Source organism: Chionomys nivalis, chromosome 10, assembly GCF_950005125.1.
Source record: "Chionomys nivalis chromosome 10, mChiNiv1.1, whole genome shotgun sequence".
Lineage (NCBI taxonomy): Eukaryota > Metazoa > Chordata > Mammalia > Rodentia > Cricetidae > Chionomys > Chionomys nivalis.
This window is the reverse complement of record NC_080095.1, coordinates 19354710-19643067: the sequence shown is the minus strand read 5'-3', so window position 1 is coordinate 19643067 and position 288358 is coordinate 19354710. Positions and strand designations below refer to the sequence as shown.

Below are 288358 nucleotides of genomic sequence, written 5' to 3'. Positions count from 1 at the left end.
ACTCGACCTGCAAACACATCGATATCAAGCCACGGCCTTCCTTTCTTATTCATCTCCAGGATCTCACATTGAAGTCATAATTTTAAAAGTCCTACAGCCTTTACAAATTCAAACATGTTAAAATTTTAGTCTTTAAAATACTCAATCTCTTTTAAAAGTTCAGGTTTCGTCTGTGGGCTCCTTTAAAAATCAAAATTAAGTTAAATACTTTCTTCAGGAGGGAAGAACCAGGATACCGTCCGAATCTGAACCAGGCAAAATCAAAATCCAGTTATCTCAATGTCCAGTTATCTGGGATTCACTCACAATTCTCTGGGCTCCTCCACGGGGCTTGGGTCACTTCTCCAGCTCTGCCCTCTGCAGCACACATGACTTGTCTTCTAGGCTCCGACTGGTCCCACTGCTGCTACTGTTCTTGGTGGTCACACCATGGTGCTGGCATCTCCAAAATGCCGGTTCTTCTGCTGCAGCTGGGCTGCGCTTTCACCAGTAGCCTCTCCTAGGCTCTACTCATGGTGCTAAGTCTCGCTTCTCTCCATGACCCCTTCAGCCCTGGGCTTTCAACTGCTACCAAGGCTGCACCTTCACCAATGGCCTCTTCTGGCCTCTCACAGTGCCAACCTGTTCTCCATAACCCTTTATGGCTTCAAAACCAGTACCACCTGGATGACTCTTACATATTACCAAGTCTGGCTGCCAACACGACATACAACCTGGCTGCCTCTGGAACACAGTTTCTCTGTGCTCTCAGGAAACACTTCCCAGAAGATTTAACTTCAGTTATTTTTATTTCTTCTTAATCACCACTAATTTCTTAGATCCAGATGACCAACATTAAAAATCCCAGCCAAACAAAGTAATTTGGTAATTCTGGTTATCTTTTTAATCACAGCTGATTCTTCAGCCCCAGGTAACCAGAACCACAGAATCTTAATTCAAAATAACATATGGCCCTGATAGAGTCCTTAAACTTCCCTCTGCTATGTCACAAGCCAGGCCTTCATCTCATGCATTGCTCTCAATGTTTTTATCTTCCAAGCTCCTAAAAAACGTCCCACAGAGCTCTTAATGCTCAGTGACTCTTCTAGCCCAAAGTTTCATATCCCTTCCACAATCCCCCCCAAAACATTGTCAGGTCTGCCACAGCAATACCCCTCTATGCTGCTGCCAATTTGTCTTAGTTTGGGTTTCTATTGCAATGAAAGGCCATGACCAAAAAACAAGTTGGGGAGAAAAGGGTTTATTCAGCGTACACTTCAGCAATGCTGTTCATCACCAAAGGAATTCAGGACACAAACTCAAACAGGGCTGGAACAAAGAGGTAGGAGCTGATACAGAAGCCATGGAGGGGTGCTGCCTACTGGCTTGCTTCCTGTGGCTTGTTCAATCTGCTTTCTTATAGAACCCAGGACCACACATCAGTCGCTAATTGAGAAGATGCCCTACAACTGAATCTCATGGAGGCATTTCCTCAACTGAGGCTCCTCCCTCTCTACCTTGCAGCAGACTGACACATAAAACCAGCCAGTACAAATACAGATCACGTACAACGCTATTCTAGTGGAAACTACATCACTTCGAGTATGAAATAAAGCCCAGACAACAATTTGTGTAGGAGATTGTGACCTCATCATACCCTACTGGCTTCACCATCACTCCCTGCTTTTCCATCACCACTCAAGGTGTGCCTCAAGGCCTTTGCACCTGCCATATCCTGTCCCTGGTCTCCTTTCTTTCAGAATTCTGCAAACCAGTTCCACAGGTCTCTAACAAGATCTTTCTGGTCAGACTACTTTTCACTGAAATTCCAACATCTTAGATTAAGTGTGGAGACTCCTTGAAAAGTGTCATTTATCAAAACTGACACAAGAAGAAACAGAGAAAAACTAGAGCCATTTAGCACTGGGGAGGGTTTATGGCCCTCCCCCTCTTTCCCTGCCAGACCTTACCCCAAAAAGCTATTCTCAAATGTTTAACCTGTGAATTCCTTTAAGCACTTAAGGAGGAGGTACCAATTTTACACTCATTTCTAGAAAATGGGATAAAAAAGGAAACACTACTGTGCTCATTTTGTGAGAATTAACTATGATCAAAACCTAACAAGGATGCTGCCAGAAAAGAAAATTGAGGAACTTTAACCCTCATGCACCTAGATGACAGAGTCCAAACAAAGAATTAAAAATTAAGTCCCAAGATGAACATCATGAATAAGTGGGGTGTGTTGACTGATCATTCAACATATGATGCCCTTACATAGAAAAGCTTCTGGAATATAGTATTAAGGGAAAGGTATGAGTGTCCATAGAATACTGCATTTAGGGTAAAAGGAAAAGAAAGGAATGAAAAATAAATAATTAGGCTAGAGACATAGCTCTATAAATAAAGCATGTGCTATGCAAGCTTGAAGTCCTGAGTTTGAATCCCTAGACCTAGTAAAGTAGCAGGCATCTGTAACCCCAGTGCTGAGATGAGGAAGTGGAGGCAGGAGAATGCCTAGAAGCTTGTGGTTCTGCTATTCTGCTATACACAGCAGTGATCAGCAAAGACATCCTGTCTCAAACAAGATGGAAGGCAAGAACTGACATCTAGTGAGCTCTGCCACAGCTCACTATGGCACATGCATGCGAACACACAAAGACACCACTTACATGTGTGTACTTGAACAAACAGAAGCAGGAAGGTACAGTGGGGACGGAAGGTGAGTCAGTTTCTGGGCTAGCTGATTTCCTCTACCCTAAGAGGGAACCACAGCTGCACAGGCAGTTCCTTCCTACAGTTTCAGCCCAAGATCAAGATGTCGGCACAGCTGGTTTCTCTGAGGCTTTGTCCCTCAACTTAAACAGCATCTTCCTTTATTCAGATACCCATCATTTGCATGAAGGTTCACCCTTATGATCCAGTGTAAGAAAGCCAAGTGTAATGATATGTGTCTATAATCTCAGCATTGGGGAGGTGGAGGCAGGTGGAGGCAGCCTAGGCTAGTTAGCGAGCTCCAGGCCAGTGAGAGACCCTACCTCAAGAGACATAGATAGATAGATAGATAGATAGATAGATAGATAGATAGATAGATAGATAGATAGATAGACAGATAGATCCATAGCATCATAGCATCTGGGGGACAACAGCATGGATCACACACATGTGCACTCACACAGAGACACACAAGCTGTGTCTCCAAGAACAGTCACTACCTGAGGTAAAGAGACCTGCACTTCAGCACATGAATTGGAAGAGTCTGCAGACAGTCCCTCCAACTTTGTAGGAGGCAGAAACGGAGGCAAGGCTGTGCACTCAATACTTGTTGTTGTACGTCATGTGATCCTGACCACGTTCCCATTCCACATGCCTGAAAAGGAAAAGAAAGTCAACAAGAAGCAGAGAGGGGCCTAAAGTTGTCTATGGTACAAAGCTAAATTTCAAACAAATGGCATAGCACACTAAAGGGGAAATCCAGTAACATTTGACACAACATTTAGGTTATACAGCCTCAGAAAATGGACCAAAAGCTCTAGAGAAATACTAAACGCTAGCTAGCTGGCTCCCTTTTTGCGGAGAAAGGGATTAGCAATTCTGAAACTACTGTGTGCATCTAAGATCAGACAAACACGAGAACATGCTGTGAGAACAGAAGCCAGTGCTGTCACTGGGGGAAAGGAAGCTGCAAATGTGAAGAGGGGGAGAGAGATGTCCGTGTGGTGTTTCCGAGGATTGGAGATATCAGTGTGAAGTTACATATTTCAATACAGAGGAAAGAAAGGGGAGAAGGCAGGGAGGGTGGAAGGACGGGAGGGGAGGAGGAAGGGAAGAAGACACTAGAAGAAGAACAGATGATAGATAGATAGATAGATAGATAGATAGATAGATAGATAGATAGATAGATAGATAGATGATAGATAGATAGATAGATAGATAGATAGATAGATAGATAGATAGATAGATGATAGATGGATGGATGGATGGATGGATGGATGGATGGATGGATGGATGGATGGAAGATGAACAGACAGCTGCGAGACAGGTAGATAGTGGGTAGGTAAAAAATGATTATTAGGTTAATAGTATGTTCAGAATAGCTGAGAAATTGTTCAGATTGACAGCTTGAGAGGTTTATATAGTATATTTGTTGGAAAAGTGAAAGTTTTAGTTTATTAAGTATGTTACTGAATGTAAATAGCTTTAGTATTAGTTTTCCTTTTACGGCGGTTGTCTGATAATTACAGAAATAACTTCATTGCATCGAGAGACACGGTTAAGCTGGTTTGCTTCGGGTGTTGAATGTGTTAGGTATGATGGCCAATGTTAGCTGTCAACGAGGAAGACTCCAGAAACCCCCAGGAGACAGAAGCCTCAGCATCATTGGGAGAGTATCTTAGTTGTGTTCATTGAGCAGGCAGACACGCCCGTAGTGGGTGGCATCATTCCCTGGCTAAGATCCTGGACTGTGTTAGAGAAGAGGAGCTGAGCAGGGGCAGGCATCAGTCACTTTCCACTTCTTTGTTTTTAATTTTATTTATTATGTATATAGTATTCTAGGCACAAGATCTTATTATAGATGGTTGTGAGCCATCATGTGGTTTCTGGGAATCGAACTCAGGACCTCCGGAACAACAGTCAGTTCTCTTAACCTCTGAGTCATCTCTCCAGCCCTACTTTCCATTTCTTGATAGTGAGGATACAATATGACCAACTCCTTCAAGTTCCTGCTGCCATGTCTCCCTCACCAGGATGGACTGCACTCTTTTTTTTGCTTTTTTTTTTTTGGATTTTTCGAGACAGGGTTTCTCCGTAGCTTTTGGTTCCTGTCCTGGAACTAGCTCTTGTAGAACAGGCTGGCCTCGAACTCACAGAGATCTGCCTGCTCTGCCTCCCAAGTGCTGGGATTAAAGGCGTGCGCCACCACCGCCCGGCTTGGACTGTACTCTTGAACCGTGCATCATAATAAATCATTTCTCCCCTTTGTCAGAGTATTTATCACAGCAACAGAAAAAGAAACTAAAACAGGAGATGTGCCGCTGTCTAATTCACAAACTGCTACACCAATTAAATAAGGAGGCATATATGAACTCCAGGGCCCAGTGTCTAGTATACAGCCGGTGCGCAATGCATGGTTAGTTTTGCTACTGGCATTCATACCCACCTTCCTCAGCATTTGTTCCTCTAGCTACAGACTTTATTTGATAAATCGAACTTAACATTGAGATTCAAAGACCCAAGAGTGTGCCCAGATCGGCACCCCCTAGTATTTAATATGCATTATCTAATTCAATTCACAAACACTGCAAACACTCTCTTCATCCCTGTTGCCTCAGACCCCCTAGCTGATAACCAGAGGTCTTGAGCTCAAACCTAATTGCACGGATACTATGTTTCTCCTTGGAGCCATTCTACAAGTCACTGTGTCCGCCATTGTCAATGTTGCCATCATCTTCAGCACTATTGCTAGCAGGCACCTGAAGAACATGCGTGCACCAGGGACCTTCACCCCGACTTTCCTATGGTCTACACGAAATGACTTAGAAGTGCACATTGAACACTTTCTTGTTCTTCTCAAACCTTCTTGCATCTGGAGTCATTTTCCACCTGCTTGAAATATATTCATTAGAATTTCTTAAGAGAGGCTCTTCATTCTCTTAAGGAATTGGTGACACAACCCAGATGCCACAGGCAGAGACTATGTTAACTATACCTATACTTATCAATGTAGGTCCAATTCCTAGTATACTACCAGGCACTTGGCAAACATTAGATGGATGCATGGATGCATGGATGCATGGATGGATGGATGGATGGATGGATGGATGGATGGATGGATGAATAGATAATGGATGGGAAGATGAACAGATGATTGATAGATGGGTGCGTAGGTAAATAGGTGGATAGACAGACAATGGATGAGTGGGTTGTTGGGTTGATGGGTGGATAGTTGAATAAATGAGTAGATAGGTGATGTAGGGATAGGTAGGTGAGTTAGTGGATGGGTAGAGGATGGATGGATAGATGTTCAGAGGATGGATGAATGACGGATGGGTTAGTGGATGGGTAGAGAATAGATGGATGGTTGTATAGATGTATGGATGGGTAAATGGGTTAGTGGATTGGTAGAAGATAGACAGATGGATGGATGCATGGATGGATGGATGGATAGATAGATGGATGCATGGATGGATAGATGGATGGGTTAGTGGATTGGTAGAGGATGGAAGGATGGATGGATGGATGAGTGGATGGATGGGTGGGTGGGTAGAGGATGAATGCATGGCTGCATGGATAGATGAATAAATGGGTTAATGGATGGGTAGAAGATAGATGGATGGATGAAGCCTATTGTCCAAGTCACTTTAAACTGAGGAATCCAGACAAGATGGTGACTGAGTCCCCTGGGTTGCTATTGGCTACTCCCTCACTCACAGGATTCCATTCTTGTCTTTTAAGGCTATCTCAGACCTTCCTGAGATGATATTCTCTGAGCACCCAGCCACTGTCCTGACAAACCCCACTTCACCATCTGAAAACCCAAACACAGCTTCCCCAGTGTGACTAGTGACTGAAGGAGGCCTGATATTAGCTGCTCCTTGACCTCACAGTGTGGAAGATTTATCATTCCTATTGGTAATGGGAACAGAAGTATCTGATTGTTTTTGTTTATTTGAGACAGTTTCTCTGTGTAGGCCTGCCTGTCCTGGAACTCACTCTGTAGACCAGGCAGGCTGACCTTGAACTCAGAGATCCCCCTGCCTCTGCCTCCCAAGTGTTAGGATTAAAGACTTGTACTACCATGCCCAACCAAAGACATGTACGACTATGCCCAAGTGTCTGGTTCTTTAGCTGCTTCTGGAAACATGTTCTCTCCAGGCTCTTAGCCATGAAGACAACAAGTGAAGAGATGATTGGAGACAAAAGATGCAGCTAGGCCAGACATGTTGATGCATCAAGACCAGACACAGTGAAGCATCAAGACCAGACACAGTGATGCAGCTAGGCCAGACATGCTGATGCATCAAGACCAGACACAGTGATGCATCAAGACCAGACACAGTGATGCATCAAGACCAGACACAGTGATGCAGCTAGGCCAGACATGCTGATGCATCAAGACCAGACACAGTGATGCAGCTAGACCAGACATGCTGATGCAGCTAGGCCAGACATGCTGATGCATCAAGACCAGACACAGTGATGCATCAAGACCAGACACAGTGATGCAGCTAGGCCAGACATGCTGATGCATCAAAACCAGACACAGTGATGCATCAAGACCAGACACAGTGATGCATCAAGACCAGACATGCTGATGCATTAAGACCAGACACAGTGATGCATCAAGACCAGACACAGTGATGCAGCTAGACCAGACATGCTGATGTATCAAGACCAGACACAGTGATGCATCAAGACCAGACACAGTGATGCAGCTAGGCCAGACATACTGATGCATCACAACCAGACACAGTGATGCATCAAGACCAGACACAGTGATGCAGCTAGGCCAGACATGCTGATGCATCAAGACCAGACACAGTGATGCATCAAGACCAGACACAGTGATGCAGCTAGACCAGACATGCTGATGCATCAAGACCAGACACAGTGATGCATCAAGATCAGACACAGTGATGCAGCTAGGCCAGACATGCTGATGCATCAAGACCAGACACAGTGATGCATCAAGACCAGACACAGTGATGCAGCTAGGCCAGACATGCTGATGCATCAAGACCAGACACAGTGATGCAGCTAGGCCAGACAAGGTGAGGCACACCTATAATCCCAGACCTCCAGAGACTGCAGCAGGAAGACCAGGAGTTTGAAGCCAGTGTGGGCCATGTGACAAATTATAGGCCATCCTGGGACATTGTCTCAAGACAAAACCAAAGATGGACTGAAAGAAAGAGAAAATTGATGCTATGTCATTCAGTGCCCCTGGTCTATACACACTGACATGCTCTCTGGAACTTACCCTTAGTTATTATGCGAAATCAGACAAATCCTAGCTAACTTAGTCTCACTGTGTGTGAGACTAAGGAGTGACCTCTTCTACCTACCCCTCCTCAGGCACCTGGCAGAACAACAGGATGTCTCCGTGCCTCATCTTCACCCACCTTTCTCTTAGTTGGTCATTGCCATGACTTCTGGCCAGGTGCTCTGGCTCCAAAGTGACATGGGAAAAAGGTGAGGATTGACTCACAGTCATGCGTCGCCTTAGTATGAACAAGGAGCATTGGGCTTTCCCTGGCCTGCTCCACTGTAGCCACTGGTCACTGTCTCCAAGTTTGTAGGATGGGATCATCGCTCCTTCCCCTCAGGAAATGACATCCAAACTCAGTTTCAGGGCCTACCCCAAATCACACTGCCACCGGTCATGGCGCAGAAACGGTGAAGTCTACCATTGAACCCAAGATTACTATTCCCGGGCGGGGTAAGCAGAAGACTCAGATGTGAGTGGCCTGTCCCTGCCACTGACTGATGGGGCACTGGCAGGCATTATCCAGCCTCTATGAACGTGAGAACATACTTGGTCAGTGCATGTGGTTCCTATTACTTTAGTACTCATGCAGATGGGAAACAGATGAGCCGGACGAGCAGGCTGAGGCAAGAAGGCAGATTCTGCCGCAGGGAGACCTGAAACAATCAGCAAGGGCCTGGGACTGAGGGAGAAGACCTGCTCTTTGGTAGGATAAGGGGTCTGTGTATCAGCACGTGTGCCACACCGGCATAGAATTATCCACAGTGATACGTAAAAATGGGGCATATGCAAACCGCAGGAAATCCCAGTTAGCCTCCTTTGTCCAGTTCCAAGCTTCTCAAAGTGTAGGTCATGACCCCCATCTGGGGTCACATTCCTAAGAATGGATGTTTTAGTCACTGTTCTATTGTTGTGAAGAGACACCATGATCATGGCAGCTCATGGAGAAGAGCATTTGATTGGGGCTTGCTTGCAGTTTCAGAAATTTAGACCATTCTCATCCTGACAGGGAGCACGGCAGCATGAGGGCAGACAGTCCCGACGAGAGAGATGAGAGTTCTACATCCAGACCTGAAGGCAGCAGGAAGAGAGAGAGCCCCTGGGCCTGGCTTGGGCTTCTAAGACCTCAAAGCCCACCCAAAGTGGCACACTTCCTCCAACAAGGCACACCTTCTAATCCTTTTGAACAGTGCCGCTCCCTGTTGGCTAAGCATTCTAATATATGAGCCTGTGGGGCCCATTATTATTCAAACCACCACAGTGGGTATGAGGAGGTCACAAAAAACCTGGCAACAGTAAAGGGTTTCTAAATGTGTTAACAAATGAAAAGTAATTAAAAATTAAATGCATAAGGATTCCAAGGAGATGCTGGCCATGCTTGCCTGTGTGGTATTGCATGGCCTCGCTGCAACCTTGCTCTGAACACAGGCACGCTCACATGACGCTCACATATTCTCACACCATACAACACCAACCGACCTTGCTGGAGACAACTTAAGATCGGATCAAAGGCTACTGTTAGTTTCCTGTCTGCTTGTTTGCTTTTCTTCCAATACTGGGGCTTGAACCTAGGACCTCATGCATATGAAGCAAGTATTCTACCACCAAGCTTGCAGCTGCAGCCCTATTGTATTTGAAGAGTTGCAGTGCTTTTGCTTCTTATACACTTTTCAGCACATAACATAATGGCTAATTACAGAAAACAATGTTTCTCTACTGTCATTCCTCAACATGTAGGTATCCATTTATTACATATGTTATACTGTTTGGTTTTAAAAATTACCATTTGAGAGGCTGGAGAGATGGCTCAGTGGATTAGAACATTTGCTGTTTTTCCAAAGGTCCCAGGTTCAATGCCCAGCACCCACATGGCAGCTCACAATTGCCTTAAGCTCCAGTTCCATGGGATCTGACATTCTCACACAGACACACATGCAGGCAAAACACCAATGCACACAAAATAAAAATAAATAAATTTTAAAAAACTTACTATTTGCTGCTTAGGCATGATGATTCACACCTTTGATACCAGCAATTAGGAGGCAGAGGTAGGTGAATCTCTGTGAGTTCGAGACCAGCCTGCTCTGTTTAAGGGAGTTCCAAGACAGACAGGGCTGTGTCGAAAGAACTTGTCTCAACAAACAAAAACAAAACAAAAATTGCTGTTTGCATTGTTGATTTGAGTTTCATTCAAAAACCTATCATTAAATGAATTTTGGCTAAGAAAGGAATTTCTAGCAGCTTCTAAAGTGATCCTAAACTTATTTCTGTTGTACACTGTATTGGTCACCTTTCTGTTGTCTGATAAAATGCCATGACCAAAGCAGCTTAGATGAGAAAGCTTATTGGGGCTTATGGTTCCAAGAAGGTGAGAATCCATCATGGAGGGAAGGGTAGCAACAATCAGCAGCCATGGGGCAGGAACAGGAACAGGGAGCAAACTGGAAAGGGGCAAGCAACTCTTTTTAACTCTCAAAACCCATCCCCTGTGTCATACTTCCTCCAGCAAACAGGGCCTGAGTGTTCAAATGCCCAAGAGTATGGGGAACATTTCTCATTCGAACCACTACATATGCTAAATATTTATTCAAAGCAGCATTCTTAACGTTAACAATTATGAAATCAAACTGCTAACCAACTCTGAAGATACTGGAGATTCTCTGCATCCTGCAAACATTCAACATTCACTCAAGATTTAATTCTCCATGTAAAAATAAGCAAGCATACCCATCTAATTAATACGCAACTTTGCCTTGCTTTTTAACAAATTATAAATTGATATGCATACTATAGAACTATTTTAAGTTAATTTTTGTGGTTTATTATTGATAAATGTTTGACTGGTGTACCTACTTTAAACACCTATACATAGGGACTCACATTTTAAAAAATTCTCGGGTGAGGGCCAGTGAGATGGCTCAGGGGTAAAGGTGCTTGCCACCAAGCCTGAGGACCTGAGCTCAATCCCAGGAACCCACATGTACCGTAATCTGTATTCTCCCCACTCACCCCCAATAAAACAAATACATGTATTTCTGCATTTCTTGGATGAAAAGGATCACTAGTAGAAAAAATACTGAGCAAGCCCACCTCTTTGTGTTGCTGTTTCTGTTTGTAAAATGGGAGCTGGGAAGCTCCCTACAAGAATGAAGAAAGGGATGTGGCCGTGGGCAAGCTTGTTTTTAACAACGTATTTGGCTACGGGGAAATACGGTAGAGGGAAGTGGGGTTCTTCTACTACTTTTGCAACTTCTGTATCAATAGTTGTTTCCAAAAATAAGTTTTTAAACATAAGCACACGTACACAAAAATCCTTCAGAAATACAGAGGTCCCTCTGGCTGGGGCAGACGTCTTGTAAAATGGCTTCCACTATTCACTCTTGAGAGACTGCACTTGCCAACAGACCTGCGGCCAGATTGTTTATTACATCCATAAAGACCCACCTGGATTAACTAAAATTTGTTTTGAAATCTGTTGATAACTATATTTCAGTATCATTAGCTTCCTTTCGATCCTTGAGCTTTGTCTAGGGGCCTCCAGAGAGCACTATTCTGGCAAGAGGCCCCCAGCTGCCCCGGGTCCAGGACACAAAGCCTTTGACACTGCCCTGGGGCCCTGTGAGCCACCTGCTTGCGTGAGGAGCTGGGGTCCGGACAGAGGGTTGGTGAGACCGTGAGGCCTCTGACTCCCAGCCCACTTGGAAGGAAGGGAGCTCTATCGGGAGAAGGAAGTGCTCATGTCCCCCTGGCCCATGGCCACCTCAAGTGTATGTTTACTCTGCCAGGTGGAGTCCACACCAGGTCCACTCTGGGGCTGCACGGTGGCCTTTGAGACTGAGAACAATGACACATTGTGGCCCAGTTACAGATAAAAGAGAAAACTTGGCCCAACTGCCAAGAAAAAGCGACTGTCCTTCGATATTAATGCCCAAGGCGTGCCTGCCCACACCCTGGCACTTTCGCCTTTCTGGCCGTTGTGTGGAAGGTGATCCTGCTGCTGCTAATGGAGGTGCAAAGGCCAGCGTGCCGGGCACTTTATTGTCAGCTGCTTCAATAATCTTTAACCTTCGCTGGCCAAAGGGCTGAAACCCAGAAAGACTAAACAAACATGGGTTGGGCCCAGAGGAGGGTGACTCAAGAAAGCCGGGCTGCAGGAGCCAGTAGGCACCCCGTCTTCCCCAAGTCCTAATGATGCCCCAAAGTTCACAAAGAGGGTCTGAACGCTTGGAGCAAGGGCTGAAGCCCCATCACCAGGACGTCATCAGCATCTCTCTTTGGGGGTGGTGAGATACAGGATACCTGGGTAATGGCTGCTGGCTTTGTGCTGCCGTTGCAAACTGGGAGAGCTGATGCCACAGTGGCCATATCCAGGCCTGGTCTGGAGTTGAGGCTCTGTGGGAGCATTCATTCAAGCAGGGAAAACAGAATAAATCATCAGATATGCCCGGGGGTAGGACTGGTCCAGTCCACCATGCAGCCTCAATTTCCTTTCCTGGGCAATGGGTACACCGGCGATTCCTCCCAGCATCAAGGCCAGCTACTGCCTCTTGGGGAGCATTTGTTATTAGCAAGGACATCCCTTGCTTGAGTTCTCTTAGTGCCCGGGTAGGGGGCTTCACAGGCCGCATTTTACAAACAGGAAGTGAGACACAAAGAGACTGATTTGCCTGATGGCGATACCAAGTTCTGCAGCCAAGTCTCCATGAAGCCCAAATTCCTCTCCATCACGTAAGGAAGTACAAACCTTGGCCAAGATGACTCAAATCCTATTCTTGGTAGCTATGCATTCATGTCCTCTGAAACTGTGGGACATTGTCGCCCATCCACGGTGATTATTCAGTGAAGGGTCAGAGGTCAGCATCATATATACTTCCTCAATCTTCAATCACTCGCCGTCATATTTTTTGAGACAGAATCTCTCACTGAACCTGGAATCATTGATTCGGCCAGAGTGGCTGTCTATGGAGGTCCAGAGACCCTCCCGTCTCCACCGTCACCCCTCTGAGATTACAGGGGCATGCCACTTTTTCATGGATGCTGGGGTTCTATCTGAACTCAGGTGCTCACGCTTTCAAAGCAAGTTCTCCATCCATGGAGCCACCTCTCCGGCATGCAGGGACTCTTCTCGTCCCGGCATTAGACGGCTCGAACACAGCACTAGGATCTGAATCCATTTTAAGGCACAGAGACGGAAATTCAAGAGTCTCTCAGGGTCCCTTGTCCGTCTCGTTTCCTAACAAGAATAGCTGCTGTTCACGAGAAAGGCAAGAAAAACAAATCCAAGCCCGTCCCACTCTCCAAGGAGCAAGAGCTTGCTGAGAGGGGTGAGGGGCACCAGAGGTTGACAGGGACACTTTTAGCCTAGAATATGAATCCCCTTGTTGTAGCGCTGGGTTTCTCATGCCTCAGCCTTGCTCACACAATGTCCCCTCTCTGACCACCCAGGGCTGGGCCTGCCAAACCTTCCCACCCCTACTGATAAGGTCTCCTTCCACACCTGGGGCAGAAGGTCACAAAAAAGAATCCAGCAGCGGTTGAAGAAGGGTTATGGTCCTGAGGATCTGTACAGGGTGAGGCATGGGGAGGGAGAGATAAGAGGTGGACAATAAAAGACAGTCAGGAAAGGGGGGCAGGCAGAGAGTGCGGCCATGGGGTGCCATCGCTTTATGACCATAAGGGACATGCTAACAGCCAGCCACACTAGCCTTATCTCCCTGTTCTGATCTGTAAATGATCACCCAGAGCCCACCAGCGGCCTCCAGGATGACAGCTGCACTGGCCACACAATGGAACAGAGCCATAGGGCACTGGAACTCCCGGGTCAGAAAGGCAGAAGGCCTGGCTTTCCTGCCAACTACCCTGGGCTCTGTTCACAGGCTGGGAGGCTGCAATGCCTGCAGCTGCTTGGTAGCAGGTCACTAAGGAGTCTCTAGAAAGCCAAGGGCTGAAGGAATCCATGGCTCACACCAGATGAGGATCCAGGAATATCACACTGCTGTTCTTTATACTTATTTTTTATAGGGTTAACCATGGTTGGACCAGGCTCTGGACATTTTCATGGTCTTGGCAGCATCCAAACTAGTACAAAGCATGGAGAAGAGGCAACATCATGGTGAATAATGCGTAGTGATCCCATCAACAGACCTGTGAGGTATGTCCCATGTCTGAGCACCACGGGAACGCACCTCCAATTCTCAAAGCGGACCTACACTTCCTGACCCCTGCTGTGCTCTGAAGCCTGCTCAGAACTCTTGACAGTCAGGAGCTGAGCAGGACAGGGACCTTGCAGCCAGCCACCTTGATCCCCTCTCCAGAGTCTTCCTGAAATGTGTGGCAATGTCAAAGACATGAAGAGAGGCCTCTCTTTTGTGTGCATGTGTTCTTGTGTGTTTGCATGTGGCGGGGGAGGGGGCTGCATGTGCTCGTGCACACATCGAGGCAAGAGAGCCACATCCAATCTCCTCCTCCATCACTCTCCACCTTAGTTTTTGAGGCAGGGTCTCTTACTGATTAGACTAGGCTGGCTGGCCAGCAAGCTTCCTCCTCCCTATCCCAGGATCCTCCCGTCTCTGCCTCCCCAGTGTTGGGATTACACACACACACACACACACACCCCTGAGCCTGGCTTTTAAATGGAACCTCTCTGACACCCTAGGATCAGCAGTCCAGGCCGGAGCTCCCTGGGGCAGCTTCCATAGCCCAGTCTGCCTCGGAATCCACTCCCCTCGGTGTGACTCTGGAATCCAGAATTCAGTCAGGGCAGATGGGAACTGGGGAAGAGTCTGGCATTTCTTCTCTGCTCTCATCTTCGGGGACCTCGAGGAGCTGGTAAGAGCTGTGCCCTCCTGTAGCAACAGCTTCCACCAGGAGACTTCCTTGACCCCACCTCACGCTCCTTCACTGAGGGAGGGCTCATCGATCGCTCCAGTCACTCGGCACCCGTGGTTCCCGACAACAGAAGCTTTCCTGGTGGCTCCTTCGATCCCACTCGCACCTCTGTAAGAACACTCTGAGGGATGTCCACACATTGGTGGTGGAAACAAGCTAACATGGCTATTTGGAAAACGGTGTGAAAGGTCCTCATAAAAAAAAAAAAATAGAATTAGCCATAGAATAGAATGGTCATATGATCTCGTCATTCCACGCCTGGGGATACATCCAAAGGAAAGAAAATCAAAGGGAAAAAAAAAAGGACGTCTGCATCCAAACTCAGTACAGCACTTTTCAGTGTTCCTAAGAGAGAAGCAGCCTAGGAGCCTAGGTACCCACCGATAGATGCAAGCAGGGGGGAAAAAAAAGGTGGTACCTGTATGCCAAGGAATATTACTCAACCAGGAAAAAGAATGGAAGCCTGTCTTGCAGCTACGTGGATGGGCCTGGAGGATACTGTGTTAAGAGAACTAAGCCAGACAGAGAAATGCAGATATCGCATGCTCTCACCTGTAAGCAGAAGGGAAAATTGACCCCATGGAAGCAGAGAGCCATATGGTGATTACCAGGGGCCAGGAGGAGCAAGGAGGCAGAAGAGGATAAGGAGAAGATGTTAGAGGGTACAGAACTTCTCTGCATCTGTAGCACAGTAGGGCAAATGTGCCTGATGATTGGTTGTTTGTTCCTAAGTAGCTTCTGCAGAGATTTTAAAACATATTCCCAACACAAAGAAGTAAGTGGTTGAGGTGATGAATGCAAGATGACCTTTATCTCGTCTTTGTGTGATGTATGCATGATTGAAATGCCGTCCTGCGGGGCTGGAAAGTGGCTCAGCTATTAAGAGTTCATATTGCTTTTATAGAGAACTTGAGTTCTGCCCCCAACACCCATATTGGACAGCTCGTAAGTGCCTGTAATCTAACTTCAGTTCTAGGGGATCTGAAGCCTTCTTTTGGCTCCTGGGAGTACCTGAACTCGTGTGTGTGTGTGTGTGTGTGTGTGTGTGTGTGTGTGTGTGTGTGTGTTTCAAGACAGGCTTTCTCTGTCCTGGAACTTGCTTTGTAGACCAGGCTGGTTTCGAACTCACAGAGATCCACCTGCCTCTGCCTCCCAAACGCTGAGATTAAAGGTGTGTGCCACTGCAGCCCGGCTCTTAATCAATGTATTTTTAAGTTAAGTTCCTGTACTCCTTGCTTGCTTGTTTGCTTGGAATATTGCTTTACTGGGTGGACATGACTACCAGAGACCCCTGAGAGAGGTGGAGAGGCTGAGAGCCCAGCACCCCAACCCCACCCTCACTGCCAGCAACAACACAACCCAGTGGGGCTGCAGGAAGAGGCCAGCGTCCTCCCTCCATCCTGTCCCAAGCGAGCTCACAGAAGCTAAGCTGTCCTCTCTGGCGAGTCACCTCTGTGGGTTTTCAGATCTGCCCCAATCAGGTCTCTCTAGAGAGAGGCAAGAGAGTGAGAGAGGCTGCCGTGGCTAGACTTGGGACCTGAGCGCTCTTGCTATGTCTCTACCTGAAGCAGCAGCCTGGGAGAGGAGGGGAGGCAGGCAGGAGCCCTCCGTCCCTACAGGAAGCTCTGTGGCTCCTGGACTCCTCGCTCAGGAGGCGCATGGGGTCCTCGGTGAGCCGGGATCTGAACATGAGGGCAGGTGATTAGCTGCCCTGGATTTTACCCAAGGGATCGGAAGAGTTCTATGACTCAGAGGAAAGGAGATATGTGACCCTGAGAAGGTAGAGGCAAAGCCATTTGGTTTTGAGCCCAGGCCAGACATGAAGGGTCAGAGCCGGGAAAGCTCAGGTCCAAGTGTCTACAACGAGGTTTGAAAAACTGAGGGAACGCGAAGAAGCGACCTAGACACACTGCGGTGACCCGCACCACCTCCTTCGGTACCCTCTTTGGAGACACATTTGCATCCATTGTCTTGTGCTGATTAATTAATATGCAGATTCTAGAGAACTACAGTTATTACCAGGGCAACTAGAATAGGAGCATAGCAGAGCCACCAAGACAAAGCGATGCCAGGCAGATGTTTCATGGAAGCTTAAAGACGGGGACTGGGTAACTACTCAGCAGCCTCAACCCCCACTTAAACATTAAATGTGCACCTCCTGTGTGCCAAGCCCCTCGCAGAACTTCACAGACACTGTCTATTCTAATCCTCATCTTGAACTCATCCTCCACAAAATAACTCTGCGTTCCTCTGAATCCTGGGTTTCTCCTAAAATCTCCAGACTGAGGACGGAACGAATCCGTATTCAGAGGAGAATGTGTCGTAAACTTTGTGGCTGGAAGATGGGTGTAGAAGCACACACCTTTGATCCCTGGCACTTGAGAAGCAGGGGAGGGAAGATTTCTGAGTTTAAGGCCAGCCTGGCTTACAAAGAGAGTCCCAGGACAACTAGGGCTACACAGAGAAACTCTGTCCTCAGGAAACAAACAACAGCAACAACAGCTCCGTGTCCCATCCACACGCTGTGGGCCTGAGTCCGTAAAGGACCAAGCTTGGGAAGAGGATCTCTGGAAAACATTTCCTTGGTAATAAGTCATTTGGGTCCAATTTTATGGTATGTGGGGCGGTGGGGGGTGGGGGAGGACACTGATTTTTTTTTTCTTTTAACAAAAGCAGTAGGCTAGCAAGTCTCATTTTGTGGAAAGCCAGTCGATAGGGATTTATTGTGGCAACACATGCCAGTGGAAGTGAGCAGCCCCCCTGTGAACCCCAGAAGTCTGAAGTCAGATAAGGCAAGCTATCCTCCAGCACCCCATAGTAATGTCCAGAGACCTTCCTTTATCCACGTGTGGGTGGAACAGAGACCATTGTGTGCAAATTACCTGTTGCCACAAGGGGGCGCCACTGAAGCTTATAAACTGGTCCTGGGCTTTGGTGACATAGCAGCATCTGGTTTCCCCTGGTAGAGTTATGGTGAAAAGAGCTAGTGGTTGACACAAGAGGACTCGGGTGGGCATGTAGGCCCTGGGAAGGGCCTTAGGGGACCCACCTGATCAGCTGAATGGAAAGGACTAAGATGGCAATCACTTGCCTCGGTGTTTTGGGTGGCTCTTTAGGGACACAGGAAGGTCAAGGGTGAGCCCTCAGGATAGCTGCAGTGTGGCCTGCAGAGCTGTGCACAGAGAAGCACCCCTCCCCCCGAAGCCTAGAAGCTGCAGAGAGGTCAGAGCCTGGGCCAGCTACCTGACCACACAGGCCATGGTCAGGGACAGGCCTTTGTGGAAGTGAGAAAACACCCCCGAGCTAAGCACAGCTGAGTTCTCACCTCCTCCCACCAATGTGCCTCTGCTTCCGGGCCTGCTCTGTCCTAAGTCCTCCAGACCCTGACCTGTCATGTCCAAAGGAGGACAGCCTTGGCCTCTGACAGCCAGGTAGCTGAGAGATGATCCCTTGCAGAGATTTCCTGGTGACTCTGCGAGGGTTCCACCCTGCCAGGGTTCATCCAGAGGTCAAAGTGCAGAAGTGCAAGCCCCTAGCTATCCCTCAGTGAAGGACCTTAGACTCCCTGGTACCCTCCCCTGCCAGATGTCAGGATCCCACCCAGCCCACTTGCTCAGGAGGTGCCCTGGCCTGGCCTGGCCTTCTCTTCTAGAGAAAAGAGCTAAGCCAGGCATAGTAGTGAACACTGTTAGTACCAGCATTTGGGAAGCAGAGGCAGGAGGATTTCTGTGAGCCCAAGGCCGACCTGGTCTACAGAGTAAAGAGACAGTGGACACTTCTGTTAGCAGGTCAAGGATACCTGGCCTGCTCAGTCTGTGTTGCTTTGATGTCCTCCTGCCGATCTTGCCTGCCTATGGGTGTTCAGTAGGTTGCCAGGCTCAAGCCCACCACTGAGTCCTGGGAACAGGGCTGGAGCTGGAACAGCACCTGTTGCTTTGATGCCAAACAAAGTTGGTGTATAGTCTCCAAGACAGGCTGTGTTTGCCCACCAGCAGTGTGCTGGGGCTGAACAGATACACAAGCACACACACCTCTCACACATGCTCACACACACACAAACACACACGCACACACACACGCACACACCTTCCAAGCATGCCGAGAGGCTCCGGAAGATGGTCCGTGATGCTGCTGTGGAGATGTCTGGAGCGTTCTTGTCTGTCTTTCTCTAGCCAGACCCTGGCCACAGTGATGACTGCTTCCTCCTTGGTCCAGGATCTCCTCCCCAAGTTGAAACCAGGCTGAGTCAACTACACTTTTTCCAAGCATGTCCCTTTTGTCAGCCTGGTGAGCAAGGAAGCCCCTTCAGGAATCAAAGTAGCTTTATGAGCCATAGGCCTGGACCCAGTGTCTAACCTCACCTGACTACCAAACCTGAGCAAGTTCAGCAAAACACAGCTTGTAGCTCTGGTCCCCAAGTTCTTGTGTGTTCACATCTCAGACGCACATATGAGTGGAAACCCACCTCTACTAACCCCACCAAGCCAACCAGCCTCCAGCTGACCTCACATGCCGCTGCCTCCTAGGAGTCCCGCCTGGATCATTTCAGGAAGCCAACGCTCTCTCTGTCTGACCACTTCCCCTTGTCACCCTCCCATCTATCTACCCTTCATCTGCACGCCTACCTGTCCATCATCGGAGCCTACCCAGAGCTGCAGCCTAGAGACAGGCGGGTGTGGATGGAAGGGGAAGGATGCAGGAAGGGCAAGCTGCCTCTGAGCTTCCGCGACAAGAGCTGCATCTCCCGGCAACGGGAGGAGGATGCTGACTTCCCCATATGTTTACCGTTCTCCTCTTCTCCCCAGCCTTAGCCTAAGGAGCAAACTTGGGGTTTGGCAGGGACCCCAGGACTCCGTGCTTCTGTGATCCTTCCAAGGCTCCAGGCGGCATCTTCTTGCTTGGGGGAGTTTGCATCCTGATTTGGGGGAGGAGGGAGCTGGAGACTCTTGTGAGGGGATAGCCTCCTCCCCACACAACCCCTCCCTCCAGACACACCTTTTCCTGGCTCCAGTCCCCTGGGGGACTGGGGGGGGGGAGAGAAGGAGGCTTTTGCAAGCAGGTCTGTGAGAACCAGTCACCGTGAGCCAAGGGCCTGCTGCCTTGTTCTTGCCCAGTGAGCTGGCTCATTAAATGGCGTAGCTGTCCCAGCTTCATCTGGCTGACTGGCATCCCCAGTTCACTTCCTGTCCTTACCCTGCTCTTGACCCCGTCCTCCTGACTTCTCCCATGACTCCTATAGTCCCCACAGCCCTCCAAGCTTCTACCTGCTGAGGCCCTGACCCCTCCCAGGTGCCCGTGAACATTCCTAGAGTCCACTGTGTGGGCTGGCCTCACTCTGGCCCAGACCCAGCGTACCTGGTACACAAGCTACACTACACACATTCCTGTCCACCAAAACTGGCATGCGTCTGTAAAGCCATCTAAGCCGAGCCCATTCTCCAATCCCCTGGAACCTCGTATGGATGTAGAGGTTGCAGCTGGGATCCAGTGTCCTTATTGGCAGAAAGGATTGGTAGCCCCTATCCAGCAAAGACTCAGCTAACTCAGAGACCACACACTCCAGTGGCCCAGCTTGAACTGGAGAGCAACAGGCCATCTACAGCGCAGGCATTGGAGGTCCCTGTGTGTCTGCCTCCTCTGCATTCAACCCTGTCTCCAAACTAACACATTTCCAGGGCTCGTGTTTAAGAACCCAGACTCGGCGAGACCTTAATTTGAGTCCAAACTCCGCTCATATTGTCTGTGACAAGTGCTTTGACTCCTGAGTCTCAGCTCCGACATCTGCAAGTTGGGGACAGTAGTAAAGATTTTTGTTTCTTCACTCCTTTGTTTTATTCAGGAGTCACTTCTCCCCTTCCGCCATGCAGGCCCAAGGACTGGGCTAAGAAGCTGAAGCGAAGATGCTCTTCCTTCACGCACTCCTGCAGCCGGGATGCTCTGCCCCACCACCGGACTACGACATTGCAGAAACTGAACCAAACACTCAAGTATTTCATCATATCTATAAGAAAGTAGTGAATAAACAAGGTTACCCCTGGTCTTAAATGTTAATTGGAAAATTCCAGAAATAACTTGAAAGTTTTAAAATTAATTTTTTGTTCTATCACATTATTTTAAGTCTCCTGTTTTATTAGTTATTGTTCATCTCTTGCTGTGCCCTGAGACAAAGTAAACAGCGTTATCAGCACGCACATATGAGAAAACACTGTGGGCACAAGGCAAGCGACTCTTACTGGTTTTAGACATCTGAGGGATCCCCTGAAATACATCTTCCTTCAGGCTATGCATTCTCTCTGGGTAAGAGAGAACTGGATGTAAAGACAATCTTATGTGAACTCAAGGGCAAAGCAAAGGGGCACAGACGTGGGCTCACTGGAGTTTTATTAATGGCCTCCCTGCTTCCCTCACCAACGGCACATCCCTTGCTTTTAAAAATGGCATTTGTGCCACCTAAGAAGAAACAAAAGGTATTTCTTGCAAGATTTATTTATTTTTATTTTATGTGTTTGCCTGTACGTGAGTATATACACTTTGTGTGTGCAGTGACAAAGGAGGCCAGAGAGAGCGCTGGATCCTGGGTGGTTGTGAGTCACCATGTGGGTGCTAGGAACCAACTCCTGCTCCTCTACCAGAGCAATACATGTTCTTAACCTCTCAGCCATCTCTTCAGTCCTGAAACAATGAATGCACCTCCCTCCAGAAAGCTCATCTGCTTCCATCGAGCCCCCGCTCTAAGAGCAGGACCCCCTCAGAATCAGTACAGGCCAGTGATCAAATCCTGAGAGAGGCCTGAGCTGGGTCCCACCAGAACCTTCCACTGTCCAGACTGTTGCAGCTTATGGCTACTAGAGGTGTTAAAGATGGGAGCTTCAAGTCTGTGGCTGTGGCCACAGTGTCAGTCAGGATTCCAGGTGAAAACAGAGGCTGTGGGTGACCAGTGCTCTCAGCAGGAAGAGATGGGCAAATCCCAAGAGCCTCAGCTGAGAGATTAGGCTAAACACCCTGCTGCCAGAAATCTGGGCTTCCAGGCAGCTCCAGAGCCAACAAAAGGCCAAAATGCAGTTCAAAGGTCATCGGGCAAACATCCTTGACACTTTTTTTCTCCCCCAAGGAGTCTTCTTCACCTATTCAGGTTCTTGATGGATTCACCTATGTGGTGAAGAAGCACCCACCTATCCCTAGTCTATTCATCCAAATGCTATCCTCACCCAGAGACGCTTGGGCACCCCGGGACAGTCCAGCACCTAAGCAGACTGCTGACCTTGGCCTGCTGACGACTTTTCCTTTCTGAATTGCATTGTGCTCAGCCTGCACGGAGTTCTTGGTGTACTCTGTGTATTGGGGATGCTGACATCACACACTTCCACCCTCTGTATGTAAGGCGCCATGCGTAGCAAGCATCCAACTCAACCTCACATCCACATGAACAATAAACAAGGTTCCAGTTCAAGGTCATCTCAGTTCAAGGTCATCTGCACAGATGCCTAACTTCCCCCACCAGTGGTTTCACCTCATCTTCTCACCACTGCTTTCCCTTCGATTCCCTGGATTCCTCCAGATCTGGAGGGACGAAAAGAGACTAGGAACGGGGTCTGGCTTCCTGACACACTTCCTCTCGGCACAAATCCCTTGCATGTGTCCGGCTGTGTGTGCCAGCCTCGGGGGCTTCCCACCAGTACATCCCCAAGGCAGAATGCCTCGACTCCATCTTCCTCCCTGGACCCCCTTCCTCTGCTGTTCTCCCTGCTCTTCAGACAGGCCGTGTTAACTACGCGTGATCCAGCTTATGTGGATCCAGTGGCATGTTTCCCGACAAGTCTGGGCTACCCTGCTTTTCTCCTCTGTGTTTCCATGTAGCTCCCAAAGCAAGATATCTTGAGCCAGGAGCACATGAACCTTCAGAGGATCTGCCAACGTCATAAGCACCCAATAGGAAATAGAGTTCTGGTTGGGAGTTGATAAGCCCCTGAACCACCCAAGGCTACACCAGCCTAACCTCTGACCCAAGTAGCTGTGAGAAGCAAACCTCCTGGACACAAAGCAGGGAATCCTGTGCTATTGCCCATCTGCAAAAGATTACCACGAGACTCAAACATCCACTTCACCTTCGGGCTTCTTTCCACAATGGCCAGGACCCTACCTGTCAATCTGAAATTTAGTCTCCTCCCAGAACTAAGCAAGTAAGCTGGCTGGTGCTGTCGTGAGCAGAAGAGGCTCAGCTAGGATCCAATCCGCCCCAGAAGAAGCATTTGTCCTTTTGTTCAACAACAGCCAAGGTTTGCTTATTGAGGGAGCTGAGAACAACATCACCCACACACTTGAAGCTCACACAAAAGCTGGTTTTTCAGGGATGCCAATTTAGTAGTGAGCATGCTGTAAAGAGAGATTTGGTCTTCAAAAAGCAAACAGACAAATACGAGATGGAGACAAGCAACCCGACCGATTGCCTGTGCTACACAGGATGTAGAGCAACCCTTGCCAGGCCAGCAAAGAGAGCGTGTGTGATCAGGCCTTTGCATCAGCTGTGAGATCCAATGTCATCTCATTGCTTAGGGTCCCCCAGATTGTGACAGGTTCTCTGTGCAAAGACTGTAGAAATTCTGCAGACACTCCCTCAGTAGCAATCAAGTTAAACCAAGCCCTAAACTTCCAAGTCGGGAATCATTGTGACAGATCATCTAAGCTTGATAACTTTGTCCATGTTTACATTTGGAGAAACTGAGGCCCATCAAGGAAAATGACTTGTCAGAGACTGAGTCATGCTTGAGCCGTGGAATCAGCTGGAGATCTCTGTGGGCCTGTCATAGGATCCCCCCACCTTGCCACAAACCTTGGGAAGCTCCTGACCCTCTGCTTACGACCACGTGTGAGATGGGTTGGCCCGGGCAAAGGGACATGACTCCATGTCTGCAGGCCCAAAGCCACATTCACCCTACTCTGGATCATGTTGGAGGTCTAGCCATCCAGGGCGGTGACACCACACCAAAAGCCGTTCACCAAACGGCCCCAGGAAAACAGACCCCGTTTCAAGGGGACCACCCTTCCATTACTGAGACAAGAATAGGCAGGGGGCGGTGAAGGGGCAATTCTACATTGAAGTTGAAGACACGCAGAGCTGGCCTGGGCAGTGTCTGGAATCCAGGCTGCCCGGTTAAGCCCTCCAACAAGCTGCAACATGCTGCCTGCATCTCCTGGGTCTCCTGGCTGATCAAGGGCTGGTCCAAGGAGACAGAGGTGGTGGATTCCAGGAATTTTATCTTTCAACGTCTAAGAGATGGAGCCTAGGGAGGTGGGAGGGAAATTCCTTCCTGTCTCTTTAAGTGGCTTCATTTCTTGAGCAGGCCAACTTAATTTTTTTGAATCTGTTCTCACTCATGAGACAGCCAGGAGGCTATGGACACCTATTGTGGGCAGACCAACAGCCATGGGAGCACAGTACTGAACAGACACAATCATGCATGTATCCCTGTCTCTGCTGGGGACCCCCCTAAGAGACACCTGCCTTTGCTGTATCACCCTCTACACACACACACACACACCATCTGCTGAGTGCTTACAGCAGAGAACATGCCAGCCAGACTAGGATTCTCGGCCATAAACAAGTTAAGATGAGGTCATCAGGTCTCCTGGAGGTGGGTCTCATCTAACAGGACACTGTCCTTCCAGATGGGGACATCTAGACACAGAGGCAACCTACAGGGAGTGTGTCATGTCAAGATGAAATTGGGTTGGAGTGAGGCAAGCCAAGCTCTGAGGAAGAGGGCCAGAAGCCTACCTAGCACCAGACAGAGGCCCAGACAGATCCTTCCTGAGAGGCCTGAGAACCAAGATGACCCTCAGCTCCTGACCCCAGAACTGTGAGAGCGTCTCTGCTAAGCTGCCTGATGTGTGGCGTGGTGATACTGTAATCTTATCAAGTGTCTGAGCTAAGACGCTGGTAGGGATCGGTGACTGTGGAGCATGCGCATGGCAGGGGACACCAGCAGCTTGACCCGTGGGAGGAGGGTTCTGGTGTCGAACACACATCACAGGACTTACTGGACGTTGGATGCCATCTAGACTTATGTACTTGATTGATGGGGGAGACAGAGTGGGACCAGAAAGCTGGCTGGCGTGGCATGTGACCTGAGCCCAGGGTCCAGAACCTGTTCTCCTGGACTGCAAAGACCCCTAGCTCCGCCCCTTATCAATAATACCATTTGTGCAAATATACTACTTCTCTGGACCTCAGTTTCCCCATATGAAGACCAGAACTGTTGTCGCCTTCCTAAGAAGTAATGGAGAAGGTGAAGGACTGGGGAGGTTTCTCTATAGCCTGTGGAGGGGCCACCCCAGCCTCTGTCACTGTCTCATTTTCCAGCCCCAGAATCCTCTAGAGCAAAACGCACACCTAGCTCCCACTGCCTGTGAGGAGACCCCATCTCCTGCAGGCTTACCTGGTACTCACTAGGCCCCACCTCTCCTTGGACCTGGACATACCCGGGTATGATCTATATTCCCATCAAACTTTGGACATGCCACACTGGGTCACTGGCCGTTCATTTTCCCACCTCTCCACGGGAAGGGAAGTTCAGGGACCATGGAAGCCTATAGGAAGTTCCTCATAACTTGGAAACTGTACTCAGAGAGAGAACAACCTGTGAACAGCAAAAGCCACCACAGTGCTTGAAGGAGGTGTCAAGGACCTGCCACTGCAGAGAGACTGCTGGGAACTGGGGAAGGGCAGGCACACAGACCTGAGGTATGCCCTGTACAACTCACAAGCAAGGTCGCCAAGAAGGGAACGTGGAAGGCGTGTCTCCTTCCAAGCCGGTGCATTGCTCTCAAAGCTCACACGACACTTTAGCCCTGAGGTGAGGCTACCTCTCCAGTTCTTGGCGTCAAGTTCATTAAGTAGGGCAGGTAAGGGGTGGTGCCAGCTGATGTCAAAGTGGCAAAGCTTTCATCCATCTTTTGATGCAAGCATCTGCAGGGGGCCTGTGTGAGTGACATACGGGTATGTACACAGAGAGAGAGACAGAGAGAGACACAGAGAGAGACAGAGAGAGAAAGACAGAGAGAGAGAGAATCTGAGAGCAGATGGCGTTACAAGGTTTCCACAGCACCCTAAAGTGCAAGGAGGGATCTATGAGACTCCACCTTTGGGATGGGCCCTGGTGGCCATCCATGTGCCAAGACAGAGATGATCACCAGAGGGCAGCAGGGAAGGATACAGGCATGGCCTCAGCTCCATCAGGAGTGCAGGACTCCTAGAAGTGGTATTTGCTCCCTGGGCAAGTAGTCAAGGAGCCACTCCTGTGGCACCCCACCCAAGGCCCAGGGCAGAGGATGAGCCAGGCCACATTCATGCTTGGGGAGCTGGTGGTCAGCAGCCAAGGGAATGGCAGGGTCACCGAAGGAAAAGGGCAGGAGGCTACCAGTTCAGTTTTGGAAGTGAGGCAGAAAGAACTTCCAGGACCTAAGTGACTCGGCCAGGCTAGAGCTGTGTGTGTAGGCGGAGCGAGACGCCTGGCACTTGGGGCAGGCTTGCTTGAGTCAGGTGGGCTCCTGGCAAGGAAACCCTCTCTACTGGAGCCCCCCTGGCTTGGAGCACCCAGACGAGGAACCTCCCTCGCTCCCATCTCACAGTTTGCTTTCTGGGCAACCTTTACCAGCTGCGAGTTCCATGCTCACAGGAGACTCGGGGTGTCGTGCTGACATTTCAACTTCTCCAAGCTGCTTGTCACCTCCATGTTTTATTTCTACGCAGCATGTTAGAGGGTGGTATCTGGCCAGCCACAGAGCCCACTGAGCAGGTCTGGCCTTTTCTTGGGGAACATTTGAAAGGTTCTTGGCAGGACCCCGAATACAAAGCTGGAAACACTCCAGAGGGGGGAGGAAGAGAGCTGCAGAAAACACGGAGACTCTCAGAGCCTCCTCCATCTAAGGGAGACCACCTGCTGGCAGCCTCCACTGCTGCCAGGTGCTTACAGGCAGTGGAACAGACCTGCAAAGACAACCAACCCAGGGGAGCTATGTGATCAGAAGGAAGTGGTGGGACCCAGCTAGAGAGGAGCCAGGCCCTGGTCGCACCTCTACTGTTTCTATCTCTGCGAGATGCATGTCTGATGCCGAGTGCCTCTGAGCTTCCATCTTGTCCCCTCCCGAAAGGAGGTAGTTAGAAACAGGTCACAGGGCTCTCTGCTTTGTCAGTAGAGCTAGGAAAATGCCACCTGGACAGGAGGGATTAGTGTTGTCATGAAACCAGACACAGTGTAAGGAAAAATCTGAATCCCCGAATCACCAGCAGCAGGCTGCCCCCTGAATGGGACAGTTCCCTGACTGAGGACCCAGGCAGGGACCTACACTGGCCACCTTCACTGACTCTGTGGCTGGAGACGTCCAGGTGAGCAAAGACTACGCTATTGAGAACTCACGTACTTGCCTGTGTTCTGCAAGCTCACAGGACAGAGCTTTGGCCCTGGGGGAGGGGACATCACTTAGTGTAGGTTGGGACTCAAAAGTGACAAGTGGATTGGACAAGAAGCAGGTCAGCTTTTGGAGCCTGAAGAGTGGTAAAAACTCAAGTCAGGTGTAAAAGGCAGGAGAAAGATGGAGGCTTGGGATGGGAGACTTGGGAACCCAGGAGAGCTTAGTCCCTAAGATATTTAAATATTTAGTGGGAAGGAGCCAGATGGGAGGAGACAGGAGAAAGTGGAAGAGGAAGGTAATTGATGCCTTATGTAAGGTCCTGAGGACCTAGGAAGCCATGTATGGTGAAGGATCTAACCCAGTGTAGAAAACACCTCTCACAGGGCTGTTCTCACAGGACAGTTTGTGGATGGATGTGTGTGGGCACAAATACATGTGTCTGACATGTGTGGACATGTATGAGGGTATGAAACTGGAAGACCCACGAGTTCTAGGGATCTGCATGCTCTCTCTTTCTCTCTCTCACCTCTGTCACACACACACACACACACACACACACACACCAGCCCCCGGTTTGCAGACGGGTGCTGCTGTGCCCAACTTTTACATGGGTATTGGAGATCTGAACTCAGGTCACACGCTTGTGAAACGAGTGTCTTATCCATCTGCATAGCCTGTGATTGAGTAGCTTTAGGTTCTTTGTTTTTTGGTTGTTTTTTTGGGGGGGAAGGGGCATCAAGAGAGAGTTTGTCTGTGTGACAGTCTTGGCTGTCCTGGAACTAGCTCTATAGATCAGGCTGGCCTCAAACTCACAGAGATCTGCCTGCCTCTGCCTCCTGAGTGCTGGGATTAAAGGTGTGTCCCACCACCACCCAGCTGGGATCCTGCTTTCTTTTCTTTTATTTATTTATTTATTTATTTATTTATTTATTTATTTATTTATTTTTTGTTTAGGTCTTTTCAGTGCCTTGAAAGAGTTATCATTTATGCAACTACATAGAACTGAAAATCATATAGATGGCTCTGTGTGTGTGTGTCTGTGTGTGTGTGTGTGTGTACATGTATGTGGGTACAGTGTAGAGGAGGTCAGAGGTCAACTTTTGGGAATCAGTTCTTTCCTTCCACAACGTGGATTTGTGGATTCTGGGTCTTCAGCTTTGGTGGCAAGTACCTTTACACGTTAAACCATCTCACCAGGCCTTGTGAAAGTTTGGGGACTTTTAAATGAAAGTTTCAATGTTTCCATAATTTTGTCAATGGTCCTACCAGCTGGAAGATGGGAAGGGCTATGGGAGAGGGTAGTGGAAGAACGGAATGAATGAAAACAAAGTATAATATCACATGTGTGTATAAATACGTCATGAGGAAACCCAGTACTTTGTACACTAACCTAAAAATTATTAGAATAATAATTTTGTACAATTTTGTGTAATTATTTTGCACACAAGTTCCCTGCAATCATATGCCCTCCGTGCCTTAGTGGCACTGTCGATATTGTTGGGTTTTTGTTTTGCTTTGTTTTGCTTTTTGTTGTTGTTGTTGTTGTTTGGTTTTTTTGGTTTTTTTTTCTGAGACGGGCCTTCTCTGTGTAGCCCTGGCTGTTCTGAAAATCACTGTGTAGACCAGGCTGGCCTCACAGAGATCCACTTGCCTCTGCCTCCTGATATTTTATTTAACTGGAGTCACAAGCCAGATGTGATGGCACAGACTCATGACCCTAACACCCAGGAGGTGGAGGTATGAGAGTCAGGAGTTCAAATCCAGTGCAGGTTATATGATACCCACTCTTAGAAAAGCGAAAACATTCAGAGTTCGCTGGAGTTGGGTTATTAGTGTCTCTCTAGTGTTAGAATCAGTTTGTATTTATCAGCTGTCCTCCATCATGTCCTTAGGTTCTGCCATTTTGTTAGGGTGCTTTCTCCCCCTCTAAATTACTGAGTCAAATACTTAAATAATGTATGTCTTAGAGTTCTTTCTGATAAACAATGTATCTAATACTAAGGCTGCCTGGAAGGATAGCTTTCGTCTTACAGTATTTAGTGTTTTTATTTTATTTAACAAATTCTCAGCAAACTGCTTTCTGTCCCAGGTTCCAGCAGTCATTAAGGGGAGTTTTGTAATTTAATTACTTGTGGTTTAATCTAATGAGAAAGTGTGACCCGTGAAAAGTAGAATATATATATATATATATATATATATATATATATATATATATATATGATGTAGGAGGGTCTTCTTTCTGTGTGTTGCTTTCATTGGTTAATTAATAAAGAAACTGCTTGGCCTAATAGGTCAGAACATAGGTGGGTGGAGTACACAGGACAGAATGCTGGGAAGAAGGGAAGTGAGGCAGGTGCCATGGAGCCAGCCACCAGGTCAGACATGCTGAATCTTTCCTGGTAAGTCATCACCTCGTGGTGCTTCACAGATTACTAGAAATGGGTTAATCAAGATGTGAGAATTAGCCAATAAGAGGCTAGAACTAATGGGCCAGGCAGTGTTTGAATGAATATAATTTGTGTGCTGTTATTTCGGGTGTAAAGCTAGCTGTATGGGAGCCGGGCGGGATGAAAAGCAGGCCTGCTCGCCACGCCTCATCACTATATATATATATATATATATATATATATATATATATATATATAACTTAGTAGGATTTTTGAGATCGAATATGTTCTTGGTCCTGGCCAGTATCATTGATACTTAAAGACAAGGTTGCCATATTGCCGTACTGATTGTTATTGCCAGGGCTGCTGCTTTCTTGCCGGCTGACTTCATTTCACTTAAAACAATGTATCCACTCACCATGGATTGCTGTCACTCCAGCTATGCCTAATGGTTTTTGCCTTAGAAACTCTGAGTTTGTATTATATCAGTCTTTTCTGTCTTGTATCAGAATCTACTTAAAGTGCTCAAAATATTTTTCATTTGAACTTACCCAATATGATTTCTTTAAATTACTTATCTGTCATTATGTGTTCTCTGTGTGTCTGAGCGGGTATGTGCATGTGGGTGCAGTGCCCAGAGAGGCCAGAAGAGGGCACCAGGTGCCCCCTGGAGCAGGAGTCTTTTGAGCTACCCCATCAATGTGGATGCTGGGAACTAAACTTGGGTCTTCCTTAAGAGCAGCAAGTGCTATTAACCAATGAGCCATTTCTCCAGGCCTCTGCACACATTTCTGTCACACACACACACTCACATGGGAACCTGAGCCCCCATCTCTTCTCATTGTGTCGTACTCTCCTAAGACTGTCCTCACCTGCCATTCCTTGCCACCATTCCTTCACTACAAACCACACCCTTGTCTCCAGGGACAGTTGCTCCACTCAGCTCACTGTTGGTGAAGGTTCACCTCCTCCAGGAAGCCCTCCCAAGCTTCCTGTCACTCCTTGTCCCTCTATGGCATAAGTTCTTTGAAGGAAGGAAAGGGTTTTTTTGATGTTTTGTTTTTTTGGTTTTTTTTTTTTTTTTTTTTTTAACGGTTGTTTTCCCATGGCTAATACAGTTTCTGGATTTCATCTCAGCATATAGGTCTGTCTGTAGCAAATGTGCTTTAGGAGAGAGAAAGGGTGTGGTGACCTTGGGCACTTCGGGGTGAGGAGAGTCTTGGCTATGTGATTCTAAATGGTTCTTCCTTCACTAAAAGAAACAAGGCAGAGCTAGGCAAACCTTCGTCGTTGGTTCCCTGAGCAAGCCATGCCCATTCAGATCCTCATGTTTGTGGCGTTAGGGTCTCCCACGTACCATTGGATGGGAGTCTGTTGTGTCCTGTCAGAACCCCAAACCTCTGCCACTCTGGGAAAGTCCCCTTAATCCAGTTTTGAGTTTCTCTCTCTGCCACATAACCACCCTCTCTCCGAGGAAAAGCAGATGGGATTAGCAGATTGCAGCCACCAGGGATCTGCATGTGCCTCGGAGCAGACAGGTTCTCCAGCTGCCCCGGGGAGGGAACTGGGAGCCTGCAATGCCCTCCTTGTTCAGAAGTCATCCGGCTTGGGTCAGTGGGTAGGGTAAAGAGCCTTGCTGTCAAGTCTGCTGACCAGAGTTCAGTCTCCAGAACCCCCATAATAAAAGAAGAGGAAAAAAGCTCCCACAGGTTGTTGACTTCTGACTTCTGCATGCTCACACACATACAAACACACACACACGCGTACGTGTGCATGCGCATGCACACATGCACAATAAATAAATGTTTAAAAAGTCTTTAATCAATCAGCTTGCTTGACGTATCAAGATAGGGTGCAGCCGGGCGGTGGTGGCGCACGCCTTTAATCCCAGCACTTGGGAGGCAGAGGCAGGCGGATCTCTGTGAGTTCGAGACCAGCCTGGTCTACAGGCTCCAAAACCACAGAGAAACCCTGTCTCGAAAAACCAAAAAAAAAAAAAAAAAAAAAAAAAAAGATAGGGTGCAGTGTCCAAGTACACACAACTAAATTCCCAGTGTGACACACCTCAGAAATGAAGGAAACCCTTTACTGCTGCACCTGACATATACAGGGGAGTATTAAACCCAGGACTGCAATATGAAGGATATGAGGCCATCAAGAATGTGAGCTTGCTGGGTGGTGGTGGCGCATGCCTTTAACTCCAGCACTAGGGAGGCAGAGGCAGGCGGATCTCTGTGAGTTTGAGGTCAGCCTGGTCTACAAGAGCAAGTTCCAGGACAAGCTCCAAAACTACAGAGAAACCCTATAAGGGAAAAAAAAAAAAAAAAAAAAAAAGGCCCAGCCATCACATCCACACTCCAAGAAGCAGGAAGGAGAGGGGGTTAAAAGATATTCCTGCTTTTTACAAAAGACTTTGTGGAAGTACCACAGGACATTTCTGCTTATATTTCATTGGCTGCAAGGGAAATATGTGTGATAGCCCCACATAAGGTCAGCTGGCAAGAGATGCTCCGAGGGATGTCTAACGGGGGAACATGATTGACTTGACACCCTTGGGTTGCTGGGGCAACCACACTGGGATAAAAAGAGAAATCTATGGCTGGAGAGATGGCTCAGTGGTTAAGAGCATGTACAGCTCTTCCAGAGGATCTGAGTTCAATTCCCAGCACCCACATCAGGTAGCTCACAACCATCTGTGACTCCAGCTCCAGTTCTAATGCCTCTGCCCTCTGCAGACGCTGCACTCGTGTGCACAAATACACACACGCCCTCTGCAGACGCCGCACTCGTGTGCACAGATACACACAAACCCTCTGCAGACGCTGCACTCGTGTGCTCAGATACACACACGCCCTCTGCAGACGCCGCACTCGTGTGCTCAGATACGCACACGCCCTCTGCAGATGCCACACTCGTGTGCACAGATGCACACACGCCCTCTGCAGACGCCACACTCGTGTGCACAGATACACACAAACCCTCTGCAGACGCCGCACTCGTGTGCACAGATACACACAAACCCTCTGCAGACGCTGCACTCGTGTGCACAGATGCACACACGCCCTCTGCAGACGCCGCACTCGTGTGCACAGATACACACAAACCCTCTGCAGACGCCGCACTCGTGTGCACAGATGCACACAAACCCTCTGCAGACGCCACACTCGTGTGCACAGATACACACAAACCCTCTGCAGACGCCGCACTCGTGTGCACAGATGCACACACGCCCTCTGCAGACGCCACACTCGTGTGCACAGATACACACAAACCCTCTGCAGACGCCGCACTCGTGTGCACAGATGCACACACGCCCTCTGCAGACGCCACACTCGTGTGCACAGATGCACACACGCCCTCTGCAGACGCCGCACTCGTGTGCACAGATGCACACACGCCCTCTGCAGACACCACACTCGTGTGCACAGATACGCACAAGCCCTCTGCAGACACCGCACTCGTGTGCACAGATATGCACAAACCCTCTACAGACACCGCACTCGTGTGCACAGATATGCACAAACCCTCTACAGACGCTGCACTCGTGTGCACAGATACGCACATGCCCTCTGCAGACGCCACACTCGTGTGCACAGATACGCACATACCCATAACTAAAAATAATTTTAAAAATAAAATATTAAAAAAAGAAAAATCTAAAAAGATGTCCTTGTAAGTACCATGATTGGGCTGTAGGACCATCTTCCTGGAATGGCTGCCACACACACAAACCTCCAATCTCAGGGAGCATGTCTGAGGCCTCTCTGGTGGGGATGAGAACCCTAGGTCTTGGCAGTGTCCACTCCCGAAGCTCGTGGCTCATGACCAGAAACTTTGGGAATGGAAGAACGTGTTACTCTGGGACCCCCGGAAAAGAGGAAACTTGAACCTGATTGATTTAAACACTCAAAGAGATGTGTGTCTAGTATATGTTCTGATCAGCTGGGAAAGAACGCCACAGCTGTATATGTAAAAGCTGGGCTCAGTCTGTGTGGCCTGAACCCCTTTCCACTGAGGGATCCTGAGTAGAACAATCAGAACAGAAACTACAGCATGCAGGGGCATGAATTCTTCCTCTTTGGCCTTATACTGAGACACAGAAAGAGACAGAGCCCTAAGGTGTGGTGCTGTGGGATGATCTTTCTGGACACTGTGGGTATGTACTCCTCTCATTGGTTAATAATAAAAGCTGTTTGACCAATAGCCAGGCAGGATAAGGTTAGGGGGAACAATCAGTGTGGGGGGAGTCAGAGAGATGCCAGTCAGCCACCCAACAAGCAGGACATGTAGAAAGTGAGGTAACAAGCCTTGAGCTACATGGCAAACCACAGCTAGTAATATAATATGAGCTAATTTAAAAAATAAGCCTGAGCTATTGGTTGAGCATTAATAATTAATATAAACCTCTGAGTGATTATTTGGGAGCGGCTGCCGAACAGGGGGGGCAGAGAAACTGGTTTACAGTATGGAGCCTGCGACACTTAGAGGCCCAATGTGTGCACACGGCACATATCTAGGGCCACCTTTCTTTGCAGAGGAGAGGAGAAGCCACAGAGCCTCCATGAAGGCAAGTCCACCCTGGGTGACAGGTGGAGGACAGACTCCCACTGTGGTTGAATCAGGTAGGCCCATCCCTAAGGAGGCAGGACCCATGAAGAGAAACCCAGTGACTCTCACGCCAGGCCTACCTAAACCGGAGCACCTCAATTCAGCCAAAGGGGAAGTTGCAGGATACAAGTAGGACCAGCCTCTCACGGAGCACAGGGATGGGATAAAGTCTGACCTGGCATGATTCAGGGTAACCCCATTTCTCAGAAGAAACAATCCAGGCAGAGTATTCTGAAGTCTTCCATGACTGCCCCAGAGGCCAGTGATGGAGCTGGGCATGAGTGGACCATCAAAATGGTCCAACAACGGTGCTCAAGGACGGGGCCCTCGACACCAGGGGAGTCTTGGTCTATCTAACGTCTGGAGAATCCATCCCCGTCTACCTGAGGTTAGCTGGTCCCTGAAGCAGCCCCGTGGGAATGTCCTGTTCTGACGAGCTGACAGGGACATGAACAGGGATGAAAAAACCATGTGGGGTGTGTTATGGTGTCTAAGCTGTGCCCTAGCTTTCAAGCAACTGTCTACCCCGGGCCTGGGTTTCCTCGTCAACAAAGTCAAGGCATGGAAGCTACCTGTGACTTCCCTTGGCTTGACCTCAGGCTTCTAACTGCATCACCCTGCAAAGTGCTGGACCCTGAACCCTGGACACAAGTGAGCATTGTATTGCATTGCATTTTTAGATAACTGTATAGCAGACTCCAGGGATCTGGGATAGCCCACTGAAAGATGCTCCTTGCAGCTCAGACATTTCCATCCCTATGAGCCAGATGTGATATCACAGAGGTTTATGCAACCAGGTATCCCTGAGTACCCTGATTGTGGCACCTGCCCTGGGCACAGAGACACAGAAGTCTCCAATACTTCCTCTCTAACTCCATGGTGACCCTGGGACTGTGGAAAGGAGGAGCTTGTGGCCTTGTGATATCTGGAGTAAAAGTAATTACTACAGGTTAGTGACTGCATGTGTGTTTGGTCTAACCCCGAGTCTGATGGAGAAATATCCCAAGCAGGTATCTTTTGTACCTTATAGATACAGCTCAGCTTGCTTGCATTGCAAACCATTAGGTGTGTGAGAAGCCTTCTGCCCACTTACAACTCCATCACCCCATTTAACCCATGCGTTATACTTCACCCTGAGCACTGTTTTCTAGGGTACAAGATGGGGCAAGGCTGTGTAGAACACAGTGGAGTTTTGTAGGGTCTTGGGACATTTGTTATGGTCGTGCGACTTTCAGTGGGGACCTCCATGGTTTCCTCATCCATAAAATATTCCATGTGACCAGGGTGGCTCTGGAGCTGTGGGAGTGTGAGTCCACTTGCTCACACATCAACAGAACTGTGAGCCAAGCAAAAGGGATGCTGGCCCTCAACTGGATGGCTCCCTTTCCTTTCTGTTCAGTCCAGGACCCCGCCCATGGGATGGTGCCGGCCACATTCAGGGTGGATCAGTTAATTCTTTCCCCAAAGATACACCCAAAGGTGTGCCTCATTGATGCTCTGCATGGTTTGTAATCTGGTCAAGCTGGCAAGGGAATTTACCTAGACCCCTATGTCACCCAACAACAGCTCATCAGGCAGCACAACAGTCTGTAGAAGCGTGTCTGGGAACAATTCTCTTTTGACCAAGGGTTTTATGTGAATGAGAAAGACAGCCGCCGTATGTTAGTTCACTCAGACAGAGGGACAGAGCCCACTGTAGCTACAGAAAGCGGGGCTGCACTCAAAGCTTCTGCTGAGAAACATTTCTTATCAAGGCAGTGTTTTTGGCTTTGTGGGTCACAGCTACACAGCTTTGCCACGACAGTGTCACAGAAGCCAGGGACAACATGAGTTCATTCCTGTAGAACTTGATCTGTAGAGGCAGGGGTGGGCTGGGTGTGGCTCCCTGACCCTTGGTTGAGGGCGACGCCAGTGTTGCTACCATCAGGGAGTCTGTACAGCTTGATGAGAAAACCCTGTGTGTCTGTGTGTGTGTGCTCGTGCGTGCATGTGTGTGCATGTATGTGTGTATGCATGCACGTATGTGTGTGCGTGTAAGTGCGTGTGTGTGTGCGCTTGTGCATACACACTCGAGCATACAGATATGGAGGCCAGAACTTTATGTCAACTGTCTTCTTTCAATTCTCCGTTTGTTTTGGGGGGTTGTTTGTTTGTTGAGACAGACTCTCACCTAACCTGGAGTTCAACAACTCAGCCAGTCCAGCCGGCTGCAAGCGCCAGGAACTGCCTGTCTTGGCCTCCAGAGCATGTGGTTGCAGATGCATGTACTGGGGATACGAACTCAGATCCTCAGCCTGCACAGCAAACCCTTCCCCTACTGAACCATCTCCCCCTCATCCCTAAACAGTTGTTTCTGGCCAGCAGAAGCTCTCCCCAAAGTTTGAATTCAGACCCAAGACCTCTGTCACCTTAGGGCCCCATTACCACACAGGGAGGTTGCATGTATTGATATTGAGCACAAGAAAGGGGGTCGCCCTTTGGTTCTTTGCTTGACAATGTCCTGGGTTGCTTCCGAGATGTCCCTGAGGAGAAGCAGTCATGGCTAAAAATGCAAAGAGAGCCAGGAGGACTTCTTCCCACCATAGCTTGGGTGGACACCTGACTGACAAGGGGAAGGGACATCGTAGTTTCCTCCCCTTATCTGTAGGTGACAAATCCCAAGACCCCCCCACCAAGGGATACAGAGGTACTGAACACCATAAACACCAGTCATTCCATTAACTATGGTAAAACTGAACCCCTAAATCAGCCACAATACATTAAAACAGTAGCTACTAATAAAATAGCTAAATATAATAACAGACTATAATAAGTTAGGAGAGCACGGCCTTTCACTCTGCAGATAGCTAACTGTACCATCATTCCTGCCGTGACGTCATGGACCTGTGTCTGCACCGTGAGCTGAGTTGACATGAATGACGCAGGCCTTAGGGACAAGCATGGACTGCCACGGACAACCTGAAAATACATCAGCGGAAGACACAGACTGCTCCCTGCCAGTCTGGAACATCCAAGAGTGTACACGGTGGATACACTGAATCCAGGGGTCTGTTACATCCTAGTAGGCCGGAACAGGTCCACCCAAGTATGGTGTATTGTATGTACAAGTAAGTCTGAGGACCTCTGGTGGGTCCTCAGAACAGCACACAATGTATATTGCTTATTTCTTCAGTTTTCCATCATCTATTTTTGTTGGGTATCTGAAATCTCATAAATCAAAACTTGGAATAGGGGCATTTACTGCACCAGACACTCTGATAAGGCTTGAAAAGGGAGGGGTCGCTGAGGTTGCTGGGACCCTAGAGGGCAAGAAGGGCACTCCTAAGAGCAAAGAGGAGTGTGGCTCCCTAGGTTAAGCAGGAAGCAGGCAGCTTGGAGGACTCTCCCAGCTGGGAGCACTCGGTGAGCAGTCTCCAAGCAAAGGCCTGTCTCTAGGACTAAGGACAGCCAGAGGGAGACATTATTAAATGTGTGCCACGGGGAGATGAGACTCTTGGCCATCTGTATATCTGTAGCACGGGTGAGAGAAGCATCAGAGACGAGGAAATCAAAGCATCCTGTCAACGTCTTGGCAGGCAGTAGTGGGGGTGGGGGAGACAGCAGAGGGAAGATTCTGGGTTTCTCCGAGAGGTAAAAGCAGGCGGTTAAGGGTGGTTGGAGGTGCAGAGGCTCTGAGCTGAATGACTTAGGTGGATATGAGACCATCTTAGAAAGCCCGAGAAGCAGGCCTAAGAATGGGAATGACTTTTCTGATGTGGTAAGCCTGGGGTGTCTATGAAACACCCGGGTGGCAGAAGGATGCTGGGAAGTGAAGGCATGGGCAGCTGAGGTCACAGGTTCTGCTCTGCATCCAGAGCCAGCAGGAACCTGCACCCACCCCATCCACTGGCCTGCATGCACAGTGAGGCCATCTGGAGGGAAGCCAGGTCATGGCACAGCAACGGGACACATCACAATTTATACCCAGGAATATTAATTTCAAACAGGTGGGAAATACAGTCCAGGGGGGGAGTAGACAGGAAGAGACCTGGGCGCCCATTCATCAGGGGTTCAGATCAGCCAGACCAGATGTTCTAAGAAAAATGCAAAGAATTTCATAATTTATCCTGCAGACAAGAAGTGGAGAAGGTCGGGGCAGGTGGCCTGGAGTTTCAGGTCAGACAGGAATTCTGGGGCAAGAGGGCAGTGAGTGTTACTTCCCATTTCCAGTTGGGAAGAGGTGAGCAGTGTGTCGGATCCCATGCTGTACACAGCAGAACCCAGAAGGGCATCTCAACCAAGCATTGACTGAGAAACTAAGATTTAACAAGCCAGGGTGTCTGGCCAGTGAGATGGCTAAGCAAATAAAGACATTTGCTACACAAGCCTGATGGCCCAAGTTCAACCCCCAGAGCCTATACAAAGGTGGACAGAGAGAACTGAAGCCATGAAATTGTCCTCTAACTGCCACACACACTGTGGCAACCGCGGCACACATCTGGCCCCTGTATCACACACATGCACAATGACACTACATGTTTTAATCAGTTTTTTAAAGTTTTTAATTGTGTGGGGGAGTATGGTATGTGTGGTATGTTTGTGTGTGTGTGTGTGTGTGTGTGTGTGTGTGTGTGTGTGTGTGTGTGTGCGCACATGAGTACAGGTCTCTTGAAGGCCAGCACATCATGTCAGATCACCTGGAACTGGAGTTATAGGCAGCTGTGAGGGTCCCAACGTGGGTGCTGGCGATCAAATTTGAGTCTTTCGTAAGAACAGTGCTTGCTCTTAACAGCTCAACTGTCTCTCCAGCCCCAGTAAATAATTTCTCGAATGTGAAATAAGTAGATAAAAGCCCTGGTTTCTGTCTCAGGTCTATCTCTTTTGTTGTAATAAAACACCCTGACAACAGGCAGCTTAGAGAGAAAGGCTCATATCCGCTCACCGTTCCAGGCTGTCATCCACGGGCACAAGGAAGTGAAAGAGGTCACAACACAGTCAAGGGCAGAGAGAAAAACGCTTGCACCCTGGACTCAATTCACTTCCTCATTCCTATGTAATCCAGCACCCAAACCCAAGGAATGGTACTGCCCAATTGTAGACATCAATTAACATGAACAAGATCATCCCCCACAAACGTACCCACAGGCCAACCTGATCTCCATATCTCCATGCCCGAATGAGACTCTTCCCTGGGTGATTCTAGATTGTGTCAAGCTGGCAATTAAGTCAACCATCAGCTTCCACGCTTCCATCGAGAGCAAAACTCTGACAAAGTAGAGCCCGGGTGGGTCCTCAGAAGCTCACATCGATCCCCTCAGGCTGACTAACTCTGGAGTCTGTGCCGCGGTTGATGAGAGGCTGCCTGACTGACAGAATCACAGTGCGATATTTTATCCCAATCAGCCAGAAGCAGGGCTAGGGCTTTTACAGCTACAGCAGAGCCTTGTGTCCTGAAAAGATGAGACCTGTCAGCTTATCAGGCGTGAGTTCAAACTGAGCCTGGGACATGTGTGAAGGGAGACGGGTAAGTATGGGTTGAGTACCTTCGCTAGTCCTTAAAAAAGGATGTCGTTCGGGAGATGGCTGGGTGCAGAAAGCACTTCTCTCACGAACATGAGGAGCCCAGCTTGACCCTCAAAACCCACAGGAAAATGTCTCTAGCAGTGACATATATTTGTAATCTCAGCATTGGGGAAACAGAGACGAGGGGCGGGGGAGACTTCTGGATCTCACTGGCCAACCACTCTAACATAAATAGGGATCTTTAAGGCCCACAAGAGATAATGTTTTTTTTTGTTGTTGTTGTTGTTGTGGGTTTTTTTTTTTTTTATTTTTCGAGACAGGGTTTCTCCGTGGCTTTTGTTTTTTTGTTGTTGTTGTTGTTGTTGTTTTGTTTTGGTTTGGTTTTGGTTTTTCGAGACAGGGTTTCTCTGTAGCTTTGGTGCCTGTTCTGGAACTAGCTCTTGTAGACCAGGCTGGCCTTGAACTCCCAGAGATCCGCCTGCCTCTGCCTCCCGAGTGCTGGGATTAAAGGCGTGTGCCACCACCGCCCAGTAAGAGATAATGTTTTTAAAGCATAATATCCAAGGTTGTCTTTTGGCCTCCACACAAGTACACACACACACACACATATACCCAGCACCCTCACTACAAACACACACAGAAATAAAGGGACTCATTTGAAGTTGCCAACTCATCATAATGAACCTTCCCTCACCAACTGCGTGCCCAGGGAAAACTCAGGCATAGCCAGTACCTTAGGGTAGGCATTTGCCAGTCACAGGGCCAACAGGACAGAATGAAAAGTACAGGGTCCACAGGACAGACCACCGTCCTGGGTCTATAGTGTAGGACCCCAAAGGAGCAATAAAGAGAGCCAGGCAGGGCACAAGAGACTGACTCCCTACCAGCTGCAAGGTCAGCACTGTGGGATCCCAGCTCCTGGAAGGACGGACTCAGCCTTCAGAGCTTGCCAGTTAGGGGCCTGGTTGGTGCATGCTGTCCGGTGTGGGGAAGGGTTGTTGGAAACAGAGCATGAAGAAGGACGAGAAAAAGAAAGCTCACAGTAAACCACTCAGCCATCTTCCAGGGTGGCTTGTCTCAGGGGTCCCTAGAGGGGAGAAGTCCAAGCCCCAATTCTGTATTGAGCCTGGCCTTGCTCTCCTTAGGCCTGGGACCCCCTCATCTGTAACACTGACCCCCACAGCACTCACCACCTTCCTGCTAATTTGCAGACTCCCTGATCAGGTCTGGTCTCTGCGGTTTAAGTGTTATCCCCAACCCAGGGCACACGGGGGACCATTTGCTGAGCGAAAAGAACGGGTAGGTTATTCAGGATTTCAGAGCTGGCATGTTGGGGAGAGGGGGGCTGAGGCTGGGTGGAGGGAGTAGAAGTGAGGCTTCCTCCTCCTCCTCCTCTGCCCCCCACAGGCCCCCTCGTCCTGAGTGTCTGGGTCCCAGCGAGAGAGCCAGCAGACCAGCAGCGTCCCGGCTGCCGGGAGCAGTGACTCAGCCGCCATCTGTTATTTAACGAGAAGATGACAAGCCAATTGGCGAGCATCCCCCCTTCTCTTTAATATGGCAAATCGAAAAATGTGACTCTCTTGATCTGTATTTCTGACTCGCTCGCTCTTACTTCTTCTCGTTCCACAGTAAACAGGGACAGGATTTGCCAGGAGACCCTCTGGAGACTCCTCCGTGCTGAGCATTGTCTTTTGCTAAAGGTGAGGCAGGTTCTGCCCAAGTCACACCCTCCCTAGCGCTGCCAGGGGACTGGGTCAGCTCCAACCTGGTGTCCATTGAGAAGTCCAAAACCGCAGAGAGGATAGGCTGCTGTGGTTGGTGACAGGCTGGTCATACAGGACAGGCAAGGTCGGAGGCTGCACCTTGGGTTAGGACAGAAGGTGGGAAGACGTTCACTCCAGGCTAGTCCCATAGATGACCCTGGGTGTGCCTTTGGAAGTACAGGTCTCCGTCTGCAGAGAGGCATGGCTAAGCCCCAGTGTTCTGAAGTTAACCCTGAAACTGAGGTTCTTCCTTTGGGACAAGATTTCTGAGGTCTGGCAGAGCTCCGTGTACCTCTTGGCAGACTGGGCATCATAGTTTAGGAGGGATGTGGCCCACCGTAGTGGAGAGCCCTGTATGTTGAGTAAGCCTTGGGTCTAGTCATGTGTGTTAGAGAGGAAGGGGGCAGCCACCAGGTGTAAGAACTATCTACCAGAGAGAAACATCTGGAAAGGGAGCTTGAAAATTGCTAGCCTTGGGCGGTGATGGCCATCTCTTCCTACTCAGAGGTCAGCAGTAAGCCGTATGCAGCTTAGCTATATATATATCCTATTGCTAGAAGGGTCCACTCTCTATCCTCTGGAGTTAGCATCCTCTCTCTCTCTCTCTCTCTCTCTCTCTCTCTCTCTCTCTCTCTCTCTCTCTCTCTCTGTGTGTGTGTGTGTGTGTGTCTGTCTGTCTGTCTGTCTGTCTGTCTGTCTTGCTGTGTTTGAAATGGGGTCTTATGCAGATTGATCTCAAGCTCCCTGTGTAGACAAAGATGGATTGAACTCCTAAAGGTTTTATCAAACCCTCCCTAATGTTGGGATTACAGTGTGTAACACTGTGAACCTCAACTGGGTCCCCCTTGGTCCTTCCAGGCTCCCAGTATACAGGAACTCTAGCCCCACAGATTTTTTTTTTTTTAATCACAGCTTCTAGCTCAGGGAGCCACACAGTGCTTCCATAAATAGAACGTTTATTTAGGAATTGAACAAACCAGGGTCTGATTCTACGTGAATGAAGGAACCCCTTTAAGATTCAGTTTCAGAGGCAGATGGATCTCTATGGGTTCAAGGTTGGCCTGGTCTGCAGAGTGAGTTCCAGAAAGGTCAGGGCTACACAGAGAAACCCTGTCTTGAAAAACAACGAACAACAACAACAAAAGGACAAGGAGTCTCAGTTTCCCCACCGGGTCAACAGGGTTCAAATGTTAACCCACAATGGCACAGTGAGACCAAACGAATGGAAGGGCTGGGGGCTACTGTCTGAGAACCCAGCCGTTTTTCCTCCTTGGTGTCAAGTCTCTTCACCCCTAAATCTGGCCACCAGCTCTCCTTCCTGCCTGGACAGAGGACCTGGGGGGCAGGAGGGGCTGAGACTCGGCCACGTGCTCTGCCTCAGTCCAAAAGCCCTACTCACGTGACCATCGACAGTGGATTGATGAAATTAAGCACAGATGGTTACTTTGTTGTTGTTCTTTGAACTGGCAGCTGCTGGTATAAAAATAAATTAAATTAAATTTCACATAAGTCAGACTTTTTTTTTTGTATTTTTTCAAAATGATCTAAGTTTCTCTGTGTTGTTGTCGTTAAATTGTTTTCTTTCTTTTTAACATACGGAGGCAGAGAAAACTCCAGGGCACTGGGAAACACGACAGAGGCTCGCCCCTCCCTTGCACAGCCACCTCCTTGGCATACTCAAAGGCCATAGAGGTAACTGTGCTGACTGGGAGGCCACAGACGCCCGGTGTCAATCTGGAGGGGGCTGCCCACCAGCCATGTGAGCTTGGGCAAGTACTTTAGCTTCTCTGTACTTCCTTTACTGTTCCCTGAAGGAGATAAGAACAATGGCCCCTTGGGATAAGGAATGGAGAATTGAGCCTGGTTCCCCGAGTTCCATGCTCTCAGCTGGTTGTCAGTACCTGGGAAACGGTCAGCAAACACGGCATCTTTACACAAGGAAGCATCACCATGGGGTCCATGGAAAGACACCCCTTATGCCTACCTGGTATCCAGAAGACTCTCAGAACCCACTCCCCGAAACCAGTCCTTGCCCATCCACAGTCCCCTCTGCCTCTCTGAACCTCCTTCCACCCTCAACACCCCGGACAGGAACCCAGCATTTGCAGGCAGGGGAAGTGGGGACTTTGGCCTGGTATTCACTGCCCATTCTGTAACTGCAGTCCTCATTCATCCTCAGTCCCTAGAAACTCCTTTCTCCTCTTCACCTCTCCACCGGTTCTAGAGCACACTGCCTCCGGCCCCTGGTAACGGTCTTACAGGGAGCATTTAGCCCCAGTGGCGGGTCAAAGCCCCTTAGGAGAGGCACATGCCACGTTTGCTGGCTCCTGAGGGAAGTGGTCTGGAAAGAGACAATGTAGCCAGGCAAGGGGGAGGGGCAGTAAAGGTGGGAGAAATGCCCCAAGGCACCTTCAACTCTTCCCACAGTCCAGCTGTCCACCCGGGCTGTGCCCTTCCCTTCTGCCTACGCCAGCCCCACCCACTGCCTGCCTGTGGCCAGATTGTTCTGTGAGTTGCTAGCTGACCGTTCCGGGAGACAGTATCACTGCATTACACGGTAGCACGCTGAGAGCGGAGACGACGCGCACCCTGAATCCCTTGAGAGAAGTGACAGGAAGGGCTGGGTGTCTGGAGATGTGAGGAGGGGGAGGGGCTCCACACGGGTGTGGAAGAAGGAGAGAGGTGGAGAAACTGATCAAGTATGTTGAGGGGGCAGGGGCAGCAAGGGGAAAAGCCCTGGAGGCAGCAAGCCAAACTGTGGAAGCCCAAGGGTACCATGAGGACAAAGGCTCCTGTGATCAGGAGTAGCCAGAGCGCTCACACACGTGCTCTTCCTCCTGGAGCCCTGGCACATGCCATCAGCCCACACAGCATGGTCTAGGCTTAAAATCATTTTGAGGATGAATACTTAGGCCTCATCCTGCTCAGCATCAGTCCCACTGCCTCCAGAGAGCTGAAGTCCTGCGTAGGTTATAGTAGAGACATTTCTGACTTCCGGGAAGAGGACAGGAAAAGTGACAGGCAGACCCGACAGGATGCTACAGCGATAAGCCAAAGGCAATCTAGGAATGTAAAAGCTGAGATGGAGGATGGAGGCAGGAGAGAAATTTGACATCCAAGTTTGTGAGAGGAGTTGGTTCTGGGCAGTTAATCTACCTATACTAGCCAGATGGAGCCCCAAGCCTCCCAGGAACATATTCTGACCCTTTCTCATCCAGAGGGGCTCAGCACAGCCCTGAGGAGGATAGGCTAGCTCACAGAGGGTATTAAGGGTTGACAGGGAAAGAGGATTTCCAAAAGAAAAAAAAAAAAAAAAAACACCTTCCTAAGACCTGGGATGGGAGCAGAACACTTCTCTGACCTTGGACAAGGGCCCTGCCATCAGTGGGCCTCTGGATGGGATCACTGCAAAACAAAACACCTTAGATTGAGGTGCTGACCTGCCTCGGTGGCAAAAGCTAGAAGGAGCCTGCAAGCAGTCAGAGCCTGGTGAGGAGCTGCATTCTAGTCTGGAAACACCCAGCCATTTTAACCTTTAGATATGTAAATCTATCTTTACTAAGACAGGGTCTACGCTTACAGCCTTCCAAGTTTTCTTTTAATTCCTAGTTTTCTTTATTAATACCACAAGACATAATAGCATTAATAAGTGAATGTAATATTAGAAAGAAAGAAGGAAGGAAGGGTGGGAAGGAAAAGGAGAGAGGGAGGGAGGGACAAAGGAAGTCGATGGACCCCCGCAAGGAGGTTAATCCACACATTCGGACTCTGCTCTCAGAATGGGTCACCTGCTGAAAATAGCACCCCCACATCTCCACCTGGGAAGAGAGAGGTCAACATTCAGGTTGGGGTGGGGAGAACACGGACATTCAGTCTAAGGCAACATCCATAAAACGAATTACATGGCTAGGAGCCATAGATTCCAGTTTATTTCAGAAGCGGCTGGGCCTCGCTGCAAGTCCACTACACCCACTACGTGTGTGGAAATGACAGTCAGCCCTGCTCCTGTGAGAGGACCCAGAACTCCCTCTCCTGAGGGGGTAGAGCTGAGTCTGGCCCTCCTCCCCCATCTAGACAACACCATGGTGAAGACTGTCAGCCTGGAAGCCTCAAGAATCACCCAGAAGGCAAAGCTCTAGGTTTGTCTGTAAGGAGCTTTCTTGATTATATTAACTGAAGTAAAGCAGCACACCTTAAATGTTGGTGGTATCATTTGATAGGCCAGGCTCCTAGGCTGAGTAAAAAGAAAGCTATCTTTGGTGTAGTGGAACACAGCTCTCATTCCAGAGCCTATGAGGCAGAAGCAGGTAGACCTTTATGGGTGCTGTGGGACAATGGTCTTGCATCCTGTCACTTGTATTGTCTTTAATAAAATGCTGATTGGTCGGTAGCCAGGCAGGAAGTATAGGCAGGGAGACAAGAACAGGGGAATTCTGGGAAGAGAAAAGCTCATTCTGCAGCCATTATCCAGACACAGAGGAAGCAAGACATGACTGCCTCGCCAATAAAGGTACCAAGCCACGTGGCTAACATAGACAAGAATTATGTCATAATTATAAGAATTATAAGTTATAAGAGTTAATAAGAAGCCTAAGCTAGTAATGCAGACCTCTGTGTGTCTCTCTGGGACTGAATGACTGCAGGACTGGGTGGGACAGAAATCTCAGACAACATATGAGTTTGAGACCAGCCTGGTCTACATAGAGAGTTCCAGGTCGGTTGAGGACCCTGTCTCCAAAAATATAAATAAATAACTAATTAAAAATAAAATAAGATAAAGTGAGCCAAGTAGTCCATCTCCCTCTCTGCTTCCTGTCACTGAGGGCCCTGCAATCAGCTGTGAGGAGGGACTGCTGATCCCCAGGGGAGGAGGAGTCCTGAAGGTGAAGAAGCACCAAAGGCCAGGAGGCCAGCAGTCCTAAGTTACCAGCCAGAGCTGCAGGTTCCTTAGATGGAGACCAGTGCGGAACAGAAGACCTGAGACACAGTCTGGAGTCCAGCAACGAGAGAAAAGTTCACCGTCAACGAAACTTGGCCCAGTGAAGAGGAGCACAGGCCTCCCTCCTCCCTTAGGGCACCTGCGACCGTCCAGGGAACCTAAGAAAGCACCCTGGACCAGTAGTCAGAAAAGACAGGGTAGCCTTACTTTCCACAGCATTCCTCTGGCACGTCTGCCTGTGTGGTCAAAAAAATCTTACACCATTGCTGGCTAAAACAGAAGCCAGTGGTCACCACTGCCCACAGAACTCTTGAAACTGTAGCTAGTGCAAGGGAGGGACTAGAAAAAGCCCATACTCACATCTTATTTCATTTAAATTAGCTTTCATTGAAATAACTCCATGTGGCTGATAGTTTCCACGCTGACCGCACAGCTTCAGACTGCAAGCTTCCATTTCCCAATCTATAAACCAGGAATCCTGACCGCTCAGGGAGTTGATGGATAAGAGTAACTAAATAATAGTGATGATAATCATTGGCCATAAAGGAACATCGTGAAATAAAGGCCAGTCAAGAAACACTGAGGGCTCCAGAGAGTCATCTTTTGTTCACTTCTTTCACTGGGTCAGACCTGTGGGAATTCCTGGTCGTCAGGCACAGAACAGGAAGGAGCAGGCCTTGTGTTCAAGGAGTCCACTTGGTCGCCCCACAAAATGACAGTCACCATTAGCTCAATGAATAAAAGGACAGCCAGTAAAGTGAAAGGCAATGCCACCCGAGATGGACTTGGTGGTCCAAACCTTCTCTTGCCCACGATATTAACTCTAGGAGGCCAAGAGCCTCCTAGATATGGAACTTCTAGAAGCCAACTTTGGGAGCCCCTACTACAGACCAGCTAGGTAGCCAGACTAGGTAGCCAGAAGACTCCGAGGACAAGACATGACTCAGCACACTTGTGCCTCATGAATCCTTTCTCGAACAGAGCTATCTAAGCAGACAGGCTCTGACGCTGTCCGGGAAGAACATAGACACTCTATGAACTCCAAACAATATGGCTCCCTGAGCAAGACCAGCATAAAGACAACAAAAGTTAATATCAATGTGGACAAGAAAAATTGTAATGGTTATATCCCAAATGAAGAACAGCAGGTACCTGGCAAATGCCTGCTGAGAGAGAGGGGATCCATTCCCTCTAGGGCTGAGCTCCCACATAGGTTTCTAAACCCAAGTCAGTCTTCAACATATAAACATAGGAACAAAGCTAGAACAATTCAGTAGGTCGTATATACATGGTTGTGCATACATGTGTATGTATACATGTGTGCATATGTGCATGTATACTATACATGTGTGCACACATGTGTGTGTAGTTATGTGTGCGGATATGTGCATGTGTGTGCATGTATATGTGCATGTGTTGCATACACATGTGTATACATACATATGTATATGACAATAATAATTAAAGAAGAGATGAATTTGGAAGGAGAAGAATGATAAACATTGAAGGCTAATACATGAAGTTCTCTAAAAAAAAAATTTGTTTTTGTTTTGTTGTTGCTTTGGGTTTTTGTTTTGTTTTGTTTTGGGGTCTTTGAGGCATGGTTTTTCTTTGCAGCCCTGGCTGTCCTGGAACTAGCTCTTGTAGACCAGGTTGGCCTCAAAACTCACAGAGATCCACCTGCCTCTGCCTCCTGAGTGCTGGGATTAAAGGTGTGTGCCACTACATGACAGAAAAATTCTTTTTTTTTTTTTTTTGGCTTTTCGAGACAAGGTTTCTCTGTGGTTTTGGAGCCTGTCCTGGAACTAGCTCTTGTAGACCAGGCTGGTCTCGAACTCACAGAGATCCGCCTGCCTCTGCCTCCCAAGTGCTGGGATTAAAGGCGTGCGCCACCACCGCCCGGCCAGAAAAATTCTTTAAGAAAAAGAATGCAGGTACTGGTAGAGCATGGTGAGGCATGTCTATAACCTTAGTCCTTTAGAGGCAGAAGTCTGCACTACAGAGCAAGACCCTAGAAAGAGGAAAAGGGACAGAAAGGGGAAGGGAACAGAACAGGGTGGGGGGAAGGGTGAGAGCGACATGGCGCTGTATGTCTGTAGCACCAATAACCCAACACTTGGAGGTCTGAGTCAGGAAGATCTGGAATTCAAGGTCATCCTCAGTGAGTTCAAGGTCAGTTTGGGCTACACAGGATGGAGGGAGGGGGAGACATGAGCCCCCAGCCGCAGCTCTGAGAAGGAACTGTCTGTCTAGGGTGTTTGTTTTCTATTGCTGTGATAAGACACTATGACCAAAAGTAACTTGGGGAGAAAAGGGCTTATTTCACCTTACAGCTTACAATCCACCATGAGGGGAAGTCATGGGCAAGAATTCACAGTAGGAACTTAGAAGCAGGAACTGAAGCAGAAGCCGTGGGGGAACACGTCCTACTGTCTTACTCTTCAAGATTTGCTCAGTCTGATCTCTTACTCATCCCAGGACCATCTGGGTGGCCTTGCCCACAGTGCGCTGGGCCCTCCCACATCAATCATTCATCAAGAAAATGCTCTACACGCCAGTGTGCTGGGGGCATTTTTTCAGTTGCTGTTTCCTCTTCCCAGATGATCTGAGCCTGTGTCGAGTGTACCAAAATCCTAACCAATCAAAGAGGTGAGCCAGAGTCCTCCGTCTCTCGATGTAGATTTTCCAGTTCAGTGTGTGACCACACTGCTGCACAGGGTGGGAAATGTGGACGCTCAGATATCCTCGGGACTTTCCCTTGTTTCTTGTTGTTACGTTTGAGCCTGTAGTCCAGGCTGACCTTGAATTTGAACAATCCTCCTGCCCCAGCTTCCCAAATGCTGGGTTCGCTGGTGTGAGACACCAAGTATGATTTCTTTTCCCCCTGTCCTCATGAAGCTTCAGATCCAATCACAGTGTAACCTGGATGGCTTTAACCTTTTTCATCTCCCAAAGGCCTCATGGCTAAATGCCTGTAAAGACACATCAGCTTCGTGACAGGGACTAATCTGCAATGTGGGTTTCAGGAAGCACACACTGGCTTGTGGCCAGTGAGGACCGACGCACCTGAGACAGACTTGATCAGAGAAGGGCTGTGAAGTGTTTGCCTTGCAAATACACAGACCAGATTTCAGCCGCCATCACCTACATGAAAGAGTTGGGTGTGGCAGCAAGCACACCTGTAATCCCAACACTGGGGAGGCAGGGACTGGAGGATCTGTGGGGATTCCTGGCTCGTTGTTCTCACTGAGTCTGTGAGCTTCAGGTTCAGTGAAAAATCCTGCCTCAAAAAATAAGATGGAGAGCTGGCAAGATGGTTCAGTGAGTAAAGACACAATCAAATCTGACGACCTGAATTTGATCCCTGGGTCCCACATGGTAGAAAAGAGCAAGCTCCCTAAAGTTGTTCTCTGGTCTCTGACCACTGTGGAACACACTCTCGCATATGTATGTACAAATACACGTGTGCACATGCATACACATGTGTGCACATACATGTACACACATGTATACATGCCCACATGCATGCATGCACTCACACATGCACACATGTGCGTGTACGCACACACATACACTGAACAAACAGGGTAGAGCAGCAATTCTCCACCTGGAGGGTCAAGCAACCATTTCAACAGGGGTCACATGTCAGATATCCTGCACATCAGTTATTTACATTATGATTCATAACAGTAGCAAAATTACAGTTATGAAATAGCAATGAAAATAATTTTGTGGTTGGAGTCACCACAACATGAGGAACTGGATTAAAGGGTCTCAGCGTTAGGAAGGCTGAGAAACACTGCTGTCAGGAATGGCTGAGGAAGGCACAAGTCATCCTCTGTCCTCCACATGTGGGTTCGCACCTATGCACAAAGAAACAAGGTCAGAGCACAGGACAAGCTCCTGTCACTTCTGGTGGACTCCACACTAGTCCAGGTAGGAGGAGCTTCTGAACCAGACACACAGCACACGGACACAGAGACACACGGATGGTACATGGACACACAGATTCTGCTGCTGTACCTATGGGAGTAGACTTGCCTCAGCTCTCTAAATCGATTTTCCTCCTGAAAATAGGGGTGACAACTGTTCCCTCCCCATCCAGGGGGGCAGCAGAGGCCTGGCTGGTACAGTAATCAGCCCTAGGTACCACACGGAGTGCACAGTCAAGGACCTTCAGTGGGTCTAGATTCAAGACCACATACCCCAGAGTCTCATAAGTCCTTGTCATCACAAAACTACTCTGCGACCAGAGAGTCAGTCCCTCAGGAGCAACACAGTGGCTGGGACTGAGACCGAGCGTCTCCCCTACAGGGCCAGTCCTCAGGGCTGAGACCCCAGCCACGTGGCCAGAAGAGCCTGGCAGCTGCCCATCCCAGTAGCACCGAGAGAGAAGAGGGTTCCAAGTAAATCGAAAACAAGCATGTGTGTTTCTCTTTGGCCCATCTGTGGCAGTTTCTCAAAGCACCAGCTCTCGTGGGGGAGGGGGACAAAGCGGAAGTAGAATGGCTTTTGGAGAAGCTGGAAAAATTAGCAATTAGGAGGGGAAATTGTAATGAGAAAATGATCCTTAATAGGGCAAACACAATACTGCCGTGGCTTTCTTTCTTGCTCTCTCGCCGCAAACAAGTGATGACCTCATGTCTGGGTTTCTTTGCTTCCCTGTGGCAGAGCCAACTGGGAAAGAGCTGGAGAAAAATGTCTCCATTGTCCCTAGACAGTATCCCTGGCGTCTAGGAAGAGAAGTCCCCTGCAACTGTGAGGAGCCTGGACTCCTGCTCTTCCTCCCAGATGACAGGCAGATAGCATCGGTCAGGATGGGCCGCATCATGGCGCAGTAACACATCCAGACCCTCAGAGGGCGTCTCACCCGCATTGTGTGTTGACAGCAGTTCAGCTCATCCCTGTCCTTCAGGGACCTGGGATGGTGGGATGGCTGGATTGGGTTGTCAACCTGACTGAAGTAAGAGAAGACTGAAGCTTGCAGGGGAGTGTCCAGGGAGGATTGACAGTGGGCCAATGATGCAGGGGAGGGAAGGCGTGGTAGGGGCAAGGCACCCAGATGAAGAAGAAAAAGGCAGCCTAGGGGAAAGCAGTGTGTGTGTACCTGCCTCCTCTTTTCTTCTCGGAGCAACTGTCTATTGCTGTTGCCATGATCCTTCCCCTGATGCCAGACTCCAGCTTCTTGGGGTGTTCTGCAGGACTTCTTCGAAGAGTTTTCGCATTATTGTGCCAGATCAGGACTGCTGGGGTTCCTGGGACCTAAATTCATTGCCTCTGAAATGTGTATAAGCCACTGTTGGACTGATTACCCAGCACCTACAGTATACGCCAACACACACACACTACACACACACATACATACACACACACGCATATACACATACACCTCTCTCTCTCTCTCTCTCTCTCTCTCTCTCTCTCTCTCTCTCTCTCTCTCTCTCTCTCTCTCTCTCTGTTTTGTTCTTCTAGAGAACCCTGCATCACACAAGTAGCCATAGAGTCCACGTTAATTCATGCCTCCACCACGGTCATAAAGGGTACCATGACACTGACTCTCTTGCCACCCATTAAAGCTCTCACCTAAAAAGATACTCATCACATCCATCCATGTTTCATTAAACAAAGAAATCACTTGGCCATACTTTCTTCAAAGATAGCAGCCGAGTTCTGAAGGAAGCTGGGAGAAGTGCGGAGCCCTCATGACTGCTTCCTGACCGTGAAAACAGCAGTGATCCCCACACTCCCCTCACAGATGGGGTGAGAGTCTCCGACTTGTCTGTGTACTCGTGTGTCTTCCCTCAGCCTCGATCTCTTCCACTTTTCATTCAGCAATTTGCAATATCATCATTCCCGATCTATAATTCATTCAGCATGCAGCCAACACTCCTTAAGGCCCAACACCATGGATGAACTCGAAGTCCCACCTGCAATCGACCTCACATTCGAGGGGGGAAGACAAATGAGGAAGGAAGAGAGGGCCAGCAAATCAGGAAAGGATAGCCAGCTGCCACACTCACGGGACTCAAAGACACCAGCAGAGGGGAGAGCACTGTGAAGGGGGACCCAGGGAGGGAGCCTAGAGCACCCAGCCCTGCATCCACAGCATATAGCAAAGAACAGCCCTTCTCACACCTGCTCCACCCCCTCCCCAGGCCTGTTTGTTCTCCATCTGTGTTTTCAAGTGCTGGACCAGCTAGCGAGGCCTCGCAGCCATACCTGCTGTGGACAGATAACTTCTCTGTGGCAGAGAGCGGCAAGCAAGCACTACGCATTAGGGCCCAGAGAAGTGGAATGCTTCATGGTCCTCCCTTGGCTGAGCCTGTCCCTTCCTGCGTGCTTCACAGTCCTCCCTTGGCTGAGCCTGTCCCTTCCTGCCTGCCCCAGGAGAGGCCAGAGCAGAAGAAACAGCTGGGGTGCCTGCTCAGTGTCAGATAATGGTAGCTGTAACTCCTCCAGCAACTCCATGAAGCAGGGATGGACGATGCATCATTTATGGAGGTCCGGGTCTGTGCAGCTGGGCACCCACCAGCAGCAGCTAGATATATGTAAGATGATGGGAGCTCTGCTCTTCCGGAAACTGAGCATCGCAGGCTGGAGGAGGGACCGGGAGCTAACGTGGCTCGGGACTGCATAAGGTGGATAGAGGCAAACTGACTTATTATTTATTAGTTTTGGATTTGAGAGTTGAGTCATCAGCCAGTTGAGGCAGGGTATCTGGGACAGCCCTGGAATCCTCTGCTTGCCTCCGATCCGGATTCCTACCTGCATGGTTGATTGCGCACGCGCGCGCACACACACACACACACACACACACACACACACGCGCGCGCGCGCGCGCGCGCGCGCGCGCGTGCACTCCCTCACTCCTGGAATCTCAGTTCCATGAGAACAGAGATCCTTGGGTGTTTCGTTATTAATTTGTACACGGAGACGTAAGATCTGAAAGTGGCATACATGTATGCCTACGCATGGGGTCAGGAGGGGGGAGCCATATGCTGAGCTCCCGAGCAGAGGACAAATATAACCTCAGGTTAGTTCCTCAGATTCCATCACGTTTGAGGCGGTGTCTCTTGCTTGTTCACTGCTGCCTATGTCAGTCTACCTGACATGCAAACTTTGAGGTCTTTCCTGTTCCCACCCCCCGTCTTTCTGAGGGAGCACTGGGGCTACAGATACACACCACGCTCAGCTTCACATGGGTCCTGGGGATCAGAACTTCGGTCCCCACGCTTCTGTGGCAGGTGCCTTCTCCATCGATCAACCTTCCCAGCTGCCCAGGTGTTTTGGTGACCGCTGTTTGCTCGGCATCTAGAACAGGGTAAGGTCTGCAGAAGTCGCTAAACCAATTCTGCTATTTGTTGATGGGTAGTTAAAGCTCAGGAGCTTAGCAGACATGGTGTGGGAGAGGTGAGAGAGATTGGAATCCTAATTCTCTCGCTGACTAGCAGTGTGACTGCCAAAAACCACACTCTTTCGTGGATGCTCCAAACCGGTGCTTTCTTCTCCGTGATGAGAAAACTTGGGTTATTCTTCAGAGACCATAGTGGAGGCATTGCTTGATAGATGGAGAAAGAAGACCAGACTCACAACTGCCATAAGCCCATCTTGGGAACCAACACAAGACCCTGAAATTTATTCCACATACTCATAGCTCATAGATGGAGGAAAAGTTTGTCCCCTCTACACAAGGAACATACAGCAAGATGCAGAGACCTTGAATGGTAGTCAGGTACTCCTGAGTGTCTGTAGGACACAGGACAAGCCTCAGTAAAGGACTGCCCAGTTCTAAATGTGAACAGGCCTAGTGTGTACAAACCTTGGCCTGGACCAGGGAGAGCACCCTGGCCTCAGCTATCCCATCCGTGAAGACGAAGGACCACGGGGAGGTCACACGCAGGCGGACTTGAACGCAAACCACAGCTGCCGTGCCCTAAACCGCCCAGAGCCCAGGAGACAGATTAGGAGCAGAAGAGCAAACAGCAGCTTTCCTGGGCACAAGGCGTTCTCCTGAGTTCCACAGGCAGCAGGTGATGCCAAGGGAGGGGACAGATAGCCTTATCTGCACCCATGTCAGAAAAGGCAGGAGCAGTGTTGGCCCCTAGTGCAATTCAACTGGTCACATGGCTCAAAGAATCTCTCACCATTTCTTCTTGATCTGAACCTTCAAGGGCAAAAGCCAGGCCCTGCCTCACTCTTCGCACGCCAGGCACTTTGTTGTTGGGGGCTGTGGACCCTCCAGACTTTGAATTTCTTGTAAACAACTTGTTGTGCTTGCAGCTGCTCTGAGCACAAGGTCCTCAGGAGTTCCTGATGGCAGGCGAGTGGTTTCTGATGGGTTTGGCTGGGGCGTGGCTATCAGTTAAGGATCCCTATATAAACTGCCCTGGAACACAATAAAGGGGATATTCTTGTTTCAAGGATGACCCGTGTCCCTGTCTCTCTATCTGTGTGTGTGTGTGTGTGTGTGTGTGTGTGTGTGTGTGGGTGTGTGTGTGAATCTCCAGGCCCTTTCCCGAGCCTTGCGAATGGGCATAGTACAGGTGCTGCAGGACCGTAGTGCACGAGGTAGCAGGGACTGTACAGTCTGTAAACTGTGGTTCCCTGAATGGGCTCTGTATTAGCGACATTTCTCACTCTGCGACAAAGGCCAGCGTCAGGACAGAAAGCTTTACATAGGCTTGTGGTTTAAGGGGACACAGTCCTCCTTGGTGAAGAAGGCCTAGCAGCAGCAGTGTGCGGTGTCTGGTCACAGCACAGCCGCAGTCTGGAGGCAGAGAGAGGAACACTGGTGTTCGTCTCACTTTCTCCTTTTGCCTTTTCATCCAATCTTGGTCCACCCCATGGGATAGTTCCACATATTCAAGACAAGCCTCCCCTCCTCAGTTAGACCTGTCTGGTCCTCACAGGTCCTGCCTGGAGGTGTGTTTCCATGGTGACTCCAGTCAAGCTGGCCATGAAATGAGTCATCATGGGATGTGTCGCAGAAGGGTCCGAGTGAGTTCTGTAGGAGGTATGTCCACTTTCCAGACTGGGAGTGCCAGGTTCTAGAACCTTCTCCCTGCATTCAGCAGGATCCTCCAGCTAATGATCCTGGAATTCTAGACTACTCTCCAGCATTCTGTCCCCTGAGAGACATTCCCTAGGGACCCAGAGGATAAAACTTTAAGGGAGAATCATGCCCTGTTTTTGGAATTGTAGACCCTATTACTTGACAGGGAATCAGGTGTCATTCGCAACCACTGAGAACTGGGGCTGTCAACCTGATGGGTCTGACTTGTTTGCAGTCACCTGGGTAACAAGAGTGCTAACATCAGGGTGTCCTAAATCCCAGGCTTTTCCTCCTGGAAGTGAGGTTCCCACAGGGGCTATCCACGACTGTAAAACATTTTTCACAGGCCCAGTGTGCTCAGAGTTGGTTTGCTGGCACTTGGGGCCCCTACCAGCGGGGACACAGCTGGGCTATTTTGTCCAAGAGTCTAGTTGGAAAGAGGCCTTGTGCTCAATAATGCATTTCCTAAATGAAGACATCCATCAGGGGGTGGAGACAGGAGAGCCCCCTCCTGGGTCAGGACAGGATACCACATCTGGCCCAGCCTGAGGCACCGACTGTCTTTCGGAGCCTGTGGCTTCCCCAGCCCATGGGGCCATTTTGGGAGAGAACAGCTCACCAGTGCTGACAGGCCTGTTCCTCTGCCCAGCTGCCTGAATATTCCATGGGTTTGAATAATGCAAGCCCAAAGGCTTCCTCTTGATCCAAACCAACTGAGGCCGCAGAAGAACCACAGAGAAAGGGTGGCCAGCTCCACCGCTTTCTAGGCCCATGGTTGCTCTGAACAAGAGAGGCAGAGTCTATCCCAGACAAGTCAGGAAGACGGTTGATGGCAAGGATGCTTGCTCCATCCAACCTTGGTGACATGGACCTAGCAGAGTAGAGAGATGGTGCACTGGCTAGTTTGTGTCAACCTGATACCAACTAGGTCCTCATGAGAAGAGGAAAGCTCAATGGAGAACAAGGTTCCATGGGAGTGGCGTGTGGACACATCTGTAGAACATTCTCTTACGGATGTGTGATGTGGGGGAAGGGAAACCACCCACTGTGGGCGGCACCATTCCTGGGCAGGCGGTCCTGTGTCACATTAGACTGAGCAAGCCACGAGGAGCAAGTCATGAAGCAGCATTACTCTGTAGCTTCTGTGTCAGTTCCTGCCTTGAGTCCCTGCTCTGACTCCCCTCAGTGATGGACTATGATTGGGCTGTGTAGGCAGAAATAAGCCCTCTCCTCCCCAAGCTGCTTCGCTCACAGTGTTTATCTCCGTAACAGAAAGCACAGTAAGACAGACGGTCACCCCTCACACAACCTCTGTGACATCGGACTCCCCTGTCCTGGAGAGGAAAGGGCAGGGTGGGACTCCGGGAAATCCAGGTGCCAGTTCTAAACCCAAGCCTGATGACTGTGGCCCCACCCAAGCTGACGGAGCCCAAGTTCTCAAACCTGTAAACTGAAAATATCATCTGTTGGTATTATCAGAGGCGGAGAAGGAGGAGATACACAGACTGCAAAAGTCATCATGAACCGACCTGGCTCCTACCTGCCATCTCCTCCCCTCTTCCTCCAGCCCCTCTCTCCCAGTCTCCCTCTGCTGCTGTCATGAAGTCTTCAGTCCCCAGGCCTGAGGAGCAAAAACTACTTCACATCCTTGCTTTCTGTGTTTTCCCTGTCTAATTTCTTATGCCCACCATGAGCCATCATTCTGTCCAATGCCGATGAGAATTTGTGGGGTTTTTTTAATGGTACCATGCACTGAACACCAGGGGCCAGAAGCAGCTCCCACCACGCAGAGGGCATCGACACTCTCGTCTCCAGAGAGCCAGCTAGCGATTCAGCAGGGTTTCCTTTCACATTCCCTGGGCCAGGTCACCACACTAAGATTAGTATTTTTAACCCCCAAGAAGCCCGTAACTTCCACACAGGCCAGATCGAAACCCGAAGGGGATTTTAGCGGATTTGACAAGCTTCTTGCAACATCCAGAAGGAAGAGTAAACTTCCAAGGTTGGCCAAGACAGCTTGGAACAAGAAAAACACCAAAGGGGGATAATTTGCCCGACCAGATGTCAGAGCATATTATAAAGTAATTTTAATAAATATAATGTGATATTAGCACACGAATAGATAAATATATCTCAGAAGAAAAACAGATGATTTAAAAAAACAGACACATGTATATGCTAGAATCTAGTATGTGAATAGAGATGGTGTTTCAAAGCCATAAGAAGAAAAGCAGATTATTCAACAAGGACTGGAACAAATTTCTACCTGAAAAAACAATAAATTAAAATTCCCTTTTTCACATCATTAACAAAAAATAATGAAGGAATTTTTTTAACTGAAAGAATAGAAGACAGATGTAGACAAATACGTCCATGACCTTGAAAAGGTTGAAATAGATTTACTGAGAGGCAAAGTTCAAAAATTTAGCTCTAGAATGGACAAGTCTGTATGAAGCCAGATGTGTTGGCATACACCTGGCACCCCAGTTAAGGAAGGCAAAGGGGTCATGAGTTCAAGGCCAGCCTGGCCTTAGTGAAACTTTGTCTTAAAAAAAAAATGAAAGGGGAAAAAAAAGGAAACAAACCACTGTCTGAAGAAAGGTAAAAGAGAAGTGGAAGACCCAGAAAAAAATTTAGCACCCACACATTACACATGTACGTGTAATAGACATTTACAATATAATAAACACACACAAACAGCATCCACAATGAAGAATTAATAATCACAGTATATAATTTCTTCAACAAGAAAATAAGGCACTGAAGGGAATCATGAAGGGTTAATTCACATACTAAAAGATATTCAATTTATTAGCAGAAAAGAAAGGAAATGCAAATTAATTTGACATTTCTTTCCATCAGATTGGCAAAAAATTTAAATGTGCCAGCATCAAGTATTGGAAAGCATACAGGGAAGCGGGTTCTCTCCTCCACTGTGGTGGTTTATCCACATCAGTGAGGTGCTGGCATGTTGCCATCATGCCTTTAAGGTTTTTACAAGGGGGGCCTGGGCATAGCAGAGCCAGGCAGATCACCACAGAGTGCACGCATCCCTTGACTCCTCCAGCAACTGTGCGCTCCAGGAGTGCTCACAATCTAGTCCAGCCTCCCCTCAACAAGAACAAAGCCAACAGACTCCATGCTCTGCCAGAGCTTAGCTGTCTGAGTCAGTGCCTGCAGCCCTGCCCTGAACCCTGGCTCACACCCTTTCCTTCTGGGGAGTTACCAGCCCCAACTCTGCCTCCTCATTCCCAGAGCCCTGTGGTGTGGACAGACATATAACAGCCACACATAGTGGCAGATACAAGAAAGAAGTGGGGGTGAGGGGAATGCAAGCAGGCGAGCTTTGCTGGGTTTGAGGACCCCAAACCACTGACTTTGAGACAGGCCTGTCTCCATGATGCTCCTTGGGCTTAGCACCCAGCCGGGCACCCAGGCAACTATCATGAGGATGTACTACCCTGGCCACAGGTGCTCCAGTCTCTCCTCTCTGTCAAGGACACCACGAAACTATTTGATGTAGCTCAGAAAACTACATTATGAAGCAGGCTTTATCTCCACCCTGTTTTCTGGATAAAGACTCAGGATACAGGGCTGCTTGTTCCTTTGCTCAGGTAATGGTAATTGCGATTTCCCCACAGTCTCACAGAGTAACACTGAGGCTTCCAGCCACCGATGCTATGTTCTGCAGGTTTATTTTTCAGTGTGCACACATAGAAGTCAGTATGGAGGTCAGAGGACAACTCTGTGGAGCTGGCTCTCCTCTTCCACCTTTCTGTCAGCCCTGGGGATTGAACTCAAGTCGCTAGAGTTGGCATCAATCATCTTAACTTGCTGAGCCTCCTCACTGGCCCCCGAAGGTGCCGTCTGGGGCAGATGCTGGATCTTAAGAAGCTGAAGCCTGCGTGGAGGCAGGGGGTTACTGGGAAAGTAATTGCAGGGATCCCATGGCCTGGCCCCTCCCATCTCCTTCTCTCTGTTTCCTGTTTATCAAGAAGTAAGGAAAAGCCTCCTCCACAGGCTCCTGATACCATGCTGGCTGCTCAAGTGGACACTGGGATCCCTTGAAGAACATGATGCAGAATGCATCTTTGCTCAGGTTGCGACAGTCAGGGCACAAGAATAAGAAAGCAAATGCAGCAGGTGGCATTTCTCAGTCTTCTGTGTTGTTTTCTGAGCGAATGAATGAGCAAGCCAGCATACAAGCCATGGAAGTTTCACTCCAGCCTGTCCTGAATCTATTCTGTACCTGGCCAGCATCTGCCCACCACAGCTTCCTATGCATCCAAGACGGTGCTGCTGGTACCTAGAGACTGCCAGTACCCAGAGACTCATGTTAGCCTGTGAGAATTTACTTTTTTTTTTTTTTTTATTAAAAATGTCACAGGAAGTCCACTAGGAGCACATGAAGCCACTGCCAAGAGTGTACACGTTTGATATTAATTAAAGCAAGAGATGACAGCCCCCAGGAAAAGGAGTAATTCTCTTCTCTTGGATAAATGACCTTTCGGCAGACTCTGCTCCACAGCTATGCCTGGTCATTACCAGAAATCAGAGTGTTTCTGGGAGGTGGGGCTTGCCAGCTCTGCTCACAGCTCGCTGCCTCTCAGGAAGGGTGAGGACTTCATTCCCAGGGACCTCTCACTTGGGTGTCTCCCGGCAAGCCCGCAGGGATGGTAGTGACAGGAGTCCGGCCAGAGGCCCCGTCCAAAAGAGCTTTCCCCACGTATTGAGCTCTGCTCCCTGCAGCCACCCCTAGGACGAGCCATCCCTCAGCACTAACTCCTCCCTCCCCAGATCTTGCTCACCATCCCCAGCCTCTGACAAAACTTGATGGTGTCTTGGTCCCTCCAGTGGACTATCATGCCTCTCACTGGTCACCTCACCTAAGGTGAGCATCCTCACCTAAGACCTGAGGCCTTGTGGCAAGACTGAGTGAGACCTTGCTTCTCTCTCAGTTCCTCTCCCAGTTCACAGATCCTCAGTGCCTCCCCTCCATCTGAGAACCCTGACAAACAGCGCCCCCCAGAATCCAAATCCCAAGCACTTACCATTACCTGGGCAAGGGAACAATCAACCCTGTATCCTGAGTCTTTATCCAGAAAACAGGGTGGAGATAAAGCCTGCTTCATAATGTAGTTTTCTGAGCTACATCAAATAGTTTCGTGGTGTCCTTGACAGAGAGGAGAGACTGGAACACCTGTGGCCAGGGTAGTACATCCTCATGATAGTTGCCTGGGTGCCCGGCTGGGTGCTAAGCCCAAGGAGCATCATGGAGACAGGCCTGTCTCAAAGTCAGTGGTTTGGGGTCCTCAAACCCAGCAAAGCTCGCCTGCTTGCATTCCCCTCACCCCCACTTCTTTCTTGTATCTGCCACTATGTGTGGCTGTTATATGTCTGTCCACACCACAGGGCTCTGGGAATGAGGAGGCAGAGTTGGGGCTGGTAACTCCCCAGAAGGAAAGGGTGTGAGCGAGGGTTCAGGGCAGGGCTGCAGGCACTGACTCAGACAGCTAAGCTCTGGCAGAGCATGGAGTCTGTTGGCTTTGTTCTTGTTGAGGGGAGGCTGGACTAGATGGTGAGCACTCCTGGAGCGCACAGTTGCTGGAGGAGTCAAGGGATGCGTGCACTCTCAGGACCAAGGCTTCTGTGGTGATCTGCCTGGCTCTGCTATGCCCAGGCCCCCCTTGTAAAAACCTTAAAAGTGTGGTGGCCACATGTTGGCAACTCACTGATGTGGATAACCCCCACACTGCAGTCGCAGTCCTTGGAGGCTGAGACAGGGGGATTGCCATGAGTTCAAGGCCAGCAGCTTACAGTGGTCATTTGGTGTCACTATACATTCATGGTCACGTGCAGCCTTGTGACCCCACACATCTGTAGACCCTCCCTGTTGTTGCTGTCTCAGCAAGTAACTCCCACTCCCCTCTACAGATCTTTCCTGCTCCTCACCACAAAATGAGTTCATTGTGTTGGTCCTGAAAGGGACAAGAGTTCCTTTGCTCCCCTTGTCAAGCACATCCACCTCCAGGGAACTGCTACCCTCCTTCCTCCTCAGAGGGTCCTGCAAGGAAATCCCATACCACCCTTTATGGAATGGTCACCATAACCCCTGTAATGGCTAGTCTCCCCATCCCTGCCAGTCATGCCCCTTCCTGGGGTTCCTCTCCACTCATCCCTTAACGACAAGCAGATCTCCAGTATTCCTAGCCATCTCCTGCAGGAGGGTGACCCCATGGCCCCTCCTGTGCTGCGGTGCCTGACTCTGTACTCCTCAGTGTCAGACTCGGGTTTAGGGTGAGGGGTGGACCGGTTTTGACTCTATCAAAGGATCCTGAGCAGTCAGAGGGACAGAACTGACCCTACAGGCAGCAAGGACATTGCTTCTTACTTGGAATTCCAACTACTGCATTGACACAGCGGGGGAAGGGTGTCACAGTGGACGTTCAGGGAGCTCAAGGGTTCCCTAGCTGCAGAGCCAGTTGGGTGCCAAGCTCTATATCCATGGCCAGCTAGGATGGCTACTGATTGCCACTCTCCTGCCCTTTGCCCAGAAGCCTCAAGAAATAAGGTCTAGTCAGGCATGGTGGGCCAACTTTATAACCCCAGAACTTGGAGTCTGAGGTGGGAGAATTTCTATGAGTTCAAGGCCAGTCTGGGCTAAAATAAAGCTCTTTCCAAAACAAAACAAAACAAAACAAAAAAAAAACAAACAAACAACGACAGAAAAAGGGTGGCAGAAAAAAAAAAAAAAGAAAGACCATCATGCCATGGGCGCATTGGATCTCTTAGCTCATACCACTTGGCCCAGGTGCTCATGTGGATAAGGAAACCAATACTCAGAGACCATGCAGGGAAGGTCCAAACAAAGACTCTGTGCCTCTTCTGGGTTATGTGGGGGTCTGTTTCTTCTCTGACCAAGTTCATTCCTCCTGCTGTCTGAGGCTCCTTCTCTGACCATGGGTTTTATGAGCACACCACAGACACAATCCAAATGATAGGTTGAGCATCCTTTCCGGCCCTTTTGCAGGATTAGCAGCCAGTAGAAAGGGGCTCCAGTCACAGCACAACCTAGTCCTGACATGTGAGCAGGCCACTGCTGTACCTTATCTTCTCAAGCCGGAGGTGGGTCGATGCTCTTGGATCCATACCCCTGACCACTCCAGGGGGTACTGATATCATCAACTGACAAGTTTGAACATAACAAAGGTGGCCCAGATGGAAGGAACAATATGGCCCCTGTGGGCTGCCGTTTTTTCTCCTCCAGGAAGTGGGGTGTAGCATTGCCTTTGGAGGGCCTCAGCTGAAGGGAGCCTTGTAATCTGGTGGGAAAATAAGAAAAGCTGGGGTGTGAGTGGATGGGTAGGACCTCGGCAGCGTCCACTGTGTGTTGGATATGCACTGTGTCCCTGTCTCCCTGGGCAGGGGTATGGGTATAAACGTGTCTGCCCTTGAGGCAGTTTTGAGATGGAAGCAAACACGGGAACAAAACAAGTTAAGAGCCACTGGAAAGGCCACCAGAAGAGACAGAGGAAGGATGCGCCATCAAGTCACACCACGGAGATCCCCACTTTCTGGAAGCTGCTGCCTTCGACGTTCAGTTGAAGAAATAAACGTTGCTCAGAGCCTTGTGTGATACAGCAGGGCTTAGAGGAAGGAACGTGGCCTCTGAGGCTGAATAGTTTGGGCTGGCCATAGGCTTATCCCTTTTCTAGCAATGGGAAATCATGGACCCTCCCAGTGTCTCTGTAAGGGACCCCGTTGTACCTTAACATATAAGTACTCATTCTCACTTGCTCTTGTCGACACGCCTGCACACATAAGCACACAGCCATGTTCTCATGTGCATGTTTTTACACACATGTCACACACAAACACTTGCACGTCCACATACTGACCTTCCTGGGCCTCAGTTTCTTCGCCTACCCGGGTACCAGAGCCCTAGCGGTGCCTCCGAAGAGAGGCGCTCAACATGTTCCAACACATAGAACAGCTCTGAGAAATCCATCCCATCATTCCTTCCTCCTGTCTCCGCCTACCCCCAAGGGCAGCATCCCAGGGAGACAGCATCTGCGTCAGATTGGGATTCTAGTGGAGGCATCGTAGGCCCCCATGGGGAAGGGCCTATGCCCATGGTGTGGAGATAGTGTGATGGAGGAGAAGTTTCCTAAGGGGGAGGCAGCAAGCAGAGGCAGGTGGTCAACAGTGGCCAGCAGTGGGGAAGTCAAGCCATGCACGGAGCTGGATTCAGGTAAGGAGTCATCCGTCCCATCCTGTCCCGTTCCCCGCCACCACCCGTCCTGTGCTGCTATTGGCTGAGTTTTGTCACTTGCCTGACAGGCCCTGTCCTTCTTCTCTTGTGTGAGCTACCAGTCTCTCAGGGTTTCATCTGAAAGTCAAAAGCAGGTTTTTGGACACTTCTGTGCAGCTACAGTTGGTCTTCAGTTCTCCCTGCACTTTTCCAAAGGGAATTTAAAACCTCCCTGTGCAGCCTGGCAACTGGCTCCCCCTGTTCCACAGCGGGCAGCTCTTCAGTCCCGGGCTATGTCCAGAGCCCTGGCATTAGCCCTGCCTTGTCCGGCAAGTCGGGGGGGGGGGATGGCAGGAAAAGAATCCAATCCCTGTCTGGCCTGGCCAGGATGCAAGGTGTTGAGCAAACTTAACAGAGCCATAGAAACACAATGGTGTCTGGTTCCTGACCCCGATTCGTCCCTCTGTGTCCCAGGTCATCAGTACACAAGGGGGGCAGGAGGCAGGAGGTGGGACTGTTCACTGAGTCACAGACCCCATTCCCAATCAGATTATGCCAAACTGTCCATTAAGGGTTCCATCTAGGACTTTATCTTGCTTGCTTTGATATCCTATCTCATGGGTCCCCTCCCATCTGAGTTTCTCGGTCACTGCTTTTGGCTTCCCAGGTGGTGACAGTCAAGCGTCCCTTGTGCTCGGTTGGTCTGATGTTATCCTCAAGACGGAACCCAGGTTGGCCATTTTTGGTCAGAAACCCCAGGGCAATGCCATGTCCTTAACATCTCATGCCACATCAAGGGTATCAATACCCAGTTACTGCAGACCTTGACCTTGATGATTTGGTGTTTGCCTGACTTCCCCACTGTGAAGTGACAATCTCTCTTTTGTAATTATACCAGGGGGGCTGAGACCTTATGAATCCTGTGTCTTTAGACATTTTCTCACAAATACACCCCTCAGCGGATCTTAATGTCAGCAGTTACCACTGTGGTTAGTTCCCCAGTGACTTCCCTACTTTCTTCTCCCTTTGACGTAACAGCTAGAACCTACTACAAGAGACAGGCCTCTCTCCTCCTCATTTATCAAACTGATCTTTGACTGTACTGGTGCAGACCTGTGTTTATTTTCTCCTGGGCTCTATAACCCAAACTGTATTTATCTTCTTGCACAAGTCTCCTAGTTTGGCCATTATGACTGCCTTCATCCTGGCCCCAGAGTCCTTCCAACAGTGTGCCCCAATATCTCGCATCATCATTCACCCCCAGAGGGACAGTTTATAGTGTCACCTCCTGCATCTTGTAATGGTCTCCTCAGCTCAGAACACCTTTGCCGGAGGGTGATGTCTAGAGGACAAAGGGCACTCAGTGCTCTTGGTGTTCCTGACCCATCAGCGTCAGGAAGCACAGGTGGGATGGAGGTACCGAAAGTCACTTCTGTGTTTATCTATCACAGAGGTAAAAACTGTCTGTCGGGATGATGCAGCTGGCAAAGGGGCTTGCTGTCAGGTCTGATTGATGACCAGCGCTCAATCCACAGCTCAATTCTAGGGTATCTGAGTGTCACCTAGCCTGCTTGGAAAACCACTCAGCTAAACCAGCTCCCCTGCCTCTGGCTCTGGTAGTTTCTTCTTAGATGCCCAGGCTAGCCCTAATCCTATTAACTACAGGGAGTTTGGCTCCACATGGGTTCACGATAAACATGGAAGATTATCTATTGAGGAGAAGGGAGCTAGGGCTGGGCCGATGCAGAACAGCACCAGTGGAGGACTAGGGAGAGGGAGGTGGGCACTAGGGGGCGAGCTTGCATCCTATGGGGCAGATCCCAGGCTGGTGGGGAATGGAAACACAAGATCAAAGTCACTTTTCTCACTGTCCCCTGGCCAGATAGCCTGTTTTGACAGTGTGCCCCACAGTGGGTTCCAAGCATCAGGTGTACTCAGATTTAACAGCCTACATGCTGTGGGGGGCTATTTCCGGCCCAGCAGATGCTGCTTGTACCCTCTCGCTCTTGCTCTCTCTCCTAAGAGTCCTGTGTAAGTGGCTTCTGCAGCACGTGGCACAGGTTCCTGGATACTTTCTAACAGGACTTCTGCAAAGTGAATCATGTCAGCGTCACCTGATTGCCTATCATTTATCCTTCACTTTGTGTATGTGTGCATGCGTACAAATGTATGAGCACACATGTGGAGGACAGCCTTAAGTGTCATTCCTCAGAGCCAGGAACATTTTATTATTAGCATATTATTGTTGTTGTTGTTGTTATTATTACTGTTATTTTGAGTCAGGGTCTCTCAGTGCGCTGAGCTCACCAATTAAGCTAGACTGGCCAGTGAGCCCTAGGCATCCACCAGTGCAGGTAACAAGCATGCACTATCATACCTGGATTTTCCACCTTTAAAAAAGTCTTTTACTTTAATTATATGGAATCAGGGGTATATGCCAAGGCATACATGTGGAGGTCAGAGGACAACTTTCAGGGCAGGGGACTGAACTCAGCAACAGCCTTTACCCACTAACCCGACTTGCCAGCTTCATGCTGGGCTTTTTAACATGGGTTCTGGGTATCAAACTCAGGTCCGGCTGCTTGCAGAGCAAGCACTTCACCCACTAAGCCATCTTCCCAGTTCCATGCTTCTTAAAAGTATGTCGTCATCCACCACGGCATCCACACTCAATCCCAGGCAGAAGTTGGCAGAATTGTTAGAAATTAAGCATTATAGTCAAAGTCACCATTCTAACAATTTCCCAAATTGCACATTTTTATAGGCTATTTTTTTAAAATTCAGTACACTCAAGCTCTTTTGGCTGAGTTAGATGAGTTGGATGTCTTGCTCAGCGTTTTCTGGTCATCTATTGTGTGGACAGAATAGTGGGGACTGGGCTGGGCTAGCCACAGCCTAGCGGAGAGGCAGACCTGGGATGACAACTGCAAAATGAAATGGGTGCTTGCACCACAGCAAGCAGAGACCTAGAGAAGCGGGGTGAGGCTGAGAGGGCCAGGGGGCACATGTGCAGGCTCCTGGCTTACTTTGGTACTGTGTGGGTAACAGTTGGGGCACAAACCTGGCTCTCAACTATCTACTCAGCACAGAACACAACACGGAGAGGAGGGTTTTCCCAAAGTAGGAGCACCTATGGTCTCAAATCTCCCAGGAGGAGCCAAAAGCCCTCTCCTCAGGAGTCTGGATGGGTGAGGAAGGTGCCTGGTCTCCAGAGGTAGGAGGCAAGGTTTCTCCTGGTTCTCACAGGGCCCCATAGCAGCTGTTCTCTTCCCTCAGCCAGCACTGCCACCAGAGGGCGCAAACAGAGAAGGGGGGAAACACTGTCCAAGATGGGCCTCCCACAAGTCCAAAGGGAAGGTGGCTAGGGACTGGATCAGGGAGGGTTGCAGACGAGGGCTCCGTGAACTGCCTTTTCCCATACCATAGAGGTCTTTCCTTGTTCCTTCCAAGGCCCAACATAGTGGGTGTCTGACAGGATAGCTGGCCAGAACTGTGGGGTGTCCACTGTTCAGCCTTTGTCCTTAGCCTTTGGTCGCTGTGATTTGGTGTTGTAGACCACTATCCTCCAGGAATGGCATGACTGTTGCCCTCTTGAACTGTTAGCGGCTGTGACTACCCAAAGGGGACCTGAATAAGATTGGGCTAGTTAACTTTCTGCCTCAGATGGAGAGGCTCCAGAGGTCCCGTCCTCTGGATTTATCAGCAATTTGTGGGGCTCACAAGTCCAGACCCCTCCCCAAGGATAAATATTCTGTTCATGGTTGCTAGCAGAGATAATGACATAGCTATCCATAAGCTGCCCATGCTCCTGTAATTTCAACTAAACTCATTGGTTAAACCAGGCTAGATCTGAATTGAACAGTTTCTCTGGTCTCTAGTTGGCGCCCTATGTGGGGTGGATGAACACTGGCTCATCTCCCCAGCAAAAGCTCACACAACTTGGCTGCGTTGCTATCAGCGCATCTGTGGGTCTGTGTGAGGGCTGCAGCCTGGTGGTGACATTTTGATTCTTAACCCAACTTGTACTTCACTGCTAGTTTGCAGAAATGACTTCTTTTAAAATGTACAGATCCGATAGCTAAAGGCTGAAGTCTGCGTAATTGAATGGCTAGAACCCTGAGATGAGTTAACAAGCGCACATACATTATCCTATTCACAGCACACATTATTTGGGCTTAATTTTTCTATTTTGCAGGCTTGTAATCTACTTTCCCTCCCATCAGATACACAGCAATTCTATTCTTCCAGGGTCAGCTGCTTCATAATCATCACCCTGACAGCAGGCTACATCCTTGCTCACTTAATAACTATTTATCATCCGCTATCTTCCCACTTTCAAAAGGGAGTAAGTTAAATGCTCCAGAAATTGGAAAAAATTGAAATTTGACCTTTATTAACTGGGTTAATTGTCAAAATCTCTGCTTGTAAAAAAAATTTAATGACCAAAAAGTGTAACTTTTAGAGTTTCAAAGATTAGGTTAATGTCCAAGGAAGTATAAACTTTGACCTTTTTGACACATGTCATGAGCAACAGCCATTCTAATAAATTGCTACCTGTGAGCAATTATAAAGCTCCCCCAGTATCCAATCGGGCCATTTAATTGCTGTAGGAACCCCCGGCTTCCTCCGAGACAGCCTACAGAGCCATCGGATGCCTGTGGGAATTGCTTTTTAAGTTTGTTGCGGGGGAAGAATACTTCTTCATTCATTCGGATTTCTAGACCGGGAAACAGTCGCTGACAAACTTGAGCAAATTGACATGGACAGCTTGGGCAATAAAGAAAACTGGTCACAGAAACCAGGAAGGAAGTCAAGACCAAAGGCTCAGAGAGGGTCAGTCACTCACATGGAACTTTCCACTTCCTGAATTGCCCGTTCAAGGTGTGCTGGTGTGGGCTGTGGTTTGACCATGTGCTGAGCCCTGAGTTGGGCCGAGAGGTGGTTTTTCACACGTTCCATTTGGGGATGCATATCTGTGAGCTGCCAGGGAACAAGCTGGGTCCCACAGGTCAGGGGCATTGGTTGCTTTAGTGTGGGCAAAGGAAAAGTGCTTATTAGGTCACATCAGGCAGCTCACAATTGTTTGTAACTCTAGTTCCAGGGGATCTGGATACCCTCATCTGGCCTCTGAGGGCATCTGCACACACAGAGTATGCATAAATTCCCCCAGACATACATTTATCCACATAAAAATAGCTAGGTGTCCAGCAGTTGGGAGGCAAGCTCAGGTAGATCTCTGAGTTTGAGGCCAGCCTTGTCTATAAAGAAGAGTTACAGGCTATGCAGGGTTGAATAGTGAGACCTGCCCCCCTCTCCCACAAGCATAGTTTAAAAGTTATAGATGAATTATTTGTATAGAGAAGGGTAAAGTTAGGCTGAGAAAGAATATACAGAATCCCGAGTGTGGTCCAGTGAGCTTCCCATTAGTGGCCTGAAGACTGGGGTGGCCCTTAAAACCTAGTGCAAGTGGAATGTCTCCTATATGATTATCTCTAGCCCGTGGAATGGGTGGGGTGACATCCTTCTCTATTATCTTCCTTGGCTACAAGAAGGTCATGTACTCCCTGGCTGGCCGAACACATAGCAGACACCCCAGGGAGTGCAGGATGATGCCAACATCACTGACTGAAAGTGTATGAAGAAAAACCTGGAATAAAACCAGCAGTGACTGAGCCTATACTTGCACCTGTGAGGCAATGCCTTGACCATGTGCTCTAACACCAGTGAGTGACAGGTCCTGAGAGCAGTAGGGGCTGGAGCCACCAGACGCCCACTGGGATCCTGAGGGAGAAACCCTTGGGGGTCGTGTCCTCCAATGTCTAACCTGTAGCCAGAAGAATGTTTTCTTTGGATGCCCCGTGTTACTCCTTGGCCCCCAAATCTGATGCCTTCATCATCACTGCCAACTTCAGGTTAAAGGCATGGAGTCCCCAAAGGAAGCATCCTGTTGTCTGCCACAAAATCTAAGTGGAAAGCTTAGAGTTTCCTGGCTTTGGGAAAATTGAGAACCTGACTTAGGTAACTACTGCAGAGAGCATACTGTTCCAAGTTGCTAATGCTGTTAGTATTTGAGTCACCGGCTCCCACAGCACCCAACACGTGTGGAGACTCACAGGCGCAGGCTGTGCGCCATGCTCCTTCCCACTTGGAGCCCAACCTTGCACAAACAACGCTCAAGCTCAAGTGGCTTTTAGGTAAAGCTCCATCCACCTTCACTAGCAGGAGCTGACAGCTTCAGGGGGCTTCTATTTCAGCATCTGCTTTAAAAATTTGTGTGTGTGTGTGTGTGTGTGTGTGTGTGTGGAGGGGTGGAGGGAAGGACAGACAACGGTGAAAATGACAATGGTGGCATCAATTTTATACAAGAACAGATCAGGAGATAAAGTCCCATTTCCCTTTTTTCCTGAAAGAACCTTTCTAAGACACCAGCTCTGGTCCCTTTAAAGTGTCCAAGAAGCGTTAGGACCAAATCCCTGGCTGTAATTACCCGAGTCTTTCTGGTATCAGCACTAGGATCACTGGGTAACATGTGCCCAACACTGGCTATTTCAACAAACAGCAGAAAGGAACAAACTTCATGGTATTGGGGATTAACAGGAAGTCTCCATCATTTGCCTTTTAGGACTTGCTAGACGGGATGCTCTGGTGCCAGCTGTGGTATTATTTCCAGAATTGTCCAACTGAGGTGCATACGCCTCTAACTGCCATCTCTTGCTGTGACTTGAGTCGGCTGTCATTTCCATCAACCTTTGGGGCTTATTTTGAGCTATCTGTAAGATGTGAAAGCTGAGTTCAGTGATGCTAATATGTACAAAGTAATGTTTTCAGTGTACATGGGGGACATGATGGCAGTCTCCTGAGCCAAGGCCATGTGTTAAAATCCTGGGGCTGATGGGAATTCTCTCCTAACCTGAGAGTCCTGCCCTATCCCAGGATGGGATTAGTGTGTCTTCAGATTATGGCATGATTCCTTCAACAGTCCAGGGAGCTGGCTACTAAATCTTACTATAGTCCCTGGCATTCTCCCAACAATCTCCTATGTCCACTCCACTTTGTAGTCAAGAAATCCAAGTCTCTTACCAAGGAGTAGGTGCATGCCTGTAATCTTAGCAATAAGGAGGCTAAGGCAGGAGCATCACGAGTTTCAGGCCAGCCTAAACAAAACCTTTTCGCAAAGCAAGAGGGGGAGGGAGGAAGAGGAAGGAGAGAATGATGATAAATCCCACCCTGGGCATTAATACACTTGTTCTGTGTCACAGGCAGGGGTGAAGGTGGTGGGTCCGGACTTTACTTCAGGGCTACCTGACTTCCTAGGCTATGGTCCTGCTTACAGACAGTCTGGAAAGGTCTGAGTCCTGGCAGACACTGACTGCAGTAAACGTTTGCTCAGTAGCATCCTGGAGAAGGGACTTGGCATGCGTGAAAGGTGGAGAGGGCCCAAGGGAAGAAAGAATGCCGTCGCATGCCAAAGCAGACAGGGTCATCAGAGAGGCAGCCACTCTGGGATGTCCTTTGGGTGCTTTGTGGAGATTTTAAGAATACTCCAAGAACCACCTATGTATCCTTACCTTTTCACATCGGTTCTGGGGATCCAAATTCAGGTCCACATGCTTTTACAACAAATACCATGCACCCAGCCATCTCTTTAGCACCCCTCGCCGGTGTTTTTACTTATCTTTAATTGGAGACAGAGTCTTAAGCAGTCCAGAGACCTTCTTTTCTCCACCCCGTCAGTGCTGGGATTACAGATATGTGCCACCAAACCTGATATTCAGTACCAAGGATTGGACTCAGGGTTTTGTGCACACAAGGCAAACACTCTGCCTACTGAGCTATGTTCCCAGCCCAATTTTCTCATTTTAAGTGAATATTTAATTCAGCAACACTGTATATAATGGGAACCTGGAGATATTAACATATTACCCCATCTCTCTTTAAAACATGAAGTGTACCTTAGTGGACCTGTTTTAGAAACTACTGGGAGAAAACAATAAACTGCCTAGGAAAAACTAGGCATTTTTTAGGGAAGTGAATCTCCTGCTGTTCACAGGCCAGGAGGCGGTAGCACTTCCAAGACCAGCAGGACCTCTTGTCCGACAGCTCTAGGGAAGAAAGAGGACTTCAACATGACCTGAGAGGAAGACCCATTTCCATGGCACACGGCAGTGAAGGTTCTTCAATGCCACTGAAGCACTTTCCCTCCGTTTCTGAACGGGGACAGCGTGGCTCCTGGGGTGCATGACTAGGTAGGAGACGATGTGGTTCCCTCTGCCTAGAAAGCAGCGCTGGTCCGCAGCCACTCTGCCTCTGACATCACACTCAGTGACTTGGTGCTCCAATGGCTCACAGACCTTGTAATGGAAAAGGAACTGACAGAACAGACTGCGGGGCCCCAGGAATGGCTGTCACCATGTCTTTCAAAGATGTTTTAGAGACTAGGACTGGAATCCTAGGTCTCTCAGCTCTATCTAATCAAACTTCCCAGCAAATAGTTTACAATCTACCCCACGCTACAGTGCTCTTTTACCCCAGGACTGTACACATGTATGCACAAGGCATTTTTTGCATTAGACTTGAAAACTTTTAGTCTAGTGAAAAACTGTATTTACAGGCAAATTAATGCAAAACATTGTTTCAGCAGCATTAACTAGAAAATCCAAGGACACAGAGATCATTATGTAAGCTCCACATGGATGGTAAAGTATCTCCAGTCTAAGGCTGACAGGAGACTTGGCATCACGTGTCTTTTCACAACAGCAGCAGGTAGTTTCAGATGGCCCCAGCATCCAGTGCAGCAGGTGAGTCTGTCCAGCCCATCTGAACCCAGAGCAGACAGCCAAGCAAATTGTCTCTGGAGCAGTGTCTTCTCTGAGCAGAGCCATGGATGCTACACAACTCCCCACATCTCTACAGCTCTTATCAAACCACAGTGAATCATTTACACAGCAGTTTTCAAAATGAGCCCTGTCTGTGATAGTTCAGATGTCAGTGATGACATAAAAATGTGTGGTCAAGGAAAACTGGACATGAATCAGTAGCCTGAACACTAGACTCCTTTGGTGGCAGATCCCCTCCATTCCTCATCCCCTGAAAGCCAACCTGCCTCCTGCTGCCATCCTGTGGCCTGGGATCCCTTGAGGCCTGCGATCCCACTGGAGCATTGCTGGCAGCTTAAGATGGGATGGGGCTGTGCAGGCCTCTGGGCACCCAGGCATGCTCCCATCAAGTCTGTGTCTGTGATGAACACAGCCTGTGGCATGGCAAAGTCCCCAATGGTTAGGGAATACGTGGGATCTGCGTAAAAGCTTGACTCAAAGGGCCTGCTCCACTTCCAACAGAACAAACAAACAAACAAGAACACCAGTCATGTTTTTCTTTTAATAAGGGGTTTTACTCAAAAGGGAAGCTTTGAAAATCTCTAGCCTGTGAAAACTGGAAAAGCCAGGGAGCCACCGCCTCCTGAACCCACTGCATGAAGCTGCAGCTGCGTCTGCAACAGCCCACTGCAATCACTGGAAATCAGTGCAGCACTCTGATGAACTCAGAGTCAGCATTTAAAACTAAGGAAGAGGACTCAAGTCCTACTTTGATTTATGGAAAAGAATAAGTTTTTAATGCAGCAAAACAGAACACAAAAAGAAAACAAATCCGTAGAAATCACTAGATAGATGTGTGTATTTATATAATTAATATCACCAATATTTTAAGCCATTAAAAATTAGGTTGCCACCTTATCTTTTCTTTTGGTATGGGGGATATTATTTTTGAGAAAAAAAACAAAAACCAAACAAACAAAAAACTGATTTGCCCAGACCTCACTTGGCTTTCTTTGCACTGTGCCTCATTCCCACTGTCCGCTGAACACCTAGAGTTGAACCTTGGCTCCGCAGCAGAAGCAGAGCCCGCTTTCATTCTGGAGTAAGGGTGGTGGGCCTGCAGAGCACAGCTGAGCAAGGACCTCAACTCTTCCCCAGGAAGAGATGCAAGTGCCCACATAAGGTCTGCACAGTCCCCAAAGGCACCTCCTCCCTCTGTCACTGTTGACTAGTTTGTTCAGCCCAGAAGCAAGATGGCAATCTTAATCAAAAAGGGAAGCTAGATCTTTAAAATAACTTAAAAATCACTTTTATATAAAGCAGCAAAAACATATTTTCCTCTCTGCGAAAAGAAAAATGTTAACAAGGAACACGGCGATGTAGTGGGCTGTCCACAACTTCTGCTAAACTGGATTCCCAATGAGTGCATCTCAGCGTCGCTCCTTCACTTCATCCACGCTGCCCGAAGACTCTTTGGTCCCATTAGGGATCACGTTTTCCCCATTGATGAGCCCATTCTCAGCAGCCTTGGCTTTGCTGACAGTCTCCGTGAGGCTCAGAGACTCCTGCACCCCTGCCTCCTCCTCCAGCTTTCTCAGGACCAGAGGGAGCCTAGAGTCCCCCACACTGCCCTCCAAGAGTCCCAGGTCACTCTCCTCGTATCTGGGCAGCGGAGCCCTCTCCTCCATGTGTTTGCGGTAGTACTCCCGGTTCATAGCTGCGCTCTTCACCGCTTTTTCCAAAATTTCCTTTTCACCCAAACGCAATTTGATGGCCATTGTGGCACGAACAGACAGGTCAGGGTTTTTCAAGACGATCTTATCTTCCTGGGGGAGGAGGGTGTGACACCAAGTTAAAGAAAAGAACACTAGAATACTAGATCAGCAAAGCTGCAAAGCGCAGTGGGTCAGCCTGGGGGGGGGGTTTAAGGGTGCTAGAAGCCATACAGATCACCTGGTAACTCGATATGCGTATCAAAACCAGTTTGACTTATGAATCTTGTACAGTAAGTTATATCTCTCAAAACAAAGGCCAAGCCAAATGGAGCCAACACAAAATGGAGGGCAATATTTACTTTAATCACCTTGACTGAGCCCTCATGTTGGGCCCAGGATGAAGAACATGAACTAAAGAATTAGAGACAAAGAAATATTTTTAGCCAAGCTTGGTGCACAGTCTGTAAGCCTAGCTGGTCAGGAAGCTGAGACAGGATGGTTTTAAGGCTGAGGCTTGGGTAGGCTACAGAGTTTATGGCCAGTGTTAGTGAGGCTCTGTCCTGAAACTAAAGAGGACATGGGCTTTTGTGGCACAAGCAAGACTCTAGGTTTAATCCCCAGTAATGTACCACATGCTGGTACAAAAGAGAAAAAAAGAGAAGGTGGGAGAGAGGTGGGGGTAAAAGGGTAATAAAAGCTTTGAAGCTAAATACAAATTCATGTTTGTGGTATCATATTAATTAAAAATAGTTTTTAAAAGTACTAAGTTTGAGTCAGACAGGTGCACCTTTAATCCTAGCACCCTGGAAGAAGACGCAGGTGGATCTCTGAGTTTGAAGCCAGAGTTCCGGGACAGGCAGGCTACACAGAGAAACCCTATCCCAAAAAACAAACAAACGAAAAACAAAACAAAACAAAAAACCAAAACCCCAATCCCCCCCCAAAAAAAAACAAAACAAAAAAAGCACTGAATTTGTAAAATGTACTACATTTATAAAATTTATCAGCAATGCTATTAAGTATAAACAGAAAAACACTGATTGTGAATAAAGAATGTCAAATATACATTCTGCTAAGAATCAGAATATAGTAAGGACTAGAAACACATCAAAGCAGGATCTTCATTCATTGGGCTAATTACCTCAATTGTCGTTTTATATGTTTTTAAAAGAAGTGAGGCTCTATCTTCCAGAAATGTCCACAGTTTGACTTCATTGTCCCAGCTGACAGGAAACTCAGAGTTCCCCAGAGTGAAGATCCTGTCAATGGCGCTGTCCCCTAGCAAATGCTCTTTCAATTCCTCTACAAGAAAGATACATAGCAATCAATCAGGAAGGAACAGCACAGCCCTCACTTTAAGGGGGGCCACCCTAAGGTCCCCCACAGCACCAACATATTCCAGCCTCTTTCAGACTCTCCAGGCAGAGGCAGAGCTGAACTCCACACCAGGCGGTCACATGAGACCTCCCTGAAAGGTAGTCTCTCAAAGAGACACACTGAGAGCCTTCGGATAGTTTCACTCTTTCTGAAGACATTCTATGGCCACATCCCTCACCATCACACAACTGTTTTCTAGACCCCGAGTGATGACCTCAGTCCTACCAACTGTGCCAAAAAATAGAGCTAAAGGAATGGTTCAGGGTTAAGAGCACTGGCTGCCCTTCCAGTGATCCCAGGTTCAATTCCCAGCACCCACATAGCAGCCTACAACCGTCTATAGCAACAGTCACAGGGTATTCAATGCTCTCTTCTGGTCTTTGGAGGCACTGCACATACACAGTACACAGTTACACATGCAGGCAAACAGTTCATATAAATAAATAAATTAAGATGAAAATAAAATGTCTTAAAGACACTGAGAAGAGTCACTATGACCCTGGGACCCTCCATTTGGTAATTATATACCCCATCTTGTTACAAGTAAGCCGAAGATAGGAAGGAACAAGTAGATGGACTATAGAAATCTTAGTCAAGGAAAACGCCTCTCTCTCACTCATCAGGAATTTAAATTACACATAAACACAACCACCTTCAAAAATATATGTAAGAAGAAAGAATTCAGCAAGGGCTCTGAGCACTTATCTCCTGCCCATCCTATTCAGTTCAACAAACACACCCATGCTTCTTATGTAACTGTGAGACAGTATCTCTTTCAGAGCAAAATGCCCTACAGCTGTCACTATTTACAATTCAAATCGAGGAGCTGTGCTGCCAGCAAACCAAACTTTTATTAGTATTAGTTGGAGTAATTCAAAGAATACATCAATTGTCTTGACATGACAAATTGTCTTCTGATGACTGAAAAGAAACTAAAGAACAGCAATAGACATAAAATGATTTTTTTTTAAAAAAAAAAAGCATGTTATCTGACGTTTAAAAAACAACTATCCAGTTCTATGGTAAAATTCAGGGTTTTAGATGCTTCACTCGTCAGTTTATAACCTTTGTTTAGAGATAAAGATCTTTAAAAAAAAAAAAACATTTCCTTAGAAATAGAAAATTCCAGAAATCTCCAATGTTAAGTCACTGCTGTCACTCTTCCTCACCCCTAGCTCACACTGCAGTGTGGAAGGCAGAGACCATGCTCTTCCTCTCCAACAGATGTGCAGAGAAGCTGGACACAGCTCACATGAAAACATACAAAGCAGCTGCTGGCCTGACCTAGACAACAAACCAAGCATCCCTTCCTCATAGGTTCCAAGTCACTCCCCTTCCCAAGGTAGCCTAAGTCTGGCTATCCTGGGGACAATCACACTCAGCCTGAGTTTCTCCCTGTGCAGAGAGGATCACACTGCTCTGCCTTTCTCCCCTCCTCCCCACATGCAAATACACTGTCTCCAGCAAGAATTGTTCCATGAAGCCGGGCGGTGGAAGGCGCACGCCTTTAATCCCAGCACTCGGGAGGCAGAGGTAGGCGGATCTCTGAATTTGAGGCCAGCCTGGTCTACAAGAGCTAGTTCCAGGACAGGAACCAAAAAAAAAAAAAAAAGAATTGTTCCATGAATTCTATTATCTGCACATCAGCAGGGAAGTGGGGATGTCTGTGGCATGGACTCTGTGGCATGGACTCTGAAAATAATGCAGTTGGTTCTGAGTCAAGGTCATTCATTACTGGCTGAGTAGCCCCTTCCTAAGTTTTTTGAACTGGAGACTCCATCAATGCAACAGGAAACAGCTAACAGGGCAGAAGAGATGAAAATACAGGAAGCACCATATTGAGCATGATGCATTGCAAGCTACAGGGACAGCCACTGCCAGAATATCTCTTTCTCTCTCTTGCTAAATACGAAAGAAAATACCACAGTTCATCCTACCCTGTGCTCACAAAAGGTCCTGGTGAGTGGTGGTGAATCTCTGGAAGGTTCTTGCTCTCCAAGGATGGTTAGCCTGTCTCACTCTAGTTCTGCAACAGTGTCTATATTGCCTACCTACATTCTAGGACCAAGTTCTTGTACATCCAGCTTCCTGTTAAGCCCTGAACACAGAAGAGATGGGGGCGAGACAGTAAGGAACAGCCACTTTTCTGTGGCCACAATGGACTGCTCTAACCACCTGCACTTTCCCAAATGCTCATTTATCTATTCAGTCAATCATTCACTTACTCTCTAGTCATTTTGCATCGGACTGAAGGTAGCTGATAACAACAGGCCCCATCCCTTACAAATGAACCTCAGGGTCAGTGATTTGGAGCACAGTTCAGGAAGGAGAACAAAAGCAGAGTAAGCTCTGATGACTTGTTCTAAACTAATATATAAATGGGTGAGCAATACATGGATTTAATCCTTCCTGGACCTGAAATAAGAAGCTGTGGCCAGGCACATTTTGTCTAATACAGCTGTCTGCATTATTACTAACCCACTCAGGATATCTGGACTCTGCCAGTCCAGTACACAACAGATTAGTTCTTTCTCCAATATCGCCAACCTCCCTCTACAAAAAGTCTAATCTGACCCCCCATGTTTTACACTTTCACAATTTAAAAAGAAAACATTTTTTTCATCAGAAATGATTTTTACCTTCAGTCATGCAGAATACTCGGAGAAAAGCCAGAAGCTGGGCAGAGATGGGCGGCTCAGTAAAATGCAATGCAAAAACACTGGATCTGAAAAAAACAACACCTGAGGTCAGCCCCACAGCTCGTCCAGAGGAAGGTGCCAGATTTACACACAAGCAGTGGTCCTCAAGGAAAGCAGAGCTGAGCTTCACTAAATGAAGACATGTACTATGAAAGCATGAAGCTGGTGGGTAGGAAGGCCTTGTCAGGCACTGGCCACCCCTCCCAGCATGCCTGCTGCCTAATGGCCTCACTCTCGGGGCCACATGCTCATGGTGAGAGGATTAAACACACTCATAGTCCTTAAGACACAGTAACAATAATTCATGTTGAGTTCACACTTTATCATTAATCAAATATTGACAAGTTCAATAAAAAAAGCCAGATAATCCATTTTCATTAAGAATAGTTCCTCTAGTCCCTAGAGGACTAATAAATCATAATTCTCATCTTCTTTACCATTTCACACCTCAAATGCAAGAAAAATTTAAAAAATCTAACCAGAGATTCATGGAATCACTGAGGATCATGACTTCATTACAGAAATTAATGGTGCCAAAGAGTTAAATAAAACAAACTGATCCAGGTCATTATAGCCTTTTCAAGGTGAAAGACATGAATGATACCAGAGCACTTATTTAACTTAACGAGGACTACAGGCCATATCCCCTGGAACTAACTGTGAACACTGCTAGCGACACAATTACGTCTATCTGGAAGCGCTGGTAAATCACCACACATCTCCAAGGTCTAAATTTGCTGTGTAACAGGGATAAAGGGATTAAGACACAGCACTGTGGAGAAGCTTTATTAACACACCAATTAAACACTATGCCATGGAAATATTGCACACACCACTGGAAAGAGTCAACCCATGTTTCTTTCTACTTACGTTGGGATGCCAGCGCGAGCCAAGACCTCGGCCTTCATGGCGTAGAGCCTGTCACTTTTACTTACTCCAAGCTTTATTTTTACTCTGTCGTGTGAATTATTGTCAAAGAAAAAACCACTGTGGATCACAAACTCTGCATTTGAACGAGTGCCATAAAAAATGTAAATCTGAGATGCAGTAAAAAAAAAAAAAATAGAAGGACATAAACCAAACTTAGTATGTATCCTTAAAACAGCAGCGCAGAGGCTTAATCCTCCTGCATTAATGCTACTTTACATCAGCAGATAGATTTCTAACTACACATCCACTTGGTACAGCACGATGCATGGAAGGTGAAGGTATGCAGCCCTTCTAACTTCCCCAATTATCTAAGGAGAGGAAAGCAGAACATATATGTCTACTAATAGATGGGGGAGGGGGAGCACATGGGTAAACAGACCCAGGACTGCCAAACCTCTCATCCAACCCCAGCTAGCCAGCCCCTCTCAAACTGTTAGAATGTGCCACATCTTCCTTCCTTCCTTTCAGGGGAACATTCTAGAATAGGCATTTAAATTCGTTCCACAGCTCGTGCTCTTCCACACTGTCAGAGTGTTGTGAACATTTCTAAAGAACAGACCAAGTGGAAGGCAGTGTCTATCCCTGTATTGACTTTCTACTGTATACTGGGTTGTGAAACTAATAAATGCAGATATTTATAGATGTATATTTCAAAATTGTTGGTAAACTTACCTGTGCCTCCATCCAAATTATTAGGTTAAAAAAATGGACATCTCCCAGCAAAAGTATACGAGGATAGGGACGTGTGTTCTAATTTCCTTAGGTTTTAACTACCTAAATCCCATCTCTTTTAAATATCCCCTCTTTCTAGAGAAATGCAGCTTATGACACAACACACTTGCAAACAGAGTCTATCTGGGCTGTGGTACCACATAGAGTGGCTCACTGTACAAGGAGGGCACTGCTTTCTTTGTGCATGCAAAGTGTCATTCAAAGGATTTTCGGTCCCAAGATTCAGAAACTATCCTAAAGATCAGTGTCCCTCCTCCTCCCTATGCCTAACAGTTTTTAGGATGACCAAAGCCACCACTCAGTGCTCACAGTTAGGGACAGAACACGGAAACCTACCTGATCTCCAGCCTGAAAGTCCTGCAGGGCTACGCACTCACAGCGGTCATCTTCCAGGTTATAACCAGTCGTGATCTAGGCAGGAGAGAAAGACAGGGTGATGAGGCAAGTGTCCCTCAGGACAGAGGTGTCTAGGGGCGCTTACAGGGACAGCAAAGACTTTGAAGACTCCAGCAAAGGCCTGGTGAGGATTTCAGTCATCTCTATGTACAACATAGAGTGTACAGGAAACTGCAGATCTGAAGTAAATCTCCCTTGGGAGAAGACACTGTGCATCACTTCTAGGTCTCCACCAAGCGCATGATTAGAAAATGGCTGCCTTTGAGCCCCGAGTAAGGCTCCACAAATGACGAAAGTTGCATGCCCACACAGGAGGCTCTGGGGTACCTGTATTTACTTAGAAGTGTTACTTTTATATAACTTTTATAGTGAGAAATCAATGTGGGGGCAGGGTCTAGTTCAGTGGTAGAGCAGTACATAAGGCCCTGGCCTCTTTCACCAGCAAAACGGAAAAAAAAAAAGGGTGGTGGTTCTACTGCATAAGAATCAAGAGGACAAGAAAAGGGGCCACTACTACGTTACAGACACATTTTCCTCTGTAATCACAAAGTCATCTAAAATTTTCAGGTAACTAAAGGCAAAGTAAATGATTATTACTTCCTCTCTTTCTGCTAAGAGACATAATTGTGAGTGTTTCTAAGCCTATATGGTACAGACAGTACAGAAAAGTCTCCTGCCCGCATCCACGTCTTCTCTAGTCAACCTGTCTTGGCAAGGGCCTCTGTATGCAATGCACAGAAGTGACCACCCTTACTGCCCAAGAACTCTTACACACCTTTTTAATCTTTTTATTCTGTTTCCCCTTGTGACTACAGTTCTTACCCTTCCTCTATCAGCATCTGCAAAGCCCTTCTGAGCAGTGCAAGTTCTTGTACCACAGCTGTTCTGCTGACCACACAGTGGCCCTGGACAACACCAAGTTCCCAGGAGGCCTCAGAACATGGTGTTCTCTGTCATACAGGCCACTGTCCCATTCCCTCTTGCACGGAACTACCTTTATGTAACTCCTGCTTTGATTTGAGACTGTGAAACCTGTCTTCTTTCCAGGGCTCCTTTCCCCATTTTACCTCCACTCATCCTCCCCTTTCTAGCTGCTACCACATATATCTGCATATGTGCCTGCCCCATCCTCAAGGAGACCAGGAGTGTTCTTCAAATCAGAGCACCCAGTGCTTCGTGGACAGTCCCTAACTCCTGACACTGCCTTCGTGCCCTGAGGCACAAACTCCCAGGGAAGGAACAAGGGCCCCCCAATGCATAAGCAGTCTGTCTTGATGCCCCACCCCTGAACACTGCCAACCTCCTAAACTGTGTAAACGTGTCTAGATTCTTTTGGTCACACTTACTCCATCCTGGGGAACCAAAGGCTCACCTATTAAGTAGCACCATAGGAGGAAGGGTGTGACATGATTACTCTCTCCGACATACAGAGGACATGATCATTTCAATCTTTTTTCAATTTCCTCCTAGTGCATATCTATTACCTGCATTGTGTATGAAGAAGGAATGAAGTAATGCACACTTGTTTATTCAACTTGGAAAAGAGAGTGGAAAAACTGAAGAAACAGATCACAGCTGTGTCTGTGTGTCCTGCTGTTTTTTCCTAAGCCAGAGTGTGTATGCTGGTGAATTTAAAGCACCATACAAGAGGATATGACAGACCCAACCCCCAGCAAAAAAGAAGAAATGAATAAAGAAAAGAAACATCACCTGCTTTAATAGACCTCCCAAAATAATGGGTAGAGGCTGGCTGTGGACAAGTACAACCTGTAATCCCAGCACTCAGAGACAAATGAGTGCAAGGCCATGGCTACATAGCAAGTTCAAGACTAGTCCAGGCTACAAAGACGTGGTTGTTTTTGTTGCTGTTGTTTTAAATGAGACTACAATACATAGGTAATGCAGGAAATACAAATAGGACAAGAAGGGGCTTATGTGACGGAAGTGATGCTCGGTTTACAAAGAATACTCAGGGTGGCCTCACTTGACAATAACTTTGAGTCTCATCAGATCTGGGGAACACATGTTCTGGGCAAGAGCAGCAGCAAACACAGAGGTCCTGAGGTGGGTTGTACTGGCTAGAAACAGCAAGAAGCCAAAGGTAGGTGACATCTATACGTGTTTATGAAAACTGGGATTCTGCTCTAAGCTTGGAATCTAAACATCTTCAACAGCTCAACGGAAGGGCCCTGAAAGATTTTTACCACACTGACTGAGAGTCATATTATGTATACTCACCACAACACACACCATGCCCAGTAAACACTTAGCAGAATCCTTCTCAGGTAAAATGAATAACTTGAAGAAAGGAATTCTGTCAATTCTGCTACTTTTAGTCAGATCAAGCAAGATTTAAAGATAGTATTTCCAAGATGAGGGAAATGCTCAATGGGTAAAATGTTTGCTGTGCAAGGATAAAAGTCTGAGTATCCACATTAAATAAACAAATAAACACAAGCATAGTGGTGAGTATCTTTAACATCATATCATCACGGTGGTGGTGGGTGGGGGGTGGCAAAGTCGGGCAAAGCTCCTAAACAGCCTAGCCAAAGCAGCAGGTTCCAGGTTTGTTTAATGTGGGAGACCTTGTCTCAAAAATACAAGGTGGGGAACAGCAGAGGAAACCATGCAGCCTTGGCTTCCGGCCTTCACCCCCACACACACACACTGACAACTCTGCAAACATGTGCACGTGGGAAAGCACATACACATACACTTTCTACAGCTTAGGACTGGGCCTGGTGACCTCTTAAAACCTGCTTCTCCAGGACTTCACTCCCATTCTCCAAAATCCTAAGCAGCACTGTTCCCGCTGCAGTGTCCGAAGGGTTCAGGGCTACTGTTAAAAGCAGACAGCACTGGTTGATGAACCTTTCTCACGATTTCCCCTATGAGAGTCTAGTAGCCTAATAATACAAGGAGAGTCAGCACAGACACAGGGGGACTAAAAGCCTTTGTTTGACACTGCACTGAGGTCCAGAGTCTTAAGTAAGAAAGGGAGTAGGGACTGTACCAGCCAGGGGGGGTCATGATGGGGGAACCCACAGAGACAGCTGACCTGTGCTCATGGATGCTGGACCAACCTAGGCCCTCTGCAGATGTTTGACATTCCTGTAGCTTGGTCTCTTAGTAGGGCTTCTAACAGTGAGAGCAGGACCTCTCCCTGACACTTAGGTGGCTTTTGGTAAACTATTCCCCATACTGGATTACCTGGCCCCGCCTCAATTTAAGGGGAGGAGCCCAGTCCTGCCTAACCTGAAGTGCCATGCTTTGCTCAAGCCCATGGGAGGCCTGCTCCTTTCTGGATGGAGATGGAGGAGGAGTGGATGGGGGAGGGGAATAGATGGGAGAGGGGGAAGGTCAAGACAAGAGGAGGGAGGAGAAACTGGATGGTATATGAAATAAATGAAAAAATGTTATTTAAATAAAAAGATTTAAAAAACAAAACCTTTGCTTGAAAAGTCAAGCCTTGAGTTCAAGCACTTCACTTTAAAAAGAAGCTAACAGTCACACATATGATACACAATTTTACAGTTTGAAAACTCCATTCCTTAAATCCTGCCCCACTCAATGTTCCATGAAACCTTATGACAATAGAAACAAACAACAAAGGTGTCAAGTTAAGTGTGTGGGGCAAGAAGATACATGGGCTTCTTGAACAAACCTGAGGGTCAGCAGAGAACCACAGCAGATCACAAACCACCCAAATTATATTAGAGAAGATATGCCAAGAGCTGCCTGTTAAGTCTTAATTTGAGAGGAACACCAACGCCCAGACTCAGCACGCCTACGAGCATGTTAGGGTGGCACAAACAGTCACAGGACAGGAGAGCAGAGCCCTGAGATGTAGCAGCCTTCCATGTAGCTAGTAAACCAGAGGAGACTGGGAACGCAGAAGAACGGCTTACATTGCTAGAGACTTCTGTGTTGTTTAATTTTTTTTGATTCTTTTAACAATGGAAATGAAAATTAACTTTAATGACTGACTGAGTTTGGAAAACAGTGATCTAGTTCACATAAAGAGGGAAAAAGGAAACACACGGATCAGATATTTAAGGCTACATGAATTTTTTTTTTTAATTTCAAGCCTATCATCAGTTTTAAAATATTTCTAAAGGAGAAAAAAGGACAAAGAATGTAAAATTACATTCATTAATGAAAATGTAAAGCATGCTACTATTTCTTAGTCCTACTAATTAAATTAAGCATATCTAAATTAAGACAAAAATGTAATTATAAAAGTATAATTCTTCTTCCTTGTACAATTTAATATTGTTAAGATCTGAAAGACTACCAAAATTAGCAGGATAGTCTGCTTTGAGTGCTTGGCACACAGCGCATGTGCTCTGGCCGCTGTATAGATACAAAATAATCATTTTCAGCATTTCTTTAATCTATTTATAATATGACTAATAATAACAAAGCAAGCTGGCACTGAGAAGCAGGAATCAAACCCAACTAACCCTGCAGACTAGCAGTGCTGAGGAATTTACAATGATCTGGTTTTTCTTATACCCCTACCTGTGAGGACCAGGAAGTCCTCAGCACAGAGAAAGCTTCAGCTCCACACTGCCTGGAACCCAAGAATGTGGAGGAACAGGACCTGCCTTCCTCCTTTACAGAATCAGTCACATGAAGATGCTTCCTGTCTTCACTCTCCCAGCCCTGTGCTTGTGCCCAGAACCTAGCACACAAGCCTCCCACACACACATGGGCTCCTGAGCAAAGCAGGTGATCAAAGCAGGCGAGGAACAGAATGGGACAAGGGGTGAAAAAGAGTCAGCAGAGGGGGAAAGGGCTGTAAGAGAGAAAGCCAAAAAGATGGAAAGTTTTCTTCAATAAACCCATACTTGTAAGAAAAAAAGAAAAGTGGTTTGTTCAGTCTGTGATCCAGTAAGACAAGAAAATGAATGTGAGAGCTACGGTTGTGATTTCTGAACACACAAGGGCAGTCGCTGCAGTTTCTCAAAGTGGCCTAAGACTGGCATTCTTGGTTTTCAGTATGAAGAAGACACACAGCTTCTACTACAGGGAGACTGGAAACAGCAGGGTTTGCTTCTGCTTGTCCTCCTGGTGGGAGCTGGCAAGGGGAAACAGAAGCCAAGTAGAACATCCACCCAGAAGCTCAGCAGCCTCCAGACTCAACCCCCGGAGAAAATCTTTACCAGGCCATTGGTATGATTGCACATGTCCCATAAAGGAATCAGGGCCAAGGTCACCCGGGAGCCATCCTCTGTGGGAATTTGGTTTTGTCGTGTCATGACTGAAGAGACTGCCCACCTGTGACAAAAAGAAAATAAGAGGATTAGGAGTGAACTATCTAAAGCCACCTGCATGAGAATGCACACAACCAAACAGCTGGGGTCACTGAAGGGCTCCCAGTTTTCGGGTGTTTTCATGCCATTTAGAACTAAATCCAGGATTGAGGGAAAGGAGGGGCAGAAAACGAAGGCAATGTAAGGAAGAATGCTAAGAGGAGGCAGGAGCAGCAGGGGCCTCAGCTCCCTTCTTACCCAAATGCTGACCCCACCCTGTTCTAAGCCCCCACCGACAAGTGGTTGCTGTCTCTCCTTTTCTTAAGGTGTGTATGAGATGTAGGACATGACACTTTTATTACACTGTGTAGTGCATTAACTTTTTGTTCAAAACAAATCCCCACTTCACACTAATATGATCTGGTCAAAAGAGAAAAAGCTTCTTTAGCAATACTTAACACTAATGTTAAGCTCAAGTCACTAGCATTACAGGTTCACAGCAGTTTCTAAGTGGCTGTCAAAATGCCAGTGCTTATCAAAGCCGCTCACAGTGGCTTCTGGGACCTCCCAATTTCAGCACCATAAGTGGTCACAGCAGGTCATTTGCTCATGAGCTTCCCTCACCAGATCCTGCAGTTCCTCAGAAACCACCCTCAACACAGTGCCCCTTACACCAACCTGTAGTCCTCGTAAGTGAAAGAATCCTTCAAGGGCAGTTTGTTGGCATGAGGATGGGTCTGGGAATGAGTGGTTTTAGGAAGCAGAGGTGAAAAGAAAAAAATGGAAAACAGAAATCAGTCAGCAGAATTTCATTATTTAGTTGCTAACAGAACTAACAAGAGCCAAATGAAGCAGGAGGCGTCCAGCCGCGAGACTGAGGGATCAGCATGCTATTGTGCCCTCATACATCACTGTCAACTTAATTTGTTGTGCCCAGTGGCCGCCATAAATCTGCTCCTTCATAGTTCGATCCCGGAACCCACAGACACCACACAAAACAGTTTAAGGTGGACTGCCTTCACAAAGCAGGCACACCCACTGTTTTGAGCACCAGCTCTGAAGGAAACACCAAAGCCTGCTAAGCCAGAGGGCTTGCCTATCTTGGGGGTCTCATGCTATTACTGGATTTTAATCTCTTTATATTACAAAAGGCAACACCTATAGGTCCTATAGTGTGGGGGGAATTTTTTCACACTCTCTAACTTATATCACTTGATGACAATCGATTTATGTGCAAATGAATTATTTACACGGTAAATGTGGATCAAACACAGGAAATCAAGCAGAGTCTCGTGAGAATGAAGTGAATCTTACAAGTAATATAAAGATAAAACAGACCAGCATTATTTTAAATTATTTCTTTTGTCTAGACAAAAGAACATTTAATAAAATACCCAAAACTTCATGCACAATAGAAAATCTTATAATTTCACATTCCCTAGTCACAAGTCTCTTCTCTTTCGACCTTTGAGCACTTAAAACTTTGTCTCAATTAAGAAATTAAAAGCTGTAACAGTGTGATTTTAATCTTTACTTTCAATTACAGTCTGATAGACAGATTGCAGCAAGTGATCAGATGAACAAATGGTCGCTTCTGACTTGAGACAAGATTCTGCCAGAGCTGATCCTGCGCCTGTTAATGTGGCTCCGTGCAGCACACAGCTTTAACTCCAGGTACTGGCACCACAAGTGCACTGTAATTCATCATCGCTCCCTGTAATGTGCTTGCTGGCACTGTGTGCAGGGCAGTAGGGGATGAGGTACAAGTGGCTCAAACCGTAAATCAATTAGAAAACAAAAGCTTGTGCTCAGTGCACAATCTTAGGAAAATTATATATTACAAAAGGCGGCCAATTGGGTGTTAGCTCCCAGGTGCCGGCTTTTCTCCTCTTCTTAGCCTCATTTTAACCCTTTGGAAGAAAATTCAAAATGTAAAAATATATTCATATAACCTTTAAGATGCACATTGGGACAGGTGTAAAGTACACACTTGTAAATACCAGCACCTGAGAGGCAAAGTTGAGGGATCAAGAATTTAAGAGCTGCCTATACTGCAGCTAGAATTTAGCATTAAAAAAAGAAGAGATACAATGAATATTCGTACTAACAATGTGAAATGAAATGAGAGACTTTAAGCAATATACACAATAGTACACCACAAGACATTTCCAGTCTGACTCAGAAAATGCCATGCCTGGGAAGGTCTGTTCCAGAGCCTGCAGACTGACAAGTAACTATATGATATGCTCTGAGGCCACAAAGTAGATTTTCCTCTTAATTGTTAAATTTAGCAAAGACAGAGCCCAGGTTTACCTTTAAATAACAAATCAGCATGAGACCCTCTCTCCTCCCAAAACTAACCTGATAAGAATTAAAAGGAAAAACTTCAAAATAGTAAAGAAAATGGATCCTATTGATAAATTTTCCTTTCTAATAAAATTAAAACTCACAGTATCATATTATTGAGAACTTTGCACACCCAAGATGTCTCTTTTCCAAGTATAAAAGATGAGAAAATGTTATTTTTTAAAAAATATTTTAATTTACTTCAACTGTGACATTTACTACAGCCTACTCAAATTTTAATGCCCTCCCCCTCAAAAGTTTGATATTAACTAGGAAAAACAATGACAAGTTTCAGTTTTCAAAAGAACTTAAAGACTCTACCAACAGTTGAGGATCTTCAGACAGCCTTGGATTCTTTGGGAGCATGGGTGACCACTGCAGGCTAAGAGCTGGTAGTTCACACCAACGTGCTCCTTCCAACAGTTTACATACTTCCTACATTACCTGACAGTCCTGATAAAAATCATCACAAGCAAAACTTCAATAAGAAAAAAACATTTTCAGATAGAGGTTGACTATTCTTTTTCTCTATGGTTATATAGTAATTTCAGAAGCCATTAGAAAATTGTTCTCAAAAAACAGGGTGTGTCTAGTACACAAAATTCTAGTATAAAAGCCAGTCTGCACTGACACATGAACTTAACAGTTAGACTGAAGCAAAATGGGACACTGAGGTGGCCAGTGGCTTCCTCCTCGGCAGGCTCTCACTACTGTGACACTAGCGCCATCTATTGGCGACATGGAAGAATACATGCAATCCCTACCGGCAACACTACAGCAACGGGGCTTTCAGCTTCACTTGAGTAAGATCATGCTTCTAAAATACCAAAACCAAAATCCACACCTTTCATCTAGTCATGTTTACATAGTACTTTTCAAGGACTTGGAGGTATTCAATATCAAAAATAATTAAACTATACTTTTTAATTTAATGTTAGAAATAAAAGGCTTCCCTTATTTTGAAAAAATGAAAAAAGACAAATGTTGATTACAATTTTCATTTAATACTTAGACAGAGAATTTTTTTAATCAATCACTTTCACTGTTGCCTAAAATTAATTTGAAGTGAACTGAAAGCTTCTGAAATGTCCTCACATGAAGATATTCAAACTCCTAGTACATGGCAAGAACACTCTGCTCCCTTCTGGGAGTAAACCACTACGAGCCCATCCAACAGGAACCTCATTCTTGGTGGCCAGCTGATTTTAGTAGCTACAGTTTCCTAGACAAAGATCCATGTGGAATGGGGTCCAGAATATCCCCAAGTAATACATGAGGACTAGGCCTCCAAGGCAGAGGCCCCACAGGAGCCAGCCAGGAGCCCCGATGATTCACTCGCTCACTGCTCTACCGGAAACCCTAGGGAACCGATGCTGAAACGAGACACAGGTTTTCTTAAGAATCCTCTGTAGCAAATGGTTTTTAGTTCTTGAGCAAAATAAATACTTGAGGCTGAGGAAATAAACAACTGACACCGTTCTTATCAGACAGGGAGATGCCAGGCTTACTCTCTAAAGCCAGGGCTGTTGATACACACCTGTCATCCCAGTTACTTGGGAAGTGGAGGCCAACCTGGGCTATATGGGTGGAACTCTGCCTCAAAAATAAGTGAAAGCAAAAAGGATTCTAGAATCTGTATACAGAGTCAGGCAGGTGACCCTCTAAAGCACTCTCTCACTCCCTTTTCCATCCAAAGGAAGCATTCTCCTTGAGAAACAGCAATACTGTGCCTAGTAAAAATAATCACTACGTTTGGGAAAGATTAATATCTAAAATTGTTTGTTTGGCTTCAATAAAAAGAAGCAATATTGCTAAATATGTAAGTATGACATTTTGAAGAATTTACCATATTGCATGGGTCTGGTAGTGATGCTTAAGGAAATTAAAAACCACTACAGTCAGCATAGTTGATCCTTATTAAAGTTCTGTCGTGAACTATCACTCACATAAAACAAAAATAAACCATGAAGAAATTTAAATAAAATCTATGGATTATAAGTGTTTGAAGATGGAAAAATGAATGATATTCTGGCTTTTAAAATTGATTTAGCATGCAGCTTCTCTTTATAGTCCCTTGATAAAAATGAAATCTCCCTAACAAATACTTAATAAAACCTGTCAATATCTCTGAAAAGAAAAATGACACAAATGCATTAAGTATTAAATACCCTTGGAAAAAGTCACATATTCCATGAATTTTTGATGTACTATCTTGACATTAATGTAAAACCTTGATATTTATAATTGACAGATATTTAATAAAGTATAAAAGAAGATGGTTGCTATGCAGCATGCAAATTCCTCAGGCTGATCAGAGAGGAGAGATATAGGGTGCACTTACATTAAATAAACAGTTACTGTGCGTCACACAAATCAGCTGCAGTCTTATTTTAAGCTCTTACAACAAACCTCTGTGAAGAACCAAAACAAGCATACTCCATTATTATGTGGATCCCTAATCCAGAAACATTTAGTATGCGAAGCAGCTTTGAAACATTAATAGTTGTGCACAGGAACAATATGCATTTGAATTAAGGGTGTTTTGTGTTTAGCACTGGGAAATAAGAAATTGTAAACATTTTTAAATGCACTTGTATGAATATGGCTAAGTATTTTCTAAAACAATTCTCAAATGAAACAAATTTAACCTAAAGAAAGGCTGAAAAACACTGAGGAGAAAAGAAAGATCCCAGCATTAAAGGGACTAGAGCATGAATGTTCCCCAAACCCACCAAACCTTCGCTGGAGTCTCTCGTATGTCTGAACTGCTGTTTCAGGAGGCCACCCTGAATACAGTCATTCAGAGAGACATTCAATATGCTAAAAGGGAAGTTGGTCAGTCTATAAAAATGACTCCTAAATACCATATTTTAAAGAATTTACAACTGTTGCAATGCATAATCAGTCCTAAAATACACATGGCAGTCCAGCAAATGCTGTTCTAAACAGCTACGAGAATGCATTTTGTAAGTTATACCTGTTTGTTCAGATGAAAAGCCATAGTACTATGTCATCAAATTGATATGATTAAAATACATATATTTTGCATGACTTAAACATATATTAAAAAGGACAGTTGGATTCATCTGCCAAAGACAAAGATGGTACCATTTCTCTTATAGCTACAAGGATGAAACTAGACATAGAACTTTACATCTGATCTTGAGGTGGACACAGTCATGTATGCTTCACAACTGGATGCTTTGTGGGCTTTTGATAGAACATCATCTGATGTAACACTGATAAGTACCTCAGCAAATCAAGCAAGAAAAGAGAGAAGAAACAGATAGCCCCTGTGGGCCAGGTCCTGAAGGCCTGGATGGAGCCCTTTTCTTTTCAAGAAATATCAAAGAAGAGCAATTTCCCTGGAAGGAGGCAGAATAAAGGAGAGATGCAAGATGGGAATAAAAGGGAGGCTAGGGCTGGAGAGATGGCTCAGGGGTCAAGAGCACTGGCTGCTTTTCCAGAGATCCTGAGTTCAATTCCCAGCACCCATGTGGTGGCTCACAACTATCTATAATGAGCTCTGGTGTCCTCTTCTGGCCTTCAGGCATCCATGAAGACAGAATACTGTATACATAATAAATCTTTTTAAAATTTTTTTAAAAAAGGGAGGCCAGACACTGGACATGACATTAAGTCACCAAGGCAAGCTGGAAACAGCACACATAGAGGATAGCACGTTTCTAGGAGTCAATGGACCTTCTTCTTGTACTTTATTTTCTAAGTGGATACAGCACAGTTTAACAAAGGGACAAATTATAAAATTATCTATTGAATCTACAACTTAGTTTTGATGGCCATAAATCAGAATCAAAGCATGGTTCATATATTCAGCTCTTGAAGGAAAAATCAATTTTTAAGACCTTTATTTTTAAACACAGATTACATTCAACTCTTTGGGGAATTTTTTCATCATAAAGTTCTTCAAACTCACTCAATATAATCAAATAAAAATTTAACTACATCGATACACATCTAATCAAAACCTCCTGTTTTTCACTTCTATATATTTTTTTCTAGCAAATATATATCATCTTAAAATGAAATTAGAATAACACTATTGCTCACTACATTTAAAAATACTTTTTAGATAACTGAATCTATAATCTACAGGAAATTTAAATTTAATTGCAGTTGGCTAAAACATTATAAAAACTACATCTCTGCAGTATATAATAGTTAACATGCATATATACCAAAGGACAATCAACCTACACCAAACCGGACCAAAATAAACCACATATGGACTGTCAGTCACTTTTTAACTCAAATATTTACTGACTGTGAAAGAAAAAACTTGAAGGTAAGTTAACAGTAGACAATTATTAATGGGGAGGGGATCTTAAAAAAGAAAGAAATTGATCCATCAACAAATTTTGAGTGCCTCTGACGGCAGAGGAAGACACAAAATTAACATCCTCAGAGAGTTAGTACCTAGCAAAGCCAGAGGAAAGTCAAATAAGACAACCTAAGTATGAGAGGTCACAGTGCATTCCCACTGCAGGGCCACCTTCACAACCTCCCAGGTTCCCAGAGCCCTGTCACGCTAAGGTATTTCCTTTCCCTACTGGTAAGCTAGTGAGGCAGAAATACGCCTCTAGCCACCAGCAGCGTGTCCCCAGGGCCTTCACAGAGCCTCAAAGACATCATTCCTCCAAGGAAAGCCTTCTGCCAAGAGAAGACAGCTGTGACATGGCACCTGAGAAATGTCAACCTGCACAGGCCTGGACAGTAGGCAAGAACATGCTAAGTAACAACTTTCCAAAACAACACTGCTTCAAGGACCTAGAGCCTACTTTTGACACACAGAGACACACATACATATACACACAAACACACACAGAGAGGAGACACACAAATACACACAGAAATACACATACACACACAGCAGAGCCTAGTTGAATGGACTGAAGCTTCTGGAAACACCCCTTTCCCTCCCTCCTCCTTTCTTCCTTTCATTTCTCAGTAGAGTCTGTTCCTGAGCAGCAGAGAACCTTGTCAATCTTTTTCAAATGTCTCTAAACACATCTTTATCTTAAGAATCCTACAAGGGGCAAGACAAGACAAGCTCTCACTCCACCACCCTGTGTACACATAACTGCTCACTCCAATCATGCCGTGCTCACCCTGGAAAGATTAGCTGAGGAAACTGCTGTGCCATCTCAGAGCCTCCATTCATACATCTAAAATCTGCCTTTTTAAGTTTACTTTTACACCCTAGTCTCAGACACTTCTGCTGACTGACAAGAGGACTTAAGTACAATCAAGCACTATTCCCTTACCCATCAAGGGATCAGTGTTTACTCAGAAGCAATTCCCCACTCTCAACATAAACAACAACAACAAACACACACACACAAAAGAAGAAATTGGCAGAATAGCAAAGTAATTGTTTTTTGTTGTTGTTTTTGGTTTCTTGGGACAGGGTTTCTCTGTGTAGCCCTGGCCATCCTGGAACTAGCTGTGTAGACCAGGCTGGTCTCAAACTCACAGAAACCTACCTGCCTCTGCCTCACGAGTGCTGGGATTAAAGGCATGCATCACCAACACCCAGCCAAAGCAATTGTTTTATATAAAGATATTTTCATCAAAAAGCAATTTAGCAGTATATGGTAGCACATTTCTTTAATCCCAGCACTCAGGAGGGAGAGACAGGTGGATCTCTGCAAGTTCAAAGCTAGCCTGGTTCATAGAGTAAGTTCCAGACAAGCCAGGGCTACTAAATAAGATCCTGCCTCAAACAAAAAAACAAAACAAAACAACAACAACAAAAACACATACTAGAAATATTTCAGCTTTCCAACTATTTTCATTGTCTATGCTGGTGGAACAGCATATGACCAGGGTCAGGAGTGTGCACTTTGAGCCACTTCCTTTACAGGGTGGCTGACGTCCAGAGTGCACCTCTAATTCTTGCTCTAGAAAAGAAACGGCCTAACCAGATACAGGAAAGCACCCTGCCTCCAGAGGAACAGGAGTATGAACAATGACTGCCAGCTCTGTATTCTGTGCAGGTGATAACAAGACCTTAACCTGTGTATATCTAATCACCAAAATTCTTCCAAAAGTTATCAAGATCAGCCTCATTCTACAGTTGAGGAAACTGAGGAACAGAGAACTCAATAGAATGGCCCAGGCTAATAATGATGAAGCTGGAATAACAACCCAGATGTCCCTATTTGGGAGTTTAAGGAAAAGGCTAGCTGTCCTACTCCTGTTAGTGAAGTGCTGGAGTTCTCTGACAGTAAATGTACACTTGCTTCACCACCATGAGCTACAAAATGATGTGCATGGCCAAGTGTTCAGCAGTAATGACAAGACTAACAGTATGACTACTCAAACTGGAAGGAAAGGCACACATGCAATACACTTCAGACCTGGAGGGTCTCTAGCTATCATGGGGTCTAGTTCCCCTCACAACATATTAACAAAAAAAAACAAAACAAAACAAAACAAAAAAAAACGAAAAAAAAACACCTGGCTCTGGCTACAGCTCAGAAGCATGAAAGAGGCCTTGGCCTTGATGCTTAGCATAGACACAAGCATCCACCACCACCACTACCACCACCACTACCACCACCCTGGCCAGAAAACATAAGCGTAGACCCACTCCTTTTTTTTTTTTTTTTACATTTTTAAAACATAGAGGCCATATACACCATTCATTTTCTGGTACTTTCTTACAGAATTGTGCCACACTGGCATTCCAACCACTTCTAATATTCCATTATCTGAAACTCCTATCAACTTCATGACAGATCTGAACAGCTCCATAGACACCCCAGTTTTATTAATCATTGAACTTATCTACTTTCAAGTTTTACATTGATGGTGTCTTTTGGCTACTTTCAACCCTCCTAGCCATGTGAATAGCAAAATGGACTTTGGACCCTTAAATGTTATTCAGCCTGTAGTGGTTTGAATAATGGCCCCCATAGGCTCATATATTTGAATGTTTGTTTCTCAGATGGTGGAACTGTTTGGGAAGGATTAGGAGATGTGGCCTTGTTAGAGGAGGTGTGTCACTTAAGACAGACTTTGAGGTTTCAAAGGCCCACAACAATTCCCAGTTATCTTTCTCTGCCTCCTACTTGCAGATAAGGATGTAAGTTGTCAGTTACTGTTCCAGCATCATGCTTCCTGCTGACATGCTCCCTGCCATGCTGGGCATGGATCTGAACCCTCTGAAACCATAAGCTCACATAAACCCTTCTATAAGAGCCTTTGGTCATGGTGTCTTCACAGTAGCAAAAAAGTAACTGAGACACAGCCTTTAAGCCTAAAGGAAGTTAAGAAGCTGGAATTAATGGCCTGCCCACACTTGTAAATCCAGTACTTTGGAGGTGATAGTATGAAGATCAGGAGTTCAGGGCCAGACTGGGCTACATGAGGCGTGTTTAAAAAAACAAAACAAACAAACAAACAAATGGAAATCAAGTAAGCCTATGAGTAGTTAATAAGAAATAAACTTTAGCTCCGGTGCACGGCGGCGGGCGGGCGCGCGCACGAGGGCGGAGGTGGCCCGTGCGTGCGTGTGTGTCTGTGTGTGTGCGCGCGTGTGTGTGTGTGTCTGTCCATGGATAGGGGCCACTGAGTCTATAATTTGTGATCCTAAAGAAGCTAAACAAGAGGGTAAACCCAAGGAAAAACATATAGATATCCTCCCAGCTATGGGAAATAGACAAGATTGATGGGCAAAAAATGGGAATCTTGGGGGGTGGGGTGGGATGGGGATGAGGGGAGATGGGGAGAGAAAAGTGTGAAGGAGAGGATGAGGGGAACTGGGGGAATCGGGGTGATTGGGGGTAAAGGAAGGTTGGATGGGGGAGCAGGGAAACTCATACCTTAGTTAAGGGAGCCACCTAAGGGTTGGCAAGAGACTTGAACCTGGAATGGCTACCAGAAGCCCAGGGCAATGTCCCCAGTTAGTTCATTGGGGCACCTGAGGATAGGGAACCTGAAATGAACCTATCCTATAATCATACTGATGAATATCTTGCATATCGCCATAGAACCTTCATCTAGCGATGGATGGAGATAGAGACAGAGACCCACACTGGAGCACCGGACTGAGCTCCCAAGGTTATAATGAGGAGCAGAAGGAGAGAGAACATGAACAAGGAAGTCAGGACCATGAGGGGTGCACCCAACCACTGAGACAGGGGGGCCGATCTATTGGGAGCTCACCAAGGCCAGCTGGACTGCTACTGAAAAAAACATGGGATAAAACCGGACTCTCTTAATGTGGTGGACAATGAGAGCTGACGAGAGGCCAAGGAGAATGGCACAGGAACTTTCATCTGGCGATGGATCGAGAGAGAGACAGAGACCCAATTTGGATCAACCGTCTGAGCTCTTAAGGTCCAAATGAGGAGCAGAAGGAGGGAGAACATGAGCAAGGAAATCAGGACCACGAGGGGTGCACCCACCCACTGTGACAGTGGAACTGATCTATTGGGAGCTCTCCAAGGCCAGCTGGACTGGGACTGAATAAGCATGGGTTGAAACTGGACTCTCTGAACAAGGCGGACAGTGAAGGCTGATGAGAAGCCAAGGACAATGGCACTAGGTTTCGATCCTAATACATGAACTGGCTTTGTGGGAGCGTAGCCTGTTTGGATGCTCACCTTCCTGGACCTAGATAGAAGTGGGAGGACCTTGGTCTTCATGTAGAGCAGGGAATTTGGACTGCTCTTCAGTATCGAGAGGGAGGGGGAGTGGACTAGGGGGTGGGGATAGGGGGAGGGGAGCGGGGGGAGGGGGCAATATGTGGGAGGAGGGGGAGGGAAATGGGAAACGGGGAGCAGTTGGAAATTTTAAGTAAAAAAGAATAAAAAAAAAAAGAAAGAAAAAAAAAAAGAAATAAACTTTAGGGGTACACGGAAGAATCCAAGAACTCACAGATATTATCTACTTTGGTATAATAGTTTAAGCCCTTATAAACAGCTTAGGAGGGCTGCCACACTGAGAAGGTCTTCAGGACATGCACGCCCTCCATCCTCTATGTGAACCCATACATACAAACACATCACCAGCTGGTGGAAAGACCCACTGATAACAAAGCTACAAAGTCAAGGCTCCTGCTGTACCACATCCTGCCTGTGGCTGTTGGGTGAGAGAGAGCTCAGTGCTCGGCCCTCTGAGTGTTAGCCTGGGCTCAGAGAAGTCTGTAGACAACAAAAAGTAAAACACAACTGACCTCATTTCTCATGAAGCTTCAAATTTTGAAGAGGGCAGTTTCAGAGTATCTGTATTTCTTCCCGTGCCTAAAGGGCACAGAAGGTACCAAAGAGAAAATCCCCAACACGATTTCTACAGGCCAGTCAAGGCAGGACAACATGACAAACATTTTCACTCTGAGAGCTACACAGGTCTCTCAACAAGACCACAGAACTTTCCCTTGTGGCGTGAACTGTGCTGTGGAAATCTAAGCTACTGCCTTTGCATCTTCTGCAACATACTGCCCTGAGGTGTGACAAGTGACACACTTTAACAGTGGTGGTGAACGTGCCTCTTAAAATCATAAAGAACTGAACAATCAAGTTAGTTCATTAGCGTCATAACAAAATGTTACCACAGTTGAGACACTCGCCTGAATAACCACACATCATCTCAAATATTCATACCTCTAGGGGTGGTGGCTAAGAGTCTTTTGTTAATTAAGCAAAATGTATTTTATATTTACTCTGTTATTATGGGTTGGATAAACATCTTTCAAAAGTTCGTGTGTTAAACAATTGGCCCCAAGAAGTGACATGAGCTTTCAGGAAGATAAGCCTTATGGAAAATCCTTAAATTACGGGGGATATAACCTCCCATAAAGAAGGATTTGGGAACCCAGCCCTCTTCTTTTGCTTTCTGATCACAAAGTGAGAAGTCTTCTCCAGTCATGCTCCTAACATAGTGTGCTACCTCATTAGGAACCTCACAGGGGCCCCAAACAATAGGGTCCCTGATCTTGGACTGGAACTGTTAAAACTAATGAGCCAAAATAAATCTTTCTCAGTTAATTAACTTAGGTGTTTCATTATGTCGACACAAACCATGACAAAGAGCTAGGGTACAGGGTTTAGCAATAATGCTCGCCAGGTAAGTATGAGAACTTTAAGTTTGACCCCTAGAACCTACATTAAAAAAGCAGGACATGGGCCTGCTTATAATCCCGGGGCTGAGAGACAGAGACAGGTGAATCCCTAGGGGAACACTGGCAGCCAAACTAGACAACATGGTGAGTTTGAGGTCAGTGAAAAACCCTGTTTTTCAAAAAACAAGGTGAATAATTTCTAAGAAGCAATAGTTGTGGCTATCTGCCACGCCCCAACCCCCATGCACATAAACACATATACATTTCAAAGAAGAAAGCCACCTCAACACACACGGGATAGAAATTTCCTCTCTTGGAATAGGGCTGTAGCTCAGTAGTAACACACTTGCCTCGGATGTATATGATGCCCTAGCTTCAATTGCCGGAACTAGAAGAAAAAAAAATCCCTCTCAATTCAGTATGAATACAAAATAGGAAACATCTCTGCCATTGTCTATGAAGAGAGGGAAGGGAGGTAGGCACCAGGATGTATGTCTCTGGTACTCACCCCCTATTTCTTTGTTAACATTAGAATTTCTTGGGGAGGGCTGGAGAGATGGCTCAGAGGTTAAGAGCATTGCCTGCTCTTCCAGAGTTCCTGAGCTCAGTTCCCAGCAACCACATGGTGGCTCACAACCATCTGTAATGAGGTCTGGCGCCCTCTTCTGGCAGTCATGCAGAAAGGATATTGTTGTATACATAATAAATAAATATAAAAAAAAAAAATTCTTGGGGAAAGGGAGGCCTTACCTGAGGAGTGGATGGTGGAGTGGATAAGAGGAGCTTGGAGGGGAGCAGGAAAAGGGGAAGGAGGGGGAACTGGGGCTAATATATAAAATTTAAAAATTTTTAAATAAAAAAAAATTCTTGAGGGAAAAAAGTCATGAAGAAAAATTTTGAAAAATGAGACTTCACCTATAAACTGATCAGGACACAAGTTCCAAAAGGAAAAAAGGAGCAGGGAGTCAAACTACAGGGGGCGCACCAAACCGGGAATATAAAAGGCTGACTGACTACTTCTTTTTCCATAAAAAGTTAACTTTACCTCATATTTTCCTAATCAAATGCTTCACTGGCCAACAGCATTGAAATGGATTTTACTCTTGCTCCCCCTAAGAGGAAATACTACCTCACATTCTAAGAGTAATCCAATCTTGTTGGGAAAGTCAATTTCTTGAAACAATTTTTCCATGAAAGAATAGTTTAATTAGTGTCTGTCTTTTAAGTATGATGTAGGAGATGGATAATTGTCAATTGTTCACTTGGAACAGAATGCTAGGAAGTCAATGTATTGATTTGAGCTATCTTTCAAATAAACATGATATTTGACCATAGTCACAGACAAGTAAAGATTTCAGAACTGAGTTTTAAATAGTGGTCCAGCTGATTCCTAACCCAGAGACCGTAAACTCTGGGAACACTTTGCAGTGCTGCAGGAACAGTATTGCAGTGCAGCAATACTGTTCCACAGTATACTTTTTCTACAGTATAAGAATGAAGAAAGCCAGAGACAGGGACACATGACTATGCCAATATAAGATAGCAGTAGACTCCTACAAGAACATGTGGATCTGCCAATGGTTATACATGCATCAAAGTCTAATGGGAGGTACCTGGATTGCCTGTGGTGTTCCAGGGACACAGAGATACATACCAGCCCATGGGTAGCTCAGGGACCCCGTCACAGTAAGCATGGTCTTACTTTAAAAACTCCCTATTCTTTTTAATTATATGGCTCCAAACAAAGAAATAGGCTGGAAACTATTTCCATGTAGATAATTTCTGCAATACCACACTGCACCAGGTTTGTGGGGCTAATGAGTCTGCTACAAAATGAAAGATCAGCAGACTGCCTTCCCAGGATAACCAGCAAGTGTTGTGAACACCTTGGTGTTTAGCTCTGTTGGGGAGGAGCCATGGGAGCTGGTGCACTCAAGGATAAAAAGAATGCACATGGAAGGAGCTCCTGTCCAGCCCAGCAAATCCTGGTGATTGAAGTGCTCCCCTACCCACATCAATCACCCTCAGTACATGGGGGGGGGGGGGTGGTGGTGCCAAAAGTATCTAGGCCTGCTGCCCTCGGAGGAAGATTCATAGCCAAGAGTGAAAGCTCAGTAAGTGTGAGCTGCTCCATTCTTCAATCACTGCCACACTTGCTCTGTGCATGTCAGTGAATCATCATCAACCCAGAACAGGCTGTGTGGTGGGACTGTGCCTGCACCTGGGATGGACCTACGCTCAGTGGCATAAAGCAATCCAGCACAATTGGAGTTTAGTCTCAGCCTCAAACTACTCAGGCTGTTGAAGATGGTGCAGAAGAGAATCTCTTCCTAAACACTTAATGAATCTACTGCAAAAAGAAAAAAATCTGTTTCCCCATCTGCACTTCCAGACACATATAATAAAGTGACATTTTCCAACATAGGTTTTTAGATCATTGGCTGTGTCATTTAGACTCTACTCGGCAAAATGACCATTATTCTTTCTATTCACCTTTTAACCCCTGAAAAAGTTGCACAGTCTGGAAGTCATCTTAAGCCATTTATCATTTATCCCTCAAAAAACTTGATGTGGGAAACAGTCTTCCTGCCCATTTTCACACTTTCCAGATTGGAATAATTCCCCCCTCCCACTGATTCATTTAGCCAAATCCTACAACAAAGTTTAAGATTTGTCTTCCTTTAAACTTTCATGTGACCTCCTGTGACCTCTGAATTCTTAGCACATGCAGCCTGCAGAACACTACTGGTCTCTGACTTCACGCCATAGTGAACTTCTATTTGGTTGCTGTGTGGCATTCATTCAATCATTCCTTCACCTGGGAAATATTCGTGGAGTCTATCCAGAATAAGAGAGAAAATAAGGGCACAAGACAGATCTGGTTTCCTGCCCTCGCTAAGCTTCCTGTCTGTAGAAGGCAGACGCTGATCAAGACACGCATAGGGTGAGAGCTTCGAAGGGGAACAGAGCAGGACGGGTGGGCTATCAGGGAAGGCTGAAGCCTAAAGGCCAAGGAAGGGTGGGGGAAGGACCTGAGATCTGCTGCTAGACTGTAAACAATTCAGGTGTTGGTACTACAGTCCTAACCCCTTGGTCATAGCTGCCACTGTCTGGCCTCCCCAGAAGTCATAACACATTTTGAACGAAAGTAAATGTCTACTCATCTTGTCGTGCACACAGCCAATGTATGGATTCCTTTTCAATATTTTAAAGACATTATCTCTGGGACCAAAAAAAGAAAGAAAAGGACATCCTCAAAGGTTTGGGGCAATTTCAGTGAACACCAGGAGACTAGGGCAGGACAGGAGAGAGCCCCAGAACACTTGAAGTTCAAGAACACCCTGACCTCCTGTGCCTGCTCAGAGCCCTGTTCATCAAGATGGGCAGAGGCTTTACTTACCTGTTTCTGCACTCGGACTCCTCTCTTCAACACAGGATACTATTTGCCTCCAAAAATGACTTCCATAGGAAGAGCAGGCAGAAGCTGTGATAGTGATGTCAGCTAGACTAGGCCCACGTGGTTCTGAGGGAACCTGGTGGCGGCAGGGATGTCTGGAGTGTTTCTTGTCAGGCCCTTATTACAATCTGCATCAGCAAACCCCTGGGTACAGACCAGATAGCTTCTCTATTTGTTTCAGTGGAAATTTTTAGTAAAGACATTTACTAGTCATGAGAATAACCATATCTTTCAAGCTGCTATCTGCCTAAAGTATATGTCCATATAAAAAAAAAAGGCAGAACTTATGCCACTGGGTGTGGTGTACACCCATATAACAGCACGGGAGGAGGAAGGAAGATCTCTTGATTTTTTTTTTGGTCATTCCTGGCTATATATCAAATTTAGGTAGCCTGGGTTACATGAGACAATGTCCTTTGTTTTTCCTTTTCTTTTTTTAAAGCAAGCACTAATGAAACAAATGTAATATTTTCTGTGAAATTCTCATAAGCAAATAGGTGTGAGGACTGTAGAATGAACTACATCAGCAACAAAAAAAAAAGGAGGAAAAAGAACAGGTATAAAATCTTTAAAAAGGTTTTTATCAACCTCAGAAAAATAATCAAGTTAAAGTAACTAAATATTGCTGCAGTCAGGCCACAATAGTGGCACACAACTTTACCCGAGATATTCCATGTCCTCTCTATTCTACCAAAACCCTCTGAAGCAGAAGCTTATTTCATCAACTCAACAAAGTGGTGCTGTCTGCACCAGTCTTCATAGGAGATGGAATAGGAGAAGAGGCCTTCTGCCCTCCCCAGTATTTGACACCAAGGTTGGAGGCCAAATGCTGAAAATATCAACACTAAGATACTAGGCACATGCTGGAATTACTAAGCAGAGGCCACAGGCACTGTGAGCAGAAGCTGATCTTGTAGGTGGCAGGGGGTGGGGCTCTGGAGAAGGACAAGCTCTGACATCTAGAACAGAGAGCATAAGGCAGCAAGAGTAGAAGTGTCTGCTCAAGGATTGTATGGAGGAGAGTGGAAGGTAAAAGAGGCAAAGCTGGTGGCATCCAAACACATAAAGTCCCAGAGTGGAGACATAGCCCAGGGAAGGAGCTCTGGGGAGAACTCTTATCTGTGGAGCCCTGAGCAGCTCCAACTGTCTGATCTTAGTTTCTCCATATATAAAAAAAGACAACGCCAACCACCCACTTGCTCTGATATCTGAGAGAAATCAAAGAATTTTATCTTTCCAGGAAAAAACAAAAAGGATTTAGTAAAAACACTGGTAAGTAAAATGGAAATGAAGAAGTTCTCCTCTGAGGAAGGCAATATACTAAAGGATGAATCTAACAGACAAAACGAGAGGAGAAAGACTGCATTAATTAGTTTTCTATTGCTGTGACAAAAATAAAACACCAAGACTAAGGCAACTTAGAGAAGAGAGGGAGTTATTTGGCTTATGGTTCCAGAAAGGTCAAAGTTTTCATGGCAGGGAAGCAGCAGGTCTGGTGGCTGGAGCAGCAAGCTGACAGCTTACATCTGTTTTTTGTTTTTTTTTTTTTTGTTTTTGTTTTTTTAAGAGGGGGGATAGAGCCAGAGTTTCTTTGTCTAACAGTTCTGGCTGTTCTGGAATTCACTCTGGAGACCAGGCCAGCCTTGAACTCACAGAGATCCACCTGCCTCTGCCTCCTAAGTGCTGGGATTGAAGGTGTGCGCCACCATGCTCAACTGAGAGCTTTCACCTTAAACCACAAAAAGGAAGTAGAGAGTGAACTGGAAATGGTACAAGGCATGAAAACAACTGGCACCCAAGTATTCAAATGCTTGAAACTTTGGGGACTATCTCAGTCAAAAAACTACAGAGGTTTGAAAGTGTTTAAAAAAAAAAATGCCTAACCAGGCCCAGTGGCACAGAGGCATAGACATATAGTCCCAGCTTCCAAGGAGGCTGATGCAGAAAAGATCTAAGTTCAAAGCCTTCTTAGGTTACAGATTGATTTCAAAGCCAGGCTGGACAACTTAGTAAGATTTTATCTTAAAAAGAAAGGGGAAAGGGTGTGGGCATAACTCAATGATGGAGCGCAAGACCTAAAGTGTGCAAGACCTTGTATTCAAACCCAATACCAATGGTGTAGGATTTCCTTCTGTATGCTGTGAATACCACTGGTGAATAAAGAAACTGCTTTGCCTGTTAATAGGGCAGAACTTAGGTAGGCGAGGAAAACTAAACTGAATGCTGGGAGAAAGGAGGCAGAGTCAGAGAGAAGCCATGTAGCCCCACCAGAGACAGACGCCAGAACTTTACCTGGTAAGCCACAGCCTTGTGGAGATACACAGACTAATAGAAATGGGTTAAATTAAGATGTCAAAGTTAGCCAATAAAAAGCTAGAGCTAATGGGCCAAGCAGTGATTTAAATAATATAGTTTCTGTGTGATTATTTTGGGTCTGAGCTGCCAAGGAGCTGGAACGACCAAGCAGCTCTCCTTACAACATACGACCAACACCAAAAAATAAGGGCCAAATATGGCAAAGAACTGAGAGCGGCCTCCAGCCAACAAGAAGCCAAGGCCCTAAGGAGGTATACTCTACAACCAGTTGTAGAAATGAGCTTAGCAGTTGAATCTTCAGACAGAACTACACATGACTACGCCCCTGTGAGAGCCATGGAAGCAGGCACCCAGTCAGACCAGACCTGCACTCCTGCCTAGAGAATACAAGATAATGTTGACTTAAGCCCTTAGAAAACATAAGATAATAAATGTGTTGTTTGAAGCCTCTAGAAAACAAATTTTTAAAAATTGTTAACTTCCAAGTACACATATCAAAGCAAATTCACACAAGCACATCACACGTTCTCAGTAAAGATGGTCTAGGATTTGCCACAGTAAAGTGAAATCTCAGGGCTGCCCAACAACCACACAATTTTTCTCACTCCTTGTGTGTCTGCTGAAGGCTGGTGATGCCTTGGCTCCCTCATTCCAACAAGGTACTTGGTAGTCTTTCTGCTTCTAAGAAATAAGACTGAACATGTTCAAAGAAAGAAAGAAGGAAGGAGGGAGGGAGGGAGGGAGGGAGGGAGGGAGGGAGGGAGGGAGGGAGGGAGGGAGAGAGAGAGAAAGAGAAAGAAAGAAAGAAAGAAAGAAAGAAAGAAAGAAAGAAAGAAAGAAAGAAAGAAAGAAAGAAAGAAAGAGGAGGAGAAGGAGGAGGAGTGAAGGAAGAAGATATAAAGACAAGGGCATGTTCTACTACCAGCAGCACGGTACAAAGAGAAAGGTGATGACTGGTAGGGTGAGGTACCAGTGAAGGCAGAGACCCTGCTTCTCTTCAACTAGAGGCAAGAGTTCAATCAGGGAAGCTGGAGGAGAATTTGGTCTATTAGAATTGCTGTTAGTATAGGGACAGCTTCTTGCCCCTTCTGTCCCAATTTATGCTCCACTTTGACTCACCTCAGAACAAATACTCTATTTTAGTTCCAAATATATGACTCTTTGGCATAGGCAAGTCTTTTCAAACACATGCTATGTACTCTAGCAGTTACAATGTATCACACTGATATGTCTCTGCTGGATCTTAACCAGAACCAAATCCAATATAGGAACCCATCTGAATGGCTTCCATCTCCAAAGCTGTATGAAAATCAAGTAATCTGAAGACCCCATAAGGCCTACCATGTATACTAACAGTTTATTTTGATCTTATCAACATCATACACCTGCTTTCACTCCGTGAGACAGACGAAAGCTGTGAAACAGCATGAAGTCCGAGAGCAGTTCCAACGGCTGCAGCAGCTTTCCAGGTCTGTGGCCCAGGACACTGACCTTTGGGTCAGCCTTTCTGTGTACTCACCTCTGATGCAGGAAGGGAACCCAAGCCACCTATACTTGATTGTATAGTCTCCAGGGGGCGTGCTAGTTGCACCATGGAGAATGTTAAGACTATGGCTGCCTTGCTGACTCCTTCCACTATAGTCCATGAGCACATTCTGCACCAAGGCTAAAGGAATGAACCCCATGCTAAGGTTCTGTGATCTGCTCTCTTGAGATTCTGGCTCACCAAAACTCTACTTTACTAATTTTTTATTACATGTACACATGACTTAATCTTTTTTTTTTTAACGTTCCATTTAGAGATGGAGTTGTAGCTTGGTGGTAAAGCACTTGCCTACAGTACATGAGGCAAGACTCTGGATTTGACCTTGAGCAGACCCTCCCTAAAAAAGTATCATTTAAAAAGGTTGGGGGGGGGTGGCAAGATGTCTCAGTGGATAAAATTGCTTGTTGACAAGCCTGACAACCTGAATTTAACCCCCAAGAACCCACACGGTGGAAGAGAGAACCATCTCCCACAAGTTGTCCTATGACCTCTACATTCATGTCAGGCTAATTACCTGTGTGTGCATACTTGTTCCATCATGTACGTGTGCATGCACCTACCTATATATAGATACACAATCTATCTATAGCAGAAAAGTACCAGAGACAGCAACAGTACCCCAAAAAGTAGCTTGTATTTGTAAGCTTTAAAACAAAACCCTGACTCTAATAAACCCACATCAACTGGTTTATTAATTATTAAATCAATCTCCCAGGGATCACCACCAGCAGAACAGTTACCATCCCATAATATACACTGGACACAATGATTCTCCTCATCTGACCACCCTACAGTATTGATTCTGGTTTTAAAGTAAGTAGATTTTAATGTTAAGAATTCTATGTATCTACTCAGGCTGTGAATTGAAAGAAGCATCTCCATACCACCCTCCCACCACTTCCTGCTGAGCACCAGCTGCCACAAGGTTCAATGCACTTCTCCCAGCTCTCTCCTAAGTGATCACGTGGGTAGGTCACCACAATCTGTATACCTAGTCAATTTTATGACATACCTGACAGGTGGAAACACAACTGAACTACACATAAAAAAGAAAGAACAAATTCCACCCCATCCAGCAAGCATCCAGCTACTCATCACACTTGTGTTCCAAGAACCAGATGGTAATTCTAATAAGAGCACACTTCACAGTCAAGTTGTTTCCTGAATTTACTCTTTTGTTCAGGAAAGCAATGGGAATTTCAGTTTTCATTACAGTTGTAACATTAAAGTTAAACAACAATGAGAAATCCTGAGCTCAAAAAGACTTATTCTTTAAATGTGTGAGTCCTTTGTCTGCATAAAATCTGCTCCATGGTCAGACTGGAAAGAATAAAGTCTCTAGCTTCTGCAAAAGTCAGGTCATTTACCCTCATGTTCAGATACTACCTTTAAACCACCAAACACCACCTTAGTTTCATCTGTCAATATGACCCATACAAAGCTCTCTATCATAAACAAAACCGAGTTTTGTTTTAAACAAAAGGTTAGGAACACACATGTTAGAAAGATCAAGATTTCTTTCCAGAGACTGTAACACTTCCAGAAGCAAATACATAAATACGGTAACACACCTCATGGTAAGCCTGAGTCCCAACTTTCGTCTAAATCATTCCTTGTTGCATTGTAAGACGTTTACAGCATCCATGATCCAGCTGTGACAGCCAAAAATGTCTCTTCCTCCCAAGGAACAAATCCTCAGTTGAGAACTTCTGGGCTGGATAAAACATTCTTGAGATGACTACAAAAAGCACTACCTTTAATAAGAATAATCTACTCAAAAAAAAAAAAATCCTTTGGAAAGTGACTCCATAAATCATAAACTGAAGACAGTCACAAAACCCAAATATTCAGAACACATATTCAGAAGAGAGGGCCAAACTAAAAGCAGCCAATGGCAAGGAGGAAGTTACTTCTTCATGATGAGACTTTCTGTACTGAGTGGTGGAAAAGCTTTAAAAATACTTAGTAAAGAAGATTACACAACACTATGAAAGTAAGTATTTATTGGTTACATGTATTTTATTAAAATCAAAAAAAATAGTAATGTTAAATAATCCTCCAAAAAACAGACACAGGATCTCAAATTTTTCTAAATAATGTTAAGTATTTAATTAATTTTATACTGATTGTGTGTCTATAGGATGAACTTGAGGTCTACAGGGCTGAACAAAACATATTTTAAATGAGTAGAAGACTTGCATAGCTCTTTTAACAGAGGATGTCCATGGAGCTGGTAAGCAAACAGAAGCATGCTTACCACTTTAAGTCACCAGTGGAAATCAGAACCACAAAAACCTAAAATGTACACCAACACCGATGTCCCCAAGGACAAAGTGTTGGTGAAGAAGTAGAACAACTAGAAATGATTGCTGGTGAGAGTGCAAATTGGTTCAAGCACAGGGTTGTTTAGCAATGTCTACTGAGACTAAATGGAGCAAATATTCAATACTCCAGTAATCCTTCTCCCAAGAGATGCCCAGAAAAAGAGTGTGTATGTCCAAAGGAAGACACATGTAAGGCTACTTATAACTGTGCCAGCAAGATGGTCCAGTGGGGAAAGGTATTTCTGTGCATGTATGATGATCTGAGTTCAATCCTCAGGACTCATGTAAAGATAGAAGGGAAGAACTGATTCCACAAAGTTGTCCTTTAACCTCCACATGCCCATCATGACACATACATATGCATGGGTACACGTGTATACATGTACACATTCATTCACATTCTCTCTGTCTCTCTCTCTCCCATATCTGCCCATGATACTTTATTTGTCAGTTTGACTGGACTTAGAATCCCTCAGAAGACATGCCTCATAGAGTACCCATGAGGGTGTTTCTAGAGTTTACTAAGAGGGGAAAGACCCACACAGAATATGGACTAGAGCCCTGGACTCAATCAAAAGAGAGAAAACTGAGCATCAAGGGTCCTCTGTGTATCTTGACTGCAAATGCGATGTGACCAGCCACGGGGTACAGTCTCCAAGGAGCTTCTTCCCTTACGTTGCTTTATGACTGTTAAATCTGTCACAGCAATGATAAAAGAAACTAGCACACAGCCTGAGCCCAGCAAACAACCAGTCTCCATGAGCAGAAGAAGCCAGGTATTACCTATAATCCCAGCATCTGGGAGACTGAGGCAAGAGAACTGACACTATACTCAAATAATGTCCATAGGAAGACAGCTAATAAGGCTACTTATAACAGGACGGCACTGAGAGTTACATGTTAGCCTAGGCTACAGGGTGAGACCCTATCTCAAAAGAAAGAAAGGAGAAAAAGAAACAAATGTAAATTTATACAAGAAAGTTTATAGAACAATGAAAAGGGGCTGACCTATTGCCATACACAACAACATGGACAAATCTCACAAACATTACACGGGGCAAGAGCAGCAGATGCAAAAGAGGCCTGGGCTCACCTCCACTTATAGGAGGTTTGGTGACACTTAAGACACCTTGAAAAGGATGGGTGTCTACTGTCTGAGAAAGGACACTGAAGAGCTGTCATACCCTAACCTTGATGTGGGTACTGTATGAAATTCTTGGCAACTCTACATGGTGTAGCTTAACTTTCATTTAAAACAAAAAACTAAAAGTCAAGAGGAAATTTCCCCAAAAGGTTAACCTTTGCTATAGGGGTTATTAACTATTCCCTACCTCTTTTAAGTTACATATTATATTAACATTGGCTATTTTGAAAGTCAATGGAGTCTGCTCATTATTGATAGCCATATATCAGCTATCATGTCTTGCTCTTTTTTTTTTTTTTTTTTTTTTTTTGGTTATTTTCCACCTACACTGCCTGAGTAAACTGTAAACAATTCTTCAAAAAGTTTACACTTTAGACTGTGGGTGCTCAGCTCTACCTGGGACAACAACCAGAAGAGGGACAGAAAGAATGGACGAGCTGGTGGATGAGAAGGGGTGAAAGGCTGCCTCAGGATAGACCATGACTTAGGCCCCATCCCAGGTGAAAAGCTACTGACAGCTGATGACAGCTAGAGGAGGAAGAGTCATTTTTCTTTGGCATTGTAGCAACTAGTAGCCTATGCTCTGGGGATAGCACACCCACATGCAAATGGGCAGCACTAACTGAACAAGGACATTCCCAAGTGAAGTGGGATATTAAAAAGAAAAAATAATAAACCAGCACCCCACCGTTCAAGACAAAGTGAGCTTGGCACCTTAAACAGAAAAGGTAGTTAAAAATGCCATTAAATACAGACAAATCACTAATTAGTAGGAATCAAAGTACTCAAACAGAGGACACTTTCAATGCAAATTCCTCACTTGCCAAACGGGAAGTCTGATGAGTTCTCACAGCTATACACAAGGCGGATCTTGACATCTAGAAAAGTATATGACCTTGCTAATGCTGTTCCCTGCTTCTAAATCCCTCCTTCACCTCCTCTGCCTACTTGCTATCTCATGACACACCAGGCTGACCTATAGTGAGAAGCCCTACCTCTGTGTCTCATTCTCTACATCTGCTGCTCCTCTCCCTGACTGTGGATGGATCCCACTCCTGCTTTGTATCGCCAGACTGGATTTAACAGACAGCACCTTGTGGACAGAAGCACTCGGCCTCTCTGCAGAGCTAGCACTTAACAAAGTTCCTCATGTATGAGTGACAACTTGCAATGTGGCTAGGTGGGAAGGTCCAAATCAGAAAGGCCACTAGAGGGCAACCTATTCTGCAGATCCCTCTCTGCCACAGGAAGCACTGTCACTCTTCTCAATAAAGTCTTGTTTGCCTTCCCTTCATAAAAAGGAAGCCAGAGGGGTCAGAGTCACTAGACATACAGAACTTTTATGTAATGAGGTACTTGCATGAACAGACAGACATAGTCCTTCTCTGTAGATCTTTTTCAGTTTTTGAGCACTCCTAACATTTCAACACTAAAAGCAATACCCTGTCACTGTAGAATGAACCGACACGCCATAACTGATCAAGGGTTCACCTTCAGGCACCAGTAATTATATCACACAGGTCATAGGAGACGTGGCTATTAAGATAAAGCCAGTGTTCTTTTGGTTCAGGGGCCAGGGCCTCTAACTCACTTGAAACTTAAAAAAGATAACATAAAGAGCAGGAATTTCAAGGCTGACAATATCATGTCTGATGTAAATACTAGCAAATAAAAAATGGCATATTAATTTTTAAACTCCTTCACAGCATTTAAGAAAAAAACAAGAGTCTGACACAAAAATTTCAGAACTCATTAAAGTTGGTCCTGAAATCACTGGCATATAGAAAGTGAAATCTGTTCGTTCTGACAGTTTTTCCTTCAGACACGCCCATGTGTCACCATGGTAAAGGCTGGGTGAGCACTTCTATTAAACCCTCACTTGCACAAACTTACAATTTAAAAATGAAAATTTGCTCCAGACCTGATTTTTGCATGTAAAAGTCATCTACTTGAAACAATGCATTCTAAATAGAAATGAAATCCACGGGCAAAACCCAACAGGCTACTTGTGGCTACTACATCTTAAGCTTTGACAAAGTACAGTAAGTTGGGAATTTAATATCACAATTTCCACTCCAGGTCTAGAAACAACAAGAAGATTAACTTGAAAACAGTACATTCCAGAAGCCTTAAGATCCTCTCTGATTCTCCCAAACTCTAAGCTTTACCAGGCAAACTGGTCTCCTGGCTGGGCTGGGCTTCACTCATTCTCTAACCATGAAGAAGCTTATTACCCAACAGGCCCTGGTCAAGGTGACCTGCAGAATCAGAGGGCAATGACTTCTCAAGAGAGACAGGTCCCTGTCCATGGTGCTCACATGAGAGAAGACACAAGTATAAAGACAAAAGCAACTCAAGATAGTGGTGGGACTATAAAGAAATAAGTAGCACACAGCACACATGACAGGGAATCATGTCAAGAAAATACACACTCAGAAAGACTCTAAACTAAAACCATAAGGTGAAGGAGTTGCTTTGGAAATTGGGGGAAGGCTCTTGCAGATAGCAAAGGCTTATCCAGTCCTACGATCTCTGAGGAAAGGCCAGAAGAAAGGGAGTGGTAAGAGTGAAGGGACCAACAAGCACCACTGAGAAGTCCTGCCATTCCAGTTTACTCCAAACGTAAGCAGAGGCAGAGGAACGAAAAGATGTCATTTATATTCCAGAAAGATCCCTGTTAGCTGTGTAGACACTGATCGGTCAAAAGCCAACCCTGGATGATGGAAAAGTGAATCTAAAGAAATGACAGCACTTCACAATCTAAATAAAAAAGCCTGACCTTGGGAATCTTGAGAAAGCTCATCCAGATCATCATGGAATCATTGCTCAGGATATTCTACAAATCCTGGGAACTCCAAAATGTGAACACAAGATAAAGGCAAACATCCCCATTCAGAAGAATAGAATCAACAAGGCATGTTGACAACATACCTGTAATCCCAGCAGTTGGGTGGCCGAGGCAAGAAGATAACAAATTTGAAGCTAGTAAAGGCTATACTGGAGTTTGGGCCAGCTTGCACTATATAACAATACCCTGTCTCAGAAAAGGAAGGAGGGGGCTGAGGGTGTAGCTCATCAGAACACGTGATTGGCAGGAATACCAGTCTGCCCCTGACCCTTTGCAGCCTGTGAAAGAGTCCATCACACAGAAAATGTGAACAGTGCTGATTCTGAACTGAACTGGAAGGCCAGCAGATGACTAGAGTGCCAGCTCTGGGACCTTCCAAACTCAACTTATAGTCAGAGCAGGGCTTGTCTAAGGCTGCATCAGTGGACAATACTTGTGTAGCATCCCTAGATCCATGCAAATACTCAGTTCCTCAATGATGTCGATGTAATCACAGTTCCAGTGGGCTTCAGAATGTGGTGTCCACCAGAGTTATGTTTTACTTTGAACAACAGTTGTCTGCTATTTCAGCTATGACTTTACTCAATAAATAATTACCAAGCACTAGCTCTGTGTCATCCCTAGCTATCCTGCTAACTGAGAATGAAACTAGGTCCCTGACTTCAGTGGTTAGCATTCTAGTTGAGGAGACAGAAAATAAGGAAACATGACGTGCTATCAGATGTGGATCTGCTTTCGGACAGAAACCAAGGTCAGAGGGCATGTAACATTGAAACACATCTCCAGGACACTGGGGCAGCAGCTAAAACTGAAATACCAGTAAGTATTATACCATTTTCCTCCCTCTCTCCTTTTCTGGAGAGGTATCAGGCCTGAGTCCTATTACCAGGGATTTGCATATGTACTGCATCCATACAGGTGCTTCTCTAACAGGTGAACATCTGGTACTAGGGGACAATAAGTAATATATGTGTATTACTTTGTTTGCTGAATATCTACTCATAAACTGAGTGATAAAAGTCACAAGTTTGAATTCTAACAGGCCTGGTGGGCAGGGACTAAGGAAAGGGAGGAAGGCTGGGACCTTCCTAAGGAAGAGAGGAAGTTAGAGAGCGGAGGGTAGCAGTGCTACAGGGAACAAAGCAGGCTGCACATGCGGGAGTCTAAACCTGAGCAGCTTCCATAGGACACAAGAACAGGCTACAATGTTCCAGGCTCAACGACTCAGTGTTGTCCCCTGCCCACTCTCAGCACCAACATGATACGAGGTATAGCTTTACCACAGACAGAACCATGGACACAGGAAAAAAGTCTCCCAGAGGCCACTAAAAGTAAAGGCAGAAAAAATAGGAAACAAAGGGCACTGAATTCCCCAAAGATTCTAATGAAGATTCTATCTAAATTGCAATGGCATTCACAGTGAGAAATTCAAATTAGATTTTAAAATGACACCTCCACAGTCTTTATTTATGAAAATGGTGAACATCAGATACATGTTTTGCTGTGGGATAATGGTCTTGTACACTGTAAAGATTTGTCACTCATATTGGTTTAATAAAATGCTGAATGGCCAGTAGCCAGGCAGAAGTAAAGGTGGGGTGACCAGACTAAGAATTCTGGGAAGAGGAAAAGCAGAGAGTCAGTCACCAGCCAGATGCAGAGGATGTAAGATAAGAATGCCTCACTGATAAAAGGTACCAAACCACATGGCTAAACATAGACGAGAATTATGGGTTATTTTAAGTTATAAAAGGTAGTTAGTAATAAGCCTGAACAACAGGCCAGTTTGTAATTAATATAAGCCTCTGTGTGTTTCTTTGGGAAAGAACAGCTGTGGGACAAGGAGGGACAGAAACATCTGTCTACAATGTTTAAATGAGTAATACACAAATGTGGGACCCTCACAAAGTTATACACTGAACGCACATTAGAAATGATGAGAATGCCTATCAGGGACACGCAAGGACACACATAGTTTAATAGGCCACTGAGCTGTGGTTAGAAGTTCAAGGTCTGTCCTTGAACTTGAACAGAACTGTTCTAAACCCGATTCAAAAAGTACAGACATCACAGCACCCAGGAAGCGGCTCCCAAACTGTCTATTCCTCATGTGCACATGTGCACACATCCCTCCTTCTGGATCATTGGAGCCAAGGAGGTCTAAGGCTATAGTTGGTGCAGAGTGCTTCTCTCATAGCATGAGGCACTAAGCTCCATTTTCAGTGCACTTCTGAAAAAACAACTAATAGACAGGGAGTCCTCTTATTGAGGGACTCCTTCTCTTCCTCTCAGCAGTCACACAGGCATGGTCACAGCTCTGTCCCACAGGGACTGCCATTTGCAGCCATGAGTTCCTGGTGATGTACACAAAAGCTCTTCCTACCCACCACCCTCACCCCTGCACTTTTTCAGTACAGCCCCACAAGCATTCCATAAGTAGATGTTGCTGACCTGAAGAGAAAAGGCACCCAGCAAAGTCACAGGGACACCGTGAAAGCAGAATTGTTATTGCCCTTCTACACCTCCTAACTTCCATTGTGGCTCCAAAGCTACTGAACACAAGAACCCAAAGCTCACTCATCTCAGCACCTTTGGTCGGTTAACCTGGTGTTCATACCGTCATTACCTCTGACTCTGTGATGTGGGAGAGATTTCTTTCTAATCTGTTGCTTTCATTGGTTCATTAATAAAGAAACTGCCTAGGCCCATTTGATAGGCCAACCCTTAGGTGGGTGGAGTAAACAGAACAGAATGCTGGGAGAAAGAAGCCGAGTCAGGAAGTCGCCATGATTCTCCCACTCCAGACAGACGCAGGTTAAGATCTTTCCTGGTAAGCCAGCTCGTGGTGCTACACAGAATATTAAAAATGGGTTAGATCAATATGTAAAAGCTAGCCAATAAGAGGCTAGAACTAATGGGCCAGGCAGTGATTAAAAGAATACAGTTTCCGTGTAATTATTTCGGGTAAAGCTAGCGGGTGGCGGGACGCAGCCCTGCCGCCGCTCCTATTACAACAGAGTGAAAGCTAACTGGGTGGCAGGGACGCAGCCCCACCACTCCCACTTCAACAGAGTGGCACCCAACGTGCTAATGAACTCCACGTAAAACCTAAGAGGGCTTAAAAAGGAGAGAGAGAGAATTTAAGACAGCTTTTTACTGTTTCTGGGTTGCCTGCCGCAAATAAATTGTCCTGACTCAACAGCAGGAAAAAACTGGCTGTTTTAAAATGCCGGCTTTCTGGGCTGTTGCCGCCATTGTGATCTCTATCTGGCTCCTGCGGGAGACAGAGCTTTTAAATGGAGCATTTGGAATAAAATGCTACGGCTTGCTTGATGGCAATATGGACTGCTATGTGCCTAAAACTGTGTATGGCTCAAGGGTACCAAATGGCTCTGAGGCAGGAGGGCTCAGCTCCGCCATGCTAAACTGTGCTAATCTCAGGCAAAACTACCGTAATTACCATAATAATAGCACAGTTAAGGTTTAGACTGGGCAGGACACAGGCAGTACCATATTACCTGTACATGGTACAACTTAAATTTTTAAAAAATGCTTAACATTTTAAAAAATGCTCCTAGATAGTAAAAGAATTACAGATTCACAATAAAACAGATTCAGACATAAAAGACCACAATGTTGGATAAATGTACGTAGGCTTGAGAGAAAAAAAATATATAAAAAATAAAGTTAATGGTTTAAAAAAAGATAAAATCTTTAAAGAGACAGAATACAGATAGTTATAGATTAAAAGAAATAAAGAAAAATAAATCACGTAAAAATGGAAAATTCACAAAGAGTCTGGATTATGTACATTGTGTTTTCTTTAAAATTTTTGACTGTAAAGGAGCTAAGTACAGAGAGACATTTCATTATATGGGCTGCCAAGCAGAACCAGAATGGATATAAGGGTATTATGACTTCAGGATTTGGATCTAAGGATATGATGCTTTGGAGAGGGTCTTCTTTTGTTTTCACAGAGGATGAGACTCTGTGGATTGCGTCTATCCCAATATGGTATGATAGACCACGCCCTCCTGAAAGGTTGCTGTGAACACCTTCAGAAAATTACTTCACTCAACTGCCGACTGAGATGACCCTGACACACAGGTTACACCATGAAAGATCTGAATACAGCGCCCCCATTCAGCAGGAAGCAGTTTGGAGAGAAAAACTACGCCCATGTTCCCAAATATGGTTTATAAATGTTCTTTTACATTTAAAGGGGGATATGATATAGATATGAATAATTTGCATTGGTATAGATTTTAAGGTCAATTTTGTTATATGTATATTTCTGATCTTGATTAAGGTATTATGATTGTGTAGTTCATTTAAAATGTAATGTATAATTAGGAAATATAGGTTGCTAATGGATAATCATCAATAATGGTCAAGCTTGTAGTCAGGTTAGTTAGATTTTCTAGATGTGCATAGATATATTTCAGATAGGCATTCTTCATATCTTTCAAAGACTGCAGAATATGGCATTTAAATGTTATAGTAACTTAGGGCTTTTCATGACAATGAGACACGTCTGCTCCTGGCAGCACCAGCTACTTCAAGAGGACGATGGGCATTGAAGAGGCTCCTTATGGAAACTGCTCTTGCCTAGACTGATGCATAAAATGGACACAGAGAACCCACAGAGAGAGGACTGATGCCAAAGGAACTCTGTGATGTGTGATGCAAGAGTAAACAGATTTTTACCTGACACACTTCCATGCATTTATCTTACTAAAAATGCTGCATAGGATGTTCTCCAAATAGTTCAAACTGAAAAAGAAATCAACTGTCACATGCAAAGTCATTTACAACAGCGTGTATCAAATCAACAGTGAGAGCAATGGATCATATAACCCATCAAATAAAACAAGAATCCAGGAATCCTTGTTGACATGAACCACTGAATAAATCAATAAATAGGAAAGTAGGGGCAGCTATTCCTCAAAGTAAAATTCCAATACCTGCAGAAGAAAAACAGAACAGAAAGTTTCCAGTTGGCACACATCAGTCACACATGCCTAGTGCAGAGGACAGTGGCAGCACAAAAACTAGTATATGAGAATAGGGTATTTACTTGCTGTCCACTTTATTGGAACAAACATTAATAAAGCACATTAATTTATGTGTTCCCCGAGAAGGACACAACTTGACTTCTATGATACTCTTGTCAAAAACATGATCTCAGTTTAATGTGAAAAACTTCAGATAAATATTAAATGAAAGATGTCTATAAAGTGGCTGTCAGAGTATTCTTCAAAACAATGCAAGAGTCTGAAAGGAACTGAGAAGACAGAGAAATTGTCAGCAAAAAGGAGAGCAGCTAGGGGGAGCTCTGTGCCACCACTGACCTCCTGGATCATGTTTTACACTGCAGTTGCGTAAGGCATTACTAAGTCATAGACTAGGCAACATGAGTGTGAGCTCTATTTTATAACTTGTCTATAAGCACAAAAGTTTTTCAAACTAAAAGTTAAACAACTGAGCAGGGTATAATATGCATTATTGCCAAAAATGCATAATCTCAACCTAACTTGAGAAATCAGATAAGTACAAATGAGTGACTTCCACAAGTACTCTCCAAAAGAGTGCCAGGGTCACAGAAAACCTTTGTGAAGTTGGGGGTATGGCCCAATGGCACTAGATTCGATCCCTAGCAACACACACACACAGTTGGATTCTACCTGCAGTTTCTGACCTCTCATCCTAAAAGCATCTGAAGATAGGGAACACTACAAGCTGGTGCTCAGAGTCTTCCACATAATTTCGTGCATGTTCCTAAAAGGCTTGTTTGTTACAGGGCTTTTGCATGACAGCAAGTGCATGTCTTGTGCTGCTAAAAGACAGATACAAGTAAAGTCACGCAAACAGGACAAATAACTGTCTGTATTTAACCACAACTGTCATGGCACACTGAGAACCAAAAATGGCATCTCTTTCTGCTTCTTGACAGGGTCCCAAGTTCAGAATAGGTTGTAGCAGGTACAGCAGTAACTGTAACTATGGTTGTTCATCTCTTCTGTCACCACAACCCAGATTAGCCGGAGGTTGCCTGCCCAGCGAAGATACCAAATTCAAGACTGCCATACTACACTCTGAAGCAAAACTCACCATGAATGAATTCTCTCACACTGAAACAAGATACACAACTAATACACAAATCATTTTCTCCACAAAAGGAAATCCAGGTAAACATGCAACAAGTCACCTAAACTGGGAAATGAATAAATGTTAAACACTGTTAAACCTGTAATCTATTTTAACGTTTCAACACAGGAAAAGGTGTGTCTTTGAAAATTCTTATCCTCAACATAAGCTGATGCCCCGAGTCATCAACTGACATGTTATAAAATGATTATCAGTTAGACAGCTTATTCTCAGACCTATATCTTTTTCACTTGATCATTCAGCACAGTAAGGAGAGTAAAATCTAATTGGAGTTGATTCCACTTTAACACAAATACGTAGTTTCTAATCTGAGTTTAAGCCAAATCTTGTTTTTCCACTGATTTCTATCACAAAACTGGTTACAATGTTGCCATGTGGAAGTCTCACATGGAGCTGACCTGTGGTTACATTCTCATTTACTAGGAGCATTTTCTTAGCTGTAAAACTGCAAGTTGGAAAAGCCAGGTTCTGCCTTTCCCCACCAGTCCTTTCTTCTCTGGCTCCTGTTCACTAAATGATGGAAATTTTATCCCTATCGAGGGCTCTCAACCCTTAGAAGCCTTTTCTAGCATGTGGCTTAGTCAGTTTCTAAACTTAGCTCTTGGACTTGGAGTGTTAAAATCAAGCTGCAGTATAAGGCTCCACCAGCAGGTGCTGCATCAACACCAGGTGGGCTCTCAGCGCTTGCCTGAGGCTCCTGTCATATGCTTACAACCTTGTAGAGGGATACAGTGATTGCTAAGCACCAAAGAATACAATCTCAGACAACCTATTCTCATGTTCTCCCTGCTGCAAGAGCTGATATTCTACTTCTCAATAAAGCCTTGCTTGCCTGCTCTTCGTTGAAGGGGGAAAAAAAAAGGAAGAAAAGATTACAGTGCAGGATCTGGAAGGACGCCTGGAAGACCAGACACCCAAGCCTCCAGTACACAAGGGAAGGGAAGAGGAGCAGAGGCCTGGCAAGACTCCATTTTAAAACAAACACTATGAAGCAAGCCAAAATAAGTTCACTTAAACTAACAAAAGTGCCCACACCAAGAAGCCCTTGACCAAAGAAATATTCTGGAAAAAGAGAACACAGGAAATAACTTTGTCTAGGTTTTAGGCAATCAAGAAATAAGTGACCAAAAAAATTAAAATAAAAAAGCAATACAACGAAATCTAAATCTTAAAGAAGTTTCTGATTACTAGAAGTTTGTCATGGTGCATTTAGAATAAAATTCCAAACACTGGGGAACAGTGTGACGCTCTCTACTAATGGGCACAGATCTGTCAAGGACCAGGGTCACACCACAGACACATGGAGGTGTGGAACACTTACTCTGAGCCTTGACAAAGGAACTCTCAAGCTGGCAGTCAGATGAGAAGAGTCTTCAGTTCTAAAGAATTAGATACAGACACTCAGGAAGATGATTCTAAGGGGATATCACAAGCTAGAAATAGAATATGGACATCCTTTCCCTGCGGCCTGGAAAGGGCTGTGACAGAGCTCACAGATATTTCTCTAGGGGATGGTTCTCATGTTCCTTGTAAAGATGAAGATTCTCAATGAGAAACAAAACAAACAAAACCTAGAAGGCAGATCCTGTGATGAAAATGTCAATCAGGGTGTAACTACAACACAGTGGGTGCTCTCCTCCCTCTTTCTGAGTGCTAAGACACAGACATTGTACTGCCCCTGGAAAAGCATGAGAAAGCCCTTCACTGCTCCAGAAGAGAAGACAAGGACAGCAGACAACAGTAACATCTGTATTTACTGATTTATGACTCACACTTTCGAAAGTGATGAGACTATTCTAAAACAAGAAAAGCAGCTAGACTCAAAAGATGGTTTTCAATGAGTGACATGGCTAATCTTGGTTGTCAACTTGACTGCATCTGGAATTGACAAGGACCCATGCTGTTGGGCACTCCTATAAGAAACTTCTCTTAATTAGATTAGAAGAAAGACGTACCCAAACCTGGGTCTCACCTTCTGGAGGTTGGTGGTCCACATGAAAAGACATAGAAGAAGGAAACTTTTTTTCCAGCTTGCCTTCACTCTTGCCGGCAAATTCACAATCCTGTTGCTGCAGTTGGTATTAAATCTTTAAAATTCTAACACAGACTGAAGACCAGCAGCTCTCCAGGAACCCTCTAGAACGTCAGCATCAGATTGCGACTGCAGAGATTTCAGCCTTATGGACCAAATAACTACCAGATTATTTACTTTTCTGTAGTGAGACAGATGCTGAACTCCTTGGATCACAGACTGTTCATTCTACCAGTTGTGTGTGTCTAGCTAATACAGGACAGATGCTCCTTAAATCTGCTACCATATTCCTGATGCACACCTGAGCTGATGGGTTGGGTCTCAGGTTATGCCCCCGTTCTAAGCTGCCTAGAATGCTTATTCCAACAGGCACTTAATTGGAAACCCTGGTTAACAAACTTTCTACAGGTCAGACATGGTGGAGCACAACCTTAATCCTAGCATTTAGGAGATGAGGGCAATCAAATCTCTGTGAGTTTGAGACCAACCTGGTCTATATAGCAAATTCCAAGTCAGCTGGAATTACATAATGAGACCTTAGTTTGTTTTTGTTTGTTTGGTTTTTTGTTTTTATTTTTTAAAGGAAAGGAAGGAGGGAAGAAGGGAGGGAGGGAAGAAGAAAAGGGGGGAAGGAGGGAGGAAGGAAGGAAGTGGTGGTGGTGGTGCATGCCTTTAATCAGCACTTAGGAGGTGTGGGCAAGCAGATCTCTGAGTTCTGAGTTCAAGGCCAGCCTGGTCAACATAGCAAGTTACAGGACAGTCAGGGCTACATAGAGAAACCCTATCTTGAAATACAAACAAACAAAGAAGACTCACAGAAAAGAAAACAAAACTTTCTACAAACGTTCATTAGGCATTTTCAACTTGAATGGTCCCTTCTGTTCTTTCTTTTCATCATTTAGTGATGGTTATGTTTTCTTTGGAAAAAGAATTACAGCAGTTAGCTAGGTATGGTGTATAGCATGCTTGTAATCCCAGCACAGAGGCGGAAAGGCGACCATACACTCAAGGCCATCCTAGGCTACATAACAAATTCCATGCCAACCCAGGGCAATATAACGAAATCCTGTCCCCCAAAACCAAAACAAACAAATAAAATAAAATATCAAAGAATGAGAAGGAGGTTAAGGAGGAGGAAGAAAATAACCATGGTGTCAGACTGCACTGACAGGTTAATAGTGTGGCACCCTGGGTTCTGGAGAGGAGAGTTGCTTTTCCACCATGCCAACCTCACTTTGAAATAAGCCATTTAACACTATTTTAGATTACAGAAAACATTAAAACCTGTATGAACTTTAAAGACTAAAAACATAAGTTCCCAGACTAACCACAGGACTGTGAGGACTGGACAGTTCTGAGTTTGTGCCTATCCTGTGGCTTTCAGGAGGCTCTTCATTATCCTTGCCCACCAGAGACTGCAGGAGAAAAGATCAAGAAGTCTGATGCATCCCAGCACCAGGAAGAAGAAAAACAGAAAAACAAAAACACAGAAAAAAAAAAAAAAAACTGTAACAACCAAGTAACCTGGGCTGAAGGATGCAGACAGTGACAATTACAGCAAGCCCAGGGGCTTCACACAGGTCAGCTCCTTCTGTCTACTTTCCCCTAGAAGCTGGGGCTGTATCTTCCCACCTTACAGTTAAGGAAAGCACAGCACTGCCCACTGTGGCACAGTACAGTGCTAAGTAGTGGCAAAGTAAGTAAGCCCTCCCAAATCAGCACCAGAGCCCACCCTGGTTACTACATGACACCAGCTGAGTAAAGCAGCCCATTCCAAATTCCATTTCCACAGCAAGTGAGATGGACCAGAGATGTGACTTAAGTCAAAGCCTATGCTCGTCCCACATGGCCACTGGGCTTTTACCACACAGATTACCCTCTACTGCTTTGTTCTGCCTGTACCACACTCAGGATCCTCCAGTTTGGGGCCCTTGCTAATAAGGCCTCCCAGCTAACCCACATAAGTGACTACACCCCAAACCTAAAGTTCACACACATGTGTACGTACACACACATGCACAGGGAGAGAGAGAGAAAGAAACACTCAGGGGCATACACAATGCCACCTCAGAGGCATACACAATGCCAAGGTGCTCAAATAAAAACTAAGAATAAAGGCATAACACTTGCAAATGGCAAAAAGCCACACCAAATGTCAAATGTCCAGGACACTGTAAATAAAGAGGCCAAGTTTTAATCTGGCTCCATCAACAGTTTTTTAAATTATACAAACCTGAAAGAAAAGCTGTATTGTCATTCTTCACAATGTCCTAACCTTGAGGTATAGAAAGGCAAAGCAATTTCTATGAGGCAAGGATCATGTGACTTGAAATAGTTGAAATATTTGGCAGGAGGGAGATGTATTTCTGAGAAGAATATTTCTATAAAGCAAGCACACTGTAAAACTAAAACAATGAATGGATGTTGGTGGAAGAATGCTTACCTAGCAAGCACCATTTCCTAGGTTCCATTTACAGTGTGTACATGTACACACACACAAACACACACACACACACACACACAGAGTCATCTTTAAAATGGGTAAATAAGTAAAAATAAAGTAATGCATAAAACTATTCCATAAAGCAATAAAACACAATTACCACATCTAGAAAGCATAACAAAACACTATGGACAGATGATTTCTAAAAGAGCCACACCAGCCCAATTCAGGCTGCCAAACTGCTCAATGAAAGGGAGGGATAGCAGCTACCATTCCTGTCCTCCAATCAGGTGAAGCAAGACAGAAGTGGACCCGAGTACTGCAAAGGAGTCCAGAGGAGACACCTGATCAAGCTCAGGGCGGGCACTGCAGTACTGGCTCTATCCTTTCCTGAAGCAGTGATGGGACCCCCAAACACAGAAAGCTAAAATAAACCCTCCAGAGATTTGTGTATGACACTTCCACTTAGAACTCTCTAAAATATAATACCTCGTACACTTTGAGAAACATAAGCAAATCACCTGCAGTTAACATAACTGTCAATTTTTTCAACTAATGAATAAAGTAGAAATTAATTTTTTTAACTTTTACCAATTTGTTTCCTAATTTTTTAAGTTTTTAGTTTTTATTAAATCTATCCATTTTATCTATGAATGTTTTGCCTAAATGTGTGTCCGTGTACTGTATGAGTGCCTTCTGCCCACAGAAGTCAGAAAAGGATGTCAGATTCCCTGTAACTAGAATTACAGATGGCTGTAACACATGATGTAAGTGCTGAGAATTGAACCCTGCTCTTCTGCAAAAGCAACAACAGCTCTTAACCTCTGAGTCATCTCTCCAGCCCCTACAAATCAATTTTAATTTTCCTAGAAATACAACACACTGGGGACCTTTTATATATCCCATAAAGTTCACAGCCTGTAAAATCTCTTGATAATCTCACTTTCAAAAAGCTCAGTGACTTTAGTCAGTGAGAAACTGCTGCTTGTATTGATCCTGGATGCTGATGAAGCCACATACACTTAAAACTATATGGTAGTAGTTCTGCAAATATGGAAATGATAAAAGAAAGGTACTTGAATACCCTTTAGCTTAAAAGCAAAGTGCTTAGGGACCTGTAAGAAGATGGGCACACGTGCACAGGTCCATTCTTCCCCACCCTGCTCACCTGGATGACTTTATAGAAATAGGCATACTGGCGTGCTGTGTTTTTATACTGGCTGAAGACATCATGGATGGCTTGTGTCGACTGAAGACATCGCACTTCCTCTTCTTCAAAGTAGAGAGGGGTGTCATATTCACTGGGGAGAGTCTGAATGTACGGCTGCCAGAAAGAGTTGGGGCTGGCTCGCTCACACAGCAGATGAAAGGCCAGTGCAATGTTTCCCATGGCTTGGAGAATTCGGTCTTGAGAATATAGGGGCCCTGAATCAATCCAGAAGTTAGCAATGTAAATGTCACGGACTCCTTTAAAAAGCCACCACTTAAACATGCAAAAACCACAGCACAAAACTCCAAGGTCATATGCATGCTTCTCCGGACACAAAATGGAAAACATTTAATATGGATTTGAGGACCTTTATCATCAGTTGAAAAACAACCAAGCATGCATGATCTTTTATCATTAGGAATGAAATTTTATATATTTATACAGCTTGTACATTGCCTTAAACAAATTATTCTTACCCAATACTGAATTCTTAGCAGACTCAACAGTCATCAGTAGCTTTCGTGGAACCCATAAAAACAATTCTTCTGCCTAGAGAAAAAATAAGAAAACAGTAGACTCTCACAACATGATCTTAACCATATCTACTGTCAGAAAGCCAACCACAAGAAATACAACACAGCTATATATCAGCACTTCTAGAAATCAGGTATGTTTTAAATATTCACATGTGCACTGTAGTTAAATGAGTAGAAGAATAACATAAAATCCTATTTCTGGGAGGAAAACTGGCACTACATGGTCCTTATGCTGATGAAACAAAACAAGACTTCCAGCATTAATTTGAAGCAAGTAAAACATCTAGAGTAGAACACAAAGGTATGTTTTACTGCTTGCTATACTTTCAAGTTATAAAAATGAAATAATCCTTACCCTCATATTTTACAAGTAAAGTGTTTCTTCTGCTAAGGTCATGGACCAGAGCAGAATCCCTGCTGCACAGGGTCTCAAAACAACACTGGCTAAAGTACCAGCCCACAAATGTCCTTGACCTCACTATTCTGTTCCCAATATATATATGGGGATATATGACTGTGTATGTCTGTGCTTATATCCACTGCATAACCCAGCCTAGAACTCTATCATGGAGGACAGGACCAGGACAGGGTCAGGTGGGAACTAGGAAGAAGGGCCTCCACAGAACCCAATACACAGCACCTTATAAACCTGCACCTTCTAGCCTCCAGAATGTGAGGATAAATGTTCCCAAGGAAAGCGCAAGACAGGCCACAGCTAAGATATTGGGCAGTACTGGCATGAATGAGGCTTCTTACCTGTTACATGAAAAAAGCCTGTGGCATCTTGCCTCTGAGCTTTTCTGTTTTGTCCCCTGTTGTAGATTGTAAGTATCATACAGGGAAAAAACTCATTGTTTTTCGGCAAATCTGGCATAATAACAAATGAATATCCCTTACACAGTAGGTACTCAACAGATATCTAATATGCCAGAGTTGTGAGGACAAATGGAGAGAGCTTGGCCAAAAATCTGTTGGAGGCATGAAGGGACCAAAATAATATTATCCATTTCTTCTACCCAACTTCACCAACTGAAAGATACAACACTATAATAAAAGTGTCATTTAAAATATAACCTGCTGAGTTTGAGAAGCAGGCAGATGCTCACACCAAGTCACAGGCACACTGGCTCCCCACAGACCCCTTATGTGAGCTTGCCTTGTAAGGCATGGGGTGGAAAGCACAAAGCAGATGAAGACCCTGAGCAACCAGCACCCACAGGCTAAGCCCAGTTCCTTATCCCCAACTGGCAAAAAGAGACTAAGTTACGCCCCTCCTCTTCAGGACAGCAGGACTGAGGAGCAGAGAGACTGTCTCAAAAGTATCTCTCCAGATGTCTAGCTCTCAGAGACTGTCTCAAAAGTATCTCTCCAGATGTCTAGCTCTCCTCTCCTCTCCCTACTGTTTATGGTGCTGCCATTTCTATGAGTGGCACTTTCAGTTATCCAGAACAAGGGTCAACTTCCACACTGCCTCCCTTACCTCCATCAATCACAGGATCCCATGTGCTCTCCTCCCACAGTAAGTCCAAATCCTTTTCCTTAGTTGACTCTCAAAATCCTATCAGGCATGTTCTACCGTCTCCTTGTGGAGGGTTATAAACGCCTGGCTCTAAGGTTGAGCTAATGACACATCTCCCCTAGAGGATGAGCTGGCAGGACTCCTAGAATGCTGTCAAACTGAGGTTCTTCACAGGCTATGTGGTCATTAAAGGGACTGCAGCCCACAAGGATAGGGAATGCTGCCTATGTACCCACAAAGCTTTAGACAAACCTTTGGTGTCTCTGTCCCATATGTTGAGCTCAATCTCAATACCATGCAATGGTTCAAACACACTTAAATCCCCTTAGACCAACAGATAATAAACTCACCTTGATGTCTCTTGTTGCTCTCAAACCAAAGCCCTCTTCTTTGAAGTTAACCATTTCAAACCCCTCGACAGAAGCCCCGTTTTCAGAGGCCCATTTCATTAGATCAGGGAAGTAATCTTCTCTTTTCCCATCAAAAGTAACAGACAGACCTATATCATCCATGTTGGAAACAAGAGCTACTTTAGGTCACATGTCATCACACAGCTCTAGAGCATACAGGCAGAGCACAGCTCACACTGGCTCTTGTCTTAACACCCATACCTTGAAATAATCAAAATTAATCACCAGGTAGTCATGGTACATACCTGAGCAAGCTCCGGGAAAGGTGAATTAAAATCCCAAACTCTCTGCCAGTCATAGAGAAGTACATCCTGACACTATGTGACAAGAACATTGAAGACAAGGTGCCTCTACTAGATAGTATTAATGGCAAAGGCAGAGAAGACTTAGTTACTACAACTGTGGCTGAGATCTGCCACATAGCTAGAGGCTTTCCTCTTAAGTCTGATATGTCATCTCGCTTGTCACAATGTCCTTAACACAAAACTTAACCCATAAAATCAGTAGCTAGTCTCTGTGCACTGGTGCTTGGGGAAAAATGAAGATGCTTTGCAGGCCTGAAACTAAGGACATAGAGATGCAGGGCTAACACCAGCAACTAGAAGAATCTAGATGAGTGTGATCTGAAGGTATCCACATATAAAACACCATGAGTGACACTGTGTGTTTAAAAGCAGCCATGTGGCTACAGAGATGGCTCAAAAAGCATCCAGGTTCAATTTCTAGCACCCAGATGGTGGCTCATAACTCCAATCCCAGAGGATCTGATACCTTCTTCTGGATTCTATGGGCACCAGACATGCACATGATGCATTTACATATATGTAAAGCAAAACACTCATACACACAAAATAATAAAGCATAACTAAAGAAAAAAGTTAAACTCAAGCACAACAGTATTTATGTAAATTTATATATAATTGTGCTTGTATTTATAATTATATGGGCTTATGGGGAATACAAACATTCCTGGTAAAAACAAATACCTTGAAAGTAAGAGCAGTATGGAACTATAACTCTACCTGGAATATTTTATTTTTTTAAACCAAATACAAAAATTAAAAGAAAGGAGGAGGGTAAAGATGAACAAGTGGGAAGAAAGAAGGGAAGACCTGACACAACAAAGTTCAGCAAGTGTTCCATCTGGGTAGGAGAATCTCAGCCCCCTTCTTTTCAGGACTTGCCATCAAGTTTAAAATAATCAGGAAGGTGAGAAGTCATGCACTCGAATAACCGTCACACTTGGTAGAGTGGGGAAAAAGAGGCATGCTATTAGCATGGAGACAGGCACAGACCCACTTCACCTCCCTGTAAAGTTTCCTGACACATTTCTTTTCTTTTTTGACGGGGTGGGGAAGGGATTGAGACAGGGTTTCTCTGTAGCTTTGGAGGCTGTCCTGGAACTAGTTCATGTAGACCAGTCTAGTCTCAAAGTCACAGAGATCCGCCTGTCTCTGCCTCCTGAGTGCTGGGATTAAAAGCGTGCGCCATCACTACCCATCCTTGACACACTTCTATGCCGTGTCATCTGAGCTATAGAGACAAGTGTGCAGACAGAACAACAGGTTGGTTACTTCAGATAAATGAAAAGCAACCATTTTATTTTCAGACTCCAAAGAAGGTTCTCATATTTTGCAATGTGCGCTCCTTATTGTTTTCTCTGCTACCTTCCAAGTAGCTGTGCATACCAATCTTCTTAAGCTTTACAGGACAACAACAACAGTTATATTGAAAAAGTTTTCAAACTGACAGTCCATTTGCCAACTTAGCTAAGAGTAGTTAAGCTGGCTACCTAATATGCCCTGTAAAAACACAGCTTAAGAGGTAGGGTGCAGAGGCTAGAGAGGCGACTCAGTGACTCTGCAGTTAAGAGCACTGGCTGCTCTCCCAGAGAACTCAGGTTCAATTAATTCCCAGCACCCACATGGTGAAGCACAACCTTTGTAACTCCAGTTCCTGGGGATCTGACACCCTCTTCTGGCTTCCACAGGCACTGCACTAGTACACGTACGTACATGCAGGCAAAATATTAACACAAATAAAATAAAAGCAACCCTTAAAAGAAAAAAAGGGCCGGGCGGTGGTGGCGCACGCCTTTAATCCCAGCACCAGCACTTGGGAGGCAGAGGCAGGCGGATCTCTGTGAGTTCGAGACCAGCCTGGTCTACAAAGGGAGTTCCAGGACAGGCTCCAAAGCTACAGAGAAACCCTGTCTCGAAAAACCAAAAAAAAAAAAAAAAAAAAAAAAAAAAAAAAAAGAGTAGGGTGTAGTTCAGTGGTAGAGGGTGTACTTAGAATGCACCCTGGGTTCAGTCCTCAGCAGCACAGGCCCCCCTCCCCCCCAAAAAAAATACAAACTCACACAGCTTAAGAAATTTAACAATTGCCGGGCGGTGGTGGCGCACGCCTTTAATCCCAGCACTCGGGAGGCAGAGGCAGGCGGATCTCTGCGAGTTCGAGACCAACCTGGTCTACAAGGGCTAGTTCCAGGACAAGCTCCAAAACCACAGAGAAACCCTGTCTCGAAAAACCAAAAAAAAAAAAAAAAAAAAAAAAGAAAGAAAGAAAGAAAGAAAGAAAGAAAGAAAGAAAAGAAAAGGAAAATAAGAAATTTAACTATCTCTTAATCAAGAGGACTGGAGCTGGATGTGGTGGTTCATGCCTACAACCCCAGCGACTAGAAAGGCTGATATAAAAGGACTGCCGTTAGTGCAAGGCTGGCCAGGGCTACATAGCAAGACTCTGTCTCTAAGAAACAAAAGATGGGCTAGAGTCAATCATAAGCACTTGGTAAGATACCAACCAAATCAACACCACTTGACATGTCAAAAGAAAAAGAGTTAATACAAGGCTCATACATATATCATAAAATAAAACTGAATAAAAGTCGTGCCATTTTAGCTCCCAGGCACAAATGCTTCCCCCTATAGCTCAGCACCAGTGCCTTTCACACTCAAGTGGACAATCGTCTCTGGGGGCCTCTCTGGGTGGCTGTCTCATCTTTCTATAGACAGGTACAATGACCTGAGGCTTTACCACTCAGAAGCAACTAACCTATGCCCAGCTTCCCCTCAACAGCATCATTCCAACAATTTTACCTTTTTGCTTCTTTCTTATCTTCTCAACCAGAGACCGGATCTGTGTGTACTCTTCCCATTCTTTTCCTGGGCCTGGTGCAGGACTGCTGCATTCTGTAATGTGAAAGCCACTGAGTAAGACACTCCTCCAATTTAACCAACTAGTCTAGAGATGAAGGAAGGTTTCCATCCTGTTCTTGGATTATGTTCAAGTACAGACCTACTGCAGTCAGAGTAATATACGTGTGACATAGAGAGTGGGTGGGTATACTCTGTATATTTTTCAAAGCATAAAATGGCTAATATCCCCAAGGATGCCCCTCACTTAACTTCAGCCCAGTGGCCTCATATGAGTTTCCACCTCTGTTAATAACACTCCTCAAAATATACGTGTAAACAGGTAAAATCTGAAAGCAAAGCTAAAATGTAAAACCATTACCCCTGATCTCTTCTAGGTGTTCAAGGAGCCTTTCTGCCTGAGTCTCAGAACAATGGCTCTCTAAGGACACCAGCTAAATTGGATATAAGGACAATTAGCTGACAAACATTTCATTTACATCCATGTGTATGTGCTGCATCGAGTACTCTGGAGGAGCTACAAAAGAGCTACGCGGTCATGTAAAAAGATGTTAAGAGCCTTCTGAAGAAGCTGAACTGCAATGCCAACACCAACCAGTCCTGGAACACACTGGCAGCCAGACTCCTGGCAGCATCGCCTTATTAAACATTATACCAACTTAAAGACAGTCTCCTTCCCATGCTCCTGCCAAACCCACTGTCCCCATGTCACTAAGGGAAATAACATGTGGCAAATAATTAACATGATCTGGTTATGTGCTGATGCCTAACTTTTCAGGTTAACCAGTCTGACTTGATTCTTCCCCCACCAAGTGCTAACTGAGGCCCTGAAGGGTAACAGCAAAGCAGGAGTGAGGGCTGAGAGCCACCTGTGTTCTAATGGGAGCGAGGGAGAACAATGATGAGATGCACAGGCAGTGGAGCTCAAAGCATCTGGGAGAGACTTGATAGTGGTCTGGTTGTTTTCTATTTTTGAGGAAATGTTCCATTTTTACTTGAGGTTGAACTGTCACATAACATAAACATAAGGGGCAAAGGTCAACCCAAACAGAGAGGCAAAAGATCATGGTTATGTCTAAGGCATCAGCAGCACAAGTAACTTACAATTCAAGAATTATCAAAGTATTTTAGCATAAAAAAAAAGTGTAGGTACTGACACTTCATCTCAAACTAGAAAGCCTTGGGTTTCATGTGAAAACCAGAAACACGCTTACATAAGCACACTGAAAATAAAGGTGAGCCATTCTAGAAGGTTGGCTCCCTGGGAGGCATGCTGGCCTTGCCTAGGGCTGAGAGACATGATACATCTTCACAAATCAAATCTCATGCGGTCCTTGTCAGGTGGCTGCAGACAGTGATCTGTGTTTGCTGATAGCACTGAGCCTCAGCAGTTTGTACAGGACCACTCTGCTGAAGAGCAATGAGACCTGGTCTTGTCTGTGAGTCCGTGGCTGGGATATAGAAGCTTCACAACCTTCACGACCTAACAGGCAGCCACATCTCAGCCTTTGCAGAGGGGACTGCAGTGAGGGAAGCTCTGCAATGCCCAGGTCCCCGGCAACGAAGAAGGGCAGAGCACAAGATGAAAGAATCTTGTCTCAGGGAGCTCCATAACCCTGCTGCAGGCAGAGGAGTGAAAGGCACTGTCACATGTGGCAAGCACAGCTGGTGAGTGTGGGGATGGGGTGGAGAACAGGACACTTACTCTGCAACAGTTCACTTGTCAGATTCAAGATTTCCTTTGGTGACACGGTGGCTGTAGCCCCAGTACCTGATTTCTGAGTTTTCACTCGACTCTTTTTACCCATTTTCTGACTATAAAAAGAGAGAAAAGACAAAGAAATGAAAGTTATATCATCAAAGAAGAAAATCAAGAAATCAGATGTGGCATGGGGGCATCTTCATCTTTCAATGCTAAGATCTTACCTCAATTACACATGTTGAATTTTCTTAAGGGTAAAAATATATGTAAGTAACCAGAAGCCTCTCAAACAGAAAAGAGAATCACACAAGGCAGTCTCGGGAGTCAAAGTGCACTCCTTATCACTGATGACACCACAGCAGAGGCAGCTTCTACTCTGCAAGTTTTAGCTATCCAGAGCTTCATGCTGTACACTAGAGCATTATTACTGCAGGACACCAAGGGGATAATGTTGATGCAAATACCACACCACCCCACATACAGAGTATGATAGGGTGAGAAATACTAGATCCTTGTTCATTCCCCCTTAAAATAACCCCTTCCCACAGTGACAGTTCAGTCTTCCCAAACACTAAAAATAAACATTTCAGACAACTAGTCTAATATCCACATTTTGTTTCATAGAAAATCCAAGAAGCTTCAGAAAGCAAGTACAGGCACTGAAGATAAGCTTCACAGGCCATGCAGACTTGGCCTTGAATGGGTTTCTGATGTGGGATTCCCCTCTATATGCTGTATGTTTTATTACCATTGGTTAATAAAGAAGCTGCTTCACTGCCTATGGTATGGCAGATTAAAGCCAGGCGGGAAATCCACACAGAGATATACAGAAAGAGTACGCAGAGTTAAAGAGACACCATGTAGCTGCCAAAGCAGAAAGACGCTGGAATGCCAAAACTTATTGGTAGGCCACAGTCTGGTGGTGATACATGGATTAATATAAGTGGATTAATATGTAAGAGCTACCTAGGAATATGCCTGAATCACTGGCCAAATATCATTGCCATTACTATAGTTTCTGTGTGATTATTCAGGTCTGGGCGGCCAGGAAATGAACAAGCAGTCTCCATTTACAGGTTTCCTGTCTGTCTAGCCTTGCACTTTAGCCACATGAACCTTGTGCCAGCAGACATATGAGAAATGACTAGTATATTTCATAGACAAATTACATACTGTGACAAAGGACATGACATTCTGGATAAAGACCTCAAGGAGCTGACATTATGTCTAAAGAAAGCAGGGCTCAGGTCATTCAGAGATGGGGCCAGGTGAAGCAAGACCAAAGAGAGGAGGCCTGGAAAGCTACCCACTGAGAGTGTTGGAACTTCTAAAGGAAGTATGAACCCAATCCTCTGGAAAGAGGCTTATTATAATAGCATGAACCACTCCAGTGATGTGCCCCATTCATGGAGCCCCTGGATGACAACTTACACTATCTCAAGGAAGAGATAAATGCCTACTTTGGTCTATTACAATAAAAAAATGAATGGGTTGGGATAGGAATGGGCATGAGTTCAGTGGTGGAGGATACAACCTGGGTTTAATATGCAACATCAAAAAAGAAATGACTGCCTGATAGGGAGAACGGTGGCAGGACAAGGTTTAGAATGTGATTCCCTACTAACATCACTGTCACCAAAGCCACACAAATAAGACAGGTGCTAAAATAGGAAAAAAGCATTCTTTACAAAGAAGTCCGTCTTCTCTTTCACGTGTAATGTATCAAATTACATGTGACTTATCTTAAATTTTGTAAAAGAGTGTGAAACACTAGGTGCCAGTCACCCTGGGATATAAGGACATCAATACAAACATATAAAATTGGTGTGGGAGAATTGTCTGTATTCTGTCAATCATGTTTTAAAGAAACATTGATTGGCCAGGCAGGAAGTATAGGCAGAAAAACCAGACAGGAAAAAGAAATGATGTAATGAGAACAGGAGAATTCTGGGAAGGAGGAAGTTGATTCCTCCCACTCCTGCCCAGATCACCGAAGCAGCAGGATGTGATCAGCCCCACTGAAAAAAGGTACAGAGCCACAGGGCTAACATAGATCAGAAAAATGGGTTAATCAAGATGTGAGAGTTAGCCAGTGAGAGACTAGAGCTAATGGGACAATCAACTTATAATTTATGGAGACCTATGTGTGATTTTCTTTGGGGCTAAACAGTTGTGGGGTACAGGGCAGGACAAAAACCCCAACAACAAGCCAGTCCCGCTCATGTTACAAAAAAAGCATTCTTTACAAAGAAGTCCATCTTCTCTTTCACATGTAATGTATCAAATTACATTTGACTTATCTTAAATCTTGTAAAAGAGTGTGAAACACTAGGTGCCAGTCACCCTGGGATATAAGGACACCAATACAAACATGTAAAATAGTTAGGAAACTAAAAGTAAGTAGTTACTTTAACATCAAAAGCTAGATGGGGTGCAGGAAGAGGAACAGCTTAAGCACCTCTTCCTATGAGTGACAGATGAAGGCAGGTGCTCCCCCTCCATTATCACTGACATCCAACTAAGAAAAAGGACATAGGTTGAACAGAGCATCAAGCCTTTCTCTGAGAATCAAGCCCACCCAGGTCCATGGAAGTACCTCTGTAGAGAGCCATAGAACTCAGCCTGCAAGAAATGAAAGTCAGTGAAGTGCCTGTAATAATAATGTTTTAATCACACTTCCAAATATAGCAGGCCTGCTGGCTGGCAAGAAGAATTGCAGAAGCAAGCTTTTGGTGACATGCAACTGGGTTCTACCTCCAGTCCTTTTGTCAAGACTTGCTATCCTGTGACTCTCTAAATGACTCAAGATCAGCACCACTGAGGAAGAGCTATTAGACCCTTCACCTGCTCTTAACAGGAAAAGCCTACAAAGGCATGTTGCTCCTCCCCAAGTAGTGTGGTGATGTCAGGACTATGAGGCCTTACTTACTAGGTCCTCTATCCCTAAACTCTCCAGTTGTTCCTGGTGTTAGCCTACCTCCAAAGGATTCTTCAAGCAGCCACAGCAACCTCCCTATATTCAGTCTGCCCTCTAACAGGCACCAGATTAAGATCAGCTCCTTGGGTGCTCACATCCTTTCTCTGTCCAAGATCAACTATCAGGTAAGAGGCTTAGGTTAGAATCTGAACTGAGCACCACTCCCACACTGCCTCCATTTATATACAGACAGGAAGCACATGGTATTTCAGGGTCAAAGAGCTTGAAGTCTTTTCCAGACTAACAGGGTTAAATACTGAATGCATCAGACCACATCCCCTGCCAGTGACCACATGGCTCACACTTGAGAGTCTGCAGCAACCTGATTCTACAAATCTCCTGCTTAGGCTCTGACAACATTATGTCTCTCTCCCTGACCAAGTTCCTCTTTTGCTACTGTCTTAGTTAGGGTTTCTAATGCTGCAAAGAAATATCATAACAAAAAGCAAGTTGGGGAGGAAAGCGTTTATACAGCTTGCACTTCCATGTTGCTGTTCATCACCAAAGGAAGTCAGGACAGGAACTCAATCAGGGTAGGAACGTGGAGGCAGGAACTGATGTAAAGGTCATGGAAGGGAGCCGTTCAGTGGCTTCCTTCACATGGCTTGCTCAGACTGCTTTCTTATAGAACCCTGGACTATACTATAGCCCAGTGATGGAGGAAGGTCATTGGTTAATTAATAAAGAAATTGCTTGGCCCTGATAGGTTAGAACATAGGTGGGTGGAGTAAACAGAACAGAATGCTGGGAGGAAGAGGAAGTGAGGTAAGACGCCTCAGACAGATGCCAGGTCGCTGCTCTCCAGGGCTGATGCAATGAAGCAAGCCGCCAGGTCAGACATGGGCTGGGCCTTTACACATCAATCACTAATTGAGAAAATGCCTTTACAGCTGAATTTCATAGTGGTATTTCCTCAATGGAGGTTCCTTCCTCTCTGATGACTCCAGCTTGTGTCAAATTGACACAGGAAACTAGCCAGTACAGCTACAAAACCAACCTTTCTGCTATTACCCCATTCCAGTCCTAGTGTGGATGACCTGTACCCCTGAGTACATCCCTTCACCTGCTCCCTTCCAGTCCTCACCCAACAACACCTCAGTCACTTGTTCATTAGCTGCCTTTTTCAAACTCTATCCAGGCATCCCTGAAAGCCTTTCCAGTGTTCCAGTCACAGTTTTCTGTCCTTCACAGTTCTGCCATTTCCTGAATGTCCCTCAATTACTGTGGTACAAGACTAATGCAAACCCCATTCCTTTCTGTCTCGCCCCAGACACGAGGCTTCTTGAGGAAACACTATCTTATATTCCTAACCCCAAGCCCACAGCTCAGACCTCAACACATAGCAGTTGTTCCATAGAGGACACTACACTGAGCTCTCAGGGAAAATCCTCCCTACAGTTCTAATGGGGCAAAACCTGTGTTCCTAAAGCTGCTGGCCAAGTGTCTATTCCCTGGTGATATACAGAAAATGTCAAAGCCTGTTCCATGTGAGAGACCGTGTCATAGAAATGTGAAAGCACCATAGAGTTCTTTGGCAGTAACTGCTGTACAGCTAAGTACAACAATACAAACAGTTATGTTCAAAAATGACTAGCTTTTAGAAACAATAATAGGTACAGATGTATAGAAGACAAAACTTGGAAACCCCACCAGTAATTTAGCCACTGGAAGAGCCTGTGTGTACGTGCGTGCCTATGTCATCTTCAATGTCCCATGGCTGTTCAGTCTTCCAAGCCTCCCACAGGCCAGGTTCAAGCAACCCTTCTCTCTCTGACTCCAGTCACCTCCACCATTATTCACAGCTGATAAAACTGAAGCGCAGTGCACAGCTTCACTGGCTTATCCATATGCCACACAGTCATCACCTCCAGTAAAGTCACAAGAACATCCAATGTACCCCAACCACCCACCAGGCATTTTCAGTCTACAGATATCTTGAGAATCAAACACGTTTTACTTCTTTTTGTTTTTGTTTTGTTTTTAGAGACAGGGTTTCTCTGTGTAGCTTTGGCGACTGTCCTGGAACTAGCTCTTGTAGACCAGGCTGGCTGCGAACTTACAAAGATCTGCCTGCCTCTGCCCCCCAGTGCTGGGATTAAAGGCATACGCCACCATCGCCCAGCTGACTATCTTGACTTCTATTACTCTTGATCAGTTTCTTCTTCTTTGAACTTCAGATACACAGACTTATATTCCATATGGGCTTCTTTTGCTCAACTTAATGTCTATCCACAGCTCAAAGTTAACATCTGACCTCCCCAGTAAGGTCTTGGAAGAATGAACTGCCTCACCCCACTCTACCTGCTTGGCTTCATTCTATCCTTTACACTACTTAGCTCCAGGGGTTTGTTTGTGTTCTGGAACACATTAATGCCTTATCTAGGCCTCTGTCTTCTGGTATAGTTTCCCATATACTTTGAGACCCTGAAAAATTGTCCTCACTGACGTTAGAAGAATTCTAAGCACTTCCTTGCAGCTGTCACTCCTTTGAAAGTCAGTGAGGAAGGATAAAGGCAAGGTCATTAACAGATGATAAAGGCTTCATTTGTCTTGGGATCTGGTCTCTTGTAAGTCTCTTTGGACTACAGTCCTATAGACTCTAAGAGAGAGGAAGCAGTCAGCCCTAGTACACACACAATATCCACTTACAGAAGGGAAGGAGAGTAACTGTTGGGGTAGCCACAGAGCACACCTCCCTAGGGCACAGAATTCTAAGCTGGCCCATCTCATAATCTGTTCCACCCGAAAGATAGTTTCCGGGGCTCTCAGCGTTCTCAGCCTGCACACCAAATCCACTGCTGAGACCATGGCTCTTAGGATCCATCACCTCTTGACACATCTTCAACACAAGAGTAGTTTGTACTTCATACCCAATCATACAAGCAGTCAGAATGAAACAAAGACTGCATGTTTAATGAGCTCCACTGAAGAATGAGGACAACTCTCATGTAAAAATATGCATTTACACAGGGTGGAGGAGAGCTTAACCATGGTACAAGAGTCAGATTTAAAAGTTTCTTCAGAAAATCATTACTTCATATACAAAAAAGACTTTAGGACATTAAATAACAGAACAGCTAGAAATACATTCACATTTTCTGTATGTGTGTTTAGTCTCTTTGAAGGCAGAAAAAGCAGGAAATTAGGAAATTGCTTCTGATAGCAAAGGAAGAGCTGTGGCCAAACACAGCTGGAAACTCAGTGGGCACTTGCTACAAACACCACATGCATCTGTCCATGTGGCCAGTACAGCCCAATAAAGCCAGTGCTGAAGAGTCCAGTTGCAAGGAAGCTTAGGAAGGGCTGTGACTTGGCCAAGAGACCAGAGCCACCAAGCAGCAGACTCAAGCTTGAAGCCATCGACCAGTTGCAGCGTCCAGGTTGACTCCATAAACATAAGGGCACTTGAGTAAACAAGCTCTCCTGTCTCCCTGTTTAGGCGACACTGACCAATGTAAAGGACAACAAAACTAAGAAAAGCCAGGCCTGTAGGTCTCCGAGTTGAGGCCAGAAACTAAGCCGCATCCAAAGCAAAGCTGCATGGATAATTCCCCAAATGTCCAAGTAACTAATGACCGAAGGGCAAGAAGGGAAGTGTACAGCTTAAGAAGGGTGACTAAATCAGTTGGAAATGTGGTTTCCTAAATCCAATCCTCTCTTGCCAGTTTTCACTAACACAAATGATCTATGCTGTGTGACTTCCCTAACCCCGTGGATTTGAAATGACTACCCACCCTTTATGCTTATGATTCAAAACTTTTCTACACATAATGTATAATTTTCTTTGTGATTCGGTTAACCTGGGTGCCAATTTCAAGCTTTTAACAGAGATGTCAAAGAGGTACCATGCATATCTTTAACACTCTGAGTATGGGGAAGGGGGTACCACTCAGTCACCTATAAAAACCAAATATTTATTGCCAATATTCACTCTACATGTTCATGGAAACACATGCTAAATTAAACATCTATGCTCTCATGCTTTCTCTATTCCTCTCCCCCTCATGCTCATTAGAAATGTTAGTTGTATGGCACACAGCTAAGTGAAAGGTACTCAGCCCTGAAGTTTAGACTGAAATTGGGTATGTACCATCTCAGGGAGAAGCAGAAGTGAGACCAAACAGCAACCACAACAGTAAGTAATACTTCAGATGAAGGAAGGAAGGAAGGAAGGAAGGAAGGAAGGAAGGAAGGAAGGAAGGAAGGAAGGAAGGAAGGAAGGAAGGAAGGAAGAAAAAGCTGCTAAGCAAACTGGCAGAACTTCACTCTCCAGAGGCACCTGCAGAAGCAGAGCTTAGCAAGTGCTCCCCAGCCGTCTCCACTTACCACCCAGAAGTTTAAAAGGTACAAGATCCTCAAGCCTGGCCCCTAAAAGCAGTACAAACTACTTGCAAGCCCATCAGCAATCTCCCTACCTTACAGACAGAAACAAACGTCTTAACTGTTAAATGGCTGACTGGCAAGCAGGGGAGACTATAACAAGTTCAGACCATTTTCACCACTGAATTATGTACCATTCTAGTCTGTACAGGGAAATAAATAGACCACATTTTGGGGACCATGGCTAAAAAGGAGGAGGTAATAGGGTGGGGGGCTAAACAATTAGCTCATTTTTACACAGTACAGCTCATATATAGTGATGGAAGGCATTCAGTTGCAGAAACTTTCCATTCATAATGGAAATGGAAAGGATATAAATTTGTACTTTATTAAGTTCTTCCTGAAAATGATGCTTTGAAGTAAATACAACTAGAATAAACATTTTTGATGGTACTTATTTGGCAATTTTCCCAGGAACCTAGCTCAGCATCATCTGCTTTTCAATTTAGTTTGCACTGACCCAACTTCACAGCTGGACCTTCTAAAGGAGGGAGGTTCTGGTCATGTGCTTCCTCCTGCTCCAAGCTCCCAGCTGTAAAATGCACCTGAGCGGGTGAAGCCTGCTCAATGACTAGGAAGAAGAGCAAGCATGCCTTTCCCCATCTTCTCCAACATTGTGTAAGTCATGCGAACCAAACATCACAATGCAAGTATACAGACTGCAGGATGGGTTGGGAAACAGGCTGGAAAACATGCTCTGACCTGAACACAGCACTGACAAGGTGCATATGGCCTTGGCTTCATCACTGCCAGGTGAAGTGGAACTCACAGTTATCAGAAGCACAGTGGCTTGGCCCAGCATGCCATGCCACTATAACTTCCACCAGTGTGGTACAGTTCTGTACCCACCAACTGGCACAGAACTCTTGAATCAATGGAGGTGCTGTGTGCCATAGACTCAAAGGAATCAAGAAGCCAAGGCAAGCATTTGAGAGAACTGATTTTGACCCAGTAGCTACTTAAGTACCAATACAAACATAGATTTAAATTTTAATCTCTACAGAATAATTTGGACTATCATAGGTATGCACGTGAACTTGGAAACTCAAAAAAGTTGCTTTCCAAAAAAAATTCAGTATTTCTCATAAATCTAAAGTAATTCTAAATATTTTTAAACCATTCTGGTTGTTTTTCAAACAGTTTTAAGCTGTTATTAAATTTAAGCACACTGAAATTAACACCTGGCTTCTAGTCACTGAGTGGTTGGACCCTGAACTCAAGACTCATTGGCACCATCAGTGATTAGTGATCCCTAAAGCAAGTATCAGAGGCGTGTCAGAACGGTCATCAGGAGGGGACAAACCAGACTGCCTGTCCTTGTCTAACTACTTTAATTTCAATGAGGAGCATGCTGAGAAACTGAGGCACCTGAAAAAGCAGCAAGGTATCCACAACTTCCTGACAACTGAAAGGAGGCTGATTACAATGGACTGTGTGTTATACTTGGGGAAAAGACTGAGTCTGTCTCTGTCAAAATTATATCAACTGGTCACTGACAAAATGACCCTCACTGCTAAGACTTCACTGAAATCCATTATCTGAGCGAGCAGGTGACATCTGAAAAATCAGGTGACTGGGTGATCAATTTGTGCAAAGTGGAAGCCCCTGAATCCAGTCTGGCAGCATATCTCTTTGATAACTGTTCATGTCCTCAGAAGCAGCAATCAAAGCCAAGCTTTGAGCTGACTTCCACTCTGCTTCCCTGCCACAGGAACAGTACCTGTGTGCTGAGATTAGCTTTACCTTTTCTATAAACTGCATCAAACACCTACGTTCTGTTATCTATATCATCCCTTCAAATAAAGAAATCTAGTCAATACCCATGAGGCCCGTATGTAAAACAATTATCTAAAAATAATAATAATAAAGTAAGGAGTCAGGCATTGTGAACAATCACTTCTATTATCTCTCTCTAAAACAAAGATAGCAGTGTTGAATGGTGACAGGACAGCTGTAACCTAAATCACCTTCAAGCCACTTACACTCTAAACATGGGATTCTGGATTCTAAAATTATAGAGCATCAGGACTGGGAGGTACCATTGAGATGATTATGTAAACCCTCAGGCACAACACTGTGTCACCACTGAGTATCAATGCATCACTAGCCACCATCTGATTCTAGTCTGAAAACACGTGGAACAGACAGGTGAGTTGTGCTTGGCTGACAAATGCACACCCTGAAGTTAATTCTGGAGATCTGACTGAAAGCATCCCACTCAGTCCTGGGGTCTTCTGCTCAGTGACAGGTCACCACCAGTCCTGCCTGCTCACTTCTGAAGCAGTCGCCTACTTATGAGTAACCTGTCCAAATTCTGTGAAGATGGTTTCCATGTCCTCCTTAAACTCTTTTCCAGGTTTATAGCATGCCCCTCCCACACTTTCCAGAAGTGAACAACTTTGTACACTGCTTCCAGAGAGTAAGGCAGCAAAATCCTTCTGATACACTCTGAGGGAGTCACACTTCAATGGGACTCCTGTCTTCCTGGACTCAACTCAAGATCCTATTAGTTTTGTAAGGTTGTTCCAGGTTGTTTTTAAGCCAAGAGAATTCATTCCCTTGTCCCATGTACAATTCTTATGTCTCATCTGAAAGGCAAAGATAAATGGGATACAGCCCTATAGCCTTTAAGATGAGAGATCAAATAAAGCTATTCATTATGTAAACTCGTCTACAAGATAGATGTGCTACACACACTAAACAATGAGTGTTCAAGTGAAAACAATAATTCTACTGTTACGCTGTTCAGGGTAACATTTCAGGCTGCTGAAACCATACCATTCCTGCTATGTATTGTGGCAGTTTCCATCATGACTGTCCTCATCCTAAGTGCATGGTGTGAGCATACACTGTCATGGTCTCAGGAGAGCATCTTCCACATACGACAAATGTCATATGCCTCTGTAAAGCAGAGGAGAAAGCTACTGCTGCTTAGAAAAGTTAGTTTATACAAGATGTTAAGTTCAGCTGGTGCCAGAGCCTCGTGAGTACATCTCAACCACGGAGTTATTGATAGCCAATCATATATTGAGGATTTGGCTCAAAACCAGTCATGGTTCACTGCTATCTCTGATGTTCAAAATGAAAACATATTCTTGCAGTAGCAAAATATACGGTCATATGGGTTTTCTCTCAGGCTTTTTTCAAGCATAAGGCTATTTTGCTTGCTTTGTCCAAGTATGCAGGATATGAACAAAACCTGTAAAGGTGCTTCCCCCCATAACCCCTACCTCCACTAGACAAATTTTATCTACATCTCTGCATTTCACAGTCTTGTTAGAGGTCAAAAAACTGCAGAAGTCAATTAGATGACGTGACAATGCTAATTAACAAAGAACTTCTTTAGTCACTAGCAAATACTTCACAGTAAAAGCAACTTTAATGAGGACTTTTTAATGCCCAATTTTTACTTTTTCTTAGTTTTACTTAATAAAGAACTGCTAACATTAAAGTCAGGCCTATTTTCTAAAATTCAAACTGTTAAAGTCTCTTAGTTGTATAGACTTGTAATATGACAACATGTCTTAATGAATTCTAATTTTAAAAAATGGAAGGTGAAATTGGAAGACTGAGGCGAGAAGACTGGAAGTTTGAAGGAGAGTATATGGTGTGGTGGAGAGATCTATGTATGCTGGCATATATCTGTCATCCAGCTCCTTGGAAAACTGAAGCAAAAGGATCAAAATTTAAGAACAGCCAGGCAGTGGTGGCACGCACCTTTAATCCCAGGACTTGAGAAGCAGGGGCAGGCAGATCTCTAGTTTAAAGCCTACCTGATCTACAGAGAAATCAAAGACAGCCCAGGCTGTTTTGAAAAACAAACAAAAAGTCCGAGGACAACACTAGTCAACCTACGAAAACCTTACCTCAAAATTTAAAATTTTTTATTAAGGCCTAGAGATGTATACCATTTGCCTGGGAGGCACTGGGCTCAACCCAAGTATTTGAAAGAGGAAGTGAAACTCAGACTCACAGACAGTGATAAGCCTAGAACACAAGTATTACTTCATATTAGGTATGTGATATTTTTACTTGTCAATAAAAAAGAAAGTAGGAAAACATTATTGTAGACACCCATCACTTGTATTCTCTAGACAACCATTAGGCCTCCTTAAAGACTGTTAAAACATTTCTCCTCGCTCTGTTCATCTGCCCTCTTCTCCCCCCACCCCAGGTGAGACTTGCCTCATTAAACATTAAACACTCACTTTGGCCTGGTAATCAGAAATCACTCAGTTTCTTTTCAAAGGCCTAACTTCAGCAAAAATTTTGTCTCCACTGACAGGAGACTACTGGGAAAGTATTTTAAACGAGAAAAGAAAGAATTTCTAAGCCGTTACATTGAACTTTATGTATAACTATTATATTCCACTTTTTTCATTTGAAACTTGTTGAAAACTATGTTTGTGCCCCTAATCTTATGATGTGTTTATTTCGAAAACCTAGAGGAGACTCCCAAGTGGAAATGAGGTCTACAAGGTTCATCCCTGGCTTAAGTTACCAGACAAACTTCACACACACACCACACACACATTTAAAAGAAAAAGAAAAGACTTTTATTATTGCATAGTCTTCTAATTGAAGATTCTTTTTCATAAAGCTATTAATATACTTTTTTTTTTTTTTTTTTTTTTTTGGTTTTTCGAGACAGGGTTTCTCTGTGGTTTTTGGAGCCTGTCCTGGAACTAGCTCTTGTAGACCAGGCTGGTCTCGAACTCACAGAGATCCGCCTGCCTCTGCCTCCCAAGTGCTGGAATTAAAGGCGTGCGCCACCACCGCCGGGCTACTTAATGTTTTTTTAAAGTCTCAACTTCTTTCTAAAAGATAAACATATTAAATGTATCAACGGGGGCCGGAAAGATGGCTACTTATTTAAGAGCACTTTATGCTCTTTCAGAGGAACTACATTTGGTCCCTGACATACACATCTAGCAGCTCAAAGCCTTGTGGTAAATCTAATTCTAGGTAATCCTTTTCTGACCTCCATGGCGCAGGCATGATATACATACATAACACATTCTGGCACGTGCCCACATGCACACACAAAACGTAAGGTTTTTTTTGTTGTTTTGGTTTTGTTTTTTTAGACAGGGTTTCTCTGTAACAGTCCTAGCTGTACTGGAACTCGCTCTGTAGGCCACGCTGGCCTCAAACTCAACAGATATCCACCTGCCTCTGCCTCCCAAGTGCTGGCTCCCATGGCAAGCTTAAAAATAAATTTTAATAATCAAAAAGTTGTTAGAAGGGTTTAAACAGGAGAGAAATTACTGCAGAATTAATGACATTTTCATTCAAAATAATTAACAACTCCAATTTTAGAACAAAAAATGAAACTAATGCACAGAAATAAATTTTGCCAAATAAGACAAAAAAAAGTGCAAACTAGAAAACCTGAAAAGCAAGAGACCTTTACTATAATTAATAATCTCAAGAGGCTAAATACAAACCAGTATGAACTGGTTTCACTGTAGAAGGAAAAGACACACAGCAATTCCAAACATCCTTCACTAACAGAGAGTCCAAATAGAATAGTGAAAATTGTAAGCTAATAGAGAAAGCAAATAACTGACTAGAGCAACTCTATAGAACATGAGAATAATACAGTCACTGTTACACTGGAGTAATCTAATTGTAATAAATGACTACTCTGCTTCTTTAGAGCAACACAGCTTGCCTCCATTCCCAGGACTTTGGTCCAAGAGGAAGAAACACACTAAAAAACTGTTCCCGGAGAATCATCATGCTCTGTAGCCAAGAGCAGGCAACCACTTTCTAAAGAAGAGCCTTCCATCAAACTACATAACAAAGACACAGTTACATTTCTAGCAACCACTTCCATGAGTCAAAGTGAGCCAGACTTTGTAAGACGTTCAGAAACCTGAAAAGCCTCATACAGCTTGCAGAAGCCATAGGACGTTTCACTCACATTTTTACCAAAATTCCATACATCATTTAGCTACTCTCCCTTAGCTCATGTTCCATTGCAAATTCAACTAAAGATGGTAATATGCAAAGGGAGGGAAGATGACCCTTGCTGAACATGTACAAATCTTTTTTGGTGACTACTCACTGAAGGATACAGTGTAGCAGCTACTTGGCATTCAAGGGACATTGTAATTGTCATTGGAAGTAATGCACAAGCAACTCAAACTAAGAGGAAACACTAACCCATTGTATATAAGGTGTTGGAGCAGTTGGGATGGAGGCAAACCTCTGGGGACACTGGGAATCCTATTAGGTTTTCCTACAAGCAAACCTCCCGTTTCTGTTGCTATTTTGCTAAGCACTGTCATCTTTGCCATTCTCTTTTGAGTGTGATCAAGATTTCAGGAGGGTGCTGACTGCTCATCACAGAGCTAAACACTAAAACAGTTTTGTAGTGGTTGGCCTGCAGAACCTTCTCATTGTCTCATTACCAGGTGGCTCCTAAAGAAATTGTTTAATCATCTTTAAATTTGGTCTAAATATGTATTACATAGAAAAGATAGTCAATAACATTTTTTTAAATGTGTGTAGTACTGAAGATGAAAGCCAAGTCTTCTCACACAGTAAGCACTCTACGACTGAGCTATATCCCCAGCCAAACAAGGTCTCACTGAGTCCAGACTGGCTTTGAACCTAAGATCCTCCTTCCTCAGGCCCCTGCGTAGCTGGGGCTATTGTTAGCTATGCCACAAGGCCCAGCTAACAGCATTTCTTTCTTAGTGAGACTCTCACTGGACACTTACATACAGAAAAGGAACACACACTCACTGCTGGCGCCCACATCAGCACAAACTTCTAAATCTCCAAGTCCAGAATCACTCTACTGAGGTGTTCATACAGTGATTGGGGTGGGGGGCAGCAATCACTTCCAACTGGACTAGAGTTCCAGATCCAAATAATAGGAAGATCTCAAGCAAGAGAAAGGAGTACAAAGAGAAGAGATAAAGGATAAGGACCAAGGTTACTTGGAGTCCCAGAAAGGCTTTTCTGTAGCTTTCTCAGAATTTGGCTTTGCAAACTGTTTCTGGCTTACGACAAAGAAAAACTCATTCACAAATGACTGGAATTTCACCAAAATATCAATCACAGCGCCCCAGAATCCAATCTAAAATGTGGGCCTCTACAGGTGGTAGCCCAGATACACACTGTGGTAATGCCTCCAGTGAGTCTGGACAGGCTAACTCAGAGAGGAAATGTCCGTTTATACTGCTGTATTCTTAAGGTTCACGCACTTAGAACTGACTGTCACTGTTGAAAGCTCATCTCTAAAATATCCTCAACATTACTATTGAAAGGAAAAATGGAGACGGTATCATTTTACATATGGAAATCCACACTTTGCAGTGTCCAATTCTGGGTTTTGTTTTTTGAGTTTTCCAAAGGATCTCCCTATGTAGCTCTGGTAGGCCTGGAACTCATGTTCCCCTGTCTCAGCCTCCCTGGCTGCAGTTCATCTACAACGGATCCAACACTCAAGAGTCAACTAACTCTTCTGAGGGTCTGCAAGGTAAAATTACTGTCAACATCCTGTTCGAGTGGTTTTGCTTTTGGAAACACCACCATGCTCGTTTAGAAATGGAATACAGCATGCCCCAAGTCATTCTGAAACGCTCCAACATCCTCTCCCGACTCGATGGGCTGGCGGGGGGAGCGGATGAGCCCCCCGCCCCCGCAGCCAGTGGCGCACGTCACTAATCAGCTCCTTCTCCAAGAGTGGCAACCAGGGAGAAGAGGCAGAGTCGCATCCCCAGGCTGGAGCCGCAAGAAGGAAGAGTTGGAAACCGGAATGGCAAACTCCGAGAGCACCGAATGCTTCTCCCTCGCAGCGCGCTCGTCGCGTGTGGACCTCGGCCAGGGGCGCGTGGGAAGAAACATGACCTATTTTCTACGCCTGCCTTTGCAAGCGGGCAGTGGAGGACAAGGCGCGGGGGCCGGGCTCCCGGTGGGCAACAGAGGGCTGCAGGGAGAGGCGCCTCGGCCCCACGCCGCGTGTGCCCGTCGCCACCGGAGGAAGGAAAACCAAGGCTGCAACCGCCGCACGCAGTCCCAGCGTCCCGCGCGCGTTCCGGGCCCCGGCCGCACCCGAGGGCGGCGCCCAGGCCGCGCCCTGCACCTGCCGCCTGCCTACGTCCCAGCAGCGGAGGGGAGCGGCGGGCGCGCACGAATCCCCTCAGGGAACAGGCCTATCTGGCCTCGGCGACCGCAGCCGCCTGGGCCCAGAGAGCTCGGCCGCAGCGGTCCGCCGGACCTCGGCGCCCGCCCGCCCGGCTACGGAAGCGGCAGAACCCTGTCCCCTCAGCTCGCGGGCCGCACGCGGGAGTCTGTCGCCCGCACTCACCTGCCCGCTTCGCCTGTGCGCAGCGGCGGCGCCACACTCCGGCCGGGACCCCACCGTCCGCCTCAACCAACCCCCCAGGCGGCGGCGGCGGTGGTGGCGGCGGCGGTGGCCGGACGGGAGGGGCGGGACGGCGGCCAGAGACAGCCCCGCAGCCCAGGCCCTACCCGGCTCCGCCCCGCCCCTCAGTCCCGCCCACAGGCCGCCGCCGCCGCTCCTCATTGGCCTGCACCACACACGCCTCGGCGCAGCCCCGCCCTCCCGCCTAGCCGCCCTGCTGCCTGTGTACTGCTCAGCCATTGGGCAGCAGTGACGGGGGCGGAGCCAGATTCAAGAACGCAATTGGTTAGATTTCGGCCATGATGGCGCTGTGATTGAGCGACCGGCGTCCAGGCTCCGCCTTCAGGCCCAAGTTCCGTTAACAGGTTCGGTTGCTCCCGAATTCCCTCTCTCCATGAGGGCGGGGCAGAGGGTAGGGCCGATTCGAGTGGCTCCCTTCCCCCTCCTGGAGGCCGTCCACAGAGCTACGGGCTAGGCAGAGAGGTGACGAAAGATTTGTTACTCTTTTTTTTTTTCTTTTACTCTCTTTTAATTGGTTGATGGGCACCTGACTTTCGCCGCCCCTCCAGCCGCTTCCAGCGTCACGAGACGCAGGGTGATGACGTAGTTGGCCGACATTCCGCATCCAATATGGCTGCTATCAGGAAGGAGAGACGTCGCTAAGGGGTTTGCCCGAGGCGAAAGGTGAGTATCTAGCTGGCCGCGGGCAGCGCCGCTCACCTTCCGCGCGCCTGGTGGTCCGAGTAGGGTCTGTGCAACTTCCTGGTTTGTGTGGAAGCGTCCCACTTCCCGGATTCCGCCGCCCTCCTCCCTCTAATCCCCGCTGCACGTTGAAATTAGCGTGCGACGCTGGGTGGAGGGGAGGGAGCTTCGGGAAGGGGTCTGCGGCTTGCCGACCTCCCAGAGGAGAAGGTATTTGCGATTTGTGGGGTGGGTTCTAGCAGGTGAAAAATGGGGGAGGGGGCTTACACGCCCAGACCCTGCCGGGGACTGACCCAATCATCTCTGCTTTCTCGCGGCGTGAAGATTCTTCTGTTAATTAGGATTGAGATTTTGGAGATTGTTTCATGGCTCTTGGAGCGTGGACAAGCGTAGGACTAAGAATGAAGAAAAGGAGACTTCCTCAGATAGTCTCGTTCTTATCCAGCATCATCCTCTCCTGGCTGATTGGTTTGACTTGTTGATAGGGGAATTGATCTTTAGTAAGTTGCGAAATGCATCTTTTATTTTAATCTGAAATTTTTAAACAGTTTACATGCATAACGTATACTTGGTAGTGTTCCTAACTTTGGACTGCCAATAAAATGGACCTTGTCATAAGTCATCCGATGTAAGAAACAGACTAATTCTAAGATCAGTTGCTACAGACCGACTTTGATTTTTTGTTATTTTTGTTTGTTTAAACAAGGTCTCCCTATGTAACCCTGGCTGGTGTAAAGCTCTCTCTGTAAACCAGGCTGGTCTTTGGCTCAATGAGCTCCTCCTGCGTCTGCCTTCAGAGTGCTGGGATTAAAAAGGCAGGTGCCACGAGTCTGGGCTAAAAAGACTGGCTTTTTATGTTTTTAAGACAAACTTGATCCTGGTGATATCTTGATATATATATTGTTTTTTAAAGAATAACTGGGCAGCACCTTGTTATTGTGGGCATGCATAACACATTTCTATGAATGATTCCATGAAAATGTAGAGGTTTCAAGCCCCAGTACCTAGACCATTATATGACACTTAAAGTTGTTAGTGTTGCCAAGATCCTTGTTTACTAAGGAATCATCACCTGTGGTGAGTAGAATTGGTTTTAGGGGTTTTTTCCTTTTTTCTGGTATTTGTGTATTTTAATGTATTATTCAGGCATATTGTTAGTTGATCATGATTTTGACATAAGTGAGTGAGCTTGTTTTAGGAAATGATGCTTGAATGCAGTGAGCTCACTAAGTATATTTAAAAGAAGAAGTTCTCTGTTGTGTTCTTTAAACTTGGATAAGGAATTAAATTGAAGAATTTTTAAACGATACCCCAGTTGGGTTAAACCTAATTCATTTATTTGTTTGTTTGTTTTGCTTTGCTTTGTTTTTTTTTTGTTTTGTTTGGGGCTTTTTTGTGTTTTTCAAGACTGGATTCTCTATGTAGGTTTGGAGCCTATTCTGGACAGAGTGGCCTTGAACTCAGTGAGATTCACCTGCCTCTGCCTCCCAAGTGCTGTCATCCTCACCGGCCCTGATTCATAGTACTTAAGTTAGATGAATTAGGTAGCATTTACATTATGTAATAATATCAATGTTGTAACATTGTTCAGAGCTTTGGAGAATATCTACAAATACAGTTCATGATGGAGAACTACAAGAAAAGCTGGTACACTTCTGAAATTTTCTTAGCATACAGATCAGCTATCTCTTTGATATAAGAACTGATGAATGATCGGACTTCAGAAAGAAAAAGGGGAAGTGATGTAGATTACATTTCTGTTTTGTTAAAGGGTGGAGCTAGGACTAAAGAGATAGTTTAGCAGCTCAGAGTACTTACTGTTCTTTCAGAGCACTTGAGTTTAGTTCTTAAACACCCATGACAGGCAGTTCCTGGCAGCCTATAATCTCAGCCACAGGGAATCCAATACCCTCTACTGGAACCTACACACATATGGCATACACAAACATACATATACACATAAATGAAAAAAATATATAAATCTTTCTAAAAATACATATAAAAATGGGACTGGAGAGAAGGCTCTTTGGTAAAGCACTTTCTTATACATGCACTAAAACCAGAGTTCAGACCCCTAGCACCCATATAAAAAGTTAGGCTTCATGGTACACTTGTAACTCCAGTGTTACAAGATAGGTAGATCCTGCTACATCAGTGGCAGGCCAGCCCACCTAGCAGAAACTGTTCTCCAGGTTCAGTGAGAAACCCTGTCTCAGATTAAGATTGAGGAAGACATCCTTATGTCATCATCTGGCCTCTACATATCCCCCACACAGGAGACCACACTCTCACACATGCATACATGGAGTTTGTTCCACTGTAGTAAATAGAGGGTGGCTGAACATAAGTGCATTTAGGTTTCATCTAAAAATAAAATAGTCTATAGCCTAGTAAGTACAAGAAGTACTTATCGTTAGATACAGTTAGGTTGATTTGTGTTCATATTACTAAACCAGACTTGTTGATTGGCAGGTTGATGTTGGCCTGAAGAAAGATCCTCAGAGGTAAGCTACGGGACTCTAGTCTTGTTCTAACTCAGATAAATATTTGAATCACAAACAAAGTATCCAAGAACCACAGTTCTCCCTTCTGGAGAAATGGCTCAGAAGTGAAGACTCCAACCAGGAGCTGGAGATTGCTCAGTGGTTAAGAGTACTGGCTGCTCTTTCAGAGGACCCAGGTTAAATTTTGAGCATACATAAGGTATCTCACAAATATCTGTAACTCTTAATGCCAAGGGGATCTGACACCCACTTCTGACCTCCAAAGGTACCAAGCATGCACTTGGTGCACAAACAAACATACAGATAAAACACCCATACACATAAAATTTTACAAAAGCAAAACTTTTTCCTATGGAATGTAGGTGTTTTAAAAGAAAGAAGAAAAAAAAAATGCATGCTGCTCTTGCAGAGGTTTCAAGTTTGGTTCCCAGCACCCAAGTTAGATGACTCACAACCTCCTGTTAACTCCAGCCTCTGGCCTGTGCTGGCACCTGCACATAATCACACACAAACACACGTGCATACACATAATTTAAAACCTTTCTTACAATAATTGTGCTTCTCAAGTTAACAAATGCACGCAGACAATGTAGTAAATATAAGTAGCATGAGAGATGACACTGAGATGTTTATTTTTCTTTGCAGCAGGGCTAAGAGTTGAGTCTAAGTCTTTGGCATGCTAGACAAAACATTCCACCAATAAGCTAAATCCTTAGCTCTACAGAGTTTGTAAAAGCAGATAATAGACCCAAACTGACAGAGTGTAACTTACTAAAAATGGTTAAATTTACAGAATCTCAGCTGCTGTAAGAGGAAGAGCTGTCTTGATAAAATTATTGTATGACGATGCAGTGATGCATTTATAGAGACAAAGTAGTGTGCAGATTAAGTGTGGTATCTCAGATCAGCAAATCAGCCTCTGCCTAATTTACTTGCTAACTCTATCTACATGCTTTGTGTTATCTCTTTGGCTCCATTAACTTCAAATTCTCAGTGATAAATTCTGAGACTAAGAAAACATTGTGTGGGGCTGGAAAGATGGCTAAGAGGTTAAGAACCAGAGCTCTGTCAGAGGTCCTGAGTTCAATTCCCAGGAACTACGTGGTGGCTCAAAACCATCTGTAATGAGAGCTGGTGCCCTCTTCTGGCCTGCAGGCATACATGCAGACAGAACACTGTATACATAATAAATAAGTAAATCTTTTTTGGAAAAAAAAAATGTATGATGTGGTTACTGAAAACTTATTTTTTAAATATTTATTATGTATACAATATTCTGTCTGTGTGTATGCCTGCAGGCCAGAAGAGGGCACCAGACCTCTTTACAGATGGTTGTGAGCCACCATGTGGTTGCTGGAAATTGAACTCAGGACCTTTGGAAGAGCAGTCAGTGCTCTTAACCTCTGAGCCATTTCTCCAGCCCTGGTTACTGAAAACTTTGAGCTGTGACCTACAAAGTTTCTGGATCATAGCTTCATAACCAACCAACTCAAATTCATTCATTCTCTCTCTCTCTCTCTCTCTCTCTCTCTCTCTCTCTCTCTCTCTCTCTCTCAAATTCTCTCTCACACACACACGTAAATTTTGAAGTTAAATGTACAGTAAAGTAACATAAGAGATTAAAAACAACAAAAGTGGAGTGGAGGCACACCCCTTTAATCTCAGCTCTTAGGAGGCAGAGGCAAGTAGCTCTCTGTGAGTTGGAGGTCAGCCTAGTTAGTCAACATAGTGAGTTCCAGGACAACCAGGGGTTTGTAGACAGAGACCCTGTTTCAAAGAAGAGAAAGAAAAGGAGGGGTGTACAAGGTATGGCGTAACCCCAGATTGTGAGTTCTGGGTTAGCCTGGGCTACATAGCTAACTTCAAGTCAGAAGACTGTAAGAATTATATGAACACCAGTTTCTGATGTTCGGTGGTGTATAAGCTGCTTTCTAAACTAAAGTCTAATTAATGAATGAAGGGTAGTGAATACTCAGTGCTGTTAGGTACACTGTTGGTATGAAGTGTGACCAACTACATCAAGATACTATAAACCTGAACAAGTATGGTTTTTGTACATGTATTGTGAGATCTTTCCAGCCTCATCTCCCCACGGGGTTATTCCCCCACCCAACTCTGTGCTGCTTCTCATAGTTGTGCTGCTGCCCTGGGGTCGTCTTTTGGGGAGCTACTTCCTTCCCCTAATGTATCACCTGTCACTACCTTCCTTTAACTTCTAACTTTTCTTCCCTCCTCCGGGAAAGGACTTTCTTTCTGTGTTGATTTTTCTCTTTTCCTTCCTTCCTTCTTTCCTTCCTTCCTTCCTTTCTTTTTTATTCCTTGACCAGTTTGCTCTCTTAAGGCTTTTTCATCATCATGTAGGGGTTTTCTTCAGACTGCAAATATTCTTCTCTATGCTGGAAGAGAAAACAGCAACAACAAAAATTTCTAGCTATTTCATAGTTTGTTCATTCTGTAGTGCCCTCTTTAGGTTTCTTTCTCCATCTTTCCATTTCTAAGAATGTTCTTTTGTGTGTTTGAATCTACCTTATTGAGGTCTAATTCATGTCAAACAATTACATATTTAAAGTATACAAATCAGTAGTTCTTACTGTATTCAAAGATGTGTGACCATCGCCACAGAGTCCGTTTTTAGTGTTCTTAACTCACTGCCAATTTGAATCCCTTGACTTTTATTTTTTTAATGTATATGAGTGCTCTGTCTGCATAGACGCCTGCAGAGAGAGAAAAGAGGGCACCAGATCCCGTTATAGATGGTTGTGACCCACCATGTATTTGCTGGGAATTGAACTCAGGACCTCTGGAAGAACAACCAGTGCTCTTAACTGCTGAGATATCTCTTTAGCCCCTTGAATACCTTGACTCTTATCCTTTAATTTTCATTCAGTGTATGCGACTCTTGATTGCTACTTCTGTTTTCAGTCTGTTTCCCCTTCATTTCTTGTGGGGTTAAAGATGAAAACTCTTTTAATTCTGCACAATCCCTTTGCTTTCTTGCTTTTGGCGACTCTTCCTAAAGCTCATCAGAGTTCTCCCCAGGCCTGTTTTGCTCTCCACTCCTCTGTCAGCAGAGCTTCACAGCTAATTCATATGTGAGAAACCCGAGACATGCTCAGAGAGCAAAGGTCCCCATGAAGGATACCCTAAAGTCCAGGCTCAGTCTTTCCTCAGATCTTTTTTGTTTCTTTTGTTTTGTTTTTTGAGACAGGGTTTCTCTGTAGCTTTGGAACCTTTCCTGGAACTAGCTCTTGTAGACCAGGCTAGATTCGAACTCACAGAGATCTGCCTCCTCTGCCTCCTGAGTGCTGGGATTAAAGCCAAATTTCTCTTGCCTCCCAGCAAAACCAACTTTCTCTCTTGCCCTCCGTGTTTTGTTTCTGTCTCTCCTATAATGTAAACATGTAAGAAGAATAAAACTTGTCTGTGTTCCTGCTGTGTTGTTGAGGTTGGCTCATAGGAAATGCTCAGCAAATGTGTAAATGGGTGTGGGCATATAGACCTGTCAGGTAAAGAAGTGCACCTGAGTAAATGAAAGAGCACTAAGACATTGATTCCCTCGGTCAGCTGGCCAGGCGCTGTGAAAATTGATCAATATCAGGACCTAGAAACATTCTAGTGTTCATCTACAGCAGAAGGCAAGTGTGTTAAAGCTATAGAGGAATTTGTTGCACATTGGGACTGGTTAAGAGCATTATGCTCTTACAGAGTACATTAATTCAGTTCCTAACACCTATGTAGTGGCTCATAACTCCAGTTCCAGGAAATTCGACACCTCTAGTCTTTACACGTATTTTATTCATGAATATACACAACAACGACAAAAATAATAATTTAAAATAATAAAAGTCTTTTCAAAAAATACCATGCAACACTTCCTCAGTGTCAGCACTGGCATGTCAAACACTTCCTGAAGAGATGGCTCAGAGGTTAGAAGTACTGGTTGCTCTTCCAGAAGTCCTGAGTTCAATTCCCAGTAACCACTTGGTAGCTCACAATCATCTATAATGAAATCTAGTGCCCCCTTCTGGCTTGCAAGCATACAGGCAGTACAGAACACTGTATATCTAATAAATCTTTAAAAAAAGAAAAGAAAGTTGGTGTGGTAGCCCACACCTTTAATCCTAGCATTTTGTAGGCAGAGGCAGGTAGATCTGGACTACAGAGCAAGTTCCAGAACACAGAATAATTTCCTACACAGAGGAACCCCATCTCGGGAGAGAGAATGAATTTAAAAAATAAAAAAATAAATAAAAAAACCTGCTTCCTCATTGGTGGTCGTTCTCTGCACTGTAGGTCATTGAGCAGCATTCTTAGCTGCAGTAGTGCCCCCCACAACTCTCTGAACCACTGCAATACAGTAATTATAGTTGCATCATATGATAGGGATGAGCCCACAAGTCCTGTTGTGCGAAAGAAAGCAAGTATAACCATGTTGCTGGACATCTGTACAGTCCTGAGGGCAAAAACTAGAGGGTGGCGGGCAGGCCCGTGGGTGATGACTAGGAGGGGAATGTGAAGAGCTTCTGGAACTAGGCAGTTTCTGACTGGCAGTCACCAGAACTGCACTTGTCCTTTGTATGCTGTAATTCTGTTTAAGTGGTTTGGTTTTTAAACCACTGCACACATGTGCAGGTGTTTCCTGGCTACTGAAGGATTCCAGGCTACTATAAGGACTCCCCCTGCCCTCCTAAGCCTCTCACTGTCGTGTCAGAGACTAGCGTGTGACTGCTTGATTATCTATGACCACGTGGGTGTTTTGCCATGTTTGTTGTGTGTTTGTACTTAAAGTACCTTGCATTGGCACTTCCCCTGAAGTGCTTTAGCTTTTTGTCCCTGTGATTACAATCTAGTAAACATTTCTTGTCCCTAAGAAATAACAGTAAGGCCGGGCGGTGGTGGCGCACGCCTTTAATCCCAGCACTCGGGAGGCAGAGGCAGGCGGATCTCTGTGAGTTTGAGGTCAGCCTGGTCTACAAGAGCTAGTTCCAGGACAGGAACCAAAAGCTACGGAGAAACCCTGTCTCGAAAATCAAAAGAAAAAAAAAAGAAATAACAGTAATTATTATTCTCTATACATGGTTCATATTTTAAATTTCTCAATTTTTTATAGCTTAATAAAAACAGCATTTAATCAAGGCTTACACATTGCATTTGTTTACTATACCTCCCTCCTGCCGCTTTGCTTTCTCATAATATTAACATATTTAAAGAGCCCAAATCATGTTTATTTTTTTATTTACTTATTTTTTAAGACAGTGTCTCTCTATGTAGTCCTGGAACTCATTGTGTAGACCAGGCCAGATCATCCCTCCTGACTGCTGGGATTAAAGGTGTGCACCAGCATGCCCAGCCTCCAAATTGTGTTTCTTCACACCCCACCTTGGGATGTGACTAATAACTCCCTTGTGCGACTTAACTTGCTCCCACCACCACCAGCACCACTTATTTTGAGCTGGAAATTGGGTCTAAAGGCATGGTCAGGTATAGGTGATACCTGTGGAAGAAAGGATACTGGGTAGGTAGACTGGTGTGGTTATTCAATCTTGCATCCCATCACAGAGTGCACAGTGGCAAAGTTCTTAGCAATTCTAAGTTTGAACATGTTACGATGCAGTTACTTTTTTAATGGTAGCTATTACCAGTGCTAGAAGATGGTTTATTTTATTTATAGATTTTATGTATATGAGTGTTTGCCTGAATGTGTGTCTGTGTGGCACATGCATGCAGTGCCCAAAGAGGGCAGAAGAGGGTTTTGGATCCCCTGAAACTGGAATTATAGACAGTTGTGAGCCACCATGTGAGGGCTGGGACGGCTTGAATCCCAGTATTCTGGAAGAGCAGCCAGCATTAACCATCTCTTTGGGCCCTGTTTTTATTTTGACTGTTTGAGTTGTCCTTTTGTGTGTATGTTTGCATGTTTGGGGTGGTGTGGGGTGATGTCTCCAGGAAGATTCCTAGCAGTGGGATTACTAGGTCAAAGAGCAAATACGTGTGTCTTTGTTGGATATTGCTGGTTTTCTCTCTGCGATAGTTGTACCATTTTACTCTCACATCAGCAACTTAGGAGACCACCAGCTTCTCCCTGCCTTGCCAGCAGTAAATTGCTAAACTTTCAGGTTTTTGCCAGTTGGAAAGTAAGAAGGGTGTCTCAGTATAATGGTTTCTGGGCTTTCTTAGCTGTGTCACTGAGTCACCAGTCAGTCCCCACACAAGCATATGAATTACAAGCTCAAACAGATGCATTCTCCATCTATCTGCTTAATTCTTTCAGCTGGAGAAAAGGTTAGATTCCCTTTAGAACAGTCCAGGCACCAAAAGCAGAATGCTCTGCCCTACCATTGTCAGCTTTCCCACCAGAGATGATACCAGCCCTGGAGGTCGGCCTCTAGATGCAGTGGTGGGCCTCTGGTCTGAGCCAGAAACTGGGCTTTTGCTCACTTGACTGCCTGACTCCACCGCCTCGCTTGGAGTTCTTCTGCTGCCAGAGTTAAAACGTTGCTTTCGAGCCACTTTACAAGGCATTGACTTGTGGTAGCCTTGGGTAAGCTCCTAGAAGGATCTAAAGGAAATGCTTTCTCATAGAGCCTTCTGTCCATTCCCCACAGTACTGTACAGCTGCATGCTTGAGAGGTGTGTAGGTGTGAGTTAAACCATCCTATGACATTTATAAGTGAAGCCAAGAAAAACTGCGGAATCTGACCAGTAGGTGCTAATTGTGGAGATGGGTAATATGGGAACGTGAGCATAGCATGTCAGACAGACCCAGGTTGTACTGAAGAATGGAATCTAAACCAGCAGCAGAGGCCATGTGTCAAAAAAAAAAAAAAAAAAGCAAGACAGGAAGGAAGCAGGGTGTACTTAGTTCCTCTAAAATTGTGTTTAACTTTAACCCTTTAGAATTCAGGGTATGGAATGCTGTCCTAAACCACTATTAAGTCAGATTTATCAGTACTGGAGTTGATTAGGTTATGTTTCAAATTGCCCTTGGAAAGAATAGATACCCTGAACTGTAATTAGTAATCAGTAGCATGTTGGGGGGTGAGGAGTCCTGCATCAGCCATGTTGTATGGTTATGGATTATTTATGATTGGAATTATTAATAGTGTGGCATCCTTTTTGCATCTTTTCTTCTTTCTCTTAGGATTGTAACATTCCAGAGGCCCTTTTGGGAAGAACAAAACTACTTCAATAAATGAAGGAGAACAAAGAAAATTCAAGCCCTTCAGTTACATCAGCAAACCTGGACCACACAAAACCATGTTGGTACTGGGATAAGAAGGACTTGGCACATACACCCTCACAACTTGAAGGACTTGATCCAGCCACTGAGGCCCGGTACCGCCGAGAGGGGGCTCGCTTCATCTTTGATGTGGGCACGCGTTTGGGGTTGTATCCTGAGTCTCTGTAGGATTTGTTGTGAATAAGCTCTCAATTAGATTAGCTGCTGTAGACAGTGCCGTCATTTGTCGGAGACTAGCATGGGTCTTCAGTACCTTTGACGTCAAAGTTGTCTGATTGGCTATTAGGGATTCTGTCTCTGTCTTATCATTTAAATGTGTTGCTGAGGAAGAAAAGCAGCCCCAGTAAAATCACATCTCAAGTATTTCTTTTTTTTTTTTCGAGACAGGGTTTCTCTGTAGCTTTGGTGCCTGTCCTGGAACTAGCTCTTGTAGACCAGGCTGGCCTCGAACTCACAGAGATCTGCCTGCCTCTGCCTCCCGAGTGCTGGGATTAAAGGCGAGCGCCACCATCGCCCGGCCTCTCAAGTATTTCTAATGGCTTGCTAAATTACAAATCTTTTTGGTACTCAGTCTGACACTAGAATTCTGATACCCTGTGATTCCCACCCGTTTATTTGATGGCTGATTTTGTTGGTGTTGTCTGTCTTTATTGCATCTCTGAATTAGCTAAGAACATAACGTGTAGCCATTCCTAGACAAATCCTTAACCAGAACAACAGACACTATGACACCCTGGCAACTGGAATCATTTATTTTCATCGATTCTATATGTTTCATTCCTTCAAGCAATTCCCACGATATGTAAGTGTAACTCTCACGTGCTACTATCTCTGCTTACTGGCTAATGGTCTTTCCAGCTTATTTTCAGAAAAGTGTTTATTTTTATGTGGTACATGATAAACATAAACAAATTCCATTTTTAATTTTGGTTTTTTTTTTTTCAATTAACCTTCTTGAAATCTTTTTTCTTTTGGTCAGTCTGGACTACAGTCTTAATTACAGTTTATATAACAGTTTACTTATTTGTCCTTTATGAGATAAACTTGGGTTTAAGTAAAACCATAGCTTAGGTGTATAAACGACAGTATTATTCAAGGGGAATATTAATTATACCTAAGAAGTGAACTGTGCAAGCGAGAGAGTGCCAGGAGAAAGCTAAGTTTTAAATGTACAAGGTCTGGTATAGGCTAGGACAGCAGTCTAAAAGAAACAGCTTGAGAAGGTGCAGAAGGAAGCACACAGTCTGATGACCAGTCATCAGTCAAGAACTTCATTTGGCTGGCTAGGAGTACATGCTGCTCTTAGAGAAGACCCCATTTCAATCCCATGCACCTGTAATTCCAGCTTCAGGGGATATGACTCCCTCTTCTGACCTTCAAGGGCACCAACATGCATCTGTTAACACATATAGACATGCAGGCAAAATACTGGTATACATGAAATAAAAAACATTTAAAAATTTAAAAAAAGGGACCCTAGATGGGAAAGTCGCTGAGTCAGACCATAATAAGCCTTTAGTACCTGTTTTTCTTGTTGGCTTGTATGGTTCTTGAAGGAGGTCGTGTCATTGTCAGCTTTATCCACTGACAGAGTATCTAACATTTAGTGCAATCAGAATTGCATGTTGTGTGAAATTGAAGAGGCCCAGAAGCAACTGGAGGGTCTCTGGCTTGGTCCTCTTGGTTGATGTAACAGAAAACTTTAGACTAAGTGACTGATAGCAAACATATAATTCCTCTCAGTCATGAAGTTGGGAGTTCAAGACCAAGATGCTGACAGATGGAGTGTTTGCTGAGAGGCCATTCTTCACAGAAAGTCTGCCTTCTTGTTGTGTCCTCGGATAGTGGTGGAGAGAAGCAGACTGCTTCAGGCCTCTTTCAGGGGGCAGTAGCCCTAAGAGCTGCACTCTGGGGATTAGTTTCACCATGTAAGTTGGGGAGCAGAACAGGTACACACGTTAGATCACAGCAGGGAGGAAACCAAGTGTGCCTTGACAGACTGAACTTGTTTCCAGAGCAGGCTCTGCTCACTGAGCTGTTGGCCTTCCATCTAGAAGTGGGAAAGGAATGACCCAGAAGTTTGTTCCTCCAGTTATTTTCTTTGTATCATGACAGTTATCTTCGAAAAATCGTGTTTCTTCTTTTTGTTGCAGGCTAGGGGCTCATACCCAAGGTGTCATGCATCCTAGGCAAACACACACACACACACCACAGTCTGAAGATGGTAAATCTTAATTGGTTTACAGGCCACTTGTTTTTAGGATTGTAGCATGTCCTCCCAGCTTTCAGAGTGCTGGGATTTTGCAGTGAGCTATGGATAGGAGACTGAAGACTGGCTAACTGTAAAGTCAGAACGTTCTCATGTTGTCCCATGGGATCTCTGCTATCCAGTCAAGAATGTTTATTCTTTCTTTCTTTCTTTCTTTTTTTTTTTTTTTTAGGTAACAGGAGCTTGTTGTCTCTTTCTGGCTGGGAAAGTAGAGGAAACACCAAAAAAATGTAAAGATATCATCAAAACAGCTCGTAGTTTATTAAATGATGTCCAGTTCGGCCAGTTTGGAGATGACCCAAAGGTAAGAATTCGAACTTCCTGCCTTCAGATCTTACCACCTGGAATGTTGGCAAGGGCTCTAGCTACTGTGCCTGCCAGTTCATGGGTTCCTAAGAAGACCTTATGGAAAAGCCTGCCTGGCTTTGTAAAGGGAGGTCCTATGTCCTAGGCTTGCCCAAGTACTCTTGATATGCAAGAGGACAGCACTTGAGAGCTCTGAAAATGGCAGCATGTCTAGTGGATTCAGCAGACTCCCATTCCCAGCTGACTTGATTCTGACTCAGGAAGATAGGCACTGTTGTGTTTGCTTCTTTATTATATTTGTTTTGTGTGAATGCCTGTGTATGTATGTAATGAGTCTTTCTCTGTTCCACCAGCCAGCTCCCAAATAACAACACAGAGATTTAATTATGAAAGCTCAGCCTTAGCTTAGGCTTGTTTCTGACTAGCTCTTATAACTTAAATTAGCGCATTTTTATTCATCTTTGTGTTGCCACATGGCTTATGGCTTTTACCTCTCTTCCTACATGCCCTGCTTCCTCTCTCTGGCTGGTGGCTCTCCCTTTCTTATTCTCAGAGCTCTCTGTCCTGAAGACACACCTATACCTCCTGCCTAGCTATTGACCATTTAACTTTTAGTGACAGTAATCAAATATCTGGCACATACATGGTATGTGCACACGCCTCTCAAAGTCAGAAGACAACTTGAGGGAGTTGTTTCTCTCCGTCCACACTGGAGTACTGGGCATCAGACCCAGGTGGTCAGGCTTGGAAGCAGGCACCTTTACCTGCTAAGTGTTCTGACTGCCCTATGTCTTTGCTTCTTAAGAATGTGGAAGGTGCCATATTTGTAGCACTTTTAGATCTCCAGAGTCTGATACTGCTCAAACTCTCTGTCTTGTTCTCTCCCAGCCCCTGCTGGTATTAGTAAATGGTGTTAAAATAAATGTACACATTTTTATTATATAGCAGTGGTACTTTGGGGACCAGTAGCAGTTTCCCTCTACCTCTCCTCCCACCTAGTGCCCCATCTGACCCTCACAGCACTTGCTAATCACCTTTATAATATTGCCATAACTTGGAGTTTTTTCCAAAGTTGTTTTGTTCTGTTGCTTTTTTTTTCCCTTAAATTAGAGCCAGGGTCTAGCCATGGATATTAAACCCTTCATCCTCCTGCTTCCGCCTACCTGATTTTAGGTCAGTTTTAGCCTCAGAGCCATACCAAGAGTTATCATGTACTCCTTCGTCACAACACACAGCCTCTCCTCTTGTCAGCAGTATGGAACGTCTGTTAGAGGTGACACATCCTTACCACCCAACTCTAGTTCGTATTCAAGGTTCAGGCATTGGTTTTATGCATTCTGTGAATTTGGATAAATGGGGTAGGTATCTACTGCCAGTATTGTACTGTATACTTGCTGGGTCCTGCAAATCCTCTGTGCTCTGCCCTTTGGCCTGCCGCCCCTAACAGCTACAGACTTTACTGTTTTCCCCATCTTCTGTAATGACAGTAGGAATCATACAAGGAGCCATTTTAGATTGTTTTCTTTCACTTACCACCTTGAGTTTAATTTTTTGTCCATTATATAGATTTTCACCCAATAACCATGCAGATAACTCGTTTTCCTGTCTCAACTATAAGACTATGCAAGCAAAGACTGACTGTGTCTGTCTGATCAAAGACATTCAAGATACTTGTTGACTGAAGGACAAATTAATCTTTTAGAAGAAACTCAAAATCCTAGTTCAAATGAGGCTAGAGTGTTGATGCTTGACATCATTAATGGTCTTTTTCCCCCAAAGTTATATTTATTTATTGGGGTGGAGGCAAGGGGTGTGCATGTGCCATGGTGCATGTTTGGAGGTCAGTTGAACTCGGATTGTTAGCTTGATGGCAAGCCCCTTTACCTAACGAGCTATCAAATCTGCCAGGTCTTGTCTTTCTTAACTACCTTGTAGTATCTCATAACAACTGTCTTCTCTTTTATCAAAGCAACATTTATATGTGTATATAAAACATGTAGCTATTTTCCGTATAGCTTTGCAGAACTAACAAGAGTCAGATTACATATTGTGGTTATGACTAACGCTTTGTAAGGGTTGTCACTGTGGATCATTCTGACCCAAATTTAATTATATGTGTTACCCTGTTTATAAATATTTGAACCTACTCAAGACCTACATTAACAATAACCAGCAATGCAATTTTATTTTTTTAAAAATGTGTCTGTGAAAAATGCGTTCTATGTCCATGGACATCTGATTTATGCAGAGCAGTGAGATCTTACATCCTTGATTTGACTAGTCCTGTTAATCATGTGCTTCAGGCAAGCCTTGGCTGCAGGACAAGTGATCTTTGTGGCTAAGATGGGTTAGGGTAAGATGTCACAGATCTGGGGCCAACTGTGGGGCAAAGGCACCTGAAAGTAGCAACTGTGCACTATTGTGTGGTGCTTTTGAGGAGCCCCCCAACCTTCAACAACATAAATATCAAAAGAAGGACCAAGTAATCAGTGCTGCCCCTTCCTATCTGTCAAGCACAGTCTCCCAGACATGGTATGGGAACTAAAAGGCATAGGGAAACACCCAGATCAGAGGACAAAAAAATCAGGGAAGACATTTTCCTTAGGCAGAGATGAAAGAATTGTTTTGGCAGTGTAAGTATTCAAGAAAGGTAAAGTGGTTAGCTGGGGGGCTTTCTGTACTAGCTTTGCTTTAACTGGTTTTTCCCAGCAATACTAATTTTTTACATATTTAGAAGGATACTTTTTTTCATCCTCTATCTTAAGACTAGACATAAAACATTTTGCAAAACAGGGTGTTGTCTTTGCTATAGTAGCTTTTACAATGGACTGGCAGGATAGATCTTAATTCCATAATCATTTACCTGATTGTTAGCTATGTACATGCTATAAAAGATCATTTGAAGATGCTGTGAGAGTAATCTGCCCAGAGGCACAGACAAGCAGAGGCTGAATAAAGCTTCCCTGCAGAATGGTGTTTGCATGGAGACCTGTAATTACCCCATTAACTGAATATCTGAGAGACACAGGAAGAGTAGACCTGGGGCTATCTTTTTTAGACTAAAGGGTCACTGTCTGGAAGTCATTGACATACTCAGTAAAGATGATTTCTACATTTAGAGGAAATGCTGGTGCCTCTGGGAAGCCAGCACTGATGATAATAATAGGCAAGAAAAGGAGGTTTTACTGCAGTGTGCAAGTTGCTAAAATTTTAGAAAGCTTTCATGAGAGATCATTGGGAGCTAGGGTAGAAAACTTCAGACTTGAGGCTGGAGAGATGGCTCAGAGGTTAAGAGCATTGCCTGTTCTTCCAAAGGTCCTGAGTTCAATTCCCAGCAACCACAGGGTGGCTCACAACCATCTGTAATGGGGTCTGGTGCCCTCTTCTGGCCTGCAGGAATACACACAGACAGAATATTGTATACATAATAAGTAAATATTTTTTTAAAAAAAGAAAACTTCAGACTTGCTATGTGATGGGGAATATTAAATGTTAAAGAATCTTCTGCATTCCATGACGTAAATGCTGCAGGTGAGAACCACTTACCCATCTCCTCTTCCCAGAACTCATGCATTTGTGGAAGTTAGTGATGAGAGATTTTCTACCCTCCGCAAAGCCCTTTCTTTTGCCAAACAAGCTTCCTCTCTAATACCACAGGATCTGTAAGTGCTAGGTGTCTTCAGGCTGTGTGGTGGGCAAGTAGCTGAGTAGAGTATGAAGAACAGAGGGTCAATGTATAGCGATAAAACTCTAAAGAATAAGCCTTGTAGAAAACAGAACACTGGAACTGTTCACAGCTGGGAACGTCTCCATTTCCCAAGTCACTCTATAAACTCAGTAAGTTCCCAGTTACAGGAGCAGAGGTGTGCATGCCAAGAGTCCTGGTTTGTAAAGAGCAGCTGTGAGTCCTGGACCTCCTCCTCAGATCATGACACCAGGAGAGAGAGAGTGCTGAACAAAGAATGAGCTTCATGTGGCTAAGACTTGAGGCGACATTTCAGACAGGATGATCCCGATTCCGCGTATTTTATAACTGAGTGAAGCTTGCAGATGATTAAGCCTGTGCACACAGGATCTCCCTGTGCACACAGGATCTCCCTGTGCATATAGCTTCTGAATTGTGAAGCCACTAGTGTCCTCTCTCGTGTTGGTATCCAGTGGAAGATCCTGAGGGGATACATTTTTTTAGTGATCTATGAAGAAAAGGTCAAACTGACAGAGGGGATGGATCACACCTGTAATTCGTGCACGTGAGAAACTGACAGAGGAGATCACTGTGAGTTTGAGCCCAACCTGGGCTACAGAGTGCGTTCCAGGACAACCTGAGCTGGAGTGAGACCCTGCCTCAAATCCCTAACAAAAGTGGAACCACTGAGATGGCTCAGTTAGAACTGTGCAACCCTAGGGACCTAAATTCAACCCCAAAACCTACATAAAGATGGGTAGAGAAAACCAGAGCTACATAGTTGTTTTCTGACCCAGGCATACACTGTGGCATGCACACACTCATGAGCACACACACTCACACCTTCTATGCACATACATTTACTCAATAAATTTTAAAAATCAGGTTTTAAAGACCTGCTTTTCAAAGGTGCCTTGTGTATTTGTCATAATAATGCTTCTAAAAGCTTCTGGCTTTTTTTTTTTTTTTTTTTTTGACTAGTTTGTCCACCTGTTTCTCAGTTTTTAGATTTTTCACTGTGCACCGTGTTAAAAGGCTGAGTGGAGGTAGGAAGGAGCAAAGAACATGTACTAAGGTAGAACTAAGAGAGCACAGGCAGAGACCTGTGGTAGTTATCAACCCTTTCAACATTTGCTCCGTGTAGGAAGAAGTCATGGTGCTGGAGAGGATCTTACTGCAGACCATAAAGTTTGATTTACAAGTGGAACATCCATACCAGTTCCTACTCAAATACGCAAAGCAGCTCAAAGGTAAGGAGACAGAGGGGGTTTCTGTTGGAATGTTGTTGGGTTTTTCTAGTGCTGCAGATAGAACCCAAGACTTTTGCATGTTAGACAAGTGCTCTAACTTGAAACCACATCCCCAATTTTTTTTTTGAAAACTTTTCATTCTGAAATCAAATCTTTTTAATTTGACAGTACTCAGATTATGTTTCTCAAAAGAGGAAAGAAAACAGAAAGTTCCTGTATAATGTACCAGACCATGGCTCACTTAGTGCAATAATGGAGCTGTTAATGCTTTTCCTTTATGCAGAAACAGGTTCTGTCATCCTGTTGCCAAGCGATAGGAGACAGGGAAATGAGTCAGGATTTTAAATAGACTAATAAAATTAGCCTTGGAGCCACATTTCCCATAAATGGTGGTTCAGCGTAGGTCATGGAGAGAATATCAAGAGGTAGGACGTGAGCCATGTCATTTGTCATCATTTTCTAACAACAGCTCTTTGCTCTGCTGACACACAGTAGATTTTAAGTGAATACTTTTTACTTCCTGTGAATTATCTTTTCTACTATTCCTATTAATTTACCTTTTTTTTCTATTTCTAGGTGATAAAAACAAAATTCAAAAGTTGGTTCAAATGGCATGGACATTTGTAAATGACAGGTATGCATGTTCAGATGCTGGTTGAATTCTTGTTTTAAAGGATGCAGAGGTGTATGAGCAAACCCCTCATCTCCAAGTAGAAGAAAGTTGACTTGCCCAGAGCTGACTCCAAGTCATCTGCTTCTCCACTCGGCTTTCTTTGACCCTGTTGCATTAGTGTGACAGGAGGGGGAAATGGAGAATATGTTATGACAGGGAATGCTGGACTACTTAGGGCCTGTTTGGTTTCTTGTGATGATTTCTGAACTTTAAATGTCCCTAATGAGCCAGTGGCTATAGTTGCTGGCAAGAGCACTTCTGGCCTGCAGAGAAGCATCTGGAGACTGTCTTACAGGCTGCTTGAGCAACCTTGAGACTTCATTTGCAGACAGTACACTGTCTGGGTTCTCAACAGCTAGAAAGAAGACACAGCCCGATCTCATCTGTCACATTGCTCAGCAGTCTCTGAAATATTCTGCAGTTCATGCCTTTAAAAAGCAAGTCAGTCACCATGGTTTACAGCAGCTTGTTTTGGGACTTAAATATATAATACATTTGGCTCTTGTAGATAATGAAGCAAACTGTCTAGTTGCTAAACATGTCGTCTAATTTCTGTGTGTTGATTTGGTCATGAATGTTAGATATCACAATGCAAACCATGGCTTTCTTTCCCTGTTGATCCAGTCTTTGCACCACCCTGTCACTGCAGTGGGAGCCAGAGATCATAGCTGTAGCAGTAATGTATCTTGCGGGACGTTTGTGCAAATTTGAAATACAAGAGTGGACTTCCAAGCCCATGTACAGAAGATGGTGGGAACAGTTTGTTCAAGATGTCCCTGTTGATGTTCTGGAAGGTACCGGGCATGCCTAGCTTCCTTTTCCTATGGGCCCCAAGTCCTAAGAATGGACTTTCCCAGATCAGTAACTATCCTGGTTTTTCAGTAGCATCTTTAGGTAGGTTGTCTAATATGATATTCCTTTGTCGGTGCACAGAGCTTAATGAACTAAAAATAAAATCCAGTTTTGTGCACAACAAAGACAGTCCGAAATGTGATTGCTGCTTATTAGTTCTTGTAAGAATCAGAGGTGATTTTTTTTCTAGGTAAAATTTGGTTTAAAATGTTGGTTTGTGGTAAATGTAATTGTTGCTGTCATTTAGACATCTGCCACCAAATCCTGGATCTTTACTCACAAGGGAAACAACAGATGCCTCACCACACCCCTCATCAGCTGCAGCAGCCCCCATCTCTTCAGCCTACACCACAAGTGCCACAAGTACCACAGTCGCAGCCATCTCAAGGCTCTGAAGCAGCTCAACCACAGCAGAAGGACTCCCAGCAGTCGGCCCAGCAGCAGCAGCAGCCGCAGCAGCAAGCACAGCAGCCCAAGAAGCCGTCCCCACAGCCTAGTCCTCCCCGACAGGCGAAGCGGGCCGTGGTGAGTGGGCCGGCAGCATCACACTTTGATGCTTGTCCTATTTGTTTTGGTTTGGTTTAGTTTGGTTGGTTGGTTTTTTGAGACAGGGTTTCTCTGTGTAACAGCTCTGGTTGTCCTGAATCTCACTCTGTAGATCAGGCTGACCTCAAACTCACAGAGATCTGCCTGCCTCTGCCTCCCAAGTGCTGGAATTAAAGGTGTGCGCCACCACAGCCCAGCGCTAGTTCTTTAAGGGCTCCCATCAACACCCAAGGCAAGATGTGAACCCACCAAAATTTAGTCAGATTGTGCATCCAGAAGTTAATGAATGACCTTAAAGAGCTAGGAGACATTGTCCTGCTGCAGCCACATTGCTTCTCTCACCCCAGTAGGCTCTGAAACCTGTTGGAACCTGGTTGTGGTGTGGCATGCAGTGTTTATAAAAGTTTACTGGTGGTGGAGCACTGTCTTCCCCATGTCAGCAGTCTATCAGGGGAGGAAGCCATTTGTTCCAGAGCTTCCACCAGAAGCCCCTAGGCTTCGCATGCACCAAGGGCCTGAAGACTCTGTGGGAAAGGGAAGAAGTAGAGGTGACCTCCTAGGTGCCAATAGTGTACCCTGCAACTTCGGGTCACAAATAATTTCTTGCCAGAGGCCATGTTTTGCCACTGTTAGTGTTGTCTTCATCACCCAAACTAGGCTCAAATCACAGTTGTGCTTCCTTTCATAACAGGTGGTTTCTCCCAAGGAAGAGAACAAAGCCGCAGGTAAGCAGACTTCCAGTTTCACCTTTGTCTGCAGGTGTAGAGCAGCTTTAACCTTAGCGCCCATGGCTACCTTTGTCTGCCATCTGCCAGCAGGAGTGCTCATCACCAGACTGTCTATTTTTAGATTGTACTTTGATTAAAGTGGAGACATTACTGGCAGTAAAAAAAATGTGCTTAGAAATGCATATAAAGGTGTAATCCTGAGTGAGTGGCTTCTGCAGTGGGGTCTGTTGTGAGATGAGTGGAGCCATCCTAGACGGTGAGGGCCAGAGAGCCTGTGGGCAGCCCGAGGACATAGGTGCTCCCTGGACATATCTAGCTGCCTAAGAAAGCCAAAGCCCTTTGTAACACTGTTTTGTTTTCTTTTTCACAAGTTGTTTAATATGCTATAATATGAGAATAAACAGAATCTGAAGGATTGAATAACAGGAAATTAGAGTCATTTGCTTGTGTCAGTGTCATTGTGTTCCAGAAAATAAGTGTTGTGAGGTCTTCAAGTTAAAGCTGTATTTTCTCTCCTCTCTGGGAGAAGGATGAGTTCAGTATAGGTGAATGGATTTTAGCTCTAATGATAGGCATTGAGGTAAAAACAGCGTGGGCTGTGATCTGTGACTCATGAGGTGTGTGGTCAAGATAAGCAGATGTGGCTCTGCTAGACAGGGAAGCTGGCCCACCATGACCCTGCAGGAAAGACTTGTCTCTGAGCAGCCAGAGCACTGAGATGAAAGGATGCAGGAAGCAAAGAATTGAGAGAGTAGGGCTAGACACAAGGAGTCTCTTAGTGTGTGAAGAACCCTTTTATAGGATGGAAAGCATGGGTTTTCATTCCCAGGTTGCGTCAGAGACCACATGGAGAACCAGACTGTCTAGAGTTGTTGGGAGCTGTTGAGGTTTTTTATGCAGCTCATTTGAGGTCAGGTTCCTGACGGTATTAGTAGGGCAATGAATGGGATATATAGGTGTGGAAAGATAATGGAGACACCTTGGCACTGGCCATGAGGCCAGGAAGGGGAGATCTGAGATGCACTGTTGACACGGGAGTGCCCATTCTGTACAGCATGTCACATCAGCCACGTGGCCACATCCTGGAGACTATCAGCACAAAATCAAACTTCCAAGGCTTTTGTCTGTTACTTCTAGTTTTGTTTGTTGTTGTTTTGAGACAGGGTCTCACTAGGTAGCTCTGACTGTCCTGGAACTCATTATGTAGACCAGGCTAGCCTAGATCTCACAGAAATCCACTTGCCTCTGCCTCCTGAGTGCACTATTTCAAAGTGTTTTTAAAAAGAGAATGTAAAAGTTATGACTAGGATTTTATATTGAGTACATGTTGAAATAAAGAGTTGATGTGTTAGGGTAAGTGAAGTAAAACAGCCTGTACTTTTTCACTTGGCTGTTAGAAAGGTGTGAGGCTTTCACACAGCTGTGCGGCAACTATCATGGAGACAGCTGTGGGGAGAGGACGATGAGAGTGATGCCAGAGTGGGAGAGGAGGTCAGGACAGGCATTTACTGGGAGTCAGGGCTGTGATTCTAGAGGAGAGGCGGGACCTAGAAGTTCAGTTATTTGTGTGTGCTGAGCCTGTTATCCCAGCCCTCTGGAGGTGGAGGCTGAGGACTCTGAGCTCAAGGCCACCTTGGGACTACTTGGTGATTACCACATCTAAAGCCAAGGAAAGGGAGGGAATGCACCTTTACCAAAGAGAGGATGGGGCAGAAGGGTATCTGGGCCTAAATCCAGCCAGTGACAGTGACCAGAAACCATGAGAAAGTGATCAGCCGTGTGGGAAAGAAACCAGTAGAGAGGCTAGAACTAAGCTGCTCTTGAGTTCCAGGACAGACGCCTCCCCAGAAACAAGCAGGATAGAGCTCAAGGTCAGCCTTGAGCTTCCTGCCTGCTTAAGGGTTAGGCTTCTGTAGCATGTTCTAGTGACCTAGCATATACTTTGGGAACTGGTGGTGAGGCACCTGCCCTAAGGCTCTGCAGCTGCCTCCATCCACCTGGATTGGTGCTGTTCTATCTACTCGTCTGCTTCCAGATCTCCACTGTCCACTATTAATGCACAGCTGACAGATTGCCAGCTGGAAATCAATATTTGAGAGTGAGAAAGTAGACTTGAAGGATTCTCTTGTAGGCACCCAGGGGGTTTGGTGACATGATACTGCATTCTGAGTGCTCACTGCCCCTTTGAGTTGTTGAAGGACTTGTGACAGAGAGGGCAGTGTGCTGACAGGGAGCAGTCAGCCGGTCCTGATGTTGAAGAGGTGGCTGAGCTGTGCTGTACCTCTGAACAGGGTTGATGGGATCATTGTGGCTCTGCTGTTTTTCCTGCTCCTAGGATGCCTTGCTCTCTGCTTGTGTGGTTCGGTTACCTGAGAGGGTGTAAGCGGCTTTTTTAATCCACTTTTTTCTTTGTAGAACCACCACCACCACCTAAAATTCCCAAACTTGAGACCACCCACCCACCATTGCCTCCAGCACACCCGCCTCCAGGTATGTGCTTGGTGACCGCTTGCCCAGCATCTCTGGGACCACCTACTGGAGGGATGACCTGGAGGGTCCTGCAAAGATAGCTGTGCACTAGGAGCCTTCAAAACTGCTAGAGTCACAATAGGTATTTGTAGATGGTGTAAGCTTGGCGTGTCACTAACCAGCCACACCCAGAAGTATTGAACTACATGAGTAAATGAATTCTCGAGAAAACCCTACCATGTGAGAAACATCCCCATCTGAACAGAGTTGTTCTGAGGCTGCAGTCTTCTCACCTGCTTCCTGTTGGCAGGATATATTCCTGGTGGTTGTGAAGAATGAGCAATTGTTGAGAGTCACTGCAGTGTAATGTAAAGGATATAGAGTTCCCTGATCCCAGACAGCTTTCTTTACTTGTACTCCTTTTCAGAAATGGGCGCAGGAGAGCTGCTGTATTCCAGGGGCCCTGCACTTCTGACAATTAGCTGTACTGAGAGGCAGCGGTGTGCATGACTAGCCCAGCTGTGGAGCTCGTGCCTGCAGCAAATAGCTGCCAAGTAGCTTTCTCTGTTGTCCACGTGCTATGAGAATGGAGGTGATGTGTTCTGTGTGGAGCACAATCCCAAGTCCCCATCTTAAAAGCCATAGCATCTCAATGAGTGGTCTGCAGCGCTGTGCTTAGCTGGGGTGGGATGTGGCACACATAGATAGGGCCCGGGGTAGTCAGCAGATTGTTACTGCCTGCACTCAAGGCAAAGAAAGCAGCTACTATAGATGCCTCAGATCCTACCCCTTCCCTTCAGAGCACAGGAATTCCCACTCAGTTGGCTGCAGACCAGCCTGGGATAGTACCTCAGAGCCAGGTCATCTTCAGAAGGCGCTGGTTGGAGAAAGTGTTACCTGGCAACCCTTGCTCTTCTGCTGGGAGATGTGGCAGCAAAGATGGGTGTGTGAGCTAGGCTACTGTCACTCCCTCATAGAAGGTCCCTGGGATCCTGTGGTAGCTGTCTATGAAGAAGGATCGGAGGAGGAATCAGTGCTAGAGAAAGGCAGAGCTCTAGGAACTGCAGAAACACTAAAGCCAATTGCCAGGCGTAGAGGACATTTGGGGGCCTTATGTGGAAGCAGCTTGTGACACAGGGGAGACCTCTACCTCAGAAGAGCACAGGGGCAGAGACTCACGAACTGGACAAGCCAGAGCTAAGGATTGCAGTAGTCAGTTTCTTCTTTCATTTTGGGGGTTTGGTTTGGGTTTGTTTTTTTGAGATAGGGTTTCTCTGTATAATACCTCTGGCTGTCCTAGAACTCACTCTGTAGACCAGGCTGGCCTTGAACTCACAGAGATCTGCCTGTCTCTGTCTCCCGAGTTTGCTGGGAATAAAAGCAAGTGCTACCACCACCTGGCCTTTTTTTTTTAAGAGGGTATAGTTTGAATGCATACAATCACTTAGCTTCTGGAACCAAGGGGCATTTGTTGGGGGGAGAGGGTGACTGCTGATCATCCCAGCTGAGGCCCTCTGACATACCTGTTGCCAAGCCAAACTTCTATTTGCCTTCACCTTGATGGGAACAGGGTAAAACAGGTACCAGTTCTGGGCCGTGGGAAAAGCAGTGGTGTGGCTGTGCCCTGGTGCTTGGGGCAGGCACCTTCACTATCCCATGTCCGCCTGCCTGCCCAGTTAGGGCCCAGCGTCTTTCACGCGGAGCTGGAAATGTTCTTCCCCTCATTTTCCTTTAGTGGTCTCCGTAGCCAGTAGGTTTGCTGCTGTGATTGTCCTTCTGAAAGGCCTTGTAAAGGGACACTTGATTTTGTGTGTGTGGTGTTTTGCGTGCATGTATGTCTGTGCAGCATGTTCATGCCTAGTCCCCATTGGGGTTAGAAGAGGGCATTGGATCCACTAGAACTGGAGTTACTGACAGTTGTGAGCTGCTGTGTAGGTACTGGGAACTGAACCTCGATCCTCTGCAAGAGCAGCAAGTGCATTTAACCCCTGAACCATATTTCTGCTTCCCCAGAACACAGTTTTTGAGTGCCGTGGTGATGGGGGTGAGGGGGATTTCTGGTATCATTTTCCAGAGGTTCAGCCATGACTCAGGACTACAGGCCAAGCCAGAGCGTCCTGGGAGGCTTTGGGGGACTAGAACCTATAGCTGTCAGCTGTGGACAGGTGTGTGGTCTGTTCTGGGCACACTTGTCCACACACCCATCCTTTGGATCTGAAACGTCAATGAGACTGGTTGTTCTTTCAGTAAAATAGAGACAGAAATGCCACTTCTTGTTTGACTTTTATGTACAGAGCTCAGGCTTTGGGAACAGAGACAGGCAGAAAGCCCCCACCTGTCTGTGCTAGGAGAGGTGAACTGGGCTGAGCCTGCTTATGCCTTGTGTACATGAGCAGGGAGGGGACCCAGCATCATTGGGGATATTGCAGAAGGCCTGTGGGAAGGGTCAGATGCAGGACCTCTAGACTAGTTGAGCCACAGAGGTGTTACCACCCCTCGCTCTTCTGTGACATAGTCCTGGGGGATGGCAGCACCACCTTACCTATGCCCATGAATAGTTAGGCTGCCAGAGGTCCCTAAAATCTGCTTGACCCTCTTGTCCCCAGGGCCTTCCTACTGACATGTCTCTCTTGTACAGATCGGAAGCCTCCTCTCGCTCCTGCCTTAGGTGAGGCTGAAGCAGCTGGTCCAGTGGAAACAAGTGACCTCCCCAAAGTCCAGATCCCTCCTCCATCCCACCCGGCCCCTGTGCACCAGCCCCCACCATTGCCGCATCGCCCTCCACCCCCGCCGCCCTCCAGCTACATGACTGGGATGTCCACCACCAGCTCCTACATGTCAGGAGAAGGCTACCAGAGCCTGCAGTCCATGATGAAGACCGAGGGGCCCTCTTATGGTGCACTCCCCCCAGCCTATGGCCCACCTGCTCACCTTCCCTACCACCCCCATGTCTACCCCCCCAATCCACCTCCACCTCCTGTTCCTCCACCCCCAGCTTCCTTTCCCCCACCCACTATTCCTCCCCCTACCCCAGGCTACCCTCCACCTCCCCCAGCCTATAACCCCAATTTCCCACCCCCACCTCCACGCCTGCCTCCGGCTCATGCAGTCCCTCCTCACCCTCCTCCAGGTTTGGGTTTGCCACCAGCCAGCTACCCACCTCCAGCTGTTCCCCCTGGTGGGCAGCCGCCTGTCCCCCCACCCATTCCCCCACCTGGCATGCCGCCTGTTGGGGGGCTAGGGCGGGCAGCCTGGATGAGATAACGCGACGCCTTTTTCCCTTGGGCTTTTTTGTTGGTTTTTTTTGTTTGTTTGTTTTAAAACAAGAGTTTTCCAACCAGCTTGAAGAGTAGATTGGGTGGGTAGCAGCAGGGTACCTTGTATATGACAGTAACAGTATGGGAGGGCCAGGCCTGGAATGAGAACAGTGCACCCTGGGTAGTACCTGATGTGGTGTGACCACATCCGGTCTCAGCTGCCATCTGTCCTGCACGGAGTTACTTACACTAGTGAAGACAGTAAGTAGCCACATTGGCTCAGTACATGGCTTCAGTAAGGAGTGACTTTCCCTCTAGCAATCAGTGCCTATTTTTCCTGGAAACTCAACTTTTTGTAGCTGTGCCCTCCTGTCTACTGTTACCCTTCCATTCAGTGCTTCTCTCTGTGGCCCTAGTAGATGAGGTGGGCCCCACTTATTGTCTGGAGGGGGCTGCCTTGCTGGATGGCTGTCTCCTTTCCTCCAGGGGGAAAGGAGGTGTGTACTTGGAAAATAATGTATGTTTACATCTCTTTGCAAAGTCTTGTACATAGAGATATATTTTTTAAGTGTGAATGTAACAACATACTGTGAATTCCATCTTGGTTACAAATGAGAGTCGGTTACACAAATAAAACCAGTTCTGAAACTACTGTTTGTCCATTGTGCGACCTGACTGAAGGACATGCAGTCCAGTGCAGAATCAGGTGTTCTACCTATATAAGCTTCTAGAGGGATCAGGCTTGGAAACCCTCCCATTCCTGGCCTGGAAGTAACCAAGAGTGGTCTTCAGTGTCCCCTGTAGGCCAGCCATCGGCGCACTCAGAGACAGGCAGCACACACCCAACTCGCAGGCTCACAGAGGCCTTTATTATCTAGTTCAAATAGACACTCACAATCTTGTTACTCCTTTTACTAAAATAGTTCAGATCAATGCTTTTACCACACTATCAAAAGTTCTATTTCTTTTTTCTCTCCACAAATCAAAGTGGTTCAATAGAAGGTAGAAACAGCCAAAGTCCACAGGCTCCAGCTCTGCACACAGCCAGGGCAGGAGGGGGCAGCTGCAGATCTCACCACCATCAACAGGGCAGGAACCAGGCGTTCCAGCCCCTCCCCAGAGCAGCACACTTTCCCCCACAGTATGAAAATATACACCTCTGCCACTCTGCAGCCATGCGTTTAGTTTGTTTCTTTAAAAAAAAAAAATCAGTAGTATGCATCTCACACCCTCTCCGGTTTCAGGAAAGAAAAATGAAAGGTCACTTTGTCTCTAAAACACTGGCTTGTGGCTGTTGAATGCAAATGAAAATGTGCTCAGCAGATTCTGACTCCAGGGTAGGCGAGGCCACCTGGTAGGAGCCCGGTGACCTCCGTCACAGTGGGAGGTGGAGCCAGTGCAAGCATCTTGTGAGCTTGAGATGGAGAGTCGGCTTTGCAAAAGCTAAAGCTCCAGAAAGGGGGTGGTCCCAGAAGACCACCTGCCCTCCCCAGCCCAGGGCTCACCGGGTTGCTGCTAGCCCCTCCTTGCTGTTAGGTCTGAGATATGACACAGACTGTCCTTAGAGAGCTAGCCCACTGCTGAAAGGGCCTAGCTTGCTCCACCCTGCGGAAGGACGGGTACTCAAAGATTTATGTTCTTTGAGTTCCCATGTTGTCTCTGCAGCATTAGGGATGGGGTCACATCTCTCCAGAAGGGATAGGTAGCTTCTAGGCTTTTCTTTCTTGGCCAGTCTTCAGATTCCAGGAGTCCTTACTTATTGCTTATGTCAGTGGTGGCTAAGCCATCCTGATACAAATGTGATTTCCTGGGGCTCCCGGATGAGGCTCCCACCTTGTGTGGACCCACACACCTCTGCGTTATTCTGGGATTCCTTGGCCTCAAAGAACCTATAAGGGTCTTGCCTGCCCAGCAACCTACTTAGCAGGAATCACCCAGTCAGGGCCAGCAGGTGGGTACCAACAAGTTAAACACTTGACCAGACATCAGCATTTCTAGAAAGAGCTTCCCAGTGCCCCACAGCCAGAGCGGTAAACCTGTTCCCTACTGCCCTTGCACAACACTCCCTGGGCACACGGAAGGCCATGGGCCTTTCCCCTGAGAGCGTGGGACCCAAGGGTGCGGGCAGCAGAGGTGGTGGGAACAGCCCAAGGGGTCATGAGGATGCTACCACCTTCTTAGCCGGTCCCCTTAGCTCACGGGTGTGGATGGGGCCTGAAGGAGACCTGCCTGAGGCGAGGACAAGCTCTTTGGGCTCAAGTGCTTGCTGCATGGGTCTCGAAAGTACCATTGAGTGAGGAAGTAAATAACCTGGCACGGGTGATGCCAGCAGCAGAGCCTGGTCCTCCTGCAGGTCTTGAGATATCATCTATATAGTTCACAAAAGCACCCGCTTCCTCATTGTCCTCACACCAAGGTAGAAACCGTCCCTATCTGTCATGCTTCGCCATTTAGGCATGATCGTGTGCACTGAAGCACTTACTTGAACCCCCGGGTCCCAGTAGGGAGGGGCTGAGGCTCAGAGAGGTGACCTGTGCAGAGACAGCTAGCCACTGTTCTGCCCACCTAACATGTTCCCAGTAGGTCGCGCATGAGCTCGTCAGCTGTGAGAGGACAGAAGCCCACCGAAGCGGGCTGGCTTCTGGAGTGAGCAGAGTGAAATGAAGCCTCGGCCCATCTTCTCACTAGGGGCCTGGAGAAGCTGAGTGACTTTCTGAAGGCCACACAGTAAATTAAAGCCAGAACCAGGTCATGCCCCTTCCTTCCCAAGGAAAACTCATCAGGGGCAGCTCCTGCAGCTTCAACCATAGTGACCCAGGGTGCACCGACAGTGACCCAGTGCCATGGCCCAGTTCTTCCTATCCGGAGAGGACGCTGAGCTCATCCTAGACACTCTCCAGGACTTCCTATGTTGCTGTAAACCAGAAAACGAAACTTGAAGAAGAGACCTAAGAGATGGCTACGCCTGGCATGGGCAGGGAGGCACTGCCGAGGGGTTGAGTGCTAATAAACGGCAGCTGGCACCGGGATGGCAAGGGACCGACCCCCAAGTAGCACGGAACCCTGAGCTCCCAGCCAGCCATGGACACATGGGAGCCAGTGCTCCATAACCCAGGGTCCTGGCTATGGCAGGGTAGCAGAAAAGTGCCACCTGCGTCACAATTCAAGCTCTGGTGGCTTCTGTCCAGTGTGAGGGACAGCCAGGGTAGAAGGCTTGATGAGGGGCATCCAAGAGCAGGACAGCCCCAGACAGTCCCGGGCCTGGAGTCTCAGAAGCTTCTTGCGAGTGGAACACGGAGCTCAAACAGGGAGCCAGGCTGCCTGACCACTCTGCTGCAGCAAACAGCCTGTGGCTTCTCGTCTTCCCAAGGTTTGCTGGTGAGGGAGGCAGGAGGTGGAGGCCTGGCTGTCAGTATCACACCAGGGCAGCCAGGTGGGCCATGTCCTATGTACAATTCACCACAGAGAATGACAGTGGCTGGGCCAGAGTTTCTACCAGGTCTAGGGCCTCAGACTCCGGGCAGGGCCAGTCCACATCCATGGAGGAATGGCCCTACAAAGGCCCCTTGAACTGGTTACCAGACAGGTGCTGCCGAATGGAGGGCTTGGTGCTGGCGGCATCTCCCAGTTTCCTCCAGACCACCTGTGAGGAGGCACACAGTGTTAAGTGGAGGTGGAGGGCTCACCCCAATCCTACTCTCGGGCCTCACATACCTACTGCCTTACCACCCTGTAAAATCGCCCATGTCTTCAGAGTAATGCAGCTGAGGCCACAGGAAGGTAGAGGTGCCCACCATTACTGTTATGCCTGACCCCCAAGCAGGCCACTGCTAGGTGTGAGCTCATCTTTTCAGATGTCCAGTGAAGTCCATAGACTCAGGAAACAAAATGAGGTACACCTCAGGGTATCTCACCCCGCCTAGACTCCAGGTTCAGAGCCTGTCCTAGTGGCTTCTGTGAGGGTTCAATGAAGATGACAAGTGGTATTTGGGAGTTGAAGACGAGGCTCTCTCCCCCACAGGATAGAGTGCTCACTTGCAAGGCCAGGTCTGAGCACTAACTGCAAGGCCAGAGGCCACCAAGGGGCACCAGTGAGGGGGGAAACAAAACAGAGCCCCACAATTGGGATGAAGACTAGAGCCCAGGCTCTGCCTAGAATCCCAGGCACGGCACTACTGGGAAGGGACAGATCTAGTGAGGGGTCGGGAGCCTCTCCGAAGGGGAAGTATGGTAAGTGGTAATGAACCAGGATCCCAGAGCCGGTCATCTTCCCCCAGCCATAGCAGAGCAAATGAGAAGCAGGTGGCCACACCCCAGTGCCCAGCCCCAGCCCCGGGAAGAGCCTCACGTTGCACATCTCTCGAACGATGGCCTTCTCCTTCTCGCTCAGGTCTTCTTCACAGCTGTCCTGAAGCTGCCGGTCAAGGTTCTCGTGTACTTCTAGAACCTGAAGAAACAAGTGTCACAGCCTCAAGAGACACTCAGGAAACCAGGGAGGCTGGACAGGGACATCAGGTGGTCTTGCTTCACGCGCCCGTACCCAGCCTTGCGGGACATGGCAGTTTCTGCTAGCAGCCATTAAGACTGAGTACCCATGCACATGTGTGGGTGACAGCCATGATACACATACAGGAAAGCAGGAGAACCCTGACGTGCTGCTGTGTTCCGCAGACACTAGAGTCCCCTGAAACCTGCCTGCTTGTACCTAGAGGCACAAGGCTAGCCTGGACCTCCGCTTCTAGCCTCGCTCCCACCCCAGGCCTCTCTCTGGCCTTAGGAGAACACTTGTCAGTCTCCCCAGCTGCAGCACCTCAGGCTGAGCAGACAATTGACACACTCATAACTACATCCAGCATAAGTCCCATGGTGCTCCAGGCAACCGTGTGCCCCCAGCCACCAAGAGACACAGTCTCCCACCCCCACTAAGTGCCCTGAGCTTGGGAGACAAAGTACTTGTAGAGAAAGGCCGCATGATCCCATGGTCCTACTGTGTGCTAGGGAGGGGCAAACAGTGCATTTTACCTTCATGGCATGTACAACAGCCTCGGGCTTCTGTCCTGCAGAACTGTAGACAGTGGAAGGGGGTGAGGGCAGCTCAGGTACAGGGCAGGCTGGGCCCTGTGGAAAGAATGGCACATGTGAGCCCCCTGGCTGGGTCCCAGATGCCTGTCACTGGGGTAAATGCCAATTTGGGTTACATGGAACCAACACCCAGACAAGAGACAGGGGCTGGGGTCTGGAAGGACGAGGGTGGAGAAGAGGCATGGGTGAGAGCTGAGCATCCTGGAGCTGATCTTTGCCTGGCTAGTCCCATGCTTCCTGTACATACCTCTTCTGCAGATTGCATGGTGGCTTACAGAGCCAAAAGTGTGTGTGGGAAACTCGAGAAGACCCTGTATGTAGGGGGAAGACCCTGTATGTGGGGGGAGATCCTGTATGTGGGGGGAAGACCCTGTCTGTGGGGGGAAGACCCTGTATGTGGAGGGGGAAGACCCTGTATGTGGAAGGAAAAAACCCTGTATATAGGGGGGAGAAGACCCTTTATGTGGGGGTTAGACCCTGTTTGTGGGGGTTAGACCCTGTATATGGGGAGAAGATTCTGTATGTGGGAGGAAGACCCTGTATGTGGGAGGAAGACCCTGTATGTGGGAGGAAGACCCTGGATGTGGGAGGAAGACCCTGTATGTGGGAGGAAGACCCTGGATGTGGAGGGAGAAGACCCTGTATGTAGAGGTGGGCGGTGGGGGGAGACCATGCATGCTGTTCTTCAGATGAGGCATGGCCATCTCAAGAGAGCCAGACAAAGATTCACGTTACTCAGCCAGCTGAGGAAGGGCCGGGCTCAAACCTACCTGTCCAAGTTCAAAGCCCACCCATTCCCCCCAACTCCTGCTCCCAGTCCTTGCCCTTGGCCCAGTCCTTGCCCCCTGGGTGGTGAATTGGCCACTGGCCACATGTTCAAAGGTAAGAGTAGAAGACAGATCAGTCTGGGCCAGGAGGGGTCTCAGAGCTGACTGCTAGAGTTCTTGGCCCAGCCTCCCTCCAGCTTCCCTCCCTCCTGCTGGTCCTAAGCAAGGTCAGGGCTTCTGCCTTGGTCAATAAGAAAACTCCAAGAGGTGCTCCAGGAGCAAGTGGGGAGGGAGTGTTCTATAATCAGAGCTCTAGATGGCTGTACCCTGGCCCCTGGGGATCCACAGCACTAGACGGCTGTACCCTGACACCTGGGGATCCAGAGAACTGGGCGGCTGTACCCTGACACCTGAGGATCCAGAGCTCTAGACGGCTGTACCCTGGTTCCTGGGGATCCAGAGTACTGGACGGCAGTACCCTGGCCCCTGTGGATCAGCCTGAAAACAGAGCTACTCACTCTGCAAGACACGAACCCTAAAGACTCCTCCCAACAATCAGAGAAGCTGAGAAAAGAGGGCTGAATCCTGTCTAGCCATGGCCGTCATACATGCCCAGTAGGGGCCTTGAGGTCGTCCTTATGCCCAGAGTCTTCCACTGACAGCCTGTCTACCGAGTCCATTTCCCTCGGGCCACCTGGCATAGATGATCCCCAGGGCCTCACAGGCTGATCTGCTCCTGTTCCACCAACTGGTTTCAGAACAGGCATGGGGACTCTGCCCCAACAGAGCTCAGGATCTAGGAAAATCAGCATTGGACATGGTCCTTTAACTGACACTTGATTCATCCCTTAGCCTGCACTGAGCCTCAGTTTCCCCCCTTGGATGAAAGAAAGGGTCCTATGTCCCAGGAAGTATACAAAACCCTGGAAAATGCCCAGTGGGTGTGTCTCGAACTGTAGTCCAGGCTGCCTGACTGGCAAATAGGGAAACAAATAGGGAAAAGGGAAAGGGAGTAAGTGGGTTGGGGATGTATTACCCACAGGACTGTAGCCCAAGCTAGGCTGGACTAGAGCAGAGTTCACACTTCCCCCACTGGCCAGCAGAGGGTGCCAGACAAATGAATAAAAAGAGGTCTGGCCCCAGCACCTCATCCTAGGTGGATACTGCCACCCTGTCCCAGGGATGACCATAAATCCTAGTTCACACTGATGCCACCAGCCTCCGTCCTCATCTGTACCTGTTTCTAACTGACTGCTGTGGGCCCCTCCAGGAACCAGCAGCAAAAGAAATGCAGGAGGCAGGTGGACAGATTGCTGTGCAGTCCAGCCCTCCTGGCTCAACTCACCCAACCAGCAGGTATCGGGGAGGGCAGGACATGGGGCTCTGAAAAGGGTAATGGCCATTGCTCGACATTTAAAGACTGATTAGAGTGACTGATGCACTGGGGTTAGTGAGCATCATGCGGGCCGTCCAAGGCCTCCCTATCACCAAGCACCTGCACTGGGCAGATCAATCCCGAATGATAAATCCCTCTCCCAGATGACGACAGTGATGTGAGCTTGCCAGAGTCAGCTGGTGTACGTGAACCTGGCACATGGGTCTCTGCCACCCCAGAGTAGGTACCGAGAGTGTAGAGACCAACTTTTCCCAAGATGCCTGTCCAAGCCTGACTGCTCCTGTCAGGAAGCTGGGATTACAAACCACCTCCTCCCTCGGCTGGCAGTCTTTTTACCTGGGGGCTTTCAGTGTTTGACCTTGTTGCCCTGTTGAGCCCTCTGCACCTTAAGGAGTATGACCACAGGACAGAGGAGGCAGCGACCCAGCAGTGCCAGTCAGGCCCACAGCCTTGACCTCTGAGCCTTTACCCCTTGCCTTCAGTAGCTCCAGTAACTGCTATGGCTGGCATCCACAGGGCATTCCACCCCAAAGGCCTGCCTGTCACCTCAGCTCCCCCTGCCCTCTGCCCTCTGCCCCTTGGGTCACTATCCTAAACAGAGATGATCTGAAGGTCTTAAGTTCATAGCGCCCATGGAACAGATATCCGCCGATCCACAACACCACACTGACCCCTGACCTCCAGGCCCTTTGACCGTGAGGTCCTGTAATCCACTAGTGTCCAGAAGGCCCACTTCCTCCTCCCCAGGGCTGTATGACAGCTCCTCTTGTGGGGTGAGACACAGAACCCCCCCTCCACCCACGGCCTCGACCATGAAGCCTTCCAGAACCTTCCCTCACTCCACTAGACTTCTGTCAGCGCTGCTGAAGCCTGGGGCGTGTGTGTCCTCCAGAGGCTGTGAGAAGTGGCCTGGCACCTGGGAGGCTGGCCCGTCCCCAGAGCCCGCGCTGCACTTCACAGGTGCAGGCCATTTGAAGACCAGTCAGCATCACGGAGTGCGCTGGGTCCCTCGTCATGAAGCAATTAGAGCATCGTTTGGCCATGGGGCTCCTGGATAAATATTTGGATTATCTGCAGTCAGTGGGCTTGGCAGTCCGCACAGTGTCAACAGGTGGAGAAGGCAGCCAGGCTTCAACAGAAACTACAGCAGATAGTTGCCGGCGGTAGCATGAGCCCTATTGTGCCAGCACTGTGACCCACCAAGGCCACAGAGAGGCCAAGGCCAACCTTGCTGGTCATCATGGGGGAAGACAGGGCAGGGACGGGATCCACACACTGCCCGGGAGTCCCTCTAGATGCCCATACTGGAAGAGCCTAGCACGCAGGCGTGAAGTGTGTGATCAGCCACAGGGACTCAGCAAGGTGGGGGCCCTCACTGTCCCATGGAGCAGGTGAGAATGGCAACTACAAGGCATCCCATAACCCTCTCTGTAGTCACACAGGGGTGACAGACACGCCTGCCCACAGTGTGACCCAGAAATGGTTGGTCACTTACTGAGAGCTGGCATCCGAGGCAGGTCAGAGCCCAGGTAAGCACGCAGCAGATAATCAATCCTGTAGGCCTGTGGTGGTCTCAGGGTAGAGCCCATCAACTTAAGAGCTTCATCCCTCAGCTCCAAAGCCAAAGTATGGACCCCAACCCTAAATCTCAGGCCAGCAGGCTTCCTCTCTCTGCTACAGACTCACACAGTGTTGGGCCAGACAGTGCCTGCCATGGCCATCAGCCACTGCCCTTAAAATCTAGCGATATCACCTACCCCAGGCTTCACTTCTCACCTCCTCCCTGGGTCCCCATTAGGTTCTAAGGATGCAGGAGCCCAGAGTCCCTGCCCCAGGAGGATGGAGAGTAAGAAAGGTCACTCGGGAGCTGGCAGTCCAAACCCAGGCTTTTGCCCATGGCTGTCCTAGACATGACTGGGGCTTAGCCACACAAGGGCCACTCAGAGCAATTGTAACAGTTCTGGATCAGGGACACTTACATTCTGCAGGACTTCCTGGTAGGAGGGCGGCAGGGATGAAAGCTGGGATTCTGAGTGGTATGGAGAGAAGCCTTTCCGCAGAGTCCGGAACTCTCCAGAGCCTGCCTGCTGCAAAGGAAGGGGAGGCAGAGTGAGATCCAGGGATGGTGGAGGGGTCAAGGCCCTCCATGCCAAGACCTTGTCCTGACCCAGGCCCCATTCTTAGTAAGCATGTCGTCCTCTGTACAGTGACCTGTCTGCTCAAGCATCCCCTCCTGGATACCTGAAACTCACAGGCTGCCTCTGCCATCAGTTAGACAATCCCTTCTCCCCACTCATCCCAAAGTAGGCCTGGGTGTTGGTCCTCTGAAAGGGCAATGGGAAGAAGGAGGGAGGATGGGCGCGCACGTGTGCTGCCCTAAGGTAGCTCCCCTAGGAGTGAAAAGAGAAATATATATTCTGCAAGTCAGGCTAGTGACCCAAGACCAGGAGCCAGAGTCCCTAAGGTCCAGGGAAACCTCATAGCTAACAAGGTTTGGTCCAGACTGTCTACCTTCTAGGTCCAGCCCCACAGAAGACAGCCTTCCTTCCTTCCTTCCTAAGCCACCAAGACTTCAAAGGAGAGGAGGGAGCAGATAAAAGCTGCAGAGGAATGTCCATAAATCAGCAAGTTGCTGAGTTCCCCAAACAAACCAGAAAGGGAGGAAGCCAGGCTACCTGACAGGAAGGGACAGCAGCCCTATAAAAGGGGTCCCTCCTCCCACCCAGCAGCCTGCTCATCCAGCCTGGGAGGGATCCCCACATTCCACTGCTGGCCTCCTGCCAGTCACAGGGCCTAGGCCCCATTTCTCAGACCTCCCACCGCCCGACTGCCAGAGCTGCTAGCCTTTGCCACCTGCAGGTGGAGACAAGGAAAGCTCAAACAAAAGACAGAAATGTTCAGACCACCAGACAAAACGTTGGGATAATCACTCCCCCATTATATCACCCCCAACCTGGAGAGCCCAGAGACCAGTCAAAAGAAGTCTGTCAACCGGCCAACAGGGTGTATATGGGGATCTGTTGAGCCAGGGAGCAGGGGCAGAGGGTTGGGGCTGTTTCCTCAGCCTTGGGTATGACCCAAATTCATGAGGATACCTAGAAGCCTCCTGAGGTAACACCACATGGCTCTTACAACAGGCGTGGCCCCAGCAGCAGCATCTGCATAGAGGTCTCCCCAAAGACCTTGTAAAAGCAGAACTGTGGTACCTGGGCCGTGGACTTGCGGAGGCCACTCCAAGGCATTAGAGACCACAAGGGCCAGATCTAGAGCAGTGCCCTGAGACTAGGTCTCAAGAAAAGAGACTGGACCCAAAGTACCCGGTACTCCTTAACCCCACCATGAGTGACCCCCTTCCACGGCCACCATGCCTCCCTATGGGGTTACCCCAGCTCCATTCAAAACCATAAACTAAACCACAGCCAGCTCTCTATGACCACAAAATACTCTCCAGCAGAGAACACCTTCAAAGTTCTTATGAGCTCTGAATGCCCGCACATAAAAAGCACCCATGGGTCCTCACAGGACCTGCCTGCTGAGGCTGTTTTGTGGAGACATGAAAACAGCCCTGCCACCTTGCCACCTTTATTTGTTGGACAAAATAAAGACAAAGGCAGGTTGCCAGCCTAGTAGAAAACACACAGTGACATCCCACTTGGCCACAGGACCCAGGAACGGCAACCAATTGTAGCCTGGGCTCTTTCCCGCCAGCCCAGGATCAGGATGGCAGGACCTGTCCTGTCCTGTCCTGACCCACACACAGGGTTATGCCTGGGCTGGGCCTTCCTGCCCACAGCTTCTCTGGCCCTCAACCAGAGGCTCCTAGGCAGTCAAGCACTATAACTGGCAGTCAAACACTGTAAAGTACTAAGGTTTCAGGTTTCCTCCCCTCCGACCCTCCATTCCCCACAGCTTCCTGGATAATTTCCTTGGGTAGGGTGGGGGTTTCCAATTAGCAGCACACAACTCCCCACCCCTACTTTGGGTGAGCATCTATAAATATTTGCATGTGCGCAAGACTTTATTAGCAAGCCACAGAGCCAGGCACGAAAACACACACGCAATCTCTCATTAAGGGGCAATGTGACTAATGACGCATCAAATGAGTAACCATGGCCGCACTTAACTCCAAATTAAAAACACTGCTAGTTGCCGCCTAGATCCCTGGGCAGAACCAAATTCCTGTTTTCATCTCAGAGGGGAGGCAAGGGCTGCAGACGCCTTGAGGTGCACGGCATTTGCCATGGTTGAGCTAAAGGCCTTCTAGGAAGTCGCCTGCCCTGACATCCTAGCGGGTAGAGGGGAGGCTGAATCTCCCTGAGCCTTCTCAGGAGTACAAGAAGACTCACAAGTCCCCTGCAGTTGGAGCGGCTAACTCTATGCCCCTCCCTCTTTTCTGAGCATCCAAGGCCAACATGCCCCCTTTTGCCCTACTCCTAAGACTTCTGAGGGGCAGCATGAGAATTCTGAACTAGGAGCGAGGAGACCCAGGAGGCTGCAGGGTTCCTTTGCACTGAGACCTCAGAGTGGAGGGCAGTTCTGGCTTCTTACCCAAAGCAGCACCCTAATGCCATCCCTCAGGGGCTGGGAAAGCCTTGCCATGTAACCTCTGGCTACCTCACTGCACCCAGCTGGGCCTTGATACTCCCAGGCTCCAGTGCCTTCCTATTCCCAGGAATCTCTTCATGTGGAGCCCCACTAGAGTCGTGCTGGAGAAACCCCCGGCAAGCATTGTGGGGGGGGGGGAGCGGGGAGGGGTGAGGGGGGGCGCGTGTAGAGACAAGGAGGCTGCCAATCCCATGGCCCATCCTCCCAAGATTCCTTGATGGAGAAGGCGAGTGGCCAGAGGCTGTGCAGGGACCCCCTTTCCGGGCTATGCTGGAGGGAGCATGGCTCACCTCCCTACTCCAAACTTTCATCCCCTAAAATGTGCCATCTCTAGGCAGCACTCGTGTGTTCACAAGGCACTTGGAGAGGACAAACCAAGTAGGAGGCATGACACCCTGCCACATGGATGCAGCCAGGCCTGGAGTGGAATCCTGTGTGCTAACCCTGCAGGCCCAGAGTCTCTTGCTAATCCAAGAACAACCAGGAAAAGAGCTACAGGACCCACCAAGGACCTAGACCCCATGCCTGCTGTGCAAGCCTGCAGTGCAAGCCTGCTGTGCAAGCCTGCAGTGCAAGCCTGCTGTGCAAGCCTGCAGTGCAAGCCTGCTGTGCAAGCCTGCTGTGCGAAGTTGGGCTTTTCAAAGGGCATGGGGTGCCCTGCAGATGCCTCATTCCCTAGCAGCCTCCAGGACACTGAACGCGTCCTGAAGAACTTGAGCACACAGTGAAACATGGCCAGAGCCCAGGGTGGCGCCCTTGAAGGGGCCATGTTTCACTGCAGATGAGAAAGACCCTGCTTCTGTCTTGGAGGTGGGAGACGGCCACTGCTCCAGGCATTATCACTCTCCCTGCCTGGGATGTGTGCAGGACTGGAGAGGAGACCTACCCAAGTCCTCCAGGCTGTGGGTGGGGCTCCACAGGGAGCTCAGGCACCACTTTGTGCCTCTCCTAGTCCCACCCCTGGGCCTGCCTCCCAGGTCTGATGACCTTCCTCTATTGTCTTTGGCGTAAGAAGGAAGGTTGTGGGACTGCTCACCAAAGCGTAATTAGTGACCTGGGTAATCTGAATAATACACTGGGAGCCTCAGCAGCCTGCAAGCGTCACTCCACCCAGGGAAACAAACAACTCACCATCTCACTGGACCGGCTAGAAACAGAGGGAGGACTAACTGCAGGCGGCAGAGGGAGGACCGTGGGCAGCAGAGGGAGGATTGCAGGCAGCAGAAGGAGGACTGCAGAGCAGGCAGAGGAAGAACCAGGGGTGGCAGAGGGAGGACTGCAGGGCAGGCAGAGGGAATACTGCAGGCGGCAGAGGGAGGACTGCAGGCGGCAGAGGGAGGATTGCAGGGCAGGCAGAACACGGGCCTCTAGGAAGCTGTTATCCTACCAGGGCAGCCAGGGCCACAGACTGACCTGAGCTCAGTGGGCCTAATCCACAGCAAAGCCTACCCAAATCTAGGCTGTCACTTGTGTTGGGTGGAATTCCCAATGTGGGAGCTCATGGGCAGAGGAAGGAAATAAGAGCAGTCTCCAAGGACAACTGGCCTCTGCCAGAGCCTATGGGCACTTCAGGGCATGCATTGCACCAGTCCGGTCACTCAGACCCCATAGAGGAGAGCAGGAAGATTTGGGGGGGGCCGATACAAATGGCACTCCATTGCAGATATCAGTTGATATAGAACCTGGACACTTTGTAATGGCCAGGCAGTCATGTTGCTACTGATCAGTGGCTCTCAACTGTTATGACTGCCCCTGGGGACATCTGGAGAAGTCTAAGATATCTTTGGTTGCCACAACTGTTGTGGTGAGTACAAGCCAGGGTGATTTCCAACCTCCAACAGTGAGCAGGACCATCTCTATAACAAAGAGCCACCAGGCCCATGTCTCCACAGAACCGGAACTTGGACCAGAGTAGTGCAAGGCCTCCCGGACAGGAACTGTGGGGCAGGCAGCTCAGAACTGAGGGAAGAAGACAGGGGCAAAGTCACTGAAGGCCTAAAAGCTTGGGAAAGATGTCTTCCAGGGAGTCTCCCACAAAGCTGCTCACATAGGCTCAAAGGACCAAACATTATATACAGTCCCAGCCCAGTGTCGATGGGTTGAGATTTGACCCATGACCTTTACCTTTGGGGGAACCACCACTGTGTTGGCCAGACCTTTGCTCCACCATTCACTGGCGTAGCCTCCTCCAGCCCTGCACTTCAAGCGTCCTGTGCAGAACTGGGATGTGATGGGGCAGTGTCAGAAAGAGTGGGAGGATGAGGTCAGGAGAAGGATATGATATTCCTACCAGCACACAGGCTTCTGCCTCAGGCTGGCCAAGGGATACCACTGCAGGACTCACTGTTACACGGCAAAGCAGGAGCTGATGCCAGCTCAGAAGTGTAAAAAGAATCTCAAGGGAGGACTAGGGCATTCTGGAGGTGGTTGGCGCCCAGGAAAAGGATGAATGTGGAGAGGAGACACAACAGACACACCCACAGCACTTAGCAGCCCTTCTGCCCCTCAGAGCCACTGCAAACCCCTCTCCCAGCAGTTCTACCTGGAGCCGGCTTCTCTGGCGGCTGTAGGGGCGGGGCAGCTGGAAGGAAAGAAAACAGCATCACCCTGCCAGTCTGTGCCATCTGCCCAGTCCCTTTCCTGGGACAGGGACTGACTAAAGCCGTGAGCTCTTAGCTGTGCCAGGTAGTTTTACCACATGCAGAGCCAGAATAGAGGATGCTAAAAAGCCACTCCATGTTTGAGACAAGGGTCAACTGAGCACGGCCCCAGCCTAAAGCTCAAATACCCTTCCGAGGGAAAGCAGCCTCTTGAAGGGCCTAAGGGCACCCCCAAAGCCCCAGCCAGTTCTGAGAGGCCAGTGGGAGACATCCAGAAATGCCAACTGGATCAGCTTTCTTTGAGCAGTGGTTTTGGCGGGGGGCCTGAGGCTTCTTTTCATTAGCACTAGATCAGGTAGAAAAGTCACTGCACCCAGCTGGCTCCACCTCCCCTACCCCCCAGTCAATTTCAGACTCCACAGCCCACTGTCAGACCTGGCAGAGGGACCAGTCAGACATCGGGGCCTGACAAAATGGCTCACCCACGGGACAGCCAGATCCCTCGTCCCGCCCCGCCCAGGGACTATCACACCCTTCCAGGTCCTCTGTTGGTTCACTGAGATGAGAAAGAGGTGGGCTGTAGGGGATGGGGGAACATCTGGAGGGATGCAGACTTAAGAGTGTGAAAAGCCCACCGTAGATGGATAAGTGTAAACCAGCTCCCTGGGCCACTGTTTGCTATACATACCCTGCAGCCAGACAGGGGCTCACAAGGCTGTAGAGTGGCTCCCAACATGGCTCTCACTACCAGCTGGCCCACATCTGTGTTTTCCACAACTGCTTTTTTTTTTTGGGGGGGGGGGTTTCTCCATAGCTTTTGGTTCCTGTCCTGGAACTAGCTCTTGTAGACCAGGCTGGCCTCGAACTCACAGAGATCTGCCTGCCTCTGCCTCCCGAGTGCTGGGATTAAAGGCGGCTCTCTGAGTGACACAGATGGCAGGCAGGTAAATCCGTGGCCTTGTTTTACAGATACAGAAACTGAGGCAGAGCGGTTACACCAGCTGCCCAGTGCCCTCCAGCAGATAGGTGGCACTGCTTAGCCATCTTCAGGTTCTGTTCAGCATGACTCCGGGCAGATGCTCCCTAAGCCTTCACTGCTGAAGCACAGAGCAAAATGCTTGGACCCTCACGGGGCCACCTGGATGCCCTGCCCTTCTGCTGCGGCTGGACAGCAGGGTCCCTGGCAAGGAGCAGTCAGAAAGACTAGGGTCCTTGCTAAATAGCATCTCAAGTCCTCCAGAGTCATGGCACTGCACTGCTCAGGCAGGAGGCAAAACGCCAGCCCAGACATCACAGGGGGCACACCAGAAGTACCCCGAGTTCCGTGAGAAGTTAGTGCACCACAGCAGACGCCAGCCAGCTAAACTGAAAGGCGGCAAGAAGCCAGGAGGTGGTGGCGTACACGTTTAGTCCGGCACTTGGGAGGCAGAGACAGACGGATCTCTGTGAGTTTGAGGCCAGTCTGGTCTAGAGAGAGTCCAGGACAATTAGGGTTGTTACACATAGAAATGCTGTCTCGAAAAACCAAAAAAAAAAAAACAAAAAACAAAAAACAGCAATGACTTTATAAGGACACATGGATGGCGCAGCCCCACTCTCCTCAGTAATGTGAAAAACAAAAACCGTGAGGCTTCGGATGGTGGTAGGTGGTTCCAAACCCAGAAAAGGACAACACGTAACACTCCATGCAGGGACAGCTAGGGACATTGGGATAATGAAAAGGCGGAGAGATAAGGACTGCCCACCCAGGAGTGCTTCCAGGGCCACACCAGGGACTGTTTGGTGTCACCATCTTTCCTGACTCACAGGGAGGAAACTAAGGCACAAAAGACAAGAGTTTTGTTCCAGGATAGGAACCAAAAGCTACGGAGAAACCCTGGCTCGAAAAATCCAAAAAAAAAAAAAAAAAAGCCGGGCGGTGGTGGCACACACCTTTAATCCCAGCACTCGGGAGGCAGAGGCAGGCGGATCTCTGTGAGTTCGAGACCAGCCTGGTCTACAAGTCTACAAGAGCTAGTTCTAGGACAGGCTCCAAAACCACAGAAAAAACCCTATCTCAAAAAACCAAAAAAAAAAAAAAAAAAAAGACAAGAGTTTTGCCTGAAGCCACAGGTTAACAATGGGACAGAAATGGCTTGAACTCAGATCCACCCAGTGCTCAGACCCACTTCCTGATGCCACACAATGTGTCCAACTGCCCCTCCACTCACGTGGTTAAGTCCTAACCCCCTGCCCTAACCTTAGGATGACACCCTTTTGAGATGGAGGTCTTCATAGGGGTGAACAGGTTAGAGTAAGGTCATTAGGGTGAGCCCTCATCCAAAGTGAACGGTGTCCTTGTGAAAGAACAGTTAAGTCAAAGACAGAAGAGTATGAGGACCACAGGGAGACATGTCAGCAACAAGCCAGGGGAGGGCTCAGCAGAACCAGCCCTGTTAGCACCCTGATCTTCAACGGGCAGCGTCTCAGACAAAGTTTGGTAGCCTGTGCGTTCCCCAAACTCCTGCCCTTGTATGTGGAACTCAGCAGTCCAAGACACTTCATTGGGCCTCCATGCCAGGAACACTCCCTCATCCAGGCTTCAATTTCTCTACCTGTGTCTGGTATAAATCACGGGCTGCATTCAGCAGCCCTGTGGTACCTGGCACTGTGTGGGAGAGCGCAGAGGTTTTGGAATAGAGGAGGGCAAGGGTGCTTCTCAGCCATATGGCTGGACCACAGCCTCCCTCCACAGCCCCAGCGGCAGCTGCAGCCACAGTGGGCCCTCTGGCCTCAGTGAGAGAACACCAGGGTCGCTTGCTCTTTTGTGAGCCTGCCTTCTTGGCGGGTCTGGAGGCTTCATTTATCAGCCCAGCAGGGGGCTAACCGGTGGCCCCAGCTTCAATTACTGCTGCCCCCACCCCAGGTCCCGGCTGGGCACAGAGGATCTGCAGCAAGAATAATGCGCATGGTGTCCCGGGATGAATCATCTCGGAGGAAGCAGCTGTGTTGATGAAATTTTGAAGCCGACACGAGAGAGAAAATATGAACTGCACTACGGTAATTTAGCCTGTGAACACCCTGGCACATTTTTAATTAAAGCTATTTCGGAGTTAAATAGAGGCTGTGGGGGAGGGGTGGGAGAAGTGGGGGTATGAGTCACGAGACTCTCTGGCCTTCCACTCCAACCCCAAGGACACATCACCTTACATTATCGTAGAGAATATTCCTCACTCCTGCTTCTCACCAGTGGGCAATTGCTCTGCTTTGCGAGGAGCTGGGGGTTTCTGTTGGATATGATTTCATGACAGAAACATGAAATTCACACACCAGAGCCCAGAGGCCGAGGAGTGAGGACGGCCGATACTCTCCTGTCATCACTGTCTCCTTGCCTCCTTCCTCAAGATGCCCAAACATGGCCCCAAGCCACAGCATGGTGGTCTATACAGATGGCGTCCTTGCTACCTGACAGAGCAACCACCCTTATTAAGGTGATCTTCCCACGCCTGGATGAGAATCAGCTCCCTTCAGGGCCTAGGAGACTGGGTGGAGAGCATCTAGGGCCATCCCTGGCTCAGGCACCCAGCTCAACCATGCCAGGTGTTAGAGACGAGGTTGGGGCCACTGAGGCTCTGCAGCCCGTTCCTCAAGCAGTTGGCAGTCGTATGAGGGTAGGGATGGGAATCCACAGGAAAGAACATGACGGGGTAGCATTTGCCAAAGACAGATGACAGCCCAGGGCCAAGAATACTCAGAGCAAGTGCAGACACACCAAAAGGTGTGTAGACGGTAGTGTCAGAATGTAGAACAAATCTCTATGGAGAAATGGGACCTGGGCAGTGCTGGATGCTATGCAGGCCTCAAGGCTCAGTCTCCTGTACAGTTGGACCTAAGGGAAGTAGACACAGCTGTGGGTGGGGAAGGCCTCCTTGTGGGACTATGGCTGCCCTAGGGAGGGAGAGAGGGAGGGAGGGAGGGAGGGAGGGAGGGAGGGAGGGAGGAGGAGGGAGGAGGGAGGGGTGGGCTGCTATTCCATGGCTTTCACATTCATCTGTAGTACAACTCCATGGCCTGGTTCAACACTTGAAACTGGGATACAGGTTCCCAAGGACAAAGTGACCCTAACAGCAGAGACAAAAGTTCAAGCACAACCCCAATCCCTGCAGAACCAGGAGCATGAGCTGTTCTCTGTTAGACAGTGGAGCACACTTCCTGTGGAAATGACAGTGGGAGAAGCATCCTCAACTTGAAAAGGGATTCTCTCTCCCTCTCTCTCTCTCCCTCTCTCTCTCTCTCTCTCTCTCTCTCTCTCTCCCTCTCTCTCTCTCTCTCTCTCTGCTTCTCTGCCTGTCTCTCTGTCTCTCCCCTCCTCTCTGCCTCTTTTCTTCTGCTGCTCCAGTCCCGAGAGGCCAGCCTTCGCCCTCCCCTTCCCCCTTTTTATGTTCCCTTTTCCCTAATAAAAACCCCCTCCACGTGAACAGAAAAAGAAAGAAAGAAAGAAAGAAAGAAAGAAAGAAAGAAAGAAAGAAAGAAAGAAAGAAAGAAAAAGGGCTCCTCATCTGCCTCCCCACAGGGACAAAGGCCAGACTGAGGCTGACACTGCCCAGAAACCACAGGTCCTGAGTTGGGGCCCTGGAACATGATGTCAGTCTTCCCTCAGCAAAGCAGTGGCCCTGCCCACAGGAGAGAGCACAGGAGAGCAACTCCCTTCCCTCCAGGCTGGATGTGGACCTTCTCCAAAGCAGATGCTGCCCTTCAGAGGTCCCAATACTGCTGGCACCACTGCTCCCTGCAGTTCGAGTTTCCGTGGAGCACTGGGGTCCAGGCAGATCTGCCCCATCAGGTGAGACTAGTTCCAGCAGGGCAGCCGATAGCGATTACACAGTGGGACTAAGTTCACTGTTAGGGTATCAGTCTCCCAATAGACACCAGTGGACAGAGGTTTTCCTATGCAGGGCAATGAGCATCAAGCCCAGCAGGTCACATGGCAGCAGGGCCAGGCATCTGAGCTATTTCTAAGGCTGTTTCATCCAGGGATAGTCACTGATGAGATAAAAAGGTAGATTATTGAATCTACTTTTAAAAAGCAATCACTAGTTTTAAATGTTTTACATTGGATTGGACTTTTATATATTGTAGACAAATTTTATATATTGATACACGAGATTGTGTTAATCTCATAGTGTATATACATTTCTACTCTTATTCAAGGTATTGTACGTATACAATTCTTTTTTTTTTTTTTTTTTTTTTTTTTGGTTTTTCGAGACAGTGTTTCTCTGTAGCTTTGGAGCCTGTCCTGGAACTAGCTCTTGTAGACCAGGCTGGTCTTGAATTCATAGCCTGCCTCTGCCTCCCAAGTGCTGGGATTAAAGGTGTGTGCCACCACCGCCAGGCACAACTCATTTAACAATGTGATGCAAATTTCTAGTCCTTGAAAATTATTATTACTAACTATTTAGGATAATAAGGAAATGAAGGTTGGTAGTTAATCACTTACTACAATTTAACTTATAGTCACATTAGGTCAAACAAAGATATATTTTAGATAGACAGGTCATCTTCAAACACTTCAGAGATCTACAGAATATGGCAGTTTAAGATGTTTTAAAAACATAGGTCTTTTTTTATTACAATGAGACATGTCTGCTCTTGGCAGCATCAATCTACTTCAGAGAAGATAATGGGCATTAAGAAACTCCACATGGAGTTTACTTTCTCTGTAGCAAATGTAAGTCACTGGGCAATAAGAAAATGCCTGTCTCGACTGCTGACAGTATGCTGTCCTTATGGGACAGGCAGGACACAAAAGAGACTGACTGCCAAACACTGACAAGAGGAGAAGAGTAAGTCCTTCAGAATATCCTGCTTCACAGAAAAGTCTGTCAGATATACTAGGCCTGTAGGCCGAAGACAGATGCCCCAATGTTGCAGAGAAACTTTGGGAGACTGTTCAGGCAACCAGCTGTTTCTGTTATTTCTCACATTTTTTGGAAGTCACTTACTGACACTTTCTGCTTATTCAATTAATATTATTTCCTTCTTGGGTCTCTGGGGGAGTTGTAGCCTAGATAGTTATAGTTTTCCTTGTTTACCAGATGCAGAAAGCAAGTTATGATAAAAAGTAAATTAGGTACAAGACTTTGGGTTCACCAAGACAGGAGAGATATGGAGTATCTTCTCTGAATTTGTCAAATGCAAATGAACTAGACATTGTTGGTGTACTTACTGCTTATATATATTGTATATAGTTATTATACTTATTGCATATAGTTTTTCTTATATTAGTTGTAGCCTTCTTTTTTAATAAATATTTTTTAAAGATTTATTTTATTAATTATATATACAGTGTTCTGTCTGCATGTATGCTGTAGGCCAGAAGAGGGCACCAAATCTCATTACAGATGGTTGTGAGCCACCATGTGGTTGATAGATTGATAGAAATTGAATTTAGGACCTCTGCAAGAGCAATCAGCACTCTAAACCGCTGAGCCATCTCTCCAGCCTATAGCCTTCACTTTACTTTAGACAAAAAAGGGGAAATATAGTGGTATATTATTTGTGTTTTAATAAATAAAGCTTGCCTGAAGATCAGAGGGCAAAACAGCCATATTAGTCATCAAACAGACCAGGGAGTAATGGTACACATTTAATCCCAGGACTCCTGAGACAGAGGCAGACGGACCTCTGTTAGTTCAAGGCCACCTGGGCTACACAAGATTAAATCTGTCTAAAAGAGAAACAGAGCTTATACAAATCCCAGCACTAGGGAGGTGGAGACAGGAGCCATATGGCTGGGTGGAGAGAGGAAAATAAAGGGGAAGAGACAGGAACTCAGTAGTGTGTGGAGTTTGAGGATTCATGGAGACAGGATCTTGCCCCTTCGGTCTGAAGATTTGGGAGAGGTAAAAGGTCTCTCTAGTGATTGGCTGCTTTTCTTTTCTGAGCTTCAGCTTGAACCCCAATATCTGTTTCTGTGTCTTTATTATCCATGCTACATGGTCACTTAGAGACCAGCAGGTATAAGAGAGGAGGGAGAGGCTAAGATTAAGCCGGGGTGGGGGCTGGAGGGACTGGTCAAGCTGGCTGGGCCCAGGAACCCTAATCAGAGCATAAGCTCTCATCACCTGCCATCCCCACCAACAGCAGACATTTTGTCACCACCCTCAAGAAGGGCGACAGCCTTTCCTCAAACACCTGCCATGATTACCAAGTCCCTCACCTGCCACCCTAGAGCTGCTCTTTCTGCACAGACCCACAAGCCCAACTGTCTACGTGAGCAGGGTTAGGTCTGGGCGGCAGAAAGGTAGACCTAATGAGGAACAGGCTAGCAGGGGATGGGGGTTTCACATGGGTCTGTGGGAGGGATAAAGTGGACCATTCTCTCTACCAATTATGTGACCGTCCTCTCTGGGTGGGCCCAGTGCCAACCATGTGATGCCTGCCCACACTGAGGAAGCAAGCAGTCAACATGGCTGGCAAGACCTGGCCACCCTTGAGCCTGGATTAGAGTGAGGATTAGGCCTGCGACCAGGCTTTCCAGAGACAGCTGGAGAGACCACAGGGATGGGGAGGAAGCTATGGGAGCTTCAGAGAAGCTGGAGATGGGACGGCCTCCAAAGCAGTGGCCATTAGGTTACAGTAGCCAGTACCCCTGTAGTCCACTTACCTGTGGGGGGAGCTTGTCACCCTCCAACAGCTTCACCTTGGTCTCCAGTGGCCTGATGTAGGTGGAGGAGGGATCTGAAGGACAGAGAGGAAGAAGAGGGCATGTTAGCCACCAGTGGACTACCCTACCCCATGGGCAGACCCCAGCCTACCCTGGCACTCCCTCCAGGTAGTCCCTCAAATCTGCTTTCCAGGAAGATGATGGTGTATTCCCCGGCCTACATGTCCCGGGGGTGATTCCTTCTGTTTCCAAAACGTTTCAGGCTCAAAAGTAGTTGGCTTAAGTTAGACAAGGAGGACTTGCTCACTTGTGAGAACCTGCTCAATCATCAGTCATGGAGCCCACTTCAAACACATCCCAAGAAACGAAGTCTACCCACACTGCCCCTGCTTTTTCACCCCAGAAAAACAGGCAAAAATCTCACTACACACGGCCCTCATTCTGCTGTGCCCATCTCTGACTACCCCACAGCCCCAGGTCTGCTCCCCCAGCAGAGCAGAGTGGCAAATCCATCATCATGCAGCCTAGGCACCTGGCTTGGTGGAGTCAGGGAGCAGAATTAGGAAACCTGAGTCAAACAGAAAATGGGGGGCTGCAGGGCCGGTCCCAAGCACCCTGTGGGGCTGACAGGATGTGACACATCAGTCACATAGCCACCCACAAGACAGACTTTGTACCTCTTGGTAGAGACCACAAGGCTAGCTGGCCAGCTGGGACTCTGTCCATCTGCTTAGTCAGTCACCACCTGTATCCCTACTCCCAAAAGATAAGGAATCTCCCAGGTACTTCATACTCTAACCCTTAACCTCAGAAGGCACAGGGTAGCAGGCTCTCTAATCAAAGCCAGCTACTGAATCCACCTCAGGGGACTTGGGGCCGGGGTATAAGCTCCTTGGGCTTCCATAATTCCTAGGTGGACAGAAAGGGCTTAGGAGCTGCTGTGGACAGGACAGGACAGGCATACCACGTCAACCATGGGAACAACGAGACATCTGTCCACTCTAGCACAAGGCTAGCATGACCCCAGGGGAGCCCACTCCTGATGTCCTCATGTCTCACACTGGTATCTTGCCCCTCTCCTCCACCCTCAGGCTCTAATAAGAAACAGATGTGGAGGCCACCGCTGCCACTCAAGAACGTAAGTCCCCAGGAGTGCCTAGGCCCACACAGGTGGATGTTGGCCTGCCTGTTATGGGACACCTTTTCTTCCCCAGCGGGGCCTGAAGAACCCTCAGGAGTCCCCACCCAGTCAGCCTGGGTCCACAGGACCCAGGAGAGCATCTGGTACAGTCCAGGCTAGGAAGAGATACGGGAACAGGGGTTCAGGGAGCAAGGCCCAGCCCACTTGGAGCTGGAGAACACAAACACTCCTCCTCATCCCCAGTAGTCACCTCTTAGGAATGTGGAGCCTTTTATAGAGGAGGGGAGGAGGGCAGCTCCCTGGTAAGGCCTGGCCAGCCCACCCTCAGGAATGGCAACAGTACCGGGCGCAGGGTGGCTCCAGTGGGGTGATGCTGCCTTGGGGCCCACGGCATTGCACTGCTCCATACAAAAACTAGAGCTCCAAGTTTCCAAGAATTTGAGGGATAGGTCCCTCACACACAGGAGATGTAACTCAAACAAACTAGCCTTTGGGACCACCCTGGGCAGAGCTTTGGAGAGGAGCAGCTTACTCAAGTAGAGGCACGAGAATTCCTACCTATCTCTCCTGGATTCCCTGCTACATAAAATTCCCTGGCGGGGCTGCAAACACACACATACACACGCAAACTCTCTCTCTCTCTCTCTCTCTCTCATACACACACACACACACACATACACACACACACGGGGTTCCTAGGCATGGTCCCGAATTCAGACGAAGATCCAGCAAACAGTACCAAGTAGTGGTGGTAACTGGCACCCCGTCCTTTACACAGAATCGTTCAGAAAGTGAGCATTTTACCCATCCATCTCCCTCCGTGGATTTCTGGTGGGTGGGCGAGAAGCCTCCAGCATTTAGCATCTACCCCTTCAGTCAGTGGTGTGGCTCACATGAGGAACATGTGATTTTTTTTTTTACTTATGCTATTTCTAGTCAATTTCCAAGTAATTCTAGAGCAAGAAGAAATCTTCCTTTTAAATTAGAAGAGTAGGTTAAATTATAGTGCCTTCCCACCCCCACACGCACACCAGTCACTCAACTTTGAGTTCTCCATGTGTGACTCTGTCCCCATCCTGTTCCCCAAACTAGACTCCCACCATGGTTCAGGACAGAAAGGAAGGAAGAGAGAAAAGGGGTCCTTCCAGGCTGGGGCTGGAGAGCTGGACACTAGGTCCCTGAGAAGAGGCTCCCCTTTCTCATTGGCCCTAAAAGTCATTCATGAGCTCATCAGGTGCCTCCCAGGCTCCAGGAGATGAGCAGGTAATTAAATTAATCCCAAGGCCTGCAGTAATGAGGGCTAGGCCACAAGGGAGAGAAACACCACTTCTCAGCTAAGCTGCTTGTAGGCAAAACGAAGGAAGTGATCACGGGAGAGGCTTGTGATGAGCTGGCTGAGGTGTGCTCTGGGACCCACCTAATCCTCTTGGCACCCATCTGTCCACTCCTGGGAGGGTCCTGGTCCAGCTCCTGTACAGCTCACTTCCTGGAAGCAGACTCCAGCCCCTGCTTCTCCCTCCTCAGGCATCCTCTGATCCCTAGGGAGCCTGTGGATAGACCTCTGTTCTGGCTCTGTCTGAAGAACCCTGAGCTTGTCCTGCTGATGACCTTCAGGCCACAGGAGAGGCTGGTGACCCTTAAGGTTTTCCCTTCCTGCCTTCTCCTCCTGGCTCTGGGGCCATGGACTCCCGCTGGCATCTGCAGCGGTGGTGGCTCCAGGGAACTGATTTTCAGCATGACTCTCACAGGACCCAGCAGCCGGCATCGTAAAAAAGGAGGACCCACCACAGGCACTGCCCTTAGGTTTCAGAAGGCATTTCCTATGTCTGCTTACCCAGCTGAGTCTCCAAAGTACTTAAGTCAAGGAATGGAGTCCAGAAGGTTATCTAAGTTATCTACCCCAGAAGCTTAGGGAGGGAAGTAGAGTCACAAAAGATGGAAGAAGCCAGTTAAAGGGCAGCCATGTCAGCTAGCCCATGCACCAAGGGCTCTGAGGGGCAGGGAGGGAGCACCAAGTGCTGTCCACTTAGAGTGTGGATAGGGAGCAGGGCAGGGGTGGTGGCAGAAAGCCTCAGGAGGGTCAGGTGAAGCTGTGAGGGCCTGAGGAGATGGGCAGGAAGCCAGCAGGGTCCCTTGCAGCTGAAGAGAAAGTGGGAAGGAGGTGGAGGTTCAGCGGCTGCCTCCTCCCTGGGTTCCCCACTGGTGCTGCCTTTCTTCCAATCCCTCCTCCTGAGCAAGGTCCCCCAACTTTATCACCGCTTCCCTGACAACCAAACCTCACGGCAGATCATTTGTAGGTAACCTGGGCACACGGTGCCACCGGCCCCTAGCCCCCTCCATGGGGACATGTGTCTAGCAGCTATAGGGGACTGCAGAAGTCGGTTCATGGTGCCACTAAGCCACCAGTTCAGTTGACTTAACTGTTTCCTTCCACTACATTAGGAGGAGTCAGCAGTTCAGCGGCAGCCTGGGGCTGGCGGTTGTATAGATAGGAAGGGTGACTTTAAGGAAGGACCTATGTCAAGCCTGGCAGTGGTGGCACATGCCTTTAATCCCAGCACTTGGGAGGCAGAAGCAGAAGAATCTGTCAGCTCGAGGCCATCCTGGTCTACAGAGTGAGTTCCAGGACAGCCAGGGCTACACAGACAAACCCTGTCTCGAAAATTCAAAATCAAAAACAAACAAACAAAAAGACCTATGTCCGTCCCTCTCTGGCCTGGCAGGATGAAGGCTGCTCCAAAGCAGTTCATTCATCCTTCCTTCCTTCCTTCCTTCCTCCCAGCCCTGGAGTTGCCTGTGTAGGGGAAGACACAGCTTCCATACATGTCTGGCATATAACAAGTGTACAAATGGAGAGCCTGCAGCAGCCTGACATATCTGGTGTTGGGACAAAGCCCAACACACAGCCATAGTGGGTAACCAGGGCAGGTCTGGTGGTAAACATCCCTACCCCATTACCACAGAGCGACCACAGCCTCTGCCCGTGTTACCCACTTCCTCTCCTGGATGCACCCCTCCCAGCGTGTGCAATCCACTCTTCTCACAGGTTCTCCCAGATCTTGCATTGTATGGGGGGTGCCATCCTCTTCACAGAGTACAGCAACAAAACAGGCATAGCCAGAGTCACGAAGGCAGGACAGAGCCAGTGAGGACAGGCCCAGACTCTCCTCACAGGGCTCTTAGAACCCCAGCTCCAGCAGTTCCAAGCACCAGGGTCACCATCAAATATGACCTTTCAATGACCACATCTACTTATGGAGTGCCAGCTACGCATCTCCCAGACACCAGTCTCCACTTCTCATTGGTATACACCCTAACCTACAGATAAAGGAACTGAGGCCCTGGGAGCATCAGGATAGATCTTCCTGCAGACACCAGGGCACAGCTGCGGCCTCCTCTTCCCTGGGCAGCCTTCCTCATCCTGGGCTCCATATGGCAGCAAAGGCCACCCTGACCACACTTCCTGCAGTGCCCGCCCTGTTCAACAGCAGATGGTCCTGGGCTGGCATTCCGGGTAGCTGATGCCCACATGCCAGGTCAGAGAAGTCTGGGAAGCTACACGATCCTGAATGCCCTGCTCTTTCGCTGACAGAGCCCTTGTACGTCTCCCTGGCAAGCCCCAGGGTGCTCTGCTTATACAAGACCACTGAGAAGAACTACCAAGTCTAACAACAACTTGGGCTACCAGAGAGGGCATGAGCTCCCCGCTCCCTATCACTAGGGAAGAGCAACCAAATGCTGAACAGTCTCTGCAGGGTAGAAGTCTCTGGAACACAAAAGATTCCTAGCAAATCTGTGGCGAGGGTACAGCCATTAAGATGGCACAGGAAGGCACCTCCCTTCCTTCATGCTACATGGGTTCTTTTTGGCCCCTCTCTTCTGCAGCGACATGCCAGGAAGGTGGCAGAACAGATTGAGTATTGAAGAGTGCAGAGCCAGATACCCACAGGACCAGGAAAACACAGCATCCCTGAGAGGAGGCAAAGCAGAGTGTACCAGAGTGAAACCAGAGACTCCTTCCTGAAGAAGGTGAGCCCTGAGCTGAGCAGGACCATGACAGCCAGACAAAGGTGGAGAGTACAGGAGGCTGGTGTGTATACACCACAGCTCGAGCAAATGCAGGGAGGTGGGGCCTGACGTGTCCGGGAGCACCTGACGGGCCCAGGAGCACCTGCGCCAGTGCCCATGGGCATCGAAGCTGTATCAGTCCCCATTGCTTTCTGGCTGCCATTGCAGTCCTGAGAGGTGTATCAGGAAGCACCCGCCAGGCAGGTCAGGAGGCCCTCACCTAACTGTCCTCAGTCTGCCATTGAGTGTACGGGACGGTACAGGCCACCATGGCTGCTACAAAGTTCTAGTGTCCAGAAGGGCACTGAGAAGAGAATCACATTTCCCCACTCACATCCACGAGTTTCAGAGTGCCCACTGTGTCCCAAGCTTGAGGTTCTTCTGGGCCACGCACTGGGGTGTGACAGGGGGTTCCCAGAGCCACTCCCCTTTCCTGGCCTCTCCTCCCTGCTGTCTCAAGGCAAAATTATCTTCACAATACGAGGAGACTTTCAACTCTTATGGAACCCCGGGATCTAGGGGTACTATTCTGGATTAGCCTTGGTTTCTCTCTCCACCTGCACAGAACACCAGGTGACCATGCTCTGAGGGGTGCAAGCTTTTAGTGGGTCCAGCCTGTCCTCCACACAGCTCCGCGACTTTCTCCTGCAGTGCAGTCCACACAGAGACCCTCAGTGGACCCCAGAGTCGCACTGCCCAGTCTTACCGCCCAACTGGACATGTTCTGGTTTTCGCTGCCTCAGTGAAGCCCTGTCCATCAGGATCTGCCTGGAGCCCCCTCTTTATCTTGTTGCAGGGCATTTGATCCGCACCACTGCTGTTGTCTCAAGGGGCAAGGTTCCAGCTGCCCCTCGCCTCCCCCATGCTGTTCAGCCAGCAAACAATTCTTCTCTGAGCCTTTTTACAGTTTCAGAGAGAAAAGTTTTTCTTAACTAAGAAAACAACAAAAAGTCACAGACTGCCCAACAAACTGTATGAAAATTAAAATCAAACTTCATTACACTTGAACACATTGGCACAGGAGACCACTTCCTAAATATAACCCCAGTGGCAGAGACACTGAGAGAAATAATTAATAAATGGGACCTCCTGAAACAGAGAATCTTCTGCAAAGCAAAGGACATGGTCAACAAGACAAAACAGCAGTCTACAGAATGGGAAAAGATCTTCACCAACCCCACATTGGACAGAGGGCTGAACTCCAAAATATACAAAGAACTCAAGAAATTGGTCATCAAAAGAACAAATAATAAAAATAAAAAAATGGGGTATAGACCTAAACAGAGAATTCTCAACAGATGAATCTAAAATGGTTGAAAAATACTTAAGGAAATGCTCAACATCCTTACCCATTAGAGAAATTCAAATCAAAACAACTCTGAGATTCCATCTTATACCTGTAAGAATGGACAAGATCAAAAACACTGATGACAACTTATGCTGGAGAGGTTGTGGGATAAAGGGAACACTCCTGCATTGCTGGTGGGAGTGCAAGCTGGTACAGCCCCTTTGGATGTCAGTGTGGAGATTTCTCAGAAAATTAGGAAACAAAACCTTCCTCAAGACCCAGCAATACCACTTTTGGGTATATACCCAAAGGATGCTCAATCGTACCACAAGGACATGTGCTCAACTATGTTCATAGCAGCATTATTTATAGCCAGAACCTGGAAACAATCTAAATGTCCCTCAACCAAAGAATGGATAAGGAAAATGTGGTACATTTACACAATGGAGTACTATACAGCGGAAAAAAATGACATCTTGAAATCTGCAGGCAAATGGATGGATCTAGAAAACATCATATTAAGTAAAGTAACTCAGACCCAGAAAGACAAATATCTACTCACTCATAAGTGGCTTTTAGACATAAAGCAAAGAAAAACCAGTCTACAACTCACAATCCCAGAGAATCTAGACAACAAAGAGGACCCTAAGAGAGACATACATTGATCTAATCTACTTGGGAAGTAGAAAAAGACATGATCTCCTGAGTAAATTGGGAGCATGGGGACCATGGGAGAAGGGAGAAGAACGGGAGGGGGAAGAGTGGAGAAAAATATATATCTCAATAAAAACAATTAAAAAATAAAAAAAGAAAAAGAAACATACTTCACCAAAGTCAGAGCCAAGTGGCCTCATGGTAACGCTAGGTATAACCTCACTTCAGAATGACCAACACACAGATTCCCTCCACCCCACAAAAACAGAACAGAGGGTCACCAAAGAGGAAAGTGAGAGGCCAAGAAGGTGAGAAGACAACCAGCTACCCATCAGAGACAGCCCATGCTAGAGAGAGGTGGCCTGTCAGTCACAGAGGTGGGAAGGACGATGCCAGCCATGAGCCACAGGGGGCAGCAGAAGGGCTACTGACGGCCCAGCAGGACAGAGGACCTGGCTGGCCTTCTGTGGCTGAAAGGCTCAGTCCTTCCAGAAACTGAGGCACAGGTGGACAAAGTCGCAGGTAAAGAACACCTACCAGCATGGCCTCCCCAGGGGGTCAAACAAACAGCGGTCAAACGATGATAAAAAAATAAATGCATTTGGGTCACACATCTAACAAGGACACATTTCAGAAACAAGATGGTGGTGGGGAGCAGGTCCCTGAAGGACAGCATTTACGTCAGGCTCTGGAACCCTGTGAGCACAGCCACTGTTTACAGACAAGCTGCCAGACAGGAAGAATGAAAAGCCATACACAAGAAGGAAGAGTGCCAGACGGTGGTGCTTTGGGGGAAGAGACGGTGGAAGAAGAGGCAGAGGATGGGGCAGAACATACAGGCCGTCATCCGCTCTGCCTGCGGAGCCTGTTTCTTAAGAAGAAAGGTCTGGAACTGCAAGGCCAGCCTGGTCTACAAGAGCTAGTTCCAGGACAGGCTCCAAAGCTACAGAGAAACCCTGTCTCGAAAAACCAAAAAAAAAAAAAAAAAAAAAAAAAAAAAAGAAGAAGAAAGGTCTGAGGCTAGCACACCTTGTGCTGACAACGGAACGGGCTGGGGGTGCCATGGGGTAAATGCCCATCTTATTCTCCAAGCTTACTGTTCCATACATGTGTTGACAGGGAAGCACATTCCTAGCCTGCCTCCAGGCAGCCCTGAAGGAGTCCCTAACAAAGGCCTCCTGTAGGTGCCTCTGGTCCTGCAGGGAGCCTGCAGGAGCAGGGAAGCGGTCCGCAGGTGAGAATGGGCCTGGGGGGCAGGAAGTCTTCCTGTCAGTAGGAAGCCACCTGCCACCAGCCGCTCTCAGTTCCACCTGCTTTGAGAACTTGAACAAGCCCCTTGCTATTCCCAATCCTCTACCCCCTGCAAGAAATGAGGGCAGAAGGCCAAGACAATCCAGAGGGCATGATAGGGCTGTGACTCGGTCTCCCTGGAGACAGCATCCCTATAATTAATTAAGCAAGACAGTGAAGATCTGCCCAGGGAGGACAGAGCAAGCGCTATAAGTAGCGTCTAAACCACAGGAGGGTGGTGGAAAAGATTAGGGACAAGCCTAGCCTGACGGAGCCGCCCTGGCCAAGGTTCCTGTTGGGGAGGCATTCTCCAACTACTGGGGTGGGGAACAGTAGGGAGTCGTGGCAGAAGGGGCAGTGCAGGGGCTGAAGAGAAGGTTCAGTTGGTAAAGTGCCTGCTGGGCAAGCAGGGGAACCTGAACTCGGATCCCAGAACCCACGAGAAGTCATTCACAGTAGTGTGGGCCTCGTAACATGGCACGGGTGCAGAGGCCCACAGGAAAACTCCCCGGCCAGCCAGGAAAGCCGAATTCACAAGCCTCAAGTTCAGCAGAGACCCTGCCTCAAAAACTAAACAAACTAAAGAGAGTGATCAAGAAAGGCACACACATGTGCACACACAAGCACATATGGCCACACATACAACACAGGTACACCGAAAAGGAAGAGGCACAGCAGTGTGGCCGAGGCCAAGAATCCCAGCACTGGCCTCCAGGTACCCTCGTGCTTCAGTCTCCCCAGTGACAACACGAGGGTCTTGTTCTGAAAAAGGTCCTCAGCTTGGCTGGCGAACAGCATTACCCGCCAAGGGGCTCACAGTCCAGTTCTGTGGCAAAGGGACTCTAGCTGAGATTACAGTGACAATGGGAGATGAGCCTGTCAGAATCAAGGAATCCAACACTCTGCCATGAGTGTACAGAACCGAAACTTCTGAAAGCCAGGAAAGGTGGGAAAAGGGGCTTCCTCAAATCATCCAACTGACCTGCTCAGCATTTCTGACCTCAAGAAAGTCAATGAACTTAAGACTGTTTGGGCCTCCAAATTTGTAGTTAGTGGAGGAAGCCATGGGAAACCGACACAGAAACTCAGAGCCAAGGCTGTGTGTCTTTAAGTTACTCTCACACCTTCTGAGTCCCCCCAACCCGCTCCATTTCACTTACAACTGAGATAAAACGTCCACCCTGAAAGATGCTGTGGGGACTGAGAGGTCTGAATTCCCTACCACAATGCTCCGCTGTGGGAAGGCTGTGCAGGGCTAACCTGAACTCAGCTGAGCATCTGCCTCCTGCCACCAGGGCACTGTGAGGGCCTGCTGAACAGTGCCACAGATGCGGGGAAGGGAGGAGCTAAGTCCCAGAAAAAGGGTGGCACCCGCCAGTCTGAAGGTGAGTCTGCATGCCTTTGTGTGCGAGGCGGGGACATGTCTGCAGGGCTCTCAGCACAGTGGGGACCTGCAGCCTCCCTGAGACATGGGGGAACACCTGTATATGGCCCTTTTCGGGGAAGGGTGCTAGTCATAGCAGGTGCTGGCACAGCAAGGGCTGCCAACCAGCTCACTCAGCGGCCCTTTGGCCAGAGGCCTCCTTCATCCAGAAATGTAGTTGGAACCTTTGGACCCAAAGTTCTCCCCACAACAAGGAGGGAGAGTCATAAGTTGTCAGGCCTCAAAGGTCACCTTCTGGCTTTGGGCATGGCCTGGAAACCCTCAGCTTCCTGAGTGGCTTCTGGTACTCTCCAGTCACAGAAAAGCTTGTCCTACTTTACGGGTAAATGACCTTGTACCAGTGCCTAGTCATTTCTGAATCCCTCAGGGTCATCATCTGTAAGCAAGAAGGCGGTGTCCCCACCTGGGACTGCCGGAGGGGTGCTGGACAGACCTGAAAGAGGGGGCAAGAGCCCTGTGGTAAGGGAGGGGTCATAATCTTCTCCCAGCTCCTCCAAGTCTCCACCAGCACAAGCTATGGGTTTGAATCCCCACGTGGCACTGACCTCAGCATGGTCTCCACAGAGAGAGGGCCCTTTGCAGAGGAGATGAGCGATGTAAATATGGACGTTGGAAGGGTGACCTTCACTGCTCCCCATGCCTATGGGTATGGGCAGGAATGGGCAGGCCGGGCTAGGTCCCTGCCAACAGGGCAAGGTCGTAGTATAAGGGGTCAGGGTTTACCCAGGCAGGAGCAGTTTCCCTGGATGGTGTCCTTCAGTCCATCCTCCTAGAGGCTGGCCAGGCTTCTGGGACAGTGGGACCACAGTTCTGGCCTCTTCGACCACGATGTGGCACTGTGGATAAGTGTGGCTGCCGGAGGGTCAGGGCAGGTACTTCAGAGCTGCTGATGGCATCCCTATCATCGCCTCCTGTAGGACAGTTACCAACCCACCTCCTGGGATCTGCTCACCGCTTCCCCAGCAGCTCGGGCCCCAGATGCCAAACCTTCACTCCCAGAGGCACTTGCCCCTCAACCACCGCTTCTGTTACCAGAGAGGGCTGCTCGTCTCAGCACACGAGCTCCAGCAGAGCTGCCCACCCGGAGCCACAGCCGTAGCTTCCGAGGAGCCCTTCCACTATCCCCTGCCTACCCCGAGGCTGACAGCTGGCTGCTGCTGCTGCTGCTGCTGCTGGCCTGGGCCAGCATGGACCACTTCTGACCTGGGAACGAACATGCCTCATGTCACAGGCTGTGTCCACGACCACATCCTGGCATCTGTGGCAATGGGGACAGCTGGCCACCCTCATTTTCTGTGCTGCAAGCTTCTCTCACCCCATGAGGCCCACACAGGAACAGAGCGGGAGCGAGGAGTAAGTTCCCGGCTACTCAGTGAGGACCCCCATCAGCAGAAGGCACCACCCCCAGACTCAAAGCTCCTGGTCTCAGAGGGTTCCAGCCTTTCCCAGGATCAAACATCCTCTACCTCAGGCTCTCAGCAAGGTGAGGGGTGCACCTGAGGTCCACTCTGAGGGAGCGCCCAAGTGCCTGCAGTCACAGTCCCTGTGCTGAGGGCCTGTGCTCAAGGCCTGGCTCCGCCACCACCTTACTATGTGCTGCTGGACCCTTCTCTGCGCCCCGGGACAGCCCTACGTCAGCAAGGGAGCTGACAGCTTCTGAAAACCCTCCAGCACAGGTGGCCATCTGTGGGTGGATACAGGTGGGTATGGCTCAGCCTGGCAGTATGCCACAGCACCTGCCAACAACTCTGTGCTTCTTTAAGGGAGATATGAACCAGAACAGACCCAAAGGTTAGACAAGAGCCAGTGCAGGGTGAGGTCAATATTTGGTTACTATGGAGAGTAAATAGGCCTTGGTCCTCCAGGAGGACCTAGCAGGAGGGGCAGGGTATGAGGGATCCACCCTCTGTGTCACCACTCAAGTGACAAGTAACAACCACCTCCTAGTCCCAGCAGGGAGAATGGCACAAGGCCCTGAGAGGGAACCCTCAGAGCCTGGGAGCCCAGAACAGAGGGCCTGATTGGCAGCTGGCCCCTGCCAAAGGTAGTCACCAACTGGTCCAAGGTCATGGGGGAAGGGAACCGTATGGCCAGGACAAGAGCAAGCACCCTAGCACCCAGACCCCACAACAGCCTATGAGAACACACACCTAGGCCTTAAGTCCCTTTTTCTCCCTGGCACAAGTCCAGTCACTTGTCCCCACCCAAGGGACAATGATATTGATAACGAGGGACAGGAATTACAATCTCACTGAGAGAAATAAAATTCTTATTTCATAAGAGTCTACACTGAGGAAGAAAGGAAGGAGGGAGGGAAAAACGAAAGGAGGGGAGAAGGGAGGGGGGGACCCCATTTACAGTGTGCATATAATCGCCCCCTCTAAAGGATCATGTGTTGAAGGCCTGGCTTCCCACTGGAAGCTCCAGTCACTACCAACGTGACTGAACTGTGAGGTTCTGTCATAACCAATAGATGAATCCATTAACGGACTTGCTGAGACTCTCGGGAGGGTGGAGAATCTTCTGGACAGGTGTCTAGGTGGAGGCACATCACTGGAGGCATGTCCTGTCCTGAACCTCTTCCCTCTGACTCTCTCTGTTCCCCAATGCCATGCTGCACACAGCTTCCCTACCACATAATCCTTCCGTCATGATGCACCTCCTGCTTCAGACCTACATGGCCAAAGCCACCCCTTGCTCCCTGAACCTGTCAGCTACTCTGCCACAGCAATGTCAGGTTTACTAATCTGGGAACAGGTCGCTGTCTCCTAAGAGAATGCCAACAATTAAGTGTGAGATTAGAAAATCATCACCGCCGCCAGCAGCACCCGTCTGTCAGTAGACATCAAAGTGTGCATGAGTGTCTGGTGGAGGCTGAGATAATGTACAGAGGTCAGCCTGGGGCTCCGAGGCAGGGTGCTTGCTGGCATCTGCTCTGAAGGAAATAAAATAAAATCAGTGTTCCCTCCACCCTCCCAAATAGTGGCTGTGTCCAGCTCTCCACCATGTCCCTCTGGGCTCAGCAGAGAAGTGGGGCTGAGCTAGGAGGTGCTGGCCCAGCCAGGCGTTCATGTCCATGCTGACCACACACCAGTCACTAGCAGCAGACACACCCTTGCACTAGAAGCAAACAACAACCCTGAGAACTCTTCCAAAAAGACCGGGCTGTATAAGTTGTGTGTTGTGTTCTTTCTTTCTTTCTTTCTTTCTTTCTTTCTTTCTTTCTTTTTTTCTTTCTTTCTTTCTTTCTTTTTTTCTTTCTCTTCTTTCTTTCTTTCTTTCTTCCCTTCCTTTCTTCTTCTTCTTCTTCTTCTTCTTCTTCTTCTTCTTCTTCTTCTTCTTCTTCTTCTTCTTCTTCTCCTTCTCCTTCTCCTTCTCCTTCTCCTTCTCCTTCTCCTTCTTTTCTTACTTTTCCCAAGTTTCTCTCGTGAACAACCACCCACTGAGAAACTCTCTGCCTGGCACCCCTCCACCTGCCGGGTTCTTCACTCACTTAGCCAGCTGCTGCCTGGGCCCAAGGCTTCTCAGCCTAAAGCAGGTACCAAAAGGGGGACGCACCAAGGTCTGCCCTCTTGCCTGGTGGTCAAGAGACTCATCTGAAGAGCCACATGTAGGGAAGGCAGTAACTTGTTTTGTCCAGGCATGTGTGTAGGCACACATGTGTGCAAGTGTACCACACATGGGCACATGGAAGCCACAGGTTCATGTTAGACGTCTTCCCTGCTCACTCTCCAAACCTTACATACTGAAACAGTCTCTCATCTGAACCCAGAGTTTGCAGATTCGGCTAGTCTAGACAGTCAGCCAGCTTGCCCCAGGGGATCTGGTCTTCAGAGAATCTGTCTCTCCCTCTGGAGCACTGGGCCACCACAGCCACATGGCATTTCTGTGGGTGCTAGGGATTTGAACTCTGGTCCTCACACTGACACAGCAAGCACTTTACCCACTAAGCCATTCTCTCTAGTCCCCAGGCCTGGGAACTTTCTGGTTTCAGTTTCCCTGCCTGTAAGAGTCATAACTAGTCGCATGGCAAGACTGCCAGGAGGATGTCAGGTTTAAGGAGGCTGAGGCAGGAGGATTGCCTCAAGTTCCATGCCAACTGATCAAACAAAACAAAACAGAACAGGACAAAAAAGATGGTCAGATGGAAAAGTGGTGGCAAGACCACCTAGAACAAAGCCACAGGGCGGGAAGAATGATCAGCCGCCACCTCACATGGCTCCTCGGTGCCAGGAGACAGGCATGGCTCAGCACTGCACATCTGGATGACGGGAATGCCACACCCTCCAACCCCCAGGGAGAAAAGAAGTTGAGTTTCAGAGAAGCTTGGCAGGTGACTCCAAGCACCTTCTATGCGGGATTTCAATTCCATCAGTGAGAACCAAGAGTGGAGTTGTACTCTCAGGGGGCACCCATGGAACTCGGTACACTCAAAATGGCCCGTGTCCTGAAGAAAGGTCTCAGGGACAGGGAACTGAGCTGAGAAAGTTTCCAGATGCCAACCACAACTCCCTCCCTCCCCTCAGCAAGCAGCCTCAAGGCAGGTCCGATGGGACACCAAGCGCATGAGATCCTGGGACAGACACCTAAGTCTGGAGACACAGGGTGACACAGGAAACCCCTGACCAAGGAGAGAAGCCAGGCCTTCTTCCAGGGACACTACAGCCTACTACAGTGCACTGGGAAGCCAGCTGTGCTGCGCAGGCCAACAGCTGCCCTGGGCTGGGGCAATGCACTTACAGGCAGAGGGAACATGCCCGGCACTAGTCCCTATCTCTACTTGACCAGAGGCTATCCTGCCAGGGACAGCTCTTCACATCAGCTGGCACACCAGGCATGTGCAGACCTCTATGCTAGACCAGGTGATTCTGGTCCACTGGCCCTGCCTGGCTGTGAGACTTCAACCTACACAATGAGTGGAACCAACAACTTCCCATCTTGGTTGCAAGGACTTCCTCCCACATTGAGGCTGGAACAAAGCCTTACCAGAGTGGGGCTGACTATGGGCCAGAAGCCTAGGCCAGAACATGGGACAGCATTGCTACCCCTCCCCTGTGACCCTGGAGGAGAGGGAGCACTTACAAAGGTGGGTGGGTCTCCTCTTTTTTTTTTTTTTTTTTTTTTTGGTAGGGGATGAATGTCTGAGACAGGGTTTCTCTGCATAGCCCTGTAGACCAGACTGGCCTCAAATTCAGATCTGCCTGCCTCTGCGCCTACTGAGATCAAAGGCATTAGTCACCACCGCCTGGCTCTACTCCCGTTTCGAATGGCCCAAAAGTCACAGGGAGCCAAGATCTCTCTACCCGATGTACCAAATGACAATGTGAACCTCAGTCCAGACCCCTAAATCAAGGGGCTAGAGACAAGCAGTCATCAGGAAACTCCTCTGGGACCCCCCAGTAGATACCTGAGTCTCAGGAAGAGCAGTGTAAAGAGCCCAAGTTGGATGGGCAGACACAATCTCCAGGGGGACCAGCTGCTACCACATCCCTCCTGCCTGCAAGACTGGTCCTGTTGTTATTAAGAGTAGGTAGACCCCTGACAGTCTGGTGCTTCTTGTATGTTAGGGCAGCAGACAGGACTGTGCCACCACCCAGTCATCTGCAGTGGGCACAGGGTACTCGGCCCACACCTCATTCCCCTTCACAGTACACTGGCTGGGCAGCCCCTTGCTCTGCTCAGGAAATCAGGGCATAGGGCAGTGAGACCAAGACACCATAAGAAGCTCCCCATATGACATTCCTGAATCTCCTCATAAACATTCCCGGCTTCCCAGTTTGTAGCTAAGGACATGGCCCCCAGAAGCCCAGGAGTCAGGCACAGCCCCAAATCCCTTGGGCTCAGCCGGCCACCCTGGTCAACAGCACTTAAGCATAGGCCGACCTCAGGTCCTATCTTCTCAGCTACAGGGGGGCCTCTGGGGCTTACTCGGCCCCTCCTGAAGACTACAAAGTCTGACCCCATTATGTCTTTCTCAATTGGTCACTGTAAGACTCGGTCTATCTCACAGTGCACAGAAGCTAGCGGGCACTATACACAATGGTTTGGTTCCTGTAGCTCCTCTTTGATAGAGTGGCACATGACTGAACTCCGGAGCCGAGGAAGCTCACAGAGGAAGCAACTGGAGAAAGGGCACAAAACCACGACCCATAGCCCTGAGGGCAGCCCAGTCTCCCCTGCCCTACAATCCACAGGCTCCTAAGAGCCCACCCCCACCACACCAGACCCAGCCAGAGGCTCTAGGAGAATCTCGATTCCATCCCAATCTGTGCCCTTCTCCCCCATTACAACAAGAGAGCAGCCAAGGCAGGACCAGTCCAAAGGAAGCTTGAGAGGAAGACAAGCCTCATGCCTCCCCGCCGGGGTCAGGCACTAGCCTGTATCTTCAGAAAGATGTGTTACACCAAGCCCCTACTGCCACCCCCACCTCAGGATAGTCATAGGATCCCACAGGATGGGGCAGACCCTGGCCAGGTCAGCCTTGGGCCTTCCTCTCTCCTGGACCTAGAGTGTTTCTCTTTCCCCCACAGGGCAGTTGAGGCATAGTGCTACACAGACAAGGAGTGCACATGGATCAAGATGGGGTCTGTGTCCCAGACCTGCCCAGTGATCAACTCCAAACGCTGAAGTCATTCAAAAAACAAGATTGCCCAAGGGCAACCTTCCCACGGTCATTGCTGTTGTGATGGGCAGAATTAAGTACGTCTGGATCTAAGAGCTGGAATAGTGCAAGCTTGGGCAAGTTACCCTGGCAACCAAATAACTCTGGCAGTACTCCATTTAGGCGGCTTAAAAATACGCAGACACGCCATGCTGGCAGGGACAGCAAAGAGGGATTTCAAATCATAGAGCCCAGAGACCCACATCCATCCTACACAAGTGAGCCCAGGTACCCACATCCTTAGGCGCCTCTGGGCTTGGCCTTATAGTCACAGACACCAGAACAAAGGGCTGCCTCGGTGTTCCAGCAGCCAGGAGGCACTAAGGCCACACGGGGGGTGACACACCTTCTGAGAGACTGCTGTGCCAGGCTGGACAAGACACTCAGCCTAGCCACTTGCTTGGCCATCCTCTCCAGTTCACAGAACAATGTGGCTAGGCACAGCAAAGGCTTACGAGATTGCCTCAGACCTCCCCAGTTTTCTGAAGAAATCACCGTGGCCCAGGATGGGGAAGGTGCTTGGCTGGTCACACAGGCCGTACACCCAACACTGCAACCCTGCGCTAAGCCAAGCAGCAGCCACTCAAACTGAAGAGCTACCTCCAGTACCATGCACAGTCCACACAGGACCAGAGTGGTTCGGATCAGGACTGCCCCAGGGACAATCAATCAATATCCTTAACCTCCTAGAAGTCAGCCTGGTCTCACGAATGGAAGGTAAGGTTGTGCAGAGCAAGCCCCTCCACTTGAGAGACATGTGTCCTGGAATTCTACTACAGGCAGTCACAGCAGAGCCAGCTCAGGCTCTTTCCCCCTTGCACACCTTACACACACATGTGCATATAAATGTACATACCAGTACATATGTGTACATATCTATATGTGCAGACATGCTCCCACAGACATCTCTATGCACATACATGCATCCATACATACATCCATATGCATATACACACATATGTACACATACAAGGTATATGCACAAGTGTACATGCACATTCAGGTATGCACGACCATGTATATACACATATGCACACACAGGTATGTAGACACTGCTTCATCAGGGTCTTAGCACTGAGGGAAAACAGTATCGAGTTGGGAAGCTGTCAAGGGGTCATTTATTTCAATTATTAAAACAGCAGCCACTTACTCTCTGAGCCTTTTATAATGCCACTTAATTACCTACTACATAAAACTGCCCTCGAATCTTAGCAGAGTAATAAATCAGGTCAGAACCAAGTGGTCTAAGGAATTCTAGCTGGACACTCTGGGGATGGAGTCACCCCTTACCTTCTCGCCCTCAGCCCATGAACACACGCCAAGCCTCAACTGTGACAGGGACAATGTGCGGCTCTGGAGGAGAGAGTGCACTGGAGCACCAAGCATCCCTCCACCCACTCCTCTGTCCACTCCTTTGGCCTGGGCCCCTGCCCTTGCCCTGCTGAGACCCGTCCTTTGTGTGGTCAACAATAGCCCTGCCAGATGGCGTGGCGTGGTGGGCAACCCCTGCGAACCAATCGTTCATGCTGTCGGCCCCTACAGGGCTTTGGGCAGGAGGCCTGGGAACTGGCCCAAACCACACACACATCCTGCCCCTGCCCTGTGGCCTCTGCTTCCTCGAACTCATAAGCACAGGCAGCTTTAGGCATGGCTGGCCAAATGGAATACCTGGGGCAGCTACAGCCCCCAAGGGGAGCAGGAGGAACTACGGGGTGACTGCATGATCGATGCATCTGTGAGACTCCAGGAGGAAGGGGGAGGGTGAGAGAGTGGGTAGGAAGACGCCAGGCACCGCACTTCCCACAAAGCTGGCAGAAGGCAGCAGTACAGAACTCACCAGCCGGCAGACAAACATCACCCCCACCCGTGGGCCGCACTCGTCTCTATGTGCCAGCAACCCCAGTAGGCTTCTCCATGAACAAGGGAGACTGTGAAATGGCACACTCCAAGCAGGTGCACTGAGCTCATCCTGGGCTCCCAAACCCAGGCAGGGTAGACACCAGTCTTCTGGCAGTGGCCTTCAGGGCTGCCTCCAAGTTTGGTCCTTCCAAGCCCTGCTTCCCAGGTGCAGCCTATATGGGCGACCATCCTGTGGCGTTACCAGCTTGCTTGCAGGATAAAGTCCCCAGCAGTGATCATGCTATACCAGAGGGTCCACACCTCTGTATTTGTTCTAGAAATTACCAAAATGCCCTTGGCAGACACTGTTCCTATCGGCCATGGAAGACAGCATCTGTCTTCCCAAAGGAGACTTCTGTGGAAAACCAGAGAAGCCAGCAGGTCACAGAAGAGCCAGGACTCCCCATAGATGACTCTCCAGGATTTTGACACTGCAGCTGGGCACACATGTGCATGGCTTACACTGCGCTTTCCTGCAGGAACCTGTTCGGCAGAGCCCTGCAAAGTTGCCCTGTGTGCTGCATGGTACAGCAAGTCTTCCCTCTACCCCAGCATGCTTCAACTATCTCACCTCAAAATCTATGTGCTCCCAGAAACCATGTGGCCTGTGCGCATCTTTAAGGGTCTAGGACAGGGCCTTGGTGGCAGAAAGGGTCAAGTTAGACGGGAGGAACAGCTGAGGTGTAGCAGATATTCCAGGGTTCATCTTTGAACCCTAAGAACAAAGTCTGATCTATGAAGACTCCCTGGTGCCCATGCAAATTAGATTTTCCTTACAGAATACAGACTGATTTGAACTTAAGACACTGGACAGGCCTGGGGAAAGATGTAGGGCACAGTAGGAAGGACCACTGAGTGGTGAACAGGCACCTGTATACAGAATTCTCTAGACCACTGGGGGCTACCAGCCACCTTGACGGAAGCTGCGGAGACTGCCCCTCTCTGGGTGGCCTCTAGCCTCACATCACCAGTCAACTGGTTGCGCTTAGGATTTAGTCACAGGCCACCGAGCACACTGTTCACAAACGATTCTGCTAACCACAGCCAGTTAGAAGTAAAGCACAGGCATCTGGAACAATGGGGTCTAATCCTGTCCTTGGGGGTGCCTGGTCCTCATATCCCTACACTAACTCCAACTAACACGCACGTGCACATGCACGCGCACGCACACACACACACACATGCACGCTCACACACGCGCACACACGCACACGCACGCTCACACACCACAGTCCACTGGGCACACTATCTTCTCACCATTCCCAGTGGATCGTTTTCTTCACTCAGAAGCACGGCTGTCCAGGTCAGAGATGTGGCACTGGGGTGGAGAGGAGGGACATCAGGCCTGGTGGTGGATGCCCCAGCACTATACCCAGAAAGAGGAGCCTGGAGAAGGGGTTTCAATTTCACTCTAACAGTTATGCACCTGAGTGACCGGCATGGGACAAATGTGAATTCTAGAATAAAAGGGGGGCTCCAGATGGGGCTGGTGACACACACCAAGTGCATCGGCCCCAGAGCAGCATACTGCTCCCTGAGATGTGCCCACAGGACAGGCCCCGGGCAACTAACCTTGCCAGGCACTTCTGTCAGTAAAGGGGTCTATGATCACACGGCTACTGTGCCGGCCTCTTGGGCCTCTACCCAGAGGTGCGATGCACTGTGGAAATGCAGTGTCCTGAGTGTTGATGACTGTGAGGCTGGACACCCAAGTGTCCCAAAGGAGCTAAAGGGGTTCCATGCTCGCCCAGCCCTCATCCTGAAAGCCACTTTAAAGGGAAACAGGTCCTTTTGAGGGCTGACTCCACAGACGCCTCCCACCAGTATCTACTTAGAATTTACCTTGTGCCAGCAGATGTGCAAAGCCACCTGCATCATCTTAACCCTAAGGAATAGATGCCATTATGGCCCCATTTTATAGATGGGAAAGTCAAGGCTCTGGACAGAATGGTCCCTGACAGCCTAAGATTTTTTTAAACCAAGGCTGATCCAAGACTCAGCAGTTTACATCCACTTCCTGTCCCTACCCGCTCCGCTGCTGGGAGACAGGCCTTCTTGTTCTCCTTGGCATGGAGACGGGGCAAATGACAAGGTCTTGGTGCTTCAACGTCCCTTCTCTCCACTTGGTTCTGGGTCAGCTGCAGATAAGCTGAGGAACCACACAGACTCAGGGTGTGGCCTGAGGCTTACAGCCTGCCAGGTATCTCCTGCTCCTAAAGGCGCTGGTTCAAACCCAGCCAACTGGACAGGCACCTAGCCCAGCACTGCCTCGCTTCCCCCCTTGCAGGCGGGAGGTGGCTCCCAAATGCAGTAGTCGTTTCTCCGGGAGATCAAGCCCCGGTCCCTTCACTCGGCCTCCACCAGAAAAGGAAGGGCACACCCAGATAGCTCCGACCCTTGAGCTAACAGAGAAGCAGATGGGCAGAGACAATCCCAGGATGATCTGTGACACCGAGCACTTTCAAGATTGGTAGCCTCAAAGGTCAGTAGTCATAAGATCAATACACCAGGATATGAAGGGCACCCAGACACCTTGAGCCTTTCAGTCCTTTGGGGCCAGCCTGAGAGCTGCCTTGTGGCCCCAAGCTGGTTTCCCTCTAGCTCAGCCCACCCTGCTTTCCCATCTGGGTCTGCAGGTCAGGTGGATCAGATGAATGTACCTACAGGGCCCCTCATAGCCTGTCCTGGCCCAGCACTGGGACACACCCTGTTCGTGGTGACAAGCCCATGAGGTAACGTCTAAGACAGTCACGTGCACATGGATCTCCTGAAGTGCAGAGGGTGTGGAGATGGGAAGGAAAGATGGAGTGTGTATGGCAGGTAAGGGAGGGCTCCTGTGCTCCCCAACACCTGGGTCTTTGCTGAACAAGGACCACTGGACTAGGCCAGTTCAAACTTGGACAACTGAGCCAGTCTCATCCCCTCCTTTGCTGCCTCAGACTGGGACTCTGCCTGAGACTAGAATCCACTATCTTCCACTAGAGGCGAGGTTTATAACTTGGAGGCAACCTCCTGTGCTCAACACACCACAGAAAAGGGGCTCTAGCTTCTTTGTGGGGCTGTGTCAGCCTTCGGATTTGGATCTCTACCCTTAAGTGTGGCAGGTGACAGACAGGATGGCATGTTTCTGAAAGGCCAGAGAGGCTGGGCCCGGCCTTAGAAGACTGGGGCAAGCCTTGGGTCCCTTGTCTATGAACCCCTTGAGTGCTCCTGACTGGCTGACAGAAGAGCCTGGGTAAGACCTAAGGAGCACAATTGGAAAGAAATGTTCACTGAACCTTGTGCCAATGCTAAGGTCTGCAGAGGAGCTTACAAAGGACATGGGGGTGGGGGATCCCTCTGGGAACACTGCAGCGGGGCCCTTCCTCAAGGCAGAAACATAGGGCAGACCAGGCCACATATCCCACAATGTAAGCATTACTCTGAGTTGTGTTATTATTAGTGGTTTGGCCGGAAGCCAGACACAGACTGGGAGAAAAGGGCAGATAAAATGTGACTCCCGACAGGCTGCCAGCCAGCCAGCCCTCTGATCTCAGCAGAACTCAAGCGGTGGGGGCGGGGACCACAACAGCCCTCTCTGCAGGATCTACATCCTCACCTCACCTGGAACACAGGTCCTAGAGGCAGGGAAGGCCTCTTTCCCAGAGAACCTGCTACCACCCTGCATAACCCTAGATTCATGGACCTCAGAAATGCAAGGGGGCTAACAGAGGGTACCTAGGGCTGGACAGGGTTGGGAATGTCTGTACAGAAAGAAGGTACTAGAATCAGTCAGGTGCCAAAGAGGAGAGGTTAGATTCCAACTTCGCCCTGACTCTGGCCTCACTATTTGTCCAGCCTTTACACCAGGGCCTTCCCAGCCTCTGCCATTCTGGGTAGCTGGAACTTCAGATGTGCACCAGGATGCCCAGCAGCTGGAACTCACTCCAGATGTGCACCAGGATGCCCAGCAGCTGGAACTCACTCCAGATGTGCACCAGGATGCCCAGCAGCTGGAACTCACTCCAGATGTGCACCAGGATGCCCAGCAGCTGGAACTCACTCCAGATGTGCACCAGGATGCCCAGCAGCTGGAACTCACTCCAGATGTGCACCAGGATACACAGCAGCTGGAACTCACTCCAGATGTGCACCAGGATGCCCAGCAGCTGGAACTCACTCCAAATGTGCACCAGGATGCCCAGCAGCTGAACTCCAGGTGCGCACCAGGACACCCAGCAGCTGGAACTCACTCCAAATGTGCACCAGGACGCCCAGTAGCTGGAACTCACTCCAGATGTGCACCAGGATGCCCAGCAGCTGGAACTCACTCCAAATGTGCACCAGGATGCCCAGCAACTGGAACTCCAGATGCGCACCAGGACGCCCAGCAGCTGAACTCCAGATGCGCACCAGGACGCCCAGCAGCACCCTTTAGGAAAGAATCAAGGAATGAGGTTTCTATCAGCCCCTCATCATTATTCATAGAGATCCAAGTTGTTATTCCTAGGAGCACCAACTGTACGTCATTCTGGAGATGGCACTACCCACAGGATGGTGAAAACTGGGGATCAGGAAACCCAGAACCTGACATCAGCCAAGGAGCCAGCAGGTGTTTGCTCAGCTGCACTGGGAAATTCAAACATGGTTCCCAGAACATCTGGGCCTGCATCCCCAAATGCCATAAGGATAGCCCTGTCATACTGCCAGAGGGTCTAAGCAGTTACAGTCTGACCCTGGCACTGAGTCAAAACCCACAGCCATGAACATCAACCCCTACCCACCCAGGGAGGCTCCATGACGATAAGAGACAGAGATTCAGCAGCCCTGAGACGCACAGTGGGACACTCCAAAGCCAAGAAGTGACCCAGTTCAAGGTGGAAACCCAGTCACAGATTGTGGGGTACGTGTTCGCCCTCCACCTCACTTTGATAAGCCTGGGGTGCGGCGGGCAGAGTGTGCTGCGATGCGGTGCGGGTGGGTGCGGGGAGTATGTCTGACCCCCAGGAGTCAGCTCAGAGAGCACCTGCACCCTGGCTAGCTACAACATGGGACCTGGGGATGTGTTGTGTGTGCGCATGTGTATACATATGTGTGCACGCAATGCACACGTGGAGGTGAGAGGACAACCTACGAGAGTCAATTCTCTCCTTCCACCATGCAGGTCCCAGAAGCAAACTCGGGTCATCGGACTTGGCTGCAGCTGCCTTTACCTGCTGAGTCATCTCAACAGCCCCGAAGTGGGCATTTTTGATTTAAGACTCATAACAGGATCTTCCTGATACCAAATCACTCCCTTGGGACAGTAGTCGCCATGACAGGCAGTCCTCAGTCAGTTCTAAGCATCTGTCCGCTCACCCCACAGACTCCTGCTGAAAGGGAAGTGTCGCCATTTCTGCCCTGTGCTACCAAGAAAAAGAAGGAACAAGCCCAAGGCTCCCTGCGGTGATGTCCTCTTTGCTTGGCTTAGGTTCGGGACAGTGGCAAGTGCCCTAGGACCCTGCAAGCTGCGAGCCCTCTGCTGTGGGGACCCCTTCATGCAGGCGCCTGTCAGCTATTCTAGGGATAAAGAACTACAGCGGAAGTCATGAGGAGCAGAGAGCACAGCCAGGCCTAGGAGCTCCTTGTTGTTAAGTCCCCGAAAATGCTTTGTAAGACTGAAGCTTTTGGGGAGGTAACAGCCAACAGGACAGAGTCAGTCATGTGATCAAGGCTGTAATCGACCAAGCCAGACAGAAGAAGTGATGATATATTGCAGGACCCAGGAGACTGCCAATGGACTCCAGTAGCCGTGTCCTCCATTGCCAAGGTCACCCTATCTAGATGCTAAACTTTTCGATTGCTAGCCAAAATAGAACACTTAGTCCTGGGATTTGGGGGAATGGGCAGAAAGCCCCAGAGCCTACTACAAACAAAGGGGCAGCTGAGCCCCAGATGGGCAGGCCCAGAGGACACTAAAGGTTCCTTATTTTCCCGGGAGTGAGTCAGCTACCTCTCCATTCCCAGTCCCACTAGGTGTTTCCCCAACTGGGGCCAACGCAAAGCTAGGCCCTACCCACTGTGTACAGGGACTTGCCTCCCTGCCCCCACTTGTACCCATGGGGCCCACCTGCCAAGCCTCTATCTCTAGACAACCCAAACAGCCAACCAGAAAGCAGGAATGACCAAAGACAGGGGGAAGACAAAAGAAGCCCGTGACCTCTAGACTTCCTGATCAGAGTCTGAGGGCTGGTAGCCACGAAAGCCCTGACCGGGCCAGATCTCTTCCTGGGCCACCTCACCTAGGTCTGCCAGAAGGACAGTCACATGACAACAACAGCAACAATACCAGTAAACGGCCCAGCGCCAACTGCTATGATGGCTGAGTGCCAACATGGGCGCCACTGGAAAGGCTCTCGAGAAGCAGCAAGACTTGGGCAGAGACAGCGGTGACAAGGTGCTGCGACCAGGAGGCTGAGATGCCACCAGCAGGTCGGGGTGCATGCCAGGCCTCCACTGGCAGGAAGATCACCTGTGGCCATGGGGATTAAGTGAGCTCTGAGGCACCTCTGGTTCTGGCCTTCCAACCCCTTGAATGATGATTTACGGTGCTGGGAAGTCCCCGGAGGAAAAACTGGATAGAAATTGAATCATACACAAGCTAACTGGGTCTGGTGACTGATGATATGAGTATTTCAAGCAAGCAGATGCAATTTAAAGTCGTATGATCACCTCCAGAGCATACGATGCAAGTGCCCTGGCTGCTGTAACACTCAGGTCAGTGGCAAAGCTCAGAGGTCCCCCTCCCTCACCCCCGTAACCACAAGGTCTCACATTCATGGAGCGGGAGCACCTGAGGTTTGTGACAGGCTGTGGTCCTCTCATAAACTCCTTTATGCCCAGCAAACAGCTGAAGCACCTTCAAAAATGAACTGTTAAGGGCTGGTAAGATGGCTTCATGGGTAAAAGACATGTGCTCCCAGGCTGACAAACCAGAGCTCAATTCCTGCGACCCACAGGGTAGGAGTTGTTCCCCCAATCTGCACATGCGCAAATGACAAAGAGTAAGCAGAAAGTAAGATTTAATGGCCAGTTTTTCCCAACAGCACGTGAGTCCTAGGGCCAGGAAGTGAGGTGATGGCTGTCCATCATACTCATCTCCTCCTGACAGGAAGGAGACTACCCCTAGTCTTCCCAAGGACACTTTTCTGTCCTGCTCATAGTCTGCCAGGCACCAGGGCACTGCAAGGCTCCTCACTGAGCCCCCAGGCCAGCAGCAGTCACGTGCTAACCACATCCTCCACAAGAAACCAGAGGGCTTAATATGAGACACAAAATGGAATGATTCCACCCCCAGCAGCTTTGGAGACGCTTTTGCCCACGGGCAAGGAGGACCTGCGTCCCATTCCAGCAACCTCACCCTCCCACACTCCACTAGAAAGCTCCAAGGGCAGCTTCAAGTCTCCTCAGCCCCGTCCTCCTGGCTCCTCTTCCATGACCACACCCACTGTCACCTGTTTTGTTCTTCTGAACATCAGGAATCTTATCCAGAGTTGGCTGGGTGGCTGGCCGATTTATTTCCTAGTCTTCCCAAGGATGCCTCACTCTGTCCTGCTTACCGGATCCCTGGAGCCCAGAAGTAGGGCCTGGAATGCAAAAGGCACTCAACAAATGCACTCAACAAATGCACTCAACAAACACACGATGAGATGACAGTGATGGCAGGGGCATCCTGATGACCGTGAGAGACACCACAAGTCAAGGCCCAGGACAGGGCTTGGTGCCCAGCACGAGGAGCAGTAAGTAAAGCGGCCAGCACACCTGGAAGCATCCGAGGACCCAGGAAAGACACCACAGTTCACGCGCTGACTTGTCCTGCAGTCATGGAATCCCCAGCCAGCCCGGAGCTGTTCAGAGCACCCCCAGTACAGCCGTCATTTGCAGGGAACCTTGGAAAGCTCTTGGACAGTACACCACTGGATGGCCCTGTCAAGCACTTAGATTCTGGAAACATGAAAGCAAACCTGCAGTGTGACCCTGAGTCTCTCCAAGTACAGCAGCCCAGCTTCAATAAGGGGCAGTGCTGGGAACAGTGTCGAGGTCCAAAGTTCTCATCCCAGGGATGGGCCTGGAAAAGCATCAGGAGGGACGCTGGCCATCCCGTGGTCATCGTCATTTTCACAAGCAGGGATTCTGAGAAGAAGAGACTGGCAAAGGTCACTGCACAGGTGCCATCATGGAAAGGCAACACTGCCACCAGAAGGTGGCCTTTCCAGCGTCTCTTGTGGATGCCAGTGCTGTCCCCTCCTGTTTAATCAGTTCCACTCCGGGATCCTTTCCACCTGGTGGGACCACGTCCCACCCTCAGCAGAAGTGGTTGTCCTCTAACAGCAGGGAATGCCACAGGGGCATGTGGAGACCACCAGAGACTTGAAGAAGCACCAGGACTCCTGAGCACAGGACCTGTGCCCCTCAGCCACCTACAGCACAAACTCTCTCTGAAGGCCCAGCAGCCTCTGTGTGACATTCAGGGCTCAGCTGTCACCAACACCCAGACTCTATCTAGAGAGCCTTATCCTCTCCGGTCACATGCTTCCAAGGGTGACACAGAGACCTCACTCTCAAAGAGCTACAGAATGTACATAAATTGCCAGGGGCTGGTGAGATGGCTCAGTCAGTAAAGCTTGCCTTGCAAGCTTGAGGACCTAAGTTTGATCCCCAGAACCACATAAAAAGTTAGCCTGGTGGCACACCAGCATGGGGAGACAGCCTAGCTTACCCACCAGGCTCCAGGCCTATGAGAGATACTCTCCCCCAAAACCAAGAAGGGAGACTGGAGAGATGTATGGCTGACAACGCATGTTGCTCTTGCAGAGGACCTGAGTACAATTCCCAACAATTACACTGGGCAGCCAACAATTGCCTTTAAGTCCAGCTTTAAGAAGACCCAATGCCTTTGGCCTCGAGGGTACCTACATTCACACGCGCACAGGTGACCCCAAGGCTCCTGGAGCACTGGGAAGTCTCACCCCAGCATCACAGATAATGACTTGTCTATAGCTGCATAGATGAAGTCTCCCCCTCAGCTGCTCTTCCACAGTCTAGAGGCTCTAGCAGCTCCTGAGACCATGCAACCATGTGCGGTTAGGGCAGAATTGTATACACATGGCTGGGAAGTGTAGGAGGGAGCAGCCGGAATCTCAGAGGAGTGTCCAGTGATGCCTCTCATCCCCTCCTTCTGTGAGGGAGCATCAACAGCCAGTCAGCTCATCCTGAGGGGCTCCTGCAAACTGTCTGTAGCGGCTGTTCCGATGAAGACGACATCTGTTAGGCTCAGAGGACAGCATTCTGCAACATGCTCCCATTTGTCTTATTCGGCCTCTAACAGTCAGTGACTGCCCAGTGACTCAGAGCAAGGCGGAGAAACCTGGAGTGATGTGAACTCAAGACCCAGAGTCCCTAGTAGTCAGTGGTAGGGCCCAATGTACAAAGGCTTGCCATGCAGGGGAAGAGCTTCAAAGGCCCTGAAGCAGGTGTGGAGAAGGGGGCCTGCCTCACTGTGGTTGGTTTGGTGATGTGTAAAGTTCTGTCTACAAAAGTCTGAACCATTTCCTCTAGAGTTGGCACATCACACATGTCCTTCCTCAGGTGCCATCTATCTTTGGTTTGTTTTAGTCAAAAAACTTTTATTATTACTTTTTGTTCAAGATAGGTTCTCACCATGTAACTCTGGCTGGCCAAGGTGTTATGTGACCACCTGCAGACCTTAAAACTCATGGTTCAGAAGCCATAGGGCAGGGAGATGAGCTGTTCCTAAGACAGCTGACCTGCACTAGTGCTGAACTGTGGATCAGAACACCGGGAAGCGGTTTGTTCTGAGCAGATTTTCTCAGAGAAAGCTAAGCAACTCCCAGTGAGCTGTGGGAATCCTAGATGACAGATCAAAGCCAAGGTAACCTGCGGCATCAACATAACCATGGCAAACAGAAAGACCTGAAGCTTTTACGACTGCAGTGCAATGAGATACAGCAGGACTCTTCTCCTGATACTCCGCTCTCAGGAACTCACAGCGCAGACCTCGCTTGCACTCTGCAAATTGGCCCAATAAACTCACAGGTTCCCCAAGCTGGACTTTGGTTTGTAGTCGGAGCACTATAGAGGGAGGGTAAGCATCTGTTTACATCTCCTTTCATGGAGATGAAAGATGGAGATTTGTTTACCTAATAAATAGTCTCTTTCAGGGCTGCTGGCTAGGAAGGGGACAGCGGAACTCTGAATCACCTCCCAGACCACAGCAGGTGTTTGCAGGAAGTGACCCCTCTCTTCTTGCCAGAGCTCAGCTGCACCCAGCCCACCCTGATCCCACATCTGCCACAGAGTGCTCCGCACTGACTTCGCATCTCCCTCTGTCCCCACAGAATAACCTCAGAACCACAACGTGAACTACAAAAGGAAGCCGGCCACCCAGCTCAAGGCTTCCTGCTGTGACGTTCAGAACCACATAAGCAGTGACACACTGACCTGTCATCCATGAGCTTCTCATGAGCCACACCCACGGCCTCACTACTGAGAGTTTACGGTAGACACCAGTGAGAACCCGTGGACAGAGACTGGCCCCCCCCAACACACATTCTCGCCTCCCTGACCGGCCTTGCAGCAGGCGGGGGGACTTGACGGCCAGAGTGAGAGAGGCCCCCCTGGTTCTGCTTTCCTTTGGTCTTGAGTCTGTGCCTCTCCCCTCACACAACTCACCACCAGGACTAAAGCGCTGACTGCAGCCCCTGGCACACAGAGCACAGCTCTGAGAGAGGGTGAGGGGAAGAAGCTGAGGCCCGGGGGCAAACTGAGTCTCCCTGGGACATCTCCAAAACTCCACTTCCTCAGCAGATTCAACAGACATACCATGTCGTGGATGCTACTACCATGAGGAAGGCGACAACAGCCTCTCCAACACTCTCCATGGCTGGGCACCGAGGACAGGGAAGAACTTCAGCCCTTACAGACACCTTTACAGATGCACGCTCTGGAGGCTTAGGGGACTGTCTACCACAGGGAAGCACCTCTGGGCTGACACAGGGCCATTCCCTCGGTGGGGGGAGGGGGAGCTATGCCTCATGTTCATCTGCAATAAGAGTTTCATAAGTAATGGAGAAGGGCTGTGGGTTCTAAGCATGGACCCTTATGGGATGCATTGTTGGGGCACATGGTCAGAAAGCAGCTCCTCCACATTCTCAGAAGCTATGGGTTGACGGGAGAGCTCACTTAGGGAGCTAATAAGCACCCACAGGGTCATACTGTAGCACCTGCTACCTCAAACCCACGGCCCAGACACACCTCCTAGCCTATTAGTAAATGCTCACCCAGGAAATGCTTGGAGAAGTCATTCATCCTAAAGGAAATAGAGTTGTCTTCTCTCCCAATTACAAGAGGTAAACTCCCAGCCGTGCCAATAGCCCAGCAGTCACAAGCATTTATCAAAAGGTCAACAAAAAATAGAAGCAATGGGGAGGGATGATTTTAGCCGCTGCACATGACAAAGAGGTGTGTGTGTGTGTGTGCGTGCACATACACTGTGATCAGGGTGGGTGAAAGCACAAATGTGAATAGACTTCATACACACTCGTGCAGCAACAGAGGCAGGTGGAGCTACAGATATGTAAATCAGGGGATTCCTGTGCACACTCACACAGATATCAAGGTGGGTGGAGGTGTAAACTACATGGATATCAAGACTCTAATCCACACAGCAACCAGGCATAGCTGAGTTGTGTATGTGTCAGAACTACAACACACACACAACCTGCCTCTCCTTTACTGTCCCACATCCCCCTAAAATCAAGCCCCACAGCATCCTGGCAGTCCACAGCCATACTCTTCATTCCTGCTTTTGCCTTGTACTGAGCCAAGAGAAGTCCCAGGTTCCTAGCCACTAGGACCCGCTAAGGCAATGTGTATACTCGCCATGTCTACTACATCTTCAGCGAGTACACCAGTCCTGATCCCACAGTTAGGAGAAACTGGGGTGGGGGCATGGCAAAGGGAATCCCAAGCCTCAACTCAGCCCTAAGCCCAGAGCACCCACCCAGGTTCCAGGGCAATCCCACCCCTTTGCCCTCAGAACCCAGCCTCAATGCACCTAGACAAGGAACGCAGAGAGAAAAGCTGGGTGGAAAGGGAAGGATGATTTGAGGACTCTTGTAGGCAAGCGAGGAGAACAGGCTGCCTAGGAAGGCGTGGGATGGTCCAGCCAGTTGTCTAGCATGCTTGTGGGTCTTCACAGGTCTGGAGACTCCCACCGCTGAGTCTAGAGTGACTGGAGAGAGACCCCACATACTGGCTCCTGCCGCCCCCAGACCTTGTTTCTCTGACAAAGGAGGAAATGGAAGTACACAGACCAGTTTGGCTACTGACCTGGGCTGGTCTGATGCTAGACACCATAACCACCACACCACTTGCCATGCCCACACCCATGGTCCATCTGACTCAGTCCCTCTACCCTGGAGATTCACAAGGGAAGATCACATAGTGACCCTAGGCTTGGGCTCACCCTAGCCTGGAGCCCCTATGCCAAGACAGACAGACAGACAGGGAGGCAGGCAGACAGACAGACAGATACACGCACACACATACACACGAGAGAGAGAGAGAGAGAGAGAGAGAGAGAGAGAGAGAGAGAGAGAGGCAGGCTTGGCCCTTTAGTCTCAGTTGAACATTCCTGCTGGAAAGCAGAGAACTTCCAGGAACTCAGTCAGCAAAGTGGCCACAGCCCTGGAACAGGAAGTGCCCAGCCTGTCCTAGGGACCCAGAAGGAAGGAGAGCAGGGACAGCTTGGATTCAGCACCAAAGCTCAGCAGCCCAGCCACTCTCAGGGTCACCCCTGAGGACAGGGTGACAAGCCAATTACAAGCTACATTGCCACCCTGGGAGTTCAGGACAGGGGCTTATAGAAACACAGCACAACAGAGGTCTGTGTCAGGCATTGAGGGAAAAGAAGGACTTTGGAGACGCCAGTGGAAGAGGGTGGCTGAAAAAGGGACAAGAGGTGACCATGTTGGTCAAAGCTTAAAAACAAATGAGAATTTGAACACGGTGGTGCTCGACACATGGGAGGCAGACGCAGGCAGATCTCTGTGAGTGAGGCCAGCCTGGTCTACACAGTGAGGGCCAGGATGCCCAGGGCTACGTAGCAAGATCCAGTCTTTTTTAAAAAAAAAAAAAAAAAGTGATACTCTCTAGCAAGGGGAGAGAACTAGAGGTAGAAGAGATGAAAAAGGCCAGACCAGACAGAGGGGAAAGGAGAACAGGGCTAGACAGTTCTTAGTTGTACTGGCATGGGGTCAGAGAAGCCTCTGTGGGGGAGAAGAGCTTGAAGCAGATGAAGATGGTCTCCAACCTTGTTCCTGGGTCTCTGAACTGATGCTGAGGGATCCTGGAAGGGTCAGGTGCAGAGTGAGCCTCTGTTTCAGAAAGAACACTCTGGAAGGGTGAAATGAGGGCTGTGGGTAGCCATCCCAGGAAAACAATGACCCACGTAAAGGGTAGGCATGAAGGGTGAAAACCCACTCCCAGTCTAGAAAGAGGGATACAGTCACACAAGTTCACAGAGGACCACACTGGCATGGGTTCTCCATGAGCTACCTGGCTTGAAGAGAGGGGAGGGAAGGGTAAAAACCCTGGGCAAGGTAGGGTAGTAGAGCCCAATCACCCTGCAGCCCAGGGGCAGACCACCAACTGCACACTGGCAAGGCCCTTGATGTCTGTACCTTCCCGCATGGATGCAGCTCCTGAATATAAATGCTGAAGCTCTTCCTGAGAAGATGGGGGAAGGGGACACAGGGGGACAGAGTGGAGCCTTGGATCTAGGTCAGCTCTTCCCCTCCCCCATAGGGCTCACGGCCAAGCCCTGGGAAGCAGAAATCCATGGCCTAGGCGTGGGTCTGCCTGTCCTGGGTAGGCACCCACTGACCCCAGCCTAGGCAGCCTGAACAATGGTGCCTTTTGTTCCATGTTTCCCATTGTCTCCAATTCTCTCACCCGCCTGCGCCAGGGCCAAAGGAGGATTTCCAGGCGGGATTTCTCAACGGGCTCACAGAGAAACATCCTGTCTTTAGGGCCTCCTGCTCATGGCCTTCCTAGAAAGGGGAGAGGGGGAGGGGAGCCAGGACTCTCTGGAAATGGCCCCAGATAGGAGCAGCTATTTTAAACACAACAGTCTTTGACCTGAGAAGGTGACGGAGCCTGGGCTGTGGCTAAGTGGTAAAGGGCACACTTAGCAGACACCAGTCCTGGAGCCCAACTCTGGCACCAAAAATTCATCCCAAAGGTTGTTCAGTCCTCACCTGGCTTTCTTCATCACTATCAATCAGTGAAGATTCACAAATGGTCACAAACCATTGATATCCTGAAAATTCTTGCTGGCTTCTCCCAACATGCCCGAGGATACCTGAGGGTACCCAACTTCTCCAGAGGGAAACTGAGGCTCATAGAAGCAGTGGACCTAGATCCAGATTACAGAGCCAGCATGAATGCATGTGCACATGCGTGCGTGCACACGCGCGCACACACACACACACACACACGCAGGGGGGGGGCCTGCTGCTCTACCGGAAGTTGAGCTCTGTCCACTGGGTCAGGCTGCTTCAGACACAGAAAGAACCTCATGTGCCCTCCAGTATAGGCAGCTCAGTCAGGTAAGGCCAGCCAGTGACTAGAGAATGCCTGGGAGGCTGGTGCGCCACAAGGTTGTGGCCATACATACAAACAGGTACCAGGCCTGTCAGTAATCTGTTTTATCAAGCTGCCTACCTGCAACTTAGCAAGTCCAGTACTTCTCACTACATCCTAGGTGCCCAGGAAGTGGTCCATTCACGAAACAGGACAAGAAGGTCACTCAGCATGGTGTGCAAAAACAGTCATCCTAGCCAGGCGATTAATCCCAGCACTTGGAAGACAGGGTTGGGCCTGTCTCTATGAGTTCAAGGCCAACCTAGTCTACAGAGTGAGTTCCAGGACAGCCAAGGTTACACAGAGAAACCGTCTCAGAAAAACCAAACAAACAAAAACAATTCCCCTGACGTGCTCACGTGAAAACAAACGGGGTGCAAACCATAACCAGCCCATGCGGCAAAATCTGTTCCTGATGAAGTAAAAACTAAGGAAAACCAGAGCAGGAACCCCAGCTGATACTACCTTATCAGTGTGGGCTTGTTCCCCGAAGCAAACGGACCACTCTGATGTGAAAGCTAATAATAGAATCTGGGAGGAGAGACACTGGGGACGCTTGGTACACTACCTTCTCAGTTCATCTAAAAACCGCTCTGAGAAATAAAGTTTATTTTTAAGAAATACATATAATGAGGGCTGGAGAGGTGGCTCAGTGGCTAAGAGTGCTTCCTGGACAAGCATGAGGGCATGAGTTCAAATCTCCAGAGCCAACATAAAAAGATGGGCGCAGCTGAGCACGCCTGTCACCCCAGCACCAGGGGAGGATGGAAGGATGGCTGGGTGGACTTGCTGACCATCCATCTTGCTCCAGGTTCAGTAGGAAACCTTGTCTCAAGAGATTAAGGCAGAGAGTGACAGAGCAGGATACCTGCATCCTCCCCTGGCCTCTGTGCACATGCAAACACACACATCCAAAATGAAAATAAAATAACATGTATAATAAAAATCTATTACATATGATAAAATCTCATACAACATGGAGGGCAGGTGCAAGGTCAGATTCTCTGCACTGTGCTAGAGTCCGTAATTCTGACTTTGATGATACACTATGTGCCCGACGATAGTGGCGCACGCCTTTAATCCCAGCACTTGGGAGGCGGAGGTAGGCGGATCTCTGTGAGTTCGAGGCCAGCCTGGGCCACAAGAGCTAGTTCTAGGTCATGCTCCGAAGCTACAGAGAAACCTGTCTTGACAAAAACCAAACCAAACAAAAACAAAAACCCACTATGCTTGCATGAGATGTTGCCATTAACGGTTGGATGGGGCTGGGGGATGGAGGGGATCACATGGTGGTGTCACTTTTAAGGACAAGAAGGATTATCAATGACTTCTAATTTCCATTTACAAACATTTTCACATCTTCCAAGCTTTTCTACTGTGAGCAATGAGCTGCAGAGGGGAAGATGACCCCATAGGTGATAAATCACAGGTGTGGGGATAGGCGAGAGCCTGAGGCCTGATAGGAGCAGGTAAAGAGGGAGCTGGCAGGTCCACCCCACTGGGAGGTTTGTCCAGCATAATGCCCTGAGCATCTAATCATCAGACCACAACACCCTGCGTGCACCACTTCACACAGAGCTCAGACATGGAGGCACGATGCTTGTCACCCCACAGCCCAGACTGTGGCCCACCACACCAGCAGAGGTTCCGGCAACCCTGAAGCACCTACTAAATAAGCAAGACATGTGCTCATTTTGGTGACGAGATGGGCACTGCCCTTTACAGAGCCAAACAAAAGCAAAGCCAACAGCTGGGGTATATGATGTACCAAGAGAAATCAGCCACATGGGTTTTAGAGTCAAGAAACTTCTGAGTTTTCTCGGGTCTTCCTGGGGTAAATAGAGATCCAGGCTAACTGACCATCACAGGGTTACCACAACCACACCACAGGAGCACAGAGGCTGTTGGGTGCTGATGCAGAAAACAGCTATTGATTGAGTTTTCTTCAAAGACAACTATGGTTTAAGAATAAGCTAAGTCGAGGTTGTGAAAAAGGAGCTTAACCATGTACGGAAGCGGAATGGGTGGGGCTAGGGAAGGGAAAATCATCAAGTTTCTCAGCTTCAAAAGGTTGATGGCACCACACACACACACATCTTATTCATGGCCCTCATCAGCCCAACAGAACAATGTGCAGAGATGGAAACTGAGGCACGCAGCTTTTATGTGACTTGTCTGGGGCCACACCAGCAGACCCACAACCAGAGATCAGGTGCAAGGGTGGCAACCTCAGATTGTCAACCAAGTCACCTCTCTCCTGGAACCTGCCCAGCAAGTCAGCATGACAAAACCAAGCCAAGAGAAGGCAGCTGAGTCGCAGATCGAGGGTCTCAGGTGGGCGGCGGATCGTGGGCAGCACTTGGACAGAATCTTGTCTCCAGCTCACTCTTCCACGTCTTGAATGACACCCACACCATGCGTCAACACTGACTCCCGTGGTTCTGAAGCCCAGGAAGGGAACAGACTGGTCTGCAGGCAATGTCAGGAGTCTACAAATAAACCTCAAAGACAACAGACTCCTGGTGAGTCCACAGCCTACTTGATTAGACCAGGTCCCTAACTCCTCCAGGGCTCCAACAGAGAACTGTGCCCTGCTCTTCCTGCAGTGGAGACAGCCCTCCATCTGTCTCCCACTCACAGCCAAGTGAGATGCAGCTTTGGGACTAGAGAACCTGACCACAGCAAGCGCCTGGGGCACACAGGTCCCATCTGCCACTAATGGCCTTCACAGCAGGTGGTATGGCCACTGGAGCAAGCATGACCCAGAATATGGAAAGTCAGAGTATTGAGCCACTAAAGCTCTCTCCCATAGTGGGGATACTGAGGTACATGGTATGGGGACACACGATGAAGACCCACACCTGGGAACTCACCACAGCAAACGAGAGTAGCACAGAAAGTGAGATGAAAAACATGGCCCCTTGTGTGAACATTCCCAAGACCAAGGTAGGTATCGAGCCCTCCTCCCAGAGGCCCTGCTTGGAAAGAAGACCCTCGCACACCACACATGGTCCTTGCCGCCTGTGCCACTGAGGCGCAACTAGCTCTGAGGAGGACAGGTTGGCAAGGTTGCCACCAGCTGCTCCTTCCACCACCCATGCTGTGGCCATCAAGACCCTGTGACTAAGGGAAGCGGTAGCCTTGGGCCTGCAGAAGGTCCCTACCCTTTTAAGCCAGGGGTTCTGCCTGTTCCCATAGACAAAAGTAGGGTGGGGTAATGCCAACAGTAGTGTAATAGGCAGAGCAAGAACGGATATCCACTCCCCCTGCCCCACAAATTCTCCATCGGGCCTGCTACGGGCTGTATGGCTCCTAGGGCTCTAAATGGGTTAAACCAATGTGGAGAAGCAATGGGTATTGGGATGACTTACCTTACACAGCCCTGCGTCAGGACAGCTGGGTTCCAGGCAGGACTCCCTGGGTGACACCCCAACTTCTCCAGGCCCCACCAGTCTCCCCCTCAAAGGCCCCAGCTCCCCACCCTTTGGAAATCAAGAAAGCACCTGCTACAGTCCACAGAACCCGCCTCTGCACCCCACAGAACCCGCCTCTGCACCCAAGGCTAACAGTCAGAACTAAGTCTCCTCCAATGCCTCAGCTGGAGCTCTTCCTTGTCAACCCCTTTATTAGTTTTTAAAAGGCGGGAGGGGGAATCAAGAAACTGCATGCATGTACTCCATGACCTAGACCCTCATAAATCTCAGCCAGGCAGTGGTGGCGCACTCGGGAGGCAGAGGCAGGCAGATCTCTGGGAGTTCGAGGCCAGTCTGGTCTACAAGAGCTAGTTCCAAGACAACCAGGACTGTTATACAGAGAAACCCTGTCTCAAGAAACCCTGTCTCGAAAAACCAATCAATCAATCAATAAATAAATAAACAGAAAGAAGAAAAAGAAAAGAAGTCTCTTAAGAGTCCAGTTCACCCAGGAGTGGTGGTGCTCGCTCTCCTTTAGGCAGAAGGATCTGTGAGTTAGAGACCAGCCTGGTCTACACAGTGAGTTCCAGGGCAACAAGGAGACCCTGTCTCGAAAAAGAACAAATAAACAAACAGAAAAAAAAAACAGTACACATCAGAGATGGAACGACGACGCAGAAGTTAAGAGCAATGACTACTCTTCCAGAGGACCTGTGTTAGGGTCCCAGCACCCACACTGAGCTGTCAAGTGACTCACAACTCCCTGTAACTCCAGCTTCAAGGGATCCTACAACCTTTTCTGACCTCCACAGGCTCCTACTCACACAGACACATACACATATACAAAAATAAGAAAAACAAATCTTAAGGGGAAAAAATGAGTCCACCATGGGTGACAGAACTGACCAGAACCAGGGACAGGAAGAGAGCTCCCAGCTCAACATGGCTGCACCGTCTGACAGATTCCCAGTTTGCTTGTGAAATATTGCCTTGGAGGTTCCAGAGGACAGGTTTGGGGTAAAGAAGACCACAGACTCTGGAGGCCTGGACAGACACCTCCAGGCAGTCCCGGTTCTCAGAACAACAAGGTCGGAGGCAAACGGAGGCCCACAGGGCCTGAGGATCCGCATGTCTGTTCCAGCTTCCCCAGAATGAGAGGATCTGCTTCCAACTCTCCCACAGGCTCATCCAAACACACAAAAGCAGGACAGCGTAGCAGGCAGGCGGCCACTCTAGCCTAGAGTCCCTTATACTCAGCAGTCTCAGAGATCATCAGCCTCCCTAAGAGGCCCTCCCAGCTGCCTCTGCCTGCAAGGCTACAAGCCGCACCCACCTTCCCAAGGCAAGACCTGTCACTGTACTCCTCTGGTTGCCAATCGGCAGTCCCTGCAGGGCAAACAGGGACAAGAGTGCCTATGCTGAACAGAGGAGAAGAGGAGGGGAGAGCAGGGCAGGCAGGACAAGACAGCCTTCCTCCTGCCTGAGGAGGCCAAAACATGCATATGGCCCCTGGGTACGATCGTCCCACTTATCCACGGTCGTACTCTCCCCAGTTTTAGTCATTCACAGTTGACCGGGGCCTAAGGACATTACGTGGAAAATCCCCCAAATAATTAGCAAGTTTTAAACTGAACTTGGCTCTGAGCAGTGTGACGAAATCTCATGCCGCCATGCTCTCTCCTTGGATTCGAATCACACCTAAGAATCCACATTGGATATAGTACCCACCATTTCGTCTCCCTCATCAGTATGATACACTTAGTTCAGTACTAGCTGAGGCTTTGGGGACCTGCTAGGGGTCCTGTAAGCCCCAGAGGAGATGGGTGTACATGTCACCATTTGGAGTTAAAAGTGTCTATGGGATGCACATATCATTTTCTTTCTGCCCAGAGGCCAGTCATGCCGCTCCCAAGCCTGTCTTTTTCACTGAGTTAAACAACAGCCAGGGCAGGTTCATATAACCAGAGAAAGAGAGCCTATAAACTATAAACATATTCAAAAGTTACCAGAGGCCAGGAGCACAGGAGCAAGATCAACGTCCAATAGAAAGGGCCAGTAGGATGTCTCAGCAGGTACAGGTGCTTGTCCAGGAAAGCCTGAAGACATGAGTTCAATCCTGAAACCCCACGGTGGCAGAAGGAAAACTCCTGAAAGTTGTCCTCAGCCTCCACGGTGTACCATGGTACAAGCCTGACATACACACACACAAATGATGTGCACAAAAAAAAAAAAAAAAAAAAAACGAATGTTTCTTAAAAAGAAGCAGTGAATTTCCAATTTCCCCTGTTTTTATTCTCCCCTTGCCCTCCATGGCTGCTTGGCCGCAGTGACGGGGTACTGGCAGATGATGCTGTGGTGGGAAGGGCAGAGGAAATCAAATCCTCCATGGGTGTGGGTGCACGAGCAAATGATCCTGTGGTTGCTACTTCTGATTCTGGGTCAGACCAGGTCCCCACCTGGCTCAGCACTTGGGAAGTGACAGCCCGAGGCCAGGAAGTCAGCCTAGCTACTGTAGGCCTGGAAAGCCCCAAACAACAGGATTGGGGCGGGGGGGGGGGGGGGGGGGGGGGGGGAACTACTGTACTACTGGTTTGTCTGGACAGGGAATGTGGCTAATCTGGGAGCAGCCACCTAAGTGAGGCTCAAACCAAGAAAGGCTTGGAATTCTAGACCTTTCTCAAGTTTCTCAAGGGTCTCTGGGTACCAGAGACCTGATGTAACTACCTCAGCCCACAGATTAGTAAAGTGAGACCAGGGAGATTGGGGAGACCAAGGGAGAAATAAACCATCATGAGAAAGAAACTCACGGGGAAACTGGGATGAAAACAGCCTAATGCTAGAGCCCTCCTACACACACGCACACACTTAGTGATACACCCCTACATGCGCACACACTCATTCACACACCACTACACATACCCCTACACACACACACTCTCACAACACCCCTACACACACTCATTCACACACCCCTCACACCCCTACACATATTCCCCTACACACACTCACTCACACACATACCACTACACACACCACTATACACACATTCATTCATACACCACTACACACACCCCTACACATTTACTCACATACCACTACACACACAAACCACTACACACCCCACACCACTACACACACATTCACTCAATGACACACCCCTACACACACACACACTCACACACACTCACATACCACTACACACACACACCAAGAAAGAGGCACACAAGGTCACCAGGGTAGCCTTCAAAGACAGAAGTGGTGAGGGGCACGCGTCAGTAACAGGCATGCATGAGGCCTGCTGGGATGTCCAGGATGCTCAGCCGGCTCAGGACACCTGGCGGCTCCACTCTACCGCCCTCTTCCCACCCTGTGTTCTGTGTGATTTCCTGAGTGTGAGCTGATTTCTGTTTTTCCCAGGCCTTGGGCTCACTACCCAACATCTGTGGTCTTCATCTGTTCTGAGCCACAGGCCATGATGAAAGCTGTTGTCTGTGTCCCTGGGATAAGCACAGTCTTAACAGAAGCTTGGGGGGGGGGGTTGTCCCTGAAGTCTGTCATTCCCCCAACAAAGGGTCTCTGAGGTTGACCCAGCTGACAAGCTACAGAGGCCACTAAGCATTTGGTCAATGCACACAGATTTAGACAAGGAAGATAAGGAGCAGCAGGGTAACCCCAAAAGTTAAGGAAGATTCCAGTATCCCTGACTACCAAAGGAGTGCCAGGAATGCAAGGACCATTGGCAACCAACAGGCGGTCAGCCTTCCCCTTCCCCACTCCCACCCCTGCCTCTTCCTGTTCACAAAAACCAAGGGGCTTTTTTCATACAGGACTCTGACAGCATTCAGCTTCCCTCTGCAGCTGGTCACAATGCCCACAACCAGGCCAGCACCCAAGAGACAAGCTCCTAACTGGTGGGAAGGGGTGAGGGGGTATGCGGATCAAAGAGTTGTCATCTTTGGAGACTACCTCCCAAGGTGAAGCTACCGGTGGACGGATGGGGCATCTGACCACCCACATTCCTGGAGAGGCTCCCCCAGATTCTCATGAAAAACCCCCACACTTAACGCCAGCAGCACTGGCCATTCTCAGGAAACTCTGTAGGGGGGCCAGCAATGCCCTCAGGGAGAAGGAGAATCATGAGGGAGGGTATGCAGGGCCACCAACACCAAGGAGCCATCCCCCTGCTCCCACCAGGTTCCCTCCACTTCCACAGTGCAACTATATACACAAAGTAAGACCAAGGCTAAGAAGGAACCTTCCTGGGACCTCCCACAGGGTTGGGGACATCCCAGTGTCCCGCTCACCCCTACAGTCTGTAGGACCCTGTGTCCAGTCTCTCTCTAGGCTACATCACTGAGATCAGATCAATGTCACCCTGAAACACAGGCAGGCACACACACACACAGCAGGCCCAGCAGAGCCCCAGGTGTGGAGTCTAATGGACTCATCATCAGAGACAGATAGAGAAATGGCCACAGCTGGACCCTGGAAGCTCATCTAACCCCAAGAGGGGTATGCCCACTTGCCAGTCACAGCCTTGGCCACCACGGGTAATCAATCAACGGCAGTGAGAGCCAGCGACAGTGTGTCCAGGACACACTCTCCTCTAAAAGGGAAAACTGGGCAGGCGGCATGCCACTGGCCTGTGTCCACCCCTTACCCCGTCAGTTTACAAACCATTTTCTTTATTTCTGATACTGCACCCTTCTTGGCCTCCTTTGAAAAATAAAAAGTTGGCAGCTGGGAATCAGTTGGCTGAGTTCTGGAGAGGACCCTGGGAGCCAGGGGACCCTCTCAGTGCTTGAGCTTCCTGCAGACATATGACCCCCAGCCACAACCTACACATGGGCAAGCCTGGCACCCACTACCACATGGTGCCTGCCCTGACCCTGGCTCAGGACACAAAGGCTTCCCATGAGCATAGAATAGAGGAGGGCCACATGTCACACATCCAGTGCCCGGCCGCCTCAAGAACCAACCTAAGCCTCTATGAAAAACGTGCAGGGGCAGAAAAGAGACATCATAGAAGGGTCTGGGGTGTACCCGGACAGTGAGCAGGCTTAAGACCAGAACTCCAGGACCCAGGATGACAAGTCACCGAAGTCCCCAAGTCCAAGCTCAGATGTCCCAATTTGTGTGGCAAGAGGGAGTCACAGAACCCAGGAAGAGCCATCCCCACCAGCACAGTCCTGCAGAGCCGTCCAGAGCAGGCTGTTATCTCCATGTAAACGGGGCTCGGTGCACACAGGTGCACTGCTCACTAGATTGACGCCGCCACCTGGGGCAATGATCAGCTCAGGGCCACAGCTGAGAGACCTTGAAGTGAAGCTGGCCAAGGTTCCGGCAGGGAGTACGGAGACACAGGTCAGAGGCTGGGGCCCAAATCCACAGGATACAGGTGGCCAGGATGGTGGCCAGCCACCCCAGAATGGACAACCAGAAGCAAAAACTCAGACTGGACAGAGAGAACCGCTACTGCTGCCAGGAAGCCAGGGAAGGGGTAACTGGCACACCCTGGGTCCCAGGGGATAACTGTCAGAGGGGCATCAAACGCTACAGGATGGAGGCTACTAACTTGAGCCACCTTTCCCAGGGTCGGCCACAGGGAGCAGCAGAAATTCCAGTCCATGGTGAGTTGAGCTTTCCCCCCACCCTAGAGAGAAGAGCAGGATAGTAGAAGGGCGGGTTTTGTTTTATTGCTTTGGACAAGGAAACACTAGCCTGTTTGCAGAAAAGGATCTGGGAGAGACCCAAAAGGAACAAAAGGAAGGAGACATTGGGGGTGGGAGGGGTGTCCCCACAGGAGGAGCTGACCTAAGGGCAGAGGAAGGGAGGCTTGCTGTGCCAGCTAAGACAGAAGGGGCTGGAAAAGTAAGAGCTCCTTACTCCTGGACGCACACAAGCTGAGGCGGCACACACATTGCTGAAATATGGGACACAGAAGAGAGGGCAGGCATACGGGAGCTTCCCATTGTCCCACCAGCTACAGAGCGGCATTAAAGCAGCCAAGCGGCTGGAAAATGGAGCCTTGGCCCAGGCGGTGTGGCCGGAACCTGCCACAAAGGGCCACTCCCAGAGAGGGCTCATTAGGGAGGCCAGCCGGTGCCGCACATGGTGACAGGCGGGTGCATTCAGGGCCCGGACACAATCAAGCCCTTGTGATGGGGAGGGGAGCAGGGTGCTCACTGGAGCCTCTGGTTCCTAGACAAGAGCAAGCCTCCTTCTTGCCTTACAACGTGGAAGCTGACGGGAAGACAGATTTGGGGAGACAAAGAAAGAGATGAATCCCCTGACAGTGAATGTTCTATTTCTGGAAATGGGTCGACTCCTCTCAATAGCTGACATCTCAGTGCCACCGGCCCTGCCTGCATCTGTCCCCTTGAATATAGCCTAGAAGCCATTACCACTCCCTTCAGGGCAGGCCTGAGCATTCGAGAGGCAGAGCATCTGTGCCCAGCTATAACTTAGAGATGTTGGGGGGGTTACAAGCTGACCTATGTATACAATGAGAAATGATCCTGGCTTTCTTCAGCTGCTTTCAAGCCCTCAGCTAGGCCCACCAGAGCTGTGTCCTTGGGGACCCACACAGCACAGGTCAGTGAGGGGGCAGCACAAATCAGCTTGCCTCCACCTTGAACTAACACTGGCCTCTGCCCCACCCCCCATGTCCCGGCCTGGGATGCCTCACCATGGGCCAGTACCCTCCGCTGACTGACCAACATACAGAACCCAGCTCAGTGGCCCCTGGGGGTCCTACAGGACTCTCCAGAGTCTCCCATAAGGACTCAGAAGCTGCAGCAACTACCAAAGCCCTGGTACCTGCTCTGAGACCAGACCCAAATAAAAGGTTCTGTTTGTTTGCTTGTTTGTTTGTTATTCAGACAGGTAAGGTGGCTGGTGCACGCCTTTAATCCCAGCAGAGGCAAGCAGATCCCTGCAAATTCAAGGTAGCCTGGTCTACATAGTGAGTTCCAGGCCAGCCAGAGCTACATAGTGCGACCCTGTCTAAAAATAGAAAGAAAGAAAAAAGAGGTGGGCGAGGAACCACAGACGAAAGCAAAGAGTGCAGCATTACAAAGACTAAGAAGGTATGCTTGTACACACACAACCACCTTGGTAGGTTTCATTTTTTGGAAAGAGATAAAGACCATTTGGTGCCAAGAACAGTAAATGCAAGGGGAAAAAAAAGGTAGGTGACCAAGTGGCTTGGCCTCTATCCAATATGAGAGGGTGCTCACCAGCCTTTCTAGCTGGCCCCTCATCCCTGGCTCCAGTACTGAGTGCACACCTGTCTGTACTTCCAAGGACTAGACAGTGCCCACGGCTGCATTCTACTCTCAGGAGGGCTGCAACTGTGGGGAGGGGAGGAGAAGCAGGCTTCTCAGCCCCAGCAAACAAACCTGCACCAGAATGGAAGTCAGTGTTGCCCTAAACTGGACACCTTAATGCCTTTAAGCAGAGTGCGTCAGAGAGCAGAGGTCAGAAATTCCATCAGGCCCTCAGGAGGAGTGGTGACCCTGAGTCCTCCCGGCAGCCTGAGTCCTGTCCCAAACTGAGGACCACTAGGGCCCAGCTGTTGTAGGGGCAAGTAAACCATCCTCTCTTTGCATCACAGGGGCACTAATTTGTAGCCAAAACACAGTTTGAGAGCCAGTCCCATATCCTCAGTGCTGAGTCAAGAGGACCGGGACCCCAGGCTCCCAAATAGACAGACAGGAACGACAGGCCCAAGGGTGGGTCCCCTTCCCTCCCAGCTTCCTCCTTAGAGCCAGAGGATTCCACACAGCTTGCTCAGGGTTTCCGGCTCTTGCTGCCAAGGCATTTCCTCCACTCCAAGACGCCAGCACTCTGAGTGACATCTGCTCTAGGACAGCACTGATGGACAGAGGGAGGAAGGATTCAGCAGCAAGGCACAGAGTGCACCCAGCCCTGCACCCACAGTGCCAGGGAGAGGGGAAAGAGCTGAGAAGACAGTAATGCCAGCCTGACAGGCCATCTGAGACCCAGAATGAAGGACCAGGAGGTAGGGTGCCGCCTCCAGGGTGGGGCCTGTACGTTAGTGAAGTAGGGCCACACAGCATTTCCAGAGAATCAGCTGATGAACAGGCACCACTCCAGGTCTTCCTGCCCTCCTGCCCAGAGAGCGGGAGACCAGTGGGGACGCTAAGACTGGGCACCTGCCCCTGGGTGGCCCAGCTCCCTGTCTGTCCAGAACTATATGCCGTTAGGGAGTGAGGATATAATGGGGACCAGTTTGGGAGACAGCTTAGAGGAGTGGTGGGGCTGTCCCTGACTATAAGATCACGAGAACAGAGGCTGGAGGGATGGCTCAGTGGTTAAGAGCACCTGTTGCTCTTGCAGGGGACTCTGGTTTGGTTCCCAGCACCTGCATGGTGGCTTACGACCAACTCTAACTTCAGTTCCCAGGGGTCCGACAAACTTTTTTGACTTGCACTAACACACAGCACACATGTGGTACACTTACACACTATGTAGCCCTGGCCTGCCTGAGCCCCCAGGGATCTGCCTGCATCGGCCTCCAGACTATCAAGATGACAGCCTTTGTCACCACATCCATTGAAAAGCTTTTTTTAAAAAAAAAAAAAAAATCCCACCCATTAGGAGAGAATTTTGTTCCTGTCTCCAAGCCCTGTGACTTCCATTGGGGTCACCTTGTCCCCAAGCCTCAGGAAAATGAGAACGAGCTACCTCTATTTCTGCAATGTGCCCCCCCCAGGACAGCCCCTGCATAGGTCACAGGCCTTGATCCTAGCATAAGCTTGGTCATGCATCCTAATTATTCTGCAATGAGGACAGAGTTCCGGTTGAGATGTAGATATAGCATCTCCCACAAGTGTCTGACCCGATGTCCCTGGAGCCTAGGACCACCTAAAACTACAGTCAGAGGTCCAAGGAGGCAGGGGGCGGGGCTTGGAGCAGACAGCCTAAAGCAGAGGTTCTTTCCTATGGCCACTGCTAGAGTCATGGCCGTCCTGGGGGTCCCGAGCTTCTTGCTCCTGCCCTTAGCCTAGCCTACAGGACATCACCAGATGGACGCTACTTAACTACTAGTCCCAGGCCAGATGACATGAATCACTGTGGAGGCACCGAGAACTTCAGAGTATAGATGCTCATTAAACTTATGCTAATATTTCTCTTCCTGCTTAAAGGGCCAGCTATGAGGTCAGCTCCCACTCTCGGTTGCCCTCCCACCCCTCACAGCCCTTCTGTGGCACAACCCAATGCGTGGGCATCTACAAGTGCCACCAACAGGAAAGCTCGTCACCAATGTCCAGGCAGGTGATCACACACCTCTCCTAAGAGAGGGCTCCTCGCTCTAGAGGGCACAGGATGTATGCATTTTCCTGATTGACCTGGGAATCACCGGAACTTTAGGGCTTCACCTGCAGGGCTGCACACAGGACCAGTCCCAGCCCCTCTGAGGTGATTTTTCCCATGATGCTCTAGTTGCCACCTTAAGAACTTAGCCATTCTGCTCCTTCTTGATTATAAGCCATTTTTCTTCTGTTCTCTGAGATAGGACTGGCCAACAGGACTGGTCACAGAGGCTCCACTCACAAGCATGGGTTAAGGAGTTCCCTATACACACCCCCAAGTAGCACTTCCTAGCATGAGAATGGGATCCAAACAAAAACAGAAGCCAAAGACTCCTCCTTTAAAGGCCCAGTTATAGGAGCAAGATATCACAAATAAGGAGACTGAGACCAAGAGGGTCAGTAACTTATCAAGGTCTCCGATCATTCCACTCTCTTGACCCTGGAGCTGGAGCCCTAGGCAGCAGGTTACACAGCAATGCCTTAAGGTCGGCACTGGGTGTTCCAGCTCAGAAACAGTCCTTTCAGACGGCCACACAAAGACACTTTCCCTCCCTCAAAAGTCAGTCATGTTTTCCACTTTGCAGATGAATGGTTCCAGAACTTGCCTAAGGGTTTCAAGGAACTGTATAAATGACTGCCACCACAGGCAAGGTGTATGCAGGACAGAAAGCAGGTATATGAGCCTGGGCAGTGTACACCTTTAATCCCAGCATTTGGGAGGTAGAAGCAGGCAGAGCTCTTCACAGAGAAACACTGTCTTGGAAAAAAAGAAAAGAAAGCAGGTATGTGTAGGAGCTGGCTTCCTCAAAAAATATTCCGGTCATGGAGCAATATTCCACAAAGTTCATGTCCCAGGAGCTCAGAGACCTAACTCGGGCCATCACTGTGGTAGGCTAACCTCTGCGATGGGAGCCGGACTGATGTAGGAAGTGAGAAGGAAAGAGAAAGATAGGTGGAGGAAAACCATGCAGAGGAGCCTTCTCTCCAAAAGGGGGGGGACAGAAAGCACCCTGGAGAACTGATCTTCTACTGCATACGCCCTCCCCCCAACATGGAGCTGCACCAGCTAACACAGAAGACCCGGGACTCACTCCAGTCACCCTGAGGGAACCAAAGCAATGCCCAACACCTCTTCAGGCCTCAGTTTGCCAAAAAAGCCTCCTGGAAGCACATGGTAGCCCTCGACAACTAGTTCTTCTTTGTGGTGCATGTGACCTGCTGAGTGCCTGTGAACGCCTGGGGCCCTGAGGGCCTAGCACCCAAACCTGTGGACAATCAACCTCACAAACCCCCCCACCAGAGTCAGGCTGGGAGAAAAGGGAAAGCTTGCATAACCCGCCCATTATCGCCTCTGACCTTCGCTCTGGGCTGGCAGGCTCATTAGTAGAGCCCAGAGGCCTCCCGGAAAAAAAGACCTATTCACCACCAGCTTGCTCTATCTTTTTTTAAAGGCCCAGACCACCCCCTACTCCACCCTCCCAAAACCAACAAAAGCACAAATGGAAGAACAAACCCTGCTCATTTTGAGGGATTCAGAATTTTAACCCAAACATGAAAATATAAATGGCAGTCACCCACTCACAGGTTTGCTGGGGGTTCTGAGTTAGCTGCAAGGGAGCAGCTAACTGCTGCTGGGGGGGGGGGGGGAGAAGGGCACACCCAAGGGCAGGGCATGGGCAGCTAGGCTAGAAGGATGCGAGGGGACTAGGAGGGGGAAACTGACTGAAAAGGCTCTCTTTTCTGCCGTGTGTGTGTGTGTGTGTGTGTGTGTGTGTTGTTGTTGTTGTTGTCATGTTGAGCAAATGCTCTATCCCTGAGCTATACTCCCAGAGGGAAAATGTCTGAAACTACCTCACTTGGGGAAAGAAAAAGGGGCTGAATTCCTGATGTTTAAACTGTCTCACCTACAGGACTAGATTAGAATGCCAGCAAGGCACCCTACACCTGACTTCAGCCAGACAGGAACCAGCCTCTCTAAAGCAGCCTAGCGGCCCCGACTGCCCAGTGCCCGCCCAGCGTCCGCCACTGCCTGACTGAGAGATCTATTTGCATATGCATTCAGAGACTGGTCAAGCCCACCTCAGCCAGAACTGCCTTGAATACAGATGATCACCTCCACCATGGCCACTCAAAGCCTTCCAGGACACCCTACAGGGCTGTGGGCATGGGCACAGCAATACTGGTCCCCCAGAGAAGACTGCAGGGCCTCGGTTCCCCAGCTCAGCAGCAGGTGCCGTTTACACACCACACACGGAGCTCAGAGGCGAATAAGCCCGCAAGCAGTCTCAAAGGCAAGGAGAGTTTGGAAGAGAAGCCAAACTGTGCTGGCAGGACTTCCACGGCAGATTCTTCCAACCACTGCTGGGACCACTGTGGGTAGGTGTCAACCTCACTGGCTTTCATGGAGTCAAGGGTTCCATGGGCTTCTCTATCCTTCTAGAAGGACAGAGAGGCAAAATTAACCAAGTTGCCCAAGATACCTGAGGGAGTCAAGATGTCTAGACCCCGGAGATAACTGGGTTATCAATAAGCCACTCTGTGGTCACTGATAAGGAAGTAACACTTCCCAGCCAGGTCAGGAATCCCAAACAGGGAGGCATCCCTGTTATCTAACTAACAGGAAAGCAAAAATGACAACCACAAGGGCCTCAAGTCATTCTTGGCAGAAACTTCGATGGCCCTGGTAGAGATCCCAGCAAGACAGGGCTGGGGTCCTCTCTGTGTGCCACCCCACATATCTGTAAAACAGGGCTGATGCAAGCTGCCCCCGGTTCCTGTGACTGCATGTCAAGATCAGGCACTAAGCCCAGTGTGACTCTACTCTAAGCCCAGTGTGACTCTACTCTAAGCCCAGTGTGACTCTACTCTAAGCCCAGTGTGACTCTACTCTAAGCCCAGTGTGACTCTACTCTGGCCACCACCTGAACTCTCTATCTTTCTCAGCTCAGTCCCGCTCTTCAAAGCCTATGCAAGGCTTTAGGTCCCAGCAGAGAGAAGCCCAGCTTTCCTTGTTTCCTGGAATTCTGTGCACATTAGAGGGAGGATATCTCATGGTCACCCACTGACTTCAAGAGACAAAACGGAAAAGAACAACTCAGTGTGTGACTGAAATTGGTAACAACAATGCTGAGTTTTCATTTCCGTGTCAAAGCAAAGCTTGGCTACTACAGAAACCTGCAGCAGTTTTGTTGCAAGGAGACTGGGGGGCAGGGAGGATGAGGTCTGTAGGAAACTGGACACTTCAGCCTCTACCCTTCCCCAGAGGGGTGGAAAACCTGCAGGCTGGCCAGGTCCTTCGGTGTGGCTGCATTATTCACCACTGCAACTGGAACTCTGGGCCAGCCCCACATCTCCTAGATCATCTGCAAAGAGGTGGAGACACAAGCAAGGCAGTGTCCTGCGGAGAATCGCTCTGGTCAAGGGCTACTGCTCGATTTCCCTAACTGCAAAGACTCCCCTCCTTTATGATGCACTTGAGAAAATCAAGACCCAGAACACTGGCCCTCCTAGAGTCCCTAGAAAGGGGGAAACCAAAGAGATACAAGCACTGTAAAGAGGGGCGGGCATCCCCAACAAATTGAGCTGGAACTCTGCAGATGGGGTTGACAGAGTCGGTGAGGACCTGTGGATGAAGTGTTACAAAGAGAAACCGGAGTTGCAGGGGTAGATTGCTAATCAGTAACAAAGTATCCATCTAGACCCAATCCTTTCCTGAACTCAAATGTTCTAGATAATAAATAAGGAGGAAACCTCCCCATGTCCTGCACCCGGAATGCAACTGTGACCTGTCCCCACCCCAACATGCCTGCAGAGGGCTTGGCCAGGAAACTAAGAAAAAGCTTGGTCCTCAGCTCTAGCTGTCAGGTTGGGGGAAGAGTTCTTCGAAGCTTTGATAGTGCCTGGACAGAGAGAGGCTTTGAGGAGAACAGAAAGGGCGGGTTATTCTCTGCCACCAGGCAAACAGTTCAGGCAGAAGCAGGTGCCACCAACACCGGGAACTAAGCTTTCAAACACTGTGGGGAAAAAGGGAAGGGCAGTATCTGGAGGTCAGGAGAGGAGGGAAGCTTCAGGGTGGGGATGGCTAGGACACAGGGCCTATGGCGGAGACACCCTGGGCACCGGCAGAGCTGAGCTCCCCCCATACTCCAGCCACGTATGACCCGGGCACTTCCTGTAAGAAGATCAAGCTTATAAATCTCTTCAGGGGCATTATCTATCTCCACCACACACCCACCCCGGTGAGGCAGGAATCAGCCTCTCCTGCTTAGAAGAAGGGAAGCAAGGAAACTGAGGCACACGGAGAAGTCGATCCTCTCCAACTATATCCCCTGGGGAACATTGTAGAGACCAAGTTGAAAAAGGTGTCCCAACCAGTAGTGCAGGATTTATGGGAAGCCAGGAAGCCTCTCTAAGCCCAGGGCGCTCTGGCCCAGCTGCCTCAAGGTCTTAGCACCAGTGCCAGTGGGCAGGGCCAGCCCAGTCCAGGATGAGATAGGACTACAAGGAAGCAGGCGAGGAAACTGGTGGAAGAAAGCACAAACCTACAGTACAGCTGTGGGCGCTGCCTGGGTTTGAGGAACATCTGTGGTTCCAAGTAGAAGGGAAAATTCACTTGCTTCAGCTCAGGAGTCTTCCAAGAAAAACTTCCCTCTGCCTACAAGTGTTTTCAGGGTGGGATGAGAGACACCCTTAGACAGAACAGGAGTGCCAGACACTAATACAAAAAGCTGTAGATACGAAACCTTTCTGCGGTATCAGCTGGACAGGGGCACCACCACACCGAATGCTCCATTTGCTATGCCCGCTGCGGAGGGGTCTGGAGGCGGGTCCCCACAATCCCGAACCTGTGAGGTGTTTAGGAACTATAGTTTCTCAATACCCCTAGGCTTCCGATCCGGGCGCGGTGCTTACCGTGCAGGCCGTTAGGGATGCTTCGGTGGTGCGGCGGCGCCGACAGGTCATCCAGAGACCGGCGCGTGGCTCCGGCCTTGCCTTCTGGACCCTTGTGCGGCCCGGGGGGCAGCAGCGCGGGTGGGACATGGTGGTGGTGGTCCGGGCTGCCGCCGCTGCCCGCACTGGACGTACTGCTGCCGTCGCCAACGTCGCGGGCCCCTGAGCCCGCCGCGCTGCCCGCCAGCGGCCCGCTCAGGCTAGCCTGGCTGTCTATGGAGCTGCGGGAACCCGCGCCGCCGCCGCCGCTGCCAGCGCCCCCCGCCGCCGCCAGAGCCGCGCGCTCCTCGTCCAGCAACAGCACCAGCTCCTTCAGCTCCAGGTTCTCGCGAAGCAGGGCCTCCTGGCGCGCCTCGAGCTCCCGCAGCTTCTGCTGCGAGCGGGCCACCTCGTGCCACACAGCGCCGGCCGCGTGGCGCCCAAAGCGCTGCCACTCGCGCGCCAGCTTGCGCCCCTTCTGCCGGTCGTCGTCCAGGAAACAGCAGAGCTCGCGCAGCTCCTGATTGTCGTCCTGCAGCCGCTGGTTCACGTCCTTGAGGCCGCGGATCTCCAGCAGGTGCTGCTGCAGCCGCCGGTTCACGTCGCGCATCAGGCCGCCGTGCTCCAGCATGAGGCCCACCTTCTCGCCCTCGGCGCGCCGCAGCCGCCGCGCCAGCTCCTCCTTGCTCCAGCGCAGCAGTTCTTCGTCCGGCACCTGGCTCAGCTCCTCCGACGCCGCCGCTGCAGCCGCCGCCGCCACCGCCGCCGGGGGCTTCGCCATGGCGGGGCCGTCACCGCGACATCGCCCTCGCCCGCGCCGGGCCGGCGCTCCCCGCGCCGGGGCTTCTCTGGGCCCGGCCACGCGCGCGCGGGGGGCGGCCGGGGACGCGTGCGGCCCGCCCCGCGCCGCCTCGCGCTCCCTCCCGCAGCCCCCACTCGGGTCACCCGGGAGCCCGCGCGTGCCTCAGGGCTCGGGAACGGGGAGGGTGGCTGCGTCGGCGGCCGTGGTGCCCGGGCTCTCCCGGCTCGGGCGCAGCAGGCGGAGGCCCGCCCCCGGCCCCGCTCCCGGAGCCTCAGCCGCCCCGCCCACCTCGGGAGGAGAGGGGGCGGGGCGCCACAATCGGACCCCGCCTCCGAGAGGGAGGTGAGCAGTGGCACAGCCGGCCCCCGAGGTTCCCCTACGCAGTGCGACGGCCCGCTGGGCGCCCTGCCAGAGGCGCGTTCGAGCCGTGGTCCCGCCCTCCCACCGGTTTGATTGGACCGGTCCGGGGGTGTGCGGGAGGGGCGGGGCGCGCGCGGGGGATGCCGCAACGATGGTTTCGTCCAACCGTGAGGCCAAGCCCCCTCCCCCCCCCCCCCCCGGTTCAAGTTTCTGCGCCCGGAGGACGCGGCCTGGGCCAATCCCAGGACTACAAGGCGGTTTTAAAATACAGGTAGGGCTGGGGGGTGGCGGGGACCGGTGGGAAAGGTAGGGCAGGGCTTCCCTTAAAGGAGACGCGCGAAAATGAGCGTGTCTCTCCCCCTCCCCCCATCAGACCTGCGTCCCCGACCCTCCTTTTCTCATTCTTAATAAGCAAATGCCCACCGGGTGGGCGCAGCTCCCTTCTTTTTTCCCGGGAGTACCAGAATTCGGTATAGTCCGAGAGAGGAGGAACAATAGGACCCTGATGTAGGGGGTCGGACAGAGCTGCTCTTTGTCCCTTTCAGGGCCACCGACCCCCTCCGCCCCAATCTCTACCTGGGTTCCCCTGCCTAAACTCTCAGCGGGACTGTCTTTTCTCTCCTAGCTAAGGACTGTAGAGCCTTGCCAGTCTTTTCTCAGGGACAGATCTCTCCCCTCTTCCCCAGGCTTGTTGAGGCAAGGGAACCGGGGACCTGCCCATTTCCTGGAGCGTCTTTCAGAGCCCTGCCCCTTCGCACACTCAACCACTAAATCCCTGGGATTGGAGGAACGTCTTTGGTTCGCTAGGTGGAAACCCTTGTGAAAGCCGAGGGAAGGTCTTCCACCCCGGCCATAAAGCTGGGGTCCAGAGGCGCACAGCAACGGGAGAACCTTCCCCCGCCCCGCATCATTGCAGGGGATTCAGATCTTCCTACAGCCTGTAAGCCCGGTCCCCAAAGCGCATTTACGGCGCTTCTGCAGTCGGCAGACCGAGGGAAGGGTGCGTTTCCCCTGGACCTGCCAGGAGATAACCCACCCCGGGCGCACGCACACCGGGGTAAGCTACCCAGGGGGCCTGGAGCGCGTGCCCGCGCAGCAGCTGACGTCCCCTTTTACAGTTACTCAGCCGTTTACTGAACCACTGCGTGTATCCTCTCACACCTTCCCCAGTGTGGGAGAATTCTACCCGGACAAGACTACAGAGACCACTGCCCTCTGAGGGTACTTAGCATTCTTGGGAGAAGGGACAGTAAGAACATGAGAAGATACTGGGAGGCTGTCTGCAGCGCAATGCAGGGAAATCAGTCCCCGTAGTCTCTGGGAGGGACTAGGCTGTGGGAGCTTGGATCTGAACCTGAGCAACAAGGACAAAGGTAAGGGGCGTAGGCTGTTCAGGTGGAGGGAACAGCTAGTGGAGTGGCCTTAGGGGTTGGCCTGTTAGCGGACGATTCAAAAGAGAGGAGGGACCCGTGAGATGACTCAGTAGGTAAAAGAACCTGATGTCCAGTCTGACAGCCTGAATTGACTCCCAGGACCCACGTGATGGCAGGAAAGACCCTAATCCCTCAAGTTGTCCTCTGACCCCCATACGTGGGCCATAGCATGCATAAACCCTCACACACAAATAAATAAATGTAATGGTATTTGAAGAAAGAGAGAGAGAAGGAAGGAAGAGAGAGAGAGAGAGAGAACAAAAGAGAGCCACGGGTGGTGCAGGTCACCAGTCCTAAAACTTGAAGGCAGAGGTTGGGGGAATCTCTGGGAATTCCAGGCAAGTCTGGGCTACAGAGTGAGATTCTCTCTCAATAGAAGAAAAAGAATGAAAGTGAGGTCTGAAGTCAAAGGGCAGGCCCAGGTGTGACTTGAAGCAGGAGCGCTGTCTTGACTGTCTTAGATCACCTTAAGAGACTGTGGCTCTTGTGTCAGGGTTGGGAACCACACAAGTTGGGCTAGATTTAGCCCTCTTACACACATGCACACACACACACACACACAAGGCACTTGGAGATGAGCTGGAGAAAGGGATGGGGAGACAATGAGCCCCAGGGGTGCTGAGGCCAGCGCACACACTCAGTATGGGTGAGTCAGCTGAGTGTTCTGCAGGTCCAGCCCAGTACAGTTTGGCTTTAGAAAGGAAGGGACTTAAAACAGCTTGTGCCTGGGGAAGCTGCAGATCTGTAGCAAGATTCAGTTGGCTCCCTGGAGGCTCCCCACAGAGCAAAGACTATGTTGGGGAGTTGCTCCAGGGAGAGAATGGGGGGAATGAGCAGAGCACACACCCACGGGGACACTTCTGCTCACCAGGGAAATTGCTGAGATAATTCAATTTGTCCTGGGCTTTGTGGAAGCCGTTTGTCTCCTTGTGGTGTTCCTATGTTCCTCTGTCTTCTCTTTCTCCAAGGTGACAGTTTCATATGAGAAAAATGAAACCTTTATCCAAGCAGTGGTTCAGATCATCTACACCCTACTGACTGGGAAGTCTTCCTCCAGGACCTTGACAACCTCCCTGGAGAGCTTGGGGAAGGCTCTAGCGTTGGTGTTGCTGAATGGTTTCAAAGAGACTTGCTGTTCCCCTTTGCTCCACATGGTTGGTAAGAAGAGGATCCCAGGACTGAACTAGCATCCCAAAGCAAGAGATCTCCAGGACAAATGTGCTGTGTCCCCTAGAACACTCCGAATCGAGTATAAGCCGCAGAGCAAGTTCGAGGCCAGCCAGGGCTACACAGTGAGATCCTGTCAGTCCCACGCACACTGCTATGTAAGGGGCTCTTATTCCTCTCCGGGCCTACAGCTCTAAGCTCAGACTCCAGCTCTGACAGCCCTAGCTCTTTGCTAAGCAAATGATTGACTCTTCAGTGCATGTCCCACTGAGTTTGAGGCCCTTGTTTTAAAGGGGGAAAGTGAGTCCCAGAAAGGAAACACTTTGTCCAGGGTCATTTTCATTCATTGGTTTACCAGACACATGCATGTGCTCCAATACATAAGTACCACCAACGAGCAAAGCAAAAATACCACTCATAGCTTCCTGGGGCGCTGAGAAAAGTTTTACCGGGGAAGCTGAACCCTGAAAGCTGAGAGGCGATTGGCCGAGATTGGGGGGGGCACATCAAGTGGCTGAAGCAGCAGAAGCAGGGGCCAGGGTGAGTCACCGAAGAGCCCAGGTGTGGAGCGGGGGAAGGAGGCACAGGCAGTGGAGCTGAGTGGAGGAGATGGTGAGTTTGTTAGCACCATACTTTCCTGGGGGCTCTGAGAAGCAACCATAGCAGCAATAATAACCAGCAGGAATAGCTGCATAGATTACCTGCCCCTTCAGTAAACCAACTCTGTAGGTACTCTAGTACTAACCAACCGAGCCAGGAGTAACTTGGACAGTTAGCAATGGGAAGGAGGCATGGAGGGAGTGGCTGGAATCTCAGGTGAAGTGGGGTATCTAATTACCCTCCCTACCCCTCCTCCTCTGAGGGAATGTCAACTGGCCCAGCCTTAAGTATCGTAGCAGTGGCTGTCAGGCTCACAGGGCAGTGTCCCACAGCAGGGCTTGCTTGGGTGTTAAGTTCTAGGCTCCAAATGCAGCCTTTGAGTCCTGCTATGTATATATCTCTGTGACAGCTGGCAGCTGCTCCTACCACCCAGTCCTGCAGCTTGCAGATTCTCTGCATGCCAGGCCTCGGGTGCTACCTCAAGCCCCAGGTCTACAACTAGCGGCCTCACACATGCGCGCACACACACGGTAGAGATCGGAGACCCAGCTCCTCCGGTGTCTGAATATTTCATGCAGTGAGGGTGGAATGAAAGTGGCAAAGACCTTAATTGTTAATGTGACTTCTGCTGGCTCTAGGCCCAGCCCTCCCGGCCCCTCCTGTTTGAAATAGCAACAGTGGATCATGATAATTCCTCTGGCACCCCAGGTCTTATGCCCCGCCCTGTGTGAGGCTGGGCTAGAAAGAAGCTGACCCCCTGACCATCACCCTCCTACAGAGTGGGACACTCTCAAAGCACACATGAAGACTCATGGAACCCTAGGTCATACCATGAGGCAAGTGTTGCTTGCCCAGAAAAGGGGTGGGGCAGAGAGAGGCCAGACTAGAGCCTGGACTAGAGTTGTGTTCATGAAACTCTGAAAACCTACACAACCAGACAAAGATGCAGTGACCAACACCAGACCGTGATGCAATGAAGCCTTCCATCTTGGCATCCCAGGTACCCAAAACCCGTGTCAGCAAATCAAGGTCCCAAGGCAGCAAGGTCAGAGCAGCCCCAAAGGTCTCAGCCCTGAAAAGTTCATGAAATGCAGCCCCCAAGCCCCTGCCCAGATCAATGCCATTTGAAAATCTGGGAATAATTCCAGTCTGGAGGACTGGGATGCTCTAGGCAGACTTGTTCCCCGGCATCAGACCAAGCTGGAAGAAGACACACCCATGGGAATGGGACAAGCCCTAAGTGTCTGGCGTTAGAGCAGCGTTTTCAACCTGTGGGTCTTGACATCTTTGGATTTAAAAAAAAAAAAAAAAAAAACTTTCACAGGGGTCACCTAAGACCATCAGAAAACCCCTTTCCATTAGATCCACAGCGGTAGCTAAACTGTAGTTATGAAGTAGCAATGAAAATTCTGTGATTGGGGTTACAACATGAGGGGCTGTTAACTGCTCTAGAACACTTTGCCTAAAGGTGTTCACATTGCCTCCAGCAGTCCTAATATGCACTACCTAGGATGCAAATCTCTAGTAATAAGGGAGGGACTAGGGTTGGTAGTGTTGGCTGCCATCTTTTTCACAGTCCTTTATTTGTTGCCCCATAGCCAGTGTGATGACATGAAAAGTAATAACACTACCTGGGACTCGTGGACACAGACTCCCAAAGAAAGAGGCCAGCACAAAAGAGAAGAGCATCTTGGGCATATTGCAGAGCTTCAAAGCATCAGGGTTGAGGAGATCCTGGAAGTGGAGCAGAGGAATGGGAAATGAGGGAAAAATACAAAGGTCAGGAGTAAGAATGAGGGCTGGAGAGATGGCTCAGAGGTTGAGACTGTTCTTCCAGAGGTCCTGAGTCCAATTCCCAGCACCCACATGGTGGCTCCCAACCATCTGTAATGAGATCTGGCGCCCTCTTGGGGCACACAGGTATACATGCAGAGCACTCAAAAAGGAAGACAGCGTTCTCCAGCCAGCTCCACGATCTACAAGACACCAGGATAATGGGATCCTCAGCTGAAGTAACCTGTTTTCATACCCATGTGATCAGAGTGATGAGGGAGAGTAAGACATTTGCGCACATTGTTAACAATTACATCTATTGAGTATGCATACCTGCGTGGACATCAGAGGAGCTTGCAGGAGTGGACTCTCCCACAATGTGGGTCCACGGGATCAAATTTCGGTGGCCAGGCTTGGTAGCAAGTAACTTTACCCACTGAGCTCTTTCACACATGCGCACACACACGCACCAAGCTGGAGATGAGACTCGGTTAAGTAGAGCACTTGCCTGGCACACATACACAAAGTCCCTGGCTTCAGTCCCCAGCACCACACAAACTGGCATGGTATTGATGGTATTGCGGAGACTGCAGAATCTGAAGTTCAAGATCATTCTGGGCTACATAGTTTGAGGTCAGCCTGGGATACATGAGGATCCTGTTCCCTGTCTTCAAACAAAACAAAAAGTTATCTCCCATGCCACCTTCCTCTAAATGAGGAATTTAGGGCCAGGTGTTATGCCAACACTCAGGAGGTCAATGCAAATTCTGGGGTAGTCTGAGCTACAGGATAAGACTATTTCTGGAAATATATAAAAAATGGAAATTCGGAGTGTGGCTCAGTGGCAGAGTAGTGTTTAGAAGCCCCTGGGTTTCTTGGGTTTTCCTACTAGCACACATGTGTACAGGAATGTGGACAAATTAATCCCAAGAAATGCTCCTGAGATGGTTCCCGAGGACAGGGCTTGGAAAGAAGGAACCAGGGCAGAGGAATGAATGGAATGACTGAGGTTCCAGTTAGGGGAGCCAGGGAAGAGAACACACAGATGAGTAGAGAGACAAATTCCACTGGTTGTGGTGGCGCACACTGGAAGCATTTGCTGAAGGGGGTGGAGGCAGGAGGATCACGAGAGACAAACTGAAAGAGTCAGACGTCACCCAGAGAATAAGACCCAGCACAGCGCAGCTCAGGTGGGCACACATGTTATATAGTGTAACATACACCAGTCTAACCAATAAATTGTGACGTTAGCTGCACTGAGGGGGTGTGGAGAGGGTGGCATGGGGGACACAGAACGCAGAAAGGCAGCAGATGAGTAATGCTGGAGAGGCAGGAAAAGGGCAGTCAGGCCAGGTAAGGTGGTGCACATCTTTAATCCCAGCTCCTGGAAGAGGCAGGCGGATCTCTGAATTCAAAGCTAACCTGGTCTACAGAGCAGCTCCAAGACAGCCAGGCCTACACAGAGAAACTCTGGCTTGGCAGGGTGGAGGGCAGCTAGTTGGGAACACTCCAGGGGAAAGCACTGAAGAATCTAGGGATCAGAAAAATGCTCTGGTCCAGAAGCAGAATACCAGGCTGAAGGGAAAGGAGGAGGGGTTTAGAACTTGTTTTATAAACTAGGCTATCCTCAAAACTCTGCCTGCCTGGGTCTCCAGAATGCTGAGACTAAAGACATCCACCACCACACCAGTCTGTCTCTATAATTTCATTCTTGAAACATTGCAAGTGATTTAAAATGTATAAAGCCTGGCATTGTCTCAAGGACACTGGAAGCTGGGTGACCACAGATCAGTCAGCTGCCTTGAAAATGTGAGAAAAAGATTTCCTGCCTGATTTTGGCTCCTGGAAAGGGTCAGCCTAGTAGAAGACAGCACATAGCATTTCCAGTGATGCAAGGTCCCAGAAAAAAAGCACCTCTTCCAGGAGGCTTTTGGAGTGCACACTCCTCTAGGAGTTGAAAGCCAAGGTCGGGGAGAGCCCCTTCCTGGGGCAGCAAAGGAACCCCAGAAGGTTGGAACATGGCTTAGAGGCCAGGGTGAAGAGGGGAGACAGGTCAGATTAGTGAGTGCTCGGGCAGTTGGTAGTACCATAATGGGACTTAAATTAAAAAAATAAAAATAAAAGCCTAAATACTGCTAAAGAGTAAGTGAATGCATTCGCCTCCGAGCCAACACTGGATTATATACGAAACTGTCCCCATGCCGGGCGGTGGTGGCCCACTTCTTTAATCCCAGCACTCACTCGGGAGGCAGAGGCAGGGGATCTCTGTGAGTTCTAGGCAAGCCTGGTCTACAGAGTGAATTCTGGGACAGCCGAGGCCGTTACACAGAGAAACCATGTCTTGAAAAACAAAACAAAAAAATTGTTCCCAGCCATTTCACGGCTGCCATGAATAACTTTCCTATTCATAATCTCCTGGCCAGCTTCTGACTGACTGACACTTGGAGAAAGCCTTCTGGTGAGGCATGGAGCAGGAGAGGTGAGAGGAGACAGGGCTAGGAATGCATAGAAAAGAAAGGCAGGAAAAATACTACGTTATATACAAAGGTCCTTATGCTTTCGGAGAAGCACTAGGGAAACCAGGAATGTTAAAACGCAGCATTGTTTCTTCCAAGAGAAGGCTGGGAATGGAGGTGACTAACAGCTTAGATGACCCGTGGGCTATCGTAGAGCCAAGCCAGACCTGGCTCCCCTAGACTCCCACAGGCAGAACAGGAAGTGGCTAATAGCCTAGCTGACCTCTGCACTACCTGTATGACTGAGAGCACACCAGATCCTCTCCTAGGCCCTTAGAACACACGTCATCTATCTATAGAACCCGTCTCCGTGGAAGAAGAGGTGAGAAGAGTTTCGATGTATGTATGCCTCATTACGCACGGGGTTGTGTTATACCAGGAAACAAACTGTACGGTACTTAGAGATGCCTGAAATACACTGCGCATGACAGACTCTGAAAGTCTGACCAATACCAGCTACTGGGTTGTGATGGATTGTTCCTTGCCTCGGATAGTTACACTACTGGTGCTGGTGATTGCAGAGACACCCACATTTTACACACACACACACACACGCTCGCAACTGATCCCAAGATTTTGACCCTATGCTAGGAAGTGGTCTACCACTGAGCTGTATCCATTGCCATTTTTGTTATTTTTATTTTTTTAACTTTTTTTTATTTTATGTGCATTGGTGTGAAGGTGTCAGATCCCCTGCAACTGGATCTTTAACAGTTGTGAGCTGCCATGTGGGAGCTGGGAATTGGACCCAGGTCCTCTGGAAGAGCAGTCAGTGTTCTTAACCATTGAGCCATCTCTCCAGCCCCCCATTGCCATTTTTTTTTTTTTTTTTTTTTTTTTGGTTTTTTTTTTGGTTTTTCGAGACAGGGTTTCCCTGTGGCTTTGGAGCCTGTCCTGGAACTAGCTCTGTAGACCAGGCTGGTCTCAAACTCACAGAGATCCGCCTGCCTTTGCCTCCCGAGTGCTGGGATTAAAGGCGTGCACCACCATCGCCCGGCCCCTATTGCCATTTTTAAAACTGTTTTGAGACAGTCTTGTACTGTAACCCAGCCTGATCTTGTAAATCCCCTGCCTCAGCCTGCTGAGTGTTAGATCACAATCTTGCACCAACATGCCCAGCTAAATAAGTTTTATTTTGCTCTTTTGGAGTGCTGGGGCTTACAAGTGTGGCTTTGGGCAAGTTAGGGAAGTGCTATGTCAAGCTACAACCTTAGCCTTGTATATACATAATTTATATCTATATTGTACATATAAATCATATGCATACATAAAACATATAACTTAATAACAAAACCTAGCTCTGGGCTGAGACGTGCATCAAAATAGGACTAGGGACTTCTTAGAATGGGAAACCTTGAGTTTCACCCCCAGTCAGACCCAGAAAGCACCCTGCTGAAGGGTTCCCCCATCTGAACAGCTATGCAAATCTGATAAAGTATTCTCAACATGCTATCAAAAGTTCTAGGTAGATGAAGCTCTGCTCAATCATGTCCCCATAGAAACTGGTCGTAATAGTCCAGCCTTAGAAATGTCCTTAGTGCTCAGCAGCAGGACACAAAGAAAGCAGGGCTCAGCTGGGTGTCTGGGGACCTAGGACAGGTCTCCCCCACTCACACGTCCAAAACAGGCAGGGGCAGCGGAGAGTACAGCTCAGAACGAGTGAGAACTGGAGGCCCCCTCTCCTGCATCTGCTGGGGCTTTGGGAAGATGCAGTGTGCTGGCAACCCCACAATTCCGTCGTGGGAGCCGGAGATGGTGGAGATGGTGGAGAACTGGAAAGCCCCCCATCTCTGGGAAGCACCATCCTGGTGTAGCTGCTGCAGTGGGCACGCTGATGTCGAGCCCCACTAAGAAGGGTCCTATCCCAGGAAGGATCCAAGTCTCCATCCCCAACTACTCTCTGCACCAGTGTGCACAGAAAGTGCAGGAGCTGTGGCTCTGAGGTCCCCCCCTCACCCCTCACCCCCACCTTCAACCAGCTGCACATAACCACCCATCTGATGTCCCCGACTGCTTACCCGCTCCACCGAGACCTAAGGCCCCAGCAGGAACCCAGCCTGTACTTCCTGTGGAGCTTAGTCCTGCTGCTGCTTTTAGGTGGACCCTGGCCACAAGGCCCCTCTACCACACAGCAGCAGCTCACAGACCCCACCCCCCACCCCAGGAACACCTCTTGACTCTGGGCAGAGAAGATGGTGCTGAAATATCACCCACCCAGCTCCCAAGTATCGGGGTGTTGTCAGAGCTGACTGGGGTGGCCTGGGGACAGAGGAAAGGGAGACAAGGGCTGTGTCGTTGGTGACAGCGCCTCACCCAGTCAGGCACGAGAGTCTTGATGCTAGGTCCATTTGACAAATGCCACTAAGACTCAAGGTCTAAATGTATCCTAGAAGCCATGATTTAACCAGAGTTGTCAGATGTAAGGGTAAGCAGGAGCAGGCAGCTGAGTGGCCAGGTCCTTTTGTGGGTCACTAGGTCAGAAATAGGTGCGTTTAGGGCCAAGGCAGGCTTGGCTGAGACGTGCCAGCTCAGATACCAGGGTGACAAAGTCGTGACTTCCCACACCGTAGCCTCCCCGCCTCCTCATAAGTCAGAACTCCAAGATTGGTAAACTTGCCAGTCTTGACTGCTTCCCCTCCCCAGCGCTGGTCAGCAGGGGCATTTTCAAGGCTGGAATCAATAAATAATCCCTGAAGGAACATGCTTGTGTGCAGCTCTGCTTCCTGGGTGGGTTGTTCCACTGGGACCAATTCCCACAAGTGAGATTCCCCGTGGAAGGACGGCTGTCTTCCCACTCCTCACAGGAATACAGGAACCCCTCAGAGTCCCCTGTCCTGGGATGAGGCTCCAGCCTCGGGGAGCAGCAGCTAATCCCGCCTGGTACTTCTGGAGGAAGATGACAGATCGGGCCCTTTCCTGTAAGAGCTAATTAGCGGGCCAGTGCGTCTATGGCTGTCAGAGCGATGAGCGTCCAGGTGACTCAATGTCATTTTTCTAGGGCCTGCCTGGATTGCTCAGCCATCCGGTGATGATTTTTTTTTTTCTTCATGGAGGTCACAGAAAGCAGGAAGGCAGTCAGTCCTGCAGCTCTCCAGGGAGGCAGGACTGTCAGCAGCTTTCATGGGGAGGGCTGAGAGGAGGCTGAAGGCCCAGTGGCAGATAATCCCTCTGTCCTTTTAGACAACAAAGGACTACTGACTCCCCACCCCCACCCCTGCCCCTCTGACCGGCTGGACCAGAATGGCAGGCGGAGGATTAGAGAGGCCCAGATTTAGGGAGTTCTTCCCACCCAACTCCTCACCCCAAGCCAGGATCCCAGCTGGATCCCAGGGCTGAGAAGCGTGCTGGAGAAAGAGAATATACAGGCCCCTCCCAGAGGCAACCCTTCTTTCCATCACTGAAATCAGATTTGGATGATTACTACTTGACAGGGTTACCCACGAAAGGAACACTGAGGGAAGACGTAGCAAGAAAGGCTCTGGACTCCAGGGATCCAAAGGAAGAGGGTGCTCACTATTCCTGGTCCCTGGACAGCTGCCTGGATGTGAGACTGATTGGTTCCTTTTACCTGCGGAGGAGTGTAGGGCAGGGCCTGAGGTGGATGGCCACCCTCCCAAGGTCATCTACAGAGTGTTTAGGGGTTTCAATAGGTCCCACTGAGCCAGACCCAGTATGCACCTCTCATGAGACTTGAATCCTGTAAAGGCAAAGCCAGTGTCTGCCTTTCCAGAGAGGAAGTTTCCTTTTCCCGGGGACGAAGGGCAAAGGCAGGAAGGGCTGGCTGTGAGGGGCTTCCTGTAGACACAGAGTTCACTCTCCTCTGTGGATCAATGCCCCTTTCGTAGCTGAGGGAAAGGAGACACAGACTCTCAGAGCTTGCCTGGAGAGCTGACGGTGGCCAACTCCCCCTTGCCCTCTCAGACCCCCTGAGGCTACACCACCTTAAGTGCCTGCCCTGTGTCTGTCAGGTCCTCACTTCTGTCTGCACTCATTCAGTCACCGCCTACCCCAAGCCCAGACCACTGCCTTCCCTACCCTTTCATAGAAGAGGATTCGTCCACAATCCACCAAAAGCTATACTTCACCTGGAGGTGGTCCTCTTTGGTCTGAGGGCAGCTGGAAAACCATCCTTTGGTGGGCTGGGGGCTTTATGTGGGCAGGGCTAATGCCAGCAGCTGTGAGCTACGTGGCAGCCCTTGTAACACTAGTTCAAAGACACAGAACACCTCTTCACGGAGTCTCAGCCACGGTCCCATGTGATTTGGGGCACCCATTCAGGGCCCACTGACCACAGACATTCTCTCAGAGAACTATTTTGTTGTTGTTGTTGTTTTTTGGTTTTTTTTTAAATATTTATTTATTTATTATGTATACAATATTCTGTCTGTGTGTATGTCTGAAGGCCAGAAGAGGGCACCAGACCTCATTACAGATGGTTGTGAGCCACCATGTGGTTGCTGGGAATTGAACTCAGGACCTTTGGAAGAACAGGCAATGCTCTTAACCTCTGAGCCATCTCTCCAGCCCCATGGTTTTGGTTTTTTTGAGACAGTTTCTTTGGAGCCTGTCCTGGAACTCACTTTGTAGGCTGGCCTCAAACTCACTGAGATCCGCCTGCCTCTGTCTGAGTGTTGGGATTAAAGGTGTACGCCACCACGGCCCAGCGAGAACTATCTTTTTAATTTTGTTTTTTAAGATTTATTCATTAGCTGCAGCAGGACGATGGCCTTGAAGTGCAATCTCAGGCACGTCATGAAGAAGGACTGTGAGAAAGCTGGTTTTTTTTTAATTTATTAATTATGTAAACAGTGTTCTGTCTGCATGTACCCCTGCAGGCCAGAAGAGGGTACCAGATCTTATTACAAATGGTTGTGAACCACCATGTGGTTGCTGGGAATTGAAGTCAGGACCTATAGAACAGTCAGTGAGTGCTCTTAATCTCTGAGCCATCTCTCCAGCCCAAGAACTATCTTTTTAACAATTTAAAATACATACCATTGCTGGGTGGTGGTGGCATGTGCCTTTAATCCCAGCACTTGGGAGACAGAGGCAAGCGGATCTCTGTGATTTCAACAAAGTCTTGTCTACAAAGTGAGTTCTAGGACAGCCAGGACTGTTACACAGAGAAATCCTGTCTCGAAAAACCAAAAACAAACAAGCATGGGGGAGAGGAACAATCAGTCACAAGAATTCAGCAGAGAACAACTTGCCAGAATCTTTTCTCTCGCGTGAGCTTGAAGGTTGGAGCTTGGATGGTCAGGCTTAGCAGGAAGTGCCCTTACCCACTAAACCATTTCCCTGTCCCCCATTCTTAGACTATGTATGACTGAGAGCACAGCCTAATCTTGGTCTCAAGAGATTCACCTTTTAAAGATAATTTGGAAAGGCAGGGAAAGCCTTGGCATCTGGATCCAGGTCAATCTTATTCCTCCCACTCAATGTTGCTGTTCCTCTCAGTCTCCTTTTCTATTCCTAGAAATCGAATGTCTATCCTTGGGGCCTTGCCCTTGGCATATCCAATAAGCAGGCTTTCTGCCACTCTGTCCTCAGGGTGCTTGACTGAATTGGGCAGGGCTTAAAGTCCCTCCGACTCTAGCTTGCTCTGAAAAACATGGTCTCTGGGTCACTCTATCCAGGGGTTATGACCTCTTCTTTGCCCACAGTTTCTATCCTGCCTACAGGGCAGCAAGAACAGCCTGCTTCCTGGGGTGGCTGCTGTCCGTCTCTCTGCCTTCGCTCACAGGACACACATTGGCCTCTAACCCTGCCTGACTGACTCTATGCTGAGACACTGGTTTACAAAGTCCTTCCTGGTGCCCTTTTTAAGTCAGGCTCACAAACCACAGTAAACACTGACCCTATTTGTTTGCTCATCTGCCTGGCCCACCTTCCACCCCAGAGTCCGGGGGCGGGGGGGGGGGGGTCCCAGATCTTGGTCCAGGGCTGAGCCCCGCAGAGGCATCGCTGTATTGTTTAAAGAGCTCAAGATCCAGATCAGCCAGACTCCAGCAAAAGATTGCACCTCTCTGAGGTCACAGTTTCTTCTTTTAAAAAAAAAAAAATTTATTTATTTATTATGTATACAATATTTTGTCTACATGTATTCCTGCAGGCCAGAAGAGGGCACCAGAACTTATTACAGATGATTGTGAGCCACCATGTGTTTCCTGGGAATTGAACTCAGGACCTTTGGAAGAGCAAGCAATGCTCTTAACCCCCCACAGTTTCTTCTTTATAAAATGAAGATCCACAAAAACATACTACAATCTAGTGACACTTGTTAGAGCATTAAAAGGAAGTCTTTTCGTGCAGGACTAGCCAAGTTCAGGGGCAGGACTACGGCAGTGGTGTCTGACAGTGAGGGAAAGAGATGGCACACAGCTGGAGGAGGGTGGGCGTCCATAGCTGGGAAACTACAGGAGGAACCTGCTGGGAGCCAAGGGAGACTCTGAATAAAACAATTTAAGAATGTTCCCAAGGACAGGGAGTGGTCGACCTGACCCCTCTGGGGACTGTGAGTGATAGTGACTGGATATGGAGTCAGGGCCTCTGCCAAACTGACTACAGAGTCTTTGCTAAAGATTTGATTTCGTAAGCAAGTGTTAAATGAACTTAACACAATAATAATGATAATAACAATCCCAGAGCCTATTAAACTCTGGCTAAAATAAAGAATCTGATTGTCCCCAAAGTTGCTCCCTGCCCTCAAGTTCCTAGTCTGGCTGGGAGCTAAGGCAAAGCCCTGAAATGATCACAAACCCCATGTTATGGGCACAGGGGACTGGAGGGGGCGTGATTTAAATTGGAGAGTTAGGAAGACTTTACTGAGGGGTGCAGGATGCAGAGACTGGAGTGAGCCTGGCATGAGTTCCCGCAGCCCTGCCAGCCCTGCCAGCCCTGGCCTTTATCATTTTAATGATGGTGTGGTTTAATATGGATGTGAGCTGCCAGAACAGCCTCGTTCTGCATTTCTTTGACCGTTCATTACCCTTTAAGGCAGGCTCTGAGAGAGTCACAATCCCTCGTGGTACGAGGCCAAGGGAGTCATTGCCTTTCAGACTTTTGAGATTCTGAAATGAGCTCAGTCTAGGAGAATTTGGGTGACTTTTGGGAAGAAGGCAAATAAACCGAACTGAGGGGGAGGAGGGTAGGAACCACAGGCCTGCAACCAGCAGCTGATGCCTCCTTCCTGGGGCTGTTGTCCTAAGGTTTGCATACAGAGAGATTTGCTCAGTCTGGCTCAACATACTCCCCGGGATTCTATTTCCTTATAGAAGACAGGGCCTCACTATATAGTCCTGGGACTCACTCTGTAGACCAGGCTGGCCTAGAACTCAAAGAGAGCCTCTTGCCTCTGCCTCCTGAGTGCAAGCCACGACACCTGTCTGCTCCTCAGAATTCTAAAATCTGCGGCCCTACTAGACACAAGGGTCTCCATTAAGATGTACAATATATATCTTAAGAAGTTCTGGGAACTGAACCTAGGGTCCCGGGTGTACCACCCCTGAGCTACAAAACCAACCCTGTCACTTAAAAACAAAAGAAAGCCAGGTGTGCTGGCACACACCTTTAACCCCAGCGCTCAGGAGGCAGAGGCAGGTGGATCTCTGTGTGTTCAAGGCCAGCCTGGTCTACGGAATGAGTTCCAGAACAGCCGGGGCAGATACAAAGAGAAACCCTGCCCCCACCCCCGGAGAAACAAAACAAAACAACAAGGGTCTCACGTGGCCCAGGCTGACCTCACACTCTCTGTATAGCCAGCCACCAATGACCCTGCTCTGCCTCCATTTCCCAACTGCTAAGATTACAGGCATGTGTTACCATGCCTGACCAAAGCTGTAAATATTTTGGAAAACTAAAACGTAAATATTTTGTCTAGAGAAAGAAGCGTTTTTGCTTTCTTCTTTAGTGGAAATAGGAAGGAACTCAGCCTCTCACACAGTCTTCGGGTCTACCAGGCAGCCTGACTGGATGGGAGCTCCCAGTCCTCCAGGAGAGTAGAAAGACAAAGGGCAGAGGTTGCCAAGTGCTGGGCAGAGTCAAGACCTGAACCAGAGCTGACTCTCCGCACTCCATCAGCCCAGGCACCCAGCCACTCCTCTGTGGCTTAGGGCTCCCTGGAATCTGAATTGACATGACACAAGAGTCTTGGGGACACAGGGACTCAGCTTGGCAGCTCCTGTGTGATTTAGCAACCACTTCAGGCTTCTTCCTTCTGGCCATCTACCCCTAGGTGGTAATGGGAAACTGTGAGCCAGCACCTTGGTCAAACCTCATTCCCGAATGACAAATCAGTCTCTTCTTTCCCTCAGTCACACTTAGGCACTTACAGCTTCTGTCACCCTGCCCTCTGAGTGGTGCCCTTGTCCTTGGCAGCAGTAGGAACTAGCTCCCTCTTCCTTGTTTCCCCAGCCTGAGATCTGAAGGGAGAAGGCAGACAGAGGTGGGAGGCGTCTCTGCTGGCCCCAGAGTCTCTCGTCCTTCTCCACCTCGGACCCTCTGTTCACCCATTCAGAGGCCAGACCCGGAATTTCTCAATGCATCAAGCCAAAAGCATATACCTGTTCAGTCACCCGAACTCTCAAGTGGATGTCTATTGGATTTCATCTTGATGGGGAGCTGTCTAGAGAAGTAATTAGCATCCAAACCTGATGGAAATTGCAGTGTGTCTCAAGGAGGAAATGGGTCTGCTGCTGGCCTTCACTGTCATCAGGGGAAATGAAAACACTTGTCTGCCTGGGTCGGGCAAGCAAGGTGTGGCTTTGGGAACCTGTAATTGCAAGTTGCTTGGGGATGCTGGGTGGGGTCACCTGAGAAGCACACTGTATTACAAACCTGCCTTCCTGGGCAGTAGGCCCATTCTGAACTTTGCTTCAGGATCTGTTCGTGAAAGCTCTACCTGCTGCCTCTCTGCTGGCTCATTTCACTCCAGAGATGAGGAAACGGGGCTATGGAGGTGCAGAGGTTGGTATAAAGTACAGAGCTCATGGTGGCTGGGACATTGTCTTTGGGCTTGCAGTTCAAGGGTACAGTCCACCATGGGAGAAAAGTCAAGGTGGCACACTTCCTCCTTCTACGCTGTCCAGGGTCCAAACTCAAGGGATGGGGCTGCTGGCTTGGCTTTTGGGGTAGGGTCTCCCACCTTAATTAACATAATAAAAGTAATCCCTCCCAAGCTAACCTCCTGGGTGTATTTGGAGTCTTATCTCCTAGGCGGGTCTAGAACCTGCCACGTTGACAAACTGACTATCAGACGTGATTTCACGGCTGCTTAGTGAACAGTTGGTATCCTGCCCACCATGCCAACTACGTTCCGTGCCATTGCTACTCTCACACTGGAGTTCCTAGAACAACGATCGGTGTGGGTGTGCTGGGTAGTCTCTTTTTGGGGGGGTGGGGGGGATGGGGTTTCTCTGTGTAGCTTTGAAGCCTGTCCTGGAACTCACACTATAGACCAGGCTGGCCTCGAACTCACAGAGACCCATTACCACCACTGCTTGGCCATGCTGGCTAGTTTTATGTCAACTTGGCACAAGCTGGAGTTATCTGAAAAGAGAGACCCCTCAATCAAGAAAATGCCTCCCTAAGATCCAGCTATGAGGCATTTTGTAAGGCATTTTCTTTCTTTCTTCCTTTTTTTTTTTTTTTTTTTTTTTTTGAGACAAGAGTTCTCTGTGTAGCCTTAGTTGTCCTGGTCCTGGTACCCTTTCTGAACAGGCTGTGTTATAGACCCCAGCCCAGGAATGGCCCCACCCACAACTCACTCAACCCTCCCCTATCAATCACTAATTAAGAAAATGCAGGCTCAGTGGTGGTGGTGCATGCCTTGAACCCCAGAACTCAGAAGGAAGGCTGAGCAACACAGGGGAGCAAGTCAGTGAGGTAAGCAGCTCCCCTCCATGGCCTCTGCATCGGCTCCTGCCTCCAGGTTCCCGCCCTGTTTGAGTTCCTGTCTGACCTCCCTCGGGAATGGACAGCAATGTGGACATGTAAACCAAGCAAACCCTCTCCTCCCAGCTTGCTTTTTGGTCATGATGCTTCATCACAGCAACAGAAACCCTGCCTAAGACAGTCGTAATTACCATTATTGCTGAGGGTCGTGCTCAAGTCAAACGTGTCTGGGTGATACTGGGGCCAGGTGGCTAACCAGGGCCGAGTAGTAGGCAAGCTCGTGTCCCTACCTGCACCAGGAGCAAGCTGAAGGCTGGAGGCTTAACTAGAGCCTTAGCCAGGAGTGTGGCCTCACCCCCACTGCCTTCGTCAGAGCCTGGTCTCAGCAGATTCTCAGCACCATCTTTCCAGGTGTACCTGGTGATGCACACAGGGTTGGCTCATGAACATGGACGCTGAACGTCCAACTAGAGACGGTGGTTTCAGAAAACATAATCCTCAGCCCAATGCGGTGGCGCACACCTTTAATCCCAGCACTTGGGAGGCAGAGGCAAGTGGATCTCTGTGAGTTTGAAGCCAGCTTGGTCTACAGAGTGAGTTCCAGGATAGCCAAGGTACATAATGAGGCCTTGTCTTGTAAAAAGCAAAAACCAAAAAACAAAACAAAACAAAAAAAATTCTCTCTGTGTTTCCCAAGCTACTCACCCTTATTCCATTCCAAAGGCCGAATTCCTTCTGGTTAAGAGCGAAAACTCAGGTTGGGAAGCTGACTCAGTGGGTAAAAGCACTTGCCATGGAAGCCTGACAACCTGAGTTTGGCCCGCCAGAACCTTCATAAAAGCCAGAGAGTCGTGCAAGAGTCTGTGATGCCAGAAATGGAACACAATCATGATGGGGAAGCTCAACCAGTCACATCTGGTTAGGGTGTGGCCACCTGGAGCCTAGGTAGAAAAACTGGGAGACACAGGTGGGCGGGCTCTCTCTCTCTCTCTCTACGTGGTGCTCACTGGACCATTTTGGGTTTCGGAGCTCCCACCCTTGTGGTGTGAGTTCCCCCTTTTTCAACTATTAAAATATAACTGTTGTTCTTGAGCTGGTCTGGTTATTTATCGTGCTGACCTAATTCGTCAGCACAATCAGCCCAGGGCCAGTTAGCTCTGATACTGCCTCAAACAAAACAGGAAGGCAAAGACCAGAACCCAGAGGTGTTATACGGTGGCATACCCCTGAGAGAGAGAGAGAGAGAGAGAGAGAGAGAGAGAGAGAGAGAGAGAGAGAGAGAGAGAGAGAGAGAGAGAAAGAGAGAGAGAGAGAGAAAGAGAGAGAGAGAGAGAGAGAGACTGAGCACAAAGCCTAGGCCTACTACTTGCTATTCACTATTCCTAAGACCCTGGGCCAGTGACTTCTGTCGCTTGGCTTTGTACTATAGAACTCATGAGTTGAACCTGTGCCCTGTCTGTTATCCCTCCAGGGACAGCCAATGGCACCTTCTGTCCTTCCTGGTGCTGGGACCAATTTGGCAGCTGATTTGGCCCATGGGGATGATTGGCCTCAAGGGTGTAAAATGTGTGGCTGCTGTGACTACTCAGTCCTAAGGCCCCACTAACATTTGTGGCTGATAAAACCAGAGGCCTGGTTGCTGTGAGGATACAGGCTTCCTAGTTCCCAGGCCCAGAGGCCATAGCAGAGCCTGACACATAGGCTCCCTCTTAACTGTTCCTTCAGGAATTCTCACTTGATCTTCTGGTCTCTCCTGCTAGCTTCCATGACTGAGAAGACACAGAGACACCCCAAGGCCTATCCCAGGCCTCTGGGACACTGTCCTGCTAGCTCCTACTACAGAGAAGAGATGGAAATCTCTTAAGGCTTCTAGGACACTGTCCTGCTCCTTCTGTGGGCCTGGAGGTCAAAGTCCCAGCTGCAGAACCAGGTAATTAGTGACTGCCACAGCCCAGGGCTCACCCCTCGAGCTCCAGCAGTACAGGAGCCTGAACTGGCTCTGGAGTCGGGGACAGAGAGGGGCCAAAGTCGTCATCCTGCTGTGGTCACGATTCTGGGTACCGAGCACTCAACAGTAGCCAAAGGTTCCCCTTCTATTCCTCACTTCTTCCCAGCAATTCCCATGCAAAGGTGACACACCACCAGAGCTTCCTGATTAGCAATGCCTACCCTTCGTCCCTCCTTTGGTCACAGGTACAAACAATGCCCAGTTTGCTCAGGAGATGCCAGGCTAGCTCAGTCTTGCAAGGGGAGTTGCCTAAGCATGCCCAGGTCTCCAGGCAGAGTGTGCAGTGCCCAGGTATTGAAAACATGGTATGGGATGGGATGGGACAGAGAGGCGGACCATGGATTTATGTGGAGACAGTTTTCTCTACTGCACGAGAACAGCTACAAAGACTATGAAGTTCAACTCTTTCTGTCTTCAGGAGAACTGAGTGGGATGCAGGTGTTCCTGACATCTTGGCTCCAAACTTCTGGACTCCCCTAACATCGCTCCCCAGCCTCTGCCAGCTCTGAGGCTGCAGCATCTGATGGGTCCCCCTTAACTTCCTTCTCTTCTGAGCTCTGGTCTCCCTGAAGTCAGAGTGCCCATACCTGCCCGACACTGTGAAGGGTGGCAAGAGGAAGCAGGGACTTCTGAATTGCAGAGCCCAGCATGGGCATCCCCTTTCTCCTCTCTGTCCTGGTCACCTCGGACTATAGCTTGACTACAAGCAAGACCAGGCGACACCAAAGGGCCCCCTAGTGGCCAGAGGAGTTTCTGCAGCCAGTTGTCACAGTCTGCTCACTTCTGGCCTCTGCTGATAGAGGGTCTTTCCTTTACACAAGCAAGCCCTAAAGGGGACTATTCCATACGGTCAGGCCACTTAGCATCTATTGTTCTGTGAAATGAGCAAGATTGGAACACAAAAATCATATGGATATGGATTTTTTGAAGGGAGGTACTGAGACAGAGTCTATCTACATAGCCCTGACTGCCCTGGGACTCACTATGTAAGACCAACTCACGTCATCCCTCAGGGGTTTGCATGAGGGAGGCTGGGCACCTGTGCAGTGTCTGACAGGGTCAGAAGGACCCACTTTTCCTGGATTCAGTTATACTCTGTGTGTGTGTGTGTGTACGCATGTGTGTGTGTGCTTGTGTGACTTTGCATGGGTGTGTTAGTATGTGACTTTGCATGTGTTCATGTGTGTTTGTATCTGTGAGTTGCCAGAGGTCATCCTCAGGAATCCTTCAGGAACCACTCACCTTATTCGTACCCCCCCCCCATAAGTATAATTTAAAAAAAAAAACTGTATACCAGGTGATAGTGATGCACAGACCTTTAATCCCAGCACTCAGGAGGCAGAGGCAGGCGGATCTCTGTGAGTTTGAGTCCAACCTGGTCTATTAAGTGAGTTCCACAACAGACTCCAAAGCTACAAAGAGAAACCCTGTCTCAAAAAAATAAATAAAATAAAATAAAAGATCCCCCCCAAAATGGTATGTATGTGCTTCTGTGTGTGGGTCTGTACACTTGAGTATGGAGGTCAAAAGAGGGCATCAGATCTCTTGGAGCTGGAAGCTACAGTTGGCTGTCAGCTACCTGGCATAAACGCTGGGAACTGAACTCAGGTCCTCTGAAAGAACACTGCATTCTTAACTGCTGAGTCATCTCTCCAACCCCCAACCCTGTTTTCCAAGACAGTCACCCCCTGAACCTAGAACTCACTGGTTAGGCTAGACTGGTGGGCTCAGGGATCCCCAACACTGTCTCCCCAGCACTGGGACTATAGTGCACACACTTTTCGTGTGGTGCCGAGAGACTTGACCCAGCAAGTACTTTACTGACTGTCCTGGAACCCACTATGTAGGCCAGGCTAGCCTTGAACTCACAGAGATCTGTCTGCCTCTACCTCCCAAGTGCTGGGATTAAATGCGGTACAACCACTATGCCAGACTTACTCCGGGACTTGAACTTGAGTGTTTCTTTTCACGCTGGCATTGTAGCGTGTTGGTAAATTGTCATAGCTTACTGCAATCCTTTGAGAGAGACCCTGAGTTGGTGGTGTGGTTCATATTTCTCCAGCCTTGATGTGGGGCTTCCAAATCCACACCATGAACACACACACACACACACATACACACACACACACACACACACACACACACCCCTTTCTATTTATGTATGAGTGGAGATGAGGTGGGAAAAGTCTCCACTGGTGGCCTCGGCTCCACTCTGGACTGGGATTTGAACCTGCCTGGGCAAGTCTGGCCAAGCGGTTGGAGAACATGCCTTCTGTGTTTACACGAGGGACTGATTTCCTCCTGGAATAACAGGAATACATAGAAGATGCAAGGCCAGAGGCCTCAGAAGGAGAGATCACTCCTCCAGCATCCTCTGCTGAGACATGGCGACATCCAGACTAGGATCCTCCGGGAAGCTTGTGACAGGTGCCCCATTCCCCACTAGGCAGCTGGAGCAAGGCTACTGAAAAGAGATTCTGTGAGAACACCACGGGAATCTTTGATGCAGAAAACCTTACCTTGGCGACCCCAGGGCCACACCACACAGCCAGTGAAAGCATGGGCCTCACAGTTGGCACGTGCAGAAGAGAGTAAAGGCTAAACTCAGTCAGGTGCCTCCTGAAACCCAGAAGAAGATACAGATGGCATCTGGGGTGTTGTCAGGCTCCTAAGCCAAGTATTACAGGCAGCTGGGACCACACCTGGGGAGTGTAGATGGGGAGCTATTCCCCTGAGCCTGCCCTCTCTACAGGGCCATCTTGACTGCAGAACAGAATAGCTGCTTCGGTGTTCCTATCAGCAGAACGGTTTCTCAGAGTTCTGGCTTTGAATCCGGCGCTCTGAGCTCCTAGCTGGCATTTCCTGCACGCTCACCATTCAGAAGAGGATTAGACAACCCTGGCGTGTGAGAGGAACACAGGCTGTGGAGTCAAGGCAGGGCCTCATGCAAGCCTGGAGCCCAGGGATGCCAGAAAACCCAGAGATGCCAAAGGACACACGCGAAGCTGGCACGGCCTTCTCCGGGAGAGGAGGGTGATAAGAGGTGTGGCTGGCCTTCCCCTCAGGCATGTCTGGCAAGGCTCCAGCCAGAGGCCCCAGGAGATCTGAGCTCAGAGTGCCAGTGAGTCTTCTCCAGGACTTCTCAGCAGCCAGAGCTTTTCCATGCACCTGTGCACACAAGCCCCTGCAGGATGGAGGCACCAGTGGGCAGGGCAACTGTTCCCCTCTCCACCCCTCCCAGGGGCAGTGCTGTTCCTTGTTGCAGAGCTCTGATTTAAACTGAAGCCAGGAGAGTGTCACCCCCTGCACCCGGAGAAGTAAGTCTCACTGAAGCAAATACATAAACAAGTCGCTGCAGTCTCCGGACTTTTTTTTTTTTTTTTTTTTTTTTTTTTTAAATAATTCATCGGGCTAGAGAGGTGGCTCAGAGGTTAAGAGCATTGCCTGCTCTTTCAAAGGTCCTGAGTTCAATTCCCAGCAACCACATGGTGGCTCACAACCATCTGTAATGAGGTCTGGTGCCCTCTTCTGGCCTTCAGGCATACACGCAGACAGAATATTGTATACATAATAAATAAATAAATATTTAAAAAAATAATAATTCATTCATTTTTATTTTATATACTTTGGTGGTTTGCCTGCACATCTGTCTGTGCGAGGCTGTTCTGACACAGGAACAGGAGTTACAGACAGTTAGTTGTAAGCTTCTATATGGGTGCTGGGAATTGAACTTAAGTCTTCTGGAAGAGAGGTCAGTTGCTCTTAACTGCTGAGCCATCTTTCCAGTCCCTTTCAGGGCTTTTAGTGAACTAGATTATGTCTTAAATGTCTAGAAGGACTTTGTATGGGGTGTTTTCAATATTACCCTCAGTGGTTTGAATGGAAATGACTCCCATAGAGTCACGGGGAGTGGCATTGTTGGAGGTGTGGCCTTGTTGGAGGAAGTGTGTCACTGGAGGTAGGCTTTGAGGTTCAAAGAAGGCCCAGCATGGCTCTCTTCCTGCTGCCTGCCGATCCAGATGTAGAACTCTAGCTCCTTCCCTGGCGTCATGTCTGCCTGCATGCTACCACGCTTCCTGCCATTGTTTAGCTTCAGCACAGTGGCTGTACCTTAATCCACTGCTATCTCAGCCAGGAATCACGACTCCACAGTTACCGGCCTGCTTCTCCGGCCGCTGCCCAGTCCACAGCCCGGTGGGAAGTCCATTTCTGCAGGCAGTGGTTCTGTTGCTGCCGTTAAAGGTAGCTTTAACTAAGTCTCTATACCTATTTATAAATAAAGCTGGAAACTCAAAGGCTGGGGTGAAAACCTGCTAGCTCAGAGAGGTTGAATAGCACCTAGTTAACCTTCTCAACTTGCTGGCTTCTCCCAAAGAGAGTATCTTTCCACTCCACCAAACAAACCAAAAAGCCACGCCACTCCAAATTCCTCCCCACTCCTTCTGGTGCATCTCTCTATTTCTTCTGGATGCCCTTTGATGTTCTGATTACTTTCTGTCAACTAGTTGCTAACTCAGCCTTCTGACCCAAGGTTAATTTTATTTAATTAACACGAATGCAAACTCAGGGTTCACAATATGATCAAATATCCCCCAACATGACATAACAGTAATAGACTAAACCTCTGAAACTGTAAGCCAGCCCTAATTAAATGTTTTCCATATTAAGAGTTGCCATGGTGGGGGCTGGAGGGATGGCTCAGCGGTTAAGAGCATTGCCTGCTCTTCCAAAGGTTCTGAGTTCAGTTCCCAGCAACCATACGGTGACTCTCAACCATCTGTAATGAGATCTGGTACCATCTTCTGGCCTGCAGGCAAACATGCAGACAGAATATTGTATACATAATAAATAAATATTTTAAAAAAAGAGTTGCTGTGGTCTCTTCATAGCAATAGAAACACTAAGACATTACCTGACCATGGGACACTTTTGCAAACCCAGCTCTGGCGAAAAACACTGAGATGCCATATTCTATAGATGGGAAAATACTGGAGCAGACAGTGAGGGGTCAGACTCTCAATTGGAGGCTGAGGATGAGGGATAGATTTATTGGAGTCAGCCTGTTAGTTAAATAGAGTTAAGTTTAAATTATGCAGCTATTCAGGAACTGAGGCCACTCTGCCCATGTTCCTTGAACACCAGTTCCCCAGCTCCCAGCTCAGAGGGAGCTGCTCTTCTGTCCTGGTCCCTGGACTTGAGCCTCCTAGACCCTGTGATTTTCAACTCTGCAGCTCCCTGTCTATAGACTGGACGAACAGCCAGAGGGAACCAAAACCCTGGAGTCAGCTCATCCCTGGGAAGCAGCCAGAGCAAGGCTGCTGTGTGCTCCTGGGTGAGCCTGGCTGTATCTCCCCAAATCGAGGATCCACACAGGCATGCATTGGCAGGCTGAATTACAGCCTGATTGGTCCTAGGGGCTCTGGGGCACACTGGAGGGTAAGGCCTGGCTGCTGGAGGCAGATGGGAACACTGAAGGAATCCAGCAGGTGTGAGGGGCAGGGCAAAGGGTGTGAGAGGTAGAGCTGGGGATGGGAGAAGCTGGGATCTAAAGAGGAAGCAATCCAGACAGCTTGGTAGGTCAGCTCAAGGGAAAACCAGCTATGGGGCTGAGTTATGTTCCCAGTAGGCTGGGGATCTCTTTCCCTGGGCCTCAGTTTCCCTACCTAGGCCACAGAGGATGGACCTAGGCTCTGAGAGCATTTGATGGACTCTGTGATGACTTGCAGAAGAGTCCACTCATCTGGATAGAGGGTTCAGCTGTTAAAAACTGGTAAGACCGGAATTCAGTTCCCAGCACCCATGTCCAGCACCTCAGAACCACCTGGGACTTGAGCTCCAGGGGAATCTGGTATCATCTTGTAGCTTCAGTGGGCACTGCACACACACACACACACACAAATAAAAATACAAACGAGAGTCAGACTATCCCTCCTCCCCCAATGTCCCTGACTCCCCTACGCCCATTCATTTTTCTCTACTACAAGAAACCCATAGGGGCTGGAGAGATGGCTTGGGGCTGGAGAGATGGCTCAGTGGCTAAGAGCATTGCCTGCTCTTCCAAAGGTCCTGAGTTCAATTCCTAGCAACCACATGGTGGCTCACAACCATCTGTAATGAGGTCTGGTGCCCTCTTCTGGCCTGCAGACATACTTGCAGACAGAATATTGTATACATAATAAATAAGTAAAAAAAAAAAAAAGAAAGAAAGAAAGAAACCCATAGGAGCATGGCTTAGAGGTCCCAGCACTTGGGAAGCAGAAGCAGAAGGATCTCTGTGAGTTCGAAGCCAGCCTTGTCTACATAGTGACTTCCAGGACTACCCGTCTCAGAGGGGAAAATAGAAACTCATAGAAATGGCCCAGACCCTACAGACTAGAAGGGGACTCTAGGATGGAACACGCTCCTGTTGGACACGGTGCAGTTGGCCTCTAGAGACAGGAAGGGCTGGGTCCTGGCTCGCTGTCTGTCTCTGAGGTAAGCAGCTATGTACGTGCCTTCCTGCAGAGCAGCCTTTGACAAGGCTGGGTGTGGAGTACACTGCTACTGCTCTCTGGTGTTAGGGTGTGGTCCAGAGACAGGAGACAGGTCCCTGGACTGGAGCCGTCCACTGCCACCAGCTCCACTGTGGCCTTCGCTGGCGGGCTATTAGCCCTAGTTTCAAAACTTGAGCCCTCTGCTTTAAAAAAAAAAAAAAAAAAAAGTTTTTCCGACAGTTTTTAAGTGATCCAGGTTGGCCTCAAACTTGTGATACAGACAAGGATGACCTTGAGTCCCTCATCCTTTTGCATCTGCCGCCTGAGCGCTAAGATAAAATGCTCACCACTACTCTCAGTTTATACAGTGCCGGGAACAAATTCGGGGCTCATGAATGCTAGGCAAGCAAACACTCTACCAACTGAGCCACATCCCCAGTCTGGCTCCTCCACTCCCGGATCCCACTGTGACTTATCACTGTTGTCTCTGTGATGTGATGGGGAAAGGGAAGCAACAGCGAGGGAGAAGGACATGGCCTCATGTGGGGTACAGAGTACCAGTGAGGCCTCTGGAGAGTCAGGAAGAACTGGGGATTCCCTGGGCTCCTGCTTTCACACGGATGTGGGTGAGGCACCACGAGGGGAGAGGATGGTTCCTGGGACAGGTGCTGTGGGCAGGAGTGTGAGTCCTGCCCAAGGTTACACAGCCAGGTAGCAAGGCTGCAAACATCCATCTCTGCCTTCTGTTTTGTTTTGTTTTCCTTTCCCCAAGTTTTAAATTAAAATTGGAGGATTTGATGCTTAAGCATGTGGGGCTGCAGGGGAGAGGGGTGGGGGGGTTGGATTCCTACAGCAGTGACCCTGTAGCCCAGCAGAGATCTAGGTGGCAGGGAGAGCCACTGTGTTGCCCTCAGTGGTGCCAAGGATCCCAAACACTGCTGGCTGCAGGCAGGGGCCACCTCCGGAGAGCATCATGAGAAGTATAAGAAGAGGCAGGGGATGTCTGTGTTCTCGTGGCATCTTGCATGGCCATATGCCCAAGGATTTTCTCAGGGGCAGAGCACGTGGTCACGATGCTAATGGACAGGCATGGGGGCAGCCAGGGGGTTGGTGACACAGTCTGTGTTTTTGAGCATGCTCTCTAAGCTAGGCCATCCTTGAGCAATCTTTACTTTTTTATTGTCATGTAGGGTAGCATTAAACCCAGGCTCAGAGAAAGTAAGCAGGTACAACCACACAGCTATAGAAGCAGGATTCAAGGTTTGCACTTTGTTTTAAAGATTCTTTTATTTATTTTGTGTATGAGTGCTCTAGCTGCAGGTATACCTTTATGTCAGAAGAGGGCATCAGATCCCACTAGCGATGATTGTGAGCCACCATGTGGTTGCTGGGAATTGAACTCAGGTCTTCTGGAAGAGCAAACAGTTATGGTACAAATTCTAGTTGGTCTTACTAATAAAACCCAGAGTCAGACATAGGAATTAATGCTGAAGATCAGAGAAGCAGTGCAGCCAGCCACTAGAGAGACCTTTTACTTCTACCAATGGTCAGACCTAAGGGGTGACCCTCTCCTTAGACTGTCTTCTCAGACTTCATCCTGACTGCAGGGGTGATCCTTAGTCTGCAACTGTCTCCACTAAACCTCAGACAGCACTGAGTTCCTGTCTCCTTCTACCTTTTATTCCTCTCTCCACCCAGCCATATCACTCCTGTCTCTACCTCCCTAGTGCTGGGATTTAAAGGCTTTTGATTCCAAGTGCTGGGATCAGTTTTGTGCGAGCTCTGTTTCTCTTTTAGACAGATTTAATCTTGTGTAGCCCAGGGTGGCCCTGGCCTAACAGGTGTGTGCTACCACTCTCTGGCCTCTAGTGGCTTAGCTCTGCACTCTGAGCTTTGAGACAGGGTTTCTCTGTAGCTTTGGAGCCTGTCCTGGAGCTAGCTCTTGTAGATCAGGCTGGCCTCGAACTCACAGAGATCTGCCTGCCTCTGGCTCCCGAGTGCTGGGATTAAAGGCATGCACCACCACCGCCCAGCTAACAAATATATTTTCATATATTATATATGAAATATATTATATATATAATTTTCCCCATATATATACATAAACACATATACATACATGCATAGACACACACACACATACACACATATACCCAAATATACTTTTGAGACAGGGTTTCTCTGTAGTCCTGGCTGACCTGGAATTTGCTCTGTAGATCAAGCTTACCTGGAACTCAGAGCTCCTCCTGCTTCTCCCTCCCTAGTGCTGGGATTAAAGGTGTGCGCCACCACACCAGGCCCTAAAATTGCTTTTTCTCTAAAGATTGCTTTTGTTGTTTTGTGACAGTGTCTCACTATGTAGATCAGGCTGGTCTTGAATTTATAAAAGTACAGTGGCCTCAGCCTTCTAAATGTTGGAATTAAAACTGTCTGCCACCATACCATAGTTTATTATTTATTTTTATGTATATGAGTATGTGATGGTGTGTATGTCTGTACACCACGTGTGCCTGGTGACCAGGGAGGTCAGAAGAGGGTATTGGTTCTCCTGGAACTGGAGTTATAGGCAGGTGTGTGTCGTGATATTTTGTTTTTTTTTTTAACAAATAAAGCTTCCCTGAAGATCAGGGTGCAGAGCTATGCCACTAGAGGCCAGGCAGTGGTGGCACACACCTTTAATCCCAGCACTAGGGAGGTGGAGACAGGAAAAGATATAGCTGTGTTGAGAGAGAAATATAAGGCAGAAGAAGACAGAAACTCAGTGCAGTCTGAGGCAGCAGTCTGAGGATGAAGCCAGAGGAGGCAGTCTGAGGACAGGATCACCCTTTTGGTCTGAGGATTCAGTAGAGGTAAAAGGTCTCTCTAGTGACTGGGTACACTGCTTCTCTGGTCTTCAGGAAAGCTTTATTTGTTAAAATACAAACAAAATATCACTACGGTTGTGAGCTGCCCCATGTGGATGCCAGCAAGCAAACCGAGGTCCTCTGCTGAAGTAGTTAGTGTTCTTAACCACTGAGCCATCTCTCCAACCCCACAGAGCTCTTAAATGCTAAAATACAGTGTGGTACGCAGATCATCAAGTGGTGTTTGTTTATTTATTTATTTTTAATTCAGGCATCTGAAGGGAATGTGACTGAATACGGCCATTGGCAAAGTCTGGATTGTGTTCTTAGGAGTTCCTTCCTCTGTTCTTAGTAATTTTCCACACATGTGAAATGTTTATAAAAGCTGTGGGCTCCTGTCCGGCTCCTTGCCTGCCTTGATCCACATCCTACGGGTCCGGAGTAGTGGAGTAGCTGCCAGCTCACCCCGAAGTCCCAGTGCTGACCTCGCGCATGGCCTGCAACCCCCGACTCAAAGCGGCTAGAGGAGGCCTGCCCTGAGGTTGGACTGACAAACGAATGGACCCCATCTTCTCCCCAGATGGGGCGGCTGGTGGCCCAGTAGCTCCCATTCCTGGGGGAAGAGCCCTCCAGCCTGTAATTAGTGGCTGGTCTGTGGAAGCTGCTCACACTGAGAATTCTAGCCAGAGAGGCATTTGGGTACAGATTTACTGGCCCACCTGTCCTGGCTGAGGCAGCTGACAGTGCCCACTGGGTCCCTGGATATGTCAGAAGTCTTCCCGGACCCCCATGGTGTCCTGGAGCCCTAAATCTATGGGGCTGGCTTGGAGTGGGACAACAGTGGCTTGGCTTCACCTCTACCCAATTCTCCACTCAAAAGATAAAACAAGTTGGCTGAAGAGACGGCTCAGGGATTAAGGGTGCTTGCTGCTCTTGCAGGGAATGGAGGGCTGGAGTTCAGTTCCTAACAACCATGTTGGATGGCTCACAACCTCACAAACTCGAGCTCCAGTGGATATGATCCCCTCTTCTGGGCTCTAAGGGTACCCAAGTGCAGACACCCTTGGTCACACACACATGCATTTTTAACATTTTTTTAATAAAATTATTTTAATCAGGGCCAGTTTCTGATCCACTATCAGTTAAAAGGCTTTTTTTTTTAAATTAAAAGTTTTATTTTTTTGTACATTTATATAATCAGTGGTGCACATGTGGAGGTCAGAGGGCAACTTGCAGGAATTGGTTCACATCTAACATACGGGACTCAGGGACTGAACTCAGGTCCTCAGGCTTGGTAGATGGGTAGATGGACACAGGCTTCTAGGTGGGCAGATTTCTTTCTTTGAGCTCTGTGTACCCCCAACTCTCTCCCCGACCCCCAGGCTTCTTAGGAGGTGATAGTTCACTGTGCTTCTTCCTGTCACTCTACAGTTCAGCCCCCACCCCACCCCACCCCACCCCACCCCATTGGTGACTTCCTGAAGACATCTCTTTGTTCTGGGTTTTCTGCAGTTTGAATGTAATATGATTCTGTAGAGTCTTTGTTACTTATGAAACTGTAGGCTTCTTAGACGCCTGCATCTATCTTTTGGTGTTCGTTCTGTGTTTTAGAAGACGAACATTTTTACTTCAGACGTTTCTTCTCCTTTCTCACTCTGTTCTCTTTCCGGTTCCCAATTCGTCGTGTATGAGAGCTTTTGGAATGTCCTTCGCTGTCCCCCGCTTGTTTGTCCCTGACTTTTATCCCTCTTTGTGGATCAGTGCAGCACACAGATGTTTCCTCAGCAGCGTTGAATCTTAGGCATTCACCTAAGGACTGGAGAGAGGCTCAGAGGTCAAGAGTACTAGTTGTTCCTCCAGAGGAGCAAGGTTGCTTCCCAGCGCTCCCATGGTGGCTTGCAACTGTCTGTGACTCCAGTCCCACCTTTCCTGGCCTCCTAGGCACTAGGTATGTATGCAGTGCACAGGCACATGCAGTGCAGGCAGAACACCCACACAGAAATGAGTGTGAAGTGAGATCACCCCGCACATTTTTATTTCTGTTACAATGCTTTTTTGTTGGTGTTGCTTGTTTGTTTTGGCTTGCTTTTGGTTTTCCTAGACAAGGTTTCTCTATTTAATAGTTGTGGCTGTCTTAGAGCTCGCTCTGTACCAGGCTGGCCTCGAACTCACAGAGATCTACCTGCCTCTGCCTTCCAAGTGCTGGGATTAAAGGTGTGCGCCACCACCTGGTTACAATGCTTTTTGCTTCTACTATATCTTTAACTTTTTTATTTATATTTATTTACTTTTATGCCATGGTGTGCGCGTGCGTGCGTGCGTGCGTGCGTGTGTGTGTGTGTGTGTGTGTGTGTGTGAAATGAGGGGAGGTTCAGAGGACAACTTGTAGGAGTCAGTTCTCCTTATGTGGGTCCCGGGGATTGAATTCAGGCTAGATGGGGTTTATCTTTCCTTAACGAGCTGTCTCACTGGTCCTCTGTTAGATCTTTAATCTTGTTTTGTTTTTTGTTTATTTGATTGACCTGGAACTCACCAAGTAGGCTAGGCTAGCTGGTTAGAGAACCCCACAGACCCACCGGACTCTCTCTTTCCAGTACTGGAATTATAGATGTATGCCATCATGCCTGGGTTTTCCCCCCGAATTTTGGGGTTGAATTCAGAGCTTCATCCTTTCAAGGGAAGCACTTGCTCTCTACGCTGTCTCTACAGCCCCTTTAATTTGCTTTTGCAAAGCATGTTTTGCTGGGGATGGAAGCCAGGGCCTCCCCCAGTTGACCTTCAACTCCTCTATCTGACAGCTTCGTCTGTGTTTACATCACCCATCTCTTCCCCCACAGTTCCCTGTTTACAATGGAGTCTCAACATCTGAATCATCATTTTCCCGAATTCCCTGTCCCACAGCACGAGCATATGTGTCATGGAAGTTTGGCCTTTTCAGTCAGAATTTTCTTCAAACCTTGCATCATGCCTTGGTTTATTTGTTTTGCTAGTTTGTTTGTTCTGTTTTGTTTGGGAAAGCAGATATGATGTCCTGGACAATGCAAACTGAGGGACATAGAGCTTTGGAGTAAGGACATAATATGAGCCTAGCTAGGATTTAGCCTCTAATGGGGTGCAAGAGGCCTGAGGCACCCACAGTGTCTGCACAGTTGCTCCTGTTGTCTGAGGTTCTTACACGCTGCTCCTCAGACAGTTGTGTCCTGCAGCGTAGGCAGCTGTCACCCACTGCTTACACTGGGGCCCGCTGATGGAGGAGAGGGGATGTCTGTAACACTATGTCTCTGGGCTGTGGCCCTCACACTGTGTCTGAGTTGACAGACCTTTTATGGAGTCACCAATGTTAAGGGCTGCCCTCTCTCCCTGTGCTGAGTCTCAGAGCCCTTTCTCCTGGAGAGACAGCCTGCTTTAGGGTACTGACAGCCCTCTTCCCTCTGCTTGCCAGAACCACAAGGGGGCTTTCCTGGCCCTTCCCTGAGACCCTGGACGGGTTCCTAGAGGTAAACTTGCAAGAACATGACCCAAGATTGTGCCACCCCTAGCTTCTTGCTCATCTTCATCCACATCCAGCCTCCAAGAATTTTCCCAAATGCTGTGTTATCATTACCCTCTTCTGACCACCAGACTGGAACTGTGCCCATGTCCTTCCCTGCCTGTGCCTTCATTTTCCAGGGGCTCTGCAGTTGCCAGGCACTTTGTGTTACCACCCGTCTCCCAAGATCATATTTTCCAGACTCCTATTCAGCCATCCATGTTCAGTTCAGCTTCTAAAAAATACCGACTGGAGCAGGAGGAGGGGGAAGTGGGGGGCTCTTCCCTTGCTGTCTCCCCCCCTCACCCTTGAGGGGCCATCTGCAGCTGTTGGTCATAATTTCTTGTCTAGCCACCTCCTGCCATCAGGGACTTTGTGGACCACTGCTGCTGTCGGGAAACGCCACTGTCTCACTGCCCCACCCCCCACCCCCACGTGGCTTCTCAGCCTCTTTGTCATCAGTTGTGAGTTAAATGTGCTCACTCTTAAATATTCAGAGATGTTTGGTCTTATATGAAGGCTTTGCCTCATCGCTGCCACCCCAACTCCCTTCCAGACTCCGACCACAGGTCTGTGGAATCCAAGCAACACTAACCGCACTAACCAACTCGGGCAGACAGATTGAAACAGCAGAGAATGGGCATCTGAGCTTGGTGGTGAAGACCACCATGTGACATGTGAACGTGTGCGACAGAGCTAACAGGATGGGTACTCCAGGGAGAAGCCAGGGCTGGAGTCCTTGTGGGCAAGTGCCAGGGGTTTTGGTGTTATGGAATTCCGGGCCCATGAGGAAGTGCACGTGTGTGCTCTTGGGGTGAAGCTGAGGCGAGAGCTGCGGGTGGAGCCCGCTTCCTATGTGGAAAGGACAAGGCCCATGGGTTTCGGGGCTGCCGGGGGAGAGTTCCATGGCCAGGGCAGAACCATGGGCAGAGCCAAGGATGAACTGTGTAGGGTTGCCGCCTATTCCCTCCCATCCCAGGCTAAGCCTTCACTTCTTGTGAGGTCCCGGGCAACACTACCTGTCTTTTGCATCACACCTCCATTTTTAAATGCTCTGTTAAAGTTCCTGTCTGGCTCAGAGAGGTGGGATTAGTCCCTGCTTTGGGCTTTGGGGTTCTTGCTCCTTGGTGGGTAAGTAGCGCCCCAAGAGAAGAAGCTGAGACTCAGAGGTGGAACTGTGAAACTGGGCAACTGGGGCTTCCCAGACGCCAGGTCACTCACTGCTCTTGTTGGAAAGACTCTGGGCCAAGAGGAGGGGGCTGTGCCCCGCTTCTCCAGTCCTGCAGAGTGCTCCCAAGCAGGGGTGACCCCCAGCGAGAGGGGTCCCTGGATTCGAGGCCTGCAAGGCGAGTCCAACAACTTCCCCTCGAGAAGTCCGGGAGGGTGCAGGCGAGCAGGAGGCGGGCGCTCGGGGTGGGCGCGGCCCGTGGCTCCCGGGGGCGCCCCTGCGGGGCTGGCTGGCCTTCTGCTTCTCTCTCAGCAGACCGCGGTGCGGATGGCGGGGCGATGGGCTGTGGCCGGGATCGGGCCCGGGGCGCTGCTGGCTCTGCGTGCTCTGCTGGCTGCTGCACACCCGCAGTGCCTGGACTTCAGGCCGCCCTTCCGGCCGCCACAGCCGCTGAGCTTCTGCGCGCAGTATTCCGCTTTCGGCTGCTGCACTGCGGAGCAGGACGCAGCGCTGGCCCGGCGCTTCCGGGCCCTGGAGGCTCGCCTGGACGCCGGGATGTGGGCGACGTGTGCCGGCTACGCGCTGGATCTGCTGTGCCAGGTGAGCGGGCTCACGGCGGCGGGGCACGCGGGGCCCTGATCGCCGGGAGGGGGGCGGGCGGAGCGGCGATGGCATCCCCATAAGGGCAAGACTCAGGAGTGAGTCCCAGATTTTGAGGCAATGGCAACCCCCACAGGGGCGAGTCTTAGGAGTGTGGATCCTGGACTTTGGAGGTGATGGCAACCCCACAGAGGCGAAGGTTAGGAGTAGGTACCGGACTTTGGAGTTTGGATGTCCTAGAGGGAATGTCTTGACTGGCACCAGGCATCTCAGGACAGCTCTTGTCATTCATTTGCTTTTCAAAGATGTTGGGCCTTTTAGGGATCTCAATTCCTCTTAGAGAGTAGAGACTCCCATTCTTTGGGACGTCCTGGAATCTGCATCCTGTGCTCCATCTCAGAGAGCCCTGCCCCTGTCAGGTACCCTGTCAGGTGAAGTCATTGCTAGACCGAGGAAGGCAGAATGGATGGGAAGAGGATGTGGCCAAAATATGGGGTGTGACTGTGTGGGCAGTCTGAGTACTGCTGATCCCAATAAGGACCCATTCTCAGTCATGCCCAGTGGAGCAGTCTGTGAGTTCATTTCTCAGGGCCAGGGTGAACCAAGGCCTGCAGGGCTGTACATGCTTAAAACATCCACCTTTCCGTCCTACTATTGGTTGGGCTTCTCACCTGGGAGAGGTTCCCTCCCTAGACCTCCGTTACACCATCCCTCTGATGGTGGAGCCCTTACTTCGATCCACGCTGAACTACCATTTTCCTTTTGTTAATGTAGAGTGTCTGACCACAGCCCCCTGGGTCTCCTCTGCGCGAGTGATCTGATCGCAGGAAGGCCAGCCTGGCAGGGAAACACCAAGGCTGGCCCCTAACCTAGGACCATGAAGTGAAGGGTTTCATCAGTGGAAGGGGCCCTACCAAGCAGTACAAAGTTCCAGTCCCAGCCAGCAGGGGGCAGGCTAGAGAAGCGAGATAAAGGAGCCTGATGGGTTTGCTATCACTGCCTCTCCTGATTGTAAACTTGAGAGGCTCGTGGTAGTCTCTCAGTTACATTATCTTTAAAACAGGGACAGATTTCTGCCCCCAACCCCATGCCGTGAAGATTAAATGACTCAGGTAGAGCGGTTTAATTGGGATTAAATTAATAGGTAATTCCTCTATTGTTTTCTTGCCAGTCCAGGGAGAGGGTGAGAATCAGTGGCTGCTTCAGAAAAGGTGGGCAGTTGTTCAGGGGTGACACGGCCCTTGAGAGGGCGCCTGGGTGACAAAAGGAAAGGATGTAGGGGACAGCATAGTACTCTAGTGTTCTGTTCCTATTGTAGTTCCCAAGCCTCCACTTGGTGCACCCCAAGAGAGCCAGAGGGTGTGGTGAACCACCTACCTCTCTCTCCAGCCTGGAGGGCCACCCGAACAGACCCATTGGTCTCCCTGCAGCACCCAGGTCACCTTTACTTAGAGGGTATTCACCATGTGCTGGGCTGGACAGGACCCGGAGGAGGAAGGAACCAATCTTGAGGGTGTTTGCTGGCAGGAGACACCTCTTTTTCCTCGAGAACCTGCCCAAAATGGCCTGGCCTGAGCAGCCTGTGGTAGAGCGTCTGCTCATACCTCCAGGGAGGCGTCTCTGGGGGTGACCTCATGTCTGGACTGAGCTTGCATCAGGCGGTCTGCCAAGGCTGTGGCATGGTCCCCCTGAGGAGGTCCTGGGAGAGCGTGGGAGCACCACGGTCACTGCCACCAGTCTCAAGGAGCCTTACCTACAGGTTTCCATCAGGAACCATTTAGGACTCACCGCTGCCTGGCAGGAGGCCCCTTCTTGAGGCTTTGCCTTCCTCTGGGAAAACATGTCAGGCTCTGGTTGCAGATGGCAACCTCACTGTGGCTGGTGTGTGGCTCACTCGTGGCTCACTTCTCAGTAGCTGGACACACAAGTTCATCAGCAGAGTTACTGAATTGTGATCTGTAGCAGGGCTTAACAGACTCTGGCACTTGGCAGACATGTCTCCAGGGCCAGCGAGGAGTTGGTTCTGTGCTCTGGGCCCAGAGGCAGTTGGCAAGTCACAGACTTAGTCTCCAAAGCCTCTCCATTCATTTCGGGAGACAGACAGACAAGCAAGAGACTTCCCCACTTCCGGGGCAAAGTAGCCAAAGGCCCCCAGAAATCTGGGACAGACTGGAAGAGGGATCATTGAGTTACTCCCTCGGGGTTCATCTTATTTGAACATTTACTGAACAGGCACATGGCGTCTCAGTTCATTGTTCCCAACAACTCTATGCACTGGAGTTCTCTCTACCGTTTATAGACGGTGACATAGGCATGGAAAAGTAGGGAGTTTACCAAACACACGGAGCATAAACTCTGACTCCAAAGCCCTTCCTATAGTCACCTCATAACACTGTCTCCAGCCCTGAAGTCAAATCGTGTGCTGGATCTTGGGATGCCTGCCCCCAAGGGCCCCACAGTCTGTGGGGTGGAGAGGCAGGCAAAGAGATAACTGAGTCATGGCCAGGCCGAGCAGCCAGGTCACCTCTGGCGAAGCAGAGGTGGTGGCAGGAGAGGAAAGTTGCTTCAGGAGATGACAGATTACCAGGTGAAAAATCTATGTGTGAGTCAGAGACAGAGTGTCATGAGCATCCAAGGGCCAGGAGCCTACCCTGGGAAAAGGAGGACGGAGGAGACTTGTGGGTTGGGCCTTGCATCATGAATAGGAGTTTGCCAGATGTGGAAGTGAGGGAGGAAGGAACATCCCGAAGAGAGAACATTGTGTGCAAGACTCGGTCCTTCCTGGCGGAGTGTGGTTGCTCCGGGTTGGGGGGGGGCATGACTTGAGGCCATGAGTCATGAGTGTCAGTAACTGATCTGGGGCAACCTTGGGGCATTCAGATGACAGGCGCCTTGTTCCTGTGGATATTTCACTGCCTTCCCCTGGACACGAGGTCCAGTGACTGCCCACCCTCTCTGCCAGCAGCAATTCCTGCCCCTTTTGTCATTGACTAATTCTGGGTGGCTCTGATCTGAGCCCCACACTCATACTGTGTATGAGAAACTATATGTAAGACGCTGCTAGACTCCGTGGTTCCTGTGTGAGCCAAGGGCCTCACCAGGTCCCCAGAGCCCCTGTGCCCTCCGTGTGTTCTGGTTGAGTTTCCACAAGGAAAGGGCTATCCGGTTATATCGTGTCTCTCCTGTGTCTTTGGAGCCAAGGCCAGTGACGTGTTGGTGGAAAGTGTTGGTGGTGGTTGGGCAAAGTGTTGGTGTCAAGAGCAGAAGGCTGGCTGTCATAAAACTTGGGGCTGAGTCCTGGTCTGGCCAATTCTGGGCATGTGGCCACTGTGAGCCTAAGTTCCTCACCTATGACACCAGAGTCACAGTGACACTGGCCTGCAGAAAGGAAGTGAAGCCTGTGTGTACACAGTCTTCTCTGGTCTTCCCTGGGCCACTGCCGGCCAACGAGAGCATCCAGAGGATCCCGGGAGGGCTGGCCCTGTACAGAGTCTGGGGTTTGGCTATCCGGCCTGTCATACGGAATCCAGGGTGGAGCGTGTGAAAGATGATGCTTTAGATGGGGCCAGTGATCAGAAATGTCAAGAACACTGAGGGCCCTTAGCTTGTCAGGGGGGACTTAGTGCACAGCCATAGAGGGACCTGGGGACAGACAGCCCACGGAACGACTGAAGCTATAACAGTAGGACCCCTGGCCTGGAGTTAGGAACAGAGCTCTGAAGTTCGCTGTTCTCTTGCTTTCTACTGGGGTTTCTGCTTCAACCCCAGCCTAGTTTCCTGTAAGTGCAGACACTGTATATTGTGGTCATCTTCTCTATCTAGGAATTGCATCTCTAAAACCCCTGGGGAACTGAGTCAGCCCTGGGGTTGGAGGGGGGGGGATGTCAACAAGGGTCTATTATACCAGAGGAAAGTAGCCAAGGTGTGAAGGACTCCACCGGAGGTCCTCAAAGAGCCTGGGTTCTGGAGTGTTTTGCTGCAGGCCCAGCAGGAAGATGGTCTGGGAAGGGGTCACGGGACTGACTCCAATAGGACCAGTTGCATGGCAAGACTGTTTTGGGTAGGGTGGAAGGCGGACGTGTTACCTATTCACACTCCTGTTTGTGGTCGTAGGCTTGCTCCCTGAGGCAGTAACTCTCCTCCCATATAGTGTCCACCTGGCCTGAATGAGGTTCACAGCCTCTCTCAAATGGGGAAACCTGTATGGCTGAAAAAGCCATGAGGTCTACCCAAGGCAGAGCTGGGGGAAGGACCCTGAGAGCCTTTCTGGTCAGGCGGTACCCAAGGAGATCCATTAATCTCACAGACTTCTGTGTTGGTAGCTGCAGGGAGGACAGCTCCAGGGTTCTACTGAGAGGCGCTGTGTCTGAGGGCGGGATAGATGGCCTGGAATATCCTGGAAGACAGAGGCGTGGGTCCCATACTCACGCAGGTACTGTGCACATGCTGGTGCTGGCTGTCTGGTTATGCAGAGAGTAGGGTAGAACTGAAATTAAACTTAGATGCCTCTATATGCTACTAACCTGAGCATATTACTGAATGACACTGGGAGCCCTGAGCCTCAGTTTCCCCCCTGTGAAGTACTCATAGACATTGAATGACTAATAGGAGTGTTTTGACAGTTACACTGAAGTGGCCAGAAGGCTGGCAAGGCAGACTAGTTTTTGCTGTCCCCTCACCATTTGCTGCAGCCTACTGTGTGTGCCGTGGGTTTATGTGAGGGTCTGGGATATAGCAGTGAAGATGGTTTTTTGAGACAGGGTTTCTCTGTAGCTTTGGAGGCTGTCCTGGAACTAGCTCTTGTAGACCAGGCTGGCCTCGAACTCACGGAGATCCGCTTGCCTCTGTCTCCAGAGTGCTGGGATTAAAGGCGTGCACCACCACCGCCTGGCAAGGAAAACATTTTTTGCTCTGATAGAGTGCACATTCTAAAGAAGACAGATAATATACAAACAGAATGTCTTGTTTTCCTATAATGAAGGCTCACGGTAAGGTTTTTTTTATGTGTCTGTGCTTTGTTTTCCTGAGTAGTCAGAGGCCAGGAAGTAATGGTAAGGAGGTGTGGAGGGGAAGGTCAGATCTTAGGAAGTGACCCTTGAATGGGGACACAAAAGCAAGGAGTAGATTGTGCAGGTGTGGACACTCCTCCTAGCATCTCTGAGCCCTCCTGTCCCTACAGGAATGCTCGCCCTATGCAGCCCACCTCTATGATGCCGAGGATCCGGCCACCCCACTGCGGACAGTACCTGGCCTCTGTGAGGATTATTGCCTGGACATGTGGCAGACCTGCCGAGGCCTTTTTCGTCACCTTTCCCCTGACCGTGAGCTCTGGGCCCTGGAGAGCAAGAGGGCCAAGTTATGCCGCTACCTGTCCCTAGATGACACCGATTACTGTTTCCCAAGCCTGCTGGTCAACGAGAACCTGAACTCAAACCTGGGCCGTGTAGTGGCTGATGCCAAGGGCTGCCTGCAGCTGTGTCTGGAGGAGGTAGCCAATGGGCTTCGAAACCCCGTTGCCATGGTACACGCTGGGGATGGCAGCCACCGCTTTTTCGTGGCCGAGCAGGTGGGGCTGGTGTGGACCTACCTGCCTGACCGCTCTCGCCTGGAGAAACCCTTCCTGAACGTGAGCCAAGCAGTGCTCACGTCCCCCTGGGAAGGGGATGAGCGTGGCTTCCTGGGCCTTGCCTTCCACCCCCGCTTCCCACATCCCAGCAAGGTCTATGTCTACTATTCTGTGGCGGTCGGCTTCCGAGAGTGGATCCGTATCAGCGAGTTCAGAGTCTCAGAGGATGATGAGAACACCGTGGATCATGGCTCAGAGAGGTGGCTTCCTGGGAGCCCCAGCCGAGGGAGGGCTGGGTGGTCATGTGGGAGGCTGCGTGACACACACACAGTTGTGGCTGCACGAGCAAGTCTGTTTTAAATACTGTGACTATTTAACACCCCCATGGGGCCCTGAATCACATGCTCTGGGGCCTGGGGAAGAATGAGTTTGCAAAACAGACCTGGTGTGGGGTCATGCCCTGACCCCTGCCTCTGGCCTCCTGGGCCAGATGCTTCTCTCCTCTTCTGCTGCAGGCTCTAGAGACAGTCACTTCATCTGACTCATAAAACTGGATGAGGTCACAACTCAGAGGGGAAGTGACCTGTTAGGTCACACAGCTTGGAAGTATCCAAGCTGGAGTCCTGGTCTGTCCCAAAAAGTACATCCCATTACTGGGCCTGCTGGACTGCTGTCCCTACGGCCAGCAATTCCCCCATTCTCTGTCTTCCTGCAGCTGGGGCTCTTTTTCCTGCCCAGTCTATCAGTCTCTCTGTCTCTGTCTGTTTGTCTGTCTCTCTCTCTTCAGGGTCTCGCATAGCCCAGGCTGACCTGGAACCTCCCATGTGTCAAAGACTGGTCTTAAACTCTTGATTCTCTGTCTCTACCTCCCGAGTACTGGGGTTGCAGACCTTGGTGACCCTGCCCAGCTTTTACCCCATTTAATCTGCTCCTACCTCTAGGCCCCCCAGTGCCTGAGAACCTACCATCTGTTGTTTATGCCCAACTGTTTCAGGGAGGAGTTGACCTGGCTTGGTCACCCTGCTCCAGAGACCCTCCCACGCAGAAGTGGATACTGAAAATTAGAGTCTTGGTTGCGAGTGTTGGAAGGACAGCCTGGGAAAGGAGGCATACATAGAGTCCGGGCCACTGGAGGGAATTGCCTCCTCCATGGATGGAGGGACCCAGGAAGAAGTGAGGCCCCAGAACTGTGGGGCATGTCTGATTGGGACACAATCAGACTGGAATCATGGGGGAAGGGCCACTATTGTATAGATATTGCCAGAAACACAAACACCAACCCAACACCTGACTCCCCTAATGCTTTCTATTGGCTGAGATTGTTCAGCTAGCAAAGGAGCATGGGAAATGTAGTTCAATGATGCTGCCTGTCCCTTCCCCTAAGCAAAGAGCAAGTAAGAACAAGACCAGGCTCAGGTGTATTGGTGAAAAGGCAAAAAAAACACACCTTGTATTTGATGAAATTGTGAAATGTTGACATGGGACATATAAAAAAGAGAAACACCCTCAAAACAGTAGCTTTGTGGGTTGATAGACTTCTTATGCAATTAATTTTGACTTTTGATATATCTGGCAACCA

The 288358-nt window shown here is 48.3% G+C and overlaps 4 protein-coding genes across 5 annotated transcripts in view; 2 read left to right on the top strand and 2 right to left on the bottom strand.

The window, feature by feature from the left end:
- Positions 1-73420: 73420 nt before the first annotated feature.
- Setd3 (SET domain containing 3, actin N3(tau)-histidine methyltransferase) lies at positions 73421-146774 on the bottom strand. Its single transcript, XM_057782920.1, has 13 exons — positions 146608-146774; positions 130931-131040; positions 129169-129261; positions 126011-126159; positions 124082-124154; positions 123564-123820; positions 86363-86421; positions 85595-85709; positions 80370-80444; positions 79242-79408; positions 78312-78397; positions 75437-75597; positions 73421-74406 (listed from the first exon to the last, which is right to left on the bottom strand). The coding sequence occupies exons 2-13, from the start codon at positions 131031-131033 to the stop codon at positions 74011-74013; spliced, it is 1734 nt and encodes a 577-aa protein (XP_057638903.1). The 5' UTR covers positions 131034-131040; positions 146608-146774; the 3' UTR covers positions 73421-74010.
- A 360-nt stretch (positions 146775-147134) lies between these two features.
- On the top strand, positions 147135-173785 carry Ccnk (cyclin K). 2 transcript variants are annotated; one of them, XM_057783136.1, is made up of 12 exons: positions 147135-147348; positions 149839-149870; positions 157012-157259; positions 157831-157912; positions 159552-159683; positions 164515-164620; positions 165197-165254; positions 165918-166087; positions 166393-166670; positions 167383-167416; positions 169835-169909; positions 172527-173785. In XM_057783136.1, the coding sequence occupies exons 3-12, from the start codon at positions 157063-157065 to the stop codon at positions 173150-173152; spliced, it is 1758 nt and encodes a 585-aa protein (XP_057639119.1). In that variant the 5' UTR covers positions 147135-147348; positions 149839-149870; positions 157012-157062; the 3' UTR covers positions 173153-173785. The 2 variants fall into 2 exon arrangements, with proteins under 2 accessions (XP_057639119.1, XP_057639120.1); XM_057783137.1 differs by lacking the exon at positions 149839-149870.
- Positions 173786-174013: 228 nt separating this feature from the next.
- On the bottom strand, positions 174014-247104 carry Ccdc85c (coiled-coil domain containing 85C). The gene is made up of 6 exons (XM_057783126.1): positions 246033-247104; positions 195244-195317; positions 182370-182477; positions 178168-178263; positions 177494-177592; positions 174014-176788 (listed from the first exon to the last, which is right to left on the bottom strand). Exons 1-6 carry the CDS (start codon positions 246829-246831, stop codon positions 176699-176701), a joined length of 1266 nt encoding a protein of 421 aa, XP_057639109.1. The 5' UTR covers positions 246832-247104; the 3' UTR covers positions 174014-176698.
- Positions 247105-280130: 33026 nt separating this feature from the next.
- The window catches only part of Hhipl1 (HHIP like 1), a 25120-nt gene continuing 16892 nt past the window's right edge, over positions 280131-288358 (top strand). The window contains exons 1-2 of the mRNA XM_057783177.1: positions 280131-281213; positions 286393-287039. Coding sequence (XP_057639160.1) covers positions 280941-281213; positions 286393-287039 — 920 coding nt within the window. The 5' untranslated portion in view covers positions 280131-280940. The remainder of the gene's footprint in view (positions 281214-286392; positions 287040-288358) is intronic.

What these genes read in the sequence shown, in the direction of transcription:
- Ccdc85c (XM_057783126.1), bottom strand. Translation starts at nt 246,831, where the DNA reads ATGGCGAAGCCCCCGGCGGCGGTGGCGGCGGCGGCTGCAGCGGCGGCG. An exon ending in ACCAGGAAGTCCTGCAGAAT is followed by an intron (nt 178,264 to 182,369) that starts GTAAGTGTCCCT and finishes TTCTTTCCACAG; the next exon opens with GGCCCAGCCTGCCCTGTACC. An exon ending in CTGTTGTACATGCCATGAAG is followed by an intron (nt 177,593 to 178,167) that starts GTAAAATGCACT and finishes TTGTTTCTTCAG; the next exon opens with GTTCTAGAAGTACACGAGAA.
- Ccnk (XM_057783137.1), top strand. Translation starts at nt 157,063, where the DNA reads ATGAAGGAGAACAAAGAAAATTCAAGCCCTTCAGTTACATCAGCAAAC. An exon ending in CCCTGTTGATGTTCTGGAAG is followed by an intron (nt 166,088 to 166,392) that starts GTACCGGGCATG and finishes GCTGTCATTTAG; the next exon opens with ACATCTGCCACCAAATCCTG. An exon ending in GGAAGAGAACAAAGCCGCAG is followed by an intron (nt 167,417 to 169,834) that starts GTAAGCAGACTT and finishes TTTTCTTTGTAG; the next exon opens with AACCACCACCACCACCTAAA.
- Setd3 (XM_057782920.1), bottom strand. Translation starts at nt 131,033, where the DNA reads ATGGGTAAAAAGAGTCGAGTGAAAACTCAGAAATCAGGTACTGGGGCT. An exon ending in GCAATCATACCAATGGCCTG is followed by an intron (nt 80,445 to 85,594) that starts GTAAAGATTTTC and finishes TCTCCTGCCTAG; the next exon opens with ATCACGACTGGTTATAACCT. An exon ending in CATATAAAACGACAATTGAG is followed by an intron (nt 74,407 to 75,436) that starts GTAATTAGCCCA and finishes CTCCTCCCCCAG; the next exon opens with GAAGATAAGATCGTCTTGAA.